Below are 281,061 nucleotides of genomic sequence, written 5' to 3'. Positions count from 1 at the left end.
GGGGTGGGAGGAGTCTTTGCAGATTTTCTGAGCCCTGGTCAGACAGTGGCTTTTTGCGATCTCCTGGATAGGAGGAAGAGGAGTCCTGATGATCTTTTCCGCCGTCCTCACCACTCTCTGGAGAGACTTCCAGTCTGAGGCATTGCAGGCTCCAGTCCAGACAGAGATGCTGTTGGTCAGCAGGCTTGCTATAGTGCCTCTGTAGAATGTGCTGAGAATGGGGGGAGGGAGCTGTGCTCTTTTCATCCGACGTAAAAAGTGCATGCGCTGCTGAGCTCTTTTTACAAGAGCTCCGGTGTGTAGGGACCAGGTCATATTGTCAGTTATCTGCACCCCCAGGAACTTGTGCTGCTTACTATCTCCACCGCTGTGCCGTTGATGAAGAGTGGAGCGTGGCTGGACTGGTGCTTCCTGAAGTCAACGATGATCTCCTTGGTCTTGTTGACATTCAGGACTAGGTTGTTGGTTCTGCACCAGTCAACCAGATGTTTCACCTCCTCCCTGTAGTCCATGTCATTGTTGTCACGGATGAGGCCCACTACTGTCGTGTACACTTGGTACAGCTGTACTTGGTTACACTCGTAGAAGCTCATGCTGCACGTGGACATTAAACAAGTGTTGGAGAACGCAGGTGTCAAAATCACAGTCCAGGGGCCAGATCTGGCCCGCCACATCATTTTATGTGGTCCGCCAACGCCTGGAAATAATATGCATCAATAAAGTACTCACTAAATGTATCCTTTCCTTCCGTTTTGACAGAAAAAAAAAAACATTTATTGCATATATTTTTATTCAATAATATCTAATAATGTAACAATCACTATATTATTATACATTAAACGTTTTTTTTCTTAAAATAAAAAATTATTAAATATCTGCTTGATTTATGTATGAATATGTAATAATAATGTTGGTAATGTTAACAATGTAATGTTAGTTACATTTAGGGCTGCAACTAACGATTAATTTGATAATCGATTAATCTGTCGATTATTACTTCGATTAATCGATTAATAATCAGATAAAAGAGACAAACTACATTTCTATCCTTTCCAGTATTTTATTGGAAAAAAAACCTGCATACTGGCGCCATGTTCCTTCAACTTGTCAAATAAAACAAGGAAAATGTTACAAAAATGCACACTTTTGACACCCCTGCTATAGATAATAAAAAATTGTATCTGATAAATGTATGGATAAAAAGCAGAGCCTGACGACGCATGCACGTTTATCATAACTCTCTCGCTTTCTCTATCTCTCCCCCTCCCTCACGAATGCTGCTGCACGCACAATTTGTTGTGTTTTTAACCTTCTTAACCCTGAACGTATATTGTAAATACACGCAACCCTAACTCAAAATGCCGGACATTTGAGGCATTTAAGAAACTCCGCCCTGACAGCCCCGCAAAAGAGGACATGTCCGGTGAAAAGAGGACGTATGGTCAGTCTATCCTAGTCGTCTTTTGCTGGCATGCTAGCAGCTAACGGGCTACGATAGACTGACCATACGTCCTTTTTTCACCGGACATGTCCTCTTTTACGGGGCTGTCAGGGCGGAGTTTCTTAAATGCCTCAAATGTCCGGCATTTTGAGTATTGTTTACACAACGTGCAGTACGCTACTTAATATGTCCGTGTGGTTCGGTACACTTCCGCACCAAAACGAAACCCCCGTACCAAAACGGTTCGATACAAATACACGTACCGTTACACCCCTATTATTTTGATTATTGTTTCTCAGCTGTTTGTAAATGTTGCAGTTTATAAATAAAGGTTAAAAAAAAAAAAACGTATCCAGCGAATCGATGACTAAATTCATCGCCAAATATTTTTATAATCGATTTGATCTATTAGTTGTTGCAGCCCTAGTTACATTTGTAGGAATTTAGGTTGGAAAGTAATTATCTCTGATAAAGTGAACCATTATTTCATGTTTCCTAACAATGTAACAAATATATTATCATACATTAAACTTTTTTTGTAAACATGAAAATAAATACCTGATTGACAAATTATTTCAAATCAAGTTCGCCATTAAATTATACATTGTAAAAATTGGTAACAGATTTTACAGTAAAAAAAAATTAAAATGGCTGCTCAGTGGCCAGAACTTTATCATATAAAAAAACAGTGGTACATTTTTTTCTATTTGAAGTAATACACCACAAACACAACCACCATGGAGTTCATGATTAACACTGGCTGCTCTGTCAGAATTTTACCGTAAAAAAATATGGTAGCCTTTTTCCATTTACAGTAATATCCTGTAAAGAAAACACGATCGAATCCACGGTTATATTCTGTAGACTGAGCTGCCAGTCTACAGATTTTTTTTTTTTTACGGAGTACGCAAAAATATATATTGTTCAATAATATTATGAGGAGAATATTACTCTCCGTTATAAGCGGCCCTTTGAGGGCAGCCATAACTGCGATGTGGCCCTCGATGAAAAGGAGTTTGACACTCCTGTTGTAGAAGGGGGAAAAAAACACTTCAAGAGAATACGTTTCAGGGAAAAAACATCCATTTTATTTTGCAATGACTGACTTTTGAGTCCATTCACATTTTGATTTTCCACCAATGCCAAAGATGGCAAGGATGAAGCGAGAAATCAAGGAAGCAAAGAGAGATGCTACAAGTGAAAGACGCCATCATAGGTTTAAAACCTTTGTGAGGGGTCACCTATCACAGTGTGCTGGCAACAAGCGCCACCATTTGTCTCTGCATGGTAAGGCAGTCAAATATGTAACCTTTCATTGTTTTCCCCCTTTACAAATGATCTAAAACCGCTGCTGCTCAATGAAAAAGGAACTGTCCTAATTGTGTCTTTCTACAATATTATTTACCCACACTAAAAATGTATGGGTGGACAGATTGGTTCAAATAGCAACTGCATCGATACCAAGGGGAAGTATCAGTATTAGATTGATACCAGAATGGTGATACATATTTTTCTAAGTTCCCCGCTTTGTGTTGACGCCGTTTTGTTGTTCTATTGATTACAAATTCAGGGAATGTTCTTTGAGGCACAGGAGGGAGGAATTTAAGGACAAAACAAAGGATTTTGTAGTTTTTGCTTTTCTTGACTTATTTTGCACAACTTTATTTCTTGTGCAGTCAAAGGGAATAATCGTGTATAAATGTCTTGTCATAATATTGTCTTTTAGTCGGACAATCATCATCATCATCAACAAATCAACATTAAATGCATCAATATCATCAATATGGGAAATACTGGCCGTCTATAAGTTTCAGTCTTATTGTGGTTTATTGGGAGCACATATGAAACTTGCAAGTATAAAATAATTAAAAAGAAAAAAAGATCTACAAAAACAAAACTTGAGAAGCAATGATGTGATTTTTGACTCCATAGAGATGACATAGTAGTCGGAGGCACTCACAAAGCAAGAGGGCGACCATCAGACTGATACAAATATTGTTCTGTGTATGGTAGCTTTCATTTTATTACATGATGAATTTCTGTGCGTTATTAACTTCACTGTGCAGCTGGGATGTGACAATGAACAGTACACATTCAGCACATGAAAGGTTTATTAAAAAAACCCATCAAACATGTTTTAGTGTGCATGATGATGTTGATGTGAAAGTCAATACTTTGGTGTGTTTGCTGCTGGATAAAAGAAGACATTTTAGCAGCGGAAGAACGATACTTGTACTGGTGGACGAGCTAAATGTTGGCTTCGTTTGCCTGTTTTTATAATCACGCATCTGTGCTTTGTAATGTTTGAGCTTTTAGCTGACGTTCTTCGTGTTACATGGATATATAACATGCACATGAATTGAGTAGCAGTTACCATAGCAACATAGATGCACCACATCTGATTTATTTTTCCTATGCCAATACATTTTAAGCTTAAACAAGTGCAGTATGTTTATTTTGTTGATTATGTCAAAACTCATGATTGTTCAGTGGAGAGTTGAGCAAGAGTAACAGGAAACAATGACCTTTTAGGTGTTTTTGAAAGACTAAACGAGATTCAGGAAGTTGATTATCAGTGTCTTTTCTGTGCTTTTTCTTTTCGTGGTGTTGAAATAGAACGAGTCATGTAAACTAATAAATATGTCTTCCTTGTTCTCATTGCAGGGCAGCATGGTGAAACAGAGGTTAGTGCCGGTGCCTCACAATAAGAAGGTCCTCGGTTCGATTCCTGGACTCGGGGTCTTTCTGTGTGGAGTTTGCATGTTCTTCCCAAGGCTGGGTGGGTTCCCTTTGGGTACTCCGGCTTCTCCAAATACATGCATCTGGGGATAGGTAGATTGACAACACTAAATTGGCCCTAATGTGTGAATGTTGTCTGTGTTGGCCCTGTGATGAGGGGGAGACTTGTCCAGGGTGTACCCCGCCTTCTGTCCGAATGCAGCTGGGATAGGCTCCAGCACCCCCACGACCCCGAGAAGGACAAGCGGTCGAAAATGGATGGATGGATATTCTCATTGCCGCTATAGTACCTAAGGTTAGCATTTTTATCTAAGCTTAGCATCTTCTTGTAAGGTTAGCATATTTATGTAAAGTTAGCATCTTTGACATTTTTGTGGAAAGTTGTCATCTAAACAAGAAATGAAACCTTGATCAAGACACAATTCAATCCTTTGTTGCTAGTCTGCAGCGTACGGCGTCGTTTAAACCAATTCGTAGTCCAGTGGAATCTATTTTAAATCAACATTCCTCCGATTAGTTGACTCATGTCAACATAACCGGGTGTGAATGTTGCCTGTGTTGTCCCTGCGATGAGGTGGCGACTTGTCCAGGGTGTACCCCGCCTTCTGTCCGGATGCAGTTGGGATAGGCTACAGCCACCCCCGAGAGGGACAAGTGGTAGAAAATGGATGGATAGTTGCAAAAAGAGGAATGAAAGAAGAACGAAACAAGGAACCTTAAGTTCAATGCCAAAGCTTTGAAGGCAAGTAGCAGATCCATTAATCTGATTTTGCGGTTATAATTAAGTCAACAATACTACAACACACGTTGACATAAACAGGATCACATTTTAGGTCCACAAAAGCGGAATGAAAAGACTAAGAAGAGAAGACTTCAGACCAGGACTTGATGAGTTTGTCAACATAAATAAACAGTGTCAACTGTAGAGACTCTATACGTTTCAGGTAAACTAATAAGGTTTTCTAGAAGTTAACAAATGTTGGTTTTGATGGCACCCCAAAAGGGACAAGCGGTAGAAAATGGATGTATTGATGGGTTTTGATGGCTTCCATAGTTCATGTTTGAAGTATGTCGAAGCATGTAAAGAGCAGGTTTAGTTCACGTTATAGCGAGCGTGAATCCACGTGTCCCTCATACTGTTAAGGTCTTGCCCCGTCAGGCTCATTTTGGGGTTCTTGTTTTAAAAGGATGTTCAGTCTATGTTTTGTGTATGTTGTCAGCAAACACCTCCAATACCACCTATTCTTCTTCCAAACCTCCCATTTCTTTTTTGTTCTGAATTGTGGCACTTCTCTACTCGGCTTGGGCATCATAGTTGGCTCCGCCTGCCTTCTTCAGCTCCGTGCGAATGTAGTCCTCATCCACTTCCTTCAGATCGCTGATCATGAACTCCTTGGCAAAGTTCTGCACAAACAGACAAGGAGCTGACATTTTTCTAACACTCTGCAGAGTTTGAACTGATAAACTGATAATGTAATGTAATCAAATAATGTTACAATTGACAAAACATGACGGTCGTATAACCATGTCATGGACACAGCACGATAACAATAACAATTTAGGATAATTTACCTTTATGCACCACCAAAGTAAAAGTGTAAACCTTCAGCTTTATTTAGATTCACCATTAACAACAACTGCTGTTACTGTTGAATCTAATCAAACAATGTACAAAACCCAAAACCAGTGAAGTTGGCACGTTGTGTAAATCATAAATAAAAACAGAATACAATGATTTGCAAATCCTTTTCAACTTATATTCAATTGAATAGATTGCAAAGACAAGATATTTAATGTTTGAACTGAGAAACTTATTTTTTGTGTGTGCAAATAATCATTAACTTAGAATTTAATGGCAGCAACACATTGCAAAAAAAGTTGGTTCGCATTTTTACCAGTGTTACATGGCCTTTCCTTTTAACAACACTCCTTAAACGTTTGGGAACTGAGGAGACCAATTTTTGAAGCTTTTCAGGCGGAATTCTTTCCCATTCTTGCTTGATGTACAGCTTAAGTTGTTCAACAGTCCAGGGTCTCCGTTGTCATATTTTAGGCTTCATAATGCTGATGGTTCTTTTCCTCTTTGGTCCGGAAGACATGACGTCCACAGTTTCCAAAAAAATGTGGACTCGTCAGACCACGAACACTTTTCCACTTTGTATCAGTCGATCAGAGATGAGGTCGGGCCCAGCGAAGCCAGCGGCGTTTCTGGGTGTTGTTGATAAATGGCTTTCGCTGTGCATAGTAGAGTTTTAACTTGCACTTACAGATGTAGCGACGAACTGTAGTTACTGACAGTGGTTTTCTGAAGTGTTCCTGAGCCCATGTGGTGATATCCTTTACACACGGATGTCGTTTTTTGATGCAGTACCGCCTGAGGGATCAAGGTCACGGGCATTCTCAATCTCGTTACCTTGCGTAATGACAATAAAGCTGATTCTGATTCTGATTGCCGCTTACGTGCAGTGATTTCTACAGATTCTCTGAACCCTTTGATGATATTACGGACCGTAAATTGTGAAATCCCTAAAGTCCTTGCAATAGCTCGTTGAGAAATGTTGTTCTTAAACTGTTCGACAACTTGCTCACGCATTTTAAGTTTTAAGTTAAGTTAAAGTTAAAGGTTCACAAAGTGGTGACCCTAGCCCCATCCTTGTTTGTGAATGGCTGAGCATTTCACGGAAGCTGCTTTTGGCACCTACCTGTTCCCAATTAGCTTGTTCACCTGTGGGATGTTCCAAATAAGTGTTTGATGAGCATTCCTCAGCTTCCTCAGTCTTTTTTGCCACTTGTGCCAACTTTTTTGAAACATGTTTCAAGCATCAAATTCCAAATGAGCTAATATTTGCAAAAAAATAAAGTTTATCAGTTCGAACGTTAAGTATCTTGTCTTTACAGTTTATTCAATTGAATATAGGTTGAAAAGGATTTGCAAATCATTGTATTCCGTATTTAGTTACGATTTACACAACTTGCCAACTTCACTGATTTTGGGTTTTGTACATAATTAAATGATTGTCATTCTCACATGAAGAACAGAATGTAAGAGTTGAGGTCCTATTGCATAATAATTTTTTTTTTTTTTTTTTTTTTTTTTTATAGTTGATGTAGATGCCCATGTCGGCTGTTCAGATTTACTTTACAAAAGAGAAGTGTAGGATACTTCTCTTGTTGCCTTATTTGTATTTGACTTTATTAAATGTATTTATATTATCATTTAGTGCAGCCGGGCCGGAGCAGGAGGGGATAGAAAGAGAAAAAAAAAAGAAGACAGAGGGGGAAATTGTGGGGACAAGAGGGGGATTAGACAGAGAGACAAAAACAACAACAGCAAACAACAACAACAACAACAATAGAGCAACATCAGCAAATATGACATGTACAAATATGATGGTAAAAGTAATAGCAAATAAGCAGTTAGCGAAAAATAAAAAATAATACAGAAATGACAATGAGCATTATTACACTACAAATGGATCAATACAAATACCAATAGAAATAGCGCTATTGATAATGAACAATACCAATAATTTACCTTTATTATCAACAATACAGTTGTTTAAATGCAACAATACATATACGTAATGATAACTTGAGATACGAAAGAATGCAGAAAAATGGAGGGGGAGAAAGAGAAGCAACCTACATTAACCTTGTAGATTGTTATAGTCAGAATAGGTTAAGCTTTGTCAGTGTGCCATATGTTACACCCAGTTTACCCTAGGGCAACAACGTTAATATATGTTTGATGAAACGTGATTATGTGCATGAGTGTAAGTATGCATATGTACTTGTATATGTACAGAATGTGTATATGTGTTTGTACAATGAATGTATATGTACAGAATGTGTATATGTGTTTGTACAGTGAATGTATATGTACAGTATGTGTATGTGTATGTTTGTATATTGAATGTGCGTGTGGATGTACGAACATTAGGTAGGTAAATATGTACTGTATTTGTGTATGTATGTGGGAGCGTAGGTACCTATGTACGTATGTGAGCATATGTGAATTTGCATGTACAATACATTCGACTCCCAGAGTGCGTGGGAGCCAGAGCACATTGCATAATAAAATTAATTAAATATATAATTGACATTTTTCTGGGTAATCCAATCGAAAAGGTACATTTTTTAATGAACCAAATCCAGCCAAAAAACACATTTTATCATAAGAATGTAAATCCAATTAATTTGTTCCAGACACCCAAAATGTGTAACTTTCTGTAGAAAAGAAAACATTTTTACATTCACTTATTTTTGGCAGTGAGTGGCGACACAGGAATTCAGGAGGTAAACCCTATGAAGCCCACCTCCATATTCTGATAAGAGTTCTTTCTTGAATTCAATAGTCTCTCACCTTTTATTTTATTTTTTTAATCAAAGTGCTGGTACTCTTGTTATATACAAAAACTATTGAAATTACACAAATGTTTGAGACAATACATCCCACTGTCGTGACTCTGCAGCCTTTCATGCTCAAATGGGACTTATGATGATTCTAATCCACACTCCCTGGTGCTATAGTTAATATGTCTTGCAGATGTTTTTCTGTAAATCTTGCTTAGATCTTTCTCGAGAGTCACAATTCTAGTCCGTTTTTGCAGTCCATCTGCAAAAAGTTCTTGTGTAGAGGCGATCCCAGATTGCAAATGAAACCATGTTCCACCCTCTCTAAAGTTTTCCCAATTAATCTTTTGAAAATGTACACGGTTAAATGTACATCTTGAAGACAAACATCACCGCTGTCAGTCAGTCGGAAATAAACTTCATAAACTTTATACCGGGTAACGCTTTTAATGCCTTTTTACTGCAACTTAAAACACATTTAATGCCCATGTCATACTGCAGATCGTTATTCTATGTAGTCAAAAGCGTACGATTGCCTGTATAGACATAAATGTAAGCCTTTGACCATTATAATGTTGAATAAGTGAAAGGTTTGCCTTAACTGTGGCCAAATTAAGTAGGAATATAATCATAATATATAATAATAACAATGCATGTAACCCTTTCAAATGCAATAAACAAATTTTTCATTACGGTAGTATTTTTTTTTACAATTTTGATTGGAAGGTCAATAACTTATTTTGATTGAACACGTAAACAAACATAAAAATAAAATGGACTCTCAATCTCTGGGAACAAACATTTTACTTCAATAAATACTCAACATCTTGAAGTGCATTTTTTTCCCCCCAATTACAAAAACTGGGTTTATTGTGTTTGTTTTGTTGCCAATGCCATCGCCCATGTTGCTCATTCAGTTTGAAGATGAAATATTCACACAGGGACATTTGGTTTTGTAATAATCTTTTTTTCTCCTAACTTTTGTTACTTAGCAGCATACTTTCCAACCCTCCCGAATTTCAGTGCCTCTCCCGAAAATCTACCGGGACAACCATTCTCCCGAATTTCTCCCGATTTCCAGCCGGACAACAAGGCACGCCCCCTCCAGGTCCATGCGGTGATGCGGACCTGAGTGAGGACAGCCTTTCGTCACGTCCGCTTTTTATCCATATAAACAGCGTGCCGGCCCAGTCACGTTATAACATCTACGGCTTTTGGAGAGTGCTCAACTGCACACACAACAAGAAGGAGACGAAGCAGAAGAACGAAGAAAAGACAGTCATGGCGACGACGAGTAGGAAGAAGAAGTACGCTTGCAAGTCATCAGAGAGGGTGTTGAGCACGGTTAGAAAGATAGTGACAGAGAATAGAACGAGGATGGACAATTCAACCCTCAACTCACTCCTTTCCTGCAAATTAAATTTCACAGATGATGCCCATACCTATGCTCCTTCAAAGGCTGTGCTACTGGCTGCAAAGCATTGCACTTTCAAAAACAATACAAATACAAATAAATGAACACTGAAATTCAAATATTTCTTTTATATATATATATATATATATATATATATTAGGGCTGCAACTAACGATTAATTTGATAATCTATTAATCTGTCGATTATTACTTCGATTAATTGATTAATAATCGGATAAAAGAGACAAACTACATTTCTATCCTCTCCAGTATTTTATTGAAAAAAAAACAGCATACTGGCACCATACTTATTTTGATTATTGTTTCTCAGCTGTTTGTACATGTTGCAGTTTATAAATAAAGGTTTATAAAAAAAAAATTAAACGTTTAAAAAAATTAAATTATAAAAAAAGTGCCTCTGCGCATGCGCATAGCATAGATCCAACGAATCGATGACTAAATTAATCGCCAACTATTTTTATAATCGATTTTAATCGATTAGTTGTTGTAGCTCTAATATATATATATATATATATATATATATATATATATATACACACATACACACACACACATACATTATATATATATATATATATATATATATATATATATATATATATATATATATATATATATATATATAGCTAGAATTCACTGAAAGTAAAGTAGTTCTGTATATATATATATATATATATATATATATATATATATATATATATATATATATATATATATATATATATTAGGCCTGGGTGATATACTCGATATATCGCGGGTTTGTCTCTGTGCGATATAGAAAATGACTATATCGTGATATTGGAGTATACGTTCTCACGCAGTTGCTTTTAGCTGCAGGCATTAAACTACAGGCTCTTATCACTATTTCTAGTCTCTCCTTCTCACAGAGACTTAAACAAGCGCACCTTCTTACATACGTCACATACGTATACGCCCTCGCGGAGCAGAGAGGTAGCAGCATGGTTAAAGTTAGCTGTGGTGCGAGTGGTAATACGAGAGAAAGAAGGTGCGAATCTGGTAACAAATGAAGGAAGAATTAATTCCCAAGAAAAACAGCACGGGGTCCATCGTCTGGCGGTGGTTTGGCTTCAAGTGGGAATATGTCGAACAGACAACCGTAATTTGTCAAGTGTGGGGCGAAAGCGTTTCTACAAAAAGTAGCATTACTGCTAATATATAGAATCATTTGAAAAGTCACCCGCTCGAGAATGAAGAGTGCTTACTCAGCATGTTAACATCTCTGTTCGGTGCCACACCAACAAAATGCAGAGGCAACCATTTCCACATCAACATAGTATGAAAAAAATAGTCCACGACATAAGGAGATAACGTCCGCCGGAACCTATCACAGAATGAAGGACATACACAATTTGATTTCCTATTATGCAGCTAATTTTTATTTGACAGTTATTGAAATATCTTGTGTGACATCATGCACAGAATTGCACTTTATTTGTTTTAAACTATTGTAGTGGCGTTCGGTACAAAAAGTGCACTTTAATTTAGTGTTGTTTTGATTTGTCGTCTTGAGGATATTAGTGCACAAAAGTGCACTAATAGCTTGTTTTAAAATGTCTCTAACAATCTTGCACGTTCTGTTTTGAAATGACATGAATATTTGTGCCACTGCTTAATAACTGTTTAATAAATACAGTGTTGGTCAATTGACTTAGTTGTGATTTCTCTCTCCGCATGAAAGCTTAAAATGAGCATATATTAATGCAGTATGAAGAAGAATGTTTTAATGTAGACACATAGAATCATCATACTGCTGTGATTATATGCATTAAGTGTTCATTCAAGGCTAAGGCAAAATATCGAGATATACATTGTGTATCGCGATATGACCTAAAAATATCGAGATATTAAAAAAAGGCCATATCACCCAGCCATAATATATATATATATATATATATATATATATATATATATATGAAATACTTGAATTTCAGTGAATTCCCCTTGGTACTTGAATTTCAGTGAACGGAAGTGTAAAAAATCAAGATATAACAACTGGACAGAACAGCTCAGTGGTAAATGTTGGTGATGCACAGAAATTTCCCCACCAAAACGGGCCCAAACTTGCATTTTCGGCTTTTGGCCGAAAATCTATCGGCGAAATAGCACTGCCGAAACAGGACATTGTGATGATTTAAAGCAAGAATCACATGATTGTCAGGAGTGGTAGCAACATGACTGTGATGTGGACATACTTTAATATATCCAAGATAGACCTGTGGACGGCCATCTGCAAAACATGCAACGTGGAAATATTAAGAGGGTAGTGGTGGATGCTGCTCTTTCAAGGAGTGGAAGCTAGTGTGACCGTCTGTGACTGCTTTGTGTGTGGTGGAGGATCACAGCACTAACTGTCTACACTTGCGGTGCGACAGAAGTCAAGCGTCTTTAAACACGAGTAGAGTTTCCAATAATAACAGAAAACATTTGATTTGTCACTTGTCGTTTTAAATGAAGAAAACGTCACTTAAAGGATTGTAAAATTCGGAGCAATGGAATGAAACTTGAAAAATGCTCTCTTGGTGGTTTATATTTCAAGATGGCTTATTTGCTCATTTTACTGTCACTCAATAAGTGATTCACACTCAGACAAATCATCCAATCCTCACACAGAAGGCCATCATCCAGCCAGCCCAATGCCTATAGAGTACCAGGGATATGGTGAAATGGTTTGCCCACGACGTTCACACGAATCAACCGACTACGACCAACTACTGACTACGACGGTACCACTGGCTTATACGGCGTCGAATGGGTACTACAAATTGTAAGTTCAAATATTTTATTTATTTATTTTTTCATTTCTTTTATAAAATTATTTTATTTTTGACAGTACCACGTAACATATGTTGCTGAAAACTTTAGATGCAGACATTGCGTGCGTTACTGAGACGTGGGCGCACAATAATATTCCAGATGAATCGTTGTCAGTCAAGGACTACCAACTATGTAGGAGAGACAGAAATGGAAAAAGTGGAGGGGGCGTGGCTGTGTACTGTCATGAGAGACTGCAGGCAAAAAGAAGAGGGGACCTGGAGAGTGATGACTTTGAATGCGCATGGGTTCAAATACAACCGCGCCGGACCCCCAACAGTGTCTCAACCATATTTGTGGGAAACCTATATCACCCACCATGGGCAGACAAAAAATCGTGCCAGGACCAAGTCCTGGAGTATTTAATAACCACCATAGACACAATTAAAGCGTCTTCCCCCTATATGGGGCTATATTTATGTGGGGATTTCAATACACTGCCCACAAAAAAGCTGACCTCCTCCCACCCCGATATTCAGCAGATAGTTAAACATCATACACGTGGGCAAGCCACCCTAGATATGATTTTTACGAACATGGCTAACTTCTACAGCCCCCCAACCACCCTTGCCCCCCTAGGTGCAAGCGACCACAAGTGCTTGGTGCTGAGCCCAGTGAATACGACAGGGCAGAAACAACAGGTGAAGAGGAGGAGGGCTCGATTAGTGACCACAGAGAGAAAAGAGGCTCTGTCAACATGCATCGCTATGACTGACTGGTCTGCTGTCTATGAGGCTGTGGACATCACTGCCAAAGCAGCAAGTTTTAACAACTATATCCAGACAGCAATGGACATATGCATGCCTGAAAAAAATTACAAATACGGACAAACCATGGATGATAGAGAAAATAAAACAGGCTATAAAGAAAAGACAAAAAGCCCACAATAAATGGGGGAAAGTGGGAAAATGGAGAGAAATCAGAAACTCTGTCCAAAGACTTATACGCAAGGCAAAGACTAGATATTATAAAAATGAAATGCAAAACCTAAAAAAAAGAACCCCAAGGAGTGGTGGGACTATATAAATAAAGGACTAGGACGCACTAAATCATCAACTGATGGAACAATAAAAATACAAGAAGTTGAAGAGGACAAAGCTACAGAAGCCCTGAACAACTTCTTTGTGGAGTCGTGGACTAAAGCAACGCCCTATTGTGTCTATCCCCTACCAAGAGCTACACCAAGTGACATCTGTAGCATAGGTGAGATGAAGCTCGCCCTCACTCGGCTGGACCCCCAGAAAGCAAGTGGGCCAGATAGCATTCACACCTGGCTGCTGAAAGAACATGCAGAGGACCTGGCACCGGTCATCACACATCTGGCCAACTGCTCTTTCTAACAGGGGTGTGTCCCCGATGTATGGAAAGAGTCAAATGTCTGTCCCATACCCAAAGGCCAAGACCCTGGCTCAATTTTAGACTGGCGTCCTATCTTGTGTGGGGAAAACAATAGAACGTTTTGTGTTGAAAAAGCTTATGCCAACCGTGCTTGACGTGTGTAAAAATCAATATGCATATGTGCCTAAGCACAGTACTACAACGGCTCTAGTCAGGGCAATGCACACCTGGCTTACCGAAACCGACTCCAAACCAACGCTGGTGAGAATACTGTTGGCAGATATGTCGAGAGCTTTTGATGTAATTGACCATGGGATCCTGATGCAAAACATACTGGACCTAGGACTGTGCCCATATCTGACAGCCTGGCTACATAGTTACATCTCAGGAAGGAGACAGAGAGTGGTGGCAAATGGAGCTCACAGCCCCTGGATTGAAGTTACATCTGGGGTGCCAGAAGGGGGTGTTGTCTCCCCATATGTCTTCTTCCTTTACATGGCCACCCGGGATGCTGTGTTTGAGGATACCCTTGATGTCGGATATGCAGACGACATGGGGCTATCGAGAGCTATCCCCATATCCAGCATCATGTCAGACACAACGATGTGCCAGGAGGCACAAAGGCTGGACGTATGGGCAGCAAATAAGAAAATGATACTCAACGGGAAAAAGTCGGTAGAACTCCGGATTTGTTTTGCCCGAAATCCATCACAACCTTCTGCACTGATGTTGGGGGGACAGGATGTCCCTGTCGTGAAAACAACAAAGTACCTGGGTTACCACCTCGATCAAAACCTGACTGGAGATGTGCACATCGAGAAGGCAATAAAAACCCCCTCCAAGCGGCTGGACTACCTCACAGTCATGGCGAGACATGGACTACCTGCAGACGACCTTGTTACCATCTACACCACTATCATCAGGCCGTGTCTGGAATATAGCTCAGTGCTCTTAGTGGGCTGCTCCAAAAAAACAACAGACAGAGCTAGAGCGAGTCCAGAAACGTGCCTGTAAAATCATTACGAGGAGAGCTGGAAACATCTCACAACCCCTACCATCCCTCCAGACCAGGAGAGAGGAGGCTGCAGTGAAGCTGGTCAGGGATATGCATGATGAGCAACACCCTCTGCATGACCTGCTACCTCCAACACGAGGCAGCCGCACTGCCAGGACATTGAGGAACCAACATAAGCTGGCTGAACCGGAGCCCAAAGCCAAGACAAAGAGACTTAAAAACTCTACCCTGCATACTGCAATTAAGCTGTATAATGACACTATCTAATTAAATAAGTAATACAGTCATATACCAGAATGCTAATAGTTTCCATGCTGCTGTTGCCCTGAAAATGTTTTTTTATATAAAATACTGTCTGTTCTTTTCATTTTTTTTATTTTTGTTTGTTTGATATTCATTGTAATGTTCAGCTGTTTTTTCAGTGGGGCCTTGGCTCCACTGCAAGCATGAATTAATAAAGTCAAGTCAAGTCAAGTAGTATGAGTATACTCAAAATGTCCGCAGTCATTGGAGCTTCCATAGTCGCGTGCACTTCCACGTTGTAGTTTCCTATGAAATTTCTGTGAAACATTACATTTCCCACAATCTCCGCACATTGTTTAAATGTTTCTGTCACACTGACGACAAGGGGGTGGAGTTGCTATACCTCCTGGTGTTGCAAAACAGTAAACTTGTGTAACGATCATTATTATGTACGGGCATTAAGTGCCACAGGAGGCAAGCAAGAGGAATATTCTCGGCAAGTAGTGCTCTCTACCAGCAGCTCCAGGCAAAATGTTGCAGTTAGTTCAACTAGATCACTTGAACTGGGTTGGAAATTACCTGAGACATGAGTCTTGGAAAACTTTTAATTCATACACTGGCCTGATTTAAATTTTATGACATGCATTGGTGGCAAAATGCTGATCTGTGTCACAAGCAATGCGGGTCGATGTGAAAAATAAACAGCAAGCAGTATTTTGTGTGACACGAGTCTGCACAGTCATAAAATTTGAGCTTCGCGCGCACAGGCGTGGCATACGTCTGCTTTGAATGCGTGCAGACCTGTGTAGACTACGTTCCACCAGAGTATGTTTGGGCTATTAGTGTGAGCAAATTCCATCTCTGCCAACAAAATGACAAACAAAACTAAGCATCATGTTAGCCTTGATTTTTTGGTCAGACTTACCATACAGTAGCAGTATGGTGCGTTCGGTGTAGGGGTGTAACGGTACGTGTATTTGTATTGAACCGTTTCGGTACGGGGGGTTCGGCTCGGTTCGGAGGTGTACCTAACGAGTTTCCACACGAACATATAAAGTAAGCTAAAGTCTTAACAAGCTGCTCCGCTTCCTTCTGCCTGTCTCTGTCAGTACTCTACACAGCACCCAGCATTGTCCCACCCACACAACCATCTGATTGGTTACAAACAGAGCGGTAACAGCCAATCAGCAGTGCGTATTCAGAGCGCATGAAGTCAGGGCTTAGCGTTTAGCAGGTAAGCATCAGGCAGCGGACTCTCCCAAAATTATAATAAACACCTCCCAGTCAACTACTAGTAACATCACTATGAGCCCGTTGACCTTCTAGAAATATTAACTGCAGCTCAGCTTGCTTGCAGTCCTGGCTTGAGGTGAAGGCTAATTCGCTTTTAGCGTAACGTTAGCTCATTTTGCGGTGTGTGTGTGTGTGCGTGTGTGTGTGTTACGGACAGCAAAGCCCTGTCTGTCTGTTATTTCACTTTACCTTTTTCTGTGTTGATTGAGCTGTGTTGAAGCAGCAAAAAAGGACATTATGTTAAATGAAGAGTTTTTGTCTCTGATAGTTGATATAATAATGCAACTGCATCATAAAGCCTACGTGAACTCCATGGTGTTCAGGGATCAATAGTCTCTCCTATTGCTTTTTACTATTTTTTCAGCTATAGTTACATTAATCATTAGTAATGGAGCAGCCTAGTTTTGAATGGCAGGGTCCCTGCTATCACATGTTGATAAAAATATAACATTTACATAATAAAAATCAACTACAGGCTTCCCAAATGCTGTAATAAATTAAGCATGATGAGTTGACTTGAAACTGTTTAATGTTGCACTTTTTATATATAGAAGAAAAGTTTTGTCATTTTATTTAATCTGAGCAACAACTTGAGGCAGTTTAATGTTGATTAACGTGGGCAGAATTATTATTGTTGAGTTGAGTTGAGTTTGAGTTTATTTCGAACATGCAAGCATACAACATGATACATCACAATCTCCAGTTTCTCTTTTCAACATGTTGTGTTCCCAATATTAAAAGGATAAAGCCATTGTTTACAAATTTGGTAAATAAATAACCAAAAAAATTTATATTTTGTTTTTTTCTTACTGTACCGAAAATGAACCGAACCGTGACCTCTAAACCGAGGTGTTTTTGTGTACCGTTACACCCCTAGTTCGGTGACATTCTCTAAATGACTTTATCTAACTGTTACTGCATGCACCAACTTTATTTGGCCCCGTGGTGGTTTATTTTGCAGTTGTACCCAATAAATCAAGGACATAGTTACCATGTGTTCATCCTGCTAAGCCCAGACAGTAAATGAAAACCCATATATATTTTGGTGAAATTGACCACTTTAGGTTTCAAATACAAATGAGACCGACATATATGAAAAGGACTGACTGACAATAGCAGCATCACAAAACCCCAGGATTCAGATATTTGTAGTATTAGTAATAGTTACTGTACATTCATCAGTGTGAGATTTTCCACCCAGAATTGACAATGTAGTTGATACATCAAGCAGTTTTCTCAAAGGGAGCGTCCTCATGTTCTCACATAATGGTAACCTCATTCAATTTCTCATGCACAAGACACCTGAGTCACTGACCTGCACAATCTCTTTTACCAGCGCTTTGTCGGTGCTGATTTTGGCACGCTGCAGCCCACTGATACTCTCTCCAATCCAGGTGATGAGGGTGAACTTGGCTCGTTTGCTCATTGCGTCACCCGTCATGATCCGCAGGAAGCAAAACAGACGAGCATCATCTAAGAGAGGAGATAGACTTTGTGTTTGACTCAAATACAGAGCACAGTGCGAGGTTCTTGGTTGGAATCGCAGCTTGCAGCTTGAGTGTTCCGTGCTTTTGTGACTTCCAACTTCTTCACACAGTCAAACAGTAACATCAGATTCAGAATCAGCATGTATATTGGGGTACAATGATAACATGTATATAGGAATGTACCAACATGAACATTTAATATCATGGTTATAGTGGCCAAAATGATCAGTTATTATTGCGGTACAAAACAGTTCTTATACACACAATGAAATCTTTTGACCAAGTTATTTAAAAAAACAAACTAAAATAAATAGACACACTGTTAGAAAAGACACTCTTTTGCATGTTGTGTGTTTCTTATGCTTCACTGATAGTGTTTTAGTCTTAGTATTTTATCTGTTTTAATGGCTAAGCTTTTATTATTTTAAATATTGGTTTGTACCGTAGCACTTTAAGATGTATTGAAATGAAAAATGCAAAACAAAGACAATCTATTATTTCTATTAATTATTTCTGGTGGGCATTGTGGCGTGCTATTCTGTTTAATGGTCCTTGAACGCACTGTAAAAACGCCTCCGTATCGTATTCCTCGGTGTAAAGAACAATCACTCCGCTCAGAGAACACAGCTTGTAGGTTCAACATGCACAGAATGTCTCAGAGAGCAATGTGTTTACATAAGCTTAGATTGGTATATGTCGCTGTAAAAAGCTGTAAAAAGTATCACGTGTTCTGCTATATGTGTGCTTTGTTCCCTTTTAAGGAAGACTTTAAACATGTGAAGGTTATTGTGCTTTAGTAAAGAAAATATCCTAAAATGCCTTCAAAAAAGTATAAAATACAAATACAAAATACAAAAACCTAATGATTGATAGAATACTAAAAATATTATGACAGACAACCTCAAAAAACGGAATGGAATTGTACAGCCATTTTTAATTAATAAAACACCCAGAATGTAGATGAAAATAAGGAATGTGGGATTTACAATATTAACTACAAAAGATAAAACACTGAGTATTAAGAACATATGAATGACATTCTTCTTTACTTCTAAGATCCACTCCTCTGAATTGATCTTTAACTATAATGCAATAAGCAACAAATATGCAACCAAATACGGCAAAGCATTAAGATAAATGGTGGCATAGGGGTTAGTGCATGTGCCTCACAATACGAAGGTCTTTCTGTGTTCTCCCCTTCGGGTACTCCGGCTTCCCCCCACCTCCAAAGACATGCACTTGGGGATAGGTTGATTGGCAACACGGAATTGGCTCTAGTTTCTGAATGTGAGTGTGAATGTTGTCTATCTGTGTTGGCCCTGTGATGAGGTGGCGACTTTTCCAGGGTGTACCTGCCTACCGCCCGAATGCAGCTGAGATAGGCTCCAGCACCCCCTGCAACCCCAAAAGGGACAAGCGGTAAAAAATGGATGAATGGATGGATAAAAACTCCAACATATTTAATATAATTTAACTTTTCTGCAGAACAGAACTTTGATAGAGAAATCAGCTTCTGTGTCTCTGTCTGCCACTTACTGTACGTCTCACCCTGGCTGCACTGTTACCCAACCCCACCTATTCTGCCTGGAGCTGCTGTGATGTAGCCCCAAGGATGCCGGTAATAACCTGTACATTACACAAAAGAGCAGCTCCCATCCATTGGAATACTCTCTATAGTTAAACATTTACAGTCATTTAAAAAAAAGCACTGCAAATCATATTGTCAGCTCCGGATTTGATGTTGAAAGTTTAAAATTTTTATTTGGCATCACAACAACAATTCGCCTTTTTTTTAATATTATGTTTATAAACTCAGGAAATATGTCCCTGGACACATCAGTAATTTGAATATGACAAATGTATGATCCTGTAACTACTTGGTATCGGATTGATACCTAAATTTGTGGTATCATCCAAAACTAATGCAAAGCATCCAAACAACAGAAGAATAAGTGATTATTACATTTTAACAGAAGTGTAGATAGAACATGTTAAAAGAGAAAGTAAGCAGATATTAACAGTAAATGAACAAGCAGAGTAATGATTCATTTTCTACCACTTGTACGTAAGATTTTTTTTTTAAATAAAGCCAATAATGGTAATTTTTGTGGTCCCCTTTATTTAGAAAAGTATTGATAAGTATCGAAAATACTTTTCTAAATAATGGGGATCACAAAAAATTCCATTATTGGCTTTATTTTAACAAAAAATCTTAGGGTACATTAAACATATGTTTCATATTGCAATTTTATCCTTAAAATAGTGAACATACAAGACAACTTGTCTTTTATTAGTAAGTAAGCAAACAAAGGCTCCTAATTTAGTCTGCTGACATATGCAGTAACATATTGTGTCATTTATCATTCGATTATTTTGTCAAAATTATAAAGGACAAGTGGTAGAAAATGAATTATTAATCTACTTGTTCATTTACTCTCCTCTGAGCTGCCACCTTATAGTGGTAGAGGAGTTTGCGTGTCCCAATGATCCTAGGAGCTATGTTGTCCGATGGCTTTATGTCAAGACAAACTGGTCCTAGGTGAGGGATCAGACAAAGAGCAGCTCGAAGACCTCCAATGAAAATAAAAACGAAGGACCCAGATTTCCCTCGCCCGGACGCGCGTAACCGGGACCCCCCTCTGGAGCCAGGCCCGGAGGTGGGGAACGATGGCGAGCGCCTGGTGGCCGAGCCTGTCCCCATGGGGCCCGGCCGGGCACAGCCCGAAGAGGCAAAGTGGGTCCCCCCTCCAATAGGCTCACCACCCATAGCAGGGGCCATAGAAGTCGGGTGCAATGTGAGCTGGGTATCAGCCGAAGGCAGGGCACTTGGCGGTCCGATCCTCGGCTACATAAGCTAGCTCTTGGGACGTGGAACGTCACCTCGCTGGGGGGGGGGGGGGGGGGGGGCCTGAGCCAGTGCGCAAGGTGGAGAAGTTCCGGCTAGATATAATCAGACTCACTTCGACGCACAGCAAGGGCTCTGGATCTAGTTCTCTCGAGAGGGTCTGGACTCTCTTACACTCTGGCGTTGCCAGCAGTGAGATGCGACGGGCTGGGGTGGAAATTCTTGTTGCCCCCCGGCTCAGAGCCTGCACGTTGGAGTTCAACCCAGTGGACGAGAGGGTAGCTTCCCTCCGCCTTCGGGTGGGGGGGACGGTCCCTGACTGTTGTTTGCGCTTACGCGCCAAACAGCAGCTCAGAGTACCCACCCTTTTTGGATTCACTCGAGGGATTACTTAAGAGTGCTCCCCCGGGTGATTCCCTCGTTCTAATGAGGGACTTCAACGCTCATGTTGGCAACAACAGTGAAACCTAGAGAGCGGTGATTGGGAAGAATTTTCGCCCGGATCTGAACCCGAGTGGTGTTTTGTTATTGGACTTTTGTGCTCGTCACAGATTGTCCATAACGAACACCATGTTCAAACATAAGGGTGTCCATATGTACACTTGGCACCAGAACACCCTAGGCTGCAGTGCCATGATCGACTTTGTAGTTGTGTCATCGGATTTGAGGTCTCATGTTTTGGACACTCGGGTGAAGAGAGGGCCGGAGCTTTTAACCGATCACCACCTGGTGGTGAGTTGGCTGTGATGGTGGGGGCGGATGCCGGACAGACCTGGCAGGCCCAAACGCATTGTGAGGGTCTGCTGGGAACGCCTAGCAGAGTCTCCTGTCAGAGAGAGTTTAAATTCCCGCCTCAGGAAGAACTTTGAAGAGGGAAGTGCTGGACATTGAGTCCGAGTGGACGATGTTCCATCATACCTCTATTGTCGAGGCGGCCGGTTGGAGCTGTGGCCGCAAGGTGGTTGGTGCCTGTCGTGGTGGTAATCCTAGTGAGGGTTGGACTCCGCCGAGGCTGCCCTTTGTCACCGATTCTGTTCATAACTCTTATGGACAAAATTTCTAGGCACAGTTAGGGCGTTGAGGGTACCTGGTTTGGTGGCTGCAGGATTAGGTTTCAGCTTTTTGCAGATGATGTGGTCCTGGTGGCTTCATCTGGCCAAGATCTTCAGCTCTCACTGAATCGATTCGCAGCCGAGTGTGAAGCGACTGGCATAGGAATCAGCACCTCCAAGTACGAGTCCAAGGTTCTCGCCCGGAAAAAGGTGGAGTGCCATCTCCAGGTTGGTTGCCCCAAGTGGAGGCGTTCAAGTACCTCGGAGTCTTGTTCACGAGTGAGGGAAGAGTGGATTGTGAGGTCGACATGCGGATCGGTGCGGCGTCTTCAGTAATGCAGACGCTGTATCGATCCGTTGTGGTGAAGAAGGAGCTGAGCCGGAAGGCAAAGCTCTCAATTTACCGGTCGATCTACCTTCCCATCCTCACCTATGGTCATGAGCTTTGGGTTATGACCGAAAGGATGAGATCACGGGTACAAGCGGCCGAAATGAGCTTCCTCCGCCAGGTGGCGGGGCTCTCCCTTAGAGATAGGGTGAGAAGTTCTGTCATCCGGGAGGAGCTCAAACTAAAGCCGCTGCTCCTCCACATCGAGAGTAGCTAGATGAGGTGGTTCGGGCATCTCGTCAGGATGCCACCCGAATGCCTCCCTCGGGAGGTGTTTCGGGCACGTCCGACCGGTAGGAGGCCACGGGGAAGACCCAGGACAGGTTGGGAAGACTATGTCTCCCGGCTGACCTGGGAACGCCTCGGGATCCCCCAGGAGGAGCTGGACCAAGTGGCTGGGAAGAGGGAAGTCTGGGCTTCCCTACTTAGGCTGCTGCCCCCGCGACCCGACCTCGGATAAGCGGAAGAAGATGGATGGATGTATGAATTGTTCATTTACTGTTAACATCTGCTTACTTTCTCTTTTAACATGTTCTATCTACACTTCTGTTAAAATGTAATAAACATGTATTCTTCTGTTGTTTGGATGCTTCACATTAGTTTTGGATGATACCACAAATTTGGGTATCAATCCGATACCAAGTAGTTACAGGATCATACATTGGTCATTTTCAAAGTCCTCATGTGTCCAGGGACATATTTCCTGAGTTCATAAACATAATATAAATTATATCATTACAGTGGATGTCAGGTGTAGATCCACCAATGGCGTTTGTTTACATTCAGGAATGGCGTCATTTGCGGTGACGTCGGTGAGTTACAGTCTGTAGTGAAGCATGTTTAGCTATTCCTTGTCCTGCAGGGCCGATACTTGTAAGAAACTTACTTTATTTGTCGCCATGGAGGCGAGGATTAGTGATTTAGAAGTAGCTAAAACAATGCAGACTGCGGCTGGACTTTAGCGGTTAGCTAGCTAGCCATGTCTTAAAGCACCTCTTCCTGAGGGAGTTTCAGTGTTATAGCTTCAACTTTATCGTTAGTTTTTACCATGAATTGATTAATGTGGACCCCGACTTTTTTTTTTTTTTTTTTTTTTTTTTGTCCTGTCCAGCTTCTCAGGCAAATCATATAGTTGATGTAGATGCCCATATCGGCTGTTCAGATTTACTTTACAAAAGAGAAGTGTAGGATACTACTCTTGTTGCCTTATTTGTATTTGACTTTATTAAATGTATTTATATTATCAATTTGTGCAGCCGGGCCAGTGCTAGATAGAAAGAGAAAAAAAAGAAGACAGAGGGGGAAATTGTGGGGACAAGAGGGGGATTAGACAGAGAGACAAAAACAACAACAGCAAACACAACAACAACAATAGAGCAACATCAGCAAATACGACATGTACAAATATGATGGTAAAAGTGATAGCAAATAAGCAGTCAGCGAAAATAAAAAATAATACAGAAATGACAATGAGCATTATTACACTACAAATGGAGCAATACAAATACCAATAGAAATAGCGCTATTGATAATGAACAATACCAATAATTTACCTCTATTATCAACAATACAGTTGTTCAAATGCAACAATACATATACGTAATGATAACTTGAGATACGAAAGAATGCAGAAAAATGGAGGGGGAAAAAGAGAAGCAACCTACATTAACCTTGTAGATTGTTATAGTAACAATCGGTTAAGCTTTGTCAGTGTGCCATGTGTTATACCCAGTTTACCCTAGGGCAACAACGTTAATATACCGTATTTTCCGCACTATAAGGCGCACCGGATTATTAGCCGCACCTTCAATGAATGGCATATTTCATAACTTTGTCCACCAATAAGCCGCCCCGGACTATAAGCCGCGCCTACGCTGCGCTAAAGGGAATGTCAAAAAAACAGTCAGATAGGTCAGTCAAACTTTAATAATATATTAAAAACCAGCGTTCTAACAACTCTGTTCACTCCCAAAATGTACGCAAATGTGCAATCACAAACATAGTAAAATTCAAAATAGTGCAGAGCAATAGCAACATAATGTTGCTCGAACGTTAATGTCACAACACACAAAATAAACATAGCGCTCACTTTCTGAAGTTATTCTTCATTCGTAAATCCTTCGTCTTCGGTGTCCGAAGTGAAAAGTTGGGCAAATTTACGATCCACTGGCAGATGTTGGCGTCGTCTGGCGCTGCCTCCTCGTCTTAGTGAAGGTGTGTTCGCCTTCTGTCATCCATTGTTCCCACGCAGTTAGCAGTCTAGCTTCGAATGCCCTGTTGACACCAATATCTAGCGGCTGGAGGTCTTTTGTCAATCCACCCGGAATGACGGCGAGTATTGAATTAAGCGCGTAAGCGTGTCTCTCAATGTGCTGTTATGAGCTAGCAAATATAACAACTACACTACCCAGCATGCAACGATAGTTACGAGCATGCGCGGTAGCCCTGAGAAGCGTTGTTGTATGCTGGGAGTTGGAATGTGGTTATGAGCACGCTGTGAGTAAACGTTGAGAACTCAGTTAACACGCCTCGTCTGCATTATTTATAATTAGACAGACAACACACTTAATAGGAGCCATTTTGGGGTCTTTACATAAACACACAAATGGAAATGAAACGTCACATATCCCAGCATGCACCGCGCGCTTCTTCGTCATCCACTGTTGCCACGCAGTTAGCAGTCTAGCTTCGAATGCCCTGTTGACACCAATATCTAGCGGCTGGAGGTCTTTTGTCAATCCACCCGGAATGACGGCGAGTATTGAATTAAGCGTGTCTCTTAATGTGCTGTTATGAGCTAGCAAATATAACAACTACACTACCCAGCATGCAACGATAGTTACGAGCATGCGCGGTAGCCCTGAGAAGCGTTGTATGCTGGCAGTTAGAATGTGGTTATGAGCACGCTGTGAGTAAACGTTGAGAACTCAGTTAACACGCCTCGTCTGCATTATTTATAATTAGACAGACAACACACTTAATAGGAGCCATTTTGGGGTCTTTACATAAACACACAAATGGAAATGAAACGTCACATATCCCAGCATGCACCGCGCGCTTCTTCTACGGGGAAAAAAGATGGCGGCTGTTTACCGTAGTTGCGAGACCTAAACTTTATGAAAATGAATCTTAATATTTATCCATATATAAAGCGCACCGGGTTATAAGGCGCACTGTCAGCTTTTGAGAAAATTTGTGGTTTTTAGGTGCGCCTTATAGTGCGGAAAATACGGTATGTTTGATGAAACGTGATTATGTGCATGAGTGTACGTATGCATATGTACTTGTATATGTACAGAATGTGTATATGTGTTTGTACATGAATGTATATGTACAGAATGTGTATATGTATGTTTGTACAGTGAATGTATATGTACAGTATGTGTATATGTGTTTGTACAGTGAGTGTATATGTATGTTTGTACAGTGAATGTATATGTACAGTATGTGTATGTGTATGTTTGTATAATGAATGTGCGTGTGGATGTATGAACTTTGAGTATGTAAATATGTACTGTATTTGTGTATGTATGTATGTGGGAGCGTAGGTACCTATGTATGTATGTATGTATGTATGTGAGTATATGTGAATTTGTATGTACAATATATTCGACCTCCTCTCTGAGCTGCCACCTTATCGTGGTAGAGGAGTTTGCGTGTCCCAATGATCCTAGGAGCTATGTTGTCCGGGGGTTTCTATGCCCCCTGGTAGGGTCTCCCAAGGCAAACTGGTCCTAGGTGAGGGATCAGACAAAGAGCAGCTCGAAGACCTCGATGAAGAACACAAACCAAGGACCCAGATTTCCCTCGCCCGGACGCGGGTCACCGGGGCCCCCCTCTGGAGCCAGGCCCGGAGGTGGGGCACGATGGCGAGCGCCTGGTGGCCGGGCCTGTCCCCATGGGGCTTGGCCGGGCACAGCCCGAAGAGGCAACGTGGGTCCCCCCTCCAAAGGGCTCACCACCCATAGCAGGGGCCATAGAGGTCGGGTGCAGTGTGAGCTGGGCGGCAGCCGAGGGCAGGGCACTTGGCGGTCCGATCCTCGGCTACATAAGCTGGCTCTTGGGACGTGGAACGTCACTTCGCTGGGGGGGAAGGAGCCTGAGCTAGTGCGTGAGGTGGAGAAGTTCCGGCTAGATATAGTCGGACTCACTTCGACGCACAGCAAGGGCTCTGGAACCACTTCTCTTGAGAGGGGCTGGACTCTCTTCCACTCTGGTGTGGCCGGCAGTGAGAGGCGACGGGCTGGGGTGGCAATTATTGTTGCCCCTCGGCTCAAAGCCTGCACGTTGGAGTTCAACCCGGTGGACGAGAGGGTAGCTTCCCTCCGCCTTTGGGTGGGGGGACGGGTCCTGACTGTTGTTTGCGTTTACGCGCCAAACAGCAGCTCAGAGTACCCACCCTTTTTGGAGTCACTCGAGGGAGTACTGGAGAGTGCTCCCCCGGGTGATTCCCTCGTTCTACTGGGGGACTTCAACGCTCATGTTGGCAGCGACAGTGAAACCTGGAGAGGTGTGATTGGGAAGAATGGCCGCCCGGATCTGAACCCGAGTGGTGTTCTGTTATTGGACTTTTGTGCTCGTCACAGATTGTCGATAACAAACACCATGTTCAAACATAAGGGTGTCCATATGTGCACTTGGCACCAGGACACCCTAGGCCGCAGTTCCATGATCGACTTTGTAGTTGTGTCATCGGATTTGCGGCCTCATGTTTTGGACACTCGGGTGAAGAGAGGGGCGGAGCTTTCTACCGATCACTGCCTGGTGGTGAGTTGGCTGCGATGGTGGGGGAGGATGCCGGACAGACCTGGCAGGCCCAAACGCATTGTGAGGGTTTGCTGGGAACGTCTGGCAGAGTCTCCTGTCAGAGAGAGTTTCAATTCCCACCTCCGGAAGAACTTTAAACATGTCACGAGGGAGGTGCTGGACATTGAGTCCGAGTGGACAATGTTCCGTACCTCTATTGTCGAGGCGGCCGATTGGAGCTGTGGCCGCAAGGTGGTTGGTGCCTGTCGTGGCGGTAATCCTAGAACCCGTTGGTGGACGCCGGCGGTGAGGGATGCCGTCAGGCTGAAGAAGGAGTCCTATCGGGTTCTTTTGGCTCATGGGACTCCTGAGGCAGCAGACAGGTACCGACAGGCCAAGCGGTGTGCGGCTTCAGCGGTCGCGGAGGCAAAAACTCGGACATGGGAGGAGTTCGGGGAGGCCATGGAAAAAGACTTCCGGACGGCTTCGAAGCAATTCTGGACCACCATCCGCCGCCTCAGGAAGGAGAAGCAGTGCAGTGTCAACACCGTGTATGGTGGGGATGGTGCTCTGCTGACCTCGACTGCGGATGTTGTGGATCGGTGGAGGGAATACTTCGAAGACCTCCTCAATCCTACCAGCACGTCTTCCTATAAGGAAGCAGGGCCTGGGGAATCTGTGGTGGGCTCTCCTATTTCTGGGGCTGAGGTTGCCGAGGTAGTTAAAAAGCTCCTCGGTGGCAAGGCCCCGGGGGTGGATGAGAACCGCCCGGAGTTCCTTAAGGCTCTGGATGTTGTGGGGCTGTCTTGGTTGACAAGACTCTGCAACATCGCGTGGACATCGGGGGCGGTACCTCTGGATTGGCAGACCGGGGTGGTGGTTTCTCTCTTTAAGAAGGGGAACCGGAGGGTGTGTTCCAACTATCGTGGGATCACACTCCTCAGCCTTACCGGTAAGGTCTATTCAGGTGTACTGGAGAGGAGGCTGCGCCGGATAGTCGAACCTCGGATTCAGGAGGAACAGTGTGGTTTTCGTCCTGGTCGTGGAACTGTGGACCAGCTCTATACTCTCGGCAGGGTCCTTGAGGGTGCATGGGAGTTTGCCCAACCAGTCTACATGTGCTTTGTGGACTTGGAGAAGGCATTCGACCGTGTACCCCGGGAAGTCCTGTGGGGAGTGCTCAGAGAGTATGGGGTAACGGACTGTCTTATTGTGGCAGTTCGCTCCCTGTATAATCAGTGTCAGAGCTTGGTCCGCATTGCCGGCAGTAAGTCGGACACGTTTCCAGTGAGGGTTGGACTCCGCCAAGGCTGCCCTTTGTCACCGATTCTGTTCATAACCTTTATGGACAGAATTTCTAGGCGCAGTCAAGGCGTTGAGGGGATCTGGTTTGGTGGCTGCAGGATTAGGTCTCTGCTTTTTGCAGATGATGTGGTCCTGATGGCTTCCTCCGGCCAAGATCTTCAGCTCTCACTGGATCGGTTCGCAGCCGAGTGTGAAGCGACTGGGATGGGAATCAGCACCTCCAAGTCCGAGTCCATGGTTCTCTCCCGGAAAAGGGTGGAGTGCCATCTCCGGGTTGGGGAGGAGATCTTGCCCCAAGTGGAGGAGTTCAAGTACCTCGGAGTCTTGTTCACGAGTGGGGTAAGAGTGGATCGTGAGATCGACAGGCGGATCGGTGCGGCGTCTTCAGTAATGCGGACGCTGTATCGATCCGTTGTGGTGAAGAAGGAGCTGAGCCGGAGGGCAAAGCTCTCGATTTACCGGTCGATCTACGTTCCCATCCTCACCTATGGTCATGAGCTTTGGGTCATGACCGAAAGGACAAGATCACGGGTACAAGCGGCCGAAATGAGTTTCCTCCGCCGAGTGGCGGGGCTCTCCCTTAGAGATAGGGTGAGAAGCTCTGTCATTCTCTCTGTCATATATATATATATATATAAGAAATACTTAGATAGATTGATATATATATATATATATATATATATATATATCAAGAGGGACAGAGACAGTGCATGTGGATCACATGTTACCATGGCGAGAAAACATGGAGAGACTGCCAGTTATCTAGTCACCACCAGTTGCAGAAAATGTGCCATCAGTACAACTGGACAGTGCTGTTTCAGTTCCATCATCAGGACCATCAGTGAGTCAGACACAAACTAGTCTCATCATTGAACCAGATTCAAGGGCTGCTGAGTTGCCATCATCAGAACCCAGATCACCCACAACAAAAACCCCACCAGTGATCCGCAGGTACCCAGAAAGGTTTCGAGTACCACCAAAAAAACTGAATCTCTGAAGACAGTATAAAAATCTGTGTTAAAGATGTACAAATACTGTTTGTATAATAAGCATGTTATTGTTTACAAATGAGGGTTAAGAGTTCAGTACAAAAAAAAAAAAAAAGAATGTGGCTTAAGTACAGTTTTTTAATTGAGCTGCTGCATTTTTTGGTTGGGTTGTTTATTTCTTTTGAGTAACTTCTACAATTCTAAAAGGGGAGTAATGTAATAGAGTGATCTATGTTTGTCTGTTGCCATCTCCTGGTGAATTTTGGCTATAGCGTACTGGGGTTACTTTTTGGTTGGCCAATGATTTACGTGTTGTTGCGCACCTGACGTCAAGTGTGAGTCTGTTCTGAAGTCTACAGTAAAGAGACTACTTCATCCCCTCGCCTGTTTATTGCCTCCAACTCAATATATTACAACAACATTGCTCCATGCGGACCTGGAGGGTCCGCATGGAGATAGAGGGGGCGTGGCCTCCACGTCCGCCTGAATTTCGGGAGATTTTCGGGAGAAAATTTGTCCCGGGAGATTTTCGGGAGAGGCGCTGAATTTCGGGAGTCTCCCGGAAAATCCGGGAGGGTCGGCAAGTATGATATACACAGTTCGTCAGCCCCGACAACCACCGCGCGCGCGCTGCCACCAGTCACAACCCCGGACTTAAACAAGTTGAAAAACGTATTCGGGTGTTACCATTTAGTGATCGATTGCACGGAATATGTACTGTACTGTGCAATCTACTAATAAAAGTTTCAATCAATCAATCAAAAGCCAAAATGCGTCCGTTCTCCCGTTTCTGTCTGCACACATTGTCTGCTTGTAAGTACTCTGTGATTGTGCGCTGCCGAACATACTCCTCTGCTCGTAAAACCAACAATGACACAATGACACGACGGGACGCCAAGTGGGGATGTGCGGGGGTGGGCGACCGGTACTTTTTAGAGGTGGTATAGTACCGAATATGATTGATTAGCATCGCGGTACTATACTAATACCGGTATACTGTACAACCCTAATATATACATGTAGATACTGTCAAGAAAGTTGAAACTCTCAGTCAAACCCTTAATCAAAAGTGTTTAATCAAGTGTGTTTAAGCAAGTATTTTAATCAAAACTGTTTTAACCAAGTGTGTTTAATCAAGTGTTTTATTACAAGATCTCACAAGTACTAAAAAAGTAAGAAGAGGGAAAGTATCTACCAGTATTGATGAACTAAAAATGTGTATTCGTAGTGACTCAGAAAAAAGGGTCACATGCAGAAATAAGTACGTGACCAAGATCAGGATGTTTGTGTGAAAAAGGTAAGTACCGGACGTGCAGCTGCTCATACGGTCAAAAACAGGAACCTGGGAAAATACCTAAATTCCCCATTAGATGTTTTACTGCATAAATAGAGTGTTGCTAAGGGTTGTTAAGGAGGAACAAAGGAGGTGTCTAACTGATTTAACCAATATGTAACCAATGAGAACCTGTGATATGTTATGATATGTAACAAAGGTTACCAAATTAGGAGTTGCACCCTGACTTGCTAGAGCCGGCCCAAACAAGTAGGGTTAAAAAAGGGCACAGACACAGACATAATACGGGATTCGTGCTTGGAACACGCCATCGGATGGAAGACACAGAGACCTCTCCCTTGCTTGGACAACTTCTCTAAAAATCCAAGAAGGACTATTTCGGCGGAAGAGACTCTCTTTTTCATCTGATTCCCACTGCTAGCGAGCAGTATGGGAAAGGATTTTGATTCTACACTCTGAGAACAAGAGTTTTGTAATTATGATCTACTGGAGTGACTCAGCGCCAACTATTCCCCCGGTGTTGACGGCAGCGTGCGGCCGAACCAACCTGGCTGGTGAGGCGGAGTGGCACCTCCTCACAGTTGCCGTCGAGGACATCACGGGATTTGCCTACGGTAATATCAACGGACTTCCCTGGCCCTCGACAGACGCTGTGACTCCGGACTTCCTCTTCTGCAGAGCAGCCAGAATTTGGGTGTGGTCGCCCTGGTCGGCGACTCATCGAGCTCATTCCAAACAAAGAGACGCTTTATTCAGACGTTCACCAAATAACCCGGCACAGTAAGAGACCAAATTTAAAATTAATTCGAAACTTGATTAACAATTTTATGCATTTTTATGTGATTGATTATTAACACGGTGCTATGCTTACGCTAAATTGAGCCTGCAATAAAGATTATATTCAAATAATTTATCATTCATCGTGCCAATACGTTCAAGATGCAAAAAGTTAGGAATACTGTGTGTAATACAACTAGCTCTGAAAGGTTGCTCTAAGTCAATTTACATATTAAACATATGTCCTATAGGGCTTTCTATTCCTAGCCCTCAAATCTAACCTACCTGTAACAAGAGCCAAGCTTCATTAGAGGCAAGTTATCTAAAACAGCAGGGTTTGGGGCTCGGCTCGGCTCGGCTTTAACAAGATAGGCTTCACAGCCGAGTCGACCTCGAAAGGAAGCAGGGCAGACGCCGAACCAAAGACAGGTAGTGATAGCTAGGTGAAGTGCCTCGCCATCCAGTTGAGTAGAGCCTCATCGGTGGAGCAGTCGGGTAAGACTCGACTGCGCCGGGAGGACGGGACCCTTTGAATGGAGAGCTGGATCTAATTCATGAGTTCTGTGATGAACTTGTGGGTTAACACCGGAATCTTACACGTGGGGCTCAACGTAGAGAAACGCTGAGCCTGAAAAAAGAAGAACCAGGAGGATCACTGCGAGGAGCTCGTGTGAGACGACCCGGTTATTGGAGGATCGCATGTGGGTTGTGTATTGACTCCAGTTGAGTGGATCAGTGCCAAAGGGTCTCTGAGGCCACTCAGTCCGTGAAATTGGATTATCGAGAGACGGACAAGACAACCGACGGCGTGAGGAGCCTGAGACGACAAAAACAACCCAAAACAGCGAGATGGCAGGAGTGCAGCCATCCGGTGACAGGCAGTCATCAGAAGCTTCATCTGGGGGGGGTGCCCCAGATGAATCCCCATCGATCCACCACGGCGACGGACGAGGAGCAGCGGCAGCCGACGGCCGAGGAGCAGCGGCAACCGACGGCCGCTCCGAGGGCGGGCGTCGGCTCACGATGGCGCGGGCGTGTCGGCTCACGTTGGAGCAGCCGTCGCCATTGGAGCAGCCGGTTAAGACTCGGCTGCTCCACCCATGAGGCTCTACTCAGCTGGATGGCGAGGCAATTCGCCTTGCTCTCACTACCGACGGTAGATGAGCAGCAGCAGCCGACATCCAAGGAGCAGCCGTCGTCATCGGTGGAGTAGCCGAGTCTTACCCGGCTGATCCACCAATGAGGCTCTACTCAGCTGGACAGCGAAGCAATTCGCCTAGCTGTCACTACCTGTCTTTGGTTCAGCGTCTGCCCTGCTTCCTTTTGAGGTCGACTCGGCTGAGAAGCCTATCTTGTTAGAGCCGAGCCGAGCCCCAAACCCCACAGTTTTGGATAGCTTGCCTCTAATGAATCTTGGCTCTTGTTACTGGCTAGGTTAGATTTAAGGGCTAGGAATAGAAAGCCCTACAGGACATCTGTTTAAGTGTAAATTGACTTAGAGCAACCTTTCAGAGCTAGTTGTATTACACACAAGATTCCTAACATTTTACGTCTTGAACGTATTGGCACGATGAATTATAAATTATTTGAATGTAATAATTTTTATTGCAGGCTCAATTTAGCGTAAACATAGCAAAGTGTCAATAGTCAATCACATAAAAATGCATAAAATTGTTAATCAAGTTTCGAATTCATTCTAAGTTTGATCTCTTACTGTGCCGGGTTCGTTGGTGAATGACCGAATGAAGCGTCTGTTTGTTTGGAATGAGCTCGATGAGTCGCCGGCCCGGGCGACCACACTCAAACTCTACATTACACTCTTGTCCTCAGAGTGTAGAATCAAAATCCTTTCCCTTACTGCTCGATAGCAGTGGGAATCAGATGATAAAGAGAGTCTCTTCCGCCGAATTAGTCCTTCTTGGATTTTTAGAGAAGTTGTCCAAGCAAGGGAGAGGTCTCTTTGTCTTCCATCCGATAGAGATAGATAGATAGATAGACACACCCACACCCACATACATACATACACACACACACACACACACACACACACACACACACACACACACACACACACACACACACACACACACACACACACACACACACACACACACACACACACACACACACACACACACACACGAGGTTGGCACATTGTGTAAATTATAAATAATTTTTTTTAAACTTATATTCAATTGAATAGACTGCAAAGACAAGATATTTAATGTTTGAAATGAGAAACATATTTTTTGTTTTCCAAAAAAATCATTAAATTAGAATTTAATGGCAGCAACACGTTGCAAAAAAGTTGGCACTGGGGCATTATTAACTATGTGTTACATGGCCTTTCCTTTTAACAACACTCAGTAAACGTTGGGAACTGAGGAGCCCAATTTTTGAAGCTTTTCAGGTGGAATGCTTGATGTACAGCTTAAGTTGTTCAACAGTCCGGGGTCTCCATTGTCGTATTTTAGGCTTCATATTGCGCCACACATTTTCAATGGGAGACAGGTCTGGACTACAGGCAGGCCAGTCTAGTACCAGCACTCTTTTACTATGAAGCCACGCTGTTGTAACACGTGCCGAATATGGCTTGGCATTGTCTTGCTAAAATAAGCAGGGGCATCCATGAAAAAGACATTGCTTGTATGGGAACATATGTTGCTCCAAATCCTTTATGTACCTTTCAGCATTAATGGTGCCTTCACAGATGTGTAAGTTACCCATGCCTTGGGCAATAATACACCCCCACACCATTACAGATGCTGGCTTTTGAACTTTGCGCCTACAACAGTCCGGATGGTTCTTTTCCTCTTTGGTCCGGAGGACACGACGTCCACAGTTTCCAAAAACAATTTGAAATGTGGACTCGTCAGACCACAGAACACTTTTCCACTTTGCATCGGACCATCTTAGATGAGCTCGGGCTCAGAAAAGCCGGCGGCGTTTCTGGGTGTTGATAAAAGGCTTTCGCTTTCCATAATAGAGTTTTAACTTGCGCTTGCAGATGTCGCGACAAACTGTAGTTACTGACAGTGATTTTCTGAAGTGTTCCTGAGCCCATGTGGTGATATCCTTTACACACTGATGTCACTTTTTGATGCAGTTTGATGAGGGATCGAAAGTCAAGGCCGTGCCGCTTACGTGCAGTGATTTCTCCAGATTCTCTGAACCTTTTGATGATATTACAGACCGTAGATCAGGGGTGGGCAATTCATTTTTACCGGGGGCCGCATGAGCAACCTGAGCACTGCTGGAGAGCCACACCGACAATATTTCAATTAAATTTTGCTCAAATTATTTTTGATATACCGTAAGATAAATAATAATAATAATAATAATAATAATAATAATAATAATAATAATAATTTCATTTAACCTAACTTAACTTTATACAAAAGCAGATTGCTTCTGATGGTTTTATTTTTAACACTGTCTTACACAACACTTCCTGATGTATAACACAATGCAAAAATGTCAATTTCTGTCACTTTATCCTGCATCCTCTTTAAAAGTCCAACATTTTTCCCCGTCAGATTTGGACAACCATCTGTTGTCACACCTGCCAGCTTGTCCCATTTCAGTCCTAACATGTCGAAACACGCATTTACCTATGTGAACAAGTCATTACTTGTGGTTGTCTCTTTAATTGACTGCATGGCTGCCAGCTCCTCCGTGATTTGAAAGTCTGCAGTTATCCCACGTAAGAAGATGAGCAGCTGGGCGGTGCTACATACATCGCAGCTCTCATCCAAAGCCAGCGAAAAACAGTCAAAGCCTGCCGTTCTGTTCTTCAGCTGAAGCGCCAAGTTTCCAGCGATGGTCTAAACCGGCCTCGTAACAGTGTGCCGGGAGAGTGACACGTTCTCAAATGCGCCCCTCTTCTCCAGGCCTATCAGCGCAACAGAGTCCAATAAGCACTCCTTAATAAACTCTCCGTCAGAAAACGTCTTACTTTTTCTGGCGATTTTGTGAGAAATTACGAAACGTGTCCTGATGGATGCATCTCTGGGGGTGTGAAATTTGGCAAAAAGTCGTTGTTGGGTTTGCATTTTTACCATTGTAACCGAGAGTTTATAAATGTCGCCTATATTGTATAAAAACTACAAAATAACAAACACGGAGGCTCCAGTTTTACACGAGGACCACTTTATTTTCTTTCTTTCCAAACCTCCGCTCCACTACAACGTGTCATCACTTCCGCTCTTAGTGCCTTCAAAATAAGAGCTCAAGGAATATACTGTATAACAGCGTATAACAGGAACTTAACATCACAAAGAGGAAAGCCCATAAAAATAGGTTACACCATCAACGCATCAGCCTCCCTTGCGCGTGCTTCATCAGACAGATTCCGGTATTTTTCCTTGTGCTTCGTCGTGTAGTGGCGATTCAAATTATATTATTTAAACACAGCAACCTGTGTACCACAAATTAAGCACACGGCTTTACCTTTAATTTCTGTAAAGAAATACTTGGCAGTCCATGTCTTGCTGAAAACATGGCATTCGTCATCAACTTTTCTCTTTTTAGCGTCTCGGGGATAACCGGGCATCACTTGTTGCTGTGCACCTTCACTCACAGGTTCACATGGACATACGCCCATAAATAACACTTTTCAAAATAAAAGCAGCACAGTTGTATTGCATGCACCACATAGATGTTTTTTTAAATGTATTTTGTAATTTGTGATTGCCGCTGTTCACATTCACTCACAATCGCGCACGAGCACACGTCCACACGGAAGTAATACAAATAACGCTTTTCAAAACAAAAGCAGCACCGTTGTATTGCACACTCGACATAGATACTTTTTAAAATGTATTTTGTAATTTATGATTGGCCTCACGCGGGCCGGACAGGGACGCACAAAGGGCCGGATGTGGCCCACGGGCCGCCGAATGCCCAGGTCTGCCGTAGATGGTGAAATCCCGAAATTTCTTGCAATAGCTCATCGTGAAAAATGCTGTTCTTAAACTGTTCGACAATTTGCTCACGCATTTGTTCACAATGTGGTGACTTTCGCCCATCCTTGTTTGTGAATGACTGAGCATTTCATGAAAGCTGCTTTTATATATGGTCATGGCACCCACCTGTTCCCAATTCGCCTGTTCACCTGTGGGATGTTCCAAATAAGTGTTTGATGAGCATTCCTCAACTTTCTCAGTCTTTTTTGCTACTTGTGTCAGCTTTTTTGAAACATGTTGCAGGCATCAACTTCCAAATGAGCTAATATTTGCAAAAAAATAACAAGGTTTAACAGTTCGGACGTTAAGTATCTTGTCTTAAAGTTAAAGTATCCATGATTGTCACACACACACACTAGGTGTGGCAAAATGATCCTCTGCATTTGACCCATCACCCTTGATCACTCCCTGGGAGGTGAGGGGAGCAGTGAGCAGCAGCGGTGGCCGCGCCCGGGAATCATTTTTGGTGATTTATCCCCCAATTCCAACCCTTGATGCTGAGTGCCAAGCAGGGAGGTAATGGGTGCCATTTTTATAGTCTTTGGTATGACTCGACCGGGGTTTGAACTCACGACCTACCCATCTCAGGGCGGACACTCTAACCACTTAGCAGTCTATTCAATTGAATATAGGTTGAAAAGGATTTGCAAATCATTATATTCTGTTTTTGTATATATACAGTTGCGATCAAAAGTTTACATAGACTTGTGAAGGACATAATGTCATGGCTGTCTTGAGTTTCCAATAATTTCTACAACTCTTATTTTTTTGTGATAGAGTGATTGGAGCACATACTTGGTGGTCACAAAAAAACATTCATGAAGTTTGGTTCTGTTATGAATTTATTATGGGTCTACTGAAAATGTGTTTTCTGACATGGACTTGTTTCTTTAGCATTGCCCACACGTTTAAGTCAGGACTTTGGGAAGGCCATTCTAAAACCTTCATTCTAGAACGATTTAGCCATTCCTTTACCACTTTTGACGTGTGTTTGAAGTCATTGTCCTGTTGGAAGATCCAACTGCGCCCAAGACCCAACCTCCGGGCTGATGATTTTAGGTTGTCCTGAAGAATTTGGAGGTAATCCTCCTTTTTCGTTGTCTTGGTCAAAAATTCAACCAGTAGCTTGTGGCTGGCTACCAAAAGTGCCTTATTGCAGTGAAACTTGCTAAGGGACATGTAACCAAATATTAATAGACATCCATTGCATTCGGTCTCCCCTAGAGGGGGGGGTTACCCACATATGCGGTCCTCTCCAAGGTTTCTCATAGTCATTCACACGTCCCACTGGGGTGAGTTTTTCCTTGCCCTTATGTGGGCTCTGTACCGAGGATGTCGTTGTGGCTTGTGCAGCCCTTTGAGACACTTGTGATTTAGGGCTATATAAATAAACATTGATTGATTGATTGATTGACCAAATATTAACATTGTTGTATGTATACTTTTGACCCAGCAGATTTGGTCCCATTTTCAGTAGACTCATAATAAATTCATAAAAGAACCAAACTTCATGAATGTTTTTTGTGACCAACAAGTATGTGCTCCAATTACTCTATCACAAAAAAAATAAGAATTGTAGGAATTATTGGAAACTCAAGACAGCCATGACATTATGTCCTTCACAATTGTATGTAAACTTTTGATCACGACTGTAATGCTAGGTGAACACAAGTCTCAGATACTGTCATTCATGTTCTTGCAACAAGACAAACTTCCCTTAGTTGAGTAACATTTTGAGCGCACTTCCTGTTAACAATGTTACACACTCTGTTGTACAAAGCATCCCAAAAAAAAGGGGCAACGTGTTATACCTCTTTTAATGCAATACAACGCTGCTTAACTGCTGTTGCTGGTACAGTTAGGCCTCAAGGCTAATGTGTGACAGAGTAGAGTCTTAAAAGATTAGTGTGCTGCTAAGTCAAGCTGTTTGCTCCGCAGACTGTCAGGGGACAAATAAACCTTGATGCTTGCGATCATTGCTGCACTCACCAGTGCACATCTTCTTGAAGTCCTCATAGTCCGTCCCTTGCTCTGCAGGCACGATCACGGAGCCTTGGTATTTAAACACAGCCCTGCAAGACGGAGAAGAAGACAATGAGCACTGAGTTTATTTGTGTTCTTTTCCCACAATGTGTTGATTGTGTGAGACGCCCATGCAAGGTGGCACTCTGTGTGGCAGCTATGTGTCACTACTGCAATCATGTTCTCCATCTGAATACAGGACAAAGGAAATTACTTCTACTCCGCCAGGCCTCTACTGAAAAAAGGGGCAGGGCAACACAAGCTGCATGTAGTGTTTTTTCAGACAATATTCATGTACGGACATGCACAAGAATTCTGACAAGCCAAATCAGGTCTTTGTTTATTCTTAAGCTATTTTATTAGGGTTCATTCTTTCTATCTGTGCTGAGTAATGTTATCTCCATGCAGCCAGTAAACATTACTGAGGGCGGTTAACAACTATTCATAACGGGAACTACATTGTTTCGCGGATTAAATTGATTGATAATGTACATCCCCGGCGTAGTGTTTTTGTAGGCGGTGACGTAAACACATAATATGTCAAGCAAACATAACACACTCACCAGTTTGTGTCCGTATTGTCGTCTCTTACTTGGTTGTAAGCCTCCCGGCAACCCTCTTTATCGATCTGGGTTGCCATTTTTCTGATAACAAGGGAGTTAAGACTGTTGAAGTGATCAACGTACAGTACTGCGACGCGGGGCTAGCTTAATTGTCATGCAGCGACACAGCGGCTAAAAAAAATAAAAACTCAAAATGTTGTACAAATAACCACTGCAGCGAAGATGGACCGGTCGAAACGGAATAAGTATATCGTTCTCTCGGACGCTTGGTGCATTTCCTGTATGTGGCCGCTTTATGGGCGTTGGTGATGTGACTGGGAGTCCATCAAGCTTCCGGTAGAGACAAGTCGACACACTTCCGCCTTCTGGGGCTCGTCGGCGTCGTAGTAATTTCCGTGCGGAATTTTCAAAATAATAGGACATGACTCAGGCAAGTTGCATCCGAGTGGCGTTGTATTATATTTAGAATTAAAATAAGAAAGATTCTACGCGTTTTTTTTTTTTTAGATTTTATTCTGCCCCCAAAATAGGTTCCACTAGATGTAGATCATATTTCAAAATGTTTAAATAATTAGTACAATCCCGAGTTGCAACAGAGTGGCGTTGTATTATATTTAGAATTTAAATAAGAAATATTCCATTCCTTTTTCTTTTTTTCATCCTTCCCTATTATTTATTATATTCTGTCCCCAAAATAGGTTCCACTAGATGTAGATCATATTTCGAAATTTTGAAAAATAATTAGTACAATCACCATACTTGCCAACCTTGAGACTTCTGAATTCGGTAGATGGGGGGTCGGGGTGGGCGGGGCCGGGAGCGGGGTTAAGGGGGGAGGAGTATATTTATAGCTAGAATTCACTGAAATGTAAGTATTTATATATATATATATCCATCCATCCATCCATCTTCTTCCGCTTATCCGAGGTCGGGTCGCGGGGGCAGCAGCCTAAGCAGGGAAGCCCAGGCTTCCCTCTCCCCAGCCACTTCGTCCAGCTCTTCCCGGGGAATCCCGAGGCGTATATATATATATATATATATATATATACTTTTTTTTTTTTTTTTCCCAAGATGGCGGCGCGCACAGACGCAGCGGCTTACGGCTCTCCATTTCAGTGCTCTTTCTTCCTTCTTTTCTTCATGTTTTTTTTCCTTTTGTGCACCACCTGTACTGCAAACACCCGGTACACCCGCCAGTCACTCTTGGATATCGGTAACTCGCACCAGATATCTGTTTCGAGCGACTTTCACCACGAGCACAACATCCCAGATGACATAGCGAGAGCACAGGGCTCTCCGTGGTTTGTTGTCGGGTCTGGGAGACGGCGTAGACGGAGGAGGGAGAGGAAGCAGAAGCGTGGCCGCAGGTCCGGCGTCTTGCTCAGGCTTAGGAAACAACCCCACAAGCCACCTCTACCGAGCCTGTTCCTCTCTAATGCCAGATCCCTTGTACAGAAGATGGACGACCTGGAGTTACAACTTGCTGGAAACCGCTATGTTCGGGACTGTTGTGCTATGATTATCACTGAAACCTGGCTTCACCCGGAAATACCCGATGCTAGCATGCAGCTAACCGGACGCACTCTGCTCCGCCGGGACAGAACTAAGGACTCCGGTAAAAGCAGAGGAGGGGGGCTCTGTATCTACGTGCATGAGAACTGGTGCAACAACGGGACAATCACTGAACAGCACTGTTGCCCGGACGTGGAGTACATGTCTGTTAGATGTCGGCCTTTTTTTCTCCCGAGAGAGCTGTCTGTTGTTATCATCACGGCTGTGTATATTCCACCGGACGCCAAAGTAAACACAGCGCTCTCTCTTCTGCTGAAAACCGTCAACGAACAGCAGCGGGCCCACCCCGACGGTGTTCATATCATAGCAGGGGATTTTAATAAGGCCAATCTGAAGACTGTACTCCCTAAGTTCTACCAGCACGTGAAGTGTTCTACAAGGGGCAAGAACACCCTGGACCACGTGTATACCAACATAAAGCACGCGTACAGAGCTACACCCCTTCCCCAGCTTGGACAGTCAGACCATCTTTCCCTCCTGCTCTCTCCTACCTACACCCCCATCAGACGCCAGGCCAGGCCTATCACAAAGACTGTTATGACCTGGCCTGACGATGCACTCCCCAAACTTCAGGACTGCTTCCAACACACAGACTGGGACCTCTTCCAACAACAGGAGCTGGAGACAGCCACAGGAACGGTGCTGGACTACATAAAGTTCTGCATCGGGAATGTGACTGTGGAAAAAACCATCCGGGTTTACCCCAACAAGAAACCCTGGATGACCAGCCAGGTCCGCACACTCCTCAGGGCCCGCGACGCAGCCTTCAGGTCAGGGGACAGGGCACTGTACAGTGTTGCTAGAGCCGACCTGAAGAGAGGGATTAAAAAAGCAAAGGCGGACCACAGGAGGTGCATAGAGTCCCATCTGTCTAGCACGGGAGGTGTGGCGGGGCATTCATGACATCACGAACTTCAGAGGCTGCAATATGACAACTGCGGATCAGAGTGCGACACTGGCAGAGGAGCTTAACTGTTTCTTTGCCCGTTTCGAAACCCCCCAGCGACACTCATCTGCTCCAGCCCTGCCCCCGCCCCCACCGGGCTCCGGCGCCACTCCACTCACTGTACAGGAGCACAGTGTCAGACGAGTGCTCCTGGCTGTGAACCCCAGGAAGGCTACCGGACCAGACGGAGTACCTGGAAAGGTGCTCAGGACGTGCGCCCACCAGCTCGCTCCCCCCCTCACCAGGATCTTCAACCTCTCCCTGGCTCAGGCAGTCATCCCATCCTGCCTGAAGTCATCTACAATAATCCCGGTGCCGAAGAAGTCTCCCATCACCAGCCTGAATGATTACCGACCAGTGGCCCTCACTCCGGTAATCATGAAGTGCTTCGAGCGACTTGTTCTCCAGCACATCAAGGACCATATCCCTCCAGACTTCGACCCCCACCAGTTCGCATACCAGGCGAACAGGTCCACAGAGGACGCCATCGCTGTTGCTCTCCACTCTGCTCTGAACCACCTGGAGCAGCAGCAGAGCTACGTCCGGATGCTCTCTGTGGACTATAGCTCTGCCTTCAATACAATAATCCCGGACAGACTCTGCAATAAACTGGACACTCTTGGCCTCCCCCCTCTCACAAACGCCTGGATAAGGGACTTCCTAACGGACCGACCCCAGAATGTGAGACTCGGCCCGCACCTCTCATCCTCCCGCACGCTGAGCATCGGCTCCCCACAGGGCTGTGTGCTGAGCCCCCTCCTCTACTGCCTTTATACCCATGACTGCAGTCTGGCCCACAGTGACAACCTTACCGTCAAGTTCGCCGACGATACCACAGTGGTCGGGCTCATCTCCAGGGGTGACGAGGCTGCCTACAGAGAGGAGGTCCTGAAGCTGACGGCCTGGTCTTCGGAGAACAACCTCGCTCTCAACACCAGCAAGACCAGAGAGATCATCGTCGACTTCAGGAGGAGCAGCACCGACCCTGCCCCCCTCTACATCAACGGCGAGCGTGTAGAGAGGGTCCACACCTTCAGGTACCTTGGAGTCCACATCTCTAATGACTTCTCCTGGACAGTCAACACCACATCAATCATCAAGAAGGCTCAGCAGCGGCTACACTTCCTTAGAGTCCTCGGGAAGTACAACCTGAAGCCTGACCTGCTGCTGACCTTCTACCGCTCGTCCATCGAGAGCCTGCTGACCTACTGTATTACGGTATGGTACGGCAGCTGCACTGCAGCAGACAGGGAGAGGCTGCAAAGAGTGGTCAAGACGGCTCAGAAGATCATCGGCCGCCCTCTCCCCTCTCTGACGGACATCTACACCTCCCGCTGCCTCAACAGAGCCAGTGCCATCATCAAGGACAGCACCCACCCTGGCTCTGACCTGTTCCACCTGCTGCCCTCTGGGAAGCGCTACAGGTGCATTAAAACCAAAACAAACAGGCTAAAGAACAGCTTCTTCCCCAGGGCCATAACCATCCTGAACGGACTGCCCCATTGTCCCTCATAACTGCCTTCTCTTCGGTGCAATAACCCATTCCACCAACCACCCTGTTTTTGTTTTGTTTTTTCATGTATATATTCATTTCACACCATATTCATTGCACTTCTACATTTTTTATATTTCTATATATTTGCACATTGTTTTTCTAGCATGCACACGCATTGTATGGAATGACCTCAATCTCGTTACCTTGCGTAATGACAATAAAGCTGATTCTGATTCTGATTCTGATATATATATATATATATATATATATATATATATATATATATATATATATATATATATATATATATATATATATATATATATATATATATATATATATATATATATATATATATATATATATATATGCAGGGCTTCACGGTGGCAGAGGGGTTAGTGCATCTGCCTCACAATACGAAGGTCCTGAGTAGTCTTGGGTTCAATCCCGGGCTCGGGATCTTTCTGTGTGGAGTTTGCATGTCCTCCCCGTGACTGCGTGGGTTCCCTCCGGGTACTCCGGCTTCCTCCCACTTCCAAAGACATGCACCTGGGGATAAGTTGATTGGCAACACTAAATTGGCCCTAGTGTGTGGATGTGAGTGTGAATGTTGTCTGTCTATCTGTGTTGGCCCTGCAATGAGGTGGCGACTTGTCCAGGGTGTACCCCGCCTTCCGCCCGATTGTAGCTGAGATAGGCTCCAGCGCCCCCCGCGACCCCAAAGGGAATAAGTGGTAGAAAATGGATGGATATATATGCAGTGTTGGGACTGTAACGCCGTTAGTTTCGGCGGTAACTAGTAATCTAACGCGTTATTTTTTTACATTCAATAACTCAGTTACCGTTACTACATGATGCGTTACTGCGTTATTTTACGTTATTTTTTATGTAGTATCGGCTAGAAACTGAGGATCTGAGTGTGTTTTATTCCAGCGAAGCAGAGACGTGCTTTTGATTCTTCCTCTGCGCTCTCTGTGTGTGCGTGTGACTGTGTGTCTGAGTGTGGGAAGGGGAGGGGAGGGGAGGGGAGGGGAGGGGGGTGCGCAATACAACCGTTGGCCAACCAAAAAGTAACCACAGAACACTATACACCTATAGTGTTCTGTGGTTACTTTTTGGTTGGCCAAGCGGACGTGACGACAGGCTGTCCCCACTCAGATTCGCACAGACCGGGAGGGGGCGTGCCTTAAGTCCGGCTGGAAATCGGCAGAAATTTGGAGAATGGTTGTCCCAGGGAGAGGCAGTGAAATTCGGGAGGGTTGGCAAGTATGAGATATTCTCACTTCTTTTCTTTTGTCGAGCACAAAGAAAAGAACATTTTAGTTCAATGTAAGTTGCGTCTTGGATCAAAGATCCCGTCTACTGCCCAAAACAACAATTCAAATCTGCCTGGTTAGGCTCTGTATGTCACGTGTGCCTTCCTTAGGTGAAGCCAGCTTTACAGCTATGTTGTTGATTGATTGATTGATTGATTGAAACTTTTATTAGTAGATTGCACAGTACAGTACATATTCCGTACAATTGACCACTAAATGGTAACACCCAAATAAGTTTTTTAACTTGTTTAAGTCGGGGTCAAGATACAGATATATACTATCAAATATATACTAACATCATAATACAGTCATCACACAAGATAATCATCAGGGTATATACATTGAATTATTTACATTATTTACAATCCGGGGTGTGGGATATGGAGGGGGGGGGGGGGGGGGGGGGGTTAGGTTTGGTTGGTATCAACACTTCAGTCATCAATTGCATCATCAGAGAAATGGACATTGAAACAGTGTAGGACTGATTTGGTAGGATATGTACAGCAAGTAGTGGACACAGAGAGAGAGATCAGAAAGTATAAGAAAAAGTGTCTACATTTGATTATTTACAATCCGAAGAGGTATTATGTGGAAGGGAGGGTGTTAGTTTAGGGTTGTAGTTGCCTGGAGATGTTCTTTTAGTGCGGTTTTGAAGGAGGATAGAGATGCCCTTTCTTTTACACCTGTTGGGAGTGCATTCCATATTGAAGTGGCATAGAAAGAGAATGAGTTAAGACCTTTATTAGTTCGGAATCTGGGTTTAACGTGGTTAGTGTTAGTGTTATTATGCTGTTTGTTACTTATGTATGTTATGTTGCAGCTATTTAAAATAGTTTTGTCAATTTGTTCTGGCCTGAAATAAATTGGCCCTTTGAAACATATCTTTGTCTTTGTGTGTTGTATGTAGAGCACATTGCTTAGCAGAGTTCTGTGATGCTAATGTATGTCAAGTTGATCAACAGATTGTATTATTTTCCAGTGCAATAACAGTACTAAAATGAAGGCTAAAAGGGCATTAATGGGAGCTTTAAAAAAAAAAAAGTAGAAGAAGTAACTAAATAGTTACTTTTCACAGTAACGCATTACTTTTTGGTGTAAGTAACTGAGTTAGTAACTGAGTTACTTTTGAAATAAAGTAACTAGTAACTGTAACTAGTTACTGTTTTTCAGTAACTAACCCAACCCTGTATATATATATATATATATATATATATAGATAGAAATATATATATGTATATAAATATATGTAGTACAGTACACAGTAATGAAAACACAGTTGTTCCACTAACTGTACTGTACTTGCTGCTTACTTAAAAAAAAAAAAAAACACTTACCTTTCACTATTTGAGTAGCCTTTGTTCTGCCATTTGAGTACTGGCGAGCGATCTCTGAATCCGGGAACATATCCTTCACGGATTTGTTGAAAGCATCCGCAAATGAGAACGGGATGTTGCTTGCAGCTATCAGCATAGCCATCTTTGTCTCGGCATATGTTACACTGAAATTCTTGTTTCCAATCATTTTGGAACTTGCAAGCGTACTTGCGTATGGCTGTCTCTTCTTCGTTCTTCTGCTTCGTCTCTGTTATATTTTTGGACATTACTACTTGCCGTAGTTTTTAAGCAATGCATGATGGGAATCCGGATGTTGTGTGTCAGTGTATTAACGTACCGGCTGGACTAAACACACGCTAAGAAATAGCTCCATGCCTGCCTACTTTATGGGTTATACAAACCCCGTTTCCCTATGAGTTGGGAAATTGTGTTAGATGTAAATATAAACGGAATACAATGATTTGCAAATCATTTTCAACCCATGTTCAGTTGAATATGCTACAAAGACAACATATTTGATGTTCAAACTGATAAACATTTTTTTTTTGCAAATAATCATTAACTTTAGAATTTGATGCCAGCAACACGTGACAAAGAAGTTGGGAAAGGTGGCAATAAATACTGATAAAGTTGAGGAATGCTCATCAAACACTTATTTGGGACATCCCACAGATGTGCAGGCTAATTGGGAACAGGTGGGTGCCATGATTGGGTATAAAAACAGCTTCCCAAAAAATAAGTTAGTGAAATAGAAGGTTAGTATAGCAATGGGGGATATCTTAGATTGCATTCGGAACATGTAGGATACAAAGCAATACATACCATATTTTCTGGACCATTATAAGATTATAAGGCGCATTAAAGGGGTAATATTATGCTTTTTTTCTAAATTTAAAACATATCCTTGTAGTCTACATAACATCTAATGGTGGTTCTTTGTGGTGTTTTACAGACCATCTACAAGTCGCTTTCTGACAGTCGCTTCAGGATTTGTGGGCGGTCTTATTTACGTGGCTCACCTTCGACAGCGTCTTCTCTCCGTCATCTTTGTTGTAGCGGTGTAGCGTGCAAGGACGGGAGTGGAAGAAGTTTTAAAAGATGGAGCTAACTGTTTTAATGGCATTCAGACTTTATCAATAACGGAGCAGCATCTCCTCATCAGTGGCTTACTAGGCAACAACGCCGGAAATGTGTCCCGTGAAAAAACGTCTGACCGGAACTCTCTAATAACTAAAGTTCCTTGGGTGAATAATGTAAACTCACTACACTGGTAGTTTTTAGCACTTCCATAGCGAGATATAAGTTAGAACTTTACACTACTTTATATTAGAAATGGCAACAACAAAGGATGAATGTCACATAACAAGAAAATAGTGAAAAAGAATAAGCTTATCAACTACGGCATCGGCATGGACTACATTGACGGACATGAGCAAATTTTCAGGACTTAGGCTGATCCCAAATACACGTCAGCAGGTACCAGAAGGTAAGAAAAGCTGGTTTTGTGAAACAAAACGGCAGATAATATATCTGCTAATGGGTGCCATTTTGCGGTCGTTATACACACACCATAGTAATACTTGTATCTCTGTTGCCGTAATGGGCCGACAATCCATCAAGCGGTGCGGCTTCAAAGTCATACTAAAACATTTTGACAGATTTTTGAGTGCCGTGTGTAATGTTCTTTATTTTAAATGAAACATTTAAAGTTTCGGTGTTGTTTACTGGCGTCATATTGCAGTCTACGTATCTCTTATGTGTGAGTACCAGCTACTGGTCACACTTATCATTACACCATGTACCAAATAAAATTACTTCGAGGTCGGTAAGCTCAACCAGAATTATTCCGTACATTAGGCGCACCGGATTATAAGGCACACTGTCGATTTTTGAGAAAATGAAAGGATTTTAAGTGCGCCTTATAGTCCAAAAAATACGGTACGATTTTTTTTTTATGACAGGGTTAAATAAAAGTATTTAGAATACGGTGCCATCTCAATTCACACTATTTGGATCCTGTCAAAGCCAGATGTGAATGTCTTAAAGGCCTACTGAAATGCGATTTTCTTATTTAAACGGGGATAGCAGTTCCATTCTATGTGTCATACTTGATCATTTCGCGATATTGCTATATTTTTGCTGAAAGAATTTAGTAGAGAACATCGACGATAAAGTTCGCAGCTTTTGGTCACTGATAAAAAAGCCTTGCCTGTACCGGAAGTAGCAGACGAGTAGCGTGACGTCACAGGTTGTGGAACTCCTCACATATGCACATTGTTTACAATCATGGCCACCAGCAGCGAGAGCGATTCGGACCGAGAAAGCGACGATTCCCCCATTAATTTGAGCGAGGATGAAAGATTCGTGGATGAGGAAAGTGAGAGTGAAGGACTAGAGGGCAGTGGGAGCGATTCAGATAGGGAAGATGCTGTGAGAGGCGGTTGGGACCTGATATTCAGCTGGGAATGACTAAAACAGTAAATAAACACAAGACATATATATACTCTATTAGCCACAACACAACCAGGCTTATATTTAATATGCCACAAATTAATCCCGCATAACAAACACCTCCGAAATCAATCAATCAATCCCCCCTCCTGTCCATATAACCCGCCAACACAACTCAAACACCTGCACAACACACTCAATCCCACAGCCCAAAGTACCGTTCACCTCCCCAAAGTTCATACAGCACATATAGTTCCCCAAAGTCCCCAAAGTTACGTACGTGACATGCACATAGCGGCACGCACGTACGGGCAAGCGATCAAATGTTTGGAAGCCGCAGCTGCATGCGTACTCACGGTACCGCGTCTGCGTATCCAACTCAAAGTCCTCCTGGTAAGAGTCTCTGTTGTCCCAGTTCTCCACAGGCCAATGGTAAAGCTTGACTGTCATCTTTCGGGAATGTAAACAATGAAACACCGGCTGTGTTTGTGTTGCTGCAGCCGCCCGCAATACACCGCTTCCCACCTACAGCTTTCTTCTTTGCTGTCTCCATTGTTCATTGATCAAATTGCAAAAGATTCACCAACACAGATGTCCAGAATACTGTGGAATTTTGCGATGAAAACAGATGACTTAATAGCTGGCCACCATGCTGTCCCAAAATGTCCTCTACAATCCGTGACGTCACGCGCAGACGTCATCATACCGAGACGTTTTCAGCAGGATATGTCGCACGAAATTTAAAATTTCACTTTAGTAAGCTAACCCGGCCGTATTGGCATGTGTTGCAATGTTAAGATTTCATTATTGATATATAAACTATCAGACTGCGTGGTCGGTAGTAGTGGGTTTCAGTAGGCCTTTAAAAGTAGAATTAGTGAAAATAATTGATGCAGGTGATCCTGTAGAAAAGGAACAACGAAACATTTAAAGACTAAATGACCAGAATACATGCGGATATACACAGACGGTTCCAAAAATATGACTAATATTATAATATTAGTCATATTACAATATAATATGGCAGCAGTAGAGGTCAGAATCCCTCAGTTGCAAATACAGCATGGCAAACAGGTTTCAAACAATCTATCAGTATTTACAGTAGAGCTTGTGGCCATTTTATAGACACTATCTGCTCCAATTCAGCAGCAGTATTGATGGCACTGTAGGGCGGGAAGAGTGAGACAACAAACGACTAAATTAGTGAAGCAATGATAATGCTGGGAAGAATGCAGGGATTGGGGTTCACTGTTGCGTTTGTGTTAGTGCCGGCACATGTGGGAGTACAGGGAAACGAGGAGGCTGAGGACAGAGCAAAAAGGCACTAAACAGAAATTAAATAGGAATAAATGTACATTACGGAAGGGTAGAGTGGAAAATCTCAATACAACAAGAAACAGACAGAATGTGGCAAAAAGAGTGGGAACAGGGGAGTAAGGAAAAGTATTATTTTTCATTACAATCCTGAATCCAACATAAAACACAATAAGTATCACAATGGGATGTCGGGACACTGTGGTGTATACAAGACTGAGGCTGGGGCACTGTGCGCCAAATAAAGGCTTGGCAATGTAAGCAAACTGATGAAAAATGCACATGTAGAGAGGAAGAAAGCGTCATCCATATCCTCAAAGACAGCAATAAGTACAATGAAGACAGAGCCATAATACACGCAAAACCGTCAGGAAACTGGAAGCAAGGACACTTCACTTAAAGCAGGGGTGTCAAACTTGTTTTCATTGAAGGCCACACCGCACTCGTGGCTGCCATTAGAGGGCGGCTTGTAACAGTAAATAATAAATGAATTTGCCTATGAATTTAAATATTTTAAAAAAAAATTACGTAAAGAGTAAAACAAATCTGTGGATTTTACCACTGTTTTTTGTTACGGCACAAACAGGAGGGACGACGTATTATCTCTACTTATTTATATATATATAAATAAGAAATAATAATATTAATAAACAAGGGAAATGAAGTGTGACAGATCCAAAAGTGTATGGTGTGCGACTATGTGTGTGAATTAACTGCAGTGTGTTGTCGGGAGTGTTGAGCGAGGGGCGGAAGTCCCGGAGGGGAAAGGCAAGCTCGAAGGTCCGTGAGACAGGCAGGTAGTCGGGGGTACTAGCGGGGCGTCAGAGTCTGTGTCCAGGCGGGAGGTCGAGATCCAAGCTGCAGCCATGGAAACAAAGGGAACACGGGGAGACGAGACACACAACTCGTGACGTGGGAACGAAGGCAGGCTGCAGAGAGGCGACAAAGAGTTCACAAGACAATGAACACGACAGGGGAGAAAACACAGAGAGCAAAAAGTACACATAGAGCTTGATTTATAGGCTTACTGTTCTGAACAGGAAACTACGTTTGGGATAGCAGGTTGTGCCGGCTTATGAAGGCAGGTCTCATCATCAGCTTCAGGTGTGTTGATTGCCGGCAATTGATTGCAGCTGCTTGCTGCAGCCGGACTGGCACGCGCCCCTGGCGCAATAAAACTGGCAACTTAGTTGCCAGACTTTTACTGTAAAATATATGGTGTTTTTTTTTAATTATTATTATTTTTACGACATATATAAATATCTATCTATCTATCTATCTATCTATCTATCTATCTATCTATCTATCTATCTATATATATATATATATATATATATATATATATATATATAACATTTTATTTTGTCAACTCAGCTGCCAGTTTGTTACCATAATAAATTGTGGTACCATAAAATCATCAACCGAGTATTTTACAGTAAAAAAAAACAAAAACAAAAAAAACTGACAGTCGACTCAGTCGACAGAATTTTGCTGTAAAAAAAACACACATTGGTTGTCTTTTTTTCAACTTATGCTGTAAAAAAAAAGGCCTTCAATTTTACAGTAAAATTCATTGGTAATTATTATAGTGTACAATTTGATGGATGATTTGCTTCAAAATCATAAGTAATAATCAGAGAAAAAATAGCATTTGTTGCAATATTGGACACTATTTTTCCCTGTCAAACTAGAAAGAAAAAAAACAACCTTTAGTAAGAAAATAAGAAAGTAAAGAAAGAAAATATATTTTACTGACACATATTGTTTCCAGGCTTTTGCGGGCCATATAAAATGACGTGAAGGGCCAGATCTGGCCCGCGGGCCTTGAGTTTGACACCTGTGACCTAAAGCATATTAAACTGGGAACACCGAGTAGTGACAAACGCTCGTTCTGAATTCCATGCAAAAGGCTGGATATCATACTTGCCAACCTTGAGACCTCCGATTTCGGGAGGTGGGGGGTGGGGGGCGTGGTCGGGGTGGGGTGGGGGCGCGGTTGGGGGCGTGGCTAAGAGGGGAGGAGTATATTTACAGCTAGAATTCACCAACTCAAGTATTTCATATATATATATATATATATATATATATATATATATATATATATATAAATAAGAAATACTTGACTTTCAGTGAATTCTAGCTATATATATATTTATTTTATGATATATATATATATATATATATATATATATATATATATATATATATATATATATATATATATATATATATATATATATATATATATATATATATATATGTATATATATAAATAAAAGAAATACTTCAATTTCATTGTTCATTTATTTACACATATACACACACATAACACTCATCTACTCATTGTTGAGTTAAGGGTTGAATTGTCCATCCTTGTTCTATTCTCTGTCACTATTTTTCTAAACATGCTGAACACCCTTTCGCAGGTACCCAGAAAGGTTCCAAGTACCACCAAAAAAACTGAATCTCTGAAGACAGTACACAAATCTGTGTTAAAGGTGTACAAATACTGTTTGTATAATAAGCATGTTATTGTTTACAAATGAGGGTTAAGAGTTCAGTACTAAAAAAAAGAAAAAAGAATGTGGCTTAAGTACAGTTTTGTAGGAATGTAATAGAGTGATCTATGTTTGTCTGTTGCCATCTCCTGGTGAATGTTGGCTATAGCGTACTGGGGTTAGTTTTTGGTTGGCCAACGATTTACGTGGTGTTGCGCACCTGACGTCAAGTGTGTGAGTCTGTTCTGAAGTCTACAGTAAAGAGACGTACTTCATCACCTCGCCTGGTTATTGCCTCCAACTCAATATATTACAACAACATTGCTGTTTACGGCAGACAAACTGCTTTACGGTAGAATAAAACATTACTGCTGTTGTTGTGTGTTGTTGCCGCGCTGGGAGGACGTTAATGAAACTGCCTAACAATAAACCCACATAAGAAACTCCATGCGGACCTGAGTGACGTCAGGTGCGCAACACCACGTTAATCGTTGGCCAACCAAAAAGTAACCCCAGTACGCTATAGCCAACATTCATCAGGAGATGGCAACAGACAAACATAGATTAGTCTATTACATTATTCCCCTTTTAGAAATGTATAGAAGTTACTCAAAATAAATAAACAACCCAACCAAAAAATGCAGCAGCTCAATTAAAAAACTGTACTTAAGCCACATTCTTTTTTTTTTCTTAGCACTGAACTCTTAATCCTCATTGGTAAACAATAACATGCTTATTATACAAACAGTATTTGTACACCTTTAACACAGATTTTTATACTGTCTTCAGAGATTCAGTTTTTTTGGTGGTACTCGAAACCTTTCTGGGTACCTGCGAAAGGGTGTTCAGCATGGTTAGAAAAATAGTGACAGAGAATAGAACAAGGATGGACAATTCAACCCTTAACTCAACAATGAGTAGATGAGTCATGTGTGTGTATATGTGTAAATAAATGAACACTGAAATTCAAGTATTTCTTATATATATATATATATATATATATATATATATATATATATATATATATATATATATATATGTATATATAATAAAGTAAATATATATATAACTAGAATTCACTGAAAGTCAAGTATTTCTTATATATATATATATCAGAGGTGTGGACTCGAGTCACATGACTTGGACTCGAGTCAGACTCGAGTCATGAATTTGATGACTTTAGACTTGACTTGACAAAATGTAAAAAGACTTGCAACTCGACTTAGACTTTAACATCAATGACTTGTGACTTCACTTGGACTTGAGCCTTTTGAATTGACATGACTTGACATGACTTGCTACTTTCCCCAAAACCCAAAGATGAAAAAGTTATTCGGGAGCGCTCCGTATTTTTCATTGTGTACTGTCTATCAGCGTTGCGTGTGTCAGCTGGTGTGGTCTCAGTACAACAGCCAATCAAATTAGATCTACTTTGTTTTCATCACACAGCATTCATCCAATCAAATTGCAGGACAACCAACGAAGAAGACATGTCCAAACCACACGCCAGTGAACAAAAAATGATACCTAAAATAATTTTGTTTGGGTATAGAAATTACGAGGTGGTCAACACAAAACGGTTTGCAGTATGCAACACATGCGGTTCGAAAATTACTGATGGAGAGGAAACAACTTCCAACTTCGTCCGGCATTTGAAGTTGCACAAAGAAGGGTAAGTTTTGAATGTAAGATAACGTTTATTGGCTAAGTAACGTGACTTTTATTTGCTGTGTAGTTAAATCAGTGAGGCTGTAAACTCACTGCTAACGTTATAACGTTATTGCAAACACGGGAATCTGTTGCAGTTCACTACCTTATTCATACTTTTTGTTCAGTGATTTTTTTTAAGCAGGGTTACGTTAGTCAATATATCACACGTAACGTTAGACGGCGGTCAGCAGCACCGCGTATTTTAGCCACCTAAAAAAAGACAAAAATAGTAAAATAAAGGTCAGTTAAAATGTATACTATATTATGAATATGTGTACCGTTTTAGCTAGCTTTCTGACATACTGTTGGTTGTTTACCTCAGTGGTCCCCAACCACCGGGCCGCGGCCCGGTACTGGTCCGTGGATCGATTGGTATCGGGCCGCACAAGAAATAATTTTATTTTTTTTCCTTTTTTTAATTAAATCAACATAAAAAACACAAGATACACTTACAAGTAGTGTACCAACACAAAACAACTCTCTCCCCCCTTTTGTTCTGGGCATTGAACATGAAGACTCTTCCTTCACTGTTCCAAGTGGCCATGAGAGTCTTGGCAGTGCCTGCCTCCAGTGCTCCAGTGGAGCGAGTTTTCAGCCATGGTGGCATCATACTACGCCCCCATCGTGCACAAATGACTGACAGACTCTTGGCTGATTTGGTCTTTTGCAAATGCAATGCAGCATAGGGCCCTGACATATAAAAAGTACAACTTTTTTGTTATGTTCACGTATATGTCATGTTTTTTCAATGTTAACACTTTTGTACAAATAAGTACATTTGCACTTTATTTTTCAATGTGTTTGTTCTGTAAAGGAATGAGTTAATGTTTAAAATGACTGGTTAATAGTGCTATTATAAAGTGCAATGTCAGCACAATTTTCTTTCCTGCAATTTAAAATGCACTTGTTTTAATAAATAAATACAGCGTTTGAAAAGCATACACAATCTGTGTTAATATATTAGTCTGTGGTTAAAAGGACTTGAAAGGACTCGAAACTCAAAATGCAGGACTTAGGACTTGACTTGAGACTTTCCAGTCTTGACTTTGGACTTGACTCGGGGCTTGCCTGTCTTGACTCGGGACTTGACTCAGACTTGAGGGCAAAGACTTGAGACTTACTTGTGACTTGCAAAACAATGACTTGGTCCCACCTCTGATATATATATATATATATATATGAAATACATGACTTGGTGAATTCTAGCTGTAAATATACTCCTCCTCTCTTAGCCCCGCCCACAACCACGCCCCCGCCCCACCCCCCACCTCCCGAAATCGGAGGTCTCAAGGTTGGCAAGTATGTGTTGACACGTCACTCATGTCCGCATGGAGCTTGAGGGGGCGTGGCTTCCAGCTCCGCCTGAATTTCGGGAGATTTTCGGGAGAGAATTTGTCCCGGGAGGTTTTCGGGAGAGGCGCTGAATTTCGGGAGTCTCCCGGAAAATCCGGGAGGGTTGGCAAATATGCTGGATATACAAAAGGATCTGAGGTGATTCAGGAAATCGAAAAAGGACCAGTGGAGGGCAGCAATACGCCTGAAATGCATGCAGTCTGAAGGAAATCAAAAACAAGAAAAAGACGATTCACACTCCATTTCAGCAGACAGCGGTAATGCACGCCACAAGGTTGCTTGTCACCCGTCATTAAACCACAGAAGAAGAAGTGTCAGCGGTCAGAAAAAGAAGAAGATGATGATAATGAAGAAGATGAAACCTGACGAAAATCCTGTCTTCTGGTGAGGCTTTTTAGTAGTCATGCTACATCTATGTGGGCTAACAAATAATGACTTGTTCAGTTGCTGGTGGAATAATTTACACCAACACATTATTCTCGACTTTTTTAACAAATGAAGTAACAAAAATTGGTCATTTTCACCAGAACTGCAGCTGTGCTAATGCTATATAGCTACATAATGTATGTAGCATGCCATGTGACATATGTGTATTGTCGGTAGGGATGATGTTTGATAAGAAATTATCGAGTTCAAGCCTATTATCGAATCCTCTTATCAAACCGATTCCTTATCGATTCTCTTGTCGAGTCCAGATAGGTTGTTGTATATGGGAAAAAAACACAATATTTGGTTTAACAAAAGCTCACTTTTATTATATAAGAAAAAAATAAAATCTAAAAATTAAATAAATATTGACTGTTACCCCCCTAAAAAAATAAAATAAAATAAATAAATATTGACTGTTGTTACCCAAAGTATATTAAGTGGGATTTTTCAGAAAAACAAATATATACAGTAACACAAAAACAACCTGTCTCTGTGATCACTATAGGTGTATAAATAATAATATAGTGTTAAATAAAATCAGTCCCTTGGGCACAAAACTGAAAATAATACAGCTCTCCAAAAAGTGCACTTCTGCTGCTATTTGACATAACTGTTTGTTATGATGCTTTGACATTTTTGCACTTTATTTCTTTATTGAAAGAAAATTCTATGAAGAGAAAAGTTGTTAGCAAATGTGGTTACAATGCTAAAAATGGAAAGTTAAAGCTAAAAAAAGAAATACACTTTATTGAGTTAACATTATTGCTTTATAGGGGGAAAGATGTGATGTTATGAGCTAGGGCAGGGGTCTGCAACCCGCGGCTCCGGAGCCGCATGCGGCTCTTTGACCACTCTGATGCAGCTCAGCTGCATACTTGCCGACCCCCAGATTTTCCCGAGAGACTACTGGATTTCAGTGCCTCTCCCAGAAATCTCCAGGGGCTAATATTCTCTGATTTTCACCCTAATAGTAATATTAAGTGCATCCTGTGATGGCACAGTATTTAGCACCCTTTACAACCTGTACAAATAGCATGCCAGCCTTGCCACATGTTGTATGTAGCTTCTGCTTGCACATGTAAGTGACAGCAAGGCATACTTGGCCAACAGCCACACAGGTTACACTCACGGTGGCCGTATTAAACAACTTTAACACTGTTACAAATATGCGCCACACTGTGAACCCACACCAAACAAGAATGACGAACACATTTCAGGAGAACATCTGCACCGTAACACAACATAAACACAACAGAACAAATACCCAGAATCCCATGCAGTCCTAACTCTTCCGGGCTACATTATACACCGCCGCTACCACCCACCCCCCCGTGCGTCGATTGAGGTGGGCGGAGTTTGGTGGTAGCGGGGGTGTATAATGTATCCCGGAAGAGTTAATCTATTAAAAGAAGACAGCCTTAACTTGGACACACGCATCTATACCTTTGGCCATTAAAAGCCAGTAATTTCCAGGAGTTATCTCACCTTCTGAGTAGCCTCTGATTTACTAATGGTTTCTAATGTTGTAAAAATGTGTAGAATAAATATTAAATTTCAACATTTCTGTCAACGAAGATTTGCTTCAGCCTGTGACACATAGTCATTTTGATAGTAGGCTATTAAAGTTAATATAGACACTTACATTATGTGTTGCCTTCATTATAACACTTATAAACGGCTTTTCGTTTTTTTGTGTTTTTGGTCCAATATGGCTCTTTCAACGTTTTGGGTTGCCGAATCCTGGTTTAGGCAGTGCTAATGTGTCTAACACTGTTCTCTGTTAGTCAGTCTGTCGTAAACAAAGTCATTTGTGGAATAATAAGTAGCCAGCATTTTAATATCAACTCTTTACCACACCTCTTATGCTGACTAGCTTTTAGCCCGGCAGCCTTGTTTACTACAGTTGTTTTTTGTTTTGTTTTGTTAAGAGTAGGGCTGGACGATTATATGATTGTGATCACGATTAATTTGAGTTTGATCACGATGATCAGCTTTTGGCATAGTTCATCGATCAAACATGGCGGAAATGTCTGTTAGAAGGTACCGCAGTAGTAAACTGTAGGCAAGCAATGGTGCTTGGTATAATCCTGCATGGAACAATCCGCCTTTATTGACCGTGATCCTGTGTGGTTAACATGAGCATAGAAGATGGAACATAACATTTAGAAGAAGCAGCAACTTCAGTGACTGCTGCAGCTCATGTTGTGATGCGCAGTAATCCTGCTCTCAATGCGGACTAGCACGCACTCAAATGTCTGTTGTGACTGAACGACTGCGTTGGTCTCCGACTGGGAGAATAAAGACAACTAATTTAATACATTTAAATACATTTTTATATATAAATATTTTTGAATCTGACTTTTTTTATGTTTGCTTTGTTTCAACTCCTTGTATATAACGTGCTAAAGAACTCTGGGGCGGTATAGCTCGGTTGGTAGAGCGGCCGTGCCAGCAACTTGAGGGTTGCAGGTTGATCCCCGCTTCTGCCATCCTAGTCACTGCCATTGTGTCCTTGGGCAAGACACTTTACCCACCTGCTCCCAGTGCCACCCACCCTGGTTTAAATGTAACTTAGATATTGGGTTTCACTATGTAAAGCGCTTTGAGTCACTAGAGAAAAAGCGCTATATAAATATAATTCACTTCACTTCACTTCTGCAGACAGACACTTTTTGTTAAAACCATTTTTGAATTTGTGTATAAACACATTTATCCACAATGCAGTACCTCAAATTCAAACTGCATTATAATGTATTTTCATTAATTATAAGATAAAGAATTTGAGATTTTAAAAAAACGCCAAAATCTGGGTGATTGCTTGCTGTTTGTCTAACCACTGGAGAGAAGCATGGATGCATACAAGTAATTAGAATGAGAATTTACCATTCGAAAGTAGTGTTTAGTAAATGTTAACTTGAAATAAAAGTGTTAGGGTTAGGGTTAGGTGTATTCAGTACACCGCTGATACTTTGTTTACTGAAGAAAGAAATTTGGGATGACAAGCAATAAAACAAAATAACATTGAGAGGAAAAAAAGTTGTTCTCCCCAAAACATACTGTAAAAAAAAAAGCGAAACCGTGGCCCTAAAACCAAGGTACGGATTGTAGTGTGAGTTACCGATGCACTTCTATTAAACAATCCTAGGTATGGACAAAATGATAGTTGTCAGCTGTAAGCATATATTACCTCGATCAAACATGGTGGTCTGTTACAAAATACTGCCGTCCATGTAATTTCTACCTGACTTTAACCACAACACAAAATCCCGGATGATATAGCGAGACAACGCGGCTCACTGTGGTTTGACACGGCGGACACAAAGTAAGGAAGCTGGGTCATACATTTCTGGTACGAAACGCTGGCTGAGGTTAAACTTCTACAGAGTCATTATCTCTCCATTGCTAGATTCTGGACTTTTCTATTCTATAACATGTTAATACTTTTACTGCTGCTGCTTTGAACACACAATTGGGCCGACTAATACAGTATAGCTATGCTACGGGCTACATAATCATTCACGAGGCTCACAAACAAAATGGTAAATGTATTGTACCTGTATAGCGCTTTTCTACCTTCAAGGTACTCAAAGCGCTTTGACACTATTTCCACATTCACCCATTCATACACACATTTACACACTGATGGGAGGAGCTGCCAAGCAAGGCGCTTATCAAGGGTGAAGTGTCTTGCTCAAGGACACAACGGACATGACTAGGATGGCGGAAGATGGGATCGAACCTGGAATCCTCAAGTTGCTGGCATGGCCGCTCTACCACACGAGCCACGCCGTCCTAATAATATTGGATTATAATACTAACTCGTCCATTGCCAAACACAGAAGGCACTGATCCAATTAAAATTATTTTTTAGGAAAATCATTCTTTATTTTGCCGGAGGACAGGGATGCGATTATCTTACATTAGAAAGCTAAGCTAGCTACACGATAAATCGAGCTAACTTTGCGAACAAATTATTCACACATTACTAACCTAAATACTTACCGTTTCATTGTCTCCTCCATTGCCATAAATAGTAGCCACCAAGCCTGCCATTAAAATATATATTTATTTTTTTGGGGGCAGGGGGTTGTGTTTTTGTGAAGGTCTGTGGTTAAGCAGGCTAATCTTTGCACACACTCTAAGTGACTTCCTCACAGTGGAAGGCACATTGCCCTGAAACATGAAAGTTAAAGGCAAGGCCATTTTTACTTCACATAAGGCTGAAAGTTAGTGTAGTGACTTGCGCTGGTTAAAGCAACAGCGCATTTTCCTTCATTGGGTTTTATCGTCGACAAGATGTTATAGCACAGCATGCATTACATGCCTGCTAATGGAAGCAGTCGATGGACTGAGGGGGGATTCGGTTCTCCAGCCTCGATGACTCGATGATAGTCTGATATGACTATGGACTTTGAAGAGACTTGACGAGTAACTCAAAAAAGTAACTTAATTAACTTTGAATTTGAATAACATAATTGTTTGAATTGTATTGTTCTATCATAGCTCCTTTTGAATAGTATTATTTATGTAATTGTTTTGCTAAAGCACACAATTAGGGGCCGGGATGTTGGAGCCTATCTATATTATTGATTTATTAATTGTTTTGACAATGAAATCAAATAATGTCAATAATGATGTTGATGAATTATTGGATGTTTTAGATGAATTGTGATCGACTGATTTAAGGCTGAAACGACGCGTCGACGTAGTCGACGTCATCGGTTACGTAAATATGTCGACGACGCTTTTGTGCGTCGACGCGTCGCATATTTACGTCACACTACCGTCATGGCGGAGCGCAAAGCAGACGATGCGAGCGAGGGGAAAAAAGCACGCCAAAAGTCGTCAAAAGTGTGGGAGTATTTCAATAAACGGCCTAATAATGTTGTTGTATGCACACTGTGTCGAGCGGAAATGGCCTATCATAGCAGCACAACGGCTATGAACGAACATTTGAAAAGAAAACACCCGACAGCGTTCTTGCCATCACCATCAACTAGTCAATTGTCCGCGTGAATATACGTTGTCATCATTACACAAAAATATGAATGTGTCATTTGTATCTGCGTTGTAAATTCATAAACTAAAGCACCGTTTCGCTCTGAGAAGCGCGTTTGGCGTGCCTGTTCAGTGTTTACAAAGACGTGCTCCTCTTTAACGCTGTGGAGAGGCGGGGCCGGCGAGCGGCGAGGCGGGGCGCGCCGGGAGCGACGCTGCAATCGTGCCCAGGTGCGCGATCCGCGCACGATCATCCAATCTCCTCTCGCTTAAGAAAAGGGGAGCAGCAGAGAGAGAGGGAAGAGAGACTGGAAGGAGCCAGAGTGAAGCTGACGTGGAGCGAGAGAGGAGGAGAGCCAGAGACAGAGGACGACGAGCGAGCGAGGAAGAGGAGCTGAAAAGCGAGGAAAGAAAGAGAAAAGAGTTGGAAGAGAAAAGACTTTGTGTAAAATTAAAAGATTGTAAACCTGGCAAAGCCGTCTGGCGTTCAGTCTGTCGGTCCTGAAAGAACCCCACGGCACAAGACGTGTCACAAACGCTAACGTTAATTAGTTGTGCAAATACCTTTTACAACATTAACAGTTACATATACTATGTACAAACGAACAATTAACTTTCACTTTAATCATACTATCATTGTTGTGTTATTAAGCAAAATAAGCAATACTTTTACTTTTGTTGAAATGTTTACACTGTTGTTACAGAATATTTCGTTTTGCACTTTTTTGTATTGGATGTTTATCTTTATTTTTGCACATTTTAGCAAATAAGCAATACTTTTACTTTTGTTGAAATGTTTACACTGTTGTTACAGAATATTTCCGTTTTGCACTTTTTTGTATTGGGTGTTTATCTTTATTTTTGCACATTTTAAAGCAAAATAAGCAATACTTTTACTTTTGAAATGCTTATACTATTGCAGAATATTAAGATTTGCACTGGATGTTTACTTTTATATTTGCACATTAAAAAGCAAATAAGCTACTTTTAATTTTGTTAAATGTTAAAAGTTTTAAATGTTTACATTGTTACAGAATATTTTGTCATGTTGTTGTCAATGTTGACGGAATGGCCATACTTTTTTTTTGTAAATAAAAGCCATGCCTTTTGAAAAAACTGGCCTACATTTATTTTTTCATCTTCATTAAAAAAAAAAAAAAAAAGTAAAAGGAAAAATAATCTATAGATTAATCGAAAAAAAATAATCTATAGATTAACCGATTAATCGAAAAAATAATCTATAGATTAATTGATAGAAAAATAATCGTTTGCTGCAGCCTTAGATTGATTGTTTTCAGCTGCTCACGCTCCTGATGGTAAGCCACTTCCTCCTCCTATAATTAAGAAGACAGGACAGCTGGGTGCCCTTTGTCTGTCTATCTGTTATGAACTGGTCAAGGGGGGTGACCCCGGGATGCAGAGAAGGTAGGCAAGTTTGAAATACAAAAAGGAATACATTTAATAGGTCAAAAAATTTAACAAAAAGCGATGGGGCAAAAGTGCACACCATGTATATTAACAAAACAGGTTCCTCAGTGGTTGGCAGGGGGAAAGCCAGGGCGCACCAAGCACCGCATAAAGTCTTTGCTGCCTCAAGGAGGCTAGGGAACAAACACAAAGAAGTTAGAAATAACAGGACAAGGGAAAGCAACGTACCATGAGGCGAAGTATGCGCATGCACGTGCGGAGTTCAGGAAACAATGACCAGCAAGGTCAAGCTGTAGGTGACGAGCTTAAATACTGGCGGGCTAATTGCGAGCAGGTGTGTCACCAGGTCCGCCCCTCGCCGAGGATGAATCACTAAAACACAGGTGCAGACAACAAAGAAGGCAGGAACACACTAAAACACAACACTATCATGTTGAAGGAGTGAGGAGTGAAACAGTTTATTTAACACTAAATAAGTTATTTTGATTATTATAAAGTCAACCACGGAGAATATTTTTTGTTTGTGAAAATAAATAATGATAATTTGGAATCTCGACATATCTCCGCGAGTGCTTATTAAGGAATTTAGTGAGTCAAATACCTCCTCCTCAGGACTACTCTGCTATCTTCAATTTTATTTTTTCGAACTTTTTTGAACGCAAGAGTAGCCGTATCAAGTTGGCTGAGTCACACAAGGATGTTTGGGTAATTTTCCACCATATATGGTGGAAAATCACATATGACAAAAAACGTCACAAAAGGAGCAAATTCCAAATGGACAGTATGGAGAGAGTATGAAGGAAAGCAAGATTGTTTTATAAATATCTCTGCAATGCCTCTATGGTTTGATTTCAAGTTTCCGGGACTTACCCAGATCCCAAATACACATAAGCAGGTACCATCAGGTAAAAAAGTATTTTTTTGCGTAATCGGGCCCCTTGAATATGAAGCTATTAGTCCAAGGATTGTTGTAAATCCTAATACACAAGTAAGTCTAAATGGGAATCCTTGTTTACGTGTGGAACAGATATTACGGGATGTGCACTCACAAGACACATACTGTACATTCATGCAGTCTACACTTTCTTGGTAATAATAAAATGTTCATAAAAACATTTAGTAAATGCATAATGCAAGAAAAACTTCCTGTCTTTCACTTAAATATATAATAAAACATTCCGAGCGGTGTTACAATGCATACCACCACCTGACAGGTAGAGCAAAATCTATTTTTGGCTTTGGAAATGTATTCATGGTGGACCGTATATTGTTTATTAGTAAGTATTGGTATCAACATTACTGGCCCTGTAATTTAATTGGTATCAGGTTGACATCAACATTTGTAGTATCGCCCACCCCTACAAGTTTGAACAGATGAAATTCCTATGATGTTTTTGATCTGTTTCCTGATATTTTTGTTCAGATAAACACCAATACAGCATCATGGAAATTGAAAGCCGTGTGTGTCGGCAGCAGCGACTGAGTGAGTCATCCAAGGTAAGTTTGCGATCAATATTTGATCAAAACAGATTAATGACGTGATGTGAGATTCATGAGGTTTGTATCCACCCTGAAAGATTCCTCTGTAGTGCATGTAGAGAAGTGGTTGCAATATAGTTGGCTATGTTGCACACTTGCATGTTTCTGTGGACGTGTGTACCACCCTCAATCAAGCTCCATAAAGTATATGAATGACTGAATTTCTTTATTGTAATTGCTCTCAGAAAGACAATGAAATACAGTTTAGAAGCACCAGATAATTATCATTTAGAAATATTAATAAATAAAAACTAGAGAGCACAATATAAAAAAACAAAAAAGCATGCAATATAAAAAAAATATGTGGGATACATAAACACTCTCTGAGCTGCCACCTTATCGTGGTAGAGGAGTTTGCGTGTCCCAATGATCCTAGGAGTTATGTTGTCCGAGGGTTTTATGCCCCCTGGTATGGTCTCCCAAGACAAAATGGTCCTAGGTGAGGGTCAGACAAAGAGCAGCTCTAAGACCTCTATGAAAAATACAAACGAATGACCCAGATTTCCATCGCCCGGACGTGGGTCACCGGGGCCCCCCCTCTGGAGCCAGGCACGGAGATGGAGCACGATGGCGAGCGCCTGGAGGCCAGACCTTTCCCCATGGGTCCCAGCCAGGCACAGCCCGAAGAGGCAACGTTGGTCCCCCTCCAATGGGCTCACCACCCATAGCAGGGGCCATAGAGGTCGGGTGCAATGTGAGCTGGGCGGAAGCCGAAGGCAGGGCACTTGGCGGTCCGATCCTCGGCTACATAAGCTAGCTCTTGGCACGTGGAACGTCACCTCGCTGGGGGAGAAGGAGCCTGAGCTAGTGCGCGAGGTGGAGAAGTTCCGGCTAGATATAGTCTGACTCACTTTGACGCACAGCAAGGGCTCTGGAACCAGTTCTCTCGTGAGGGGCTGAACTCTCTTCCACTCTGGCGTTGCCAGCAGTGAGAGGCGACGGGCTGGGGTGGCAATTCTTGTTGCCCCTCGGCTCAAAGACTGCATGTTGGAGTTCAACCCAGCGGACGAAAGGGTAGCTTCCCTCCGCCTTTGGGTGGGGGGACGAGTCCTGACTGTTGTTTGCGCTTACGCGCCAAATGGAGTACCCACCCTATTTGGATTCACTCGAGGGTGTACTGGAGAGTGCTCCCCCGGGTGATTCCCTCATTCTACTGGGGGGACTTCAACGCTCATATTGGCAATGACAGTGAAACCCGGAGAGGCGTGATTGGGAAGAATGGCCGCCCGGATATGAACCCGAGTGGTGTTTTGTTATTGGACTTTTGCGCTCGTCACAGATTGTCCATAACAAACACCATGTTCAAACATAAGAGCCGCAGTTCCATGATCGACTTTGTTGTTGTGTCATCGGATTTGCGGTCTCATGTTTTGGACACTCGGGTGAAGAGAGGGGCGGAGCTTTCTACCGATCACTGCCTGGTGGTGAGTTGGCTGCGATGGTGGGGGAGGATGCCGGACAGACCTGGCAGGCCCAAACGCATTGTGAGGGTTTGCTGGGAACGCCTAGCAGAGTCTCCTGTCAGAGAGAGTTTCAATTCCCGCCTCCAGAAGAACTTTGAACATGTCACAAGGGAGGCGCTGGACATTGAGTCCGAGTGTACGATGATCCGTACCTCTATTGTGGAGGCGGCTGATTGGAGCTGTGGCCGCAAGGTGGTTGGTGCCTGTCGTGGCGGTAATCCTAGAACCCGCTGGTGGACGGTGAAGGATGTCGTCAAGCTGAAGAAATAGTCCTATGGGGCTCTTTTGGCTCATAGGACTCCGGAAGGAGCAGACAAGTACCGACAGGCCAAGCGGTGTGCGACTTCAGCGGTCGCGGAGGCAAAAACTCGGACATGGGAGGAGTTCGGGGAAGCCATGAAAAACGACTTCCAGACGGCTTCGAAGCGATTCTGGACCACCATCCGCCGCCTCAGGAAGGGGAAGCACTGCAATGTCAACACTGTGTATGGTGGGGTTGGTGTTCTGCTGACCTTGACTGCAGATGTTGTGGATCGGTGGAGGGAATACTTCGAAGACCTCCTCAATCCTACCAACACGTCTTGCTGTGAGGAAACAGGGCTTGGGGAATCTGTGGTGGGCTCTCCTATTTCTGGGGCTGAGGTTGACGTGGTTACATAAAAAGCTCCTCGATGGCAAGGCCCCGGGGATGGATGAGATCCGCCCGGAGTTCCTTAAGGCTCTGGATGCTGTGGGGCTGTCTTGGTTGACAAGACTCTGCAACATCGCGTGGACATAGGGGGCGGTACCTCTGGATTGGCAGACCGGGGTGGTGGTTCCTCTCTTTAAGAAGGGGAACCGGAGGATGTGTTCCAACTATCGTGAGATCACACTCCTCAGCCTTCCCTGTAAGGTCTATTCAGGTGTACTGTATAGGAGACTACGCCGGATAGTCGAACCTCAGATTCAGGAGGAACAGTGTGGTTTTTGTCCTGGTCGTGGAACTGTGGACCAACTCTATACCCTCGGCTGGGTCCTTGAGGATGCGTGGGAGTTTGCACAACCAGTCTACATGTGCTTTGTGGACTTGGAGAAGGCATTTGACCGTGTACCCCGGGAAGTCCTGTGGGGAGTGCTCAGAGAGTATGGGATAACGGACTGTCTGATTGTGGCGGTCCGCTTCCTGTATGATCAGTATCAGAGCTTGGTCCGCATTGCCGGCAGTAAGTCGGACACGTTTCCAGTGAGGGTTGGACTCCGCCAAGGCTGCCCTTTGTCACCGATTCTGTTCATAACTTTTATGGACAGAATTTCTAGACGCAGTCATGGCGTTGAGGGTATCTGGTTTGGTGGCTGCAGGATTAGGTCTCTGCTTTTTGTAGATGATGTGGTCCTGAGGGCTTCATCTGGCTAACATCTTCAGATCTCACTGGATTGGTTCGCAGCCGAGTGTGAAGCGACTGGGATGGGAATCAGCACCTCCAAGTCCGAGTCCATGGTTCTCGCCCGGAAAAGGGTGGAGTGCCATCTCCGGGTTGGGGAGAAGATATTGCCCTGAGTGGAGGAGTTCAAGTACCTCGGAGTCTTGTTCACGAGTGAGGGAAGAGTGCATCGTGAGGTCGACAGGCGGATCGGTGCGGCGTCTTCATAATGCGGACGCTGTATCGATCCGTTGTGGTGAAGAAGGAATCAGAATCAGAATCAGAAATACTTTAAAGCTCTCAATTTACCGGTCGATCTACGTTCCCATCTCACCTATGGTCATAAGCTTTGGGTTATGACCGAAAGGACAAGATCACGGGTACAAGCGGCCGAAATGAGCCGCTGATCCTTCACATCAAGAGGAGCCAGATGAGGTGGTTCGGGCATCTGGTCAGGATGCCATTCGAATGCCTCCCTAGGGAGGTGTTTCGGTAGGAGGCCACGGGGGAAGACCCAGGACACGTGGGAAGACTATCTCTTCCGGCTGGCCTGGGAACGCCTCGAGATGCCCCGGGAAGAGCTGGACAAAGTGGCTAGGGAGAGGGAAGTCTGGGCTTCCCTGCTTAAGGTGCTGCCCCGCGACCCGACCTCGGAAAATGCGGAAGAAGATGGATGGATGGATGGACATAAACACCGTAAAAGTTCTCTTCATCACACAGTCCTAGTTTGGTTTGTCAGTTAAATCAGTGGTCCCCAACCTTTTTGTAACTGCGGACCGGTCAACGCTTGAAAATTTGTCCCACGGACTGGGGGAGGATGTTTTTTTTTTGTTGTTGTTTTTTTTTGTCATAAAGAAATACAATCATGTGTGCTTACGGACTGTATCCCTGCAGACTGTATTGATCTATATTGATATATAATGTAGGAACCAGAAATATTAATCACAGAAAGAAACAACCCTTTTGTGCAAATGAGTGTGAATGAGTGTAAATGGGGCAGGGAGGTTTTTTGGGTTGGTGCACTAATTGTAAGTGTATCTTGTGTTTTTTATGTTGATTCAATAAAAAAACAAAAACTTTTTTTTATTTTATTTTATTTTATTTTTTATTTCTTGTGCGGTCCGGTACGTGTCCCGGTGGTCGGGGACCACTGAGTTAAATGATGGAGGTAATGCTGGTTACAGCCCGTGGATAGCAGCTATTTATAGTTTTATTTTGCTTATGAGGGACCTGAACCTTTTTCCTAGCTATAGATAGCCAAGGTATTTTGATCCAATGCGATGCTGCTAGCCTTCTTTGTTTGACAGCCAGTGGGAATGTCGGTGAGAGCAGGCAGTGGGGAGCCGATGATTCGTTCTGCTGTTCTCACTACCTTCTGCAGGTTGTTAATGTGCTCTTAAATGCAGCTGGTAAACCACAAAGTGCTTTGTATCACGGACCTGTAGAAGTTTGAGCAGGGGTTGGGGGAGATGGACCTGTTTCAGCCTCCTCAGGAAACACAGTCTCTGCTGGCCCTTCCCTATTTGGTGTTACATGTGCGTGTTCCAGGAAAGGTCGGCCGAGATGTGCACACCCAGGAACTTGATATGGTCTACTCGCTCGCCCTCCTACTCCAAATGCAGAGGGTGGAGTGTACAGTCTGTTTGGTTTTCCTGAAGTCAGTTACCATCGCTTTTGTTTTGGAGATGTATAGCTCCATGTTATTGTCAATACACCAGTCTGTCAGGTTCCTGATCTCCTCTCTGTAGACTGTCTCGTTGTTCTCTTTAATCAGTCCTACAACAGTGGTATCATCGGCAAACTCAACCATGGTGTTATTGGGGTGTGCGTGAGTACAGTCATTGGTGAAAATGAAGAAGAGTATTGGACTCAGGACACGTCCCTTCGGTGTGCCTCTGCTGAGGATAAAGGTTAAGGAGGTGTATTTCCCCGTACGGACAGTTTGTGGGCATTTTTTTGAGAAAGTCCAGTATCCACAAAACACAGTCAACTGCCCAAACCGAGGTCATTAAATGTATGTACTAACTTATGCAGAATGTCTGTATTGAAGGCTGAGCTGAAGTCTATAAAAAACCTCCAGCACAGTAGCACATATGAATACATGTCATTGCACTAGCAACAGTAAGGGTGGAGGGGGACGGGGGGCATCCAGTTTGAAGCTGCCACCCTCAGGGCGCTGCTCCGTACACCATCACACCACGAGAGCGGTAAAGGCGTGGGGTGGGGATATGTGTGCACATCTGTGTGGAAGTCCATTTGTGAGTGTTATGTCTATTGGCCTGGAGGTCGCTCCGCTCGGCGTTCACAAAACAGAGTTCAACATTACAGGTGTTCTTGAAGAAGATTAGAAGAATAAGGGCATCTTTAACTGGGATGTTTACAGCACAGCTTGGCCAAGGCCATTTGCTAGGAAATCGAATTGTAGATAAGGATTGTTATTCATTCCGGGCAAGCAGACACATTCCAATGGTTTGTCTGATCTAATTGTTCATTCTGGCTCTCTGATTGATCATAATTTCGGCTTGTAGAGTGAAAAGTTTATCCGAAATGTTATCCAATTTGCGCTTCAATTCCGAGATCGCTAACGTCTGAGGGGCCCACAGCTCTGCTCATTCCATCCATTCCGATGGGCAGCCTAAGGGCTCCTAAAATGGCTGTAATTGTCTTCAGAACATGACAAAGATGATTATAAAATTGATTAGTAAACGTCAAAAATCGATAATCGATGTATTTATTGTAAATAAAATAATGCAGACAGTTTTAAAAATTTGGCTGACTGCAGCTAGCCACTTCACCGAGAGATTTGACCAACTCCTTTACAATCGGACACTTATGGCCCAGTTTTGCACACATTTTTGGGACGGCGTGGCGAAGTTGGTAGAGTGGCCGTGCCAGCAATTGGAGGGTTGCTGGTTACTGGTGTTCAATCCCCACCTTCTACCATCCCAGTCACGTCCGTTGTGTCCTTGGGCAAGACACTTTACCCTTGCTCCTGATGGGTGCTGGTTAGCGCCTTGCATGGCAGCTCCCGCCATCAGTGTGTGAATGTGTGTGTGGCTGAATGTGGAAATACTGTCAAAGCGCTTTGAGTACCTTGAAGGTAGAAAAGCGCTATACAAGTATAACCCATTTATCATTTTCATTAATTTAATAAAGGTGAGAACTAATTTAACTGTTTCTTATTCGTATTATTCGTATTAAAGTTGCAAGTGATAAACGTTTATTTAGTGAAACGAAAATAAATGTAAAAGTGCATTAATATACAGTACATAAATTAAAAATGTATCTATAGTCGATTTTTAATCGAATCTTAGCTCCTGAATTTTAATGGGAACTAAATGCAATGTCTGAAAGGGGTACAAATTATTTCCAAAGCAGGACTTCCACCCAGACAAACAATACAAGTACACAGTTCATGAAAAACAATATTTTTTGTTATTGTCATTGTAAGTGGGCCTAAACACTTATATTGGAATATAAGCTCATGGAAATGACTGCTGTCATTTGATTATAATAATAAGAGAATGTTGTCTGTCTATCTGTGTTTTGCCCTGCGATGAGGTGAAGACTTGTCCAGGGTGTACCCCGCCTTCTGACCAAATGCAGCTGAGATAGGCTCCAGCGACCCCAAAAGGGACAAGCGGTAGAAAATGGATGGATGGAGATTGAACTTGTTATTTAGTCAGGTTTGGGACAGGTGTGCTGCTGGTGTAGCCACAGTGTGCAAGTCTGACCTCGCTCACATGGGCTCCACTGAATGCTCAGGGAGTTTTTGCGTTTGCTCACACATGAAAATATAGAGGGAACATTGCCCCCACCCCTCCTTAACAAAAACAGAACCTTTTTTTTTTTTATTCAAGTGCAAATGTTTGCTTACAGACGGATTATATTTTATTTTTATGTGTTTGTTTTATTTAACTTGGTATTTAAAAGTTTACATTTCACTTTCAATGTTGAAATATTCTAGAAATACAAGTTAATTGTATTTAAAAGGGTATTCTTCCATTATTATTATTATGTATTGTCATTACATCAGTGATTAATTTGGTCTCAAATAAATTAATGGAAATAATATTGTTTATCGGCAATAATTTGTAGGTCAAGTCGTCCCTTTCTTTACATCTAGTTTTAAACATGCAAACTTTAAAGGGATGAAACCGAACTTTGTTTGTTGAAGATGTTTCAGACGATATACGAACAAAAAACTGAACCATATCGTGTGGAAAAGTTGCCAACAGTTGCGTGTCTTTTGGGTCTGCCCCAGTCCCAGCTACAGCGGCGGTGACGTTAACTGTTGCCGGTTAATTTCCATATCTGCTCACTTGTAGTAACGTTACCTCTTATGTCAACCAGGACTGCAGTCATGTTAGCTAGACTAACGGTAACGTTAACGTGAGCCTTTTTGTATGTGTCTGATAACGTTAACGTTATCTTGTAGCCTACATCACGACAGAGTTTGCAAGTCTGTCTAATAAACTAGTGCTTTCTTTATTTCTTTAGTTTATTTGGAACATGAACACACTTACAGTATAATACATCACTGTTTCATATCATCTCACTTTACAGGAGTAGGAAGAAGTAAAGTTTATTTAATCCTACCCCTTTCCCACTTCATAGCGTTTACAGATATATACATCATTTACTGACCTTTTTATAATAAAATATCTGTGAATTAGTATATACAACAGTTTTGTAATATGTAATTAATTAATTCAGTCATTTTTAATATACTGAGATGAAGAATATCTTATTTTCAATAAGGTTGAAAGTATTTCTCATAATTCTTCTTCTTTGTATTTTGTAAGCACTATTCATTTGAACAACCTCTTAAACTGGATCATATCAGTACAATGTTTAACTTTTTACTTAATTCATTGCATCATTTAATTCCACATCATTTTAGCTGTTTGCAATTTCACCAAATCATCAAACTGTAATATTTTTGACTCAATTGATAAAGTGTTTGTATGTTCCCTATATCCAACATTATGTATCAGTCTAATTGATCTTTTTTGTAACACGGTTAACGAATGTAGCGCACATTTGTAGTTATTTCCCCACATTTCTGCACAATAACTCAGATATGGTAATACTATAGTAGCGAGCAGTAGAAAATGTGAAGTGATTTGTTAAACCAAATATTGTGTTTTTTTTTCCATATACAACAACCTATCTGGACTCGATAAGAGAATCGATAAGGAATCGGTTCGATAAGAGGATTCTATAATAGGCTCGAACTCGATAATTTCTTATCAAACATCATCCCTAATATATCGTGTATCGCGATATGGCCTAAAAATATCGAGATATTAAAAAAAGGCCATATCGCCCAGCCCTAACTCCACGTCACTTGGTGGCGGAAGCGTTTGTCTCAATGGCACAAGGAAGAAGCCGGAAGTAGTTTGGTCATTAGGCGGGCTCGACAATTATATTGGTCAAATGTTGATCGTACAGCTACTTTGCGTTTTGCTAAAATATTCTACCAACCACCAACATTTATGTATTTTATATTGAAGACTATGCATTGTTTGTTTGGTTGAATGAGACTGGGGCGATGCGAGTGTTTGAAAAATGTATTTCGCCGCTTACTATTGGACTGACGTGTACCACGTGACCATGACAAGCAAGAGTGATCAAACACTTCCGTTCATTAAAAGTATTTGCAGCCTTCAAAAACATGCAGTCATTCAAAAAGTGCACGGTTGTTGTTTGGTGTGTTGATATGTCACGTTGTGGTTAATAAATGTGGGTAACCGTCACTTTAGGTTGTTGTGTCCGGAATGACATCCTCCCTTCTGACAACTAAGTGGCATCGCTTCTCGGCCTTTTGGCTAAGATCGAGTGTAGTATCTGTTCTTATCAGTTTAATATCTGATACGTCCCCTATCCGGGGACTATATATTAAATTAAATTTTGGACCAGGGAGATGGAATAGGGGCTTGCTCCGTCCACTCCACGCATCGACCTGGTATGGCAATACCTCCAGAAACGGTGCACACTCTCTCTTGTCAAAATCAATTAAAATGTTGCTGTTATCTGAAATACAGTTAATAGTACAACAAGCCACTGAGATCTACAGCATTAATGTGTGGACATTTTATAGGCTGAGATAATATGGTTACCGTTGCGTACATGTTCATTGTACACAACATAATTACCACCCGGAATGATGTGGGTACTTGCAGGTAAAGTCGTCCCTTTCTACATCTAGTCTTAAACATGCAAACTTTAAACGGATGAAACCGAACTTTGTTTGTCTCTGGGTCTGTTACTACCGGTTTTGCACATCGAAAGACTGACATGTTTGCCCGTTCTTCTTCGCAAAACATTTCCAACCAAGTCGAATTAGACGGAAGGTGTTTGTGAACAGCATTTTTCAGATATTGCCCAATATTTTGTATTGGAATTAGTGTTTTTTTCAAGCTAATTTAAATGTGATTTGTTATGTTTCATTATAAAGGTGTTCAAGTTTGATGTCAGTGAAAATCTTAAACGGTGTAGTGTGTGCTACCCACCACTAGATGGTGACAGTATAACATGTGTTACTGTCCCAAACAAAGAAGCAGGAAGTGGCTGTAAAGGGAGGCAGGGACACCAAGACCCTTCCAGTACAGGCTAGGCGTAGTAGTGTAGATTGCATGATGGGAACAAATAGTTGTGTTCATGTGTAATATAAGTAGTGATAATATTGTAATGATCAAACAATGTTGTGTAGTAGACTCTTGTACGTGTGCAGGCTTGTTGAGTGTGTGTGTTTGCTAGTGTGCACGCGATGAGCCCATCACTTAAAATGGTGTGTGTGTGAAGGACTTGTGTGTGTGAGCTATGTACAACTCATACTTACCTGGCAGGGGAATTACCATGATCAAGAAGGTGGTTCACCTAGGGTGAGGCTCAGCTATTGCACCCCGGCTGTGCTGACCCTTACGAATTCCCCAAATGTGGGAATCTCGACTGCATAATTTGTGGTAGTGGGGGACTGCGTGCGCGCTCTCCCCTGATCATCTGTTTAATGACAATACAAACTGAATGTATCATGTCCTCTGAATGACTACATGTTCTGTTATTAAAATGAATGCATGTCAATGTTGCCACCATCTAATGGTGAGAAGCACATATTCCAATGTTAAAGATTGTCGCTGACATCGAATTGCAAACAAAACAACAATTCAACTTGACTGATCATGCAGCGAGTGTACGGAAAGCTGGTGTTGTACTGCCACCTACTGGTAGCACTTTTGCACCTATGCTGGCTATGCTTTTAACAACACAACCTGTGTCGTTTTATCAGTACAGGTACTGAGAAATTACTATTTTTGATTGATTGATTGAATTATTTATTTCAAACCTGCACAGTACAACAACACACGATTTTTTTTTTTTTTTTTTAACGTTTTGGCAGAGACATTTATGCATATAAATAATTTCTAAGCATTTTACATGGGTAATTGTTATAAATTTTATTACGTGTTAGTTACAAGTAGTGCTTAAGTTTAATGTGTTGCCTTCATGTCCGGTTTTAAGTGATGTAGTTACCACTCCATGTCACTTGGTGGCGGAAGTGTTTGTCTCAATGGCACAAGGAAGAAGCCGGAAGTAGTTTGGTCATGAGGCGGGCTCGACAATTATATTGGTCAAATGTTGATCGTACAGTTACTTTGCGTTTTGAAAAAATATTCTACCAACCACCAACATTTATGTATTTTATATTGAAGACTATTCATTGTTTGTTTGGTTGAATGAGACTGGGGCGATGCGAGTGTTTAAAAAATGTATTTCGCCGCTTACTATTGGACTGACGTGTACCACGTGACCATGACAAGCAGGAGTGATCAAACACTTCCGTCCATTAAAAGTATTTGCAGCCTTCAAAATAATGCAGTCATTCAAAAAGTGCACGGTTGTTGTTTGGTGTGTTGATATGTCACGTTGTGGTTAATAAATGTGGGTAACCGTCACTCTAGGTTGTTGTGTCCGGAATGACATCCTCCCTTCTGACAACTAAGTGGCATCGCTTCTCGGCCTTTTGGCTAAGATCAAGTGTAGTATCTGTTCTTATCAGTTTAATATCTGATACGTCCCCTATCCGGGGACTATATATTAAATTGATTTTTGGAGCAGGGAGATGGAATAGGGGCTTGCTCCGTCCACTCCACGCATCGACCTGGTATGGCAGTACCTCCAGAAACTGTGCACCCCCTCTCTTGTCAAAATCAATTAAAATGTCACTGTTATTATCTGAAATACAGTTAATAGTACAACAAACCACTGAGATCTACAGCATTAATGTGTGGACATTGTATAGGCTGAGATAATATGGTTATCGTTGCGTACATGTTCATTGTACACAACATAATTACCACCCGGAATGATGTGGGTACTTGCAGGTAAAGTCGTCCCTTTCTACATCTAGTCTTAAACATGCAAACTTTAAACGGATGAAACCGAACTTTGTTTGTCTCTGGGTCTGTTACTACCGGTTTTGCACATCGAAAGACTGACATGTTTGCCCGTTCTTCTTCGCAAAACATTTCCAACCAAGTCGAATTAGACGGAAGGTGTTTGTGAACAGCATTTTTCAGATATTGCCCAATATTTTGTATTGGAATTAGTGTTTTTTTCAAGCTAATTTAAATGTGATTTGTTATGTTTCATTATAAAGGTGTTCAAGTTTGATGTCAGTGAAAATCTTAAACGGTGTAGTGTGTGCTACCCACCACTAGATGGTGACAGTATAACATGTGTTACTGTCCCAAACAAAGAAGCAGGAAGTGGCTGTAAAGGGAGGCAGGGACACCAAGACCCTTCCAGTACAGGCTAGGCGTAGTAGTGTAGATTGCATGATGGGAACAAATAGTTGTGTTCATGTGTAATATAAGTAGTGATAATATTGTAATGATCAAACAATGTTGTGTAGTAGACTCTTGTACGTGTGCAGGCTTGTTGAGTGTGTGTGTTTGCTAGTGTGCACGCGATGAGCCCATCACTTAACATGGTGTGTGTGTGAAGGACTTGTGTGTGTGAGCCATGAACAACTCATACTTACCTGGCAGGGGAGTTACCATGATCAAGAAGGTGGTTCACCTAGGGTGAGGCTCAGCCATTGCACCCCGGCTGTGCTGACCCTTACGAATTCCCCAAATGTGGGAATCTCGACTGCATAATTTGTGGTAGTGGGGGACTGCGTGCGCGCTCTCCCCTGATCTTCTGTTTAATGAGAATACAAACTGAATGTATCATGTCCTCTGAATGACTACATGTTCTGTTATTGTAATGAAAGCATGTCAATGTTGCCACCATCTAATGGTGAGTATCACATATTCCAATGTTAAAGATTGTCGCTGACATCGAATTGCAAACAAAACAATTCAACTTGACTGATCATGCAGCGAGTGTACGGAAAGCTGGTGTTGTACTGCCACCTACTGGTAACACTTTTGCACCTATGCTGGCTATGCTTTTAACAACACAACCTGTGTCGTTTTATCAGTACAGGTACTGAGAAATTACTATAAATAATTTCTAAGCATTTTACATGGGTAATTGTTATAAATTTTATTACGTGTTAGTTACAAGTAGTGCTTAAGTATAATGTGTTGCCTTCATGTCCGGTTTTAAGTGATGTAGTTACCACTCCACGTCACTTGGTGGCGGAAGTGTTTGTCTCAATGGCACAAGGAAGAAGCCGGAAGTAGTTTGGTCATGAGGCGGGCTCGACAATTATATTGGTCAAATGTTGATCGTACAGTTACTTTGCGTTTTGAAAAAATATTCTACCAACCAACATTTATGTATTTTATATTGAAGACTATTCATTGTTTGTTTGGTTGAATGAGACTGGGGCGATGCGAGTGTTTAAAAAATGTATTTCGCCGCTTACTATTGGACTGACGTGTACCACGTGACCATGACAAGCAGGAGTGATCAAACACTTCCGTCCATTAAAAGTATTTGCAGCCTTCAAAATAATGCAGTCATTCAAAAAGTGCACGGTTGTTGTTTGGTGTGTTGATATGTCACGTTGTGGTTAATAAATGTGGGTAACCGTCACTTTAGGTTGTTGTGTCCGGAATGACATCCTCCCTTCTGACAACTAAGTGGCATCGCTTCTCGGCCTTTTGGCTAAGATCAAGTGTAGTATCTGTTCTTATCAGTTTAATATCTGATACGTCCCCTATCCGGGGGCTATATATTAAATTGATTTTTGGAGCAGGGAGATGGAACAGGGGCTTGCTCCGTCCACTCCACGCATCGACCTGGTATGGCAGTACCTCCAGAAACGGTGCACCCCCTCTCTTGTCAAAATCAATTAAAATGTCACTGTTATTATCTGAAATACAGTTAATAGTACAACAAACCACTGAGATCTACAGCATTAATGTGTGGACATTGTATAGGCTGAGATAATATGGTTATCGTTGCGTACATGTTCATTGTACACAACATAATTACCACCCGGAATGATGTGGGTACTTGCAGGTAAAGTCGTCCCTTTCTACATCTAGTCTTAAACATGCAAACTTTAAACGGATGAAACCGAACTTTGTTTGTCTCTGGGTCTGTTACTACCGGTTTTGCACATCGAAAGACTGACATGTTTGCCCGTTCTTCTTCGCAAAACATTTCCAACCAAGTCGAATTAGACGGAAGGTGTTTGTGAACAGCATTTTTCAGATATTGCCCAATATTTTGTATTGGAATTAGTGTTTTTTTCAAGCTAATTTAAATGTGATTTGTTATGTTTCATTATAAAGGTGTTCAAGTTTGATGTCAGTGAAAATCTTAAACGGTGTAGTGTGTGCTACCCACCACTAGATGGTGACAGTATAACATGTGTTACTGTCCCAAACAAAGAAGCAGGAAGTGGCTGTAAAGGGAGGCAGGGACACCAAGACCCTTCCAGTACAGGCTAGGCGTAGTAGTGTAGATTGCATGATAGGAACAAATAGTTGTGTTCATGTGTAATATAAGTAGTGATAATATTGTAATGATCAAACAATGTTGTGTAGTAGACTCTTGTACGTGTGCAGGCTTGTTGAGTGTGTGTGTTTGCTAGTGTGCACGCGATGAGCCCATCACTTAACATGGTGTGTGTGTGAAGGACTTGTGTGTGTGAGCCATGAACAACTCATACTTACCTGGCAGGGGAGTTACCATGATCAAGAAGGTGGTTCACCTAGGGTGAGGCTCAGCCATTGCACCCCGGCTGTGCTGACCCTTACGAATTCCCCAAATGTGGGAATCTCGACTGCATAATTTGTGGTAGTGGGGGACTGCGTGCGCGCTCTCCCCTGATCTTCTGTTTAATGAGAATACAAACTGAATGTATCATGTCCTCTGAATGACTACATGTTCTGTTATTGTAATGAAAGCATGTCAATGTTGCCACCATCTAATGGTGAGTATCACATATTCCAATGTTAAAGATTGTCGCTGACATCGAATTGCAAACAAAACAACAATTCAACTTGACTGATCATGCAGCGAGTGTACGGAAAGCTGGTGTTGTACTGCCACCTACTGGTAACACTTTTGCACCTATGCTGGCTATGCTTTTAACAACACAACCTGTGTCGTTTTATCAGTACAGGTACTGAGAAATTACTATAAATAATTTCTAAGCATTTTACATGGGTAATTGTTATAAATTTTATTACGTGTTAGTTACAAGTAGTGCTTAAGTATAATGTGTTGCCTTCATGTCCGGTTTTAAGTGATGTAGTTACCACTCCACGTCACTTGGTGGCGGAAGTGTTTGTCTCAATGGCACAAGGAAGAAGCCGGAAGTAGTTTGGTCATGAGGCGGGCTCGACAATTATATTGGTCAAATGTTGATCGTACAGTTACTTTGCGTTTTGAAAAAATATTCTACCAACCAACATTTATGTATTTTATATTGAAGACTATTCATTGTTTGTTTGGTTGAATGAGACTGGGGCGATGCGAGTGTTTAAAAAATGTATTTCGCCGCTTACTATTGGACTGACGTGTACCACGTGACCATGACAAGCAGGAGTGATCAAACACTTCCGTCCATTAAAAGTATTTGCAGCCTTCAAAATAATGCAGTCATTCAAAAAGTGCACGGTTGTTGTTTGGTGTGTTGATATGTCACGTTGTGGTTAATAAATGTGGGTAACCGTCACTTTAGGTTGTTGTGTCCGGAATGACATCCTCCCTTCTGACAACTAAGTGGCATCGCTTCTCGGTCTTTTGGCTAAGATCAAGTGTAGTATCTGTTCTTATCAGTTTAATATCTGATACGTCCCCTATCCGGGGACTATATATTAAATTGATTTTTGGAGCAGGGAGATGGAACAGGGGCTTGCTCCGTCCACTCCACGCATCGACCTGGTATGGCAGTACCTCCAGAAACGGTGCACCCCCTCTCTTGTCAAAATCAATTAAAATGTCACTGTTATTATCTGAAATACAGTTAATAGTACAACAAACCACTGAGATCTACAGCATTAATGTGTGGACATTGTATAGGCTGAGATAATATGGTTATCGTTGCGTACATGTTCATTGTACACAACATAATTACCACCCGGAATGATGTGGGTACTTGCAGGTAAAGTCGTCCCTTTCTACATCTAGTCTTAAACATGCAAACTTTAAACGGATGAAACCGAACTTTGTTTGTCTCTGGGTCTGTTACTACCGGTTTTGCACATCGAAAGACTGACATGTTTGCCCGTTCTTCTTCGCAAAACATTTCCAACCAAGTCGAATTAGACGGAAGGTGTTTGTGAACAGCATTTTTCAGATATTGCCCAATATTTTGTATTGGAATTAGTGTTTTTTTCAAGCTAATTTAAATGTGATTTGTTATGTTTCATTATAAAGGTGTTCAAGTTTGATGTCAGTGAAAATCTTAAACGGTGTAGTGTGTGCTACCCACCACTAGATGGTGACAGTATAACATGTGTTACTGTCCCAAACAAAGAAGCAGGAAGTGGCTGTAGAGGGAGGCAGGGACACCAAGACCCTTCCAGTACAGGCTAGGCGTAGTAGTGTAGATTGCATGATGGGAACAAATAGTTGTGTTCATGTGTAATATAAGTAGTGATAATATTGTAATGATCAAACAATGTTGTGTAGTAGACTCTTGTACGTGTGCAGGCTTGTTGAGTGTGTGTGTTTGCTAGTGTGCACGCGATGAGCCCATCACTTAACATGGTGTGTGTGTGAAGGACTTGTGTGTGTGAGCCATGAACAACTCATACTTACCTGGCAGGGGAGTTACCATGATCAAGAAGGTGGTTCACCTAGGGTGAGGCTCAGCCATTGCACCCCGGCTGTGCTGACCCTTACGAATTCCCCAAATGTGGGAATCTCGACTGCATAATTTGTGGTAGTGGGGGACTGCGTGCGCGCTCTCCCCTGATCTTCTGTTTAATGAGAATACAAACTGAATGTATCATGTCCTCTGAATGACTACATGTTCTGTTATTGTAATGAAAGCATGTCAATGTTGCCACCATCTAATGGTGAGTATCACATATTCCAATGTTAAAGATTGTCGCTGACATCGAATTGCAAACAAAACAACAATTCAACTTGACTGATCATGCAGCGAGTGTACGGAAAGCTGGTGTTGTACTGCCACCTACTGGTAACACTTTTGCACCTATGCTGGCTATGCTTTTAACAACACAACCTGTGTCGTTTTATCAGTACAGGTACTGAGAAATTACTATAAATAATTTCTAAGCATTTTACATGGGTAATTGTTATAAATTTTATTACGTGTTAGTTACAAGTAGTGCTTAAGTATAATGTGTTGCCTTCATGTCCGGTTTTAAGTGATGTAGTTACCACTCCACGTCACTTGGTGGCGGAAGTGTTTGTCTCAATGGCACAAGGAAGAAGCCGGAAGTAGTTTGGTCATGAGGCGGGCTCGACAATTATATTGGTCAAATGTTGATCGTACAGTTACTTTGCGTTTTGAAAAAATATTCTACCAACCAACATTTATGTATTTTATATTGAAGACTATTCATTGTTTGTTTGGTTGAATGAGACTGGGGCGATGCGAGTGTTTAAAAAATGTATTTCGCCGCTTACTATTGGACTGACGTGTACCACGTGACCATGACAAGCAGGAGTGATCAAACACTTCCGTCCATTAAAAGTATTTGCAGCCTTCAAAATAATGCAGTCATTCAAAAAGTGCACGGTTGTTGTTTGGTGTGTTGATATGTCACGTTGTGGTTAATAAATGTGGGTAACCGTCACTTTAGGTTGTTGTGTCCGGAATGACATCCTCCCTTCTGACAACTAAGTGGCATCGCTTCTCGGCCTTTTGGCTAAGATCAAGTGTAGTATCTGTTCTTATCAGTTTAATATCTGATACGTCCCCTATCCGGGGGCTATATATTAAATTGATTTTTGGAGCAGGGAGATGGAACAGGGGCTTGCTCCGTCCACTCCACGCATCGACCTGGTATGGCAGTACCTCCAGAAACGGTGCACCCCCTCTCTTGTCAAAATCAATTAAAATGTCACTGTTATTATCTGAAATACAGTTAATAGTACAACAAACCACTGAGATCTACAGCATTAATGTGTGGACATTGTATAGGCTGAGATAATATGGTTATCGTTGCGTACATGTTCATTGTACACAACATAATTACCACCCGGAATGATGTGGGTACTTGCAGGTAAAGTCGTCCCTTTCTACATCTAGTCTTAAACATGCAAACTTTAAACGGATGAAACCGAACTTTGTTTGTCTCTGGGTCTGTTACTACCGGTTTTGCACATCGAAAGACTGACATGTTTGCCCGTTCTTCTTCGCAAAACATTTCCAACCAAGTCGAATTAGACGGAAGGTGTTTGTGAACAGCATTTTTCAGATATTGCCCAATATTTTGTATTGGAATTAGTGTTTTTTTCAAGCTAATTTAAATGTGATTTGTTATGTTTCATTATAAAGGTGTTCAAGTTTGATGTCAGTGAAAATCTTAAACGGTGTAGTGTGTGCTACCCACCACTAGATGGTGACAGTATAACATGTGTTACTGTCCCAAACAAAGAAGCAGGAAGTGGCTGTAAAGGGAGGCAGGGACACCAAGACCCTTCCAGTACAGGCTAGGCGTAGTAGTGTAGATTGCATGATAGAAACAAATAGTTGTGTTCATGTGTAATATAAGTAGTGATAATATTGTAATGATCAAACAATGTTGTGTAGTAGACTCTTGTACGTGTGCAGGCTTGTTGAGTGTGTGTGTTTGCTAGTGTGCACGCGATGAGCCCATCACTTAACATGGTGTGTGTGTGAAGGACTTGTGTGTGTGAGCCATGAACAACTCATACTTACCTGGCAGGGGAGTTACCATGATCAAGAAGGTGGTTCACCTAGGGTGAGGCTCAGCCATTGCACCCCGGCTGTGCTGACCCTTACGAATTCCCCATATGTGGGAATCTCGACTGCATAATTTGTGGTAGTGGGGGACTGCGTGCGCGCTCTCCCCTGATCTTCTGTTTAATGAGAATACAAACTGAATGTATCATGTCCTCTGAATGACTACATGTTCTGTTATTGTAATGAAAGCATGTCAATGTTGCCACCATCTAATGGTGAGTATCACATATTCCAATGTTAAAGATTGTCGCTGACATCGAATTGCAAACAAAACAACAATTCAACTTGACTGATCATGCAGCGAGTGTACGGAAAGCTGGTGTTGTACTGCCACCTACTGGTAACACTTTTGCACCTATGCTGGCTATGCTTTTAACAACACAACCTGTGTCGTTTTATCAGTACAGGTACTGAGAAATTACTATAAATAATTTCTAAGCATTTTACATGGGTAATTGTTATAAATTTTATTACGTGTTAGTTACAAGTAGTGCTTAAGTATAATGTGTTGCCTTCATGTCCGGTTTTAAGTGATGTAGTTACCACTCCACGTCACTTGGTGGCGGAAGTGTTTGTCTCAATGGCACAAGGAAGAAGCCGGAAGTAGTTTGGTCATGAGGCGGGCTCGACAATTATATTGGTCAAATGTTGATCGTACAGTTACTTTGCGTTTTGAAAAAATATTCTACCAACCAACATTTATGTATTTTATATTGAAGACTATTCATTGTTTGTTTGGTTGAATGAGACTGGGGCGATGCGAGTGTTTAAAAAATGTATTTCGCCGCTTACTATTGGACTGACGTGTACCACGTGACCATGACAAGCAGGAGTGATCAAACACTTCCGTCCATTAAAAGTATTTGCAGCCTTCAAAATAATGCAGTCATTCAAAAAGTGCACGGTTGTTGTTTGGTGTGTTGATATGTCACGTTGTGGTTAATAAATGTGGGTAACCGTCACTTTAGGTTGTTGTGTCCGGAATGACATCCTCCCTTCTGACAACTAAGTGGCATCGCTTCTCGGTCTTTTGGCTAAGATCAAGTGTAGTATCTGTTCTTATCAGTTTAATATCTGATACGTCCCCTATCCGGGGACTATATATTAAATTGATTTTTGGAGCAGGGAGATGGAACAGGGGCTTGCTCCGTCCACTCCACGCATCGACCTGGTATGGCAGTACCTCCAGAAACGGTGCACCCCCTCTCTTGTCAAAATCAATTAAAATGTCACTGTTATTATCTGAAATACAGTTAATAGTACAACAAACCACTGAGATCTACAGCATTAATGTGTGGACATTGTATAGGCTGAGATAATATGGTTATCGTTGCGTACATGTTCATTGTACACAACATAATTACCACCCGGAATGATGTGGGTACTTGCAGGTAAAGTCGTCCCTTTCTACATCTAGTCTTAAACATGCAAACTTTAAACGGATGAAACCGAACTTTGTTTGTCTCTGGGTCTGTTACTACCGGTTTTGCACATCGAAAGACTGACATGTTTGCCCGTTCTTCTTCGCAAAACATTTCCAACCAAGTCGAATTAGACGGAAGGTGTTTGTGAACAGCATTTTTCAGATATTGCCCAATATTTTGTATTGGAATTAGTGTTTTTTTCAAGCTAATTTAAATGTGATTTGTTATGTTTCATTATAAAGGTGTTCAAGTTTGATGTCAGTGAAAATCTTAAACGGTGTAGTGTGTGCTACCCACCACTAGATGGTGACAGTATAACATGTGTTACTGTCCCAAACAAAGAAGCAGGAAGTGGCTGTAAAGGGAGGCAGGGACACCAAGACCCTTCCAGTACAGGCTAGGCGTAGTAGTGTAGATTGCATGATGGGAACAAATAGTTGTGTTCATGTGTAATATAAGTAGTGATAATATTGTAATGATCAAACAATGTTGTGTAGTAGACTCTTGTACGTGTGCAGGCTTGTTGAGTGTGTGTGTTTGCTAGTGTGCACGCGATGAGCCCATCACTTAACATGGTGTGTGTGTGAAGGACTTGTGTGTGTGAGCCATGAACAACTCATACTTACCTGGCAGGGGAGTTACCATGATCAAGAAGGTGGTTCACCTAGGGTGAGGCTCAGCCATTGCACCCCGGCTGTGCTGACCCTTACGAATTCCCCAAATGTGGGAATCTCGACTGCATAATATGTGGTAGTGGGGGACTGCGTGCGCGCTCTCCCCTGATCTTCTGTTTAATGAGAATACAAACTGAATGTATCATGTCCTCTGAATGACTACATGTTCTGTTATTGTAATGAAAGCATGTCAATGTTGCCACCATCTAATGGTGAGTATCACATATTCCAATGTTAAAGATTGTCGCTGACATCGAATTGCAAACAAAACAACAATTCAACTTGACTGATCATGCAGCGAGTGTACGGAAAGCTGGTGTTGTACTGCCACCTACTGGTAACACTTTTGCACCTATGCTGGCTATGCTTTTAACAACACAACCTGTGTCGTTTTATCAGTACAGGTACTGAGAAATTACTATAAATAATTTCTAAGCATTTTACATGGGTAATTGTTATAAATTTTATTACGTGTTAGTTACAAGTAGTGCTTAAGTATAATGTGTTGCCTTCATGTCCGGTTTTAAGTGATGTAGTTACCACTCCACGTCACTTGGTGGCGGAAGTGTTTGTCTCAATGGCACAAGGAAGAAGCCGGAAGTAGTTTGGTCATGAGGCGGGCTCGACAATTATATTGGTCAAATGTTGATCGTACAGTTACTTTGCGTTTTGAAAAAATATTCTACCAACCAACATTTATGTATTTTATATTGAAGACTATTCATTGTTTGTTTGGTTGAATGAGACTGGGGCGATGCGAGTGTTTAAAAAATGTATTTCGCCGCTTACTATTGGACTGACGTGTACCACGTGACCATGACAAGCAGGAGTGATCAAACACTTCCGTCCATTAAAAGTATTTGCAGCCTTCAAAATAATGCAGTCATTCAAAAAGTGCACGGTTGTTGTTTGGTGTGTTGATATGTCACGTTGTGGTTAATAAATGTGGGTAACCGTCACTTTAGGTTGTTGTGTCCGGAATGACATCCTCCCTTCTGACAACTAAGTGGCATCGCTTCTCGGCCTTTTGGCTAAGATCAAGTGTAGTATCTGTTCTTATCAGTTTAATATCTGATACGTCCCCTATCCGGGGACTATATATTAAATTGATTTTTGGAGCTGGGAGATGGAATAGGGGCTTGCTCCGTCCACTCCACGCATCGACCTGGTATGGCAGTACCTCCAGAAACGGTGCACCCCCTCTCTTGTCAAAATCAATTAAAATGTCACTGTTATTATCTGAAATACAGTTAATAGTACAACAAACCACTGAGATCTACAGCATTAATGTGTGGACATTGTATAGGCTGAGATAATATGGTTATCGTTGCGTACATGTTCATTGTACACAACATAATTACCACCCGGAATGATGTGGGTACTTGCAGGTAAAGTCGTCCCTTTCTACATCTAGTCTTAAACATGCAAACTTTAAACGGATGAAACCGAACTTTGTTTGTCTCTGGGTCTGTTACTACCGGTTTTGCACATCGAAAGACTGACATGTTTGCCCGTTCTTCTTCGCAAAACATTTCCAACCAAGTCGAATTAGACGGAAGGTGTTTGTGAACAGCATTTTTCAGATATTGCCCAATATTTTGTATTGGAATTAGTGTTTTTTTCAAGCTAATTTAAATGTGATTTGTTATGTTTCATTATAAAGGTGTTCAAGTTTGATGTCAGTGAAAATCTTAAACGGTGTAGTGTGTGCTACCCACCACTAGATGGTGACAGTATAACATGTGTTACTGTCCCAAACAAAGAAGCAGGAAGTGGCTGTAAAGGGAGGCAGGGACACCAAGACCCTTCCAGTACAGGCTAGGCGTAGTAGTGTAGATTGCATGATAGGAACAAATAGTTGTGTTCATGTGTAATATAAGTAGTGATAATATTGTAATGATCAAACAATGTTGTGTAGTAGACTCTTGTACGTGTGCAGGCTTGTTGAGTGTGTGTGTTTGCTAGTGTGCACGCGATGAGCCCATCACTTAACATGGTGTGTGTGTGAAGGACTTGTGTGTGTGAGCCATGAACAACTCATACTTACCTGGCAGGGGAGTTACCATGATCAAGAAGGTGGTTCACCTAGGGTGAGGCTCAGCCATTGCACCCCGGCTGTGCTGACCCTTACGAATTCCCCATATGTGGGAATCTCGACTGCATAATTTGTGGTAGTGGGGGACTGCGTGCGCGCTCTCCCCTGATCTTCTGTTTAATGAGAATACAAACTGAATGTATCATGTCCTCTGAATGACTACATGTTCTGTTATTGTAATGAAAGCATGTCAATGTTGCCACCATCTAATGGTGAGTATCACATATTCCAATGTTAAAGATTGTCGCTGACATCGAATTGCAAACAAAACAACAATTCAACTTGACTGATCATGCAGCGAGTGTACGGAAAGCTGGTGTTGTACTGCCACCTACTGGTAACACTTTTGCACCTATGCTGGCTATGCTTTTAACAACACAACCTGTGTCGTTTTATCAGTACAGGTACTGAGAAATTACTATAAATAATTTCTAAGCATTTTACATGGGTAATTGTTATAAATTTTATTACGTGTTAGTTACAAGTAGTGCTTAAGTATAATGTGTTGCCTTCATGTCCGGTTTTAAGTGATGTAGTTACCACTCCACGTCACTTGGTGGCGGAAGTGTTTGTCTCAATGGCACAAGGAAGAAGCCGGAAGTAGTTTGGTCATGAGGCGGGCTCGACAATTATATTGGTCAAATGTTGATCGTACAGTTACTTTGCGTTTTGAAAAAATATTCTACCAACCAACATTTATGTATTTTATATTGAAGACTATTCATTGTTTGTTTGGTTGAATGAGACTGGGGCGATGCGAGTGTTTAAAAAATGTATTTCGCCGCTTACTATTGGACTGACGTGTACCACGTGACCATGACAAGCAGGAGTGATCAAACACTTCCGTCCATTAAAAGTATTTGCAGCCTTCAAAATAATGCAGTCATTCAAAAAGTGCACGGTTGTTGTTTGGTGTGTTGATATGTCACGTTGTGGTTAATAAATGTGGGTAACCGTCACTTTAGGTTGTTGTGTCCGGAATGACATCCTCCCTTCTGACAACTAAGTGGCATCGCTTCTCGGCCTTTTGGCTAAGATCAAGTGTAGTATCTGTTCTTATCAGTTTAATATCTGATACGTCCCCTATCCGGGGGCTATATATTAAATTGATTTTTGGAGCAGGGAGATGGAACAGGGGCTTGCTCCGTCCACTCCACGCATCGACCTGGTATGGCAGTACCTCCAGAAACGGTGCACCCCCTCTCTTGTCAAAATCAATTAAAATGTCACTGTTATTATCTGAAATACAGTTAATAGTACAACAAACCACTGAGATCTACAGCATTAATGTGTGGACATTGTATAGGCTGAGATAATATGGTTATCGTTGCGTACATGTTCATTGTACACAACATAATTACCACCCGGAATGATGTGGGTACTTGCAGGTAAAGTCGTCCCTTTCTACATCTAGTCTTAAACATGCAAACTTTAAACGGATGAAACCGAACTTTGTTTGTCTCTGGGTCTGTTACTACCGGTTTTGCACATCGAAAGACTGACATGTTTGCCCGTTCTTCTTCGCAAAACATTTCCAACCAAGTCGAATTAGACGGAAGGTGTTTGTGAACAGCATTTTTCAGATATTGCCCAATATTTTGTATTGGAATTAGTGTTTTTTTCAAGCTAATTTAAATGTGATTTGTTATGTTTCATTATAAAGGTGTTCAAGTTTGATGTCAGTGAAAATCTTAAACGGTGTAGTGTGTGCTACCCACCACTAGATGGTGACAGTATAACATGTGTTACTGTCCCAAACAAAGAAGCAGGAAGTGGCTGTAAAGGGAGGCAGGGACACCAAGACCCTTCCAGTACAGGCTAGGCGTAGTAGTGTAGATTGCATGATAGGAACAAATAGTTGTGTTCATGTGTAATATAAGTAGTGATAATATTGTAATGATCAAACAATGTTGTGTAGTAGACTCTTGTACGTGTGCAGGCTTGTTGAGTGTGTGTGTTTGCTAGTGTGCACGCGATGAGCCCATCACTTAACATGGTGTGTGTGTGAAGGACTTGTGTGTGTGAGCCATGAACAACTCATACTTACCTGGCAGGGGAGTTACCATGATCAAGAAGGTGGTTCACCTAGGGTGAGGCTCAGCCATTGCACCCCGGCTGTGCTGACCCTTACGAATTCCCCAAATGTGGGAATCTCGACTGCATAATTTGTGGTAGTGGGGGACTGCGTGCGCGCTCTCCCCTGATCTTCTGTTTAATGAGAATACAAACTGAATGTATCATGTCCTCTGAATGACTACATGTTCTGTTATTGTAATGAAAGCATGTCAATGTTGCCACCATCTAATGGTGAGTATCACATATTCCAATGTTAAAGATTGTCGCTGACATCGAATTGCAAACAAAACAACAATTCAACTTGACTGATCATGCAGCGAGTGTACGGAAAGCTGGTGTTGTACTGCCACCTACTGGTAACACTTTTGCACCTATGCTGGCTATGCTTTTAACAACACAACCTGTGTCGTTTTATCAGTACAGGTACTGAGAAATTACTATAAATAATTTCTAAGCATTTTACATGGGTAATTGTTATAAATTTTATTACGTGTTAGTTACAAGTAGTGCTTAAGTATAATGTGTTGCCTTCATGTCCGGTTTTAAGTGATGTAGTTACCACTCCACGTCACTTGGTGGCGGAAGTGTTTGTCTCAATGGCACAAGGAAGAAGCCGGAAGTAGTTTGGTCATGAGGCGGGCTCGACAATTATATTGGTCAAATGTTGATCGTACAGTTACTTTGCGTTTTGAAAAAATATTCTACCAACCAACATTTATGTATTTTATATTGAAGACTATTCATTGTTTGTTTGGTTGAATGAGACTGGGGCGATGCGAGTGTTTAAAAAATGTATTTCGCCGCTTACTATTGGACTGACGTGTACCACGTGACCATGACAAGCAGGAGTGATCAAACACTTCCGTCCATTAAAAGTATTTGCAGCCTTCAAAATAATGCAGTCATTCAAAAAGTGCACGGTTGTTGTTTGGTGTGTTGATATGTCACGTTGTGGTTAATAAATGTGGGTAACCGTCACTTTAGGTTGTTGTGTCCGGAATGACATCCTCCCTTCTGACAACTAAGTGGCATCGCTTCTCGGTCTTTTGGCTAAGATCAAGTGTAGTATCTGTTCTTATCAGTTTAATATCTGATACGTCCCCTATCCGGGGACTATATATTAAATTGATTTTTGGAGCAGGGAGATGGAACAGTGGCTTGCTCCGTCCACTCCACGCATCGACCTGGTATGGCAGTACCTCCAGAAACGGTGCACCCCCTCTCTTGTCAAAATCAATTAAAATGTCACTGTTATTATCTGAAATACAGTTAATAGTACAACAAACCACTGAGATCTACAGCATTAATGTGTGGACATTGTATAGGCTGAGATAATATGGTTATCGTTGCGTACATGTTCATTGTACACAACATAATTACCACCCGGAATGATGTGGGTACTTGCAGGTAAAGTCGTCCCTTTCTACATCTAGTCTTAAACATGCAAACTTTAAACGGATGAAACCGAACTTTGTTTGTCTCTGGGTCTGTTACTACCGGTTTTGCACATCGAAAGACTGACATGTTTGCCCGTTCTTCTTCGCAAAACATTTCCAACCAAGTCGAATTAGACGGAAGGTGTTTGTGAACAGCATTTTTCAGATATTGCCCAATATTTTGTATTGGAATTAGTGTTTTTTTCAAGCTAATTTAAATGTGATTTGTTATGTTTCATTATAAAGGTGTTCAAGTTTGATGTCAGTGAAAATCTTAAACGGTGTAGTGTGTGCTACCCACCACTAGATGGTGACAGTATAACATGTGTTACTGTCCCAAACAAAGAAGCAGGAAGTGGCTGTAAAGGGAGGCAGGGACACCAAGACCCTTCCAGTACAGGCTAGGCGTAGTAGTGTAGATTGCATGATGGGAACAAATAGTTGTGTTCATGTGTAATATAAGTAGTGATAATATTGTAATGATCAAACAATGTTGTGTAGTAGACTCTTGTACGTGTGCAGGCTTGTTGAGTGTGTGTGTTTGCTAGTGTGCACGCGATGAGCCCATCACTTAACATGGTGTGTGTGTGAAGGACTTGTGTGTGTGAGCCATGAACAACTCATACTTACCTGGCAGGGGAGTTACCATGATCAAGAAGGTGGTTCACCTAGGGTGAGGCTCAGCCATTGCACCCCGGCTGTGCTGACCCTTACGAATTCCCCAAATGTGGGAATCTCGACTGCATAATTTGTGGTAGTGGGGGACTGCGTGCGCGCTCTCCCCTGATCTTCTGTTTAATGAGAATACAAACTGAATGTATCATGTCCTCTGAATGACTACATGTTCTGTTATTGTAATGAAAGCATGTCAATGTTGCCACCATCTAATGGTGAGTATCACATATTCCAATGTTAAAGATTGTCGCTGACATCGAATTGCAAACAAAACAACAATTCAACTTGACTGATCATGCAGCGAGTGTACGGAAAGCTGGTGTTGTACTGCCACCTACTGGTAACACTTTTGCACCTATGCTGGCTATGCTTTTAACAACACAACCTGTGTCGTTTTATCAGTACAGGTACTGAGAAATTACTATAAATAATTTCTAAGCATTTTACATGGGTAATTGTTATAAATTTTATTACGTGTTAGTTACAAGTAGTGCTTAAGTATAATGTGTTGCCTTCATGTCCGGTTTTAAGTGATGTAGTTACCACTCCACGTCACTTGGTGGCGGAAGTGTTTGTCTCAATGGCACAAGGAAGAAGCCGGAAGTAGTTTGGTCATGAGGCGGGCTCGACAATTATATTGGTCAAATGTTGATCGTACAGTTACTTTGCGTTTTGAAAAAATATTCTACCAACCAACATTTATGTATTTTATATTGAAGACTATTCATTGTTTGTTTGGTTGAATGAGACTGGGGCGATGCGAGTGTTTAAAAAATGTATTTCGCCGCTTACTATTGGACTGACGTGTACCACGTGACCATGACAAGCAGGAGTGATCAAACACTTCCGTCCATTAAAAGTATTTGCAGCCTTCAAAATAATGCAGTCATTCAAAAAGTGCACGGTTGTTGTTTGGTGTGTTGATATGTCACGTTGTGGTTAATAAATGTGGGTAACCGTCACTTTAGGTTGTTGTGTCCGGAATGACATCCTCCCTTCTGACAACTAAGTGGCATCGCTTCTCGGCCTTTTGGCTAAGATCAAGTGTAGTATCTGTTCTTATCAGTTTAATATCTGATACGTCCCCTATCCGGGGGCTATATATTAAATTGATTTTTGGAGCAGGGAGATGGAACAGGGGCTTGCTCCGTCCACTCCACGCATCGACCTGGTATGGCAGTACCTCCAGAAACGGTGCACCCCCTCTCTTGTCAAAATCAATTAAAATGTCACTGTTATTATCTGAAATACAGTTAATAGTACAACAAACCACTGAGATCTACAGCATTAATGTGTGGACATTGTATAGGCTGAGATAATATGGTTATCGTTGCGTACATGTTCATTGTACACAACATAATTACCACCCGGAATGATGTGGGTACTTGCAGGTAAAGTCGTCCCTTTCTACATCTAGTCTTAAACATGCAAACTTTAAACGGATGAAACCGAACTTTGTTTGTCTCTGGGTCTGTTACTACCGGTTTTGCACATCGAAAGACTGACATGTTTGCCCGTTCTTCTTCGCAAAACATTTCCAACCAAGTCGAATTAGACGGAAGGTGTTTGTGAACAGCATTTTTCAGATATTGCCCAATATTTTGTATTGGAATTAGTGTTTTTTTCAAGCTAATTTAAATGTGATTTGTTATGTTTCATTATAAAGGTGTTCAAGTTTGATGTCAGTGAAAATCTTAAACGGTGTAGTGTGTGCTACCCACCACTAGATGGTGACAGTATAACATGTGTTACTGTCCCAAACAAAGAAGCAGGAAGTGGCTGTAAAGGGAGGCAGGGACACCAAGACCCTTCCAGTACAGGCTAGGCGTAGTAGTGTAGATTGCATGATAGGAACAAATAGTTGTGTTCATGTGTAATATAAGTAGTGATAATATTGTAATGATCAAACAATGTTGTGTAGTAGACTCTTGTACGTGTGCAGGCTTGTTGAGTGTGTGTGTTTGCTAGTGTGCACGCGATGAGCCCATCACTTAACATGGTGTGTGTGTGAAGGACTTGTGTGTGTGAGCCATGAACAACTCATACTTACCTGGCAGGGGAGTTACCATGATCAAGAAGGTGGTTCACCTAGGGTGAGGCTCAGCCATTGCACCCCGGCTGTGCTGACCCTTACGAATTCCCCATATGTGGGAATCTCGACTGCATAATTTGTGGTAGTGGGGGACTGCGTGCGCGCTCTCCCCTGATCTTCTGTTTAATGAGAATACAAACTGAATGTATCATGTCCTCTGAATGACTACATGTTCTGTTATTGTAATGAAAGCATGTCAATGTTGCCACCATCTAATGGTGAGTATCACATATTCCAATGTTAAAGATTGTCGCTGACATCGAATTGCAAACAAAACAACAATTCAACTTGACTGATCATGCAGCGAGTGTACGGAAAGCTGGTGTTGTACTGCCACCTACTGGTAACACTTTTGCACCTATGCTGGCTATGCTTTTAACAACACAACCTGTGTCGTTTTATCAGTACAGGTACTGAGAAATTACTATAAATAATTTCTAAGCATTTTACATGGGTAATTGTTATAAATTTTATTACGTGTTAGTTACAAGTAGTGCTTAAGTATAATGTGTTGCCTTCATGTCCGGTTTTAAGTGATGTAGTTACCACTCCACGTCACTTGGTGGCGGAAGTGTTTGTCTCAATGGCACAAGGAAGAAGCCGGAAGTAGTTTGGTCATGAGGCGGGCTCGACAATTATATTGGTCAAATGTTGATCGTACAGTTACTTTGCGTTTTGAAAAAATATTCTACCAACCAACATTTATGTATTTTATATTGAAGACTATTCATTGTTTGTTTGGTTGAATGAGACTGGGGCGATGCGAGTGTTTAAAAAATGTATTTCGCCGCTTACTATTGGACTGACGTGTACCACGTGACCATGACAAGCAGGAGTGATCAAACACTTCCGTCCATTAAAAGTATTTGCAGCCTTCAAAATAATGCAGTCATTCAAAAAGTGCACGGTTGTTGTTTGGTGTGTTGATATGTCACGTTGTGGTTAATAAATGTGGGTAACCGTCACTTTAGGTTGTTGTGTCCGGAATGACATCCTCCCTTCTGACAACTAAGTGGCATCGCTTCTCGGTCTTTTGGCTAAGATCAAGTGTAGTATCTGTTCTTATCAGTTTAATATCTGATACGTCCCCTATCCGGGGACTATATATTAAATTGATTTTTGGAGCAGGGAGATGGAACAGGGGCTTGCTCCGTCCACTCCACGCATCGACCTGGTATGGCAGTACCTCCAGAAACGGTGCACCCCCTCTCTTGTCAAAATCAATTAAAATGTCACTGTTATTATCTGAAATACAGTTAATAGTACAACAAACCACTGAGATCTACAGCATTAATGTGTGGACATTGTATAGGCTGAGATAATATGGTTATCGTTGCGTACATGTTCATTGTACACAACATAATTACCACCCGGAATGATGTGGGTACTTGCAGGTAAAGTCGTCCCTTTCTACATCTAGTCTTAAACATGCAAACTTTAAACGGATGAAACCGAACTTTGTTTGTCTCTGGGTCTGTTACTACCGGTTTTGCACATCGAAAGACTGACATGTTTGCCCGTTCTTCTTCGCAAAACATTTCCAACCAAGTCGAATTAGACGGAAGGTGTTTGTGAACAGCATTTTTCAGATATTGCCCAATATTTTGTATTGGAATTAGTGTTTTTTTCAAGCTAATTTAAATGTGATTTGTTATGTTTCATTATAAAGGTGTTCAAGTTTGATGTCAGTGAAAATCTTAAACGGTGTAGTGTGTGCTACCCACCACTAGATGGTGACAGTATAACATGTGTTACTGTCCCAAACAAAGAAGCAGGAAGTGGCTGTAAAGGGAGGCAGGGACACCAAGACCCTTCCAGTACAGGCTAGGCGTAGTAGTGTAGATTGCATGATGGGAACAAATAGTTGTGTTCATGTGTAATATAAGTAGTGATAATATTGTAATGATCAAACAATGTTGTGTAGTAGACTCTTGTACGTGTGCAGGCTTGTTGAGTGTGTGTGTTTGCTAGTGTGCACGCGATGAGCCCATCACTTAACATGGTGTGTGTGTGAAGGACTTGTGTGTGTGAGCCATGAACAACTCATACTTACCTGGCAGGGGAGTTACCATGATCAAGAAGGTGGTTCACCTAGGGTGAGGCTCAGCCATTGCACCCCGGCTGTGCTGACCCTTACGAATTCCCCAAATGTGGGAATCTCGACTGCATAATTTGTGGTAGTGGGGGACTGCGTGCGCGCTCTCCCCTGATCTTCTGTTTAATGAGAATACAAACTGAATGTATCATGTCCTCTGAATGACTACATGTTCTGTTATTGTAATGAAAGCATGTCAATGTTGCCACCATCTAATGGTGAGTATCACATATTCCAATGTTAAAGATTGTCGCTGACATCGAATTGCAAACAAAACAACAATTCAACTTGACTGATCATGCAGCGAGTGTACGGAAAGCTGGTGTTGTACTGCCACCTACTGGTAACACTTTTGCACCTATGCTGGCTATGCTTTTAACAACACAACCTGTGTCGTTTTATCAGTACAGGTACTGAGAAATTACTATAAATAATTTCTAAGCATTTTACATGGGTAATTGTTATAAATTTTATTACGTGTTAGTTACAAGTAGTGCTTAAGTATAATGTGTTGCCTTCATGTCCGGTTTTAAGTGATGTAGTTACCACTCCACGTCACTTGGTGGCGGAAGTGTTTGTCTCAATGGCACAAGGAAGAAGCCGGAAGTAGTTTGGTCATGAGGCGGGCTCGACAATTATATTGGTCAAATGTTGATCGTACAGTTACTTTGCGTTTTGAAAAAATATTCTACCAACCAACATTTATGTATTTTATATTGAAGACTATTCATTGTTTGTTTGGTTGAATGAGACTGGGGCGATGCGAGTGTTTAAAAAATGTATTTCGCCGCTTACTATTGGACTGACGTGTACCACGTGACCATGACAAGCAGGAGTGATCAAACACTTCCGTCCATTAAAAGTATTTGCAGCCTTCAAAATAATGCAGTCATTCAAAAAGTGCACGGTTGTTGTTTGGTGTGTTGATATGTCACGTTGTGGTTAATAAATGTGGGTAACCGTCACTTTAGGTTGTTGTGTCCGGAATGACATCCTCCCTTCTGACAACTAAGTGGCATCGCTTCTCGGCCTTTTGGCTAAGATCAAGTGTAGTATCTGTTCTTATCAGTTTAATATCTGATACGTCCCCTATCCGGGGGCTATATATTAAATTGATTTTTGGAGCAGGGAGATGGAACAGGGGCTTGCTCCGTCCACTCCACGCATCGACCTGGTATGGCAGTACCTCCAGAAACGGTGCACCCCCTCTCTTGTCAAAATCAATTAAAATGTCACTGTTATTATCTGAAATACAGTTAATAGTACAACAAACCACTGAGATCTACAGCATTAATGTGTGGACATTGTATAGGCTGAGATAATATGGTTATCGTTGCGTACATGTTCATTGTACACAACATAATTACCACCCGGAATGATGTGGGTACTTGCAGGTAAAGTCGTCCCTTTCTACATCTAGTCTTAAACATGCAAACTTTAAACGGATGAAACCGAACTTTGTTTGTCTCTGGGTCTGTTACTACCGGTTTTGCACATCGAAAGACTGACATGTTTGCCCGTTCTTCTTCGCAAAACATTTCCAACCAAGTCGAATTAGACGGAAGGTGTTTGTGAACAGCATTTTTCAGATATTGCCCAATATTTTGTATTGGAATTAGTGTTTTTTTCAAGCTAATTTAAATGTGATTTGTTATGTTTCATTATAAAGGTGTTCAAGTTTGATGTCAGTGAAAATCTTAAACGGTGTAGTGTGTGCTACCCACCACTAGATGGTGACAGTATAACATGTGTTACTGTCCCAAACAAAGAAGCAGGAAGTGGCTGTAAAGGGAGGCAGGGACACCAAGACCCTTCCAGTACAGGCTAGGCGTAGTAGTGTAGATTGCATGATAGGAACAAATAGTTGTGTTCATGTGTAATATAAGTAGTGATAATATTGTAATGATCAAACAATGTTGTGTAGTAGACTCTTGTACGTGTGCAGGCTTGTTGAGTGTGTGTGTTTGCTAGTGTGCACGCGATGAGCCCATCACTTAACATGGTGTGTGTGTGAAGGACTTGTGTGTGTGAGCCATGAACAACTCATACTTACCTGGCAGGGGAGTTACCATGATCAAGAAGGTGGTTCACCTAGGGTGAGGCTCAGCCATTGCACCCCGGCTGTGCTGACCCTTACGAATTCCCCATATGTGGGAATCTCGACTGCATAATTTGTGGTAGTGGGGGACTGCGTGCGCGCTCTCCCCTGATCTTCTGTTTAATGAGAATACAAACTGAATGTATCATGTCCTCTGAATGACTACATGTTCTGTTATTGTAATGAAAGCATGTCAATGTTGCCACCATCTAATGGTGAGTATCACATATTCCAATGTTAAAGATTGTCGCTGACATCGAATTGCAAACAAAACAACAATTCAACTTGACTGATCATGCAGCGAGTGTACGGAAAGCTGGTGTTGTACTGCCACCTACTGGTAACACTTTTGCACCTATGCTGGCTATGCTTTTAACAACACAACCTGTGTCGTTTTATCAGTACAGGTACTGAGAAATTACTATAAATAATTTCTAAGCATTTTACATGGGTAATTGTTATAAATTTTATTACGTGTTAGTTACAAGTAGTGCTTAAGTATAATGTGTTGCCTTCATGTCCGGTTTTAAGTGATGTAGTTACCACTCCACGTCACTTGGTGGCGGAAGTGTTTGTCTCAATGGCACAAGGAAGAAGCCGGAAGTAGTTTGGTCATGAGGCGGGCTCGACAATTATATTGGTCAAATGTTGATCGTACAGTTACTTTGCGTTTTGAAAAAATATTCTACCAACCAACATTTATGTATTTTATATTGAAGACTATTCATTGTTTGTTTGGTTGAATGAGACTGGGGCGATGCGAGTGTTTAAAAAATGTATTTCGCCGCTTACTATTGGACTGACGTGTACCACGTGACCATGACAAGCAGGAGTGATCAAACACTTCCGTCCATTAAAAGTATTTGCAGCCTTCAAAATAATGCAGTCATTCAAAAAGTGCACGGTTGTTGTTTGGTGTGTTGATATGTCACGTTGTGGTTAATAAATGTGGGTAACCGTCACTTTAGGTTGTTGTGTCCGGAATGACATCCTCCCTTCTGACAACTAAGTGGCATCGCTTCTCGGTCTTTTGGCTAAGATCAAGTGTAGTATCTGTTCTTATCAGTTTAATATCTGATACGTCCCCTATCCGGGGACTATATATTAAATTGATTTTTGGAGCAGGGAGATGGAACAGGGGCTTGCTCCGTCCACTCCACGCATCGACCTGGTATGGCAGTACCTCCAGAAACGGTGCACCCCCTCTCTTGTCAAAATCAATTAAAATGTCACTGTTATTATCTGAAATACAGTTAATAGTACAACAAACCACTGAGATCTACAGCATTAATGTGTGGACATTGTATAGGCTGAGATAATATGGTTATCGTTGCGTACATGTTCATTGTACACAACATAATTACCACCCGGAATGATGTGGGTACTTGCAGGTAAAGTCGTCCCTTTCTACATCTAGTCTTAAACATGCAAACTTTAAACGGATGAAACCGAACTTTGTTTGTCTCTGGGTCTGTTACTACCGGTTTTGCACATCGAAAGACTGACATGTTTGCCCGTTCTTCTTCGCAAAACATTTCCAACCAAGTCGAATTAGACGGAAGGTGTTTGTGAACAGCATTTTTCAGATATTGCCCAATATTTTGTATTGGAATTAGTGTTTTTTTCAAGCTAATTTAAATGTGATTTGTTATGTTTCATTATAAAGGTGTTCAAGTTTGATGTCAGTGAAAATCTTAAACGGTGTAGTGTGTGCTACCCACCACTAGATGGTGACAGTATAACATGTGTTACTGTCCCAAACAAAGAAGCAGGAAGTGGCTGTAAAGGGAGGCAGGGACACCAAGACCCTTCCAGTACAGGCTAGGCGTAGTAGTGTAGATTGCATGATGGGAACAAATAGTTGTGTTCATGTGTAATATAAGTAGTGATACTATTGTAATGATCAAACAATGTTGTGTAGTAGACTCTTGTACGTGTGCAGGCTTGTTGAGTGTGTGTGTTTGCTAGTGTGCACGCGATGAGCCCATCACTTAAAATGGTGTGTGTGTGAAGGACTTGTGTGTGTGAGCCATGTACAACTCATACTTACCTGGCAGGGGAGTTACCATGATCAAGAAGGTGGTTCAACTAGGGTGAGGCTCAGTCATTGCACCCCAGCTGTGCTGACCCTTACGAATTCCCCAAATGTGGGAATCTCGACTGCATAATTTGTGGTAGTGGGGGACTGCGTACGCGCTCTCCCCTGATCATCTGTTTAATGACAATACAAACCAAATGTATCATGTCCTCTGAATGACTACATGTTTTGTTATTGTAATGAATGCATGTCAATGTTGCCACCATCTAATGGTGAGTAGCACATATTCCAATGTTAAAATTTTTTGCTGACATCGAATTGCAAACAAAACAATTCAACTTGACTGATCATGCAGCGAGTGTACGGAAAGCTGGTGTTGTACTGCCACCTACTGGTAACACTTTTGCACCTATGCTGGCTATGCTTTTAACAACACAACCTGTGTCGTTTTATCAGTACAGGTACTGAGAAATTACTATAAATAATTTCTAAGCATTTTACATGGGTAATTGTTATACATTTTATTACGTGTTAGTTACAAGTAATGCTTAAGTTTAATGTGTTGCCTTCATGTCCGGTTTTAGGTGATGTAGTTACCACTCCACGTCACTTGGTGGCGGAAGTGTTTGTCTCAATGGCACAAGGAAGAAGCCGGAAGTAGTTTGGTCATGAGGCGGGCTCGACAATTATATTGGTCAAATGTTGATCGTACAGTTACTTTGCGTTTTGCAAAAATATTCTACCAACCACCAACATTTATGTATTTTATATTGAAGACTATTCATTGTTTGTTTGGTTGAATGAGACTGGGGCGATGCGAGTGTTTGAAAAATGTATTTCGCCGCTTACTATTGGACTGACGTGTACCACGTGACCATGACAAGCAGGAGTGATCAAACACTTCCGTCCATTAAAAGTATTTGCAGCCTTCAAAATAATGCAGTCATTCAAAAAGTGCACGGTTGTTGTTTGGTGTGTTGATATGTCACGTTGTGGTTAATAAATGTGGGTAACCGTCACTTTAGGTTGTTGTGTCCGGAATGACATCCTCCCTTCTGACAACTAAGTGGCATCGCTTCTCGGCCTTTTGGCTAAGATCAAGTGTAGTATCTGTTCTTATCAGTTTGATATCTGATACGTCCCCTATCCGGGGACTATATATTAAATTCAATTTTGGACCAGGGAGATGGAATAGGGGCTTGCTCTGTCCACTCCACGCATCGACCTGGTATGGCAGTACCTCCAGAAACGGTGCACCCCCTCTCTTGTCAAAATCAATTAAAATGTCACTGTTATTATCTGAAATGCAGTTAATAGTACAACAAGCCACTGAGATCTACAGCATTAATGTGTGGACATTGTATAGGCTGAGATAATATGGTTATCGTTGCGTACATGTTCATTGTACACAACATAATTACCACCCGGAATGATGTGGGTACTTGCAGGTATAGTCGTCCCTTTCTACATCTAGTCTTAAATATGCAAACTTTAAACGGATGAAACCGAACTTTGTTTGTCTCTGGGTCTGTTACTACCGGTTTTGCACATCGAAAGACTGACATGTTTGCCCGTTCTTCTTCGCAAAACATTTCCAACCAAGTCGAATTAGACGGAAGGTGTTTGTGAACAGCATTTTTCAGATATTGCCCAATATTTTGTATTGGAATTAGTGTTTTTTTCAAGCTAATTTAAATGTGATTTGTTATGTTTCATTATAAAGGTGTTCATGTTTGATGTCAGTGAAAATCTTAAACGGTGTAGTGTGTGCTACCCACCACTAGATGGTGACAGTATAACATGTGTTACTGTCCCAAACAAAGAAGCAGGAAGTGGCTGTAAAGGGAGGCAGGGACACCAAGACCCTTCCAGTACAGGCTAGGCGTAGTAGTGTAGATTGCATGATGGGAACAAATAGTTGTGTTCATGTGTAATATAAGTAGTGATAATATTGTAATGATCAAACAATGTTGTGTAGTAGACTCTTGTACGTGTGCAGGCTTGTTGAGTGTGTGTGTTTGCTAGTGTGCACGCGATGAGCCCATCACTTAAAATGGTGTGTGTGTGAAGGACTTGTGTGTGTGAGCCATGTACAACTCATACTTACCTGGCAGGGGAGATACCATGATCAAGAAGGTGGTTCACCTAGGGTGAGGCTCAGCCATTGCACCCCGGCTGTGCTGACCCTTACGAATTCCCCAAATGTGGGAATCTCGACTGCATAATTTGTGGTAGTGGGGGAATGCGTGCGCGCTCTCCCCTGATCATCTGTTTAATGACAATACAAACTAAATGTATCATGTCCTCTGAATGACTACATGTTCTATTATTGAACTGAATGCATGTCAATGTTGCCACCATCTAATGGTGAGAAGCACATATTCCAATGTTAAAGATTGTCGCTGACATCGAATTGCAAACAAAACAATTCAACTTGACTGATCATGCAGCGAGTGTACGGAAAGCTGGTGTTGTACTGCCACCTACTGGTAGCACTTTTGCACCTATGCTGGCTATGCTTTTAACAACACAACCTGTGTCGTTTTATCAGTACAGGTACTGAGAAATTACTATTTTTGATTGATTGATTGAATTATTTATTTCAAACCTGCACAGTACAACAACACACGTTTTTTTTTTTTTTTGCGTTTTGGCAGAGACATTTATGCATATAAATAATTTCTAAGCATTTTACATGGGTAATTGTTATACATTTTATTACGTGTTAGTTACAAGTAATGCTTAAGTTTAATGTGTTGCCTTCATGTCCGGTTTTAAGTGATGTAGTTACCACTCCACGTCACTTGGTGGCGGAAGTGTTTGTCTCAATGGCACAAGGAAGAAGCCGGAAGTAGTTTGGTCATGAGGCGGGCTCGACAATTATATTGGTCAAATGTTGATCGTACAGTTACTTTGCGTTTTGCAAAAATATTCTACCAACCACCAACATTTATGTATTTTATATTGAAGACTATTCATTGTTTGTTTGGTTGAATGAGACTGGGGCGATGCGAGTGTTTGAAAAATGTATTTCGCCGCTTACTATTGGACTGACGTGTACCACGTGACCATGACAAGCAGGAGTGATCAAACACTTCCGTCCATTAAAAGTATTTGCAGCCTTCAAAATGATGCAGTCATTCAAAAAGTGCACGGTTGTTGTTTGGTGTGTTGATATGTCACGTTGTGGTTAATAAATGTGGGTAACCGTCACTTTAGGTTGTTGTGTCCGGAATGACATCCTCCCTTCTGACAACTAAGTGGCATGGCTTTTCGGCCTTTTGGCTAAGATCAAGTGTAGTATCTGTTCTTATCAGTTTAATATCTGATACGTCCCCTATCCGGGGACTATATATTAAATTCAATTTTGGACCAGGGAGATGGAATAGGGGCTTGCTCTGTCCACTCCACACATCGACCTGGTATGGCAGTACCTCCAGAAACCATGCCCCCTCTCTTGTCAAAATGTCACTGTTATTATCTGAAATACAGTTAATAGTACAACAAGCCACTGAGATCTACAGCATTAATGTGTGGACATTGTATAGGCTGAGATAATATGGTTATCGTTGCATACATGTTCATTGTACACAACATAATTACCACCCGGAATGATGTGGGTACTTGCAGGTAAAGTCATCCCTTTCTACATCTAGTCTTAAACATGCAAACTTTAAACGGATGAAACCGAACTTTGTTTGTCTCTGGGTCTGTTACTACCGGTTTTGCACATCGAAAGACTGACATGTTTGCCCGTTCTTCTTCGCAAAACATTTCCAACCAAGTCGAATTAGACGGAAGGTGTTTGTGAACAGCATTTTTCAGATATTGCCCAATATTTTGTATTGGAATTAGTGTTTTTTTCAAGCTAATTTAAATGTGATTTGTTATGTTTCATTATAAAGGTGTTCAAGTTTGATGTCAGTGAAAATCTTAAACGGTGTAGTGTGTGCTACCCACCACTAGATGGTGACAGTATAACATGTGTTACTGTCCCAAACAAAGAAGCAGGAAGTGGCTGTAAAGGGAGGCAGGGACACCAAGACCCTTCCAGTACAGGCTAGGCGTAGTAGTGTAGATTGCATGATGGGAACAAATAGTTGTGTTCATGTGTAATATAAGTAGTGATAATATTGTAATGATCAAACAATGTTGTGTAGTAGACTCTTGTACGTGTGCAGGCTTGTTGAGTGTGTGTGTTTGCTAGTGTGCACGCGATGAGCCCATCACTTAAAATGGTGTGTGTGTGAAGGACTTGTGTGTGTGAGCCATGTACAACTCATACTTACCTGGCAGGGGAGTTACCATGGTCAAGAAGGTGGTTCAACTAGGGTGAGGCTCAGTCATTGCACCCCAGCTGTGCTGACCCTTACGAATTCCCCAAATGTGGGAATCTCGACTGCATAATTTGTGGTAGTGGGGGACTGCGTGCGCGCTCTCCCCTGATCTTCTGTTTAATGAGAATACAAACTGAATGTATCATGTCCTCTGAATGACTACATGTTCTGTTATTGTAATGAAAGCATGTCAATGTTGCCACCATCTAATGGTGAGTATCACATATTCCAATGTCAAAGATTGTCGCTGACATCGAATTGCAAACAAAACAACAATTCAACTTGACTGATCATGCAGCGAGTGTACGGAAAGCTGGTGTTGTACTGCCACCTACTGGTAACACTTTTGCACCTATGCTGGCTATGCTTTTAACAACACAACCTGTGTCGTTTTATCAGTACAGGTACTGAGAAATTACTATAAATAATTTCTAAGCATTTTACATGGGTAATTGTTATACATTTTATTACGTGTTAGTTACAAGTAGTGCTTAAGTATAATGTGTTGCCTTCATGTCCGGTTTTAAGTGATGTAGTTACCACTCCACGTCACTTGGTGGCGGAAGCGTTTGTCTCAATGGCACAAGGAAGAAGCCGGAAGTAGTTTGGTCATGAGGCGGGCTCGACAATTATATTGGTCAAATGTTGATCGTACAGTTACTTTGCGTTTTGAAAAAATATTCTACCAACCAACATTTATGTATTTTATATTGAAGACTATTCATTGTTTGTTTGGTTGAATGAGACTGGGGCGATGCGAGTGTTTAAAAAATGTATTTCGCCGCTTACTATTGGACTGACGTGTACCACGTGACCATGACAAGCAGGAGTGATCAAACACTTCCGTCCATTAAAAGTATTTGCAGCCTTCAAAATAATGCAGTCATTCAAAAAGTGCACGGTTGTTGTTTGGTGTGTTGATATGTCACGTTGTGGTTAATAAATGTGGGTAACCGTCACTTTAGGTTGTTGTGTCCGGAATGACATCCTCCCTTCTGACAACTAAGTGGCATCGCTTCTCGGCCTTTTGGCTAAGATCAAGTGTAGTATCTGTTCTTATCAGTTTAATATCTGATACGTCCCCTATCCGGGGACTATATATTAAATTGATTTTTGGAGCAGGGAGATGGAATAGGGGCTTGCTCCGTCCACTCCACGCATCGACCTGGTATGGCAGTACCTCCAGAAACGGTGCACCCCCTCTCTTGTCAAAATCAATTAAAATGTCACTGTTATTATCTGAAATACAGTTAATAGTACAACAAACCACTGAGATCTACAGCATTAATGTGTGGACATTGTATAGGCTGAGATAATATGGTTATCGTTGCGTACATGTTCATTGTACACAACAAAATTACCACCCGGAATGATGTGGGTACTTGCAGGTAAAGTCGTCCCTTTCTACATCTAGTCTTAAACATGCAAACTTTAAACGGATGAAACCGAACTTTGTTTGTCTCTGGGTCTGTTACTACCGGTTTTGCACATCGAAAGACTGACATGTTTGCCCGTTCTTCTTCGCAAAACATTTCCAACCAAGTCGAATTAGACGGAAGGTGTTTGTGAACAGCATTTTTCAGATATTGCCCAATATTTTGTATTGGAATTAGTGTTTTTTTCAAGCTAATTTAAATGTGATTTGTTATGTTTCATTATAAAGGTGTTCAAGTTTGATGTCAGTGAAAATCTTAAACGGTGTAGTGTGTGCTACCCACCACTAGATGGTGACAGTATAACATGTGTTACTGTCCCAAACAAAGAAGCAGGAAGTGGCTGTAAAGGGAGGCAGGGACACCAAGACCCTTCCAGTACAGGCTAGGCGTAGTAGTGTAGATTGCATGATGGGAACAAATAGTTGTGTTCATGTGTAATATAAGTAGTGATAATATTGTAATGATCAAACAATGTTGTGTAGTAGACTCTTGTACGTGTGCAGGCTTGTTGAGTGTGTGTGTTTGCTAGTGTGCACGCGATGAGCCCATCACTTAACATGGTGTGTGTGTGAAGGACTTGTGTGTGTGAGCCATGAACAACTCATACTTACCTGGCAGGGGAGTTACCATGATCAAGAAGGTGGTTCACCTAGGGTGAGGCTCAGCCATTGCACCCCGGCTGTGCTGACCCTTACGAATTCCCCAAATGTGGGAATCTCGACTGCATAATTTGTGGTAGTGGGGGACTGCGTGCGCGCTCTCCCCTGATCTTCTGTTTAATGAGAATACAAACTGAATGTATCATGTCCTCTGAATGACTACATGTTCTGTTATTGTAATGAAAGCATGTCAATGTTGCCACCATCTAATGGTGAGTATCACATATTCCAATGTTAAAGATTGTCGCTGACATCGAATTGCAAACAAAACAACAATTCAACTTGACTGATCATGCAGCGAGTGTACGGAAAGCTGGTGTTGTACTGCCACCTACTGGTAACACTTTTGCACCTATGCTGGCTATGCTTTTAACAACACAACCTGTGTCGTTTTATCAGTACAGGTACTGAGAAATTACTATAAATAATTTCTAAGCATTTTACATGGGTAATTGTTATAAATTTTATTACGTGTTAGTTACAAGTAGTGCTTAAGTATAATGTGTTGCCTTCATGTCCGGTTTTAAGTGATGTAGTTACCACTCCACGTCACTTGGTGGCGGAAGTGTTTGTCTCAATGGCACAAGGAAGAAGCCGGAAGTAGTTTGGTCATGAGGCGGGCTCGACAATTATATTGGTCAAATGTTGATCGTACAGTTACTTTGCGTTTTGAAAAAATATTCTACCAACCAACATTTATGTATTTTATATTGAAGACTATTCATTGTTTGTTTGGTTGAATGAGACTGGGGCGATGCGAGTGTTTAAAAAATGTATTTCGCCGCTTACTATTGGACTGACGTGTACCACGTGACCATGACAAGCAGGAGTGATCAAACACTTCCGTCCATTAAAAGTATTTGCAGCCTTCAAAATAATGCAGTCATTCAAAAAGTGCACGGTTGTTGTTTGGTGTGTTGATATGTCACGTTGTGGTTAATAAATGTGGGTAACCGTCACTTTAGGTTGTTGTGTCCGGAATGACATCCTCCCTTCTGACAACTAAGTGGCATCGCTTCTCGGCCTTTTGGCTAAGATCAAGTGTAGTATCTGTTCTTATCAGTTTAATATCTGATACGTCCTCTATCCGGGGACTATATATTAAATTGATTTTTGGAGCAGGGAGATGGAATAGGGGCTTGCTCCGTCCACTCCACGCATCGACCTGGTATGGCAGTACCTCCAGAAACGGTGCACCCCCTCTCTTGTCAAAATCAATTAAAATGTCACTGTTATTATCTGAAATACAGTTAATAGTACAACAAACCACTGAGATCTACAGCATTAATGTGTGGACATTGTATAGGCTGAGATAATATGGTTATCGTTGCGTACATGTTCATTGTACACAACATAATTACCACCCGGAATGATGTGGGTACTTGCAGGTAAAGTCGTCCCTTTCTACATCTAGTCTTAAACATGCAAACTTTAAACGGATGAAACCGAACTTTGTTTGTCTCTGGGTCTGTTACTACCGGTTTTGCACATCGAAAGACTGACATGTTTGCCCGTTCTTCTTCGCAAAACATTTCCAACCAAGTCGAATTAGACGGAAGGTGTTTGTGAACAGCATTTTTCAGATATTGCCCAATATTTTGTATTGGAATTAGTGTTTATTTCAAGCTAATTTAAATGTGATTTGTTATGTTTCATTATAAAGGTGTTCAAGTTTGATGTCAGTGAAAATCTTAAACGGTGTAGTGTGTGCTACCCACCACTAGATGGTGACAGTATAACATGTGTTACTGTCCCAAACAAAGAAGCAGGAAGTGGCTGTAAAGGGAGGCAGGGACACCAAGACCCTTCCAGTACAGGCTAGGCGTAGTAGTGTAGATTGCATGATGGGAACAAATAGTTGTGTTCATGTGTAATATAAGTAGTGATACTATTGTAATGATCAAACAATGTTGTGTAGTAGACTCTTGTACGTGTGCAGGCTTGTTGAGTGTGTGTGTTTGCTAGTGTGCACGCGATGAGCCCATCACTTAAAATGGTGTGTGTGTGAAGGACTTGTGTGTGTGAGCCATGTACAACTCATACTTACCTGGCAGGGGAGTTACCATGATCAAGAAGGTGGTTCAACTAGGGTGAGGCTCAGTCATTGCACCCCAGCTGTGCTGACCCTTACGAATTCCCCAAATGTGGGAATCTCGACTGCATAATTTGTGGTAGTGGGGGACTGCGTACGCGCTCTCCCCTGATCATCTGTTTAATGACAATACAAACCAAATGTATCATGTCCTCTGAATGACTACATGTTTTGTTATTGTAATGAATGCATGTCAATGTTGCCACCATCTAATGGTGAGTAGCACATATTCCAATGTTAAAGATTGTCGCTGACATCGAATTGCAAACAAAACAATTCAACTTGACTGATCATGCAGCGAGTGTACGGAAAGCTGGTGTTGTACTGCCACCTACTGGTAACACTTTTGCACCTATGCTGGCTATGCTTTTAACAACACAACCTGTGTCGTTTTATCAGTACAGGTACTGAGAAATTACTATAAATAATTTCTAAGCATTTTACATGGGTAATTGTTATACATTTTATTACGTGTTAGTTACAAGTAATGCTTAAGTTTAATGTGTTGCCTTCATGTCCGGTTTTAGGTGATGTAGTTACCACTCCACGTCACTTGGTGGCGGAAGTGTTTGTCTCAATGGCACAAGGAAGAAGCCGGAAGTAGTTTGGTCATGAGGCGGGCTCGACAATTATATTGGTCAAATGTTGATCGTACAGTTACTTTGCGTTTTGCAAAAATATTCTACCAACCACCAACATTTATGTATTTTATATTGAAGACTATTCATTGTTTGTTTGGTTGAATGAGACTGGGGCGATGCGAGTGTTTGAAAAATGTATTTCGCCGCTTACTATTGGACTGACGTGTACCACGTGACCATGACAAGCAGGAGTGATCAAACACTTCCGTCCATTAAAAGTATTTGCAGCCTTCAAAATAATGCAGTCATTCAAAAAGTGCACGGTTGTTGTTTGGTGTGTTGATATGTCACGTTGTGGTTAATAAATGTGGGTAACCGTCACTTTAGGTTGTTGTGTCCGGAATGACATCCTCCCTTCTGACAACTAAGTGGCATCGCTTCTCGGCCTTTTGGCTAAGATCAAGTGTAGTATCTGTTCTTATCAGTTTAATATCTGATACGTCCCCTATCCGGGGACTATATATTAAATTGATTTTTGGAGCAGGGAGATGGAATAGGGGCTTGCTCCGTCCACTCCACGCATCGACCTGGTATGGCAGTACCTCCAGAAACGGTGCATCCCCTCTCTTGTCAAAATCAATTAAAATGTCACTGTTATTATCTGAAATACAGTTAATAGTACAACAAACCACTGAGATCTACAGCATTAATGTGTGGACATTGTATAGGCTGAGATAATATGGTTATCGTTGCGTACATGTTCATTGTACACAACATAATTACCACCCGGAATAATGTGGGTACTTGCAGGTAAAGTCGTCCCTTTCTACATCTTGTCTTAAACATGCAAACTTTAAACGGATGAAACCGAACTTTGTTTGTCTCTGGGTCTGTTACTACCGGTTTTGCACATCGAAAGACTGACATGTTTGCCCGTTCTTCTTCGCAAAACATTTCCAACCAAGTCGAATTAGACGGAAGGTGTTTGTGAACAGCATTTTTCAGATATTGCCCAATATTTTGTATTGGAATTAGTGTTTTTTTCAAGCTAATTTAAATGTGATTTGTTATGTTTCATTATAAAGGTGTTCAAGTTTGATGTCAGTGAAAATCTTAAACGGTGTAGTGTGTGCTACCCACCACTAGATGGTGACAGTATAACATGTGTTACTGTCCCAAACAAAGAAGCAGGAAGTGGCTGTAAAGGGAGGCAGGGACACCAAGACCCTTCCAGTACAGGCTAGGCGTAGTAGTGTAGATTGCATGATGGGAACAAATAGTTGTGTTCATGTGTAATATAAGTAGTGATACTATTGTAATGATCAAACAATGTTGTGTAGTAGACTCTTGTACGTGTGCAGGCTTGTTGAGTGTGTGTGTTTGCTAGTGTGCACGCGATGAGCCCATCACTTAAAATGGTGTGTGTGTGAAGGACTTGTGTGTGTGAGCCATGTACAACTCATACTTACCTGGCAGGGGAGTTACCATGATCAAGAAGGTGGTTCAACTAGGGTGAGGCTCAGTCATTGCACCCCAGCTGTGCTGACCCTTACGAATTCCCCAAATGTGGGAATCTCGACTGCATAATTTGTGGTAGTGGGGGACTGCGTACGCGCTCTCCCCTGATCATCTGTTTAATGACAATACAAACCAAATGTATCATGTCCTCTGAATGACTACATGTTTTGTTATTGTAATGAATGCATGTCAATGTTGCCACCATCTAATGGTGAGTAGCACATATTCCAATGTTAAAGATTGTCGCTGACATCGAATTGCAAACAAAACAATTCAACTTGACTGATCATGCAGCGAGTGTACGGAAAGCTGGTGTTGTACTGCCACCTACTGGTAACACTTTTGCACCTATGATGGCTATGCTTTTAACAACACAACCTGTGTCGTTTTATCAGTACAGGTACTGAGAAATTACTATAAATAATTTCTAAGCATTTTACATGGGTAATTGTTATACATTTTATTACGTGTTAGTTACAAGTAATGCTTAAGTTTAATGTGTTGCCTTCATGTCCGGTTTTAGGTGATGTAGTTACCACTCCACGTCACTTGGTGGCGGAAGTGTTTGTCTCAATGGCACAAGGAAGAAGCCGGAAGTAGTTTGGTCATGAGGCGGGCTCGACAATTATATTGGTCAAATGTTGATCGTACAGTTACTTTGCGTTTTGCAAAAATATTCTACCAACCACCAACATTTATGTATTTTATATTGAAGACTATTCATTGTTTGTTTGGTTGAATGAGACTGGGGCGATGCGAGTGTTTGAAAAATGTATTTCGCCGCTTACTATTGGACTGACGTGTACCACGTGACCATGACAAGCAGGAGTGATCAAACACTTCCGTCCATTAAAAGTATTTGCAGCCTTCAAAATAATGCAGTCATTCAAAAAGTGCACGGTTGTTGTTTGGTGTGTTGATATGTCACGTTGTGGTTAATAAATGTGGGTAACCGTCACTTTAGGTTGTTGTGTCCGGAATGACATCCTCCCTTCTGACAACTAAGTGGCATCGCTTCTCGGCCTTTTGGCTAAGATCAAGTGTAGTATCTGTTCTTATCAGTTTAATATCTGATACGTCCCCTATCCGGGGACTATATATTAAATTGATTTTTGGAGCAGGGAGATGGAATAGGGGCTTGCTCCGTCCACTCCACGCATCGACCTGGTATGGCAGTACCTCCAGAAACGGTGCACCCCCTCTCTTGTCAAAATCAATTAAAATGTCACTGTTATTATCTGAAATACAGTTAATAGTACAACAAACCACTGAGATCTACAGCATTAATGTGTGGACATTGTATAGGCTGAGATAATATGGTTATCGTTGCGTACATGTTCATTGTACACAACATAATTACCACCCGGAATAATGTGGGTACTTGCAGGTAAAGTCGTCCCTTTCTACATCTTGTCTTAAACATGCAAACTTTAAACGGATGAAACCGAACTTTGTTTGTCTCTTGGTCTGTTACTACCGGTTTTGCACATCGAAAGACTGACATGTTTGCCCGTTCTTCTTCGCAAAACATTTCCAACCAAGTCGAATTAGACGGAAGGTGTTTGTGAACAGCATTTTTCAGATATTGCCCAATATTTTGTATTGGAATTAGTGTTTTTTTCAAGCTAATTTAAATGTGATTTGTTATGTTTCATTATAAAGGTGTTCAAGTTTGATGTCAGTGAAAATCTTAAACGGTGTAGTGTGTGCTACCCACCACTAGATGGTGACAGTATAACATGTGTTACTGTCCCAAACAAAGAAGCAGGAAGTGGCTGTAAAGGGAGGCAGGGACACCAAGACCCTTCCAGTACAGGCTAGGCGTAGTAGTGTAGATTGCATGATGGGAACAAATAGTTGTGTTCATGTGTAATATAAGTAGTGATAATATTGTAATGATCAAACAATGTTGTGTAGTAGACTCTTGTACGTGTGCAGGCTTGTTGAGTGTGTGTGTTTGCTAGTGTGCACGCGATGAGCCCATCACTTAACATGGTGTGTGTGTGAAGGACTTGTGTGTGTGAGCCATGAACAACTCATACTTACCTGGCAGGGGAGTTACCATGATCAAGAAGGTGGTTCACCTAGGGTGAGGCTCAGCCATTGCACCCCGGCTGTGCTGACCCTTGCGAATTCCCCAAATGTGGGAATCTCGACTGCATAATTTGTGGTAGTGGGGGACTGCGTGCGCGCTCTCCCCTGATCATCTGTTTAATGACAATACAAACTAAATGTGTCATGTCCTCTGAATGACTACATGTTCTGTTATTGAAATGAATGCATGTCAATGTTGCCACCATCTAATGGTGAGAAGCACATATTCCAATGTTAAAGATTGTCGCTGACATCGAATTGCAAACAAAACAACAATTCAACTTGACTGATCATGCAGCGAGTGTACGGAAAGCTGGTGTTGTACTGCCACCTACTGGTAACACTTTTGCACCTATGCTGGCTATGCTTTTAACAACACAACCTGTGTCGTTTTATCAGTACAGGTACTGAGAAATTACTATAAATAATTTCTAAGCATTTTACATGGGTAATTGTTATACATTTTATTACGTGTTAGTTACAAGTAATGCTTAAGTTTAATGTGTTGCCTTCATGTCCGGTTTTAAGTGATGTAGTTACCACTCCACGTCACTTGGTGGCGGAAGTGTTTGTCTCAATGGCACAAGGAAGAAGCCGGAAGTAGTTTGGTCATGAGGCGGGCTCGACAATTATATTGGTCAAATGTTGATCGTACAGTTACTTTGCGTTTTGAAAAAATATTCTACCAACCAACATTTATGTATTTTATATTGAAGACTATTCATTGTTTGTTTGGTTGAATGAGACTGGGGCGATGCGAGTGTTTAAAAAATGTATTTCGCCGCTTACTATTGGACTGACGTGTACCACGTGACCATGACAAGCAGGAGTGATCAAACACTTCCGTCCATTAAAAGTATTTGCAGCCTTCAAAATAATGCAGTCATTCAAAAAGTGCACGGTTGTTGTTTGGTGTGTTGATATGTCACGTTGTGGTTAATAAATGTGGGTAACCGTCACTTTAGGTTGTTGTGTCCGGAATGACATCCTCCCTTCTGACAACTAAGTGGCATCGCTTCTCGGCCTTTCGGCTAAGATCAAGTGTAGTATCTGTTCTTATCAGTTTAATATCTGATACGTCCCCTATCCGGGGACTATATATTAAATTGATTTTTGGAGCAGGGAGATGGAACAGGGGCTTGCTCCGTCCACTCCACGCATCGACCTGGTATGGCAGTACCTCCAGAAACGGTGCACCCCCTCTCTTGTCAAAATCAATTAAAATGTCACTGTTATTATCTGAAATACAGTTAATAGTACAACAAACCACTGAGATCTACAGCATTAATGTGTGGACATTGTATAGGCTGAGATAATATGGTTATCGTTGCGTACATGTTCATTGTACACAACATAATTACCACCCGGAATGATGTGGGTACTTGCAGGTAAAGTCGTCCCTTTCTACATCTAGTCTTAAACATGCAAACTTTAAACGGATGAAACCGAACTTTGTTTGTCTCTGGGTCTGTTACTACCGGTTTTGCACATCGAAAGACTGACATGTTTGCCCGTTCTTCTTCGCAAAACATTTCCAACCAAGTCGAATTAGACGGAAGGTGTTTGTGAACAGCATTTTTCAGATATTGCCCAATATTTTGTATTGGAATTAGTGTTTATTTCAAGCTAATTTAAATGTGATTTGTTATGTTTCATTATAAAGGTGTTCAAGTTTGATGTCAGTGAAAATCTTAAACGGTGTAGTGTGTGCTACCCACCACTAGATGGTGACAGTATAACATGTGTTACTGTCCCAAACAAAGAAGCAGGAAGTGGCTGTAAAGGGAGGCAGGGACACCAAGACCCTTCCAGTACAGGCTAGGCGTAGTAGTGTAGATTGCATGATGGGAACAAATAGTTGTGTTCATGTGTAATATAAGTAGTGATAATATTGTAATGATCAAACAATGTTGTGTAGTAGACTCTTGTACGTGTGCAGGCTTGTTGAGTGTGTGTGTTTGCTAGTGTGCACGCGATGAGCCCATCACTTAACATGGTGTGTGTGTGAAGGACTTGTGTGTGTGAGCCATGAACAACTCATACTTACCTGGCAGGGGAGTTACCATGATCAAGAAGGTGGTTCACCTAGGGTGAGGCTCAGTCATTGCACCCCAGCTGTGCTGACCCTTACGAATTCCCCAAATGTGGGAATCTCGACTGCATAATTTGTGGTAGTGGGGGACTGCGTACGCGCTCTCCCCTGATCATCTGTTTAATGACAATACAAACCAAATGTATCATGTCCTCTGAATGACTACATGTTTTGTTATTGTAATGAATGCATGTCAATGTTGCCACCATCTAATGGTGAGTAGCACATATTCCAATGTTAAAGATTGTCGCTGACATCGAATTGCAAACAAAACAATTCAACTTGACTGATCATGCAGCGAGTGTACGGAAAGCTGGTGTTGTACTGCCACCTACTGGTAACACTTTTGCACCTATGCTGGCTATGCTTTTAACAACACAACCTGTGTCGTTTTATCAGTACAGGTACTGAGAAATTACTATAAATAATTTCTAAGCATTTTACATGGGTAATTGTTATACATTTTATTACGTGTTAGTTACAAGTAATGCTTAAGTTTAATGTGTTGCCTTCATGTCCGGTTTTAGGTGATGTAGTTACCACTCCACGTCACTTGGTGGCGGAAGTGTTTGTCTCAATGGCACAAGGAAGAAGCCGGAAGTAGTTTGGTCATGAGGCGGGCTCGACAATTATATTGGTCAAATGTTGATCGTACAGTTACTTTGCGTTTTGCAAAAATATTCTACCAACCACCAACATTTATGTATTTTATATTGAAGACTATTCATTGTTTGTTTGGTTGAATGAGACTGGGGCGATGCGAGTGTTTGAAAAATGTATTTCGCCGCTTACTATTGGACTGACGTGTACCACGTGACCATGACAAGCAGGAGTGATCAAACACTTCCGTCCATTAAAAGTATTTGCAGCCTTCAAAATAATGCAGTCATTCAAAAAGTGCACGGTTGTTGTTTGGTGTGTTGATATGTCACGTTGTGGTTAATAAATGTGGGTAACCGTCACTTTAGGTTGTTGTGTCCGGAATGACATCCTCCCTTCTGACAACTAAGTGGCATCGCTTCTCGGCCTTTTGGCTAAGATCAAGTGTAGTATCTGTTCTTATCAGTTTAATATCTGATACGTCCCCTATCCGGGGACTATATATTAAATTGATTTTTGGAGCAGGGAGATGGAATAGGGGCTTGCTCCGTCCACTCCACGCATCGACCTGGTATGGCAGTACCTCCAGAAACGGTGCACCCCCTCTCTTGTCAAAATCAATTAAAATGTCACTGTTATTATCTGAAATACAGTTAATAGTACAACAAACCACTGAGATCTACAGCATTAATGTGTGGACATTGTATAGGCTGAGATAATATGGTTATCGTTGCGTACATGTTCATTGTACACAACATAATTACCACCCGGAATAATGTGGGTACTTGCAGGTAAAGTCGTCCCTTTCTACATCTTGTCTTAAACATGCAAACTTTAAACGGATGAAACCGAACTTTGTTTGTCTCTGGGTCTGTTACTACCGGTTTTGCACATCGAAAGACTGACATGTTTGCCCGTTCTTCTTCGCAAAACATTTCCAACCAAGTCGAATTAGACGGAAGGTGTTTGTGAACAGCATTTTTCAGATATTGCCCAATATTTTGTATTGGAATTAGTGTTTTTTTCAAGCTAATTTAAATGTGATTTGTTATGTTTCATTATAAAGGTGTTCAAGTTTGATGTCAGTGAAAATCTTAAACGGTGTAGTGTGTGCTACCCACCACTAGATGGTGACAGTATAACATGTGTTACTGTCCCAAACAAAGAAGCAGGAAGTGGCTGTAAAGGGAGGCAGGGACACCAAGACCCTTCCAGTACAGGCTAGGCGTAGTAGTGTAGATTGCATGATGGGAACAAATAGTTGTGTTCATGTGTAATATAAGTAGTGATAATATTGTAATGATCAAACAATGTTGTGTAGTAGACTCTTGTACGTGTGCAGGCTTGTTGAGTGTGTGTGTTTGCTAGTGTGCACGCGATGAGCCCATCACTTAACATGGTGTGTGTGTGAAGGACTTGTGTGTGTGAGCCATGAACAACTCATACTTACCTGGCAGGGGAGTTACCATGATCAAGAAGGTGGTTCACCTAGGGTGAGGCTCAGCCATTGCACCCCGGCTGTGCTGACCCTTACGAATTCCCCAAGTGGGAATCTCGACTGCATAATTTGTGGTAGTGGGGGACTGCGTGCGCGCTCTCCCCTGATCATCTGTTTAATGACAATACAAACTAAATGTGTCATGTCCTCTGAATGACTACATGTTCTGTTATTGAAATGAATGCATGTCAATGTTGCCACCATCTAATGGTGAGAAGCACATATTCCAATGTTAAAGATTGTCGCTGACATCGAATTGCAAACAAAACAACAATTCAACTTGACTGATCATGCAGCGAGTGTAAGGAAAGCTGGTGTTGTACTGCCACCTACTGGTAACACTTTTGCACCTATGCTGGCTATGCTTTTAACAACACAACCTGTGTCGTTTTATCAGTACAGGTACTGAGAAATTACTATAAATAATTTCTAAGCATTTTACATGGGTAATTGTTATACATTTTATTACGTGTTAGTTACAAGTAATGCTTAAGTTTAATGTGTTGCCTTCATGTCCGGTTTTAAGTGATGTAGTTACCACTCCACGTCACTTGGTGGCGGAAGTGTTTGTCTCAATGGCACAAGGAAGAAGCCGGAAGTAGTTTGGTCATGAGGCGGGCTCGACAATTATATTGGTCAAATGTTGATCGTACAGTTACTTTGCGTTTTGAAAAAATATTCTACCAACCAACATTTATGTATTTTATATTGAAGACTATTCATTGTTTGTTTGGTTGAATGAGACTGGGGCGATGCGAGTGTTTAAAAAATGTATTTCGCCGCTTACTATTGGACTGACGTGTACCACGTGACCATGACAAGCAGGAGTGATCAAACACTTCCGTCCATTAAAAGTATTTGCAGCCTTCAAAATAATGCAGTCATTCAAAAAGTGCACGGTTGTTGTTTGGTGTGTTGATATGTCACGTTGTGGTTAATAAATGTGGGTAACCGTCACTTTAGGTTGTTGTGTCCGGAATGACATCCTCCCTTCTGACAACTAAGTGGCATCGCTTCTCGGCCTTTTGGCTAAGATCAAGTGTAGTATCTGTTCTTATCAGTTTAATATCTGATACGTCCCCTATCCGGGGACTATATATTAAATTGATTTTTGGAGCAGGGAGATGGAATAGGGGCTTGCTCCGTCCACTCCACGCATCGACCTGGTATGGCAGTACCTCCAGAAACGGTGCACCCCCTCTCTTGTCAAAATCAATTAAAATGTCACTGTTATTATCTGAAATACAGTTAATAGTACAACAAACCACTGAGATCTACAGCATTAATGTGTGGACATTGTATAGGCTGAGATAATATGGTTATCGTTGCGTACATGTTCATTGTACACAACATAATTACCACCCGGAATGATGTGGGTACTTGCAGGTAAAGTCGTCCCTTTCTACATCTAGTCTTAAACATGCAAACTTTAAACGTATGAAACCGAACTTTGTTTGTCTCTGGGTCTGTTACTACCGGTTTTGCACATCGAAAGACTGACATGTTTGCCCGTTCTTCTTCGCAAAACATTTCCAACCAAGTCGAATTAGACGGAAGGTGTTTGTGAACAGCATTTTTCAGATATTGCCCAATATTTTGTATTGGAATTAGTGTTTTTTTCAAGCTAATTTAAATGTGATTTGTTATGTTTCATTATAAAGGTGTTCAAGTTTGATGTCAGTGAAAATCTTAAACGGTGTAGTGTGTGCTACCCACCACTAGATGGTGACAGTATAACATGTGTTACTGTCCCAAACAAAGAAGCAGGAAGTGGCTGTAAAGGGAGGCAGGGACACCAAGACCCTTCCAGTACAGGCTAGGCGTAGTAGTGTAGATTGCATGATGGGAACAAATAGTTGTGTTCATGTGTAATATAAGTAGTGGTAATATTGTAATGATCAAACAATGTTGTGTAGTAGACTCTTGTACGTGTGCAGGTTTGTTGAGTGTGTGTGTTTGCTAGTGTGCACGCGATGAGCCCATCACTTAACATGGTGTGTGTGTGAAGGACTTGTGTGTGTGAGCCATGAAAAACTCATACTTACCTGGCAGGGGAGTTACCATGATCAAGAAGGTGGTTCACCTAGGGTGAGGCTCAGCCATTGCACCCCGGCTGTGCTGACCCTTACGAATTCCCCAAATGTGGGAATCTCGACTGCATAATTTGTGGTAGTGGGGGACTGCGTGCGCGCTCTCTCCTGATCTTCTGTTTAATGAGAATACAAACTGAATGTGTCATGTCCTCTGAATGACTTCATGTTCTGTTATTGTAATGAAAGCATGTCAATGTTGCCACCATCTAATGGTGAGTATCACATATTCCAATGTTAAAGATTGTCGCTGACATCGAATTGCAAACAAAACAACAATTCAACTTGACTGATCATGCAGCGAGTGTACGGAAAGCTGGTGTTGTACTGCCACCTACTGGTAACACTTTTGCACCTATGCTGGCTATGCTTTTATCAACACAACCTGTGTCGTTTTATCAGTACAGGTACTGAGAAATTACTATAAATAATTTCTAAGCATTTTACATGGGTAATTGTTATAAATTTTATTACGTGTTAGTTACAAGTAGTGCTTAAGTATAATGTGTTGCCTTCATGTCCGGTTTTAAGTGATGTAGTTACCACTCCACGTCACTTGGTGGCGGAAGTGTTTGTCTCAATGGCACAAGGAAGAAGCCGGAAGTAGTTTGGTCATGAGGCGGGCTCGACAATTATATTGGTCAAATGTTGATCGTACAGTTACTTTGCGTTTTGCAAAAATATTCTACCAACCAACATTTATGTATTTTATATTGAAGACTATTCATTGTTTGTTTGGTTGAATGAGACTGGGGCGATGCGAGTGTTTAAAAAATGTATTTCGCCGCTTACTATTGGACTGACGTGTACCACGTGACCATGACAAGCAGGAGTGATCAAACACTTCCGTCCATTAAAAGTATTTGCAGCCTTCAAAATAATGCAGTCATTCAAAAAGTGCACGGTTGTTGTTTGGTGTGTTGATATGTCACGTTGTGGTTAATAAATGTGGGTAACCGTCACTTTAGGTTGTTGTGTCCGGAATGACATCCTCCCTTCTGACAACTAAATGGCATCGCTTCTCGGCCTTTTGGCTAAGATCAAGTGTAGTATCTGTTCTTATCAGTTTAATATCTGATACGTCCCCTATCCGGGGACTATATATTAAATTGATTTTTGGAGCAGGGAGATGGAATAGGGGCTTGCTCCGTCCACTCCACGCATCGACCTGGTATGGCAGTACCTCCAGAAACGGTGCACCCCCTCTCTTGTCAAAATCAATTAAAATGTCACTGTTATTATCTGAAATACAGTTAATAGTACAACAAACCACTGAGATCTACAGCATTAATGTGTGGACATTGTATAGGCTGAGATAATATGGTTATCGTTGCGTACATGTTCATTGTACACAACATAATTACCACCCGGAATGATGTGGGTACTTGCAGGTAAAGTCGTCCCTTTCTACATCTAGTCTTAAACATGCAAACTTTAAACGGATGAAACCGAACTTTGTTTGTCTCTGGGTCTGTTACTACCGGTTTTGCACATCGAAAGACTGACATGTTTGCCCGTTCTTCTTCGCAAAACATTTCCAACCAAGTCGAATTAGACGGAAGGTGTTTGTGAACAGCATTTTTCAGATATTGCCCAATATTTTGTATTGGAATTAGTGTTTATTTCAAGCTAATTTAAATGTGATTTGTTATGTTTCATTATAAAGGTGTTCAAGTTTGATGTCAGTGAAAATCTTAAACGGTGTAGTGTGTGCTACCCACCACTAGATGGTGACAGTATAACATGTGTTACTGTCCCAAACAAAGAAGCAGGAAGTGGCTGTAAAGGGAGGCAGGGACACCAAGACCCTTCCAGTACAGGCTAGGCGTAGTAGTGTAGATTGCATGATGGGAACAAATAGTTGTGTTCATGTGTAATATAAGTAGTGATACTATTGTAATGATCAAACAATGTTGTGTAGTAGACTCTTGTACGTGTGCAGGCTTGTTGAGTGTGTGTGTTTGCTAGTGTGCACGCGATGAGCCCATCACTTAAAATGGTGTGTGTGTGAAGGACTTGTGTGTGTGAGCCATGTACAACTCATACTTACCTGGCAGGGGAGTTACCATGATCAAGAAGGTGGTTCAACTAGGGTGAGGCTCAGTCATTGCACCCTAGCTGTGCTGTCCCTTACGAATTCCCCAAATGTGGGAATCTCGACTGCATAATTTGTGGTAGTGGGGGACTGCGTACGCGCTCTCCCCTGATCATCTGTTTAATGACAATACAAACCAAATGTATCATGTCCTCTGAATGACTACATGTTTTGTTATTGTAATGAATGCATGTCAATGTTGCCACCATCTAATGGTGAGTAGCACATATTCCAATGTTAAAGATTGTCGCTGACATCGAATTGCAAACAAAACAATTCAACTTGACTGATCATGCAGCGAGTGTACGGAAAGCTGGTGTTGTACTGCCACCTACTGGTAACACTTTTGCACCTATGCTGGCTATGCTTTTAACAACACAACCTGTGTCGTTTTATCAGTACAGGTACTGAAAAATTACTATAAATAATTTCTAAGCATTTTACATGGGTAATTGTTATACATTTTATTACGTGTTAGTTACAAGTAATGCTTAAGTTTAATGTGTTGCCTTCATGTCCGGTTTTAGGTGATGTAGTTACCACTCCACGTCACTTGGTGGCGGAAGTGTTTGTCTCAATGGCACAAGGAAGAAGCCGGAAGTAGTTTGGTCATGAGGCGGGCTCGACAATTATATTGGTCAAATGTTGATCGTACAGTTACTTTGCGTTTTGCAAAAATATTCTACCAACCACCAACATTTATGTATTTTATATTGAAGACTATTCATTGTTTGTTTGGTTGAATGAGACTGGGGCGATGCGAGTGTTTGAAAAATGTATTTCGCCGCTTACTATTGGACTGACGTGTACCACGTGACCATGACAAGCAGGAGTGATCAAACACTTCCGTCCATTAAAAGTATTTGCAGCCTTCAAAATAATGCAGTCATTCAAAAAGTGCACGGTTGTTGTTTGGTGTGTTGATATGTCACGTTGTGGTTAATAAATGTGGGTAACCGTCACTTTAGGTTGTTGTGTCCGGAATGACATCCTCCCTTCTGACAACTAAGTGGCATCGCTTCTCGGCCTTTTGGCTAAGATCAAGTGTAGTATCTGTTCTTATCAGTTTAATATCTGATACGTCCCCTATCCGGGGACTATATATTAAATTGATTTTTGGAGCAGGGAGATGGAATAGGGGCTTGCTCCGTCCACTCCACGCATCGACCTGGTATGGCAGTACCTCCAGAAACGGTGCACCCCCTCTCTTGTCAAAATCAATTAAAATGTCACTGTTATTATCTGAAATACAGTTAATAGTACAACAAACCACTGAGATCTACAGCATTAATTTGTGGACATTGTATAGGCTGAGATAATATGGTTATCGTTGCGTACATGTTCATTGTACACAACATAATTACCACCCGGAATAATGTGGGTACTTGCAGGTAAAGTCGTCCCTTTCTACATCTTGTCTTAAACATGCAAACTTTAAACGGATGAAACCGAACTTTGTTTGTCTCTGGGTCTGTTACTACCGGTTTTGCACATCGAAAGACTGACATGTTTGCCCGTTCTTCTTCGCAAAACATTTCCAACCAAGTCGAATTAGACGGAAGGTGTTTGTGAACAGCATTTTTCAGATATTGCCCAATATTTTGTATTGGAATTAGTGTTTTTTTCAAGCTAATTTAAATGTGATTTGTTATGTTTCATTATAAAGGTGTTCAAGTTTGATGTCAGTGAAAATCTTAAACGGTGTAGTGTGTGCTACCCACCACTAGATGGTGACAGTATAACATGTGTTACTGTCCCAAACAAAGAAGCAGGAAGTGGCTGTAAAGGGAGGCAGGGACACCAAGACCCTTCCAGTACAGGCTAGGCGTAGTAGTGTAGATTGCATGATGGGAACAAATAGTTGTGTTCATGTGTAATATAAGTAGTGGTAATATTGTAATGATCAAACAATGTTGTGTAGTAGACTCTTGTACGTGTGCAGGTTTGTTGAGTGTGTGTGTTTGCTAGTGTGCACGCGATGAGCCCATCACTTAACATGGTGTGTGTGTGAAGGACTTGTGTGTGTGAGCCATGAAAAACTCATACTTACCTGGCAGGGGAGTTACCATGATCAAGAAGGTGGTTCACCTAGGGTGAGGCTCAGCCATTGCACCCCGGCTGTGCTGACCCTTACGAATTCCCCAAATGTGGGAATCTCGACTGCATAATTTGTGGTAGTGGGGGACTGCGTGCGCGCTCTCCCCTGATCTTCTGTTTAATGAGAATACAAACTGAATGTGTCATGTCCTCTGAATGACTACATGTTCTGTTATTGTAATGAAAGCATGTCAATGTTGCCACCATCTAATGGTGAGTATCACATATTCCAATGTTAAAGATTGTCGCTGACATCGAATTGCAAACAAAACAACAATTCAACTTGACTGATCATGCAGCGAGTGTACGGAAAGCTGGTGTTGTACTGCCACCTACTGGTAACACTTTTGCACCTATGCTGGCTATGCTTTTAACAACACAACCTGTGTCGTTTTATCAGTACAGGTACTGAGAAATTACTATAAATAATTTCTAAGCATTTTACATGGGTAATTGTTATAAATTTTATTACGTGTTAGTTACAAGTAGTGCTTAAGTATAATGTGTTGCCTTCATGTCCGGTTTTAAGTGATGTAGTTACCACTCCACGTCACTTGGTGGCGGAAGTGTTTGTCTCAATGGCACAAGGAAGAAGCCGGAAGTAGTTTGGTCATGAGGCGGGCTCGACAATTATATTGGTCAAATGTTGATCGTACAGTTACTTTGCGTTTTGCAAAAATATTCTACCAACCAACATTTATGTATTTTATATTGAAGACTATTCATTGTTTGTTTGGTTGAATGAGACTGGGGCGATGCGAGTGTTTAAAAAATGTATTTCGCCGCTTACTATTGGACTGACGTGTACCACGTGACCATGACAAGCAGGAGTGATCAAACACTTCCGTCCATTAAAAGTATTTGCAGCCTTCAAAATAATGCAGTCATTCAAAAAGTGCACGGTTGTTGTTTGGTGTGTTGATATGTCACGTTGTGGTTAATAAATGTGGGTAACCGTCACTTTAGGTTGTTGTGTCCGGAATGACATCCTCCCTTCTGACAACTAAATGGCATCGCTTCTCGGCCTTTTGGCTAAGATCAAGTGTAGTATCTGTTCTTATCAGTTTAATATCTGATATGTCCCCTATCCGGGGACTATATATTAAATTGATTTTTGGAGCAGGGAGATGGAATAGGGGCTTGCTCCGTCCACTCCACGCATCGACCTGGTATGGCAGTACCTCCAGAAACGGTGCACCCCCTCTCTTGTCAAAATCAATTAAAATGTCACTGTTATTATCTGAAATACAGTTAATAGTACAACAAACCACTGAGATCTACAGCATTAATGTGTGGACATTGTATAGGCTGAGATAATATGGTTATCGTTGCGTACATGTTCATTGTACACAACATAATTACCACCCGGAATGATGTGGGTACTTGCAGGTAAAGTCGTCCCTTTCTACATCTAGTCTTAAACATGCAAACTTTAAACGGATGAAACCGAACTTTGTTTGTCTCTGGGTCTGTTACTACCGGTTTTGCACATCGAAAGACTGACATGTTTGCCCGTTCTTCTTCGCAAAACATTTCCAACCAAGTCGAATTAGACGGAAGGTGTTTGTGAACAGCATTTTTCAGATATTGCCCAATATTTTGTATTGGAATTAGTGTTTTTTTCAAGCTAATTTAAATGTGATTTGTTATGTTTCATTATAAAGGTGTTCAAGTTTGATGTCAGTGAAAATCTTAAACGGTGTAGTGTGTGCTACCCACCACTAGATGGTGACAGTATAACATGTGTTACTGTCCCAAACAAAGAAGCAGGAAGTGGCTGTAAAGGGAGGCAGGGACACCAAGACCCTTCCAGTACAGGCTAGGCGTAGTAGTGTAGATTGCATGATGGGAACAAATAGTTGTGTTCATGTGTAATATAAGTAGTGATAATATTGTAATGATCAAACAATGTTGTGTAGTAGACTCTTGTACGTGTGCAGGCTTGTTGAGTGTGTGTGTTTGCTAGTGTGCACGCGATGAGCCCATCACTTAACATGGTGTGTGTGTGAAGGACTTGTGTGTGTGAGCCATGAACAACTCATACTTACCTGGCAGGGGAGTTACCATGATCAAGAAGGTGGTTCACCTAGGGTGAGGCTCAGCCATTGCACCCCGGCTGTGCTGACCCTTACGAATTCCCCAAATGTGGGAATCTCGACTGCATAATTTGTGGTAGTGGGGGACTGCGTGCGCGCTCTCCCCTGATCTTCTGTTTAATGAGAATACAAACTGAATGTATCATGTCCTCTGAATGACTACATGTTCTGTTATTGTAATGAAAGCATGTCAATGTTGCCACCATCTAATGGTGAGTATCACATATTCCAATGTTAAAGATTGTCGCTGACATCGAATTGCAAACAAAACAACAATTCAACTTGACTGATCATGCAGCGAGTGTACGGAAAGCTGGTGTTGTACTGCCACCTACTGGTAACACTTTTGCACCTATGCTGGCTATGCTTTTAACAACACAACCTGTGTCGTTTTATCAGTACAGGTACTGAGAAATTACTATAAATAATTTCTAAGCATTTTACATGGGTAATTGTTATAAATTTTATTACGTGTTAGTTACAAGTAGTGCTTAAGTATAATGTGTTGCCTTCATGTCCGGTTTTAAGTGATGTAGTTACCACTCCACGTCACTTGGTGGCGGAAGTGTTTGTCTCAATGGCACAAGGAAGAAGCCGGAAGTAGTTTGGTCATGAGGCGGGCTCGACAATTATATTGGTCAAATGTTGATCGTACAGTTACTTTGCGTTTTGCAAAAATATTCTACCAACCAACATTTATGTATTTTATATTGAAGACTATTCATTGTTTGTTTGGTTGAATGAGACTGGGGCGATGCGAGTGTTTAAAAAATGTATTTCGCCGCTTACTATTGGACTGACGTGTACCACGTGACCATGACAAGCAGGAGTGATCAAACACTTCCGTCCATTAAAAGTATTTGCAGCCTTCAAAATAATGCAGTCATTCAAAAAGTGCACGGTTGTTGTTTGGTGTGTTGATATGTCACGTTGTGGTTAATAAATGTGGGTAACCGTCACTTTAGGTTGTTGTGTCCGGAATGACATCCTCCCTTCTGACAACTAAATGGCATCGCTTCTCGGCCTTTTGGCTAAGATCAAGTGTAGTATCTGTTCTTATCAGTTTAATATCTGATATGTCCCCTATCCGGGGACTATATATTAAATTGATTTTTGGAGCAGGGAGATGGAATAGGGGCTTGCTCCGTCCACTCCACGCATCGACCTGGTATGGCAGTACCTCCAGAAACGGTGCACCCCCTCTCTTGTCAAAATCAATTAAAATGTCACTGTTATTATCTGAAATACAGTTAATAGTACAACAAACCACTGAGATCTACAGCATTAATGTGTGGACATTGTATAGGCTGAGATAATATGGTTATCGTTGCGTACATGTTCATTGTACACAACATAATTACCACCCGGAATGATGTGGGTACTTGCAGGTAAAGTCGTCCCTTTCTACATCTAGTCTTAAACATGCAAACTTTAAACGGATGAAACCGAACTTTGTTTGTCTCTGGGTCTGTTACTACCGGTTTTGCACATCGAAAGACTGACATGTTTGCCCGTTCTTCTTCGCAAAACATTTCCAACCAAGTCGAATTAGACGGAAGGTGTTTGTGAACAGCATTTTTCAGATATTGCCCAATATTTTGTATTGGAATTAGTGTTTTTTTCAAGCTAATTTAAATGTGATTTGTTATGTTTCATTATAAAGGTGTTCAAGTTTGATGTCAGTGAAAATCTTAAACGGTGTAGTGTGTGCTACCCACCACTAGATGGTGACAGTATAACATGTGTTACTGTCCCAAACAAAGAAGCAGGAAGTGGCTGTAAAGGGAGGCAGGGACACCAAGACCCTTCCAGTACAGGCTAGGCGTAGTAGTGTAGATTGCATGATGGGAACAAATAGTTGTGTTCATGTGTAATATAAGTAGTGATAATATTGTAATGATCAAACAATGTTGTGTAGTAGACTCTTGTACGTGTGCAGGCTTGTTGAGTGTGTGTGTTTGCTAGTGTGCACGCGATGAGCCCATCACTTAACATGGTGTGTGTGTGAAGGACTTGTGTGTGTGAGCCATGAACAACTCATACTTACCTGGCAGGGGAGTTACCATGATCAAGAAGGTGGTTCACCTAGGGTGAGGCTCAGCCATTGCACCCCGGTTGTGCTGACCCTTACGAATTCCCCAAATGTGGGAATCTCGACTGCATAATTTGTGGTAGTGGGGGACTGCGTGCGCGCTCTCCCCTGATCTTCTGTTTAATGAGAATACAAACTGAATGTATCATGTCCTCTGAATGACTACATGTTCTGTTATTGTAATGAAAGCATGTCAATGTTGCCACCATCTAATGGTGAGTATCACATATTCCAATGTTAAAGATTGTCGCTGACATCGAATTGCAAACAAAACAACAATTCAACTTGACTGATCATGCAGCGAGTGTACGGAAAGCTGGTGTTGTACTGCCACCTACTGGTAACACTTTTGCACCTATGCTGGCTATGCTTTTAACAACACAACCTGTGTCGTTTTATCAGTACAGGTACTGAGAAATTACTATAAATAATTTCTAAGCATTTTACATGGGTAATTGTTATAAATTTTATTACGTGTTAGTTACAAGTAGTGCTTAAGTATAATGTGTTGCCTTCATGTCCGGTTTTAAGTGATGTAGTTACCACTCCACGTCACTTGGTGGCGGAAGTGTTTGTCTCAATGGCACAAGGAAGAAGCCGGAAGTAGTTTGGTCATGAGGCGGGCTCGACAATTATATTGGTCAAATGTTGATCGTACAGTTACTTTGCGTTTTGAAAAAATATTCTACCAACCAACATTTATGTATTTTATATTGAAGACTATTCATTGTTTGTTTGGTTGAATGAGACTGGGGCGATGCGAGTGTTTAAAAAATGTATTTCGCCGCTTACTATTGGACTGACGTGTACCACGTGACCATGACAAGCAGGAGTGATCAAACACTTCCGTCCATTAAAAGTATTTGCAGCCTTCAAAATAATGCAGTCATTCAAAAAGTGCACGGTTGTTGTTTGGTGTGTTGATATGTCACGTTGTGGTTAATAAATGTGGGTAACCGTCACTTTAGGTTGTTGTGTCCGGAATGACATCCTCCCTTCTGACAACTAAGTGGCATCGCTTCTCGGCCTTTTGGCTAAGATCAAGTGTAGTATCTGTTCTTATCAGTTTAATATCTGATACGTCCCCTATCCGGGGACTATATATTAAATTGATTTTTGGAGCAGGGAGATGGAATAGGGGCTTGCTCCGTCCACTCCACGCATCGACCTGGTATGGCAGTACCTCCAGAAACGGTGCACCCCCTCTCTTGTCAAAATCAATTAAAATGTCACTGTTATTATCTGAAATACAGTTAATAGTACAACAAACCACTGAGATCTACAGCATTAATGTGTGGACATTGTATAGGCTGAGATAATATGGTTATCGTTGCGTACATGTTCATTGTACACAACATAATTACCACCCGGAATGATGTGGGTACTTGCAGGTAAAGTCGTCCCTTTCTACATCTAGTCTTAAACATGCAAACTTTAAACGGATGAAACCGAACTTTGTTTGTCTCTGGGTCTGTTACTACCGGTTTTGCACATCGAAAGACTGACATGTTTGCCCGTTCTTCTTCGCAAAACATTTCCAACCAAGTCGAATTAGACGGAAGGTGTTTGTGAACAGCATTTTTCAGATATTGCCCAATATTTTGTATTGGAATTAGTGTTTATTTCAAGCTAATTTAAATGTGATTTGTTATGTTTCATTATAAAGGTGTTCAAGTTTGATGTCAGTGAAAATCTTAAACGGTGTAGTGTGTGCTACCCACCACTAGATGGTGACAGTATAACATGTGTTACTGTCCCAAACAAAGAAGCAGGAAGTGGCTGTAAAGGGAGGCAGGGACACCAAGACCCTTCCAGTACAGGCTAGGCGTAGTAGTGTAGATTGCATGATGGGAACAAATAGTTGTGTTCATGTGTAATATAAGTAGTGATACTATTGTAATGATCAAACAATGTTGTGTAGTAGACTCTTGTACGTGTGCAGGCTTGTTGAGTGTGTGTGTTTGCTAGTGTGCACGCGATGAGCCCATCACTTAAAATGGTGTGTGTGTGAAGGACTTGTGTGTGTGAGCCATGTACAACTCATACTTACCTGGCAGGGGAGTTACCATGATCAAGAAGGTGGTTCAACTAGGGTGAGGCTCAGTCATTGCACCCTAGCTGTGCTGTCCCTTACGAATTCCCCAAATGTGGGAATCTCGACTGCATAATTTGTGGTAGTGGGGGACTGCGTACGCGCTCTCCCCTGATCATCTGTTTAATGACAATACAAACCAAATGTATCATGTCCTCTGAATGACTACATGTTTTGTTATTGTAATGAATGCATGTCAATGTTGCCACCATCTAATGGTGAGTAGCACATATTCCAATGTTAAAGATTGTCGCTGACATCGAATTGCAAACAAAACAATTCAACTTGACTGATCATGCAGCGAGTGTACGGAAAGCTGGTGTTGTACTGCCACCTACTGGTAACACTTTTGCACCTATGCTGGCTATGCTTTTAACAACACAACCTGTGTCGTTTTATCAGTACAGGTACTGAAAAATTACTATAAATAATTTCTAAGCATTTTACATGGGTAATTGTTATACATTTTATTACGTGTTAGTTACAAGTAATGCTTAAGTTTAATGTGTTGCCTTCATGTCCGGTTTTAGGTGATGTAGTTACCACTCCACGTCACTTGGTGGCGGAAGTGTTTGTCTCAATGGCACAAGGAAGAAGCCGGAAGTAGTTTGGTCATGAGGCGGGCTCGACAATTATATTGGTCAAATGTTGATCGTACAGTTACTTTGCGTTTTGCAAAAATATTCTACCAACCACCAACATTTATGTATTTTATATTGAAGACTATTCATTGTTTGTTTGGTTGAATGAGACTGGGGCGATGCGAGTGTTTGAAAAATGTATTTCGCCGCTTACTATTGGACTGACGTGTACCACGTGACCATGACAAGCAGGAGTGATCAAACACTTCCGTCCATTAAAAGTATTTGCAGCCTTCAAAATAATGCAGTCATTCAAAAAGTGCACGGTTGTTGTTTGGTGTGTTGATATGTCACGTTGTGGTTAATAAATGTGGGTAACCGTCACTTTAGGTTGTTGTGTCCGGAATGACATCCTCCCTTCTGACAACTAAGTGGCATCGCTTCTCGGCCTTTTGGCTAAGATCAAGTGTAGTATCTGTTCTTATCAGTTTAATATCTGATACGTCCCCTATCTGGGGACTATATATTAAATTGATTTTTGGAGCAGGGAGATGGAATAGGGGCTTGCTCCGTCCACTCCACGCATCGACCTGGTATGGCAGTACCTCCAGAAACGGTGCACCCCCTCTCTTGTCAAAATCAATTAAAATGTCACTGTTATTTTCTGAAATACAGTTAATAGTACAACAAACCACTGAGATCTACAGCATTAATTTGTGGACATTGTATAGGCTGAGATAATATGGTTATCGTTGCGTACATGTTCATTGTACACAACATAATTACCACCCGGAATAATGTGGGTACTTGCAGGTAAAGTCGTCCCTTTCTACATCTTGTCTTAAACATGCAAACTTTAAACGGATGAAACCGAACTTTGTTTGTCTCTGGGTCTGTTACTACCGGTTTTGCACATCGAAAGACTGACATGTTTGCCCGTTCTTCTTCGCAAAACATTTCCAACCAAGTCGAATTAGACGGAAGGTGTTTGTGAACAGCATTTTTCAGATATTGCCCAATATTTTGTATTGGAATTAGTGTTTTTTTCAAGCTAATTTAAATGTGATTTGTTATGTTTCATTATAAAGGTGTTCAAGTTTGATGTCAGTGAAAATCTTAAACGGTGTAGTGTGTGCTACCCACCACTAGATGGTGACAGTATAACATGTGTTACTGTCCCAAACAAAGAAGCAGGAAGTGGCTGTAAAGGGAGGCAGGGACACCAAGACCCTTCCAGTACAGGCTAGGCGTAGTAGTGTAGATTGCATGATGGGAACAAATAGTTGTGTTCATGTGTAATATAAGTAGTGGTAATATTGTAATGATCAAACAATGTTGTGTAGTAGACTCTTGTACGTGTGCAGGTTTGTTGAGTGTGTGTGTTTGCTAGTGTGCACGCGATGAGCCCATCACTTAACATGGTGTGTGTGTGAAGGACTTGTGTGTGTGAGCCATGAAAAACTCATACTTACCTGGCAGGGGAGTTACCATGATCAAGAAGGTGGTTCACCTAGGGTGAGGCTCAGCCATTGCACCCCGGCTGTGCTGACCCTTACGAATTCCCCAAATGTGGGAATCTCGACTGCATAATTTGTGGTAGTGGGGGACTGCGTGCGCGCTCTCCCCTGATCTTCTGTTTAATGAGAATACAAACTGAATGTGTCATGTCCTCTGAATGACTACATGTTCTGTTATTGTAATGAAAGCATGTCAATGTTGCCACCATCTAATGGTGAGTATCACATATTCCAATGTTAAAGATTGTCGCTGACATCGAATTGCAAACAAAACAACAATTCAACTTGACTGATCATGCAGCGAGTGTACGGAAAGCTGGTGTTGTACTGCCACCTACTGGTAACACTTTTGCACCTATGCTGGCTATGCTTTTAACAACACAACCTGTGTCGTTTTATCAGTACAGGTACTGAGAAATTACTATAAATAATTTCTAAGCATTTTACATGGGTAATTGTTATAAATTTTATTACGTGTTAGTTACAAGTAGTGCTTAAGTATAATGTGTTGCCTTCATGTCCGGTTTTAAGTGATGTAGTTACCACTCCACGTCACTTGGTGGCGGAAGTGTTTGTCTCAATGGCACAAGGAAGAAGCCGGAAGTAGTTTGGTCATGAGGCGGGCTCGACAATTATATTGGTCAAATGTTGATCGTACAGTTACTTTGCGTTTTGCAAAAATATTCTACCAACCAACATTTATGTATTTTATATTGAAGACTATTCATTGTTTGTTTGGTTGAATGAGACTGGGGCGATGCGAGTGTTTAAAAAATGTATTTCGCCGCTTACTATTGGACTGACGTGTACCACGTGACCATGACAAGCAGGAGTGATCAAACACTTCCGTCCATTAAAAGTATTTGCAGCCTTCAAAATAATGCAGTCATTCAAAAAGTGCACGGTTGTTGTTTGGTGTGTTGATATGTCACGTTGTGGTTAATAAATGTGGGTAACCGTCACTTTAGGTTGTTGTGTCCGGAATGACATCCTCCCTTCTGACAACTAAATGGCATCGCTTCTCGGCCTTTTGGCTAAGATCAAGTGTAGTATCTGTTCTTATCAGTTTAATATCTGATACGTCCCCTATCCGGGGACTATATATTAAATTGATTTTTGGAGCAGGGAGATGGAATAGGGGCTTGCTCCGTCCACTCCACGCATCGACCTGGTATGGCAGTACCTCCAGAAACGGTGCACCCCCTCTCTTGTCAAAATCAATTAAAATGTCACTGTTATTATCTGAAATACAGTTAATAGTACAACAAACCACTGAGATCTACAGCATTAATGTGTGGACATTGTATAGGCTGAGATAATATGGTTATCGTTGCGTACATGTTCATTGTACACAACATAATTACCACCCGGAATGATGTGGGTACTTGCAGGTAAAGTCGTCCCTTTCTACATCTAGTCTTAAACATGCAAACTTTAAACGGATGAAACCGAACTTTGTTTGTCTCTGGGTCTGTTACTACCGGTTTTGCACATCGAAAGACTGACATGTTTGCCCGTTCTTCTTCGCAAAACATTTCCAACCAAGTCGAATTAGACGGAAGGTGTTTGTGAACAGCATTTTTCAGATATTGCCCAATATTTTGTATTGGAATTAGTGTTTATTTCAAGCTAATTTAAATGTGATTTGTTATGTTTCATTATAAAGGTGTTCAAGTTTGATGTCAGTGAAAATCTTAAACGGTGTAGTGTGTGCTACCCACCACTAGATGGTGACAGTATAACATGTGTTACTGTCCCAAACAAAGAAGCAGGAAGTGGCTGTAAAGGGAGGCAGGGACACCAAGACCCTTCCAGTACAGGCTAGGCGTAGTAGTGTAGATTGCATGATGGGAACAAATAGTTGTGTTCATGTGTAATATAAGTAGTGATACTATTGTAATGATCAAACAATGTTGTGTAGTAGACTCTTGTACGTGTGCAGGCTTGTTGAGTGTGTGTGTTTGCTAGTGTGCACGCGATGAGCCCATCACTTAAAATGGTGTGTGTGTGAAGGACTTGTGTGTGTGAGCCATGTACAACTCATACTTACCTGGCAGGGGAGTTACCATGATCAAGAAGGTGGTTCAACTAGGGTGAGGCTCAGTCATTGCACCCTAGCTGTGCTGTCCCTTACGAATTCCCCAAATGTGGGAATCTCGACTGCATAATTTGTGGTAGTGGGGGACTGCGTACGCGCTCTCCCCTGATCATCTGTTTAATGACAATACAAACCAAATGTATCATGTCCTCTGAATGACTACATGTTTTGTTATTGTAATGAATGCATGTCAATGTTGCCACCATCTAATGGTGAGTAGCACATATTCCAATGTTAAAGATTGTCGCTGACATCGAATTGCAAACAAAACAATTCAACTTGACTGATCATGCAGCGAGTGTACGGAAAGCTGGTGTTGTACTGCCACCTACTGGTAACACTTTTGCACCTATGCTGGCTATGCTTTTAACAACACAACCTGTGTCGTTTTATCAGTACAGGTACTGAAAAATTACTATAAATAATTTCTAAGCATTTTACATGGGTAATTGTTATACATTTTATTACGTGTTAGTTACAAGTAATGCTTAAGTTTAATGTGTTGCCTTCATGTCCGGTTTTAGGTGATGTAGTTACCACTCCACGTCACTTGGTGGCGGAAGTGTTTGTCTCAATGGCACAAGGAAGAAGCCGGAAGTAGTTTGGTCATGAGGCGGGCTCGACAATTATATTGGTCAAATGTTGATCGTACAGTTACTTTGCGTTTTGCAAAAATATTCTACCAACCACCAACATTTATGTATTTTATATTGAAGACTATTCATTGTTTGTTTGGTTGAATGAGACTGGGGCGATGCGAGTGTTTGAAAAATGTATTTCGCCGCTTACTATTGGACTGACGTGTACCACGTGACCATGACAAGCAGGAGTGATCAAACACTTCCGTCCATTAAAAGTATTTGCAGCCTTCAAAATAATGCAGTCATTCAAAAAGTGCACGGTTGTTGTTTGGTGTGTTGATATGTCACGTTGTGGTTAATAAATGTGGGTAACCGTCACTTTAGGTTGTTGTGTCCGGAATGACATCCTCCCTTCTGACAACTAAGTGGCATCGCTTCTCGGCCTTTTGGCTAAGATCAAGTGTAGTATCTGTTCTTATCAGTTTAATATCTGATACGTCCCCTATCCGGGGACTATATATTAAATTGATTTTTGGAGCAGGGAGATGGAATAGGGGCTTGCTCCGTCCACTCCACGCATCGACCTGGTATGGCAGTACCTCCAGAAACGGTGCACCCCCTCTCTTGTCAAAATCAATTAAAATGTCACTGTTATTATCTGAAATACAGTTAATAGTACAACAAACCACTGAGATCTACAGCATTAATGTGTGGACATTGTATAGGCTGAGATAATATGGTTATCGTTGCGTACATGTTCATTGTACACAACATAATTACCACCCGGAATAATGTTGGTACTTGCAGGTAAAGTCGTCCCTTTCTACATCTTGTCTTAAACATGCAAACTTTAAACGGATGAAACCGAACTTTGTTTGTCTCTGGGTCTGTTACTACCGGTTTTGCACATCGAAAGACTGACATGTTTGCCCGTTCTTCTTCGCAAAACATTTCCAACCAAGTCGAATTAGACGGAAGGTGTTTGTGAACAGCATTTTTCAGATATTGCCCAATATTTTGTATTGGAATTAGTGTTTATTTCAAGCTAATTTAAATGTGATTTGTTATGTTTCATTATAAAGGTGTTCAAGTTTGATGTCAGTGAAAATCTTAAACGGTGTAGTGTGTGCTACCCACCACTAGATGGTGACAGTATAACATGTGTTACTGTCCCAAACAAAGAAGCAGGAAGTGGCTGTAAAGGGAGGCAGGGACACCAAGACCCTTCCAGTACAGGCTAGGCGTAGTAGTGTAGATTGCATGATGGGAACAAATAGTTGTGTTCATGTGTAATATAAGTAGTGATACTATTGTAATGATCAAACAATGTTGTGTAGTAGACTCTTGTACGTGTGCAGGCTTGTTGAGTGTGTGTGTTTGCTAGTGTGCACGCGATGAGCCCATCACTTAAAATGGTGTGTGTGTGAAGGACTTGTGTGTGTGAGCCATGTACAACTCATACTTACCTGGCAGGGGAGTTACCATGATCAAGAAGGTGGTTCAACTAGGGTGAGGCTCAGTCATTGCACCCTAGCTGTGCTGTCCCTTACGAATTCCCCAAATGTGGGAATCTCGACTGCATAATTTGTGGTAGTGGGGGACTGCGTACGCGCTCTCCCCTGATCATCTGTTTAATGACAATACAAACCAAATGTATCATGTCCTCTGAATGACTACATGTTTTGTTATTGTAATGAATGCATGTCAATGTTGCCACCATCTAATGGTGAGTAGCACATATTCCAATGTTAAAGATTGTCGCTGACATCGAATTGCAAACAAAACAATTCAACTTGACTGATCATGCAGCGAGTGTACGGAAAGCTGGTGTTGTACTGCCACCTACTGGTAACACTTTTGCACCTATGCTGGCTATGCTTTTAACAACACAACCTGTGTCGTTTTATCAGTACAGGTACTGAAAAATTACTATAAATAATTTCTAAGCATTTTACATGGGTAATTGTTATACATTTTATTACGTGTTAGTTACAAGTAATGCTTAAGTTTAATGTGTTGCCTTCATGTCCGGTTTTAGGTGATGTAGTTACCACTCCACGTCACTTGGTGGCGGAAGTGTTTGTCTCAATGGCACAAGGAAGAAGCCGGAAGTAGTTTGGTCATGAGGCGGGCTCGACAATTATATTGGTCAAATGTTGATCGTACAGTTACTTTGCGTTTTGCAAAAATATTCTACCAACCACCAACATTTATGTATTTTATATTGAAGACTATTCATTGTTTGTTTGGTTGAATGAGACTGGGGCGATGCGAGTGTTTGAAAAATGTATTTCGCCGCTTACTATTGGACTGACGTGTACCACGTGACCATGACAAGCAGGAGTGATCAAACACTTCCGTCCATTAAAAGTATTTGCAGCCTTCAAAATAATGCAGTCATTCAAAAAGTGCACGGTTGTTGTTTGGTGTGTTGATATGTCACGTTGTGGTTAATAAATGTGGGTAACCGTCACTTTAGGTTGTTGTGTCCGGAATGACATCCTCCCTTCTGACAACTAAGTGGCATCGCTTCTCGGCCTTTTGGCTAAGATCAAGTGTAGTATCTGTTCTTATCAGTTTAATATCTGATACGTCCCCTATCCGGGGACTATATATTAAATTGATTTTTGGAGCAGGGAGATGGAATAGGGGCTTGCTCCGTCCACTCCACGCATCGACCTGGTATGGCAGTACCTCCAGAAACGGTGCACCCCCTCTCTTGTCAAAATCAATTAAAATGTCACTGTTATTATCTGAAATACAGTTAATAGTACAACAAACCACTGAGATCTACAGCATTAATTTGTGGACATTGTATAGGCTGAGATAATATGGTTATCGTTGCGTACATGTTCATTGTACACAACATAATTACCACCCGGAATAATGTGGGTACTTGCAGGTAAAGTCGTCCCTTTCTACATCTTGTCTTAAACATGCAAACTTTAAACGGATGAAACCGAACTTTGTTTGTCTCTGGGTCTGTTACTACCGGTTTTGCACATCGAAAGACTGACATGTTTGCCCGTTCTTCTTCGCAAAACATTTCCAACCAAGTCGAATTAGACGGAAGGTGTTTGTGAACAGCATTTTTCAGATATTGCCCAATATTTTGTATTGGAATTAGTGTTTTTTTCAAGCTAATTTAAATGTGATTTGTTATGTTTCATTATAAAGGTGTTCAAGTTTGATGTCAGTGAAAATCTTAAACGGTGTAGTGTGTGCTACCCACCACTAGATGGTGACAGTATAACATGTGTTACTGTCCCAAACAAAGAAGCAGGAAGTGGCTGTAAAGGGAGGCAGGGACACCAAGACCCTTCCAGTACAGGCTAGGCGTAGTAGTGTAGATTGCATGATGGGAACAAATAGTTGTGTTCATGTGTAATATAAGTAGTGGTAATATTGTAATGATCAAACAATGTTGTGTAGTAGACTCTTGTACGTGTGCAGGTTTGTTGAGTGTGTGTGTTTGCTAGTGTGCACGCGATGAGCCCATCACTTAACATGGTGTGTGTGTGAAGGACTTGTGTGTGTGAGCCATGAAAAACTCATACTTACCTGGCAGGGGAGTTACCATGATCAAGAAGGTGGTTCACCTAGGGTGAGGCTCAGCCATTGCACCCCGGCTGTGCTGACCCTTACGAATTCCCCAAATGTGGGAATCTCGACTGCATAATTTGTGGTAGTGGTGGACTGCGTGCGCGCTCTCCCCTGATCTTCTGTTTAATGAGAATACAAACTGAATGTGTCATGTCCTCTGAATGACTACATGTTCTGTTATTGTAATGAAAGCATGTCAATGTTGCCACCATCTAATGGTGAGTATCACATATTCCAATGTTAAAGATTGTCGCTGACATCGAATTGCAAACAAAACAACAATTCAACTTGACTGATCATGCAGCGAGTGTACGGAAAGCTGGTGTTGTACTGCCACCTACTGGTAACACTTTTGCACCTATGCTGGCTATGCTTTTAACAACACAACCTGTGTCGTTTTATCAGTACAGGTACTGAGAAATTACTATAAATAATTTCTAAGCATTTTACATGGGTAATTGTTATAAATTTTATTACGTGTTAGTTACAAGTAGTGCTTAAGTATAATGTGTTGCCTTCATGTCCGGTTTTAAGTGATGTAGTTACCACTCCACGTCACTTGGTGGCGGAAGTGTTTGTCTCAATGGCACAAGGAAGAAGCCGGAAGTAGTTTGGTCATGAGGCGGGCTCGACAATTATATTGGTCAAATGTTGATCGTACAGTTACTTTGCGTTTTGCAAAAATATTCTACCAACCAACATTTATGTATTTTATATTGAAGACTATTCATTGTTTGTTTGGTTGAATGAGACTGGGGCGATGCGAGTGTTTAAAAAATGTATTTCGCCGCTTACTATTGGACTGACGTGTACCACGTGACCATGACAAGCAGGAGTGATCAAACACTTCCGTCCATTAAAAGTATTTGCAGCCTTCAAAATAATGCAGTCATTCAAAAAGTGCACGGTTGTTGTTTGGTGTGTTGATATGTCACGTTGTGGTTAATAAATGTGGATAACCGTCACTTTAGGTTGTTGTGTCCGGAATGACATCCTCCCTTCTGACAACTAAATGGCATCGCTTCTCGGCCTTTTGGCTAAGATCAAGTGTAGTATCTGTTCTTATCAGTTTAATATCTGATATGTCCCCTATCCGGGGACTATATATTAAATTGATTTTTGGAGCAGGGAGATGGAATAGGGGCTTGCTCCGTCCACTCCACGCATCGACCTGGTATGGCAGTACCTCCAGAAACGGTGCACCCCCTCTCTTGTCAAAATCAATTAAAATGTCACTGTTATTATCTGAAATACAGTTAATAGTACAACAAACCACTGAGATCTACAGCATTAATGTGTGGACATTGTATAGGCTGAGATAATATGGTTATCGTTGCGTACATGTTCATTGTACACAACATAATTACCACCCGGAATGATGTGGGTACTTGCAGGTAAAGTCGTCCCTTTCTACATCTAGTCTTAAACATGCAAACTTTAAACGGATGAAACCGAACTTTGTTTGTCTCTGGGTCTGTTACTACCGGTTTTGCACATCGAAAGACTGACATGTTTGCCCGTTCTTCTTCGCAAAACATTTCCAACCAAGTCGAATTAGACGGAAGGTGTTTGTGAACAGCATTTTTCAGATATTGCCCAATATTTTGTATTGGAATTAGTGTTTATTTCAAGCTAATTTAAATGTGATTTGTTATGTTTCATTATAAAGGTGTTCAAGTTTGATGTCAGTGAAAATCTTAAACGGTGTAGTGTGTGCTACCCACCACTAGATGGTGACAGTATAACATGTGTTACTGTCCCAAACAAAGAAGCAGGAAGTGGCTGTAAAGGGAGGCAGGGACACCAAGACCCTTCCAGTACAGGCTAGGCGTAGTAGTGTAGATTGCATGATGGGAACAAATAGTTGTGTTCATGTGTAATATAAGTAGTGATACTATTGTAATGATCAAACAATGTTGTGTAGTAGACTCTTGTACGTGTGCAGGCTTGTTGAGTGTGTGTGTTTGCTAGTGTGCACGCGATGAGCCCATCACTTAAAATGGTGTGTGTGTGAAGGACTTGTGTGTGTGAGCCATGTACAACTCATACTTACCTGGCAGGGGAGTTACCATGATCAAGAAGGTGGTTCAACTAGGGTGAGGCTCAGTCATTGCACCCTAGCTGTGCTGTCCCTTACGAATTCCCCAAATGTGGGAATCTCGACTGCATAATTTGTGGTAGTGGGGGACTGCGTACGCGCTCTCCCCTGATCATCTGTTTAATGACAATACAAACCAAATGTATCATGTCCTCTGAATGACTACATGTTTTGTTATTGTAATGAATGCATGTCAATGTTGCCACCATCTAATGGTGAGTAGCACATATTCCAATGTTAAAGATTGTCGCTGACATCGAATTGCAAACAAAACAATTCAACTTGACTGATCATGCAGCGAGTGTACGGAAAGCTGGTGTTGTACTGCCACCTACTGGTAACACTTTTGCACCTATGCTGGCTATGCTTTTAACAACACAACCTGTGTCGTTTTATCAGTACAGGTACTGAAAAATTACTATAAATAATTTCTAAGCATTTTACATGGGTAATTGTTATACATTTTATTACGTGTTAGTTACAAGTAATGCTTAAGTTTAATGTGTTGCCTTCATGTCCGGTTTTAGGTGATGTAGTTACCACTCCACGTCACTTGGTGGCGGAAGTGTTTGTCTCAATGGCACAAGGAAGAAGCCGGAAGTAGTTTGGTCATGAGGCGGGCTCGACAATTATATTGGTCAAATGTTGATCGTACAGTTACTTTGCGTTTTGCAAAAATATTCTACCAACCACCAACATTTATGTATTTTATATTGAAGACTATTCATTGTTTGTTTGGTTGAATGAGACTGGGGCGATGCGAGTGTTTGAAAAATGTATTTCGCCGCTTACTATTGGACTGACGTGTACCACGTGACCATGACAAGCAGGAGTGATCAAACACTTCCGTCCATTAAAAGTATTTGCAGCCTTCAAAATAATGCAGTCATTCAAAAAGTGCACGGTTGTTGTTTGGTGTGTTGATATGTCACGTTGTGGTTAATAAATGTGGGTAACCGTCACTTTAGGTTGTTGTGTCCGGAATGACATCCTCCCTTCTGACAACTAAGTGGCATCGCTTCTCGGCCTTTTGGCTAAGATCAAGTGTAGTATCTGTTCTTATCAGTTTAATATCTGATACGTCCCCTATCCGGGGACTATATATTAAATTGATTTTTGGAGCAGGGAGATGGAATAGGGGCTTGCTCCGTCCACTCCACGCATCGACCTGGTATGGCAGTACCTCCAGAAACGGTGCACCCCCTCTCTTGTCAAAATCAATTAAAATGTCACTGTTATTATCTGAAATACAGTTAATAGTACAACAAACCACTGAGATCTACAGCATTAATTTGTGGACATTGTATAGGCTGAGATAATATGGTTATCGTTGCGTACATGTTCATTGTACACAACATAATTACCACCCGGAATAATGTGGGTACTTGCAGGTAAAGTCGTCCCTTTCTACATCTTGTCTTAAACATGCAAACTTTAAACGGATGAAACCGAACTTTGTTTGTCTCTGGGTCTGTTACTACCGGTTTTGCACATCGAAAGACTGACATGTTTGCCCGTTCTTCTTCGCAAAACATTTCCAACCAAGTCGAATTAGACGGAAGGTGTTTGTGAACAGCATTTTTCAGATATTGCCCAATATTTTGTATTGGAATTAGTGTTTTTTTCAAGCTAATTTAAATGTGATTTGTTATGTTTCATTATAAAGGTGTTCAAGTTTGATGTCAGTGAAAATCTTAAACGGTGTAGTGTGTGCTACCCACCACTAGATGGTGACAGTATAACATGTGTTACTGTCCCAAACAAAGAAGCAGGAAGTGGCTGTAAAGGGAGGCAGGGACACCAAGACCCTTCCAGTACAGGCTAGGCGTAGTAGTGTAGATTGCATGATGGGAACAAATAGTTGTGTTCATGTGTAATATAAGTAGTGGTAATATTGTAATGATCAAACAATGTTGTGTAGTAGACTCTTGTACGTGTGCAGGTTTGTTGAGTGTGTGTGTTTGCTAGTGTGCACGCGATGAGCCCATCACTTAACATGGTGTGTGTGTGAAGGACTTGTGTGTGTGAGCCATGAAAAACTCATACTTACCTGGCAGGGGAGTTACCATGATCAAGAAGGTGGTTCACCTAGGGTGAGGCTCAGCCATTGCACCCCGGCTGTGCTGACCCTTACGAATTCCCCAAATGTGGGAATCTCGACTGCATAATTTGTGGTAGTGGGGGACTGCGTGCGCGCTCTCCCCTGATCTTCTGTTTAATGAGAATACAAACTGAATGTGTCATGTCCTCTGAATGACTACATGTTCTGTTATTGTAATGAAAGCATGTCAATGTTGCCACCATCTAATGGTGAGTATCACATATTCCAATGTTAAAGATTGTCGCTGACATCGAATTGCAAACAAAACAACAATTCAACTTGACTGATCATGCAGCGAGTGTACGGAAAGCTGGTGTTGTACTGCCACCTACTGGTAACACTTTTGCACCTATGCTGGCTATGCTTTTAACAACACAACCTGTGTCGTTTTATCAGTACAGGTACTGAGAAATTACTATAAATAATTTCTAAGCATTTTACATGGGTAATTGTTATAAATTTTATTACGTGTTAGTTACAAGTAGTGCTTAAGTATAATGTGTTGCCTTCATGTCCGGTTTTAAGTGATGTAGTTACCACTCCACGTCACTTGGTGGCGGAAGTGTTTGTCTCAATGGCACAAGGAAGAAGCCGGAAGTAGTTTGGTCATGAGGCGGGCTCGACAATTATATTGGTCAAATGTTGATCGTACAGTTACTTTGCGTTTTGCAAAAATATTCTACCAACCAACATTTATGTATTTTATATTGAAGACTATTCATTGTTTGTTTGGTTGAATGAGACTGGGGCGATGCGAGTGTTTAAAAAATGTATTTCGCCGCTTACTATTGGACTGACGTGTACCACGTGACCATGACAAGCAGGAGTGATCAAACACTTCCGTCCATTAAAAGTATTTGCAGCCTTCAAAATAATGCAGTCATTCAAAAAGTGCACGGTTGTTGTTTGGTGTGTTGATATGTCACGTTGTGGTTAATAAATGTGGGTAACCGTCACTTTAGGTTGTTGTGTCCGGAATGACATCCTCCCTTCTGACAACTAAATGGCATCGCTTCTCGGCCTTTTGGCTAAGATCAAGTGTAGTATCTGTTCTTATCAGTTTAATATCTGATATGTCCCCTATCCGGGGACTATATATTAAATTGATTTTTGGAGCAGGGAGATGGAACAGGGGCTTGCTCCGTCCACTCCACGCATCGACCTGGTATGGCAGTACCTCCAGAAACAGTGCACCCCCTCTCTTGTCAAAATCAATTAAAATGTCACTGTTATTATCTGAAATACAGTTAATAGTACAACAAACCACTGAGATCTACAGCATTAATGTGTGGACATTGTATAGGCTGAGATAATATGGTTATCGTTGCGTACATGTTCATTGTACACAACATAATTACCACCCGGAATGATGTGGGTACTTGCAGGTAAAGTCGTCCCTTTCTACATCTAGTCTTAAACATGCAAACTTTAAACGTATGAAACCGAACTTTGTTTGTCTCTGGGTCTGTTACTACCGGTTTTGCACATCGAAAGACTGACATGTTTGCCCGTTCTTCTTCGCAAAACATTTCCAACCAAGTCGAATTAGACGGAAGGTGTTTGTGAACAGCATTTTTCAGATATTGCCCAATATTTTGTATTGGAATTAGTGTTTTTTTCAAGCTAATTTAAATGTGATTTGTTATGTTTCATTATAAAGGTGTTCAAGTTTGATGTCAGTGAAAATCTTAAACGGTGTAGTGTGTGCTACCCACCACTAGATGGTGACAGTATAACATGTGTTACTGTCCCAAACAAAGAAGCAGGAAGTGGCTGTAAAGGGAGGCAGGGACACCAAGACCCTTCCAGTACAGGCTAGGCGTAGTAGTGTAGATTGCATGATGGGAACAAATAGTTGTGTTCATGTGTAATATAAGTAGTGATAATATTGTAATGATCAAACAATGTTGTGTAGTAGACTCTTGTACGTGTGCAGGCTTGTTGAGTGTGTGTGTTTGCTAGTGTGCACGCGATGAGCCCATCACTTAACATGGTGTGTGTGTGAAGGACTTGTGTGTGTGAGCCATGAACAACTCATACTTACCTGGCAGGGGAGTTACCATGATCAAGAAGGTGGTTCACCTAGGGTGAGGCTCAGCCATTGCACCCCGGCTGTGCTGACCCTTACGAATTCCCCAAATGTGGGAATCTCGACTGCATAATTTGTGGTAGTGGGGGACTGCGTGCGCGCTCTCCCCTGATCTTCTGTTTAATGAGAATACAAACTGAATGTATCATGTCCTCTGAATGACTACATGTTCTGTTATTGTAATGAAAGCATGTCAATGTTGCCACCATCTAATGGTGAGTATCACATATTCCAATGTTAAAGATTGTCGCTGACATCGAATTGCAAACAAAACAACAATTCAACTTGACTGATCATGCAGCGAGTGTACGGAAAGCTGGTGTTGTACTGCCACCTACTGGTAACACTTTTGCACCTATGCTGGCTATGCTTTTAACAACACAACCTGTGTCGTTTTATCAGTACAGGTACTGAGAAATTACTATAAATAATTTCTAAGCATTTTACATGGGTAATTGTTATAAATTTTATTACGTGTTAGTTACAAGTAGTGCTTAAGTATAATGTGTTGCCTTCATGTCCGGTTTTAAGTGATGTAGTTACCACTCCACGTCACTTGGTGGCGGAAGTGTTTGTCTCAATGGCACAAGGAAGAAGCCGGAAGTAGTTTGGTCATGAGGCGGGCTCGACAATTATATTGGTCAAATGTTGATCGTACAGTTACTTTGCGTTTTGAAAAAATATTCTACCAACCAACATTTATGTATTTTATATTGAAGACTATTCATTGTTTGTTTGGTTGAATGAGACTGGGGCGATGCGAGTGTTTAAAAAATGTATTTCGCCGCTTACTATTGGACTGACGTGTACCACGTGACCATGACAAGCAGGAGTGATCAAACACTTCCGTCCATTAAAAGTATTTGCAGCCTTCAAAATAATGCAGTCATTCAAAAAGTGCACGGTTGTTGTTTGGTGTGTTGATATGTCACGTTGTGGTTAATAAATGTGGGTAACCGTCACTTTAGGTTGTTGTGTCCGGAATGACATCCTCCCTTCTGACAACTAAGTGGCATCGCTTCTCGGCCTTTTGGCTAAGATCAAGTGTAGTATCTGTTCTTATCAGTTTAATATCTGATACGTCCCCTATCCGGGGACTATATATTAAATTGATTTTTGGAGCAGGGAGATGGAATAGGGGCTTGCTCCGTCCACTCCACGCATCGACCTGGTATGGCAGTACCTCCAGAAACGGTGCACCCCCTCTCTTGTCAAAATCAATTAAAATGTCACTGTTATTATCTGAAATACAGTTAATAGTACAACAAACCACTGAGATCTACAGCATTAATGTGTGGACATTGTATAGGCTGAGATAATATGGTTATCGTTGCGTACATGTTCATTGTACACAACATAATTACCACCCGGAATGATGTGGGTACTTGCAGGTAAAGTCGTCCCTTTCTACATCTAGTCTTAAACATGCAAACTTTAAACGGATGAAACCGAACTTTGTTTGTCTCTGGGTCTGTTACTACCGGTTTTGCACATCGAAAGACTGACATGTTTGCCCGTTCTTCTTCGCAAAACATTTCCAACCAAGTCGAATTAGACGGAAGGTGTTTGTGAACAGCATTTTTCAGATATTGCCCAATATTTTGTATTGGAATTAGTGTTTATTTCAAGCTAATTTAAATGTGATTTGTTATGTTTCATTATAAAGGTGTTCAAGTTTGATGTCAGTGAAAATCTTAAACGGTGTAGTGTGTGCTACCCACCACTAGATGGTGACAGTATAACATGTGTTACTGTCCCAAACAAAGAAGCAGGAAGTGGCTGTAAAGGGAGGCAGGGACACCAAGACCCTTCCAGTACAGGCTAGGCGTAGTAGTGTAGATTGCATGATGGGAACAAATAGTTGTGTTCATGTGTAATATAAGTAGTGATACTATTGTAATGATCAAACAATGTTGTGTAGTAGACTCTTGTACGTGTGCAGGCTTGTTGAGTGTGTGTGTTTGCTAGTGTGCACGCGATGAGCCCATCACTTAAAATGGTGTGTGTGTGAAGGACTTGTGTGTGTGAGCCATGTACAACTCATACTTACCTGGCAGGGGAGTTACCATGATCAAGAAGGTGGTTCAACTAGGGTGAGGCTCAGTCATTGCACCCTAGCTGTGCTGTCCCTTACGAATTCCCCAAATGTGGGAATCTCGACTGCATAATTTGTGGTAGTGGGGGACTGCGTACGCGCTCTCCCCTGATCATCTGTTTAATGACAATACAAACCAAATGTATCATGTCCTCTGAATGACTACATGTTTTGTTATTGTAATGAATGCATGTCAATGTTGCCACCATCTAATGGTGAGTAGCACATATTCCAATGTTAAAGATTGTCGCTGACATCGAATTGCAAACAAAACAATTCAACTTGACTGATCATGCAGCGAGTGTACGGAAAGCTGGTGTTGTACTGCCACCTACTGGTAACACTTTTGCACCTATGCTGGCTATGCTTTTAACAACACAACCTGTGTCGTTTTATCAGTACAGGTACTGAAAAATTACTATAAATAATTTCTAAGCATTTTACATGGGTAATTGTTATACATTTTATTACGTGTTAGTTTCAAGTAATGCTTAAGTTTAATGTGTTGCCTTCATGTCCGGTTTTAGGTGATGTAGTTACCACTCCACGTCACTTGGTGGCGGAAGTGTTTGTCTCAATGGCACAAGGAAGAAGCCGGAAGTAGTTTGGTCATGAGGCGGGCTCGACAATTATATTGGTCAAATGTTGATCGTACAGTTACTTTGCGTTTTGCAAAAATATTCTACCAACCACCAACATTTATGTATTTTATATTGAAGACTATTCATTGTTTGTTTGGTTGAATGAGACTGGGGCGATGCGAGTGTTTGAAAAATGTATTTCGCCGCTTACTATTGGACTGACGTGTACCACGTGACCATGACAAGCAGGAGTGATCAAACACTTCCGTCCATTAAAAGTATTTGCAGCCTTCAAAATAATGCAGTCATTCAAAAAGTGCACGGTTGTTGTTTGGTGTGTTGATATGTCACGTTGTGGTTAATAAATGTGGGTAACCGTCACTTTAGGTTGTTGTGTCCGGAATGACATCCTCCCTTCTGACAACTAAGTGGCATCGCTTCTCGGCCTTTTGGCTAAGATCAAGTGTAGTATCTGTTCTTATCAGTTTAATATCTGATACGTCCCCTATCCGGGGACTATATATTAAATTGATTTTTGGAGCAGGGAGATGGAATAGGGGCTTGCTCCGTCCACTCCACGCATCGACCTGGTATGGCAGTACCTCCAGAAACGGTGCACCCCCTCTCTTGTCAAAATCAATTAAAATGTCACTGTTATTATCTGAAATACAGTTAATAGTACAACAAACCACTGAGATCTACAGCATTAATGTGTGGACATTGTATAGGCTGAGATAATATGGTTATCGTTGCGTACATGTTCATTGTACACAACATAATTACCACCCGGAATAATGTGGGTACTTGCAGGTAAAGTCGTCCCTTTCTACATCTTGTCTTAAACATGCAAACTTTAAACGGATGAAACCGAACTTTGTTTGTCTCTGGGTCTGTTACTACCGGTTTTGCACATCGAAAGACTGACATGTTTGCCCGTTCTTCTTCGCAAAACATTTCCAACCAAGTCGAATTAGACGGAAGGTGTTTGTGAACAGCATTTTTCAGATATTGCCCAATATTTTGTATTGGAATTAGTGTTTTTTTCAAGCTAATTTAAATGTGATTTGTTATGTTTCATTATAAAGGTGTTCAAGTTTGATGTCAGTGAAAATCTTAAACGGTGTAGTGTGTGCTACCCACCACTAGATGGTGACAGTATAACATGTGTTACTGTCCCAAACAAAGAAGCAGGAAGTGGCTGTAAAGGGAGGCAGGGACACCAAGACCCTTCCAGTACAGGCTAGGCGTAGTAGTGTAGATTGCATGATGGGAACAAATAGTTGTGTTCATGTGTAATATAAGTAGTGATACTATTGTAATGATCAAACAATGTTGTGTAGTAGACTCTTGTACGTGTGCAGGCTTGTTGAGTGTGTGTGTTTGCTAGTGTGCACGCGATGAGCCCATCACTTAAAATGGTGTGTGTGTGAAGGACTTGTGTGTGTGAGCCATGTACAACTCATACTTACCTGGCAGGGGAGTTACCATGATCAAGAAGGTGGTTCAACTAGGGTGAGGCTCAGTCATTGCACCCTAGCTGTGCTGTCCCTTACGAATTCCCCAAATGTGGGAATCTCGACTGCATAATTTGTGGTAGTGGGGGACTGCGTACGCGCTCTCCCCTGATCATCTGTTTAATGACAATACAAACCAAATGTATCATGTCCTCTGAATGACTACATGTTTTGTTATTGTAATGAATGCATGTCAATGTTGCCACCATCTAATGGTGAGTAGCACATATTCCAATGTTAAAGATTGTCGCTGACATCGAATTGCAAACAAAACAATTCAACTTGACTGATCATGCAGCGAGTGTACGGAAAGCTGGTGTTGTACTGCCACCTACTGGTAACACTTTTGCACCTATGCTGGCTATGCTTTTAACAACACAACCTGTGTCGTTTTATCAGTACAGGTACTGAAAAATTACTATAAATAATTTCTAAGCATTTTACATGGGTAATTGTTATACATTTTATTACGTGTTAGTTACAAGTAATGCTTAAGTTTAATGTGTTGCCTTCATGTCCGGTTTTAGGTGATGTAGTTACCACTCCACGTCACTTGGTGGCGGAAGTGTTTGTCTCAATGGCACAAGGAAGAAGCCGGAAGTAGTTTGGTCATGAGGCGGGCTCGACAATTATATTGGTCAAATGTTGATCGTACAGTTACTTTGCGTTTTGCAAAAATATTCTACCAACCACCAACATTTATGTATTTTATATTGAAGACTATTCATTGTTTGTTTGGTTGAATGAGACTGGGGCGATGCGAGTGTTTGAAAAATGTATTTCGCCGCTTACTATTGGACTGACGTGTACCACGTGACCATGACAAGCAGGAGTGATCAAACACTTCCGTCCATTAAAAGTATTTGCAGCCTTCAAAATAATGCAGTCATTCAAAAAGTGCACGGTTGTTGTTTGGTGTGTTGATATGTCACGTTGTGGTTAATAAATGTGGGTAACCGTCACTTTAGGTTGTTGTGTCCGGAATGACATCCTCCCTTCTGACAACTAAGTGGCATCGCTTCTCGGCCTTTTGGCTAAGATCAAGTGTAGTATCTGTTCTTATCAGTTTAATATCTGATACGTCCCCTATCCGGGGACTATATATTAAATTGATTTTTGGAGCAGGGAGATGGAATAGGGGCTTGCTCCGTCCACTCCACGCATCGACCTGGTATGGCAGTACCTCCAGAAACGGTGCACCCCCTCTCTTGTCAAAATCAATTAAAATGTCACTGTTATTATCTGAAATACAGTTAATAGTACAACAAACCACTGAGATCTACAGCATTAATGTGTGGACATTGTATAGGCTGAGATAATATGGTTATCGTTGCGTACATGTTCATTGTACACAACATAATTACCACCCGGAATAATGTGGGTACTTGCAGGTAAAGTCGTCCCTTTCTACATCTTGTCTTAAACATGCAAACTTTAAACGGATGAAACCGAACTTTGTTTGTCTCTGGGTCTGTTACTACCGGTTTTGCACATCGAAAGACTGACATGTTTGCCCGTTCTTCTTCGCAAAACATTTCCAACCAAGTCGAATTAGACGGAAGGTGTTTGTGAACAGCATTTTTCAGATATTGCCCAATATTTTGTATTGGAATTAGTGTTTATTTCAAGCTAATTTAAATGTGATTTGTTATGTTTCATTATAAAGGTGTTCAAGTTTGATGTCAGTGAAAATCTTAAACGGTGTAGTGTGTGCTACCCACCACTAGATGGTGACAGTATAACATGTGTTACTGTCCCAAACAAAGAAGCAGGAAGTGGCTGTAAAGGGAGGCAGGGACACCAAGACCCTTCCAGTACAGGCTAGGCGTAGTAGTGTAGATTGCATGATGGGAACAAATAGTTGTGTTCATGTGTAATATAAGTAGTGATAATATTGTAATGATCAAACAATGTTGTGTAGTAGACTCTTGTACGTGTGCAGGCTTGTTGAGTGTGTGTGTTTGCTAGTGTGCACGCGATGAGCCCATCACTTAACATGGTGTGTGTGTGAAGGACTTGTGTGTGTGAGCCATGAACAACTCATACTTACCTGGCAGGGGAGTTACCATGATCAAGAAGGTGGTTCACCTAGGGTGAGGCTCAGTCATTGCACCCCAGCTGTGCTGACCCTTACGAATTCCCCAAATGTGGGAATCTCGACTGCATAATTTGTGGTAGTGGGGGACTGCGTACGCGCTCTCCCCTGATCATCTGTTTAATGACAATACAAACCAAATGTATCATGTCCTCTGAATGACTACATGTTTTGTTATTGTAATGAATGCATGTCAATGTTGCCACCATCTAATGGTGAGTAGCACATATTCCAATGTTAAAGATTGTCGCTGACATCGAATTGCAAACAAAACAATTCAACTTGACTGATCATGCAGCGAGTGTACGGAAAGCTGGTGTTGTACTGCCACCTACTGGTAACACTTTTGCACCTATGCTGGCTATGCTTTTAACAACACAACCTGTGTCGTTTTATCAGTACAGGTACTGAGAAATTACTATAAATAATTTCTAAGCATTTTACATGGGTAATTGTTATACATTTTATTACGTGTTAGTTACAAGTAATGCTTAAGTTTAATGTGTTGCCTTCATGTCCGGTTTTAGGTGATGTAGTTACCACTCCACGTCACTTGGTGGCGGAAGTGTTTGTCTCAATGGCACAAGGAAGAAGCCGGAAGTAGTTTGGTCATGAGGCGGGCTCGACAATTATATTGGTCAAATGTTGATCGTACAGTTACTTTGCGTTTTGCAAAAATATTCTACCAACCACCAACATTTATGTATTTTATATTGAAGACTATTCATTGTTTGTTTGGTTGAATGAGACTGGGGCGATGCGAGTGTTTGAAAAATGTATTTCGCCGCTTACTATTGGACTGACGTGTACCACGTGACCATGACAAGCAGGAGTGATCAAACACTTCCGTCCATTAAAAGTATTTGCAGCCTTCAAAATAATGCAGTCATTCAAAAAGTGCACGGTTGTTGTTTGGTGTGTTGATATGTCACGTTGTGGTTAATAAATGTGGGTAACCGTCACTTTAGGTTGTTGTGTCCGGAATGACATCCTCCCTTCTGACAACTAAGTGGCATCGCTTCTCGGCCTTTTGGCTAAGATCAAGTGTAGTATCTGTTCTTATCAGTTTAATATCTGATACGTCCCCTATCCGGGGACTATATATTAAATTGATTTTTGGAGCAGGGAGATGGAATAGGGGCTTGCTCCGTCCACTCCACGCATCGACCTGGTATGGCAGTACCTCCAGAAACGGTGCACCCCCTCTCTTGTCAAAATCAATTAAAATGTCACTGTTATTATCTGAAATACAGTTAATAGTACAACAAACCACTGAGATCTACAGCATTAATGTGTGGACATTGTATAGGCTGAGATAATATGGTTATCGTTGCGTACATGTTCATTGTACACAACATAATTACCACCCGGAATAATGTGGGTACTTGCAGGTAAAGTCGTCCCTTTCTACATCTTGTCTTAAACATGCAAACTTTAAACGGATGAAACCGAACTTTGTTTGTCTCTGGGTCTGTTACTACCGGTTTTGCACATCGAAAGACTGACATGTTTGCCCGTTCTTCTTCGCAAAACATTTCCAACCAAGTCGAATTAGACGGAAGGTGTTTGTGAACAGCATTTTTCAGATATTGCCCAATATTTTGTATTGGAATTAGTGTTTTTTTCAAGCTAATTTAAATGTGATTTGTTATGTTTCATTATAAAGGTGTTCAAGTTTGATGTCAGTGAAAATCTTAAACGGTGTAGTGTGTGCTACCCACCACTAGATGGTGACAGTATAACATGTGTTACTGTCCCAAACAAAGAAGCAGGAAGTGGCTGTAAAGGGAGGCAGGGACACCAAGACCCTTCCAGTACAGGCTAGGCGTAGTAGTGTAGATTGCATGATGGGAACAAATAGTTGTGTTCATGTGTAATATAAGTAGTGATAATATTGTAATGATCAAACAATGTTGTGTAGTAGACTCTTGTACGTGTGCAGGCTTGTTGAGTGTGTGTGTTTGCTAGTGTGCACGCGATGAGCCCATCACTTAACATGGTGTGTGTGTGAAGGACTTGTGTGTGTGAGCCATGAACAACTCATACTTACCTGGCAGGGGAGTTACCATGATCAAGAAGGTGGTTCACCTAGGGTGAGGCTCAGCCATTGCACCCCGGCTGTGCTGACCCTTACGAATTCCCCAAATGTGGGAATCTCGACTGCATAATTTGTGGTAGTGGGGGACTGCGTGCGCGCTCTCCCCTGATCATCTGTTTAATGACAATACAAACTAAATGTGTCATGTCCTCTGAATGACTACATGTTCTGTTATTGAAATGAATGCATGTCAATGTTGCCACCATCTAATGGTGAGAAGCACATATTCCAATGTTAAAGATTGTCGCTGACATCGAATTGCAAACAAAACAACAATTCAACTTGACTGATCATGCAGCGAGTGTACGGAAAGCTGGTGTTGTACTGCCACCTACTGGTAACACTTTTGCACCTATGCTGGCTATGCTTTTAACAACACAACCTGTGTCGTTTTATCAGTACAGGTACTGAGAAATTACTATAAATAATTTCTAAGCATTTTACATGGGTAATTGTTATACATTTTATTACGTGTTAGTTACAAGTAATGCTTAAGTTTAATGTGTTGCCTTCATGTCCGGTTTTAAGTGATGTAGTTACCACTCCACGTCACTTGGTGGCGGAAGTGTTTGTCTCAATGGCACAAGGAAGAAGCCGGAAGTAGTTTGGTCATGAGGCGGGCTCGACAATTATATTGGTCAAATGTTGATCGTACAGTTACTTTGCGTTTTGAAAAAATATTCTACCAACCAACATTTATGTATTTTATATTGAAGACTATTCATTGTTTGTTTGGTTGAATGAGACTGGGGCGATGCGAGTGTTTAAAAAATGTATTTCGCCGCTTACTATTGGACTGACGTGTACCACGTGACCATGACAAGCAGGAGTGATCAAACACTTCCGTCCATTAAAAGTATTTGCAGCCTTCAAAATAATGCAGTCATTCAAAAAGTGCACGGTTGTTGTTTGGTGTGTTGATATGTCACGTTGTGGTTAATAAATGTGGGTAACCGTCACTTTAGGTTGTTGTGTCCGGAATGACATCCTCCCTTCTGACAACTAAGTGGCATCGCTTCTCGGCCTTTTGGCTAAGATCAAGTGTAGTATCTGTTCTTATCAGTTTAATATCTGATACGTCCCCTATCCGGGGACTATATATTAAATTGATTTTTGGAGCAGGGAGATGGAATAGGGGCTTGCTCCGTCCACTCCATGCATCGACCTGGTATGGCAGTACCTCCAGAAACGGTGCACCCCCTCTCTTGTCAAAATCAATTAAAATGTCACTGTTATTATCTGAAATACAGTTAATAGTACAACAAACCACTGAGATCTACAGCATTAATGTGTGGACATTGTATAGGCTGAGATAATATGGTTATCGTTGCGTACATGTTCATTGTACACAACATAATTACCACCCGGAATGATGTGGGTACTTGCAGGTAAAGTCGTCCCTTTCTACATCTAGTCTTAAACATGCAAACTTTAAACGTATGAAACCGAACTTTGTTTGTCTCTGGGTCTGTTACTACCGGTTTTGCACATCGAAAGACTGACATGTTTGCCCGTTCTTCTTCGCAAAACATTTCCAACCAAGTCGAATTAGACGGAAGGTGTTTGTGAACAGCATTTTTCAGATATTGCCCAATATTTTGTATTGGAATTAGTGTTTATTTCAAGCTAATTTAAATGTGATTTGTTATGTTTCATTATAAAGGTGTTCAAGTTTGATGTCAGTGAAAATCTTAAACGGTGTAGTGTGTGCTACCCACCACTAGATGGTGACAGTATAACATGTGTTACTGTCCCAAACAAAGAAGCAGGAAGTGGCTGTAAAGGGAGGCAGGGACACCAAGACCCTTCCAGTACAGGCTAGGCGTAGTAGTGTAGATTGCATGATGGGAACAAATAGTTGTGTTCATGTGTAATATAAGTAGTGGTAATATTGTAATGATCAAACAATGTTGTGTAGTAGACTCTTGTACGTGTGCAGGTTTGTTGAGTGTGTGTGTTTGCTAGTGTGCACGCGATGAGCCCATCACTTAACATGGTGTGTGTGTGAAGGACTTGTGTGTGTGAGCCATGAACAACTCATACTTACCTGGCAGGGGAGTTACCATGATCAAGAAGGTGGTTCACCTAGGGTGAGGCTCAGCCATTGCACCCCGGCTGTGCTGACCCTTACGAATTCCCCAAATGTGGGAATCTCGACTGCATAATTTGTGGTAGTGGGGGACTGCGTGCGCGCTCTCCCCTGATCTTCTGTTTAATGAGAATACAAACTGAATGTGTCATGTCCTCTGAATGACTACATGTTCTGTTATTGTAATGAAAGCATGTCAATGTTGCCACCATCTAATGGTGAGTATCACATATTCCAATGTTAAAGATTGTCGCTGACATCGAATTGCAAACAAAACAACAATTCAACTTGACTGATCATGCAGCGAGTGTACGGAAAGCTGGTGTTGTACTGCCACCTACTGGTAACACTTTTGCACCTATGCTGGCTATGCTTTTAACAACACAACCTGTGTCGTTTTATCAGTACAGGTACTGAGAAATTACTATAAATAATTTCTAAGCATTTTACATGGGTAATTGTTATAAATTTTATTACGTGTTAGTTACAAGTAGTGCTTAAGTATAATGTGTTGCCTTCATGTCCGGTTTTAAGTGATGTAGTTACCACTCCACGTCACTTGGTGGCGGAAGTGTTTGTCTCAATGGCACAAGGAAGAAGCCGGAAGTAGTTTGGTCATGAGGCGGGCTCGACAATTATATTGGTCAAATGTTGATCGTACAGTTACTTTGCGTTTTGCAAAAATATTCTACCAACCAACATTTATGTATTTTATATTGAAGACTATTCATTGTTTGTTTGGTTGAATGAGACTGGGGCGATGCGAGTGTTTAAAAAATGTATTTCGCCGCTTACTATTGGACTGACGTGTACCACGTGACCATGACAAGCAGGAGTGATCAAACACTTCCGTCCATTAAAAGTATTTGCAGCCTTCAAAATAATGCAGTCATTCAAAAAGTGCGCGGTTGTTGTTTGGTGTGTTGATATGTCACGTTGTGGTTAATAAATGTGGGTAACCGTCACTTTAGGTTGTTGTGTCCGGAATGACATCCTCCCTTCTGACAACTAAATGGCATCGCTTCTCGGCCTTTTGGCTAAGATCAAGTGTAGTATCTGTTCTTATCAGTTTAATATCTGATATGTCCCCTATCCGGGGACTATATATTAAATTGATTTTTGGAGCAGGGAGATGGAATAGGGGCTTGCTCCGTCCACTCCACGCATCGACCTGGTATGGCAGTACCTCCAGAAACGGTGCACCCCCTCTCTTGTCAAAATCAATTAAAATGTCACTGTTATTATCTGAAATACAGTTAATAGTACAACAAACCACTGAGATCTACAGCATTAATGTGTGGACATTGTATAGGCTGAGATAATATGGTTATCGTTGCGTACATGTTCATTGTACACAACATAATTACCACCCGGAATGATGTGGGTACTTGCAGGTAAAGTCGTCCCTTTCTACATCTAGTCTTAAACATGCAAACTTTAAACGGATGAAACCGAACTTTGTTTGTCTCTGGGTCTGTTACTACCGGTTTTGCACATCGAAAGACTGACATGTTTGCCCGTTCTTCTTCGCAAAACATTTCCAACCAAGTCGAATTAGACGGAAGGTGTTTGTGAACAGCATTTTTCAGATATTGCCCAATATTTTGTATTGGAATTAGTGTTTTTTTCAAGCTAATTTAAATGTGATTTGTTATGTTTCATTATAAAGGTGTTCAAGTTTGATGTCAGTGAAAATCTTAAACGGTGTAGTGTGTGCTACCCACCACTAGATGGTGACAGTATAACATGTGTTACTGTCCCAAACAAAGAAGCAGGAAGTGGCTGTAAAGGGAGGCAGGGACACCAAGACCCTTCCAGTACAGGCTAGGCGTAGTAGTGTAGATTGCATGATGGGAACAAATAGTTGTGTTCATGTGTAATATAAGTAGTGGTAATATTGTAATGATCAAACAATGTTGTGTAGTAGACTCTTGTACGTGTGCAGGCTTGTTGAGTGTGTGTGTTTGCTAGTGTGCACGCGATGAGCCCATCACTTAACATGGTGTGTGTGTGAAGGACTTGTGTGTGTGAGCCATGAACAACTCATACTTACCTGGCAGGGGAGTTACCATGATCAAGAAGGTGGTTCACCTAGGGTGAGGCTCAGCCATTGCACCCCGGCTGTGCTGACCCTTACGAATTCCCCAAATGTGGGAATCTCGACTGCATAATTTGTGGTAGTGGGGGACTGCGTGCGCGCTCTCCCCTGATCTTCTGTTTAATGAGAATACAAACTGAACGTATCATGTCCTCTGAATGACTACATGTTCTGTTATTGTAATGAAAGCATGTCAATGTTGCCACCATCTAATGGTGAGTATCACATATTCCAATGTTAAAGATTGTCGCTGACATCGAATTGCAAACAAAACAATTCAACTTGACTGATCATGCAGCGAGTGTACGGAAAGCTGGTGTTGTACTGCCACCTACTGGTAACACTTTTGCACCTATGCTGGCTATGCTTTTAACAACACAACCTGTGTCGTTTTATCAGTACAGGTACTGAGAAATTACTATAAATAATTTCTAAGCATTTTACATGGGTAATTGTTATACATTTTATTACGTGTTAGTTACAAGTAATGCTTAAGTTTAATGTGTTGCCTTCATGTCCGGTTTTAGGTGATGTAGTTACCACTCCACGTCACTTGGTGGCGGAAGTGTTTGTCTCAATGGCACAAGGAAGAAGCCGGAAGTAGTTTGGTCATGAGGCGGGCTCGACAATTATATTGGTCAAATGTTGATCGTACAGTTACTTTGCGTTTTGCAAAAATATTCTACCAACCACCAACATTTATGTATTTTATATTGAAGACTATTCATTGTTTGTTTGGTTGAATGAGACTGGGGCGATGCGAGTGTTTGAAAAATGTATTTCGCCGCTTACTATTGGACTGACGTGTACCACGTGACCATGACAAGCAGGAGTGATCAAACACTTCCGTCCATTAAAAGTATTTGCAGCCTTCAAAATAATGCAGTCATTCAAAAAGTGCACGGTTGTTGTTTGGTGTGTTGATATGTCACGTTGTGGTTAATAAATGTGGGTAACCGTCACTTTAGGTTGTTGTGTCCGGAATGACATCCTCCCTTCTGACAACTAAGTGGCATCGCTTCTCGGCCTTTTGGCTAAGATCAAGTGTAGTATCTGTTCTTATCAGTTTAATATCTGATACGTCCCCTATCCGGGGACTATATATTAAATTGATTTTTGGAGCAGGGAGATGGAATAGGGGCTTGCTCCGTCCACTCCACGCATCGACCTGGTATGGCAGTACCTCCAGAAACGGTGCACCCCCTCTCTTGTCAAAATCAATTAAAATGTCACTGTTATTATCTGAAATACAGTTAATAGTACAACAAACCACTGAGATCTACAGCATTAATGTGTGGACATTGTATAGGCTGACATAATATGGTTATCGTTGCGTACATGTTCATTGTACACAACATAATTACCACCCGGAATAATGTGGGTACTTGCAGGTAAAGTCGTCCCTTTCTACATCTAGTCTTAAACATGCAAACTTTAAACGGATGAAACCGAACTTTGTTTGTCTCTGGGTCTGTTACTACCGGTTTTGCACATCGAAAGACTGACATGTTTGCCCGTTCTTCTTCGCAAAACATTTCCAACCAAGTCGAATTAGACGGAAGGTGTTTGTGAACAGCATTTTTCAGATATTGCCCAATATTTTGTATTGGAATTAGTGTTTTTTTCAAGCTAATTTAAATGTGATTTGTTATGTTTCATTATAAAGGTGTTCAAGTTTGATGTCAGTGAAAATCTTAAACGGTGTAGTGTGTGCTACCCACCACTAGATGGTGACAGTATAACATGTGTTACTGTCCCAAACAAAGAAGCAGGATGTGGCTGTAAAGGGAGGCAGGGACACCAAGACCCTTCCAGTACAGGCTAGGCGTAGTAGTGTAGATTGCATGATGGGAACAAATAGTTGTGTTCATGTGTAATATAAGTAGTGATAATATTGTAATGATCAAACAATGTTGTGTAGTAGACTCTTGTACGTGTGCAGGCTTGTTGAGTGTGTGTGTTTGCTAGTAAGCACGCGATGAGCCCATCACTTAAAATGGTGTGTGTGTGAAGGACTTGTGTGTGTGAGCCATGTACAACTCATACTTACCTGCCAGGGGAGTTACCATGATCAAGAAGGTGGTTCACCTAGGGTGAGGCTCAGCCATTGCACCCCGGCTGTGCTGACCCTTACGAATTCCCCAAATGTGGGAATCTCGACTGCATAATTTGTGGTAGTGGGGGACTGCGTGCGCGCTCTCCCCTGATCTTCTGTTTAATGAGAATACAAACTGAATGTGTCATGTCCTCTGAATGACTACATGTTCTGTTATTGTAATGAAAGCATGTCAATGTTGCCACCATCTAATGGTGAGTATCACATATTCCAATGTTAAAGATTGTCGCTGACATCGAATTGCAAACAAAACAACAATTCAACTTGACTGATCATGCAGCGAGTGTACGGAAAGCTGGTGTTGTACTGCCACCTACTGGTAACACTTTTGCACCTATGCTGGCTATGCTTTTAACAACACAACCTGTGTCGTTTTATCAGTACAGGTACTGAGAAATTACTATAAATAATTTCTAAGCATTTTACATGGGTAATTGTTATAAATTTTATTACGTGTTAGTTACAAGTAGTGCTTAAGTATAATGTGTTGCCTTCATGTCCGGTTTTAAGTGATGTAGTTACCACTCCACGTCACTTGGTGGCGGAAGTGTTTGTCTCAATGGCACAAGGAAGAAGCCGGAAGTAGTTTGGTCATGAGGCGGGCTCGACAATTATATTGGTCAAATGTTGATCGTACAGTTACTTTGCGTTTTGCAAAAATATTCTACCAACCAACATTTATGTATTTTATATTGAAGACTATTCATTGTTTGTTTGGTTGAATGAGACTGGGGCGATGCGAGTGTTTAAAAAATGTATTTCGCCGCTTACTATTGGACTGACGTGTACCACGTGACCATGACAAGCAGGAGTGATCAAACACTTCCGTCCATTAAAAGTATTTGCAGCCTTCAAAATAATGCAGTCATTCAAAAAGTGCACGGTTGTTGTTTGGTGTGTTGATATGTCACGTTGTGGTTAATAAATGTGGGTAACCGTCACTTTAGGTTGTTGTGTCCGGAATGACATCCTCCCTTCTGACAACTAAATGGCATCGCTTCTCGGCCTTTTGGCTAAGATCAAGTGTAGTATCTGTTCTTATCAGTTTAATATCTGATACGTCCCCTATCCGGGGACTATATATTAAATTGATTTTTGGAGCAGGGAGATGGAATAGGGGCTTGCTCCGTCCACTCCACGCATCGACCTGGTATGGCAGTACCTCCAGAAACGGTGCACCCCCTCTCTTGTCAAAATCAATTAAAATGTCACTGTTATTATCTGAAATACAGTTAATAGTACAACAAACCACTGAGATCTACAGCATTAATGTGTGGACATTGTATAGGCTGAGATAATATGGTTATCGTTGCGTACATGTTCATTGTACACAACATAATTACCACCCGGAATGATGTGGGTACTTGCAGGTAAAGTCGTCCCTTTCTACATCTAGTCTTAAACATGCAAACTTTAAACGGATGAAACCGAACTTTGTTTGTCTCTGGGTCTGTTACTACCGGTTTTGCACATCGAAAGACTGACATGTTTGCCCGTTCTTCTTCGCAAAACATTTCCAACCAAGTCGAATTAGACGGAAGGTGTTTGTGAACAGCATTTTTCAGATATTGCCCAATATTTTGTATTGGAATTAGTGTTTATTTCAAGCTAATTTAAATGTGATTTGTTATGTTTCATTATAAAGGTGTTCAAGTTTGATGTCAGTGAAAATCTTAAACGGTGTAGTGTGTGCTACCCACCACTAGATGGTGACAGTATAACATGTGTTACTGTCCCAAACAAAGAAGCAGGAAGTGGCTGTAAAGGGAGGCAGGGACACCAAGACCCTTCCAGTACAGGCTAGGCGTAGTAGTGTAGATTGCATGATGGGAACAAATAGTTGTGTTCATGTGTAATATAAGTAGTGATACTATTGTAATGATCAAACAATGTTGTGTAGTAGACTCTTGTACGTGTGCAGGCTTGTTGAGTGTGTGTGTTTGCTAGTGTGCACGCGATGAGCCCATCACTTAAAATGGTGTGTGTGTGAAGGACTTGTGTGTGTGAGCCATGTACAACTCATACTTACCTGGCAGGGGAGTTACCATGATCAAGAAGGTGGTTCAACTAGGGTGAGGCTCAGTCATTGCACCCTAGCTGTGCTGTCCCTTACGAATTCCCCAAATGTGGGAATCTCGACTGCATAATTTGTGGTAGTGGGGGACTGCGTACGCGCTCTCCCCTGATCATCTGTTTAATGACAATACAAACCAAATGTATCATGTCCTCTGAATGACTACATGTTTTGTTATTGTAATGAATGCATGTCAATGTTGCCACCATCTAATGGTGAGTAGCACATATTCCAATGTTAAAGATTGTCGCTGACATCGAATTGCAAACAAAACAATTCAACTTGACTGATCATGCAGCGAGTGTACGGAAAGCTGGTGTTGTACTGCCACCTACTGGTAACACTTTTGCACCTATGCTGGCTATGCTTTTAACAACACAACCTGTGTCGTTTTATCAGTACAGGTACTGAAAAATTACTATAAATAATTTCTAAGCATTTTACATGGGTAATTGTTATACATTTTATTACGTGTTAGTTACAAGTAATGCTTAAGTTTAATGTGTTGCCTTCATGTCCGGTTTTAGGTGATGTAGTTACCACTCCACGTCACTTGGTGGCGGAAGTGTTTGTCTCAATGGCACAAGGAAGAAGCCGGAAGTAGTTTGGTCATGAGGCGGGCTCGACAATTATATTGGTCAAATGTTGATCGTACAGTTACTTTGCGTTTTGCAAAAATATTCTACCAACCACCAACATTTATGTATTTTATATTGAAGACTATTCATTGTTTGTTTGGTTGAATGAGACTGGGGCGATGCGAGTGTTTGAAAAATGTATTTCGCCGCTTACTATTGGACTGACGTGTACCACGTGACCATGACAAGCAGGAGTGATCAAACACTTCCGTCCATTAAAAGTATTTGCAGCCTTCAAAATAATGCAGTCATTCAAAAAGTGCACGGTTGTTGTTTGGTGTGTTGATATGTCACGTTGTGGTTAATAAATGTGGGTAACCGTCACTTTAGGTTGTTGTGTCCGGAATGACATCCTCCCTTCTGACAACTAAGTGGCATCGCTTCTCGGCCTTTTGGCTAAGATCAAGTGTAGTATCTGTTCTTATCAGTTTAATATCTGATACGTCCCCTATCCGGGGACTATATATTAAATTGATTTTTGGAGCAGGGAGATGGAATAGGGGCTTGCTCCGTCCACTCCACGCATCGACCTGGTATGGCAGTACCTCCAGAAACGGTGCACCCCCTCTCTTGTCAAAATCAATTAAAATGTCACTGTTATTATCTGAAATACAGTTAATAGTACAACAAACCACTGAGATCTACAGCATTAATTTGTGGACATTGTATAGGCTGAGATAATATGGTTATCGTTGCGTACATGTTCATTGTACACAACATAATTACCACCCGGAATAATGTGGGTACTTGCAGGTAAAGTCGTCCCTTTCTACATCTTGTCTTAAACATGCAAACTTTAAACGGATGAAACCGAACTTTGTTTGTCTCTGGGTCTGTTACTACCGGTTTTGCACATCGAAAGACTGACATGTTTGCCCGTTCTTCTTCGCAAAACATTTCCAACCAAGTCGAATTAGACGGAAGGTGTTTGTGAACAGCATTTTTCAGATATTGCCCAATATTTTGTATTGGAATTAGTGTTTTTTTCAAGCTAATTTAAATGTGATTTGTTATGTTTCATTATAAAGGTGTTCAAGTTTGATGTCAGTGAAAATCTTAAACGGTGTAGTGTGTGCTACCCACCACTAGATGGTGACAGTATAACATGTGTTACTGTCCCAAACAAAGAAGCAGGAAGTGGCTGTAAAGGGAGGCAGGGACACCAAGACCCTTCCAGTACAGGCTAGGCGTAGTAGTGTAGATTGCATGATGGGAACAAATAGTTGTGTTCATGTGTAATATAAGTAGTGGTAATATTGTAATGATCAAACAATGTTGTGTAGTAGACTCTTGTACGTGTGCAGGTTTGTTGAGTGTGTGTGTTTGCTAGTGTGCACGCGATGAGCCCATCACTTAACATGGTGTGTGTGTGAAGGACTTGTGTGTGTGAGCCATGAAAAACTCATACTTACCTGGCAGGGGAGTTACCATGATCAAGAAGGTGGTTCACCTAGGGTGAGGCTCAGCCATTGCACCCCGGCTGTGCTGACCCTTACGAATTCCCCAAATGTGGGAATCTCGACTGCATAATTTGTGGTAGTGGTGGACTGCGTGCGCGCTCTCCCCTGATCTTCTGTTTAATGAGAATACAAACTGAATGTGTCATGTCCTCTGAATGACTACATGTTCTGTTATTGTAATGAAAGCATGTCAATGTTGCCACCATCTAATGGTGAGTATCACATATTCCAATGTTAAAGATTGTCGCTGACATCGAATTGCAAACAAAACAACAATTCAACTTGACTGATCATGCAGCGAGTGTACGGAAAGCTGGTGTTGTACTGCCACCTACTGGTAACACTTTTGCACCTATGCTGGCTATGCTTTTAACAACACAACCTGTGTCGTTTTATCAGTACAGGTACTGAGAAATTACTATAAATAATTTCTAAGCATTTTACATGGGTAATTGTTATAAATTTTATTACGTGTTAGTTACAAGTAGTGCTTAAGTATAATGTGTTGCCTTCATGTCCGGTTTTAAGTGATGTAGTTACCACTCCACGTCACTTGGTGGCGGAAGTGTTTGTCTCAATGGCACAAGGAAGAAGCCGGAAGTAGTTTGGTCATGAGGCGGGCTCGACAATTATATTGGTCAAATGTTGATCGTACAGTTACTTTGCGTTTTGCAAAAATATTCTACCAACCAACATTTATGTATTTTATATTGAAGACTATTCATTGTTTGTTTGGTTGAATGAGACTGGGGCGATGCGAGTGTTTAAAAAATGTATTTCGCCGCTTACTATTGGACTGACGTGTACCACGTGACCATGACAAGCAGGAGTGATCAAACACTTCCGTCCATTAAAAGTATTTGCAGCCTTCAAAATAATGCAGTCATTCAAAAAGTGCACGGTTGTTGTTTGGTGTGTTGATATGTCACGTTGTGGTTAATAAATGTGGATAACCGTCACTTTAGGTTGTTGTGTCCGGAATGACATCCTCCCTTCTGACAACTAAATGGCATCGCTTCTCGGCCTTTTGGCTAAGATCAAGTGTAGTATCTGTTCTTATCAGTTTAATATCTGATATGTCCCCTATCCGGGGACTATATATTAAATTGATTTTTGGAGCAGGGAGATGGAATAGGGGCTTGCTCCGTCCACTCCACGCATCGACCTGGTATGGCAGTACCTCCAGAAACGGTGCACCCCCTCTCTTGTCAAAATCAATTAAAATGTCACTGTTATTATCTGAAATACAGTTAATAGTACAACAAACCACTGAGATCTACAGCATTAATGTGTGGACATTGTATAGGCTGAGATAATATGGTTATCGTTGCGTACATGTTCATTGTACACAACATAATTACCACCCGGAATGATGTGGGTACTTGCAGGTAAAGTCGTCCCTTTCTACATCTAGTCTTAAACATGCAAACTTTAAACGGATGAAACCGAACTTTGTTTGTCTCTGGGTCTGTTACTACCGGTTTTGCACATCGAAAGACTGACATGTTTGCCCGTTCTTCTTCGCAAAACATTTCCAACCAAGTCGAATTAGACGGAAGGTGTTTGTGAACAGCATTTTTCAGATATTGCCCAATATTTTGTATTGGAATTAGTGTTTATTTCAAGCTAATTTAAATGTGATTTGTTATGTTTCATTATAAAGGTGTTCAAGTTTGATGTCAGTGAAAATCTTAAACGGTGTAGTGTGTGCTACCCACCACTAGATGGTGACAGTATAACATGTGTTACTGTCCCAAACAAAGAAGCAGGAAGTGGCTGTAAAGGGAGGCAGGGACACCAAGACCCTTCCAGTACAGGCTAGGCGTAGTAGTGTAGATTGCATGATGGGAACAAATAGTTGTGTTCATGTGTAATATAAGTAGTGATACTATTGTAATGATCAAACAATGTTGTGTAGTAGACTCTTGTACGTGTGCAGGCTTGTTGAGTGTGTGTGTTTGCTAGTGTGCACGCGATGAGCCCATCACTTAAAATGGTGTGTGTGTGAAGGACTTGTGTGTGTGAGCCATGTACAACTCATACTTACCTGGCAGGGGAGTTACCATGATCAAGAAGGTGGTTCAACTAGGGTGAGGCTCAGTCATTGCACCCTAGCTGTGCTGTCCCTTACGAATTCCCCAAATGTGGGAATCTCGACTGCATAATTTGTGGTAGTGGGGGACTGCGTACGCGCTCTCCCCTGATCATCTGTTTAATGACAATACAAACCAAATGTATCATGTCCTCTGAATGACTACATGTTTTGTTATTGTAATGAATGCATGTCAATGTTGCCACCATCTAATGGTGAGTAGCACATATTCCAATGTTAAAGATTGTCGCTGACATCGAATTGCAAACAAAACAATTCAACTTGACTGATCATGCAGCGAGTGTACGGAAAGCTGGTGTTGTACTGCCACCTACTGGTAACACTTTTGCACCTATGCTGGCTATGCTTTTAACAACACAACCTGTGTCGTTTTATCAGTACAGGTACTGAAAAATTACTATAAATAATTTCTAAGCATTTTACATGGGTAATTGTTATACATTTTATTACGTGTTAGTTACAAGTAATGCTTAAGTTTAATGTGTTGCCTTCATGTCCGGTTTTAGGTGATGTAGTTACCACTCCACGTCACTTGGTGGCGGAAGTGTTTGTCTCAATGGCACAAGGAAGAAGCCGGAAGTAGTTTGGTCATGAGGCGGGCTCGACAATTATATTGGTCAAATGTTGATCGTACAGTTACTTTGCGTTTTGCAAAAATATTCTACCAACCACCAACATTTATGTATTTTATATTGAAGACTATTCATTGTTTGTTTGGTTGAATGAGACTGGGGCGATGCGAGTGTTTGAAAAATGTATTTCGCCGCTTACTATTGGACTGACGTGTACCACGTGACCATGACAAGCAGGAGTGATCAAACACTTCCGTCCATTAAAAGTATTTGCAGCCTTCAAAATAATGCAGTCATTCAAAAAGTGCACGGTTGTTGTTTGGTGTGTTGATATGTCACGTTGTGGTTAATAAATGTGGGTAACCGTCACTTTAGGTTGTTGTGTCCGGAATGACATCCTCCCTTCTGACAACTAAGTGGCATCGCTTCTCGGCCTTTTGGCTAAGATCAAGTGTAGTATCTGTTCTTATCAGTTTAATATCTGATACGTCCCCTATCCGGGGACTATATATTAAATTGATTTTTGGAGCAGGGAGATGGAATAGGGGCTTGCTCCGTCCACTCCACGCATCGACCTGGTATGGCAGTACCTCCAGAAACGGTGCACCCCCTCTCTTGTCAAAATCAATTAAAATGTCACTGTTATTATCTGAAATACAGTTAATAGTACAACAAACCACTGAGATCTACAGCATTAATTTGTGGACATTGTATAGGCTGAGATAATATGGTTATCGTTGCGTACATGTTCATTGTACACAACATAATTACCACCCGGAATAATGTGGGTACTTGCAGGTAAAGTCGTCCCTTTCTACATCTTGTCTTAAACATGCAAACTTTAAACGGATGAAACCGAACTTTGTTTGTCTCTGGGTCTGTTACTACCGGTTTTGCACATCGAAAGACTGACATGTTTGCCCGTTCTTCTTCGCAAAACATTTCCAACCAAGTCGAATTAGACGGAAGGTGTTTGTGAACAGCATTTTTCAGATATTGCCCAATATTTTGTATTGGAATTAGTGTTTTTTTCAAGCTAATTTAAATGTGATTTGTTATGTTTCATTATAAAGGTGTTCAAGTTTGATGTCAGTGAAAATCTTAAACGGTGTAGTGTGTGCTACCCACCACTAGATGGTGACAGTATAACATGTGTTACTGTCCCAAACAAAGAAGCAGGAAGTGGCTGTAAAGGGAGGCAGGGACACCAAGACCCTTCCAGTACAGGCTAGGCGTAGTAGTGTAGATTGCATGATGGGAACAAATAGTTGTGTTCATGTGTAATATAAGTAGTGGTAATATTGTAATGATCAAACAATGTTGTGTAGTAGACTCTTGTACGTGTGCAGGTTTGTTGAGTGTGTGTGTTTGCTAGTGTGCACGCGATGAGCCCATCACTTAACATGGTGTGTGTGTGAAGGACTTGTGTGTGTGAGCCATGAAAAACTCATACTTACCTGGCAGGGGAGTTACCATGATCAAGAAGGTGGTTCACCTAGGGTGAGGCTCAGCCATTGCACCCCGGCTGTGCTGACCCTTACGAATTCCCCAAATGTGGGAATCTCGACTGCATAATTTGTGGTAGTGGGGGACTGCGTGCGCGCTCTCCCCTGATCTTCTGTTTAATGAGAATACAAACTGAATGTGTCATGTCCTCTGAATGACTACATGTTCTGTTATTGTAATGAAAGCATGTCAATGTTGCCACCATCTAATGGTGAGTATCACATATTCCAATGTTAAAGATTGTCGCTGACATCGAATTGCAAACAAAACAACAATTCAACTTGACTGATCATGCAGCGAGTGTACGGAAAGCTGGTGTTGTACTGCCACCTACTGGTAACACTTTTGCACCTATGCTGGCTATGCTTTTAACAACACAACCTGTGTCGTTTTATCAGTACAGGTACTGAGAAATTACTATAAATAATTTCTAAGCATTTTACATGGGTAATTGTTATAAATTTTATTACGTGTTAGTTACAAGTAGTGCTTAAGTATAATGTGTTGCCTTCATGTCCGGTTTTAAGTGATGTAGTTACCACTCCACGTCACTTGGTGGCGGAAGTGTTTGTCTCAATGGCACAAGGAAGAAGCCGGAAGTAGTTTGGTCATGAGGCGGGCTCGACAATTATATTGGTCAAATGTTGATCGTACAGTTACTTTGCGTTTTGCAAAAATATTCTACCAACCAACATTTATGTATTTTATATTGAAGACTATTCATTGTTTGTTTGGTTGAATGAGACTGGGGCGATGCGAGTGTTTAAAAAATGTATTTCGCCGCTTACTATTGGACTGACGTGTACCACGTGACCATGACAAGCAGGAGTGATCAAACACTTCCGTCCATTAAAAGTATTTGCAGCCTTCAAAATAATGCAGTCATTCAAAAAGTGCACGGTTGTTGTTTGGTGTGTTGATATGTCACGTTGTGGTTAATAAATGTGGGTAACCGTCACTTTAGGTTGTTGTGTCCGGAATGACATCCTCCCTTCTGACAACTAAATGGCATCGCTTCTCGGCCTTTTGGCTAAGATCAAGTGTAGTATCTGTTCTTATCAGTTTAATATCTGATATGTCCCCTATCCGGGGACTATATATTAAATTGATTTTTGGAGCAGGGAGATGGAATAGGGGCTTGCTCCGTCCACTCCACGCATCGACCTGGTATGGCAGTACCTCCAGAAACGGTGCACCCCCTCTCTTGTCAAAATCAATTAAAATGTCACTGTTATTATCTGAAATACAGTTAATAGTACAACAAACCACTGAGATCTACAGCATTAATGTGTGGACATTGTATAGGCTGAGATAATATGGTTATCGTTGCGTACATGTTCATTGTACACAACATAATTACCACCCGGAATGATGTGGGTACTTGCAGGTAAAGTCGTCCCTTTCTACATCTAGTCTTAAACATGCAAACTTTAAACGGATGAAACCGAACTTTGTTTGTCTCTGGGTCTGTTACTACCGGTTTTGCACATCGAAAGACTGACATGTTTGCCCGTTCTTCTTCGCAAAACATTTCCAACCAAGTCGAATTAGACGGAAGGTGTTTGTGAACAGCATTTTTCAGATATTGCCCAATATTTTGTATTGGAATTAGTGTTTTTTTCAAGCTAATTTAAATGTGATTTGTTATGTTTCATTATAAAGGTGTTCAAGTTTGATGTCAGTGAAAATCTTAAACGGTGTAGTGTGTGCTACCCACCACTAGATGGTGACAGTATAACATGTGTTACTGTCCCAAACAAAGAAGCAGGAAGTGGCTGTAAAGGGAGGCAGGGACACCAAGACCCTTCCAGTACAGGCTAGGCGTAGTAGTGTAGATTGCATGATGGGAACAAATAGTTGTGTTCATGTGTAATATAAGTAGTGATAATATTGTAATGATCAAACAATGTTGTGTAGTAGACTCTTGTACGTGTGCAGGCTTGTTGAGTGTGTGTGTTTGCTAGTGTGCACGCGATGAGCCCATCACTTAACATGGTGTGTGTGTGAAGGACTTGTGTGTGTGAGCCATGAACAACTCATACTTACCTGGCAGGGGAGTTACCATGATCAAGAAGGTGGTTCACCTAGGGTGAGGCTCAGCCATTGCACCCCGGCTGTGCTGACCCTTACGAATTCCCCAAATGTGGGAATCTCGACTGCATAATTTGTGGTAGTGGGGGACTGCGTGCGCGCTCTCCCCTGATCTTCTGTTTAATGAGAATACAAACTGAATGTATCATGTCCTCTGAATGACTACATGTTCTGTTATTGTAATGAAAGCATGTCAATGTTGCCACCATCTAATGGTGAGTATCACATATTCCAATGTTAAAGATTGTCGCTGACATCGAATTGCAAACAAAACAACAATTCAACTTGACTGATCATGCAGCGAGTGTACGGAAAGCTGGTGTTGTACTGCCACCTACTGGTAACACTTTTGCACCTATGCTGGCTATGCTTTTAACAACACAACCTGTGTCGTTTTATCAGTACAGGTACTGAGAAATTACTATAAATAATTTCTAAGCATTTTACATGGGTAATTGTTATAAATTTTATTACGTGTTAGTTACAAGTAGTGCTTAAGTATAATGTGTTGCCTTCATGTCCGGTTTTAAGTGATGTAGTTACCACTCCACGTCACTTGGTGGCGGAAGTGTTTGTCTCAATGGCACAAGGAAGAAGCCGGAAGTAGTTTGGTCATGAGGCGGGCTCGACAATTATATTGGTCAAATGTTGATCGTACAGTTACTTTGCGTTTTGAAAAAATATTCTACCAACCAACATTTATGTATTTTATATTGAAGACTATTCATTGTTTGTTTGGTTGAATGAGACTGGGGCGATGCGAGTGTTTAAAAAATGTATTTCGCCGCTTACTATTGGACTGACGTGTACCACGTGACCATGACAAGCAGGAGTGATCAAACACTTCCGTCCATTAAAAGTATTTGCAGCCTTCAAAATAATGCAGTCATTCAAAAAGTGCACGGTTGTTGTTTGGTGTGTTGATATGTCACGTTGTGGTTAATAAATGTGGGTAACCGTCACTTTAGGTTGTTGTGTCCGGAATGACATCCTCCCTTCTGACAACTAAGTGGCATCGCTTCTCGGCCTTTTGGCTAAGATCAAGTGTAGTATCTGTTCTTATCAGTTTAATATCTGATACGTCCCCTATCCGGGGACTATATATTAAATTGATTTTTGGAGCAGGGAGATGGAATAGGGGCTTGCTCCGTCCACTCCACGCATCGACCTGGTATGGCAGTACCTCCAGAAACGGTGCACCCCCTCTCTTGTCAAAATCAATTAAAATGTCACTGTTATTATCTGAAATACAGTTAATAGTACAACAAACCACTGAGATCTACAGCATTAATGTGTGGACATTGTATAGGCTGAGATAATATGGTTATCGTTGCGTACATGTTCATTGTACACAACATAATTACCACCCGGAATGATGTGGGTACTTGCAGGTAAAGTCGTCCCTTTCTACATCTAGTCTTAAACATGCAAACTTTAAACGGATGAAACCGAACTTTGTTTGTCTCTGGGTCTGTTACTACCGGTTTTGCACATCGAAAGACTGACATGTTTGCCCGTTCTTCTTCGCAAAACATTTCCAACCAAGTCGAATTAGACGGAAGGTGTTTGTGAACAGCATTTTTCAGATATTGCCCAATATTTTGTATTGGAATTAGTGTTTATTTCAAGCTAATTTAAATGTGATTTGTTATGTTTCATTATAAAGGTGTTCAAGTTTGATGTCAGTGAAAATCTTAAACGGTGTAGTGTGTGCTACCCACCACTAGATGGTGACAGTATAACATGTGTTACTGTCCCAAACAAAGAAGCAGGAAGTGGCTGTAAAGGGAGGCAGGGACACCAAGACCCTTCCAGTACAGGCTAGGCGTAGTAGTGTAGATTGCATGATGGGAACAAATAGTTGTGTTCATGTGTAATATAAGTAGTGATACTATTGTAATGATCAAACAATGTTGTGTAGTAGACTCTTGTACGTGTGCAGGCTTGTTGAGTGTGTGTGTTTGCTAGTGTGCACGCGATGAGCCCATCACTTAAAATGGTGTGTGTGTGAAGGACTTGTGTGTGTGAGCCATGTACAACTCATACTTACCTGGCAGGGGAGTTACCATGATCAAGAAGGTGGTTCAACTAGGGTGAGGCTCAGTCATTGCACCCTAGCTGTGCTGTCCCTTACGAATTCCCCAAATGTGGGAATCTCGACTGCATAATTTGTGGTAGTGGGGGACTGCGTACGCGCTCTCCCCTGATCATCTGTTTAATGACAATACAAACCAAATGTATCATGTCCTCTGAATGACTACATGTTTTGTTATTGTAATGAATGCATGTCAATGTTGCCACCATCTAATGGTGAGTAGCACATATTCCAATGTTAAAGATTGTCGCTGACATCGAATTGCAAACAAAACAATTCAACTTGACTGATCATGCAGCGAGTGTACGGAAAGCTGGTGTTGTACTGCCACCTACTGGTAACACTTTTGCACCTATGCTGGCTATGCTTTTAACAACACAACCTGTGTCGTTTTATCAGTACAGGTACTGAAAAATTACTATAAATAATTTCTAAGCATTTTACATGGGTAATTGTTATACATTTTATTACGTGTTAGTTTCAAGTAATGCTTAAGTTTAATGTGTTGCCTTCATGTCCGGTTTTAGGTGATGTAGTTACCACTCCACGTCACTTGGTGGCGGAAGTGTTTGTCTCAATGGCACAAGGAAGAAGCCGGAAGTAGTTTGGTCATGAGGCGGGCTCGACAATTATATTGGTCAAATGTTGATCGTACAGTTACTTTGCGTTTTGCAAAAATATTCTACCAACCACCAACATTTATGTATTTTATATTGAAGACTATTCATTGTTTGTTTGGTTGAATGAGACTGGGGCGATGCGAGTGTTTGAAAAATGTATTTCGCCGCTTACTATTGGACTGACGTGTACCACGTGACCATGACAAGCAGGAGTGATCAAACACTTCCGTCCATTAAAAGTATTTGCAGCCTTCAAAATAATGCAGTCATTCAAAAAGTGCACGGTTGTTGTTTGGTGTGTTGATATGTCACGTTGTGGTTAATAAATGTGGGTAACCGTCACTTTAGGTTGTTGTGTCCGGAATGACATCCTCCCTTCTGACAACTAAGTGGCATCGCTTCTCGGCCTTTTGGCTAAGATCAAGTGTAGTATCTGTTCTTATCAGTTTAATATCTGATACGTCCCCTATCCGGGGACTATATATTAAATTGATTTTTGGAGCAGGGAGATGGAATAGGGGCTTGCTCCGTCCACTCCACGCATCGACCTGGTATGGCAGTACCTCCAGAAACGGTGCACCCCCTCTCTTGTCAAAATCAATTAAAATGTCACTGTTATTATCTGAAATACAGTTAATAGTACAACAAACCACTGAGATCTACAGCATTAATGTGTGGACATTGTATAGGCTGAGATAATATGGTTATCGTTGCGTACATGTTCATTGTACACAACATAATTACCACCCGGAATAATGTGGGTACTTGCAGGTAAAGTCGTCCCTTTCTACATCTTGTCTTAAACATGCAAACTTTAAACGGATGAAACCGAACTTTGTTTGTCTCTGGGTCTGTTACTACCGGTTTTGCACATCGAAAGACTGACATGTTTGCCCGTTCTTCTTCGCAAAACATTTCCAACCAAGTCGAATTAGACGGAAGGTGTTTGTGAACAGCATTTTTCAGATATTGCCCAATATTTTGTATTGGAATTAGTGTTTTTTTCAAGCTAATTTAAATGTGATTTGTTATGTTTCATTATAAAGGTGTTCAAGTTTGATGTCAGTGAAAATCTTAAACGGTGTAGTGTGTGCTACCCACCACTAGATGGTGACAGTATAACATGTGTTACTGTCCCAAACAAAGAAGCAGGAAGTGGCTGTAAAGGGAGGCAGGGACACCAAGACCCTTCCAGTACAGGCTAGGCGTAGTAGTGTAGATTGCATGATGGGAACAAATAGTTGTGTTCATGTGTAATATAAGTAGTGATACTATTGTAATGATCAAACAATGTTGTGTAGTAGACTCTTGTACGTGTGCAGGCTTGTTGAGTGTGTGTGTTTGCTAGTGTGCACGCGATGAGCCCATCACTTAAAATGGTGTGTGTGTGAAGGACTTGTGTGTGTGAGCCATGTACAACTCATACTTACCTGGCAGGGGAGTTACCATGATCAAGAAGGTGGTTCAACTAGGGTGAGGCTCAGTCATTGCACCCTAGCTGTGCTGTCCCTTACGAATTCCCCAAATGTGGGAATCTCGACTGCATAATTTGTGGTAGTGGGGGACTGCGTACGCGCTCTCCCCTGATCATCTGTTTAATGACAATACAAACCAAATGTATCATGTCCTCTGAATGACTACATGTTTTGTTATTGTAATGAATGCATGTCAATGTTGCCACCATCTAATGGTGAGTAGCACATATTCCAATGTTAAAGATTGTCGCTGACATCGAATTGCAAACAAAACAATTCAACTTGACTGATCATGCAGCGAGTGTACGGAAAGCTGGTGTTGTACTGCCACCTACTGGTAACACTTTTGCACCTATGCTGGCTATGCTTTTAACAACACAACCTGTGTCGTTTTATCAGTACAGGTACTGAAAAATTACTATAAATAATTTCTAAGCATTTTACATGGGTAATTGTTATACATTTTATTACGTGTTAGTTACAAGTAATGCTTAAGTTTAATGTGTTGCCTTCATGTCCGGTTTTAGGTGATGTAGTTACCACTCCACGTCACTTGGTGGCGGAAGTGTTTGTCTCAATGGCACAAGGAAGAAGCCGGAAGTAGTTTGGTCATGAGGCGGGCTCGACAATTATATTGGTCAAATGTTGATCGTACAGTTACTTTGCGTTTTGCAAAAATATTCTACCAACCACCAACATTTATGTATTTTATATTGAAGACTATTCATTGTTTGTTTGGTTGAATGAGACTGGGGCGATGCGAGTGTTTGAAAAATGTATTTCGCCGCTTACTATTGGACTGACGTGTACCACGTGACCATGACAAGCAGGAGTGATCAAACACTTCCGTCCATTAAAAGTATTTGCAGCCTTCAAAATAATGCAGTCATTCAAAAAGTGCACGGTTGTTGTTTGGTGTGTTGATATGTCACGTTGTGGTTAATAAATGTGGGTAACCGTCACTTTAGGTTGTTGTGTCCGGAATGACATCCTCCCTTCTGACAACTAAGTGGCATCGCTTCTCGGCCTTTTGGCTAAGATCAAGTGTAGTATCTGTTCTTATCAGTTTAATATCTGATACGTCCCCTATCCGGGGACTATATATTAAATTGATTTTTGGAGCAGGGAGATGGAATAGGGGCTTGCTCCGTCCACTCCACGCATCGACCTGGTATGGCAGTACCTCCAGAAACGGTGCACCCCCTCTCTTGTCAAAATCAATTAAAATGTCACTGTTATTATCTGAAATACAGTTAATAGTACAACAAACCACTGAGATCTACAGCATTAATGTGTGGACATTGTATAGGCTGAGATAATATGGTTATCGTTGCGTACATGTTCATTGTACACAACATAATTACCACCCGGAATAATGTGGGTACTTGCAGGTAAAGTCGTCCCTTTCTACATCTTGTCTTAAACATGCAAACTTTAAACGGATGAAACCGAACTTTGTTTGTCTCTGGGTCTGTTACTACCGGTTTTGCACATCGAAAGACTGACATGTTTGCCCGTTCTTCTTCGCAAAACATTTCCAACCAAGTCGAATTAGACGGAAGGTGTTTGTGAACAGCATTTTTCAGATATTGCCCAATATTTTGTATTGGAATTAGTGTTTATTTCAAGCTAATTTAAATGTGATTTGTTATGTTTCATTATAAAGGTGTTCAAGTTTGATGTCAGTGAAAATCTTAAACGGTGTAGTGTGTGCTACCCACCACTAGATGGTGACAGTATAACATGTGTTACTGTCCCAAACAAAGAAGCAGGAAGTGGCTGTAAAGGGAGGCAGGGACACCAAGACCCTTCCAGTACAGGCTAGGCGTAGTAGTGTAGATTGCATGATGGGAACAAATAGTTGTGTTCATGTGTAATATAAGTAGTGATAATATTGTAATGATCAAACAATGTTGTGTAGTAGACTCTTGTACGTGTGCAGGCTTGTTGAGTGTGTGTGTTTGCTAGTGTGCACGCGATGAGCCCATCACTTAACATGGTGTGTGTGTGAAGGACTTGTGTGTGTGAGCCATGAACAACTCATACTTACCTGGCAGGGGAGTTACCATGATCAAGAAGGTGGTTCACCTAGGGTGAGGCTCAGTCATTGCACCCCAGCTGTGCTGACCCTTACGAATTCCCCAAATGTGGGAATCTCGACTGCATAATTTGTGGTAGTGGGGGACTGCGTACGCGCTCTCCCCTGATCATCTGTTTAATGACAATACAAACCAAATGTATCATGTCCTCTGAATGACTACATGTTTTGTTATTGTAATGAATGCATGTCAATGTTGCCACCATCTAATGGTGAGTAGCACATATTCCAATGTTAAAGATTGTCGCTGACATCGAATTGCAAACAAAACAATTCAACTTGACTGATCATGCAGCGAGTGTACGGAAAGCTGGTGTTGTACTGCCACCTACTGGTAACACTTTTGCACCTATGCTGGCTATGCTTTTAACAACACAACCTGTGTCGTTTTATCAGTACAGGTACTGAGAAATTACTATAAATAATTTCTAAGCATTTTACATGGGTAATTGTTATACATTTTATTACGTGTTAGTTACAAGTAATGCTTAAGTTTAATGTGTTGCCTTCATGTCCGGTTTTAGGTGATGTAGTTACCACTCCACGTCACTTGGTGGCGGAAGTGTTTGTCTCAATGGCACAAGGAAGAAGCCGGAAGTAGTTTGGTCATGAGGCGGGCTCGACAATTATATTGGTCAAATGTTGATCGTACAGTTACTTTGCGTTTTGCAAAAATATTCTACCAACCACCAACATTTATGTATTTTATATTGAAGACTATTCATTGTTTGTTTGGTTGAATGAGACTGGGGCGATGCGAGTGTTTGAAAAATGTATTTCGCCGCTTACTATTGGACTGACGTGTACCACGTGACCATGACAAGCAGGAGTGATCAAACACTTCCGTCCATTAAAAGTATTTGCAGCCTTCAAAATAATGCAGTCATTCAAAAAGTGCACGGTTGTTGTTTGGTGTGTTGATATGTCACGTTGTGGTTAATAAATGTGGGTAACCGTCACTTTAGGTTGTTGTGTCCGGAATGACATCCTCCCTTCTGACAACTAAGTGGCATCGCTTCTCGGCCTTTTGGCTAAGATCAAGTGTAGTATCTGTTCTTATCAGTTTAATATCTGATACGTCCCCTATCCGGGGACTATATATTAAATTGATTTTTGGAGCAGGGAGATGGAATAGGGGCTTGCTCCGTCCACTCCACGCATCGACCTGGTATGGCAGTACCTCCAGAAACGGTGCACCCCCTCTCTTGTCAAAATCAATTAAAATGTCACTGTTATTATCTGAAATACAGTTAATAGTACAACAAACCACTGAGATCTACAGCATTAATGTGTGGACATTGTATAGGCTGAGATAATATGGTTATCGTTGCGTACATGTTCATTGTACACAACATAATTACCACCCGGAATAATGTGGGTACTTGCAGGTAAAGTCGTCCCTTTCTACATCTTGTCTTAAACATGCAAACTTTAAACGGATGAAACCGAACTTTGTTTGTCTCTGGGTCTGTTACTACCGGTTTTGCACATCGAAAGACTGACATGTTTGCCCGTTCTTCTTCGCAAAACATTTCCAACCAAGTCGAATTAGACGGAAGGTGTTTGTGAACAGCATTTTTCAGATATTGCCCAATATTTTGTATTGGAATTAGTGTTTTTTTCAAGCTAATTTAAATGTGATTTGTTATGTTTCATTATAAAGGTGTTCAAGTTTGATGTCAGTGAAAATCTTAAACGGTGTAGTGTGTGCTACCCACCACTAGATGGTGACAGTATAACATGTGTTACTGTCCCAAACAAAGAAGCAGGAAGTGGCTGTAAAGGGAGGCAGGGACACCAAGACCCTTCCAGTACAGGCTAGGCGTAGTAGTGTAGATTGCATGATGGGAACAAATAGTTGTGTTCATGTGTAATATAAGTAGTGATAATATTGTAATGATCAAACAATGTTGTGTAGTAGACTCTTGTACGTGTGCAGGCTTGTTGAGTGTGTGTGTTTGCTAGTGTGCACGCGATGAGCCCATCACTTAACATGGTGTGTGTGTGAAGGACTTGTGTGTGTGAGCCATGAACAACTCATACTTACCTGGCAGGGGAGTTACCATGATCAAGAAGGTGGTTCACCTAGGGTGAGGCTCAGCCATTGCACCCCGGCTGTGCTGACCCTTACGAATTCCCCAAATGTGGGAATCTCGACTGCATAATTTGTGGTAGTGGGGGACTGCGTGCGCGCTCTCCCCTGATCATCTGTTTAATGACAATACAAACTAAATGTGTCATGTCCTCTGAATGACTACATGTTCTGTTATTGAAATGAATGCATGTCAATGTTGCCACCATCTAATGGTGAGAAGCACATATTCCAATGTTAAAGATTGTCGCTGACATCGAATTGCAAACAAAACAACAATTCAACTTGACTGATCATGCAGCGAGTGTACGGAAAGCTGGTGTTGTACTGCCACCTACTGGTAACACTTTTGCACCTATGCTGGCTATGCTTTTAACAACACAACCTGTGTCGTTTTATCAGTACAGGTACTGAGAAATTACTATAAATAATTTCTAAGCATTTTACATGGGTAATTGTTATACATTTTATTACGTGTTAGTTACAAGTAATGCTTAAGTTTAATGTGTTGCCTTCATGTCCGGTTTTAAGTGATGTAGTTACCACTCCACGTCACTTGGTGGCGGAAGTGTTTGTCTCAATGGCACAAGGAAGAAGCCGGAAGTAGTTTGGTCATGAGGCGGGCTCGACAATTATATTGGTCAAATGTTGATCGTACAGTTACTTTGCGTTTTGAAAAAATATTCTACCAACCAACATTTATGTATTTTATATTGAAGACTATTCATTGTTTGTTTGGTTGAATGAGACTGGGGCGATGCGAGTGTTTAAAAAATGTATTTCGCCGCTTACTATTGGACTGACGTGTACCACGTGACCATGACAAGCAGGAGTGATCAAACACTTCCGTCCATTAAAAGTATTTGCAGCCTTCAAAATAATGCAGTCATTCAAAAAGTGCACGGTTGTTGTTTGGTGTGTTGATATGTCACGTTGTGGTTAATAAATGTGGGTAACCGTCACTTTAGGTTGTTGTGTCCGGAATGACATCCTCCCTTCTGACAACTAAGTGGCATCGCTTCTCGGCCTTTTGGCTAAGATCAAGTGTAGTATCTGTTCTTATCAGTTTAATATCTGATACGTCCCCTATCCGGGGACTATATATTAAATTGATTTTTGGAGCAGGGAGATGGAATAGGGGCTTGCTCCGTCCACTCCATGCATCGACCTGGTATGGCAGTACCTCCAGAAACGGTGCACCCCCTCTCTTGTCAAAATCAATTAAAATGTCACTGTTATTATCTGAAATACAGTTAATAGTACAACAAACCACTGAGATCTACAGCATTAATGTGTGGACATTGTATAGGCTGAGATAATATGGTTATCGTTGCGTACATGTTCATTGTACACAACATAATTACCACCCGGAATGATGTGGGTACTTGCAGGTAAAGTCGTCCCTTTCTACATCTAGTCTTAAACATGCAAACTTTAAACGTATGAAACCGAACTTTGTTTGTCTCTGGGTCTGTTACTACCGGTTTTGCACATCGAAAGACTGACATGTTTGCCCGTTCTTCTTCGCAAAACATTTCCAACCAAGTCGAATTAGACGGAAGGTGTTTGTGAACAGCATTTTTCAGATATTGCCCAATATTTTGTATTGGAATTAGTGTTTATTTCAAGCTAATTTAAATGTGATTTGTTATGTTTCATTATAAAGGTGTTCAAGTTTGATGTCAGTGAAAATCTTAAACGGTGTAGTGTGTGCTACCCACCACTAGATGGTGACAGTATAACATGTGTTACTGTCCCAAACAAAGAAGCAGGAAGTGGCTGTAAAGGGAGGCAGGGACACCAAGACCCTTCCAGTACAGGCTAGGCGTAGTAGTGTAGATTGCATGATGGGAACAAATAGTTGTGTTCATGTGTAATATAAGTAGTGGTAATATTGTAATGATCAAACAATGTTGTGTAGTAGACTCTTGTACGTGTGCAGGTTTGTTGAGTGTGTGTGTTTGCTAGTGTGCACGCGATGAGCCCATCACTTAACATGGTGTGTGTGTGAAGGACTTGTGTGTGTGAGCCATGAACAACTCATACTTACCTGGCAGGGGAGTTACCATGATCAAGAAGGTGGTTCACCTAGGGTGAGGCTCAGCCATTGCACCCCGGCTGTGCTGACCCTTACGAATTCCCCAAATGTGGGAATCTCGACTGCATAATTTGTGGTAGTGGGGGACTGCGTGCGCGCTCTCCCCTGATCTTCTGTTTAATGAGAATACAAACTGAATGTGTCATGTCCTCTGAATGACTACATGTTCTGTTATTGTAATGAAAGCATGTCAATGTTGCCACCATCTAATGGTGAGTATCACATATTCCAATGTTAAAGATTGTCGCTGACATCGAATTGCAAACAAAACAACAATTCAACTTGACTGATCATGCAGCGAGTGTACGGAAAGCTGGTGTTGTACTGCCACCTACTGGTAACACTTTTGCACCTATGCTGGCTATGCTTTTAACAACACAACCTGTGTCGTTTTATCAGTACAGGTACTGAGAAATTACTATAAATAATTTCTAAGCATTTTACATGGGTAATTGTTATAAATTTTATTACGTGTTAGTTACAAGTAGTGCTTAAGTATAATGTGTTGCCTTCATGTCCGGTTTTAAGTGATGTAGTTACCACTCCACGTCACTTGGTGGCGGAAGTGTTTGTCTCAATGGCACAAGGAAGAAGCCGGAAGTAGTTTGGTCATGAGGCGGGCTCGACAATTATATTGGTCAAATGTTGATCGTACAGTTACTTTGCGTTTTGCAAAAATATTCTACCAACCAACATTTATGTATTTTATATTGAAGACTATTCATTGTTTGTTTGGTTGAATGAGACTGGGGCGATGCGAGTGTTTAAAAAATGTATTTCGCCGCTTACTATTGGACTGACGTGTACCACGTGACCATGACAAGCAGGAGTGATCAAACACTTCCGTCCATTAAAAGTATTTGCAGCCTTCAAAATAATGCAGTCATTCAAAAAGTGCGCGGTTGTTGTTTGGTGTGTTGATATGTCACGTTGTGGTTAATAAATGTGGGTAACCGTCACTTTAGGTTGTTGTGTCCGGAATGACATCCTCCCTTCTGACAACTAAATGGCATCGCTTCTCGGCCTTTTGGCTAAGATCAAGTGTAGTATCTGTTCTTATCAGTTTAATATCTGATATGTCCCCTATCCGGGGACTATATATTAAATTGATTTTTGGAGCAGGGAGATGGAATAGGGGCTTGCTCCGTCCACTCCACGCATCGACCTGGTATGGCAGTACCTCCAGAAACGGTGCACCCCCTCTCTTGTCAAAATCAATTAAAATGTCACTGTTATTATCTGAAATACAGTTAATAGTACAACAAACCACTGAGATCTACAGCATTAATGTGTGGACATTGTATAGGCTGAGATAATATGGTTATCGTTGCGTACATGTTCATTGTACACAACATAATTACCACCCGGAATGATGTGGGTACTTGCAGGTAAAGTCGTCCCTTTCTACATCTAGTCTTAAACATGCAAACTTTAAACGGATGAAACCGAACTTTGTTTGTCTCTGGGTCTGTTACTACCGGTTTTGCACATCGAAAGACTGACATGTTTGCCCGTTCTTCTTCGCAAAACATTTCCAACCAAGTCGAATTAGACGGAAGGTGTTTGTGAACAGCATTTTTCAGATATTGCCCAATATTTTGTATTGGAATTAGTGTTTTTTTCAAGCTAATTTAAATGTGATTTGTTATGTTTCATTATAAAGGTGTTCAAGTTTGATGTCAGTGAAAATCTTAAACGGTGTAGTGTGTGCTACCCACCACTAGATGGTGACAGTATAACATGTGTTACTGTCCCAAACAAAGAAGCAGGAAGTGGCTGTAAAGGGAGGCAGGGACACCAAGACCCTTCCAGTACAGGCTAGGCGTAGTAGTGTAGATTGCATGATGGGAACAAATAGTTGTGTTCATGTGTAATATAAGTAGTGGTAATATTGTAATGATCAAACAATGTTGTGTAGTAGACTCTTGTACGTGTGCAGGCTTGTTGAGTGTGTGTGTTTGCTAGTGTGCACGCGATGAGCCCATCACTTAACATGGTGTGTGTGTGAAGGACTTGTGTGTGTGAGCCATGAACAACTCATACTTACCTGGCAGGGGAGTTACCATGATCAAGAAGGTGGTTCACCTAGGGTGAGGCTCAGCCATTGCACCCCGGCTGTGCTGACCCTTACGAATTCCCCAAATGTGGGAATCTCGACTGCATAATTTGTGGTAGTGGGGGACTGCGTGCGCGCTCTCCCCTGATCTTCTGTTTAATGAGAATACAAACTGAACGTATCATGTCCTCTGAATGACTACATGTTCTGTTATTGTAATGAAAGCATGTCAATGTTGCCACCATCTAATGGTGAGTATCACATATTCCAATGTTAAAGATTGTCGCTGACATCGAATTGCAAACAAAACAATTCAACTTGACTGATCATGCAGCGAGTGTACGGAAAGCTGGTGTTGTACTGCCACCTACTGGTAACACTTTTGCACCTATGCTGGCTATGCTTTTAACAACACAACCTGTGTCGTTTTATCAGTACAGGTACTGAGAAATTACTATAAATAATTTCTAAGCATTTTACATGGGTAATTGTTATACATTTTATTACGTGTTAGTTACAAGTAATGCTTAAGTTTAATGTGTTGCCTTCATGTCCGGTTTTAGGTGATGTAGTTACCACTCCACGTCACTTGGTGGCGGAAGTGTTTGTCTCAATGGCACAAGGAAGAAGCCGGAAGTAGTTTGGTCATGAGGCGGGCTCGACAATTATATTGGTCAAATGTTGATCGTACAGTTACTTTGCGTTTTGCAAAAATATTCTACCAACCACCAACATTTATGTATTTTATATTGAAGACTATTCATTGTTTGTTTGGTTGAATGAGACTGGGGCGATGCGAGTGTTTGAAAAATGTATTTCGCCGCTTACTATTGGACTGACGTGTACCACGTGACCATGACAAGCAGGAGTGATCAAACACTTCCGTCCATTAAAAGTATTTGCAGCCTTCAAAATAATGCAGTCATTCAAAAAGTGCACGGTTGTTGTTTGGTGTGTTGATATGTCACGTTGTGGTTAATAAATGTGGGTAACCGTCACTTTAGGTTGTTGTGTCCGGAATGACATCCTCCCTTCTGACAACTAAGTGGCATCGCTTCTCGGCCTTTTGGCTAAGATCAAGTGTAGTATCTGTTCTTATCAGTTTAATATCTGATACGTCCCCTATCCGGGGACTATATATTAAATTGATTTTTGGAGCAGGGAGATGGAATAGGGGCTTGCTCCGTCCACTCCACGCATCGACCTGGTATGGCAGTACCTCCAGAAACGGTGCACCCCCTCTCTTGTCAAAATCAATTAAAATGTCACTGTTATTATCTGAAATACAGTTAATAGTACAACAAACCACTGAGATCTACAGCATTAATGTGTGGACATTGTATAGGCTGACATAATATGGTTATCGTTGCGTACATGTTCATTGTACACAACATAATTACCACCCGGAATAATGTGGGTACTTGCAGGTAAAGTCGTCCCTTTCTACATCTAGTCTTAAACATGCAAACTTTAAACGGATGAAACCGAACTTTGTTTGTCTCTGGGTCTGTTACTACCGGTTTTGCACATCGAAAGACTGACATGTTTGCCCGTTCTTCTTCGCAAAACATTTCCAACCAAGTCGAATTAGACGGAAGGTGTTTGTGAACAGCATTTTTCAGATATTGCCCAATATTTTGTATTGGAATTAGTGTTTTTTTCAAGCTAATTTAAATGTGATTTGTTATGTTTCATTATAAAGGTGTTCAAGTTTGATGTCAGTGAAAATCTTAAACGGTGTAGTGTGTGCTACCCACCACTAGATGGTGACAGTATAACATGTGTTACTGTCCCAAACAAAGAAGCAGGATGTGGCTGTAAAGGGAGGCAGGGACACCAAGACCCTTCCAGTACAGGCTAGGCGTAGTAGTGTAGATTGCATGATGGGAACAAATAGTTGTGTTCATGTGTAATATAAGTAGTGATAATATTGTAATGATCAAACAATGTTGTGTAGTAGACTCTTGTACGTGTGCAGGCTTGTTGAGTGTGTGTGTTTGCTAGTAAGCACGCGATGAGCCCATCACTTAAAATGGTGTGTGTGTGAAGGACTTGTGTGTGTGAGCCATGTACAACTCATACTTACCTGCCAGGGGAGTTACCATGATCAAGAAGGTGGTTCACCTAGGGTGAGGCTCAGCCATTGCACCCCGGCTGTGCTGACCCTTACGAATTCCCCAAATGTGGGAATCTCGACTGCATAATTTGTGGTAGTGGGGGACTGCGTGCGCGCTCTCCCCTGATCTTCTGTTTAATGAGAATACAAACTGAATGTGTCATGTCCTCTGAATGACTACATGTTCTGTTATTGTAATGAAAGCATGTCAATGTTGCCACCATCTAATGGTGAGTATCACATATTCCAATGTTAAAGATTGTCGCTGACATCGAATTGCAAACAAAACAACAATTCAACTTGACTGATCATGCAGCGAGTGTACGGAAAGCTGGTGTTGTACTGCCACCTACTGGTAACACTTTTGCACCTATGCTGGCTATGCTTTTAACAACACAACCTGTGTCGTTTTATCAGTACAGGTACTGAGAAATTACTATAAATAATTTCTAAGCATTTTACATGGGTAATTGTTATAAATTTTATTACGTGTTAGTTACAAGTAGTGCTTAAGTATAATGTGTTGCCTTCATGTCCGGTTTTAAGTGATGTAGTTACCACTCCACGTCACTTGGTGGCGGAAGTGTTTGTCTCAATGGCACAAGGAAGAAGCCGGAAGTAGTTTGGTCATGAGGCGGGCTCGACAATTATATTGGTCAAATGTTGATCGTACAGTTACTTTGCGTTTTGCAAAAATATTCTACCAACCAACATTTATGTATTTTATATTGAAGACTATTCATTGTTTGTTTGGTTGAATGAGACTGGGGCGATGCGAGTGTTTAAAAAATGTATTTCGCCGCTTACTATTGGACTGACGTGTACCACGTGACCATGACAAGCAGGAGTGATCAAACACTTCCGTCCATTAAAAGTATTTGCAGCCTTCAAAATAATGCAGTCATTCAAAAAGTGCGCGGTTGTTGTTTGGTGTGTTGATATGTCACGTTGTGGTTAATAAATGTGGGTAACCGTCACTTTAGGTTGTTGTGTCCGGAATGACATCCTCCCTTCTGACAACTAAATGGCATCGCTTCTCGGCCTTTTGGCTAAGATCAAGTGTAGTATCTGTTCTTATCAGTTTAATATCTGATATGTCCCCTATCCGGGGACTATATATTAAATTGATTTTTGGAGCAGGGAGATGGAATAGGGGCTTGCTCCGTCCACTCCACGCATCGACCTGGTATGGCAGTACCTCCAGAAACGGTGCACCCCCTCTCTTGTCAAAATCAATTAAAATGTCACTGTTATTATCTGAAATACAGTTAATAGTACAACAAACCACTGAGATCTACAGCATTAATGTGTGGACATTGTATAGGCTGAGATAATATGGTTATCGTTGCGTACATGTTCATTGTACACAACATAATTACCACCCGGAATGATGTGGGTACTTGCAGGTAAAGTCGTCCCTTTCTACATCTAGTCTTAAACATGCAAACTTTAAACGGATGAAACCGAACTTTGTTTGTCTCTGGGTCTGTTACTACCGGTTTTGCACATCGAAAGACTGACATGTTTGCCCGTTCTTCTTCGCAAAACATTTCCAACCAAGTCGAATTAGACGGAAGGTGTTTGTGAACAGCATTTTTCAGATATTGCCCAATATTTTGTATTGGAATTAGTGTTTTTTTCAAGCTAATTTAAATGTGATTTGTTATGTTTCATTATAAAGGTGTTCAAGTTTGATGTCAGTGAAAATCTTAAACGGTGTAGTGTGTGCTACCCACCACTAGATGGTGACAGTATAACGTGTTACTGTCCCAAACAAAGAAGCAGGAAGTGGCTGTAAAGGGAGGCAGGGACACCAAGACCCTTCCAGTACAGGCTAGGCGTAGTAGTGTAGATTGCATGATGGGAACAAATAGTTGTGTTCATGTGTAATATAAGTAGTGGTAATATTGTAATGATCAAACAATGTTGTGTAGTAGACTCTTGTACGTGTGCAGGCTTGTTGAGTGTGTGTGTTTGCTAGTGTGCACGCGATGAGCCCATCACTTAACATGGTGTGTGTGTGAAGGACTTGTGTGTGTGAGCCATGAACAACTCATACTTACCTGGCAGGGGAGTTACCATGATCAAGAAGGTGGTTCACCTAGGGTGAGGCTCAGCCATTGCACCCCGGCTGTGCTGACCCTTACGAATTCCCCAAATGTGGGAATCTCGACTGCATAATTTGTGGTAGTGGGGGACTGCGTGCGCGCTCTCCCCTGATCTTCTGTTTAATGAGAATACAAACTGAACGTATCATGTCCTCTGAATGACTACATGTTCTGTTATTGTAATGAAAGCATGTCAATGTTGCCACCATCTAATGGTGAGTATCACATATTCCAATGTTAAAGATTGTCGCTGACATCGAATTGCAAACAAAACAACAATTCAACTTGACTGATCATGCAGCGAGTGTACGGAAAGCTGGTGTTGTACTGCCACCTACTGGTAACACTTTTGCACCTATGCTGGCTATGCTTTTAACAACACAACCTGTGTCGTTTTATCAGTACAGGTACTGAGAAATTACTATAAATAATTTCTAAGCATTTTACATGGGCAATTGTTATAAATTTTATTACGTGTTAGTTACAAGTAGTGCTTAAGTATAATGTGTTGCCTTCATGTCCGGTTTTAAGTGATGTAGTTACCACTCCACGTCACTTGGTGGCAGAAGTGTTTGTCTCAATGGCACAAGGAAGAAGCCGGAAGTAGTTTGGTCATGAGGCGGGCTCGACAATTATATTGGTCAAATGTTGATCGTACAGTTACTTTGCGTTTTGAAAAAATATTCTACCAACCAACATTTATGTATTTTATATTGAAGACTATTCATTGTTTGTTTGGTTGAATGAGACTGGGGCGATGCGAGTGTTTAAAAAATGTATTTCGCCGCTTACTATTGGACTGACGTGTACCACGTGACCATGACAAGCAGGAGTGATCAAACACTTCCGTCCATTAAAAGTATTTGCAGCCTTCAAAATAATGCAGTCATTCAAAAAGTGCACGGTTGTTGTTTGGTGTGTTGATATGTCACGTTGTGGTTAATAAATGTGGGTAACCGTCACTTTAGGTTGTTGTGTCCGGAATGACATCCTCCCTTCTGACAACTAAGTGGCATCGCTTCTCGGCCTTTTGGCTAAGATCAAGTGTAGTATCTGTTCTTATCAGTTTAATATCTGATATGTCCCCTATCCGGGGACTATATATTAAATTGATTTTTGGAGCAGGGAGATGGAATAGGGGCTTGCTCCGTCCACTCCACGCATCGACCTGGTATGGCAGTACCTCCAGAAACGGTGCACCCCCTCTCTTGTCAAAATCAATTAAAATGTCACTGTTATTATCTGAAATACAGTTAATAGTACAACAAACCACTGAGATCTACAGCATTAATGTGTGGACATTGTATAGGCTGAGATAATATGGTTATCGTTGCGTACATGTTCATTGTACACAACATAATTACCACCCGGAATGATGTGGGTACTTGCAGGTAAAGTCGTCCCTTTCTACATCTAGTCTTAAACATGCAAACTTTAAACGGATGAAACCGAACTTTGTTTGTCTCTGGGTCTGTTACTACCGGTTTTGCACATCGAAAGACTGACATGTTTGCCCGTTCTTCTTCGCAAAACATTTCCAACCAAGTCGAATTAGACGGAAGGTGTTTGTGAACAGCATTTTTCAGATATTGCCCAATATTTTGTATTGGAATTAGTGTTTTTTTCAAGCTAATTTAAATGTGATTTGTTATGTTTCATTATAAAGGTGTTCAAGTTTGATGTCAGTGAAAATCTTAAACGGTGTAGTGTGTGCTACCCACCACTAGATGGTGACAGTATAACATGTGTTACTGTCCCAAACAAAGAAGCAGGATGTGGCTGTAAAGGGAGGCAGGGACACCAAGACCCTTCCAGTACAGGCTAGGCGTAGTAGTGTAGATTGCATGATGGGAACAAATAGTTGTGTTCATGTGTAATATAAGTAGTGATAATATTGTAATGATCAAACAATGTTGTGTAGTAGACTCTTGTACGTGTGCAGGCTTGTTGAGTGTGTGTGTTTGCTAGTAAGCACGCGATGAGCCCATCACTTAAAATGGTGTGTGTGTGAAGGACTTGTGTGTGTGAGCCATGTACAACTCATACTTACCTGCCAGGGGAGTTACCATGATCAAGAAGGTGGTTCAACTAGGGTGAGGCTCAGTCATTGCACCCCAGCTGTGCTGACCCTTACAAATTCCCCAAATGTGGGAATCTCGACTGCATAATTTGTGGTAGTGGGGGACTGCGTGCGCGCTCTCCCCTGATCATCTGTTTAATGACAATACAAACTAAATGTGTCATGTCCTCTGAATGACTACATGTTCTGTTATTGAAATGAATGCATGTCAATGTTGCCACCATCTAATGGTGAGAAGCACATATTCCAATGTTAAAGATTGTCGCTGACATCGAATTGCAAACAAAACAACAATTCAACTTGACTGATCATGCAGCGAGTGTACGGAAAGCTGGTGTTGTACTGCCACCTACTGGTAACACTTTTGCACCTATGCTGGCTATGCTTTTAACAACACAACCTGTGTCGTTTTATCAGTACAGGTACTGAGAAATTACTATAAATAATTTCTAAGCATTTTACATGGGTAATTGTTATAAATTTTATTACGTGTTAGTTACAAGTAGTGCTTAAGTATAATGTGTTGCCTTCATGTCCGGTTTTAAGTGATGTAGTTACCACTCCACGTCACTTGGTGGCGGAAGTGTTTGTCTCAATGGCACAAGGAAGAAGCCGGAAGTAGTTTGGTCATGAGGCGGGCTCGACAATTATATTGGTCAAATGTTGATCGTACAGTTACTTTGCGTTTTGAAAAAATATTCTACCAACCAACATTTATGTATTTTATATTGAAGACTATTCATTGTTTGTTTGGTTGAATGAGACTGGGGCGATGCGAGTGTTTAAAAAATGTATTTCGCCGCTTACTATTGGACTGACGTGTACCACGTGACCATGACAAGCAGGAGTGATCAAACACTTCCGTCCATTAAAAGTATTTGCAGCCTTCAAAATAATGCAGTCATTCAAAAAGTGCACGGTTGTTGTTTGGTGTGTTGATATGTCACGTTGTGGTTAATAAATGTGGGTAACCGTCACTTTAGGTTGTTGTGTCCGGAATGACATCCTCCCTTCTGACAACTAAGTGGCATCGCTTCTCGGCCTTTTGGCTAAGATCAAGTGTAGTATCTGTTCTTATCAGTTTAATATCTGATACGTCCCCTATCCGGGGACTATATATTAAATTGATTTTTGGAGCAGGGAGATGGAATAGGGGCTTGCTCCGTCCACTCCACGCATCGACCTGGTATGGCAGTACCTCCAGAAACGGTGCACCCCCTCTCTTGTCAAAATCAATTAAAATGTCACTGTTATTATCTGAAATACAGTTAATAGTACAACAAACCACTGAGATCTACAGCATTAATGTGTGGACATTGTATAGGCTGAGATAATATGGTTATCGTTGCGTACATGTTCATTGTACACAACATAATTACCACCCGGAATAATGTGGGTACTTGCAGGTAAAGTCGTCCCTTTCTACATCTTGTCTTAAACATGCAAACTTTAAACGGATGAAACCGAACTTTGTTTGTCTCTGGGTCTGTTACTACCGGTTTTGCACATCGAAAGACTGACATGTTTGCCCGTTCTTCTTCGCAAAACATTTCCAACCAAGTCGAATTAGACGGAAGGTGTTTGTGAACAGCATTTTTCAGATATTGCCCAATATTTTGTATTGGAATTAGTGTTTTTTTCAAGCTAATTTAAATGTGATTTGTTATGTTTCATTATAAAGGTGTTCAAGTTTGATGTCAGTGAAAATCTTAAACGGTGTAGTGTGTGCTACCCACCACTAGATGGTGACAGTATAACATGTGTTACTGTCCCAAACAAAGAAGCAGGAAGTGGCTGTAAAGGGAGGCAGGGACACCAAGACCCTTCCAGTACAGGCTAGGCGTAGTAGTGTAGATTGCATGATGGGAACAAATAGTTGTGTTCATGTGTAATATAAGTAGTGATAATATTGTAATGATCAAACAATGTTGTGTAGTAGACTCTTGTACGTGTGCAGGCTTGTTGAGTGTGTGTGTTTGCTAGTGTGCACGCGATGAGCCCATCACTTAACATGGTGTGTGTGTGAAGGACTTGTGTGTGTGAGCCATGAACAACTCATACTTACCTGGCAGGGGAGTTACCATGATCAAGAAGGTGGTTCACCTAGGGTGAGGCTCAGTCATTGCACCCCAGCTGTGCTGACCCTTACGAATTCCCCAAATGTGGGAATCTCGACTGCATAATTTGTGGTAGTGGGGGACTGCGTACGCGCTCTCCCCTGATCATCTGTTTAATGACAATACAAACCAAATGTATCATGTCCTCTGAATGACTACATGTTTTGTTATTGTAATGAATGCATGTCAATGTTGCCACCATCTAATGGTGAGTAGCACATATTCCAATGTTAAAGATTGTCGCTGACATCGAATTGCAAACAAAACAATTCAACTTGACTGATCATGCAGCGAGTGTACGGAAAGCTGGTGTTGTACTGCCACCTACTGGTAACACTTTTGCACCTATGCTGGCTATGCTTTTAACAACACAACCTGTGTCGTTTTATCAGTACAGGTACTGAGAAATTACTATAAATAATTTCTAAGCATTTTACATGGGTAATTGTTATACATTTTATTACGTGTTAGTTACAAGTAATGCTTAAGTTTAATGTGTTGCCTTCATGTCCGGTTTTAGGTGATGTAGTTACCACTCCACGTCACTTGGTGGCGGAAGTGTTTGTCTCAATGGCACAAGGAAGAAGCCGGAAGTAGTTTGGTCATGAGGCGGGCTCGACAATTATATTGGTCAAATGTTGATCGTACAGTTACTTTGCGTTTTGCAAAAATATTCTACCAACCACCAACATTTATGTATTTTATATTGAAGACTATTCATTGTTTGTTTGGTTGAATGAGACTGGGGCGATGCGAGTGTTTGAAAAATGTATTTCGCCGCTTACTATTGGACTGACGTGTACCACGTGACCATGACAAGCAGGAGTGATCAAACACTTCCGTCCATTAAAAGTATTTGCAGCCTTCAAAATAATGCAGTCATTCAAAAAGTGCACGGTTGTTGTTTGGTGTGTTGATATGTCACGTTGTGGTTAATAAATGTGGGTAACCGTCACTTTAGGTTGTTGTGTCCGGAATGACATCCTCCCTTCTGACAACTAAGTGGCATCGCTTCTCGGCCTTTTGGCTAAGATCAAGTGTAGTATCTGTTCTTATCAGTTTAATATCTGATACGTCCCCTATCCGGGGACTATATATTAAATTGATTTTTGGAGCAGGGAGATGGAATAGGGGCTTGCTCCGTCCACTCCACGCATCGACCTGGTATGGCAGTACCTCCAGAAACGGTGCACCCCCTCTCTTGTCAAAATCAATTAAAATGTCACTGTTATTATCTGAAATACAGTTAATAGTACAACAAACCACTGAGATCTACAGCATTAATGTGTGGACATTGTATAGGCTGACATAATATGGTTATCGTTGCGTACATGTTCATTGTACACAACATAATTACCACCCGGAATAATGTGGGTACTTGCAGGTAAAGTCGTCCCTTTCTACATCTTGTCTTAAACATGCAAACTTTAAACGGATGAAACCGAACTTTGTTTGTCTCTGGGTCTGTTACTACCGGTTTTGCACATCGAAAGACTGACATGTTTGCCCGTTCTTCTTCGCAAAACATTTCCAACCAAGTCGAATTAGACGGAAGGTGTTTGTGAACAGCATTTTTCAGATATTGCCCAATATTTTGTATTGGAATTAGTGTTTTTTTCAAGCTAATTTAAATGTGATTTGTTATGTTTCATTATAAAGGTGTTCAAGTTTGATGTCAGTGAAAATCTTAAACGGTGTAGTGTGTGCTACCCACCACTAGATGGTGACAGTAGAACATGTGTTACTGTCCCAAACAAAGAAGCAGGAAGTGGCTGTAAAGGGAGGCAGGGACACCAAGACCCTTCCAGTACAGGCTAGGCGTAGTAGTGTAGATTGCATGATGGGAACAAATAGTTGTGTTCATGTGTAATATAAGTAGTGGTAATATTGTAATGATCAAACAATGTTGTGTAGTAGACTCTTGTACGTGTGCAGGTTTGTTGAGTGTGTGTGTTTGCTAGTGTGCACGCGATGAGCCCATCACTTAACATGGTGTGTGTGTGAAGGACTTGTGTGTGTGAGCCATGAACAACTCATACTTACCTGGCAGGGGAGTTACCATGATCAAGAAGGTGGTTCACCTAGGGTGAGCCTCAGCCATTGCGAATTCCCCAAATGTGGGAATCTCGACTGCATAATTTGTGGTAGTGGGGGACTGCGTGCGCGCTCTCCCCTGATCATCTGTTTAATGACAATACAAACTAAATGTATCATGTCCTCTGAATGACTACATGTTCTGTTATTGAAATGAATGCATGTCAATGTTGCCACCATCTAATGGTGAGAAGCACATATTCCAATGTTAAAGATTGTCGCTGACATCGAATTGCAAACAAAACAATTCAACTTGACTGATCATGCAGCGAGTGTACGGAAAGCTGGTGTTGTACTGCCACCTACTGGTAGCACTTTTGCACCTATGCTGGCTATGCTTTTAACAACACAACCTGTGTCGTTTTATCAGTACAGGTACTGAGAAATTACTATTTTTGATTGATTGATTGAATTATTTATTTCAAACCTGCACAGTACAACAACACACGTTTTTTTTTTTTTAACGTTTTGGCAGAGACATTTATGCATATAAATAATTTCTAAGCATTTTACATGGGTAATTGTTATACATTTTATTACGTGTTAGTTACAAGTAATGCTTAAGTTTAATGTGTTGCCTTCATGTCCGGTTTTAAGTGATGTAGTTACCACTCCACGTCACTTGGTGGCGGAAGTGTTTGTCTCAATGGCACAAGGAAGAAGCCGGAAGTAGTTTGGTCATGAGGCGGGCTCGACAATTATATTGGTCAAATGTTAATCGTACAGTTACTTTGCGTTTTGAAAAAATATTCTACCAACCACCAACATTTATGTATTTTATATTGAAGACTATTCATTGTTTGTTTGGTTGAATGATACTGGGGCGATGCGAGTGTTTAAAAAAATGTATTTCGCCGCTTACTATTGGACTGACGTGTACCACGTGACCATGACAAGCAGGAGTGATCAAACACTTCCGTCCATTAAAAGTATTTGCAGCCTTCAAAATAATGCAGTCATTCAAAAAGTGCACGGTTGTTGTTTGGTGTGTTGATATGTCACGTTGTGGTTAATAAATGTGGGTAACCGTCACTTTAGGTTGTTGTGTCCGGAATGACATCCTCCCTTCTGACAACTAAGTGGCATCGCTTCTCGGCCTTTTGGCTAAGATCAAGTGTAGTATCTGTTCTTATCAGTTTGATATCTGATACGTCCCCTATCCGGGGACTATATATTAAATTGATTTTTGGAGCAGGGAGATGGAATAGGGGCTTGCTCCGTCCACTCCACGCATCGACCTGGTATGGCAGTACCTCCAGAAACGGTGCACCCCCTATCTTGTCAAAATCAATTAAAATGTCACTGTTATTATCTGAAATACAGTTAATAGTACAACAAACCACTGAGATCTACAGCATTAATGTGTGGACATTGTATAGGCTGAGATAATATGGTTATCGTTGCGTACATGTTCATTGTACACAACATAATTACCACCCGGAATGATGTGGGTACTTGCAGGTAAAGTCGTCCCTTTCTACATCTAGTCTTAAACATGCAAACTTTAAACGGATGAAACCGAACTTTGTTTGTCTCTGGGTCTGTTACTACCGGTTTTGCACATCGAAAGACTGACATGTTTGCCCGTTCTTCTTCGCAAAACATTTCCAACCAAGTCGAATTAGACGGAAGGTGTTTGTGAACAGCATTTTTCAGATATTGCCCAATATTTTGTATTGGAATTAGTGTTTTTTTCAAGCTAATTTAAATGTGATTTGTTATGTTTCATTATAAAGGTGTTCAAGTTTGATGTCAGTGAAAATCTTAAACGGTGTAGTGTGTGCTACCCACCACTAGATGGTGACAGTATAACATGTGTTACTGTCCCAAACAAAGAAGCAGGAAGTGGCTGTAAAGGGAGGCAGGGACACCAAGACCCTTCCAGTACAGGCTAGGCGTAGTAGTGTAGATTGCATGATGGGAACAAATAGTTGTGTTCATGTGTAATATAAGTAGTGATAATATTGTAATGATCAAACAATGTTGTGTAGTAGACTCTTGTACGTGTGCAGGCTTGTTGAGTGTGTGTGTTTGCTAGTGTGCACGCGATGAGCCCATCACTTAACATGGTGTGTGTGTGAAGGACTTGTGTGTGTGAGCCATGTACAACTCATACTTACCTGGCAGGGGAGTTACCATGATCAAGAAGGTGGTTCACCTAGGGTGAGGCTCAGTCATTGCACCCCAGCTGTGCTGACCCTTACGAATTCCCCAAATGTGGGAATCTCGACTGCATAATTTGTGGTAGTGGGGGACTGCGTGCGCGCTCTCCCCTGATCATCTGTTTAATGACAATACAAACTAAATGTGTCATGTCCTCTGAATGACTACATGTTCTGTTATTGAAATGAATGCATGTCAATGTTGCCACCATCTAATGGTGAGAAGCACATATTCCAATGTTAAAGATTGTCGCTGACATCGAATTGCAAACAAAACAACAATTCAACTTGACTGATCATGCAGCGAGTGTACGGAAAGCTGGTGTTGTACTGCCACCTACTGGTAACACTTTTGCACCTATGCTGGCTATGCTTTTAACAACACAACCTGTGTCGTTTTATCAGTACAGGTACTGAGAAATTACTATAAATAATTTCTAAGCATTTTACATGGGTAATTGTTATACATTTTATTACGTGTTAGTTACAAGTAATGCTTAAGTTTAATGTGTTGCCTTCATGTCCGGTTTTAAGTGATGTAGTTACCACTCCACGTCACTTGGTGGCGGAAGTGTTTGTCTCAATGGCACAAGGAAGAAGCCGGAAGTAGTTTGGTCATGAGGCGGGCTCGACAATTATATTGGTCAAATGTTGATCGTACAGTTACTTTGCGTTTTGCAAAAATATTCTACCAACCACCAACATTTATGTATTTTATATTGAAGACTATTCATTGTTTGTTTGGTTGAATGAGACTGGGGCGATGCGAGTGTTTGAAAAATGTATTTCGCCGCTTACTATTGGACTGACGTGTACCACGTGACCATGACAAGCAGGAGTGATCAAACACTTCCGTCCATTAAAAGTATTTGCAGCCTTCAAAATAATGCAGTCATTCAAAAAGTGCACGGTTGTTGTTTGGTGTGTTGATATGTCACGTTGTGGTTAATAAATGTGGGTAACCGTCACTTTAGGTTGTTGTGTCCGGAATGACATCCTCCCTTCTGACAACTAAGTGGCATCGCTTCTCGGCCTTTTGGCTAAGATCAAGTGTAGTATCTGTTCTTATCAGTTTAATATCTGATACGTCCCCTATCCGGGGGCTATATATTAAATTCAATTTTGGACCAGGGAGATGGAATAGGGGCTTGCTCTGTCCACTCCACGCATCGACCTGGTATGGCAGTACCTCCAGAAACCATGCACCCCCTCTCTTGTCAAAATGTCACTGTTATTATCTGAAATACAGTTAATAGTACAACAAGCCACTGAGATCTACAGCATTAATGTGTGGACATTGTATAGGCTGAGATAATATGGTTATCGTTGCATACATGTTCATTGTACACAACATAATTACCACCCGGAATGATGTGGGTACTTGCAGGTAAAGTCGTCCCTTTCTACATCTAGTCTTAAACATGCAAACTTTAAACGGATGAAACCGAACTTTGTTTGTCTCTGGGTCTGTTACTACCGGTTTTGCACATCGAAAGACTGACATGTTTGCCCGTTCTTCTTCGCAAAACATTTCCAACCAAGTCGAATTAGACGGAAGGTGTTTGTGAACAGCATTTTTCAGATATTGCCCAAGATTTTGTTTTGGAATTAGTGTTTTTTTCAAGCTAATTTAAATGTGATTTGTTATGTTTCATTATAAAGGTGTTCAAGTTTGATGTCAGTGAAAATCTTAAACGGTGTAGTGTGTGCTACCCACCACTAGATGGTGACAGTATAACATGTGTTACTGTCCCAAACAAAGAAGCAGGAAGTGGCTGTAAAGGGAGGCAGGGACACCAAGACCCTTCCAGTACAGGCTAAGCGTAGTAGTGTAGATTGCATGATGGGAACAAATAGTTGTGTTCATGTGTAATATAAGTAGTGATAATATTGTAATGATCAAACAATGTTGTGTAGTAGACTCTTGTACGTGTGCAGGCTTGTTGAGTGTGTGTGTTTGCTAGTGTGCACGCGATGAGCCCATCACTTAACATGGTGTGTGTGTGAAGGACTTGTGTGTGTGAGCCATGTACAACTCATACTTACCTGGCAGGGGAGTTACCCTGATCAAGAAGGTGGTTCACCTAGGTTGAGGCTCAGCCATTGCACCCCGGCTGTGGTGACCCTTACGAATTCCCCAAATGTGGGAATCTCGACTGCATAATTTGTGGTAGTGGGGGACTGCGTGCGCGCTCTCCCCTGATCTTCTGTTTAATGAGAATACAAACTGAATGTATCATGTCCTCTGAATGACTACATGTTCTGTTATTGTAATGAAAGCATGTCAATGTTGCCGCCATCTAATGGTGAGTATCACATATTCCAATGTTAAAGATTGTCGCTGACATCGAATTGCAAACAAAACAACAATTCAGCTTGACTGATCATGCAGCGAGTGTACGGAAAGCCGGTGTTGTACTGCCACCTACTGGTAACACTTTTGCACCTATGCTGGCTATGCTTTTAACAACACAACCTGTGTCGTTTTATCAGTACAGGTACTGAGAAATTACTATAAATAATTTCTAAGCATTTTACATGGGTAATTGTTATAAATTTTATTACGTGTTAGTTACAAGTATTGCTTAAGTTTAATGTGTTGCCTTCATGTCGGGTTTTAGGTGATGTAGTTACCACTCCACGTCACTTGGTGGCGGAAGTGTTTGTCTCAATGGCACAAGGAAGAAGCCGGAAGTAGTTTGGTCATGAGGCGGGCTCGACAATTATATTGGTCAAATGTTGATCGTACAGTTACTTTGCGTTTTGCAAAAATATTCTACCAACCACCAACATTTATGTATTTTATATTGAAGACTTTTCATTGTTTGTTTGGTTGAATGAGACTGGGGCGATGCGAGTGTTTGAAAAATGTATTTCGCCGCTTACTATTGGACTGACGTGTACCACGTGACCATGACAAGCAGGAGTGATCAAACACTTCCGTCCATTAAAAGTATTTGCAGCCTTCAAAATAATGCAGTCATTCAAAAAGTGCACGGTTGTTGTTTGGTGTGTTGATATGTCACGTTGTGGTTAATAAATGTGGGTAACCGTCACTTTAGGTTGTTGTGTCCGGAATGACATCCTCCCTTCTGACAACTAAGTGGCATCGCTTCTCGGCCTTTTGGCTAAGATCAAGTGTAGTATCTGTTCTTATCAGTTTAATATCTGATACGTCCCCTATCCGGGGACTATATATTAAATTGATTTTTGGAGCAGGGAGATGGAATAGGGGCTTGCTCCGTCCACTCTACGCATCGACCTGGTATGGCAGTACCTCCAGAAACGGTGCACCCCCTCTCTTGTCAAAATCAATTAAAATGTCACTGTTATTATCTGAAGTACAGTTAATAGTACAACAAGCCACTGAGATCTACAGCATTAATGTGTGGACTAAGGCTGAAACGACGCGTCGACGTAGTCGACGTCATCGGTTACGTAAATACGTCGACGCCGTTTTTGTGCGTCGGCGCGTCGCATATTTACGTCACACTACTGTCATGGCGGAGCGCAAAGCAGACGATGCGAGCGAGGGGAAAAAAGCACGTCAAAAGTGTCGGAGTATTTCAATAAACGGCCTAATAATGTTGTTGTATGCACACTGTGTCGAGCGGAAATGGCCTATCATAGCAGCACAACGGCTATGAACGAACATTTGAAAAGAAAACCCCCGACAGCGTTCTTGCCATCACCATCAACTAGTCAATCGTCCGCGTGCGTATACGTTGTCATTATTACACAAAAACATGAATGTGTCATTTGTATCTGCGTTGTAAATTCATAAACTAAAGCACCGTTTGCTCTGAGAGGCGCGTTTGGCGTGCCTGTTCAGTGTTTACAAAGACGCGCTCCTCTTTAACGCTGTGGAGAGGCGGCGGCGGCGGCGGCGAGCGAGCGGCGAGGCGGGGCGCGCCGGGAGCGACGCCGCAAGAGACGGGACGACGAGCGAGCGAGGAAGAGGAGCTGAAAAGCGAGGAAAGAAAGAGAAAAGAGTTGGAAGAGAAAAGACTTTGTGTAAAATTAAAAGATTGTAAACCTGGCAAAGCCGTCTGGCGTTCAGTCTGTCGGTCCTGAAAGAACCCCACGGCACAAGACGTGTCACAAACGCTAACGTTAATTAGTTGTGCAAATACCTTTTACAACATTAACAGTTACATATACTATGTACAAACCAACAATTAACTTTCATTTTAATCATACTATCATTGTTGTGTTATTAAGCAAAATAAGCAATACTTTTACTTTTGTTGAAATGTTTACACTGTACATTTTTTTGTATTGGATGTTTAGCTTTAATTTTGCACATTTTAGCAAATAAGCAATACTTTTACTTTTGTTGAAATGTTTACACTTGTTACAGAATATTTCCGTTTTGCACTTTTTTGTATTGGATGTTTATCTTTATTTTTGCACATTTTAAAGCAAAATAAGCAATACTTTTACTTTTTAAATGCTTATACTATTCCAGAATATTAAGATTTGCACTGGATGTTTACTTTTATATTTGCACATTAAAAAGCAAATAAGCTACTTTTAATTTTGTTAAATGTTAAAAGTTTTAAATGTTTACATTGTTACAGAATATTTTGTCATGTTGTTGTCAATGTTGACTGAGTGGCCATATTTTTTTTTTTGTAAATAAAAGCCATGCCTTTTGAAAAAACTGGCCTACATTTATTTTTTCCTCTTCATTTTAAATAAAAAAAATAATCGGTAAAAGGAAAAATAATCTATAGATTAATCGAAAAAATAATCTATAGATTAACCGATTAATCGGAAAAATAATCTATAGATTAATCGATAGAAAAATAATCGTTAGCTGCAGCCCTAGTGTGGACATTGTATAGGCTGAGATAATATGGTTATCGTTGCGTACATGTTCATTGTACACAACATAATTACCACCCGGAATGATGTGGGTACTTGCAGGTAAAGTTGTCCCTTTCTACATCTAGTCTTAAACATGCAAACTTTAAACGGATGAAACCGAACTTTGTTTGTCTCTGGGTCTGTTACTACCGGTTTTGCACATCGAAAGACTGACATGTTTGCCCGTTCTTCTTCGCAAAACATTTCCAACCAAGTCGAATTAGACGGAAGGTGTTTGTGAACAGCATTTTTCAGATATTGCCCAATATTTTGTATTGGAATTAGTGTTTTTTTCAAGCTAATTTAAATGTGATTTGTTATGTTTCATTATAAAGGTGTTCAAGTTTGATGTCAGTGAAAATCTTAAACGGTGTAGTGTGTGCTACCCACCACTAGATGGTGACAGTAGAACATGTGTTACTGTCCCAAACAAAGAAGCAGGAAGTGGCTGTAAAGGGAGGCAGGGACACCAAGACCCTTCCAGTACAGGCTAGGCGTAGTAGTGTAATTGCATGATGGGAACAGATAGTTGTGTTCATGTGTAATATAAGTAGTGATAATATTGTAATGATCAAACAATGTTGTGTAGTAGACTCTTGTACGTGTGCAGGCTTGTTGAGTGTGTGTGTTTGCTAGTGTGCATGCGATGAGCCCATCACTTAACATGGTGTGTGTGTGAAGGACTTGTGTGTGTGAGCCCTGTACAACTCATACTTACCTGTCAGGGGAGTTACCATGATCAAGAAGGTGGTTTACCTAGGGCAGCGTTTCTCAAAGTGTGGGGGATAGAGACATGACAGGTGGGCGCGAGGAACGGGTGGAAATTTCACTTTAAATTTTTATTTTTATTATTATATTCTTGGATTATTTTTTTTACTATGCTTTCATTTTCTATACACACTGTAAATCACTTTGTGATTCTGTCTGTGAAATCCGCTATATAAATAAATGGAAATTACCGGTACTTATTTTTACTGTAGGCTTTATATTTCTCGGTACGAGCGAAAGTTTGACAGGCAGTAACTATTGGGGGCGGGGCTAAGCGGAACAAACTTTCGCGCGGATGGGTAGCAGGCTAATGTGTGGACCACAATTACACAAATATATACATTTGTGACTCGCACCTCAAAGGTCGTCGAGCCAGAGCCAGCGCCTGCAGAGAAACAAAAATCTGACGGGCACACACTGTGTCATTCACCGGGAAGCATTCGCGTCAAGGCAGCTCAGCCCCGAACTCAATGAGGTTTTAACAGATGTTGTGAGCGCGGTAAATTTGATCAAAACACGACCACTGAAAGTGCGACTGTTCTCTGCACTGTGTGAGGAAATGGGAGCTGATCATACAGCCGTGCTGTTTCACAGTGAAGCAAGGTGGCTCTCCTGGGGGAAAGTGCTGTCACTTGCCCTGTCTTGCCAAATGCATAGCTCCTCCTTTTTTTTTTTTGCAAAGATTGCAAAGTGGCACTTTTATTGTATTTATTATTGAACTTGGTGCAAGTTATTTGATTTATTATTGAACTTGATGCAAGTTATAACACTTTTTTTGATTTATTATTGAACTTGATGCAAGTTATAACACTTTTGTTTTATTTATTATTGAACTTGATGCAAGTTATAACACTTTTGTTTTATTTATTATTGAACTTGATGCAAGTTATAACACTTTTTTTGATTTATTATTGAACTTGATGCAAGTTATTTGATTTATTATTGAACTTGATGCAAGTTATAACACTTTTTTTGATTTATTATTAAACTTGATGCAAGTTATAACACTTTTTTTGATTTATTATTGAACTTGATGCAAGTTATATCACTTTTTTTTATTTATTATTGAACATGATGCAAGTTATAACACTTTTTTTTATTTATCATTGAACTTGATGCAAGTTATAACACTTTTGTTTTATTTATTATTGAACTTGATGGAAGTTATTTTATTTATTATTGAACTTGATGCAAGTTGTACCACAGCTGCACAGTTATTTTATTTATCATTGAACTTGATGTTATTTTATGTTATTGAGTTTGAATGTATACAACTTAATGTTCAATAAATTTGAAAATGTTAAAGCTTGGCATTAGCGCTCTGTTGGGGCGATGGGAGCAGGTGGGGCTTGAAAACTCCCCCTTGTCCAAAGTGGGGAATGACAAAAAAAGTTTGAGAACCACTGACCTAGGGTGAGGCTCAGCCATTGCACCCCAGCTGTGCTGACCCTTACGAATTCCCCAAATGTGGGAATCTCGACTGCATAATTTGTGGTAGTGGGGGACTGCGTACGCGCTCTCCCCTGATCATCTGTTTAATGAGAATACAAACTAAATGTATCATGTCCTCTGAATGACTACATGTTCTGTTATTGTAATGAAAGCATGTCAATGTTGCCACCATCTAATGGTGAGTAGCACATATTCCAATGTTAAAGATTGTCGCTGACATCGAATTGCAAACAAAACAACAATTCAACTTGACTGATCATGCAGCGAGTGTACGGAAAGCTGGTGTTGTACTGCCACCTAGTGGTAACACTTTTGCACCTATGCTGGCTATGCTTTTAACAACACAACCTGTGTCGTTTTATCAGTACAGGTACTGAGAAATTACTATAAATAATTTCTAAGCATTTTACATGGGTAATTGTTATACATTTTATTACGTGTTAGTTACAAGTAATGCTTAAGTTTAATGTGTTGCCTTCATGCCGGTTTTAGGTGATGTAGTTACCACTCCACGTCACTTGGTGGCGGAAGTGTTTGTCTCAATGGCACAAGGAAGAAGCCGGAAGTAGTTTGGTCATGAGGCGGGCTCGACAATTATATTGGTCAAATGTTGATCGTACAGTTACTTTGCGTTTTGCAAAAATATTCTACCAACCACCAACAAGACTATTCATTGTTTGTTTGGTTGAATGAGACTGGGGCGATGCGAGTGTTTGAAAAATGTATTTCGCCGCTTACTATTGGACTGACGTGTACCACGTGACCATGACAAGCAGGAGTGATCAAACACTTCCGTCCATTAAAAGTATTTGCAGCCTTCAAAATAATGCAGTCATTCAAAAAGTGCACGGTTGTTGTTTGGTGTGTTGATATGTCACGTTGTGGTTAATAAATGTGGGTAACCGTCACTTTAGGTTGTTGTGTCCGGAATGACATCCTCCCTTCTGACAACTAAGTGGCATCGCTTCTCGGCCTTTTGGCTAAGATCAAGTGTAGTATCTGTTCTTATCAGTTTAATATCTGATACGTCCCTTATCTGGGGACTATATATTAAATTGATTTTTGGAACACGGCGATGGAATAGGGGCTTGCTCCGTCCACTGCACGCATCGACCTGGTATGGCAGTACCTCCAGAAACGGTGCACCCCCTCTCTTGTCAAAATCAATTAAAATGTTACTATTAATATCTGAAATTCAGTTAATAGTACAACAAGCCACTGAGATCTACAGAATTAATGTGTGGACATTGTATAGGCTGAGATAATATGGTTATAGTTGCGTACATGTTCATTGTACACAACATAATTACCAACCGGAATGATGTGGGTACTTGCAGGTAAAGTCGTCCCTTTCTACATCTAGTCTTAAACATGCAAACTTTAAACGGATGAAACCGAACTTTGTTTGTCTCTGGGTCTGTCACTACCGGTTTTGCACATCGAAAGACTGACATGTTGCCCATTCTTCTTCGCAAAACATTTCCAACTAAGTCGAATTAGACGGAAGGTGTTTGTGAACAGCATTTTTCAGATCTTGCCCAATATTTTGAATTGGAATTAGTGTTTTTTTCAAGCTAATTTAAATGTCATTTGTTATGTTTCATTATAAAGGTGTTCAAGTTTGATGTCAGTGAAAATCTTAAACGGTGTAGTGTGTGCTACCCACCACTAGATGGTGACAGTATAACATGTGTTACTGTCCCAAACAAAGAAACAGGAAGTGGCTGTAAAGGGAGGTAGGGACACCAAGACCCTTCCAGTACAGGCTAGGCGTAGTAGTGTAGATTGCATGATGGGAACAAATAGTTGTGTTCAAGTGTAATATAAATAGTGATAATATTGTAATGATCAAACAATGTTGTGTAGTAGACTCTTATACGTGTGCAGGCTTATTGAGTGTGTGTGTTTGCTAGTGTGCACGGGATGAGCCCATCACTTAACATGGTGTGTGTGTGAAGGACTTGTGTGTGTGAGCCATGTACAACTCATACTTACCTGGCAGGGGAGTGTTGCGTTTGGACCAGTTGTTCCTCCCAGGGAATTGAAGTCACAAGTAGCTCCCAAGCTCTTTACGACACTTAAAGCTGAGTAGAAAAACCACCAGAGACAGAAAAGGTATATTGTAATATATTTTCAAAGCTTTGCATATACATTGATACCAGTCCAGCATAGAACATTCAATCGCGCCGCCAAGATGGTCTGCCCCCCCTGAAAAACCCTCTCCCCTCTTAAGTCTCTCTCTCTCCTGCCCTCGCAGACATGTCCCTCCTGCCAAAACACATGCCCATTGTCCTCCGCACTTGGGAAAAGGCTAGATAAGAGAAAGGAGTATCTCTCTTTCTTACATTCCTCATTCAAGGTTAAGCACAGTTTTTGCAGACAACCAAAAGACCACAATTGGAAGAAAAACATTAGCTGTTTTGTAATATGATTATGAAATAAAAGAAGTAACACTTAAATTCGGATATATGTAAATATATGCCTCCGACAATTCCCCCTTCAGATCTTCTAAAAAGATCTTTATCACTAGTACAACACTTCTAAAATACGCCCCTCTTTGAGCAAGCTAGTAAAAAATTAAAAGTTAAAGTTAAAGTTAAAGTACCAATGATTGTCACACACACACTAGGTGTGGCGAGATTATTCTCTGCATTTGACCCATCACCCTTGATCACCCCCTGGGAGGTGAGGGGAGCAGTGGGCAGCGGTGGCGCATAGTTATATGGGAGATAAACGGATGGAATCTATGTCAATGTCGTCACTGTCAGGGAAGGAAACTAGCATTTCTCGAAAGTCACCACTTTGCTTGACCCCCTTCAGTGACATAGCAAACCCAGAAACAGGGTGGGGTTGACCTTCTACAGCTCTAACAATGATGCGGGTGCATAAAGACCTAGCACAAGGGGCGATAAAGCAACCGCATGAGGCTATGATGGCCAAGAAAACTCCAACGGAGATCAGGGCAGACTTAATTAGGTCAGACCACCTTCCAAAGGTGCTTTGGAGCCAATCTTTGAGGGGTCAGAGACATCGGAAACTTCAGTAAGTTCCTTAGACAGGGCATGGAGGCCCTCCAGGGCCCTCTGGACCGAGCCATCGGGGGTGGTGTTGTTAGGAATGAAGGTACAGCATTGGTCACCAAACATTGCACACACACCTTCTTCCTTGGCTAGGATACGGTCAAGGGCTATGCGGTTCTGGACGGCCATGAGGGAAGTTGGGGCAAGTTGTTCAGCAAGCCCCTCAACAGCATCACGAGTCAGGTTGGTCAGTCTCAACAGATTATAAAAAACATAGTTAATGCGTTCTACATTTTTAGTAGCAGTCACAGGGAAAATAGCACCAATCATAGGAAGGTTCTCGAAACCTGCACAGGATTCACACCACAATTTATGTTGTGGTGGGACCCCCCTTGGTTGTCCAATTGCATCAAAGTAAACACCATCAGGGTTTCTCATCAAATCAAAGGAGCCCGTTACACTCCTCCGAGATAAAACATGGCGTCTTCTGCGGGAAGTTAGAGAGGCCGCTGAAACAGGAGTTCCAAGGGGTGTTAATTTGGTACCCACTAGGGTGAGTGGGGTCACCAGTCTAACCATAGCACAAAGTCCAACGGCTGACGTCGGGATTCTAATGTACAATCTGTGCTCCCCACAATACCAGAATAAGTCAGCTCGTGCCCAAGGGCCTATCCTTGAGCCATCTATCAGGGTGGTGCACCAGGAGGGGTTAATGTCACCCAATTTGTAGGGGGATGTTGAGGGTCCTGTAAATTGAAAACACGTGTATTTCAGCTTTTGGGCCACAAAGGGAAGAAGTCGGGTGAAATTGTCAACAGGAGGGTACACACTAGCCAACAAATCACAACCTGGCGGTGTGGGTTCAGAAAACAAGGAGATAAGACAGTTTGAGCCATTAGTGTCAGTCAACTTAAAAGGGGCGGGGTAAGTGTGGGGAAAGGGACGTCCAGCGGAACAAGCAACACAGTCACCCAGGTTTTGGCTCTTAGCCATGCTAGTCATCCACCTAAGCCACAGGTTGCCTGCACCTGCTCCTAAGGTCAAAGCTACCAGGTCTTCGGTGGTGATGTCATTAGTAAACACAGATGTGAGAGCCTTTGTAACGTCACCGAGGTGGAGTGTCACTTTAGGTGCTACAGAGGGGGCAGAGGTAATTAACGCCCTCTCAAGGACATTAATTTGAATAATTCCTTTAGGGTCTGTACCTGTCTGGTCAACCCCCAAAACAACATAAAAGGGACTAGGCATAACACCTGCTCTGGCAATTGTAAGGGAAAGGGGGTTCTGGGACCGATCAAAGTTCCTCTGAAAGGTCATCCCTCTCAGAATAACTTTGAATTCTGGAAGTATGCTGGCATATAAAGGGTCATGGTAATCTAAGGGCCCTGTGTAGTGGGTTACCTGCTTCCACGAGGGGCACCACTTACCAGAGTATGTTGTCCGCATCCGACACCAATAGTTCAGGTTTGAGTCGTAACAAAGATAGAGGTTACTAGCACGGTAAGAACTATTTTTTCCCTCGCACTTAATCACACTGCACAGGTCAAAAAAGTAAGTCTTGCTGTCCCCCTTGACCCAGTCTATTTCAAGTCCGCCGTACGTTCTAAGACACTTGTCAGTCACTGTCGTCGGGAAGGAAGAACTGAGACACAAGGTCAGTAGAGCAAGCCCAAACACCAGTCCGTCAGGGAATCCCACTGGGTATAACATCCTGCCTTTCAGAAATCAAAATCAGAGTAATTCAGGTAACTAAACGGGGATAAACATCAAACTTTTCACTTAATGTAACGACACAAATAGTTATGCTGAAAACAAGCAAGAAAAACTAAGAAACATTTAGCCTATGGACTGGTCTCAAGCAATGATATACAATATAGAAGTTGATCAGAGTAATGTAGGTAGAAAATCTGGAAGATCTACACGACGGTCTCTCTCTCTCAGCGTCTTCTTCTGGGCTGTAGGACTATGTGTGTAATTAAAGCCTCGCTCTTCTATGACCTGGGGGAGAGGTTACTAGCACGATCACCCCTTTCAGTGTGTTACTCCGGTAACACACATACTAAAAATGAGTCGTCGGTCTGCTCCCGTTCTTCTTCAGATGCCTCAGGCTCAAAAGGCGCTGCTAGGGGGTCGAGTGGGGCAGATGATGTGGCAATGTCGGCAATGACATCCGCTGGAGATTTGTCAGGTTCTTCAGCAGGAGTGCAGAGGGAGAGGTGGTACCAGGTGTCCCCTTTACCAGCCAGTCGAAGGGCGTGGGACGTCCGTTCCACGACCTTGAAGGGACCAGTCCACCTGGGCTCTGTCCACTTACGTTTGATGACCTTTAGCTTGACCCACTCAGTGGACAGAAGGGAATCTGGAGTGGCGGGCTGTCATCCTCGAATCTGTACAGAAGAACTGGCACACAAATTCTGCATTTTGTGTAAAATACCATTTTGGTTTTACGCTGATTCCTTCTTCCAGGGGGGTGTTGATCCTGGGAAGGGCTGACCTGTATGCAGTTCATAGGGTGAAAAACTCAAAGGGCGGTAAAACAGTTTTATTCACGGACATTCGAATGATCATTAACGCTAATTGCAACATGTCAATCCAATTCAATTTGGTCTGTGCCCAGATTTTAGCCAATTCGTTTTTGATGTTCTGGTTCATCCTTTCAACCTTACCTTGGGACTGAGGATGGTACCCCAAACCTAACCTGTGTTCTAGTCCGAGAGCATTTTCGATCAAGGCTAAGTGAGTATTTTTAAAATGGGTGCCGTTGTCTGACCTAATCTTTTTGGGGAACCCATGTCGGGGAATTAGGTCATTCACAAGCCATTTAATTACTGATTTTGTATCCTCTTTTGAGGTTGGGGTTGCTTCCGGCCAACCACTGTGATTGTCAACACAAGTCAGCAAGTATCTTTTCCCTTTCACCGGATTGATCATATCAATGAAGTCAAAAACTATACACGGTTCACCTTCACCTCCTCCCCATTCTGTTTCTGAAAAAGGGACTGTGTCAGTAATACTATCACTTTCAGAAACATCTAAGAAAAAGGTCAGCTAATAGTCAAGTACAGCAAGAGCAGGGGCGGAGGACAGGTATGTCATGTTTGAGGTCAATGAAAGTCATTTCAGCCTCTGTGGACCACTGGAGGGTAGTATTAGGGTAGGGGACCCCTTATGCTTAAATGTAATGTGTCGTTTTAGCTCAGCTGTTGTGTAGCTGCTAGCTCGTCGTAGCCTACAGCCGGGGTGTCTAAAGTGCAGCCCATAGCTATGTGTTTAACCGAAACCTTAAACAATAGAAAATGTGGTTTTGGGGTGTCGGTGCAATGAGTGGCAGCTACGTCGTGTTTTATCATTGGACCTAAGTCTTTGGTTTCGTAGGCGGGGCAAATTAGCAAGGGAACAATGTGGGACAGCAATTGTGTCCATCTTATACCATGCTAGTTGTAGCAAAGATAGGTCAACATGAGAAGCCACACCTTGAGTTCCAACATATATAAATAGACCATCCCGAGTGGAGACGAGTCAGCAGCGCAGAGATGTTCCCAACCGATGCACAGGCGAGCGGTCCACCCCGGGTCCCGACTCTGGACAGCCAGCACTTCATCCATGGCCACCGGACCTGTGCCCCCCACCCCCTCCACAAGGGAGAGGGGAGCAGAGGAGAAAAGAAAAGAAACGGCAGATCAACTGGTCTAAAAAGGGGGTCTATTTAAAGGCTAGAGTATACAAATGAGTTTTAAGATGGGACTTAAATGCTTCTACTGAGGTAGCATCTCTAACTGTTACTGCTAGAACATTCCATAGTACTGGAGCCCAAATAGAAAACGCTCTATAGCCCGCAGACTATCGCTGGCTAGGTCTAGCTTAACTGACTCAAAATAGAACACTTTTTTGTAATAAAATGTAACTCCTCATAAAAAACTATACATCTATAAACAGAAATATTATTATATATTGGGCAGAAGGGGATAACATATATATAGTTTAATACTTCTAACACTCCCCTCATCATGAACACGCAGGGCACAGGTAATCCCCATCCACATCTGGCCTCAGGACACACTCGTGGTGAAACCACCTATCACAGATGTCACAGCAGATCTAAGGTGGGGGAGGAGGATGGAGGTGAGGAGGCAGATAAGTTGGGCCATTAAATGTATATAAATTCCGAATTTAAATAATTCATCATTATCACTGTTACAGCTCCATATCGAGACTTCACAGCCACAGAATCCACTTGCTCATACTACACATGAAATGGACTGAGACCTTTTTCCAGCTTCTGAATGAAATGAGGGAGTAGGTCATGGAAGAGTTCAGTAAACTGTTCTGTATTTGTTGGTTTCACTAACATTTGTAGGGCTTATTACAATTTTTTATTTTTTTACCTCTTTATCATTCAACCAATTTGTACACAAACACATTGAAACAGAAGGTACACTGTTTGAACTCATACGCATTATGCATTGTCACCAAAATACATTTTCCATTTTACTACAATAATGATGTTATCTACGCCCTGCTATTTCACAGCCTGACTGTATTGCACAGTGAAAACGTACCCATTGAGGGTTATCGCTCTCCTCCATCCCACAGCTGTGACAGACCTTGCTGAGATCATCTGTTCCGAAAAAGAGTATGCATCAATATTCAGTCTCGAATTTCTTCAAATATCTTGCTGAAATTAAAATAAACTCCAGTAATATGTAATTGTATTAAGCTGTCCTGATTATTTGATTTAATCTGTGCCATCAATATTTTTTATGGTTTAAAAATGTTAGTGGCAAACCTCATTTGAAATACGTCATCATTTACCGAGAAAAAAAATCTGTTTTTAAATGTGTTAAAGTAAAGCAATATGTTAAGCAGTCAACCAATTTTGAAATTCTTAAAATCAAGACTGTCTTGTATTACCTGGAGCAGGGGTCCCCAAACTACGGCCCACGGGCTGGATCCGGCCCCCCAGCATCCAAAATCCGGCCCACAGGAAGTCCCAAGTTAAACAAAAAGTTTTAATTTTTAATTTTTTAATTAATTTTTTTTTAAATCTTTCTTTTCTAATCCATTTTCTACCGCTTGTTACTCTTGGTGTCTCCTAGCTGCTCAGGCAAATCATATTGTCTAAAAATGAATTTTCCCATAGATAACGTGACAATGTTAAATGTTGATGAACATCAATGTTAATTGATGTTAAATGACAAAACAGATTATAAAGACAATGTATATATGTATATATACTCAGTAGCTCCACCCACTCAGCAGATGATTTTATGAATTTCTTTAATAAGAAAATTGAACTCATTAGAAAGGATATTAAAGACAATGCATCGCAGCTACAACTGGGTTCTATTAACACAGATACGACTGTATCTACGAAGGATACCGCCCTCCAAAATAGTTTCTCTCTCTTTGATGAAATAACATTAGAGGAATTGTTAAGATGTGTCAATGGGACAAAACAAACAACATGTTTACTTGACCCATTTCCTGGGAAACTTATTAAGGAGCTTTTTGTATTATTAGGTCCATCAGTGCTAAATATTATAAACTTATCACTCTCCTCTGGCACTGTTCCACTAGCATTCAAAAAAGCGGTTATTCATCCTTTGCTCAAAAGACCTAACCTCGATCCTGACCTCATGGTAAACTACCGGCCGGTGTCCCACCTTCCGTTTATCTCGAAAATCCTCGAAAAAATTGTCGCACAGCAGCTAAATGAACACTTGGTGTCTAACAATCTCTGTGAACCTTTTCAATCCGGTTTCAGGGCAAATCACTCTACGGAGACAGCCCTCGCAAAAATGACTAATGATCTACTGCTAACGATGGATTCTGATGCGTCATCTATGTTGCTGCTTCTTGATCTTAGCGCTGCTTTCGATACCGTCGATCATAATATTTTATTAGAGCGTATCAAAACACGTATTGGTATGTCAGACTTAGCCTTGTCGTGGTTTAACTCCTATCTTACTGACAGGATGCAATGCGTCTCCCATAACAATGTGACCTCGGACTATGTTAAGGTAACGTGCGGAGTCCCCCAAGGTTCGGTTCTTGGCCCTGCACTCTTTAGTATTTACATGCTGCCGCTAGGCGACATCATACGCAAATACGGTGTTAGCTTTCATTGCTATGCTGATGACACCCAACTCTACATGCCCCTAAAGCTGACCAACACGCCGGATTGTAGTCAGCTGGAGGCGTGTCTTAATGAAATTAAACAATGGATGTCTGCTAACTTCTTGCAACTCAACACTAAGAAAACGGAAATGCTGATTATCGGTCCTGCTAAACACCGACATTTATTTGATAATACCACCTTAACATTTGACAACCAAACAATTACACAAAGCGACTCAGTAAAGAATCTGGGTATTATCTTCGACCCAACTCTCTCCTTTGAGTCACACATTAAGAGTGTTACTAAAACGGCCTTCTTTCATCTCCGTAATATCGCTAAAATTCGTTCCATTTTGTCCACTAGCGACGCTGAGATCATTATTCATGCGTTCGTTACGTCTCGTCTCGATTACTGTAACGTATTATTTTCGGGTCTCCCTATGTCTAGCATTAAAAAATTACAGTTGGTACAAAATGCGGCTGCTAGACTTTTGACAAGAACAAGAAAGTTTGATCATATTACGCCTATACTGGCTCACCTGCACTGGCTTCCTGTGCACTTAAGATGCGACTTTAAGGTTTTACTACTTACGTATAAAATACTACACGGTCTAGCTCCAGCCTATCTTACCGATTGTATTGTACCATATGTCCCGGCAAGAAATCTGCGTTCAAAGAACTCCGGCTTATTAGTGATTCCCAGAGCCCAAAAAAAGTCTGCGGGCTGTAGAGCGTTTTCTATTCGGGCTCCAGCACTATGGAATGCCCTCCCGGTAACAATTAGAGATGCTACCTCAGTAGAAACATTTAAGTCCCATCTTAAAACTCATTTGTATACTCTAGCCTTTGAATAGCCCCCCTTTTTTTAGACCAGTTGATCTGCCGTTTCTTTTCTTTTCTCCTCTGCTGCCCCCTATCCCTTGTGGAGGGGAAGACACACAGATCCGGTGGCCATGGATGGGGTGCTGGCTGTCCGGGGTCGGGACCCGGGGTGGACCGCTCGCCTGTATATTGGTTGGGAACATCTCTGCGCTGCTGACCCGTCTCCGCTCGGGATGGTGTCCTGCTGACCCCACTGTGGACTGGACTCTTACTGTTATGCTGGATCCACTATGGACTGGACTCTCACAATATTATGTTAGACCCACTCGACATCCATTGCATTCGGTCTCCCTAGAGGGGGGGGGTTACCCACATATGCGGTCCTCTCCAAGGTTTCTCATAGTCATTCACATCGACGTCCCACTGGGGTGAGTTTTTCCTTGCCCTTATGTGGGCTATACCGAGGATGTCGTTGTGGCTTGTGCAGCCCTTTGAGACACTTGTGATTTAGGGCTATATAAATAAACATTGATTGATTGATTGATTGATATATATACATATATATATATATATATATATATATATATATATATATATATATATATATATATATGTATACACACATATATAGACATTTTTAGAACAGCAATATCCCCCCCACTGCAAGGAAAGGGCTACGATGAGTAACCAGGGTGAGTTTCATGTCTCTATGACCTTCCTAGCCAGAGATAGATGGGGGGTGCTTTCTGTGGCAGGTGGGAAATGCACCCCACCCATAACTCCAGTTCTGGTAGTCCAATTTTCACATGGTTTTCAGTGTATACCCGGAGGGCTATGATGAGTAACCAGGGTGAGTTTCATGTCTCTATGACCTTCCTAACCAGAGATAGATGGGGGGTGCATTTTATGGCAGGTGTAGCTGAGATAGGCTCCAGCGCCCCCCGCGACCCCAAAGGGAATAAGCGGTAGAAAATGGATGGATGGATGGGAAATGCACCCCCCCCCCCCCCCCATAACTCCACTTCTCCACTTCTGGTAGTCCGATCATCACATGGTTTTCAGTGTATACCGGGGGGGCTATGATGAGTAACCAGGGTGAGTTTCATGTCACTAGGACCTTCCTAGCCAGAGATAGATGGGGGGTGCATTCTGTGGCAAGTGTGAAATGCACCCCCCCCCATAACTCCAGTTCTGGTAGTCCAATTTTCACATGGTTTTCAGTGTATACCCGGGGGGCTATGATGAGTAACCAGGGTGAGTTTCATGTCTCTAGGACCTTCCTAACCAGAGATAGATGGGGGGTGCATTTTATGGCAGGTGGGAAATGCACCCCCCCATAACTCCGCCTCTGGTACTTCGGGTACTTTTGGTAACGTTATTTGTGAACAGTGGCCTCCATGGGGCCCTAAGCAAAATTTGATTTTGGGGCCCTCTATTTCTGCCAATAATATTGATTGTTGATCATTCACACACCTACTATAAACTCATTGCGGCTCTGGCAGTGTTGTTTACATTATCCCATTGTCAGCCTGGCATGTCTTTACAAATGACATGTCATTTATAAAGATATGGGGGTGTCCCAGTTAAGAACATAAATAATACCAATGAATAAACGAATGATGTCCAGAGTGCCACATATGGTTCCTAATCTTAAAATGTAGAAAACATTCAGCTACAAGAGTGGCCTGGGGTTGTACAGTCCAAGTGATAAAGCTTTGTATTTACAGTAAAAGTGTCATCTTGTCTCATCAGTCTTGTACATATTAGTCTTTAATTACTAGTTTATATTTTTAGTTAATTGTTCATATTTAATGTTTACTTTGTACAAAGAGAGCGCAGTCTACTGAAGTTAAATTCATCAATAGTTTTCCCCTTTGAAAGACGCAAGGCAAATTCCTTCCATTTCACCATGTTGCTACAATGATCTTCACTGTTTTCATGCTTTTTCAGCAGTGCACCTATGTTGACCCAATCCCGCTGTCCCTCGGCTGCCAGTTTTAAGGACTTTTTGGAAAATAATTTGCAGCAAAAGCAATAGACTGCATCTTTACTTCTTGAATAAGTCAGCCAGCTACGCTTGACTTTTTCCCCATTGACTAGCTGTCTGTAGGTATAATGATAATGAAAACTTCGGCCATCATGCCGTTTGGGGAATGAAAAGTTCTCCTTAATAGACAGTGGTCCTCTGATCACCTGCTCATACATACATATTAATGAGATACTTTGACTATATTAATTTCCCTTCAGGTGTAATGTTTATACTAAGAAATTAAATGTATACTGTATGGTGACAGTCTTTTCCTCACCTGATTCATCACTCACAGTTGAGCCTGAGGATGTGGACTGGCTCTGGGCTGATTCTGTGCCTCCAAAGTATTTTAACAATGCTCCTGGGGAAGTTTCACATAACTTATGAGTTGATGTAAAAAATAATGTTTATTTTACTCACATAAATTACCGTGCTCTGCTGCAAACAATTTGTGCAAACAACATATCTCACTAGTAACCTGATGCTAAAAACATATTGCTAGCACCGCGCTAGCTAGCTAACGTCACCTAGCTAAAGCTAATTACAGCTACAAATCTCTTTGATAAACTTTTTATTACCAAGTCATGCAAACATACCTTTATCATGGCATTTTTTCTCCTCTTCCACTTTCTTCTTCTTCCTTTTTTCTGCACCTGAAGGATATGTCCTTTTTTGTGACATTGTTTTGCCTCGATCTGCGCTTTTGATGCCCAGTGCGCACTGGCATTGCAGGCGGCAAACGTCACAGGTGCAGCAGAGGCAGCTTTACATTTAAAGAGAGGTAGGAGGAATCACTAGGCCTAGATCAGCAGCAGCACTCTGTTGACCTAAAATTGTGTTTTTGTACAATAATATATCTTTGATCATTTAGAAATCATCAGTCAGACTCGTACATGCAAAAAATAAAAAATAAGAATTTTTTGTTAATTGCTTTTGGGGCCCCCTGGTGGCCGCGAGGCCCTAAGCAAGCGCTTAGTACGCTTATGCCTTGGGCCGGCTCTGTTTGTGAATGTTCAATTTGAAACTTCTTAAAACCAAATCAAAGGTAGACATCAGATGCATTCATTTATTTATTCATCCATCCACCCATGAGCTCCTTAAAGTTAAAGAAAATGTCATATTTTTAAAATACGAGTATTGGATCACGACAACACGTCGAATGAAGCAGCAAACATTCGTTCTTCTTGATGTCTCTAAAAAAGTACATATAGAGGTTTACTTTGGTGTACATATTCTTTACAGTATAGCTGTCAAGGTAGACAATACTACATTTTCGGGACAGCAAATATTCCAATATTAATTGGTTATTGTTTTCGCCTTATCTGATCTAATGACGGCGAAATCATTAAATGCTCACAATTTGGAATCCATCCACACGTAAGGATAATTTCACTTTATGTACTTTATTATGCCGAAAGAGGCGATTTCAGCCACTTGAATGACGGCGAAATCATTAAAGGCTCACAATTTTTAATTCATCCACAAGTAAAGCACAAGTAAAGAAAACTTGGATTATTTCACTTTATGTACTTTTTTATGCCGAAAGAGGCGATTTAAAAGAGGCAATTTCAGCCAACAGCCGAGTTAGATATACTTTTCGAGACGAGTGATGCAACCGAGTGACGTAAGCGCGCTCCCGCGTCAGGGGGTGCATATTATGGCAGGGGTGCGTTTTCCGGCACAACACCGGCTCTATGGAAGAATGGCAGCGGTTAGCGCCTATGCTAAAACAAATGCTAAAATAATATTGGCGACATGACACATGATTGTGAGTTTGGAATTCTATTGATTATGGCATGGCAAAAGACTCACCTAATTAAGAAGTTTGCAAAGTGTCAGAATGAGAAGATTTTACAAGTTTCTTCTCAAGCGCGTCTCACAGCACCGCAGCCACAGCAGACGGAAGGGGGTGGTAAAGTGAGCAGCACTTCCTTAAAAGGAAGTGAGCGGCAGGAAGTAACCCTCCACAATAAAAGTCTTTGCACTGTATGCGCATTTTCAATGGGTAATTTAAATATGGGTTACTTGAGCATATGTGAATTTGCATGTACAATACATTCGACTCCCAGAGTGCGTGGGAGCCAGAGCACGGCCCCATCACCCCCGAGAGCCCAACCCACAAATAGGAGGCGTGGTGCCCAGGGAACATGGGACCACCGCCCCCACGCAGCCAAGCCGGCCAGCGACAGGAACCCCAGAGCCCGGCCCACCGTACCGTATTGATAAACAGGGCACGAGAAAAGCAGCGGACAGCCAGACCCCAAGCCAGCGAGAGACCACACCCCACACGGGCAGAAAGGCGAGACGCCCCGCCCGAGGGACCCAGAGACTCCCCGCAACCGGACGGGAAGACCGCCCCCGCCCCACCGGCAACCGGGCCCCCACGAGCCCACCCCCCACCCCCGGAGAGCGCGGCGAGGCCAGTCCCCGGCCACCCCACCCAAATCGGCCGCCGCAGGACCACCCAGGCACAGGGCCACGGGAACCACCCACCCCACCCGCAGGGACCCCAACGATGGAGATGGAACAACCAGCAACCGCCCCGCCGAGCCCCCCCTCTGAGGGAGGGGAAAATTAAAAAATAATATTAATAAAATATATTAAAAAAAATTAAAAAATTAAAAAATTTAAAAAAAGAATTAAAAGAAGATCACAGACATGCTGACAAACAAGGTCACTACCCCAGCAACTGGCCGACTCGCAGCACCTCGGAATACCTTGCAGCACCAAGCTACCACAATAGACGCAGGGACTAGGCCCAACAGGCCCCAACCAAGACGGGCACCCGGAAGGGATGGACAGCGGGACCCAGGAGCTCCAGACACGCAGTTCGGATGCAGTAGCCTGAGGCGTCGACCCCCGTCTGACAGGCAGGCCCAGAGCGTACCCCCAGAAATAAATATACATACATACATACATATATACATACACATACACACATACATGTATACATACCCACACATACACATATATACATATACATACACATATGTACACATACACATATATATACATACATACATACACACACATATACATACATATACACAGTTCGTCAGCCCCGACAGCCATCACGCGCGCGCGCTGCCACCAGTCACAACATCAGCCACACCCTTGCATCAGACCCAGCAGCCACGGGCGCCCACACCACAAACAAATGGCAGCAGAAACAGCAGCCGCAATAACCCCAGACAGCCAGCACCAGCCAATCAAATCAAAGCGATCAAAAAAAAACTGCGACCAGCAACCCCACCCCACCAGGACCACGGAGACCAGCCGGCGCCAGCCCGCCAGTCAGCCCGAACGCCAACACGCAAACAAGAGACACCAACACCTCCCCCCAACCAAAAGGCCCCCCACCCCAACCCAAACCCACACAAACACACCACCGCCCAAACAACCGAGACACAGCATCCAGACCAGACACGGGGGCTGCGCCGCCACCACACCAAGTCACCAACAGAGACCCCACAGCGCAAGGTCGGGCCACACAGGCACGGACCACACCCAACAGGAAGTGAGACCCGCGCGACGCCACACACAAATAAATAATAAGATTTAAAAAAAAAAAAAAAAAAAATAATAATAATAATAAAATTTTTTTAAAAAAAGTGGTATTTAAAGAGCAAACAGGTGAAATGTAACAAGAACATGTAGCAATGGTTACTCTAATCACACAAAGCTGTCATGTAGGCTGTTTCTTTCTTTAAAAAATAATAATGAATGCGAAGAAACGCAATAAAAGAAGTCGACAAACATCAGTTGAAGCGTTACGTTAATCCGACCAAGAGAATAAGTTTGGGAGCAGCTACAGGTATGATGGTTGCTACGATTTTTAAGGCTGCCCCCACTACTGACTTTGAACGTATGTAATATTACTTTGAATTATATACTTACTGAAAAGCAAGGTCTTTGTTGCCATTCTGCTAAAGGCCTTTTTGTTGTTGACACCCTTCCAATTGATCTGATCTGAAACGTCATCTGTGAACATCCTGCCCAGGATGTTGAAGGTCACCCGCTTCACATCCTGGCCTCCAATGGTGGCCAAAGAAGAAATCTAAAAGGCAAAGACATCTCTTTAAACAAACAGATAAACATTTTTAAGCTTAAGTTGCATTTAAAATGTTTTTGTTCCTGTTGAAAGCGTCCAGAAATGTAAAAAAAACATAACCTGTTCTCTTGGCTCATGGACCTATGCTACCTTTACACACGATGTCAAACCAGGCATATTGTGGCTCACTGACATAATCTTACCACTGGGAAAAGGCGGTTCAGGACAGGCCTGGTTGTCAGGGCTGATTCAATGGAATATTTGCATAATCATGGACAATCAATAAACCTAATGGCACCATTCATATTAAGTAAGAAACCTCACCACTCTTTGTCGAGCTGGGCCATTTGATGGTTCATTCAAAAATGCCTCCACTGCCTCCAACTGTTCCAGTGGAAACTGGATATTGGCCGGCATTTCAACTTCTGGCCCTGGGGTAATGGTCAACCTGCTGGTTAAGAAGTTGACCTTCGCCATCAGCTGGTCTTGGGTGTGTTTAATAGTTTCCAGCAGGCTAAGGATCTGGACCTCAGCCACTGTTGACAAACAGCAGTATAAAATGTATCATGTTTCAGTGTTTATCCTCATTACTCATAATCCTGACATTAGCTATTGACCTTAGTTAATGACAAAAGTTATTGACAAAGTTTGAAGAAAATATGTGATTGGTTGTGAATTTGAATTTTTTCCAAAATCTGTGGCACAGAATGACCATCCGGTATTTGTCAGTTATTGCTCACCAGAGCAGGAAATGTTGTCGGCCATTCTTCCCCCTCGCCATGTTGGCCTGTAGGCCAGGCTGGATTCAGGCTCCTTCCTATTACTGTAGAAACATGACAAAAACAAGAAAAGAACACACTTACACTGGCTACCTGTTCCTTTTTTCTGGCAGCTCAACCTCATTCTCTGCCTCAGATTGCAGGTCTGAGGTGTTGCAGCCGTTTCGATATTGTTGCATTATTTTTAATGCGTCTTTGTAGTTGTATAAAATTGAATATGTTAAAATTAACATGAGTTTCAAATTAGCTGTAGAGCTGAACAGAATATTATTATTATTGATGATGATGTATCAGGTCTCTCTCTTACAAGAGACCTGGTCAGAACATAGACAGAATAGGTTATTCCAAGCAGAAAGAGAAGCAACTATGACGTTATTTTTAAACAAGAAATTTATGAATTTGCATACCACAATGATGAAGCCTTTTTTGAACGTCTACACGTGTCCTTCGTCTTAAGGTTGATAAAGAGACATGTTTGCGCTAAAAGACAAGAAAATACAGTAAAGTTTATCATTGATCATTGTTTCTAATGTTATATTTAAATAAATACATTGCTAAATGGTGGTGTTGTCTGTTTCATTGCTACAAACTAGACAAGATATAGGGCAACGTTAAATTGTGGGTGCACTTCTTAATTTGGCCCCCTGAATAGGCCAAGAGCTGCTAGAAAAATGTGTAAGTAACATTACATTTTAACAAACCAGAAAGTATCTTACTTGATTAAGCGAACGCAGCAGGAGCAGTTGTAGGCAAAAATCCAGGCAGTAGATGATGCTGCAAAACACACAAAATAGAAGATGGGACCAAGTTCTATACAGTCGCATAAGAAATTATGAACAGGCGCAAATACATTAGTTGTCTGAACTGATGTAAACAGTGATTAAAATAATTTCTAATTCATTAATTTTAATTATAAAGATTGCAGATTGCAGATAGACACTTTACATTATACATTATATATGTAACAGTCACTGTTCTGCGTTGTGTCTTTTATAGTGATGCACACACAGGAGTTGAGTCGTGGAGGATTTATTCACCTTTTCTTTTTTTGAATGGAAACAAAAACAGGACGTCACACACAGTCCACAGTAAACAAGATCTCTCTCCACAGCTGCCAGCGTCATCAGTGCTCACTCAACTCAATTATTTATGCTTACATGTGCAAATAATAATAATAAATAAAATAATAATAATTAAAAAAAGTAAATAAAGCATAAAATAGTCTCTAATAAATTAATTAAATAAAAAACAGTATATAAAATATATACATCAGCAAATAACAAAAATATATATTAAGAAAAAGGATCCTTAATATGTGCAGCAATATACCTCATTTTTCCCACTCACATCAACTCATTTTATATTTTTTTCTACAATTAACTATGCCAAAAAACTCATAACAGACATACCTTTTTTTTGAATGGATACAAAAACAACAGGGCGTCACACACAGTCCACAGTAAACAGGACCTCTCTCCACTAAAGAATAAAGAAAGAAATAATACACACTCATATTAATACCACAGCGACACACAAGATGTCCACACAGCAGCGGAGTTTTTGGCCCGTGCGCAAACTCACGAGACCAGGAAACACCGTAATAACTGCCGCTAGCTACCATTAAGCTAATCCACGTGGTTAGCTTAGTGCTAGCGGCAGCATTTAGCATATAAAAGTCTGTTTTTTACAACAATTTAACACCTGTAATCTCGGAATTTAACCCGCATGCTTATCAACAAGTCACAAGACAGTGTGCATTCTTATAGAATACTTTAAGAGCGACAACCAAAAAGTTTATAAAAAAATAAAAGGAGATGAGACATAAAAAACGTGACTTACAAGTTCCGAGCGTCGCATCAAGAAAAATACACAGAAAATAAACTTTACTTAACTACCATAACATATTCTGCCGAAATTGCTATTCCATTTTAAATAAAATAGCCTTTTTTACAGAATATAAAGTTAGCCACAAACACGTCCGTACTGCAGCAGTCAACAGGCTGGCGTCGTCCTTCTCTGACGTGACGAGACTCCCACGTTGACGACGGTTAGTCATATACTTGAGTAAAAAACAATTTTCCCTCCTTAACGAGGACGGACGCCGCCATCTTCGTCCCTTTGTGTTTTCCCTCTCTCTCCTTGTCCCGCCTTTCCTCTCCTGTCATTCGCCAGTCCACCAGCCTGCAAGTCATTGATTGGCCGAGCCTATGGCCAAGGTCCTGGGTGCGATTGGATGAAAACAGTGCTATTCCATTTTAAATAAAATAGCCTTTTTTTTACAGAATATAAAGTTTTACTGCTAGTCCTAATATCAAACAACGTCATTACAATCATACATAAATGATGATGGAAACACAAATGCCGATCTTTACTGTGAATCTAGCAATAAATCAATAAATCTATACTTACGTTCGTGTTCCAGCAAAGAAAGTCCACAAATGATCGATCTTGGCTCATGCGCGTACACACCAGTAGGCGTGTCCACGTCCGCGGGTGCAGACATTGGTCGCTCAGTATCCGTGTAGGCGGAGCCTATACTCTAGGTGGCGCGCGCCGGTTTAGTTTGCCGCGTCCGCGTACGCGAATCAGACACGGGTCCGCTCAGGATCCGCTGTCTGACCGTACAATTTTCAGAGGCGGAGCGGATCCTCTAGGCGGAGCCAAAACGAATGTTACAGTAACGCGGGTTGGGCGACTTGAAGGCAGATCCGCATAGGAGTCTTCTGCTGTGTGGGTTGAGAAGGGTTTTTCTTTAACTGTTCAACAAATTGCTCACACATTTGTTGACAAAGTGGTGACCCTCGCCCCATCCTTGTTTGTGAATGACTGAGCATTTCATGGAATCTACTTTTATAACCAATCATGGCACCCACCTGTTCCCAATTTGCCTTTTCACCTGTGGGATATTCCAAATAAGTGTTTGATGAGCATTCCTCAACTTTATCAGTATTTATTGCCACCTTTCCCAACTTCTTTGTCACGTGTTGCTGGCATCAAATTTTAAAGTTAATGATTATTTGCAAAAAAAAAAAGTTTTATCAGTTTGAACATCAAATTTGTTGTCTTTGTAGCATATTCAACTGAATATGGGTTGAAAATGATTTGCAAATCATTGTATTCCGTTTCCATTTAAATCTAACACAATTTCCCAACTCATATGGAAACGGGGTTTGTATATACTGCTGAAAAGCAAACCATACTGGTGTATGAAAATAAAACACTTGATCTAACCTATCTACTGGGCTCCCGAAGATCTATCGGCGTCAGGAGAACTCAGCACAAGCAGAGACTTCCACAAGCAGAGACTTCCACATCTGGCGCCCAACACACCTGATTGCCGACGATGGCAGCGTCCGACCCCCTTGCAGCGTTGGGGCGGATCCTTACAAAGGTGACGACGGCCAACCGGCAGCATGTAGAGGTGCTCCAACTCCAGCCTACCTACCTCCTACCCGGTCCACTGGCTGGTGGACCGGGTAGGAGCAGTGGCTGCACCGGAGAGGACCATAGGCGCCGATTATGGCCGCTGCGTTTAGGCTCAGAGGATCGGCCGTTTGCGCTGGGGCAGAGACTGCGGGACGCGGCGACGCGATGGCTGCAGCCGGAGGAAGCCGACGACCGAGTGGTGGAACGGCTCGATCGGGGTGCGGACATCGGCCTGGGTCCGCTATCACTGGCCCCAAGATCTGGCAGCAGCGGTGACGTTGGCGGAGGACCACCTGGCAGTGCGCCGCGAGACGCAACAGGAGGAGAAGACTGGTAGAGCGGCCGATCGCCCAGGGCCGCTGCCGCGTGAACTGCGCACGTCACGGGACGAGGCAGGGCCGCTGGTCCCGCGGCGCCGCATGACAGACTCTTCTATTTTGATTTCTGTTTCGCAGGTCCCGACGCGCCCAGTACTGGCGCACCACAGGCCGCGGCTGGCCCACCGGTTGCACGGCCCCGGACATTTAGTCAACCTTGTGCTTCCTCGCAGGTCCGGCTGCTGCGGATACAGTGCTTCCCACGCAGATAGCCCCTCAAATGCCTGGGCAGGCGTGCTAGAGGCGAGGGCAGCCCGGTCACGTGCGTCAGAGACCTCTGCGCATGGAGGTGGGGCAGGTGATATGGGTTGTTGGCCCTCCGGCGCCCTGCCCTGGCCCGGGTGAGACGTACTGTATTCCGGTAAGGATACAAGGGAGTACACACCGAGCGATGGTGGATTCGGGCTGTAAGCAGTCCATGATCCACCAGAATCTGGTTCAACCCGGGGCTTCGAGGCAAGCAGCACGGGTGAAAATTAGATGTGTTCATGGGGATGTGCAAGAATACCCCGATGCGACAAACAAAAATATAGTGTAAAGGTTGCTGTAAGTGCGCACCTTATGCACCCCTTAATCCTGGGTACCAATTGGGCGGGGTTTGACGAGTTAGTGACGCAGTGTGCAGGGATGCGTTCACGATCATGGTTCGGTTCTATTGGCCAGGCATCCGGGCAGACGTGCACCGCTGGTGTGCGGCCTGCCCGCACTGCCAGCTAGTTAATCCAGCGGCCACCCCAGGGCGCATTTGCGCCCATTACCACTCATGGAAGTCCCGTTTGAGCGGATTGGCATGGACATCGTCGGACCATTTCACCCGAGCACCCGGGGATATCGTTTTGCGCTAGTCCTGGTGGATTACGCAACTCGCTATCCCGAAGCAGTGTCGCTGCGGTCCATCTCTGCAAAGAGTGTAGCGCAAGCACTGTTTCAGGTCATCTCCCGAGTCAGAATCCCGAAAGAGATTCTGACTGACCAGGGCACGTCCATTATGTCACGCACGATGAAGGAGCTGTACGGATTATTGGGGATCAAATACATTCGGACCAGCGTCTACTACCCGCAGACCGACGGGCTGGTAGAGCGGCTGAATAGGACATTGAAATCTATGATCCGGAAGTTCGTGCACGAGGACAAACCAAATTGGCATAAATGGTTGGATCCCCTGTTATTTGCAGTGCGGTAGGTTTCCCAGGCCTCCACGGGGTATTTTCCCCCTTTGAATTATTGTTCGGCAGGAAGCCGCGCGGGGTTCTGGACCTCGTTAAGGAAAGCTGGGAGGAAGGTCTAAGCCCCAGCAAAAATGAAATCCAATACGTCATGGACCTGAGAGCAAAACTCCACACATTGGGTCACTAGTCACGTGAGAATTTGCTCCGGGCCCAGGGACGTCAGCAGCACCTGTATAACAAGGGGACGCAACTACGACAATTTTCACCGGGAGATAAAGTGCTTGTATTACTCCTGACGTCCAGCTCTAAATTACTCGCCAAGTGGCAATGACCCTTTGTGGTCACAAGACGAGTAGGTGAGGTGGACTACGAGGTCCGGCGTTCGGACCGGGGTGGAGGCACCCAAATTTACCACCTGAACCTCCTGAAAGCATGGAGGGAGGCAGAGCCTGTTTCCATGGTGACGACAGTCGAGGAGAGGAAGGAGTTCGGGCCGGAGGTCCCGCGCCCCGCCCAGCCCTCCCTCCTCCTCCGTGATAATCAGCTTACACCATCCCAGAAAGTAGATGTCGCCAGGCTGCAGCAGCGCTTTTTTTATGTGTTCTACCCCCGGCCCGGCCGCACGAACCTCATCCAACATCATATTGAGACCAGTCCAGGTGTGACGGTGCGGTCTCGGCCCTATAGGCTGCCCGAACACAAACGCAAAGTGGTTCGGGAATAATTAAAATCTATGCTGGAGTTAGGGGTAATAGAAGAGTCACACAGTGCGTGGTGCAGCCCCATCGTTCTGGTAGGGAAGAAGGATGGGTCTGTGCAGTTCTGTGTGGATTACCGCAAGGTAAATAAAGTGTCACGTTTTGACGCCTACCCAATGCCCCGGGTCGACGAGCTCCTGGATCGGCTGGGCACTGCTAATTTTTTCACGACACTGGATTTGACTAAGGGCTACTGGCAGATTCCCTTGTCTCCAAAGTCCAAGGAAAAAACGGCATTCTCCCCTCCGGAAGGGTTATACCAATTCGTGACACTTCCGTTTGGCTTGTTAGGTGCGCCTGCCACTGCCAGCACCTCATGGACCGGGTGCTGCGTCCCCACGCTGCATATGCTGCCGCCTACCTAGATGATGTCGGAGCATATGCAGAGGGTGGGGGCGGTGTTTGAGTTTCTGAGGCGGGCGGAGCTCACCGCCAACCCAAAGTGCGTGGTTGGCCAGAGGGAGGTACAGTATCTGGGGTACCACTTGGGAGGAGGGCAGGTGCGCCCGCAGGCAGACAAAATTGCAGCAATTGCGGCCTGCCCGACTACGAAGACAAAAAAAGAGGTGAGGCAGTATTTGGGGCTGGCAGGCTACTACCGGAGGTTCATCCCCCGGTTTGCGAACCTGACCAGCCCACTAACTGACCTCACCCGAAAGGGTGCTCCAGATCTGGTCCGGTGGACGGCGTAGTGCCAGCAGGCATTTGAGAGGGTGAAGAAGGCCCTCTGCGAGGAGTCGGTCCTGCACATGTCTAACTTTTCTCTCCCGTTCTGTTTGCAAGCGGACGCGTCAGGCAGAGGGCTGGGAGCTGCTTTGTCCCAGCGGGTGGGGGGCATTGACCGCCCCATTCTTTACATCAGCCGGAAGCTCTCCGACCCGGAGGCGAGGTACAACACCGTAGAGAGGGAGTGCCTCGCCATCCGGTGGGCGGTCGGGGGCCTCTGGTATTACCTGCTGAGGCACTCTTTCAGCCTCTGCTCAGACCACAAACCCCTCCAGTGGCTCCACCGCATGAAGGATGCCAACGTGCGGATCACCCGTTGGCATACTTGCCAACCTTGAGACCTCCGATTTCGGGAGGTGGGGGGTGGGGGTGGCGGGGGGCGTGGTCGGGGGTGGGATGGGGGGCGTGGTTGGGGGCGTGGTTAAGAGGGGAGGAGTATATTTACAGCTAGAATTCCCCAAGTCAAGTATTTCATATATATATATATATATATATACATATACATATACATATATATATATATATATACATATATATATATATATATATAAGAAATACTTGACTACTTGACTTTCAGTGAATTCTAGCTATATATACATGTATATATATATATATTTTTTATTTTATTTTAATTTTATTATATATAAATATATATATATATATATATAAATACTTGAATTTCAGTGTTCATTTATTTACACATATACACACACATAACACTCATTGTTGAGTTAAGGGTTGAATTGTCCATCCTTGTTCTAGTCTCTGTCACTATTTTTCTAACCATGCTGAACACCCTCTCTGATGATGCATTCTGCTTCGTCTCCTTGTTGTGTGCGCAGTTGTGCACTACACTCTCTAAAAGCCCTAGATGTTAATGTCACATAAGCATGTACAGTAGATGGTAGTATTGTCCTGTTTAAGAGTGTCACAACATTGCTGTTTACGGCAGACAAACTGCTTTACGGTAGACGAAAACGTGACTGCTGTTGTTGTGTGTTGTTGCCGTGCTGGGAGGACGTTAATGAAACTGCCTAACAATAAACCTGGAGGGGGCGTGGCCTCCAGCTCCGCCTGAATTTCGGGAGATTTTCGGGAGAAAATTTGTCCCGGGAGGTTTTCGGGAGAGGCGCTGAATTTCGGGAGTCTCCCGGAAAATCCGGGAGGGTTGGCAAGTATGCCCGTTGGTATCTAGCAATGCAGCCCTCTAACTTCAGAGTGGTCCACAGGCCGGGGGCGCAGATGGCCGTGGCTGACTTCCTCTCCCGCTCCCATACGTAGGGGGGTAGAGGGGGGAGTAGGCGCGGTCGGATGGCTTCCCGGTCTGAGTCTAGCAGTGGAGGTATGTGGAGGAGGGCGTGGTTGGCGCACCTCCTGCAGGAATGGGGTGTGAATGGCCCGGCCTCGAAGCCAGCGGCAGGTGAGTGGATTGCCCAGCTGGGAATGGTTATCTAATCACCTGTTGCCTTTATTAGCAGCAGCCGGGCTGAGACACGTTGTTGGAGTTGGTGCCAGAGAGAGATACACGGAAAGCAGAGACACGCCGGACTGAAAAGTCCTAACTATATACTGCTGAAAAGCAAACCATACTGGTGTATGAAAATAAAAAACTTGATCCAACCTGTCGACTGGGCTCCCAAAGATCTGTCGGCGTCAGGAGAAACCACCACAAGCCGAGACTTCCACAGCCTGTAATAATGTATCTTTGTGATTTTAACTAGAAACATGTGCTTTTGTAGGTTTTTAAACACAAAATTCAGTTTTTTACTCAATATGACAGGAATGTTCATTGAGTCCTGAGATAATGCGTTTGAAGCAATAACATTTTTTCAATCCTAACACCTACACCAAACTAGCAATGTGTCTAATATGCCTGTAATATTGTATATTTAACTAGAAACATGTGCTTTCATAAGGTTTGCAAACACTTTTTTTTTTCACTCAATATGACAGTAATTTTTCCTGGGTCCATAACCCAGGAAACATAACATAATAAGTGCTGACATTTTGGAAAGAGGTAGAATCGCCGAAGGATGACAAACAGCACTCAGCACACAGCATTGCATTTGCCTGCACGCAGCATCAACCAGCTGCAGCCATTTATTGATAATAAGGCGCAATGGTGATTTAGCTCCACCCACACCCAGAGTCAGACCAATGGTCAGCAAGAACATACAATAACAAAGTTCAACAAACCCTTGATATAATACCATCAATTCCGGCCTATAAGCCACTTCTATTTTCCTACATTTTGAACCCTTCGGTTTATAAAACATTGCGGCTAATTTATGAATGTTTTTTTTGCTAATTGCCATAATGTTTTGTTTTCGATAGTTTTCATTAATGTGTTATTGTTTATGCTATGGTGCCATCTTTTGCACGAGTTCTCTAACTGTAAACCGAGTAAACTTCACTCGGTTTACTACCCGAGTGAAGTTGGCCTCCCCACCTTGTCCAAATCTCCGCAAACTTGTCTAAAATGTGTGTGCTACGTTTGTGCTGCAAAAGTTTTTGTTTGTGCCGTTACGGTTTATAAATCATTTTAAAATACATTTTCTGACTTGTGATGTCATCGAGCACCCCCACCTTGTCCAAATCGCCCCAAAGTTGTTCCATTCGTTTGTGCTACGTGTGTGCTGCAACATTTTTTGGTTAAACTATTATAGTTGTTAAGTTATTAATGTTTCAATATTTATAACCAGCCCCCGGACCTTGTCAAAACCTCCCCAAACCACCAACAATTGTTTGTGCTGCAACATTTTTTGACCTAATTTTCACAGTTTTAAGTTAATGCCGTTTTATGGTTAACGTTAAGCCGAGAGAGTGAGGTCAACGGAAATGTGGAACTTGGAGCCGAGCTATGCAGACATAAATGGTGTATCTATCCAAAGTCAACAGCTGGACCAAAACGAAGAGTAACAATGTCGCTTACAACTCGGTTGATTATTATTACATGTTATTATTATTAGATTATTATTATGTATTATAATCCGTCAATAACTTGAAAACTATAAATTAGACCAAAAACATTTTCTGCACAAACAAGCACAAACGATTGGGACTGATTTGGGGAAATATTGAGAAACTTATGATTGATAAACTTAAAATTTGTCATAGTTACAACAAAATATGTTGCAGCACGGACAAGCACAAACAAAGCACACATGAAAAGGTCAAGTTTGGGGAGATGTTGACTTGGTTGGAGGTTTGATTATGAATAATAACACTTAAATACTATAAAAAAAACATTAAACGTAATTACCACATCAAAAACTGTAAGATCTGTCAAAACGTGGACTGTGAGGGTTTTGTTTTCCCGAGATGCAATAAAAGTTGGAGCGGACATGACGTGAAGGTAAGGACATATTTATTTTTATTATAACAAAAAGAACAAACTAAAGGCGGAGGTACAAACTTGACTATGAAACAAAAACTTACACTTAAAATAGACTAAGGACATGAAACAAAAGAACTGCTAAACGTGACATGAATAAACAAAAACTTACTTGGAACAAGCATGGAAACGATCATGGAACAATGGCATGGAATCAACGCATGAGTGACAAGGATAACAGCAGATAATGTCGCCAGGCCGACCAACAGAAAAAGACAGGCTTAAATAACAGTGACATGATTGGTGACGGGAGTGTGAGTCCAAACGTGGAACAGGTGAAACTAATGGGTAACCATGGGGACAAAACAAGGGAGTAAACAACCAGGAACTAAAAAGCGTCCAAAAAACAAACAGCACATGGCCAAACAAAAACATGATCAACACAGACATGACAAGAGACCCCTCCTTACGGACAGATCCCAGATGTCCAAAAACAAAACAAAAACAATGATCAATAGTCATGGGAGGGCGGGAGGGGGACATGGCGGTGGGTCGCCAGACCACGTGTCCCCGTATCCACCGGGGAAGAGTTAGGTGGCGGTGACGCGTAGAATACCACTGCACCTGACGAGGTGGGCGACCCGGGAATGGCCACATCCATGGCCGACGAGGAGGTCGGCGTACTTGGCGTGGCGGACACCCATGGAATGGCCACATCCGTGGCCGACGAGGAGGTGGGCGCGTTGTTCGTCGTCGTGGCAGGCGGCGAAGCTTGGCGTGATGGGTCGTGGCATAGCGGGTCTTGGCATGGCGGGTCTTGGCATGGAGGGTCTTGGCATGGAGGGTCTTGGCGTCGTGGAGCTGCAACTGGCGGCACTTGGCGTCGTGGAGCTGCGACTGGCGGCACTTGGCGTCGCGGGGCTGTGACTGGCGGCACTTGGCGTCGCGGAACTGCGACTGGCGGCACTTGGCGTCGTGAAGCTGCGACTGGCGGCACTTGGCGTCGTGGAGCTGCGACTGGCGGCACTTGGCGTCGTGGAGCTGCGACTGGCGGCACTTGGCATCGTGGAGCTGTGACTGGCGGCACTTGGCGTCGTGGAGCTGCGACTGGCGGCACTTGGCGTCGTGGAGCTGCGACTAGCGGCACTTGGCGTGGAGCTGCGACTGGCGTGGTGGAGCTTGGCGTGGTGCAGCTAGGCATGTTGCTAGTCTTGGAGCAGGGCGTGGAGCTAGCCGTGTCGTAGGTGCTAGCCTTGGCGCTGGTGCTAGCCTTGGCGCTGTTGCTAGCCTTGGTGCTGGTGCTAGCCTTGTAGCTAGCCGTGGTGCAGCGACAGGTGCTATCCTTGGAGCAGCTAGCCGTGGTGCAGGTGGAGGTGGCCTAGCTGGGAGTTGCGGCCTGGCAGGCCGAAAGACTGGTGGTGGCGGCCGGGCCGGAGGCTGTGGCTCGGCATGACAATGCTGAGCCACCCCACCTGAACAGTTCCCAGCCCTAGCCCCCCCCTCAAGGAGCGGATACCAGACGCACTCCCCGCGGTCTGGAACCGTTTTTTGGGGTGGGTGGAGGGAGGTCAGGAGGGGGGCAGAATCCTCCCCTCTAAATTGTCCAAAATGTCTTTCTTCACCCCCCCCCCCCCTGAAGTTGAGTGGGAGGAAAAAAGACACATTCTGTGATGTAGGCGGGGCTTCAGTCTTGGGGGGCAGAGCATGAAACTTGGGTGGCTTGGATTGACAGGATAAAGAATTTGGAAAAAAAATCTCCAGGTCTGTGGCGTCCTCCTTGGGCTGCCAGGCTGGCAGTCTTCCATATCCGTCCGGAGGGGGAGGAGCTCACGGGAGTGGCGCATCCTGTCCACTCGCGGAAGTCTTTCCTCTTCCTTGGCGACGTTTCCGGGACGAGAGCGATGCGCCGATCGGCACCAGCTTGCCTCCGGGCCCCCTCATCATTCCCCTGCGCTCTCTGGGGGAAAAGCGCAGCGTTTCCGCTTCCATAGCGCGCAGGACTTCCCACGCTCCCTCGTCTAACTTTTTTGCGGAAAAACGTTTTTGTGCTGGCGACATTCTGTCAAAACGTGGACTGTGAGGGTTTTGTTTTCCCGAGATGCAATAAAAGTTGGAGCGGACATGGCGTGAAGGTAAGGATATATTTATTTTTACTATAACAAAAAGAACAAACTAAAGGCGTGCACAAGACGGAGGTACAAACTTGACTATGAAACAAAAACTTACACTTAACGTAGACTAAGGACATGAAACAAAAGAACTGCTAAACGTGACATGAATAAACAAAAACTTACTTGGAACAAGCATGGAAACGATCATGGAACAATGGCATGGAATCAACGCATGAGTGACAAGGGTAACAGCAGATAATGTCGCCAGGCCGACCAACAGAAAAAGACAGGCCTAAATAACAGTGACATGATTGGTGAGTCCAAACATGGAACAGGTGAAACTAATGGGTAACCATGGAAACAAAACAAGGGAATGAACAACCAGGAACTAAAAAGCGTCCAATAAACAAACAGCACATGGCCAAACAAAAACATAATCAACACAGACATGACAAGATCAGCACTGTGTAAGAACATTTTAACAAGAAATGGGCAACAAATTATGTTAGTATCTGCTTTTAAATATTTAGGATTTTTAATTGATGACCACTTGAGTTTTAAGGAGCACATTCAGTATGTTGTAAAAAAAAAAAACTGAAACTTTTACTGGGATTTTATCATAGAAACAAGTCTTGCTTTTCTTTTACTGTGAAACAGAAATTGGTGGAAACTGTCACGTGTGGGTTATGCAGATTGCTGCGGTTCGTTATCTCAATGCAAAAGACGGCTCCGGACAAAGGCGTAAAGGTAGGCTTGGATTTATTAACATAAATCACTCAACTACCAACAATACAAACAACACAACAAAAAAGGCAAGCGTGCCTAAAACACATGGAGCTACTATTTAGCAGAAGCTATGGCATGGACAAGGAAACTTACTTGGTCAGAACGTGACGTAAACAGTGTGACATAAACAGAGGTAGCAGGGGTGTCAGAAGTAGCATGGTATGATAGGATAGATAACAGGTGCGTGACTCAAAACGTGAAACAGGTGAAACTAATGGTTGCCATGGTGACAAAACAAGGGAGTGAAAAGCAGGAACTAAGTGTACAAAACCCAAACGGAACATAACTTGACTATGAAACAAAAACTTACACTTAACATAGACTAAGGACATGAAACAAAAGAACTGCTAAACATGACATGAATAAACAAAAACTTACTTGGAACAAGCATGGAAACGATCATGGAACAATGGCATGGAATCAACGCATGAGTGACAAGGATAACAGCAGATAATGTCGCCAGGCCGACCAACAGAAAAAGACAGGCTTAAATAACAGTGACATGATTGGTGACGGGAGTGTGAGTCCAAACGTGGAACAGGTGAAACTAATGGGTAACCATGGAAACAAAACAAGGGAGTAAACAACCAGGAACTAAAAAGCGTCCAAAAAACAAACAGCACATGGCCAAACAAAAACATGATCAACACAGACATGACAGAGACCCCTCCTTACGGACAGATCCCAGATGTCCAAAAACAAAACAAAAACAATGATCAATAGTCATGGGAGGGCGGGAGGGGGACATGGCGGTGGGTCGCCAGACCACGTGTCCCCGTATCCACCGGGGAAGAGTTAGGTGGCGGTGACGCGTAGAATACCACTGCACCTGACGAGGTGGGCGACCCGGGAATGGCCACATCCATGGCCGACGAGGAGGTCGGCGTACTTGGCGTGGCGGACACCCATGGAATGGCCACATCCGTGGCCGACGAGGAGGTGGGCGCGTTGTTCGTCGTCGTGGCAGGCGGCGAAGCTTGGCGTGATGGGTCGTGGCATGGCGCGTCTTGGCATAGCGGGTCTTGGCATGGCGGGTCTTGGCATGGAGGGTCTTGGCATGGAGGGTCTTGGCGTCGTGGAGCTGCGACAAAACATGATCAACAGACATGACAGAGCCCCTCCCTTAAGGACAGACACTAGATGTCCATAAAATAAAAACAAAACAATGATCAATAGTCATGGGAGGGCAGGAGGGGGACATGGCGGTGGGTGGCCAGACCACGTGTCCCCGTATCTACCAGGGCAGAGTTAGGTCGCGGCGACGCGTAGAGCGCCGCTGTACCTGACAAGGTGGGCGACCTGAGAATGGCCACATCTGTGGCCGACAAGGAAGTGGATGCGTCGTCATCGTGGCAGGCGGCGAAGCTTGGCGTGGCGCGTCAGGCGGCGAAGCTTGGCGGGTCTTTGTCTTGGCTTGGGTCTTGGCATGGAGAGTCTTGGTCTTGGCATGGAGGGTCTTGGTCTTGGCATGGAGGGTCTTGGTCTTGGTTTGGCGGGTCTTAGTCTTGGCATGGCGGGTCTTGGTCTTGGCGTCGTGGAGCTGCGACTGGCGGCACTTGGCGTTGCAAAGCTGCGACTGGCGGCACTTGGCGTCGTGGAGCTGCGACTGGCGGCACTTGGCGTCGTGGAGCTGCGACTGGCGGCACTTGCCGTCGTGGAGCTGCGACTGGCGGCACTTGGCGTCGTGGAGCTGCGACTGGCGGCACTTGGCGTCGTGGAGCTGCTACGGGTGCTAGCCGTGGAGCAGCTAGCCGTGGTGCTGCTACTGGCGCTGGCCTTGGCGCTGGTGCCATCCTTGGTGCTGGTGCTAGCCTTGGAACTGGTGCTAGCCTTGGAACAGGTGCAGGTGGAGGTGGCCTAGTTGGTGGTTGCGGCTTGGCAGACCGAAAGACTGGTGGCGGCGGCCGGGCCGGTGGTTGCGGCTTAGCAGGCCGAAAGACCGGTGGCGGCGGCCGGGCTGGCGGCTGTGGCTTGGCAGGCCGAAAAACTGGTGGTGGCGGCCGTGCTAGAGGCTGTGGCTTGGTATGACGCTGAGCGACCCCACCTGGACAGTTCCCAGCCCTAGCCGCCCCCTCAAGGAGCGGATACCAGACGCGCTCCCCGCTGTCTGGAACCGTTTTTGGGGTGGGTGGAGGGAGGTCAGGAAGGGGTAAGAATCCTCCTCTTTAAATTGTCCAAAAAGTCTTTTTTTTTCTACCTGGGATTGAGTTGGTGAAAAAAAAAAGGAATTTTGTGACGTGGGTGGGGCATGAAATTCAGATGGCTGTGACTGATTAGCTCTAATGTTCAAGATCATGTTTTGGTAGTGTTTTATCATGGTCCTTGAGTCTTTTGTCGGAGGCGGGCGATCAAAAGAAAAAGCATTGAAAAAAAAATCCTGGTCTGTGACATCATCAGGGCCGCAAGCTTCCGCCCGGAGGGGGGAAGAGCTTGCAGGAGTGACGCGTCCTGTCGGCTCGGAGAAGCTCTTCCTGACGGCTTCCGCTTTTTCCGGCGCTTCCGGGAATGGAGCGACGTGCCAACGTCGTGGGGCCACACGGAGTTTATTGGCACCAGTTTTCCATTTGGCCCCCACATCCGGTCTCTGCCCTCCACGGAGGAATAACGCAGCGTCTCTTCCTCCATCGCGCGCAGGACCGCCCACGCTCCCTCGTCCAACTTGTCCACTTCGTCCAACCTTTTTGCCGAAAAACGTTTTTGCTGGTGACATTCTGTCAAAACGTGGATCTTGGGGTTTGTTTTCCCGGAATGCAAAAGAAAGTTTGCGCGGGCAAGGCGTGAATGTAAGTACATGTTTTATTTTTACACTGACAAAAAGAACCAAAGGCGCGCACAAGGCGGAAGTACAAAAACTTGGCTAATGAAACAAAACCTGCACAAAGGCAGAAACTATGAACAATAAACAAAAACTTACTTGGCATGGAACTATGGTAGCATGAAGATAAACAGAGGTAGCAGGGGTGTCAGAAGTGGCATGGTATGATAGGATAGATAATGTCACCAGTACGAACAACAGAAACAGACCGGCTTAAATAGCAGTGACATGATCAGTGAAAACAGGTGCATGACTCAAAATGTGAAACAGGTGCCATGGTGACAAAACAAGGGAGTGAAAAGCAGGAACTAAGTGTACAAAACCCAAACGGAACATAACTTAAACAAAACATGATCAACAGACATGACAGAAACAACCTTTTTACCTGTTATTGACTATGGAGATGTGTTGTACATGAATGCTACTGCTGGTTGTCTCCACAAGCTGGATAGTGTGTACCACGGGGCACTGAGATGCATCACCAACTGCGCTTCCCTTACTCACCATTGCGTATTATACTCAATGGTTAACTGGACATCTTTATGTGCTTGAAGCCTCAATCATTGGTATGTTTTCATCGACAAAACCATTCTGGGTATCACGCCATCTTATCTGTCTTGTCTTTTAACAAAGAAACAAGGAAGTCACAATCTTCGTTCAATGAATGTTCTGCAATTTGTCGTACCCAAAGTAAGAACTGAACTGGGCAAGAAAGCATTTAGGTTTTCAGCACCGAAGGCTTGGAATAACCTACAATCGAATATTAAACTTCAAACCCTTGTTACATTGAATGAGTTTAAAGCTTCTGTGAAAGGATTGCAGTCTACCTTGTCTGTATGCACATGTGTCATGTGAGCAAGTTTTAATGTTGTAAATGTGATGTTTTATGTGTTGTTTACTGTTTTTTAATGTAACCTTGCTGCTGCCCTCTTGGCCAGGTCTCCCTTGGAAAAGAGATCCTTGATCTCAATGGAATTTTTACCTGGTTAAATAAAGGCTAAATAAAAAAATAACTTGAAAAACTGTAAGGGCACAAACAAATGGGATAAGTTTGGGGTGTTTTGGACAAGGTGGGCTGTGGGGCAACTTCACACAGGTATGTTACTTGCTGTTGAAAGCTTGGAACCACGAACAAAAGTGCTGTTCCGTCTTCTAACTGTCCATAGCGTTGCTACTCGTATGGATTCTTCCTCCATCACTCTAAGCAACAGGCGTAAGTTTTACAATATATCTAAAACAATTCATACTTACTAAACTGTCCCATGTATGATGTCTGTAAGAGTGTTTTCATGCATATGTGTACGTGCTATCGCAATGTAATGAAGCTAACGTAGTTAGCATTAGCTAAAATGTCTGTGTTAGTAAAATTAACTTACAATGGCATTCTTTTTGTATTGTTTGAGTTTCACAAATTCCTCAGTAAATTCACCAAAAGGTCACCGTGGAGTTATTGAGTCTAATTAGCTGATTGGAGAGCTACGTTGCGGAGCTAGTGTGTCCATGACGATGACTTCTGTTTTTTTTTATCAGCCATTTTACTGCCGTGTTACACACACTGTTTGGAAACAGTCAAGGTATGTAAATAAACATTTACAAAATATTTCGGTGTAAATAACTGTGGCTTATGGTCCGGTGCGACTAATACATGGAGAAATATTTTTTTCTTCTAAAATGTTGTGGTGTGGCTTATATCCGCCCTATAGTTCAGAAAATACGGTAAGTACATTATATAAACACAATGTATTTTGTTACATACATTGTGGTCAAAATTGTTGATTATTAAATTCAAATTAAGTGTTCCTTTCTAAGTTTCAATTTGTCTTTCAGGAAAAGAGATGCATCTTTCAAAGGTGGCGTTTATCATTGTTTACTCATGTTTGGCTCTAAAATGGGACAGAGAAGAGAGGCTGAGTCATGCTGGCATAGGTGATAGTGGAAGGTGCGGGAGGCCAGTCAGCCTGCTCCTGCAGGTCCAGAGCAAGACGCTTGTATTTAGTCTTCGGGGGACGGTTTTTCTGACAGTTGATCCAGGAGAGGAAGGCCGGGCCACAGCAACCTGCATTCACCATCTGAGATCATTTTCAGGGTGATTGAAGAACACAAGATACACTTGTCAGTTAGTTTTTTGTAATCATCTGAAGTTTCTAGGATTGTAAGGGCACAATATTAGATACACTTGAACACCATCCATCCATCCATCCATCTTCTTCCGCTTATCCGAGGTCGGGTCGCGGGGGCAGCAGCCTAAGCAGGGAAGCCCAGACTTCCCTCTCCCCAGCTACTTCGTCCAGCTCTTCCTGTGAGACCCCGAGGCGTTCCCAGGCCAGCCGGGAGACATAGTCTTCCCAACGTGTCCTGGGTCTTCCCCGCGGCCTCCTACCGGTCGGACGTGCCCTAAACACCTCCCTAGGGAGTCGTTCGGGTGGCATCCTGACCAGATGGCCGAACCACCTCATCTGGCTCCTCTCGATGTGGAGGAGCAGCGGCTTTACTTTGAGCTCCCCCCGGATGGCAGAGCTTCTCACCCTATCTCTAAGGGAGAACCCCGCCACCCGGCGGAGGAAACTCATTTCGGCTGCTTGTACCCGTGAACTTGTCCTTTCGGTCATAACCCAAAGCTCATGACCATAGGTGAGGATGGGAACGTAGATCGACCGGTAAATTGAGAGCTTTGCTTTCCGGCTCAGCTCCTTCTTCACCACAACGGATCGATACGGCGTCCGCATTACTGAAGACGCCACACCAATCCGCCTGTCGATCTCACGATCCACTCTTCCCTCACTCGTGAACAAGACTCCGAGGTACTTGAACTCCTCCACTTGGGGCAAGATCTCCTCCCGGAGATCCATGGATCCATGGAGTGCCATCTCCTCCCGGAGATGGCACTCCACCCTTTTCCGGGCGAGAACCATGGACTCGGATTTGGAGGTGCTGATTCTCATCCCAGTCGCTTCACACTCGGCTGCGAACCGATCCAGCGAGAGCTGAAGATCCTGGCCAGATGAAGCCATCAGGACCACATCATCTGCAAAAAGCAGAGACCTAATCCTGCAGCCACCAAACCAGATCCCCTCAACGCCTTGACTGCGCCTAGAAATTATGTCCATAAAAGTTATGAACAGAAACTGTGACAAAGGGCAGCCTTGGCGGAGTCCAACCCTCACTGGAAACGTGTCCGACTTACTGCCGGCAATGCGGACCAAGCTCTGGCACTGAGCATACAGGGAGTGGACTGCCACAATCAGACAGTCCGATACCCCATACTCCCTGAGCACTCCCCACAGGACTTCCCGAGGGACACGGTCGAATGCCTTCTCCAAGTCCACAAAACACATGTAGACTGGTTGGGCAAACACTTGAACACTCGCATGCAAAATAATGTGTCAACAATTGTCTTTATAAAAAAATATACATTTCAACTTATGCTTTAGAACAGTGGTCCCCAACCCCCGGGCCACGGCCCGGTACCGGTCCGTGGATCGATTGGTACCGGGCCGCACAATAAATGATTAGTTATTTCCGTTTTATTTATTATCTGAGCCCAGAACAATGTTTTATTTTGAAAACTATTTTTTATTTTGAAAAATAACCGGACACTCTCGGTTATATCTTGGTCACTTGAGCGCCAAATTTTAACCCAACTAGCAAAATGAGTAAAAAACAGACGTCTTTGGAAAGAGAGAGAGAGAGAGAAGAACAGCCTACGACTTCTAACAAAAAGAAAGCTTTTAATAGACAATACCAGGAGCTATACTTGAAATATGGATTTATCGCAACAGGTGATTCCCACGCACCAAGCATAATATCCGTAATCAGCATAATATGCGGCGACCGGCTCTCAAACATTAGCGGGGATTTTGTGTGAGACTGAGCCTGCGCCTTCATTACCAAGCTGGTGCACGATCACCTGTCTGTGCTTCTAAAAGAGTTTGAGCGCTACTTCCCAACTTCAAAGGACTCACGAACTGCCAAGGAATGGATCCGCGACCCATTTGTTGACAAAGCAGGTGAATCCAGCATGCCTGTGCAAGAAGATCAACTGCTGGCGATCGCTAATGACGGCAGCCTTAAACGTGTGTTTGAGACAACAATGTTCTGGATTAAAGTCATGGCAGAATACCCCGAAATCACCACCACAGCACTGAAAACCGTGCTGCCATTTCCGACATCCTATCTGTGTGAAGCGGGATTTTCTGCAGTGACAGCCACCAAAACAATACAACGAAGCAGACTGGACATATGCAACACACTTGGGGTGTATTTGTCTCCCATTACCCCCAGTTAGGACCGTCTTTTTGCAGAGAAACAAGCTCAGGGCTTCTAATGTATTTAGCGTTACGGTGAGTTAAACTTCTCATGCACTTTATATTTGTTTTTAATGTTTTATCTGCATCTTATTTTGAAGGCATGTAAACGTTACCAGAGCAACCAAAATCAGAGAGCGTTACAGTGGTCGCCAACAGAGGGAGGTGAGGGGGTGGGGAGAGGAGAGGAGAGGAGGAGAGTCTCGGGCACACAAACATGCAGGAGGCTTATCTGCCGGTTCAAACGGGCAACTTTATTTCAGCTGTTGAAAAATAACATTCATAAAGAAAGTAGTGTGGAATTGCTGGTTGTCATTTATATATTTTTCCACGTGATTTTTTATGTATGTAATGGGCTGAGTACACAGTGGATTCACGTTTATTATTATTTCGTAACAATCAACGCCTGCCTCCCCGTCGCCCATCATTCCTCCACCCCCTGCCCTTTCCCCCACACCCCCGGTCCGTGGTAAAATTGTCAGGCGTTGACCGGTCCGCAGTTACAAAAAGGTTGGGGACAACTGCTTTAGAATATTGTAGAACCTTTTGCCACGTCATTGAATTCCCGGTACCTGGGAATTAATACCGATACCCATGTTGCGTTTTGTCATTTCCCTGCCTTCTCTTTTTTGGTGTCTATTTTTTCTTCAGTCAGTTAGTCCCCAGCAAGGCACACCTGCAACAAATCTCTACCCAGTAGTATTTAAGCTTGTCACCGACAGCTGGTGCCTGCCGGTTATTGTCTCCTGCACCTACCACGTGCATGTGCCTGATTCACTTCGTCCTGCCTGGTATGTTGTCTCTCCTTATTCCTGAAATTCCTCACCTCTTTGTGTTTGCTTCCTAGCCTCCCTGAGGTAAAGAGGATTTTGTGTTGGACCTTTTGTTGAGCTCAGTGCGCCCTGGCCTTTTCCCCTGCAGACCACTGAGGGACCTGCTTTTGTTTGCTTATTCATGGTGTGCACTTCTGCCCCATCGCTTTTTGTTACACTTTTTGGACTCATTAAATTGTTTAACAATTTGTAATTCAACCTCGCCTCCCGTCTCTGCATCATTATGGATTAATGTGTTAGTAAATGTTAATTTATTTAATGATAAAGTCTCTTATTTTTTTAACCTTTAACAATGAGCTGATTACGATAACTGTGCTGTCCAGTTATTTTATCTTGTTTTCTTACACTTCTGTGTATCATTTGAAAGTATTATATGGTAGACTTTGCATTCAGTTGCAATTTGATGCGTAGTTAGGCAGTAGTCTTTGCCATTAAGATGTATTTAGTCTTTTGTTGTGCCCTAAAACATGTGTATACTGTAAGTCAGGGGTCGGCAACCTTTACCAGTCAAAGAGCCATTTTGACCACTTTCACAAATTATAGAAAACAATGGGAGCCGCAAAAATTTTTGAAATTTTAATTGAAATAACGCTGGATACAAAGGTTTTTTTTTGCTTTGTGCTATGTATAAACCAGGGGTCTCAAACATGCTGCCCACATCTTTTTATGGGATTTTTAAGCAGGTGCGGCACGCGGGTTTTAAATGAATAGCGCTTATCAGCGTCATGTGTACCACTACAATCAGCGTGCCTGATCAGCCACATGATGAATGTGGCTTTGGCTTGCTCACGTAGGTGACAGCAAGGCATACTTGGTCAACAACCACACAGGTTACACTGACGGTGGCGGTATAAAAAAAAAAACTTTAACACTCTTACTAATAATGCGCCACACTGTGAACCCACACCAAACAAGAATGACAAACACATTTAGGGAGAACATCTGCACCGTAACACAACATAAACACAACAGGACAAATACCCAGAATCCCATGCAGCCCTAACTCTTCCGGGATACATTATACACCCCCGCTACCAAACCCCGCCCACCTCAACCGACGCACAGAGAGGGGGGGTGGGGTTTGATGTGTGAGGGAGCAGGCTTGGGGTGGGGGCGGGGTTTGGTGGTAGCAGGGTGTATAATGTAGCCCGGAAGAGTCAGAGCTGCATGGGATTCTGGGTGTTTGTTCTGTTGTGTTTATGTTGTGTTAAGGTGCAGATGTTCTCCCAAAATGTGTTTGTCATTCTTGTTTGGTTTTGGTTCAAAGTGTGCCGCATTATTAGTAAGAGTGTTAAAGTTGTTTTATATGATCACCGTCAGTGTAACCTGTGTGGCTGTTGACCAAGTATGCCTTGCTGTCACGTATGTGTGTGAGCAGAAGATGTATATTATATAACAAATGTTGGGCTGGCACGCTGTTAATACAGATTGTAGAGGGCGCCAAATGTTGTACTATTATGGCACGCCCTTATTATAGCTGTAAGGGTGAAAATCGGTGTATATTATTCCCGGGAGTTTTCTGCGAGAGGCACTGAAATCCGGAAGTCTCACGGGAAAATTGGGGGATTCAGCAAGTAAGCTGCTGAGCCGCACAGAGTGATCAAAGAGCCGCATGCGGCTCCGAAGCCGCGGGTTGCCGACCCCTGCTGTAAGTATTTATTACCCACCAGCTGCTTAATTGTAAGATGCAAGGACAATGTCACTCTTTTTATTTCTGGTTCACTTTTTAACTTAAACCTCAAACCCAAGTGGGAGGCTGACTATTCTGGTGGCTCTGCGTCTAGGGATATACTGTATATGTTGTACACTCAAAATTAGAGATGTCCGATAATATCGGACTGCCGATATTATCGGCCGATAAACGCTTTAAAATGTAATATCGGAAATTATCGGTATCGGTTTCAATAAGTAAAATTTATGACTTTTTAAAACGCCGCTGTACGGAGTGGTACACGGACGTAGGGAGAAGTACAGAGTGCCAATAAACCTTAAAGGCACTGCCTTTGCGTGCCGGCCCAATCGCATAATATCTATGGCTTTTTACACACACATGTGAATGCAAGGCAACCTTGGTCAACAGCCATACAGGTCACACTGAGGGTGGCCGTATAAACAACTTTAACACTGTTACAAATATGCGCCACACTGTGAACCCACACCAAACAAGAATGACAGACACATTTCGGGAGAACATCCGCACCGTAACACAACATAAACACAACAGAACAAATACCCAGAACCCCTTGCAGCACTAACTCTTCCGGGACGCTACAATATACACACCCCCAGCTACCCCCTACCCCCCCAACCCCGCCCTCCCCCAACCCCGCCCACCTGAACCTCCTCATGCTCTCTCAGGGAGAGCATGTCCAAAATTCCAAGCTGCTGTTTTGAGGCATGTTAAAAAAAATAATGCACTTTGTGACTTCAATAATAAATATGGCAGTGCCATGTTGGCATTTGTTTCCATAACTTGAGTTGATTTATTTTGGAAAACCTTGTTACATTGTTTGATGCATCCAGCGAGGCATCACAACAAAATTAGGCATAATAATGTGTTAATTCCACGACTGTATATATCGGTATCAGTTGATATCAGAATCGGTAATTAAGAGTTGGACAATATCGGATATCGGCAAAAAAGCCATTATCGGACATCTCTACTCAAAATGAGACCAACACTTCAATTTATGTTGATTACTGATGGTCATGCATTTCCATTGTGTAATATTTTATTTTTCAAAGACTATTACGGTCTAATATTGTTGTGAGGACCGGGGTAATTATTGCAATATTTGGCGTGAAATGAAACATTATTACTGGGAAAAGGAAGGGCGTAACCAAAGTGTTAGCGGTTTCCGCGTGCACTTAGACTCTTATGGTTGAGGGGCACTTCCGCCTCCTCACCAGACAGATGTTGGAAGAAGAAAAAATAGCTTTGTTGCCTAATTACAGTGTTAATATTTACCTGCTGTTTTAATTTCATGAAGCAAAATGTTTTATGACAAGTTTGATGTTTCAGATTATAGATGTAAAATGTCGAGTTAATAATTTTGTTTGACAAGTTCTTTGTTTGAAATGTCGCGGCAAACGACCGTGTAGTAAAATGGCAACGGCATTGAGAGAATGATGTTTACTTTGGCACTAAATATCGGAAATATATGTGTAAATTGTGTGATTGGAAGTTTGATAAAGTGACTTGTGTATAGTTTAAAGGGTAGGAAAATTGATAAAATGATGTTTGATGTATGATGCGGACAAATCATTCACTGAAGTTCAGGTCTATTACTGTATATTTATTTAATGTCTTCATGAGAGAAGCTGTCTTTGACTGGTAAATCATTTTGATCGTGGCATTTCATGAACAAAACTGTATTAATGCACGAGGTAAAATAGCTTTAGAAAAAGACAGCAAATGAGCTGAAAACAGGCACTTCCACTTGAAAGAAGGTGAATTTAATTTGTGTATTTCAATGTGAATGTGAGCGGATAAATGATAAATACACACTGTACTTTTTGTTTTATGTACTATGTTTAGTTTATTTGAGAGCCAACCGTTTCATATTGAGACAGACATGTGATCCAGGGAAGAGTTATCTGTTTTTGTAATTGTGAAATAAAGAGACTGATGTCGGAAGAAGAAAGACTAGCTTCGGTGCCTCATTCCAGTGTTAATATTTACATGCTTTTTAGAGGAACACTAAATGTGGTTGGTGGAGACCAACCACATTTCTATTTGTTATCACCGTCCTGGACACTTGGCACCTGTAAAATGTACTGGTAGAGAATTATTGATACCAATATCTATATTCCTGATCGATGCGTGTATTCATCGGTACTCAGTTCACTCAGATGTGAAATAATTTATTTTATTTGTCCATTTTTTTTTTAGCACAAGAGGTTATACGCTACCAACTCCATGTAAAATCTCCTAGCAGTTGAGTCTTTTATCAACAGCTGCTTTCTACACAAGTGTTTGGCATTCATGTGCAGAGCACAAACGTAATATATGATATCTAATATATCATATAAATCAATACATATATTCGCATGTCAGGTGGGTGTGCGTATAAGCAAGGTGTGTTTTGATGGCATGCAAACGCAGCGCTATGGAGTGACGTCAGACGGCGACTATAGAGAACCGCTGTCAGCGGATACCATCTTTCTTTAGAGCAGGGGTGTCAAACTCAAATACGGAGTGGGCCAACATTTTAAAACTGAACAAAGCCGCGGGCCAAGGTTGAACAAATTAACCTTTTAAGGGACCCAAACAAGTTTTGCATTGAATATTGAACAAGCAAGGCTTATATAACTTTATAGTGACATGCAAAATCGTGTTTTAAATAATAATAATAATAATTAAAAAATATCAATGGCATATCAAATACAATTTAAATACAAATTGAATGCCTCTTTTCTATTTGCAGCCTTCTGAGGTAAATATCAACATCAACTTTTTACCCAGGCTAATAAATTTGAAAATAAAATAACAATGAATTAAACAACCATTCAGGATTTTAAACTGCTCAGTTTGCAACACACTGATCTAATCTGATGTGCCCAAGCCAGATACCTGGCATCTTTTCTTGGATGCTAGTTCATTAATGTCGGGGCTCAGGCTTTGAGCTGAGGCAACCTTCATTATCGAACGATGGTGTTCATCAGTTTGTGTTTATATCTCGTCCACCCGGACCACAGTCTTGGGGGCGTGCCTTAAATGCACTGCCTTTAACGTACTCTACGAACTATCGTCACGTCCGCTTTTCATCCATTCTAACATCGATCAGACCCAGTCACAAGAAATGTGCGACTTCTGTACACACACACGAGTGAATGCAACGCATACTTCATCAACAGCGATACAGGTTACACTGAAGGTGCCAGTATAAAAAACTTTAACACTGTTAGAAATACACGCCACACTGTGAATCCACACCAAACAAGAATGACAAACACATTTCGGGAGAACATCCGCACCGTAACACAACATAAACACAACAGCACAAATACCCAGAATCCTTTGCAGCACTAACTCTTCCGGGACGCTACAAAATACACCCCCGCTACCACTAAACCTCCCCCCACACACACACACACCTTGTAGCGTCCCGGAAGAGTTAGTGCTGCAAAGGGTTCTGGGTATTTGTTCTGTTGTGTTTATGTTGTGTTACGGTGCGGATGTTCTCCCGAAATGTGTTTGTCATTCTTGTTTGGTGTGGATTCAAAGTGTGGCGTATATTTCTAAAAGTGTTAAAGTTTTTTTATTCGGCTACCCTCAGTGTAACCTGTATCGCTGTTGATGAAGTATGCCTTGCATTCAATTGTGTGTGCTTGCAGAAGCCACACAAGTTATGTGACAGGGCCAGCACTCGTTGGACTGGCTTAAAAGCAGACATGACAATTTTCGGGAGGGGCGCTGAAGTTAGGAAGACTCCCGGGAGGGTTGGCAAGTACTAGAATTAGCGGTGAATGCGGTATTACCACCGCAATATATAATCAGCGGGCCAGCTTTAGTGTTAATTTGATATCGCCTCAAGGGCCGAGTGAAATGACACGGTGAGTTTGACACCCATGTTTTAGAGCATCTTTATGGATTATTATATTACTTACATTTTTTTTTTGTGGAATATTCTTGGCCTTTGGATTACTGGATCGCCAAGAGCACGGTTCATGAAGCAAACTTGTGGCAGTCGCAATTAATACGCATTCATTTTAACCTGACACTAACTTTTATTAGCATACGTGAGTTTGAGGGACTTTGGTGGAGGAAATATTGTTGTTACAAACTGTGGTGTGGTGTTGCTTTCTTATTTGGGATTAATCCAAGCTGATATCAGACCCTACACATGTTTTTTAGGTGTTGCAGCAGCACCTAAGTGAATGTGACAGCACGTGCATGTCATGATTATGACAATCAGCGATATAAAAAAAAAAAAAAAAATACTAATAACCATACAGTAGGGAGGGAATTCATTTGACCCGATTCCTGGGTGGATCTCGCATGAGATCTAGTAACGCACGCAGATAATATAATTATAATGAAGGATTTTAATATCCATATGAATATCCTGTCAGACCCTCCGATCGTGGCGCTCCAGACTATAATTAATAGCTGTGATCTTACACAAGTAATAAATTAACTCGCGCATCGGATCGGTAACAGGATAGAACTAGTCCTTGTCCAGAGTGTCAGCATCTCCAAAGTTATGGTACTCCCGTACAATAAAGTGATGTCCAATCATTGCCTTATAACAGTTGAAGTTCTGACTCATTGTCAACAAGCTACAAATAACCAATGTTTTAGCAGCCGCGACATTAATGCTGTCACAACTACGACTCTTGCTGGCCTACTGCCTTCAGTAATGGCAACATTCCCAAATTATGTGGGCTCTATCGATAACCTCACTAACAACCTCACTGAAAATCTAATTTCCCCTCGGGGATTAATAAAGTGCTACTGAATCTGAATCTGAACTTTAACGATGCCCTGCGCGACGCCATTGATAGTGTAGCACTCCTAAAGCTAAAAAAGGCCCCTAAAAGGGTTCTGGTTCACAGAAGAAACCAGAACTCTTAAAACTATCATGTAGAAATCTGGAACGCAAATGGCGTGCGACTAAACTTGAGGTTTTCCAACAAGCATGGAGTGATAGTTTTAATACCTTATAAACACACACTTACCTTAGCTAAAACTAATTACTACTCCAATCTCATTCGCCTCAATAAAAACGATCCTAAATATTTGTTCAGTACAGTAGTATCGCAAACCCAACAAGGGAATCCCCCAGTAGCTCCACCCACTCGGCTGATGACTTCATGAAAATCTTTATTAGGAAAATGTAACTCATTAGAAAGAAGATTCATGATAACACATGCCAGCTCCAACTGGGTTCCATTAACGCAGATACGAATGTATGAACGACGGATATTGCCCTCCAAAATAGTCTCTCTCTTTTTAAAGAAATAACATTAGAGGAACTCCTGCGACTTGTAAATCGGACAAAACAAAAACCATGATCCACGTCCTGAGAAAATAATCAAGGAGCTGTTTGTAATATTAGGACCATCAATGCTAAATATTCTTAACTTATCACTTTCCTCTGGCACCATTCAAAAAAGCGGTTATTCATCCTCTGCTCAAAAGACCTACCTCGATCCTGACCTCATGGTAAACTATCGGCCAGTGTCCCACCTTTCCTTTTCCTCGAAAATCCTCAAACAAATTGTTGCACAGCAGCTAAATGAACACTTAGCCTCAAATGATCTCTGTGAACCCTTTCAGTCCGGTTTCAGGGCAAATCACTCTACGGAGACAGCCCTCGCAAAAATTATTATTGTTCTTTTGCTAACTATGGATGCTGATGCGTCATCCGTGTTGCTGCTACTTGATCTTAGCGCTGCTTTCGAAACCGTCGATCATAACATTTTATTAGAGCGTATCAAAACATGTATTGGTATGTCAGACTTAACCTTTTCTTGGTTTAACTCCTATCTTACTGACAGGTTGCAGTGCGTCTCCCATAACAATGTGACCTTGGAGTATGTTAAGGTCACGTGCAGAGTTTCACAGGGTTTGGTTCTTGGCCCTGCACTCTTCAGCATCTACATGCTGCCGCTAGGTGACATCATATGGAAATACGGTGTTAGCTTTCACTGTTATGCTGATGACACCCAACTCTACATGCCCCTAAAGCTGACCAACACGCCAGATTGTAGTCACCTGGAGGCGTGTATAAATTAAATCAAACAATGGATGTCCAGCAACTTTTTGCATTTTAACGCTAAGCAAATGGAAATGCTGATTATTGGTCCTGCTAGACACCGGCACATATTTAATAATATTTAGTAAATGTAGGATCTGAGCCGAGGATGTCGTTGTGGCTTGTGCAGCCCTTTGAGACACTTGTGATTAAGGACTGTAAAAAACAACTCTGATTGATTGAGTTTGAAAACCACATTAATATTTGACAACCAAACAATTATACACTTATCTAATAATACCACCTTAACATTTAACAACCAAACAAGTATACACTCATTTAATAATACCACCTTAACATTTGACAACCAAACAATTATACGCTTATTTAATAATACCACTTTAACATTTGACAACCAAACAATTATACGCTTATTTAATAATACCAACTTAACATTTGACAACCAACCATTATAGTCATTTAATAATACCACCTTAACATTTGACAACCAACCATTTTAGTCATTTAATAATACCAACTTAACATTTGACAACCAAACAATTATACACTTATTTAATAATACCACCTCAACATTTGACAACCAAACAATTACACAAAGCGATTCGGTAAAGAATCTCGATATTATCTTTGACCAAACTCTCTCATTTGAGTCACACATTAAGAGTGTTACTGAAACAGCCTTCTTTCATCTCCGTAATATCGCCAAAATGTGTCCCATTTTGTTCACCACCGACGCTGCTTCATGCGTTCGTTACGTCTTGTCTTAATTACTGTAAAATATTGTTTTTGGGGTTAAAATATTACAGTTGGTACAAAATGCGGCTGCTAGACTTTTGACAAGAACAAGAAAGTTTGATCATATTATGCCTATTCTGTATATACCTTTATATACCTATATACAGTATATATACCTTTATATACCTATATACATATATACCTACACTGTATATACAGTACCTTTATATACCTATATCCATACAGTGTATATACCTATACTGTATATACCTTTATATACCTATACTGTATATACCTTTATATACCTATATACTGTACATCCATATATGCATATATACCTTTATATGTATATATGTATACCTATACCTATTTCTTGTGCACTTAAGAGTACCAAGCAATACGGCTGCTAGACTTTTGACAAGAACAAGAAAGTTTAATCATACTATGCCTATTCTGTATATACCTTTATATATAAATATATATATATGTATATATATATATATATATATATATATATATATATATATATATATATATATATATATATATATATATACATATATACACACCTAACTGTATATACCTTTATATACCTATTGGTATATATATACATATATACCAATACTGTATATACAGTACCTTTATATACCTATATACATACAGTGTATATACACCTATACTGTATATACCTTTATATACCTATATACATATATACCTATACTGTATATACCTTTATATACTTATATATATATATATATATATACATATATATATATATATATACCTTTATATACTTATATACATACTTATATACATATAAACCTATATATCTCTGATGGACATCTACACCTCCCGCTGCCTCAACAGAGCCAGTGCCATCATCAAGGACAGCACCCACCCTGGCTCTGACCTGTTCCACCTGCTGCCCTCTGGGAAGCGCTACAGGTGCATTAAAACCAAGACAAACAGGCTAAAGAACAGCTTCTTCCCCAGGGCCATAACCACCCTGAATGGACTGCCCCATTGTCCCTCATAACTGCCTTCTCTTCGGTGCAATAACCCATTCCACCAACCACCCTGTTTTTTTCCCACTGTATAGAGTGTACATTTGTACAGAGTGTATAGGGTCACATTTGTGCAGGGTGTATAGGGTGTACATTTGTACAGAGTGTATAGGGTGTACATTTTGCGCAGAGTGTATAGAGTGTACATTGTACAGAGAGTTTAGAGTGTACACTGTTCTCTTCCACACTTTTCTTTGCACTTTTATATTTTTTATATTTTTATATATTTACACATTGTTTTCTTGCATGCACACATCGCACTGTATGGAATGGCCTCAATCTCGTTACCCTGCGTAATGACAATAAAGCTGATTCTGATTCTGATACTTATATATGTATACCTATACTGGCTCACCTGCACTGGTTTCCTGTGCACTTAAGAGTACCAAGCAATACCGGTACTCGGTATAGATCCCTCAGTGTGTCAAAGAAAAAGATCGCAAAAAGCAAATTGAAATCAGACATTGTAAAATACTCAGTGGAGAAATTTACATTGATTATATGCCCAGTCCAAACTGCTCAAATGTCGCGACCATCATCAAGATAAAGATAGATAAAGGATAAAGATCATTAAACATGTGAAAATATATTTTAGTATGAAATGGACGATGATAAATAAGCCTGCCTCTCTCTCACTTGCAACGCCCCATCCAGTGTGTAAAATAACCACAGAAATAAATGTTGTATTTTTTTATTTTAATCTTATATTCAGTATTTTTACTACGGTATTTTGTATGTCTGTACATATTCAGCGTGAGTTGTTGTTATAGTTACACTATAGCTTAGATAAAAAAGCCAACTTACGCTAAAACCTAACTTACTAGATTTTTTTGTTCAAACAGTCCCGTGTCAATACTGAAGGTTCTTAAAACATTGATAAACAAACCTCAATCAGTGGTCGGTGTACCTAATGAAGTGTCTGGTGATTGTATGTATAATCAGAGAAAAGAGCAATGCGAGAGTAGGAAACAGCCTTTAAAGCTGGGAAAGAGAGTGAAGTGAATTAATAACTCATTATGTTTTTGCATATGGTGAATGTTTTATATTCATCTAGGAGAAAGCAAACCAGTAGATATTTCAGTTTTGGGCACATAATAACATAGGGCCCTTTAAAGGCCTACTGAAATGCGATTTTCTTATTTAAACGGGGATAGCAGGTCCATTCTATGTGTCATACTTGATCATTTCACGATATTGCCATATTTTTGCTGAAAGGATTTAGTAGAGAACATCGACGATAAAGTTCGCAACTTTTGGTCGCTGATAAAAAAGCCTTGCCTCTACCGGAAGTAGCAGACGAGTAGCGTGACGTCACAGGTTGTGGAGCTCCTCACATCTGCACATAGTTTACAATCATGGCTACCAGCAGCGAGAGCGATTCGGACCGAGAAAGCGACGATTTCCCCATTAATTTGAGCGAGGATGAAAGATTCGTGGATGAGGAAAGTGAGAGTAAAGGACTAGAGGGCAGTGGGAGCGATTCAGATAGGGAAGATGCTGTGAGAGGCGGGTGGGACCTGATATTCAGCTGGGAATGACTACAACAGTAAATAAACACAAGGCATATATATACTCTATTAGCCACAACACAACCAGGCTTATATTTAATATGCCACAAATTAATCCCGCATAACAAACACCTCCCCCCTCCCGTCCATATAACCCGCCAATACAACTCAAACACCTGCACAACACACTCAATCCCACAGCCCAAAGTACCGTTCACCTCCCCAAAGTTCATACGCACATATATTTCCCCAAAGTTACGTACGTGACATGCACATAGCGGCACGCACGTACGGGCAAGCGATCAAATGTTTGGAAGCTGCAGCTGCATGCGTACTCACGGTACCGTGTCTACGCATCCAACTCAAAGTCCTCCTGGTAAGAGTCTCTGTTGTCCCAGTTCTCCACAGGCCAATGGTAAAGCTTGACTGTCATCTTCCGGGAATGTAAACAATGAAACACCGGCTGTGTTATCCGGCACAACAGTCAAAGGGTGCATTATACGGCGGGGGTGCGTTATCCGGCACAACACCTGCCACAATACACCGCTTCCCACCTACAGCGTTCTTCTTTGCTGTCTCCATTGTTCATTGAACAAATTGCAAAAGATTCACCAACACAGATGTCCAGAATACTGTGGAATTTTGCGATGAAAACAGACAACTAAATAACAGGCCACCATGCTGTCCCAAAATGTCCTCTAAAACCTGTGACGTCACGTGCCGGCGTCATCATACCGAGACGTTTTCAGCAGGATATTACGCGCAAAATTTAAAATTGCACTTTAGTAAGCTAACCCGGCCGTATTGGCATGTGTTGCAATGTTAAGATTTCATCATTGATATATAAACTATCAGACTGCGTGGTCGGTAGTAGTGGGTTTCAGTAGGCCTTTAATATTAACATTTGCGTGTGGATTGGATCAGTTGTCGCGGAAGAAAAGGCAATAAATTTGGACCTCGTTATGCAAAGGTGATGGCCTTATCCGTGAGAAGAGACTACATGTTTAGCTTAATGCCAGAATCTAAGTTACGACCGGCACCTGTTGTCTTTCCAAACACTTAACACACAAACATCCCCTTTATGGTCACGATTCGCTCTCCTGACCTAGCACACACACAGAGACAAGAAGAAGAAATATACAACTGATGGTTTGGCTTTTCCAAGTTAGGAGTGCCTCATTTTTGAGTTGACCTCCTCCAGGAACTGCAGTCCTGTATAATGATGCGCACTTGTAATAAAGCAACTTTTGGTTCAGAAAAGCGTCTCCGACGTCTCTTTTGATCCAGCCGCACTGTCGTGTCACCCTTCTGTCCGGACGAGGATGACAAGACCAGAAATACACATCAAGAGAAATCAAAATCCCACCAACCTGTTTGGTGTTAGCAGCGGGTGTTTTGGTGGTCTGCTTTGCACTGAGTTTGGCTTTAACAATCCTCCATAAGGTGTCATGGATCAAAATCTGTGATAAATTGAACATGGGAATCACTATAGAATCCTGATTGAGTTGTAGCCCAAACAAATGTACATTAAAGACATTTTTGAAAATGTGATTCATTCCAAAATGATGATGATCAGCAGATGTAAGTATATTTCTCTAAATAAAATGTGCGAGAACCATTTAAGTGGAGATTTGAGGATGCGAGCGTACCTCCAGCGTGACAGAGACAACAACATGTCCCACAACCATGATGAGGATTGTAATGCGCCATTCATAGGGAATACACGAGATCTGAGGGAAGGAAGAGTGTCAGGTCAGGAAAGGAAACAAGTTTTGTGCTTTAAAAGTCGACTTCTAAAATAAATCTATTATTTGTTTATGTCACACAACCTGTCAACTCTTGATATTTTCCCTAAATAATACTACATTTATTCCCCTAAAACATTTAACCAAGCATCACATTCTATGCATTTTCTACCAAGAAGATAGACTCACCAGCAGTTGGTTGTCTACGGCGGGAAAAGGAAACAGCATGATGATCAAGAAAAAAGTATACAAAACAAAGCAGGACAAAACAAATGGCCCTGAAAGTCAAAACAGAGAAGTGAAGATGTTAATAAAAGAAGACTAAATGTTATGGCACATACAATATATCCAGTCAATAATAACATCCATCCATTTTCTACCGCTTATTCCCTTCGGGGTCGCGGGGGGCGCTGGAGCCTATCTCAGCTACAATCGGGCGGAAGGCGGGGTACACCCTGGACAAGTCGCCACCTCATCGCAGGGCCAACACAGATAGACAGACAATATTCACACTCACATTCACACACTAGGGCCAATTTAGTATTGCCAATCAACCTATCCCCAGGCGCATGTTTTTGGAGGTGGGAGGAAGCCGGAGTACCCGGAGGAAACCCACGCAGTCACGGGGAGAACATGCAAACTAAACACAGAAATATCCCGAGCCCGGGATTGAACTCAGGACCTTCGTATTGTGAGGCACATGCACTAACCCTTATTCCACCGTGCTGCCCTCAATAATAACAATTATATGCAATTTTGGGAAAAAAAAAATAATGTGAACGCTGAAAAGCCAAATCCAAACTGAAATTCTGACAAATAGTGTACCGGTCAGATTGGGTCAATTAACCAAAAATACGTATCAACAACAAACAAATTTGACGTCACGCATGGGGTTAAGACATTGAATAGGAGAAAATATAGAATAAACTACATATATCACTTTGATTGCTTAGATTTAACGTCATAATTTACCACAACCTGGTGTGAAGATGTATGCTACAGGTGCATCACACATACAATATCATACACAAATGAGATGAGTTCAGGAATTTAATTTAGAATAAGAGACATATTAAATGGGCTGTTTTAAACATTTACACAGTTGTCTAAGAGGGCATACATTTTCCAAATATGTTTTAAGCATTATATCCCGCCCACTTACAGCTTTTAGGTCATTTTTCTTTTTCATTTAAAATTTTTTTTTTTTATATATTTACACATTGTTTTCTTGCATGCACACATCGCACTGTATGGAATGGCCTCAATCTTGTTACCCTGCGTAATGACAATAAAGCTGATTCTGATTCTGATGACGTACGTACACGTGCTGATAAAAAATTTGGATCATTGTTGTATACTTTATCATAACAACAACATGGCTGCAAATTGTTCTTTGCTTCTCTTGGCCTGCTATTGTATGTGTGCACATGCTTGTTGTGTGTGTTGACAGGACAGCAGGGAGAGACAAGCCTGAACGCCAAACAAATTATTGGGGCCAATGTTATTTTTTTTCTCAATACTATTAGTAATTGGGAAAAGCATTACAATTTTAGTAAGAAATATACCGTATTTTTCGGACTATAAGTCGCAGTTTTTTTCATAATTTGGCCGGGGGTGCGACTTATACTTACTCGACTTATGTGTGAAATTATTAACACATTACCGTAAAATATCAAATAATATTATTTAGCTCATTCACGTAAGAGACTACACGTACAAGATTTCATCGGATTTAGCGATTAGGAGTGACATATTGTTTGGTAAACGTACAGCATGTTCTATATGTTATAGTTATTTGAATGACTCTTACCATAATATGTTACGTTAACATACCAGGCACGTTCTCAGTTGGTTATTTATGCATCATATAACGTACACTTATTCAGCCTGTTGTTCACTATTCTTTATTTATTTTAAATTGCCTTTCAAATGTCTATTCTTGGTGTTGGGTTTTATCAAATAAATTTCCCCAAAAAATGTGAATTATACTCCAGTGCGACTTATAAAGTTAAAGTTAAAGTTAAAGTACCAATGATTGTCACACACACACTAGGTGTGGCGAAATTATTCTCTGCATTTGACCCATCACCCTTGATCACCCCCTGGGAGGTGAGGGGAGCAGTGGGCAGCAGCGGTGGCTGCGCCCGGGAATCATTTTGGTGATTTAACCCCCAATTCCAACCCTTGATGCTGAGTGCCAAGCAGGGAGGTAATGGGTCCCATTTTTATAGTCTTTGGTATGACTCGGCCGGGATTTGAACTCCCAACCTACCGATCTCAGGACGGACACTCTAACCACTAGGCCACTGAGTAGGTTAGATATGTAGTAGTTATATATGTTTTTTTCCTTCTTTATTATGCATTTTCGTCCGGTGCGACTTATACTCCGAAAAATAAGGTAGATGTTCTGTTGAACCACTCAAGATAACATAAGCCAAACAGTGGTGTCCTTGTTATATTGTCTGGTTTGAAAAATGTGACTGTGAGCAAGTTGCAAACGGGATCTTTAAATGAGCCAAATGTAATAATCTCATGTCAAGTCATCATTAAATTAACCTGATATGTCAAAAGGCATTAATCAATCATGTTCTTTTTGAATACCTCTATAACTGATAACAGTAGTTCAGCCGGGATATGTTCATTTCAAAATTAGACGTACAGCCCCGAAATCTTGTTGTTTTCATTTAGATGTCTCACCCTTGACCAATTAGAAAGCCCGTGAGTGTGTCACATCCAGGTTGCCAGTTACGCATTGCCCTCTTTGTCTGGCTACTGCAACTGGTGAAGTCACTAAAGATGTCAGACCTCAGTAAATCTAAAAAGCCTCTGTACAATTCTCAACTTATTCATGACAAAGCCAGAAACGAAACAAAACAAGGATTTGTATCGGGGATGCCTTTGAAAGATGGAGACGATTGAAGGGGGAGAAGATTTTTTCATTGCACGCCAAACTTGCTAATTTCCTCCTTGATAGGTAAGTCAGGCATTTACGTTTTCTTATTACTTGTAATAAATGGAAATGGACCTTTCGTATGTAAACTATATTGTCCAATACAGTCTATGATCTTGTCTAACAAAGCTAGTATGTTCCTGCAACAAATGCTTAGTGTGATGGTGCTCCTAGTGTAATGCTTAGCATGCTAGCCCGGTCAATGACACGTCGACATATAGGCTAATGGGGGAAATATATGCCCGTTAGCCTGTATGTCGATGTGTGCTCCAACTGACGGTGCAAAATATATTTTCGACAAGTAAAACCTATGTGGATATGGGTAGTGTCAGTGCCTATTTTCTTGTCAATAGGCTGATACGCTGAGGACATGGGTTCCAACATTAGCACATTCATGGCAATGTGAAACGTATGGAGACAGCCAAATCACATGATAAAATAATTCCTCATTTGTGTAGCCCAGGGGTCGGCAACCCGCGGCTCCGGAGCCGCATGCGGCTCTTTGATCACTCTGATGCGGCTCAGCAGCTTACTTGCTGAACCCCCCAATTTTCCCGTGAGACTTCCGGATTTCAGTTCCTCTCGCAGAAAATTCCCGGGATTAATATTCACCGATTTTCACCCTTACAGCTATAATAAGGGCGTGCCATGATGATACAACATTTGGCGCTCTCTACAATCTGTATTAACAGCGTGCCAGCCCAACACTTGTTATACAATATACATCTTCTGCTTGCACACGTATGTGACAGCAAGGCATACTTTGTCAACAGCCACACAGGTTACACTGACGGTGACCATATAAAACAACTTTAACACTCTTACTAATAATGCGCCACACTTTGAACCAAAACCAAACAAGAATGACAAACACATTTTGGGAGAACATCTGCACCTTAACACAACATAAACACAACAGAACAAACACCCAGAATCCCATGCAGCCCTGACTTTTCCGGGCTACATTATAAACCCCTGCTACCACCAAACCCCGCCCCCACCCCAACCCTGCTCCCTCACACATCAACCCCCCCCTCTGTGCGTCGGTTGAGGTGGGCGGGGTTTGGTAGCGGGGTGTATAATGTATCCCGGAAGAGTTGGTGCTGCATGGGATTCTGGGTATTTGTCCTGTTGTGTTTATGTTGTGTTACTGTGCAGATGTTCTCCCGAAATGTGTTTGTCATTCTTGTTTGGTGTGGGTTCACAGTGTGGCGCATTATTAGTAAGAGTGTTATAGTTTTTTTTATACCGCCACCGTGTGGTTGTTGACCAAGTATGCCTTGCTGTCACCTTCGTGAGCTAGCGGAAACACCATACAACGTGTGGCTGATCAGGCACTCTGGTTATAGTGGGTGCTATATGCTGTACCATCACGGCACGCATGACTCTTACAAGCGCCATTCATTTAAAACCTGCGTGCCGCACCAGCTTTCAAATTCCATATAAAGGTGTGGGCAGCGTGTCTGAGACCCCTGGTTTATACATAGCACAAAGCAAAAAGAAAATTTTGTATGCAGTGTTATTTCATTTAAAATTTCAAAATTTTTTTGTGGCTTCCATTGTTATCTATAATTTGCGAAACTGGTCAAAATGGCTCTTTGACTGGTAAAGGTTGCCGACCCCTGGTGTAGCCTATAGGCATACCTCGGTAAAATGTATCCTCTTTAGTTTTGGGCGTACATTAAGCTGCTAAGCATGCCCTACTTATTTTCACCATTATAACCATTGCTAGCTTTGGTTGTAGTTTGTTTTAGTCTTTGTTTTCTTAACCATATGATTTCCAATTGTTGTGATATTGTACGCAGGCATGACGTACTTCTTCCTGAAAATAGCGTAATTTCTGTGTAAAATGTTTTGGTTAGAGATTTGTTATTAACAAAACGCTTGTCTATTCAGCTATTATGGTCCCGGCACCTTAACTCCTAGTAAGAGGTAGTGGAAGTTTGAAGTTCCTTGGAGTAGCCCAGTGGATCGAGCTGGATTCGGCCGCGCATCTGGCAATCTCAGTCAGAGAGAGAGGGAGGGGTCTACAGAATTTTGAACGTGATTGCAGTACCATTTCCAGCCACATTATTACATATAATAAATGATAAATGGGTTGTACTTGTATAGCGCTTTTCTACCTTCAAGATACTCAAAGCGCTTTGACACTACTTCCACATTTACCCATTCACACACACATTCACACACTGATGGAGGGAGCTGCCATGCAAGGCGCTAACCAGCACCCATCAGGAGCAAGGGTGAAGTGTCTTGCTCAGGACACAACGGACATGACGAGGTTGGTACTAGGTGGGGATTGAACCAGGGACCCTCGGGTCGCGCACGGCCACTCTTCCACTGCGCCACGCCGTCCCTATATGGCACCTTTGAGGGTTAGGAAGCTTTTGCAGTGCAAACCAATAATTTACAATATAGAGCTTTTTGACAGTTTTTCTAATTTCACCAGATACTGATTTATTTTTAATTAGCCATAAGCTATAATCACAAAATTGATCAAGAAACTAAAAAACGACATACTTTATTGTAAGGGTTTCACTATTTACATCAAAAGACTACAACAAATGACCTTTTTAATTTTATATTCTCATTTATTGAGAAGCACCTAAATATAATCCGTGCATATTTTGTATAGAGTAATTAAGTGGTTCTTAACCTTTTTGATTATGGGGCTCAACACTCAAATACACTGATTTAAAAATCTTACTCTTGATTTTAATATATTCAATAATTATATCTAACGTACCTACAGGATACACTTTGTCAAATGATATGAAATCATGTGTTAATAACCAAAAAATATTATCATCAAGGCTTTGGTCAGGCTAATAACAAAAAACATTATTGTGCAATAAATTTAATATCATATATTCATATATGATAATTACAGAAGGCAAAATGCTTTGAATAAATCATTTTAACCTGTTACGGATTTTTTTAACCTATTCGAGAAAACTGAGTCAATTCTGGAAGCTTATTCTTTGTTGAAAACATTCTATTTAAATATGAATTGTGAAAAATAAAGTGTGTCTTACAGTTTTCATAGCTTGGTCGTCTGAAAGGCTTTCCTTTGCAGAAGACAACAGCAACAATCAAGTACTGGAAGATAGAGACATAGAAGAGGGTGGTGCCTTCAAAGATCTTGGAGTTGAAGTCGTCTGAATCTTCTTCAGTTGTGTTGGGGCTGTGCTCACTGACACTGGACTCATTGCAGACTCTGTCATACAGGAGAGAAAGTTTGTAAATATTCAGTTGTATTTACAATGAATACACAAACTATGGTAATGTGTGTATGCATAAGAATTAAAGGGGTCATGTTATGATTCTAATTTATATTTAAAACACTTCCTTGGGGTCTACATAACCTGTAATGGTTGTGTTTTGGTCAAAATTACGCATACATTTAGCTTTACAGACCAATATTTAAGACAGTTTTTGAGTGTTTCTTGAAAATAAATCTTTCCAAACTCCACCCCATCCAGCTGACTGTGATTGCTTCTCAGCCCCGTCAGACAGTTTTGTAGTGTGAATAAATATAATGATTATGTGATTAAATGCCGCAATCGGAATAAAACTCCATGTAACGGAGTGAAACATTTATATTTAGCATGTTTGAAACCTGCGCAAAAACTGTCACAGTTACACACAAATGGATGTGCTGCATCAGAAGGAGATCGCTGCAATGACAGACGATGGAGAAAGAAAATAACATATCTCTGTCAGAAGTAAAAATATCTGTCTGCCCAGGAATTTTACCTTCAAGTTTTTGAATGTCTTGGAGACGGCAGAATTTTTTTTTTTTTTTTTTTTTAATGGTGTGAATTTATTCATGTAGGAGATATTTTATTAATATATCTCCTGTATAAAAAAATATTTCAACGTGCATGTTTTTGCTTCTAGATCATTCCAGTGCACCATCGCAGTTATTGCTGGTGTTTTTGCACCCTTAAAAAAATAGGTTCTCTAGTCTATATTGCGCTTCTTTATAGTCCACAATATGTGGCATGGACTATAGTTGTGTGCTACATGTTCACAACATAACAAGACACCACAGGTTGGAGCACAATGCCGGACATGCAGAAAATTAGTATCTCCATGGTGACATCCAGTATTACACGCACAATCTTCATTCAAAATCAAAGCTCCAAGCTCATTATGAGATTTATAAAGAAAAGTTTATTGTGTTCTACCAGACTTTGCGTGTATATATTTCTCTGATATCATCACAAACTGTAGTAACAACTCCCGTGCCCTGTTTGCTAGAGTAAACAATAAACAAACCCTCTAGTTTCACGTCCAATAGAAGTCTTTTCTACATCAAAGTGCAATGAGTTTGCAATATTCTTCCATGCTTAAGTTTAAGGCATTAAAAATGCAATAATTCCCAGGAAAAAAATAGTTACTCTGCAGCCTAGCACATGTCACTCCTGTCACTGAAGAAGTTGAAGAGCTCCTCCATAGTCTGAGTCCATCCACATGCTGCCTTGATGAGTTACCCACTAGATTTCTAAAGTCTGCACCGAGCAGTTTGTTACCACAATTCTCTAGTTAACATCTCTCTTCAGACTGAAACATTTCCAAAGGCCTTAAAAACTGCTGTTATGAAGCCCCTCCTAAAGAAGAGTAGTCGAGATGCCACAGTACAGGACAACTATCGGCCCATATCAAAGCTGCCGATCTTGGGCAAAGTTCTAGCAACATTTGTACACCAACCGCTCAATGACTTTCTTTTGTTGAAACATGTGTTTGATACTTTCCAATCAGGCTTTAGTTCTCACCACTGCACTGAAACTGCTCTGATCAATGTGACAAATTATGTCCACCTGAACACAGACGCAGGAAAAGTCTCAGTCTTGGTTCTGCTGGACCTGAGAGCTGCCTTTGACACAGTTGACCATACGATCTTAATACAGATTTTAGAAAACTGGGTGAAGAATATCTGGTTCTGCTCCAAACTGGTTGAAGTCCTATCTCGATCACAGGACATACTTTGTTGGAATTGGTAACTGCGTCTCTGACCAAATGGTTAAATTAGCTGTAAAGCAGCTGCAGTACAACCATAATTCTGCTGCTTGAGTCCTGACTCAAACCAAGAAATATGACCATATTAGTCCATTGCTTAGGTCACTGGTCTTCTGCCAAAGAACATTTCTGACATCCTAAAACCATATGAACCACCTCAGCTCTGAGAACCTCAGAGGGAGGTCTCCTGCTGACACTTTTAAATGTGTTATCAGTTGTACACGCAGTATGAGAAGTTCACCCTTAACCCATTAATAGTACACACAATTTACTATTTTGTACACGTTGTTTAGTGCATGTTACTTGGTATTTAAGTAGATCAGACTCAATGTCGGTAATAATGTATGAATATGTGATAAGTATTAAATGTACAGTAATCTAATCTAATAATCACAACAGTCATTTATTTGCAGGTGGTGTCGAAGTGTAAACCCTGTGACTAGCAGCAATTGACTATTTCAGAATCATACTTAGAATTACTCACTTTGGGTCAATTGTATGATACCAACTCTGTTGCCGTACAAAGAAAAAGGCCCCAAACTGGAAGAGCGCGACGTTGACGACCTGAGACAAAATTGAGAAGAGCATCTGGGCGGTGATCAAACTGGATGGCGGGGTACGTCGCACCAGCTTCTTCCATGCCGGGTTCAGACTCACTAAACATAAATGTTGAAAGAGTAGTATTTGTTGAAAAAGGACATCCTTCAATGCGGCACATTTGAAGCATCAAGATTTTACATGAACCAAAGTGTCATTTCCACAATGTTACTCACTTGTAAAGGGAATGAATAAACAAATGCCGTAGTCAATAAACACAAACTGAAGGTTTCCAAACCAGCTGGGAATCTAGAAAGGTAATGATTAGGAACCGAGAAAGGACATGATCAGACACAAGAAGGTGCTCTCCACACTATGCTTGAACCATTATTATGAACATTATTATATAGTTTAAGACACACTTATACTCCGGTTATAATGAATGTAACCACATTGTGTCTCAGAATATATTTTATCAAATAAAATCACATTTGGCACATTTGGCAGCAAGGTCTCGATGATGTTTGTTCTTATGCTCAGCAAACTGAAGAGTGACATGTTTTGTTTTGTTTTCATTTGTTGCAGGGCTGTCTTCAAAAAGTTGAAGGTTCAACGATTCCATTTAGAGGAGTCTGATTCGATTATCAACCTTGCAGTCGAATCGTCTGATATTATTCCCCCTTCCCTGAAGGGAGGCGAGTTAAGTACCTCCTGAAGTCCCCTCGTGTAGCAGGTGTGTTAGGAAGATAGATCAGATGTGTTAACTACGTATTCTGTAAATATTAGCAAAAAGACTCTTGTGTGTGGACAAATATTTTTTAAAGCATGAGAGATAATTCATAGCTTCTTAAAATGTTGGCTGTCACAAGAGAGCGGTCGCTGCTTCCGGTCACTGCTTCCTGGTGTGTGTCATGTGGGACGGCGTGGCGAAGTTGGTAGAGTGGCCGTGCCAGAAATCGGAGGGTTGCTGGTTACTGGGGTTCAATCCCCACCTTCTACCATCCTAGTCACGTCCGTTGTGTCCTTGGGCAAGACACTTCACCCCTTGCTGTTGGTTAGCGCCTTGCATGGCAGCTCCCGGCCATCAGTGTGCGAATGTGTGTGTGAATGGGTGAATGTGGAAATACTGTCAAAGCGCTTTGAGTACCTTGAAGGTAGAAAAGCGCTATACAAGTATAACCCATTTATCATTTATTTATGTAATGGCTCCTAAAAATTGTTGCACAGCTTAGCATCTAACAATCTCTGTGAACCCTTTCAGTCCTGTTTCAGGGCAAATCACTCTACGGAGACAGCCCTGCAAAAATGACTAACGACCTATTGCTAACTATGGATGCTGATGCGTCATCCATGTTGCTGCTACTTGATCTTAACGCTGCTTTCGATACCGTCGATCATAACATTTTATTAGAATGTATCAAAACACATAATGGTATGTCAGACTTAACCTTTTCTTGGTTTAAGTCATATCTTACTGAAGGATGCAGTGCGTCTCCCATAACAATGTATGTTAAGGTAACGTGCGGAGTTCCACAGGGTTTGGTTCTTGGCCCTGCACTCTTCAGCAACTACATGCTACCGCTAGGTGACATCATACGCAAATACGGTGCTAGCTTTCACTGTTATGCTGATGACACCCACCTTTACATGCCCCTAAAGCTGACCAACACGCCAGGTTGTAGTCACCTGGAGGCGTGTATAAAATAAATTAAACAATCACCTGGAGGCATGTCTAAATGCAATTGAACAATGGATGTCGAGTAACCTTTTGCATCTTCACGCTGAGAAAACGGAAATGCTGATTATCCGTCTTGCTCAACACCGACACTTATTTAATAATACCACCTTAACATTTGACAACCAAACAAGTATACCATTATTTAATAATACCACCTTATATTTGACAACCAAACATTAATAATACCACTGTGGGGAGGCGGGGCCGGAGGACCGACGGCGAGGCGTGCTGCGCCAAAGCCCGCTCCAAGATGGCGGCAAGGAGCCGGGGACGGCGAGCAAACGGCGATACGGGACGCGCCGAGAGCGATGCGGCAATCAGCTAATCCTCTCGCACTGTATAAGAGGGCGACAGACGTGGACGAGAGGGGGAGAGACGGAGAAAGGAAGCGGACGCAACGAGAGGCTGATGCGGAGCGAGAACGAAAGAGAAGACGAACACGCGAACGACGGCGACGTGCTGCTGAAAAGCAGACGGAGGACGGGAGGAAAACCATTCGTGTGCTCACGTGAGGAAAAGGCAGCTGCTGAAAAGCACGAAAAAGACTTTCTTATTGAAGTAATAAAGAAGTCTAAACCTACGACCAACGACAATGTCTTCCTTGGATGGTCCTGCGAACCCACCCGACAGCTTAGGACAGTCACATTTGGCACCCAACGTGGAAGGACCATCGGAGGCAGGGGAGGACGATCTCCTGTGGGCCCTGGTGGGGGCGCTCACAGCGTCTCAAAGAGTCCCGCAAACAATTGCAGCTCCTGCAGGTGTTAGCAGGCCAGAACTGGTGAAAGAAGAAGACAAAGAAGTGGAAGAAGAAGAAGTGGGAAAAGAAGAAGAAGAAGTGGAAGAAGAAGTGGAAGAAGGAAAAGACAAAGAGAAAGAAGGAAAAGACAAAGAGAAAGAAAAAGACAAAGAAGAAGAAGGAAAAGACAAAGAAAAAGACAAAGAAGATGAAGGAAAAGACAAAGGAAAAGACAAAGAAGAAGACAAAGACAAAGAAAAAAACAAAGGCAAACAAGGTGCAGGAGAAGTAAAGGAAACAGAAGAAGGAGAAAAGAACACGGAAGGAGAAATGGGCAAGGAAGAAGAAAAGGACACAGGGGAGGAGAAAAAGGGGGCCACAGGAGAACCTGGCCGTCCTCACTTCCCGCTCCCTCAAAAAAAGGGGGGGGGGGGGGCCCCAAAGAACTGGTGAAAGAAGAAGACAAAGAAGTGGAAGAAGAAGAAGTGGGAAAAGAAGAAGAAGAAGTGGAAGAAGAAGTGGAAGAAGGAAAAGACAAAGAGAAAGAAAAAGACAAAGAAGTGGAAGAAGAAGAAATGGGAAAAGAAGAAGAAGAAGAAGTGGAAGAAGTGGAAGTGGAAGAAGGAAAAGACAAAGAGAAAGAAAAACACAAAGAAGAAAAAGGAAAAGACAAAGAAAAAGACAAAGAAGATGAAGGAAAAGACAAAGGAAAACACAAAGAAGAAGACAAAGACAAAGACAAAGGCAAACAAGGTACAGGAGGGTAGGCTTAGCCTGTCAGAAGCCCGGCTTGCGTCCGGCGATGGAGGACTGTGGGAAGGCGGGGCCGGAGGACCAAAGGCGAGGTGTGCTGCGCCGAAGCCCGCTCCAAGATGGCGACAAGGAGGCGGGGACGGCGAGCAAATGGCGATATGGGGCGCGCCGAGAGCGATGCGGGAATCGTGACCAGGTCACAATCAGCTAATCCCCTCGCAGCAGTTAAAAGAACAGCGGCCGAGAACGACGGGGCAGAAGGAGGTGGAGAACCTGAGACGCATGCAACGAGAGACAGAGAGAGAAGCCGGAGACGGACCCAACGAGAGGCAGATGCGAAGCGAGCGCGCCGGAGAGCCAGAGGGAGGCGAAGACGCGGAAGGCTGAGGAGCGGACCGGAGAGCGAGCAGAGCGAGGCAAGTGCTGAAAAGCACAAAAGACTTTGATTTGTTGAAATAATAAACACAGTCTCCACCCTGCTCAAATATGTCCTTCCTAAATGGTCCCGAAAACCCACACGACGGCATGAGTCTGTCACAACCACATTAACATTTGACAACCAAACAATTATACACCTATTTAATAATACCACCTTAACATTTGACAACAAAACAATTGTACATTTACTCAATAATACCACCTTAACATTTCACAAGCAAGCAAGTATCCACCTATTTAATAATACCACCTTAACATTTGACAACCAAACAATTGTACACCTATTTAATAATACCACCTTAAAATTTGACAACTAAACAATTATACACCCTTTAATAATACCACCTAAAAACTTCACAAGAAAACAGTTATACACTTATTTAATAATACCACCTTAACATTTGACAAGAAAACAATTATACACTTTTTTTTAATAATACCACCATAAAATTTGACAACCAAACAATTATACACTTATTTAATAATACCACCTAAACATTTGACAACCGAACAATTACACAAAGCGACCTGGTAAAGAATCATCTCCGTATTATCTTCGACCCAACTCTCTCATTTGAGTCACACATTAAGATTGTTACTAAAACAGTTTTCTTTCATCTTCGTAATATCGCTAAAATTTGTTCCATTTTTTCCATCAGCGACGCTGAGATCATTATTCACGCGTTTGTTACGTCTCGTCTCCATCACTGTAATGTATTATATATATATATATATATATATATATATATATACCTATATAGAGAACATACAAACTCCACACAGAAAGACCCCGAACCCAGGATTAAACCCAGAACCTTGTTATTGTGAAGCACATGCACTAAACCCTGTGTCACTGTGCTGCCCCAAAAAAGAAGTGTTTGAATGTAAAAAAATCATAATGTCACCCCTTCAATGCGCCTTATAATCCGGTCTTCCTTGTGTATGAAAATGGACCCCAATAGACCCTTTCATCAACAGTGCGCCTCTCACGGCACGGTAACGTGCTGCGGCACAGTGTTTTGGAATCACTGGATGGCATACAGTATGTGCACCTTGAATGTCAATGTCCTATTAGGGATGGCGAGTAGATGGAGCTCAACCCATCTGATTTGGACCATGGACTGGTCACCAGTCAATCACACGGCCCTTCTACACAAACAACCATACACCCCATCACTGAGCAGTAACTGAGTCCACCCAGCTTGCACACAAGTCAGTGAACCTATGACACTGTGGGTCTGACTGTCTAAAACAATTCTAAACCACAGCAGAAAATCTACACATAACAATTGAAGTGTCGGTGGTGTATAAAGGCAAAACGCATAAAAACCAAGAACCCCTGGACCTAACTAACTATATCTACACAGCCAGTTAGCTGCGGAATCAGTTGAATTACAGCAAAATATTACAGTGTACAACATCAGTGTGTGACTTAAAATGTGCAAATCATGCATAATAGTTACTGAGATGAGAAGATTGACACTGCAGAATTGGATGATGCTGAAGAGGGCCATGAATTTGAACACAGAGAAGGATGTGATAAGAGCCGCACGGCCCTCCCTAAGGAGAGAAAGAAAAACAACAACATTACTCAAATGTTCCCAAAATGATAAAAAACAAAAATGCATATTAATATATGTCCACGTATTCAGAGATTTAAGCCGGTAGTAAGTGGTGTAGCATCCATGGCCACAGCAAGCCAGGTGATGACTTACAACATAAGGCATACTTGCCAACCCTCCCGGATTTTACGGGAGACTCCCGAAATTCAGCGCCTCTCCCGAAAACCTCCCGAGACAAATTTTCTCCCGAAAATCTCCCGAAATTCAGGCGGACTCAGGTCCATGTGGAGGGCAAGTTCTTGGTTTCTTATGTGGGTTTATTGTTGGGCAGTTTCATTAACGTCCTCCCAGCGCGGCAACAACACACAACAACAGCAGTCACGTTTTTGTATACCGTAAAGCAGTTCGTCTGCCGTAAACAGCAATGTTGTGACACTCTTAAACAGGACAATACTGCCATCTAGTGCATTTGATTAAAGCACTTTTGTGCGTGCCACACATCAATGCACCATCAGAGAGGGTGTTCAGCATGGTTCGAAAAATAGTGACAGAGAATAGAACAAGGATGGACAATTCAACCCTTAACTCAACAATGAGTAGATGAGTGTTATGTGTGTGTATATGTGTAAATAAATGAACACTAAAATTCAAGTATTCATTTTTTATATATATATATATATATATATATATATATATACATATATATATATATATATATATATATATATATATATATATATATATAAAATGAATACTGTAGAAATCATTAAAAAACGAAACTCAGTTGACAGTAAAAAGTCGTTGTCGCAATTGTTGGATATGACTTTAAAGCATAACCAAGCATGCATCTCTATAGCTCTTGTCTCAAAGTAGGTGTACTGTCACCACCTGTCACATCACACCCTGACTTGTTTGGAGTTTATTGCTGTTTTCCTGTGTGTAGTGTTTTAGTTCTTGTCTTGCGCTCCCATTTTGGTGGCTTTTTCTCTTTTTTTGGTATTTTCCTGTAGCAGTTTCATGTCTTCCTTTGAGCGATATTTACCGCATCAGCTTTGTTTTAGCAATCAAGAATATTTCAGCTGTTTTTTATCCTTCTTTGCGGGGACATTGTTGATTGTCATGTCATGTTCAGATGTACATTGTGGACGCCGTCTTTGCTCCACAGTAAGTCTTTGCTGTCGTCTAGCATTCTGTTTTTGTTTACTTTGTAGCCAGTTCAGTTTTAGTTTCGTTCTGCATAGCCTTCCTTAAACTTCACTGCCTTTTCTTAGGGGCACTCACCTTTTGTTTATTTTTGGTTTAAGCATTAGACACCTTTTTACCTGCACACTGCCTCCCGCTGTTTCCGACATCTACAAAGCAATTAGCTAAATTGCTGCCACCTACTGATATGCAAGAGTATTACATGGTTACTCTGCCGAGCTCTAGACAGCACCGACACTCAACTACAACACATCATTTGCAGACTATAATTACTGGTTTGCAAAAAATATTTTTAACCCAAATAGGTGAAATTAGATAATCTCCCACGGCACACCAGACTATATCTCACGGCACACTAGTGTGCCGCGGCACAGTGATTGAAAAACACAGCCATAGTCAGTTCCATATAATACATGTAGTACATAATATACATACTTATGTCATAGTCAGTTCCATATCATACATGTAGTACATAAAATGCAAACATTTCTTCAGAGAACAGTCTTGTGCTTAATAGCAATATTATTATTTCACCAAAAAAATAAAATTAAACATATCTCAATAGGGTAATGGGAAGAAGTATAAACTTTTTTAATCCCACCTCGTTTACATAGTTTACTTTAACGAATAACATCCAGTTTCCACTGAACTACATTGTATCACATTTATCTGAAGTTACATAACTCAATTTGCTCATATCAATGTGTTTACAAAACCTCGATATATCATAAAGTACATTCTTACTCACATTTAAAACAAGCCTGGACTTCACTATACCGAACCAAAATACTAGATTTGTACAATTTCTGTAAGTGCTCAATGTTTGAACAGTGTTTGAGTTGGTCACTCAGGCTGGTCCTTGTTTTCACCCCACATGCTAAAGCGTGTTTATATTTTGCCCTTCCTCAGAGGTTATACCCCACATCTCTTTCTGTGAATACATTTTGAATATCTGCAGGTAATTGATAACTTTTTGCTTTAAACGTGATAAGCCCTGTCAAATATACTACCAAATCAGGAAATTTTAACAGTGTTGACCTTAAAAATAAGCCATTTGTGTGCTCATTGAACCCCACATCACTCTAAGTTTTTGTAAGATTTTTAAGGGATGTATGTTGGTTTTATAATTATTCCTCCAAACTTCTGCACAGAACCTTAAGTAAGTATAAATGAGTGAATAATATAGTTGCTGGAGGGATTTTCCATCTAGCTCTTGTCGTGCTTTTGCCAATACTCCAATGCTTCTTGATCATTTCCAATGAATGTATGTGCTTTCCAATTAAAATGTTCATAAATTATTACACTGAAGAATTTACTTTGCTCAACTTGCTCAATGTTAATCCCTTCAGTCATGATTTTTATTTGTGTATTTATTTTCTTATTAACAAATAGAAATATATTTGTTTGACCTAAATTTAGAGACAACTTGTTCCTTTTGAACCATGTTTGCATTTTCTTCATTTCTAAAGTGATTGTATCAATAAGTCTATTCAAGTTACTATCAGAAAAAAAAAAGTGTATCATCTGCAAATAAGACCAGCTTTGAGCATTTTGAGACATTACACAGATCATTAATAAATAAAATGAAGAACTTTGGACCCAAAACTGATCCCTGCGGAACACCATGTGGAATAGTAAGACATGAAGAGCAACTATCATTTAACTTCACCCCTGATTCCATACCGTTCTAATTTGTTTAATAGAATGTTATGATTAATAGTGTCAAATGTTTTTTTTAAATCGATGAATACTCCTATTGCACATTTGTTTTGGTCTAAAGAATTGATAATGTCCTCAATTGTGTCTTAATTGTTATGATCCGCTGCCCGGATCATATTTTTGTTTTTGTTTTCAAGTCACTTGTGTTTTCAGCACCTCTTGAGTTTGTTTCTGTTGCCATGACGGCAGATTATAGTCACCTGCCTCTGGTTAGTGTCCCGGACGCGCACCTGTTGCCCGGGCACTAATCAGAGGGCTATTTAGTTTACGCGCTGGCCTCACTTGGTCTGTTGGTTTTGTTTGCTCCCATGCAACAAGTTACGCTCCTAGTTTCGCTCATAGGCTGCATTTTTGATATTAGCATCTTTTGGCTACCCTTTTGTTTTCTGTGCCGTGGGCACCGCGCAGCATATTTTGTACTACAACTCCAATAAATCATTTATTCTCACCTGCAAGCTGCTTCCTGACCCCTCTGCATCTTGAAAAGACGACCTCCGGCATCACAATGCCACGCAAGCGTAACAGAAAACCAACAGCAGACAGTCTTTTCGAAGAGGGCGTGGAGGATTCCGGCTACGGGACATGGCTGGTCTTAAAGGCGATGGAGAGAGAGACTCTCCAGTATTCCCCTTTGGAGCGCGAAGACCTTTTGTGGGGGCCTGACGGTTCGTTGGTCCATATCGACTCCATCTGGCCCGGGGATGTCCGCTCACAGCCACCCGTACGAGTCAGCGAAAGCGGAAGTCAACCAAGAAGACTTCGGCTCGCGGCAAAGACGCACCTATCCCACAACTTTTCCCTCCGGAGCACAGCCAGCTACAAGCAGCCCAGGATTCTCCTCAAATATTTGGTAATTATAATGACCATATTTTCAAAGATTCCTCCGACTGGCCTGTCAATCACTGGGATTGCAGCTATGACGTCATTTCGTTGTCGCCCCCCGAGGACACGCCTTCGTCCACTTTTGATGACGTCATAGAAAAAGACATTTTTTTGCATTCTGTTAATTCTTTCTGTCAGCCATTTACAAATGACTTTAATTCTAAAATTAAGCATTATCAGGACATTTTTTTAAATTCTAGGTCTAGTCAGTCCCACTCACCTTCTGACTTTCAAGCTCAGCCCCCAATTACTTTGGCCCCACCCCCTAAGGCTCAAGCTCCACCCACTCCTCTGTCTGCTGTGCCACGTGCTGCTCTGCCTTCTCCACTTCCTGTTCCAGCCCAGTCATCTTCCGAGACACCCCTCGAGAAGTACAGTCCTGCTTGGGTGGATGAGTGGTACCGGAAGGTACTGATTGGACTAAGACTTGAGGAACAATCCCAAGCGGCAAAGGACACTCCGCATGCTATTGAAGAGCAGAATAGAGAATTTGGACAATCAAAAGGGGAGGAGCCTACCCCCCTCCTCACCTCCTCCCTCCCACCCCTAAAGACTGTTCCAGACTGCACAAGACGCGTCTGGGATCCGCTTCTTGAGGGGGGGGCTAGTACTGGGTGCTTTGCTAGTGGGCGGCCACAGCTGCGCCCAGCCAAGCCCAAACCTCCATGCCGGCCTCCGCCACCAGTCCTCCGGCATGCTAAGCCGCAACCCCCTGCCCGGCCGCCACCACCGCTTTTTCGGCATGCTAAGCCGCAACCTCCTGCCCGGCCGCCACCACCAGTCCTTCGGCGTGCTAAGCCGCAACCCCCGGCCAGGCCACCTCCGCCAAAGTCACGCCCAGCACCTGCTCCAAGTCTGGTTCCCACACCAGCACCTGCTCCAAGTCTGGTTCCCACACCAGCACCTGCTCCAAGTCTGGTTCCCACACCAGCACCTGCTCCGCCCACGCCGGCAGACGAGCCGCCTGCTCCGCCCACGTCGACAGCCCGGACGCCTGCTCCGCCCACGCCGGCAGACGAGCCGCCTGCTTCGCCTCTGGCTCCGCCCACGCCGACAGACGAGCCGCCTGCTCCGCCTCTGGCTCCGCCCACGCCGACAGACGAGCCGCCTGCTCCGCCTCTGGCTCCGCCCACGCCGACAGACGAGCCGCCTGCTCCGCCCACGCCGACAGTGACGACGTTTCCTGTTTCCACGGCGACGACGCTTCCTGTTTCCACGGCGACGACGCTTCCTGCTTCCACGGCGACGACGCTTCCTGCTTCCACGGCGACGACGCTTCCTGCTTCCACGGCGACGACGACGCTTCCTGCTTCCACGGCGACGACGACGCTTCCTGCTTCCACGGCGACGACGACGCTTCCTGTTTCCACGGCGACGACGACGCTTCCTGTTTCCACGGCGACGACGACTCCTCCTGCTTCCACGGCGACGACGACTCCTCCTGCTTCCACGGCGACGTCTGCTCTCTCGCCCTCGTCGTCGTCTCAGCGACCTCGAGTGGTCTGGCTGCGCAAGCGGCGCTCTCGGAGGTTTGTGTATGGACGCCAGTGGCGCAAACAGCAGCGACACCCGAGACGTAGTCGCAGAACTCTCCGGCTGCTGAACTTCTGGCGCCACTCACGCCCACCTTCTCGGCAGCCACGAATGTGGCCTTTCCGTGGTCGCCCGCCTCGCCTCCGGCAGCGGCGTTCCATTCGCCGCCGCCACCTGACTCGTCCCCGGTGGATTCGGGGACACGTGGCCTGGCAACCCTCCGCCAAATCCTCCCTCCACCCTCCCTTGACTCTTGTTATAGTCGGGGGGGTTTTAGTTTTGCCAGGGGACATCTGGAATTTGTCCCTTAAGGGGGGGTACTGTTATGATCCGCTGCCCGGATCATATTTTTGTTTTTGTTTTCAAGTCACTTGTGTTTTCAGCACCTCTTGAGTTTGTTTCTGTTGCCATGACGGCAGATTATAGTCACCTGCCTCTGGTTAGTGTCCCGGACGCGCACCTGTTGCCCGGGCACTAATCAGAGGGCTATTTAGTTTACGCGCTGGCCTCACTCGGTCTGTTGGTTTTGTTTGCTCCCATGCAACAAGTTACGCTCCTAGTTTCGCTCATAGTCTGCATTTTTGATATTAGCATCTTTTGGCTACCCTTTTGTTTTCTGTGCCGTGGGCACCGCGCAGCATATTTTGTACTACAACTCGAATAAATCATATATTCTCACCTGCAAGCTGCTTCCTGACCCCTCTGCATCTTGAAAAGACGACCTCCGGCATCACAATGCCACGCAAGCGTAACATTAATGCTAGTGAAGTTGATCTTTTAGCTCAAAATCCATACTGGCATTCAGAAAGCAATTTGTATTTGTTTTGTTTTTACAATCCTGCACAACACTTATGATCTCCAGTTCATAGACTGGTTTTAAAAACATTGTATATGGATTTGTTTATATAAGAGAATCCTCCCTCTCATCAGTAACGTAAGAATCAGGGATTTTACCTGCGTGCCCCGTTCCTATGTTAACAAAAAAATAATTGAATTTGTGGGCAGCAGCATTCATGTCATACATCTCTACGTCATTTTCTATGAAAAACTTTGGGTAATTAGTTTGTCAGGCTTCCTTTTTAATGATGCTATTCAGAATGTTCCATACTTCCTTTGTATTGTTTTTGTTTTTTTCCAGCAATTCTTTATGATACTCCTTCTTAGCCGTTCTTAGAATATTGGTTAATTTATTTTTATACATTTTATATTTATTTTCTGCTTCCTCTGTTCTTTTCCCTAAGAACTCTTTGTATAATTTATTCTTCTTTTTACAACTTGCCCAGTCGCCTTGTTGTCCAAGGACATTCTTTTGATTTGATTTTGCTCTTACATGGGATTAGCGGGCAACACTCCTCATACAGTAACAAAAACGATTTCAAAGATTGTTTGTATCTGATTGAAAATTTAGATCTGCCCATTTTTGACTACATAGAACCTTTTTAAACGCAATCAGCGTTTCCTCTGTTTTAATTCGTCTATATGTAATTTGTTTGACTGGAGGTGTATTGTTATCATTCTTGTGATAAACTGTAAAAACTGTTAATTGATCTGAAAAATCAGTGACCAGTATTTCACTTTGAATATGGTTATTTCCACCATTAGTAAACATGGTATCGATCAGCGTCCCACTGTGTGACGTCATTCTAGTTGGTATGGTGATTTGGGGAAGTAAACCCATGCTGTGCATTGTATTTATGAAGTCTTAAGTTGATTTGTGATTTCCTGAATTAGGTAGATCTATATTGTAGTCCCCACAGATGAACATATTTTTGTGTTTCTTTTGAGAGAAGGTTTCCTCCATTTGGTTTGTTAACTGTTGAAGATTAGACCCTGGTGTTCGATATGAACTACTTACTATTAGTAATTAGTAATTAGTAATAACAATTAGAGATGCTACCTCAGTAGAAGCATTTAAGTCCCATCTTAAAACTCATTTGTATACTCTAGCCTTTAAATAGCCCCCCTGTTGGACCAGTTGATCTGCCGTTTCTTTTCTTTTCTCCTCTGCTCCCCTTTTCCTTGAGGGGGGGGGGCACAGGTCCGGTGGCCATGGATGAAGTGCTGGCTGTCCAGAGTCGGGACCCGGGGTGGACCGCTCGCCTGTGCATCGGCTGGGAACATCTCTACGCTGCTGACCCGTCTCCGCTCGGGATGGTGTCCTGCTGGCCCCACTATGGACTGGACTCTTACTATTATGTTGGATCCACTATGGACTGGACTCTCACAATATTATGTCAGACCCACTCGACATCCATTGCTTTCGGTCTCCCCTAGAGGGGGGGGGGTTACCCACATATGCGGTCCTCTCCAAGGTTTCTCATAGTCATTCACATCGACGTCCCACTGGGGTGAGTTTTTCCTTGCCCGTATGTGGGCTTTGTACCGAGGATGTCGTTGTGGCTTGTGCAGCCCTTTGAGACACTTGTGATTTAGGGCTATATAAATAAAGATTGATTGATTGATTACATGTTTCTGTTTTTCTTTCATAATCTCAATTGTTATACACTCCAATACATCAATAACTGCTGTCATGTTTATCCATAATTTCGATGAATTGTCTATTGTCTTATTTTGTCTATTTACCCACATCAATTCATAGCCTTCTAACACAAAATTCAACACTTTATCTTTATTAATCCATGTTTCTGTTAAGGCAATTATATTAAATGGTTGTCTGAATTGCTGTAAGTAATCCTTGATATTATTCAAGTTTGCAATTAAACTTCTACAGTTAAAGTGCACAATCGATAAGGTGTTATTACAATTGAAAGTCAGCATGAATCTGAGTAACAGTTACATTCTTTGTAAATAAATGAAAATAAGTTATTGTTCTGGTCTATTTCATAGTCCACTTTATGCATATTGTGCTCAGTATATTTAAAGTGTACCAGTTCCTGCTGATATTGTACACACGTTGCCAATATAGTCTCTACTGGTGAGTTTTGAATGTCTTCAGTCAATGGCATTTTCATAAAGTGTCTGCGTGTATCTGTGTGTTATCTTCCATCTTCCACGTTCACATGTACTTATTCAGTTCTCCACCTTCTTCATCAGCAGCACTTGAGCCTCCTCCGGTGTGCCATTGAGCTTAATGAAGACTTTACATTTGCTGGTCCATGTGTTCTGGATTTTCTTTTGCTTCCTCAGCTCTCTGGCTTTTTTTTTTTGCAATTTCAGAGTTCTGTTTTGGGAGATGCTCATTAATGTAGACTTTAGATCCTTTTCATTTTCATCCTTGTTTCAGAAGAGCAGTTCTCTGTTTATAAATAAAGTTGATTTGATTTGATTTGATTCCTGTTCTCGAACCTGATGATGATGGCTGTGTTGCGACCAACATTGTTCAGCGTTTTTCTACCAGGTAAAGGATGGCAAGCCTCAATATGACTGCAGTCCAGCTCAATCCCTGCGGACCATAAAAAGGCTGCTACCTGTTGCTCCGTCGTGTTAGCGATAGCCTCCTGGGCCCCAGAGTTTCCCCTGATGTCAACAGAAAGTGCGCCAGCAAACGACTTGGATCTTATTGGGAGCCCAGTGACAATCGCATCATTCATCCTCCTCTTCTGTTCCAAATCTTCCCTGTGTTCTTCAGCTGTACGATCCTCTTGTTCTTTTTTCTTCCAGTATCACTCGCAGCGCTTGCACTTCCTTTACAAGACCGAGGATCATTTTCTGCTGTGTTCTGATCACAGTCACTTCATCCCATAGAGCTAAGTGACCCTTTGATGTGCTCGATGTCATTCATTGTGAATTTATTTTTAGACACCAAAGTGCGGACTTGGGATAGATGTTTGTTTGCGTAAGCTCTATCCGCTCGTCACCGATCAGCTGTTAAGTTTGTAGCTTAGCGGCTAGGTTTCCAACTACCGCTCGCTGACTCGATACAGATAGTTCACCGTCCTGTTTTAGCCCAAACAGGTTTGTCCCTTTAAATATGAAGTCAGGCCAAAATTCTTAATTCAATCCCACAGCAAGACACATACAAACTCACAGCTGATTAAACATCTTAAATCTAAATGTCTTTTCACATAATTGCTAATTATGATGAAAAAGGCACGTGCAACAAACTGTCACATCACAAACAGTCCTACACAAGCAGCGTGCATGAGCATGGCAGTACTCAGATTGACCACAAGGGCGGAGCCTCTATTTAACTGTAATACAACTTTGATAATCGTGGTTGACAGTTAAAAAAAAAAAACACCACATCTTCTGAGATTTTTAATTTAAGGTTTTCATAAGATGTAAGCAATAAACATCAACATTTTATCAAAAGAAGGTGTAAATGATCTCATGTTGCATGTTATGATCCCGTGTCATGATATTAGTTTCCCTTGTAAAATCTAAACAAACCTTTGCACAGTATATTGCACGGTATATTTTCCAGGTAGATGACAGGAATCTTAAAAGTTTTGTTAAATGTTACGAAATGTTACATTCTTGTGTAATTTCCACATGTTTTATTTTGTTAAATTCTAAAGATTCATTTAAAAAAATAAAAAATAAATCTGTGCTATGTGCCTCTTAAGACCTCACTGTTTGCTTTGTAAGGCCATGTTAGCTATAAACTAAACCAAATTGATGCTAATCCATCTATTTGTTATCTTTTTTTCCCACATAAGAAATCGATAAGAGAACGGATAAAGAACTAAATCGTTAAACAGAATCGAAAGTGGAATTGGAACCAGAAAAATGTTATCAATTGCCATCCCTGCTTACGACTAAATTGTTTTGTGATGGAGCTCAAAATACATCCTCGTTGAGATATATATATATATATATATATATATATATATATATATATATATATATATATATATATATATATATATATATATATATATACATACATATATATATATATATATATACATACATATATATATATATATATATACATATATATATATATATATATATATATATATATATATATATATATATATATATATATATATATATATATATATATATATATATATATATACCAGTGAAGTGCGGTGAGGTTCATGGCTGGTAAGGCACTGACTTCATCACAGTCAGATTTACAAACATATGAACCCTAAAGAGTATCTTTATATATAATATATTATATATTATCATTCAAGTCACCACGTCAAAAACTTCCTAACAACAGACCACATGTCCTGAACCGCTTAATGTCTCTTGTTCGTAGCTTTGAAAGGAAAGAAGAAATGAAGGAACATTTCATCACGTTTATGGGCAAAATATTTGAAAACAAACATGCAGAGCTTGCCCCTCCACTGAAAGACGAAGAGGAATGTTGGTATTTGCCACTATTCGGTGTCTACTACCCTCGCAAGCCCAACAGATTAGGGTCGTCTTTGACAGCAGCGCTGAGTACAAGAATGTGTCACTAAATGATGTGTTGTTGACAGGATCAGACCTTAACAACTCACTGTTAGCTGTCTTAAATACGTTTCAGAAAGGAAGCTGTTGCCTTCACAGCCAACATTGAACAGATGTTTTACTGTTTCAATGTTCGAGAGCAAGACAGAAATGACTTGCGTTTTTTGTGATTTCGTGACAATGACATTTCCAAAGACATTGTAGAGTATAGGATGAGAGTCCACATCTTTGGGAATAGCCCATCACCAGCAGTGGCCATATACGGCTTACATCAGTCTGTGCTACGCAACCAGCCAGATTGTGATCCAGATGTCAAGCAGTTTGTCACACACGACTTCTACGTAGACGATGGACTCAAATCCCTCCCCACTGTTGAAATGTGTCCCTATTACAAAGAACCCGTGACACACTTGCAAACTCAAATCTAAGACTGCATAAAATAGCAGCTAACAGAAAAGAGGTACTTGAAGCATTCCCTTCAGAAGATCATGGCAAAAACCTAAAGGACTTGGACTTTGAAGCTGATTCAGTCCCCATGCAACATAGCTTGGGTCTCCTTTGGGACCTAAAGAAAGACTGCATCACCTTTAGAGTGTCAGACGAGTCAAAAGCCCTTTACTAGACAAGGTGTTTATCAACAATAAACAGCCTTTATGATCCATTAGACTTTGTAGCACCAGTAACTATTAGGGATGTCCCGATCCAGGTTTTTGCACTTCCGATCCGATACCGATATTGTTTTTGCATTTCCGATCCGATACCGATACTGACCGATACCGATACTGGCCTATCCGAGCATGTATTAAAGTTTAAAGTTATTTAGCCTACTTAGTTGTCAGAATCATGTTGAAAAGGGTTTTAGTACTCTTGATAACAACTAGCCAGCTGAATTAGGGGAGTTTGAATAATACACAATGGTTGGTAACAAGAAACTGACCTGTTTATTCAAGGATAAACACAAAATAGACAAAATTATACATGACAAACAGAAATGGCATCATTGAACTAGGGCTGGGCGATATGGCCTTTTTTTAATATTGCGATATTTTAAGGCCATATTGCGATACACGATATATATCTCGATATTTTGCCTTAGCCTTGAATGAACACTTGATGCATATAATCACAGCAGTATGATGATTCTATGTGTTTTGATTGATTGATTGAGACTTTTATTAGTAGGTTGCACAGTGAAGTACATATTCCGTACAATTGACCACTAATTGGTAACACCCGAATAAGTTTTTCAACTTCTTTAAGTCGGGGTCCACTTAAATTGATTCATGATACAGATATATACTATCAGATATATACCGGTACTATCAGATATATACTATCATCATAATACAGTCATCACACAAGATAATCACATTGAATTATTTATAAGCCAGGGTGTGGAGGGGGGCGCCGGATGTAAGTGTCAAAAAGACAGCCAAAAGAGTTTGATATGAGAATAAATCTAAAGTTAAAATATAGGGTAGAAATGCACCCATTTGCAGGAAATGTAGTCTTTGATTTTCAAAATGTTCTTTCAAGGCTTGCATGTCTACATTAAAACATTCTTCTTCATACTGCATTAATATATGCTACTTTTAAACTTTCATGCAGAGAAGGAAATCACAACTAAAAAAATCACTAATTTTTTCATACGGTGTTGATGTGGAAATTTTTGCCATTTTGATGGTGTGGAGTCTGGACGTGTGGCACCGAATGGAGATAAGCGTCTCGACAGACGTCACAATATTTGAACAATGATGACGAAAACTGTTGTCTCTGTCGTGTCCGTGTGTCGAAAATTGTTATGCGCTTATTTTTTTATTTGATTTTGTGCGTGGCATAGATTTGCTGTGCGCAGAGGACGCTTGAGCAGGCGCGCACCTTAGCGGCTGCGCTAGCATCACAGCTAACGTTAGCCATGCCGCTACATCGCTCTCTGCTGGGAGAGGGCGTATACGTATGTGACGTATGACGTGACAGTATGTGACGTATGACGTGACAGTATGTGACGTGTGTAAGAAGGTGCGCTCGCTGTCTGTGAGAGGGAGACACAGGAGAGAGTGAGAAGAGCCTGTCGTGTAATGCCAGCAGCTAAAAGCAACTGCGTGAGAATTGTGGATGTGTTGAAGGTGTGCTGGAAAATGCGGAACGGAAATTACGGAGCAGCAGAAAAGTGAAATGTATTATTTAAATAGGTGCGTTGGAAAACACGGACCGGAGTTTTTTTTAAACTGGATCTGGATCGGCATTTTCCCATGCCTTGCCGATACGCAATTTTTGGCAAATATCGGATCGGGACATCCCTAGTAACTATACAGGGAAAGTTCATTCTGCGTGAACTTACGGTGGAGAATGGAGACTGGGATGCACCATTGCCCTCAGAAATGGAAGAGTCCTGGACCTTGTGTAAGGACTCACTTAAAGTACTGTCCAACTTGACCATTCCCAGAGCGTACACAGAAATTTCTATCTCAACAACTACAAAAAAAGAGTTGTTGGTCTTTTTAAACGCATCTACTAAGGCTATAGCCGCAGTGGCCTATTTAAGAGTAACAGATGCAGCTAGGAACTGTGAAGTAGGCTTTGTTCTAGGTAAGACAAAGTTAGCACCACACCCAGATCAGACCATGCCAAGATTAGAGCTTAGTGCTGCTGTGTTAGCAGTCGAGCTTGCAGATCTTCTCACAGACTAACTAGGCTTTGAAATAGACTACACTGCATTCTATACAGACAGTAAAGTAGTCCTAGGTTATATCTCTCTCAAGCGTGCTGTTTCAAGACTACTGCACGTCATACATAACTTCAAATCACTGCCATCCAAAATCAATCACTGCCGTAGTTGGCACTACTGTGAGACAGGACTCACTGTAGACGAGTCAAACCAAGCCCAAAACATTATCATTCAAGCAGTACAACAGGATGTGTATGCCAAGGAATTGAAGTGTGAGCAAAAACACGATAAACTACCCCGAACCAGTCTTCTCAAAAACCTAGACCCCTACCTGGATGAAAAGGGACTTCTTAGAGTAGGAGGTCGCATCAGTGATTCAAACTTAAGCCAAGGTGAAAATAACTCACTCATAGTTTCTGGCCACAACCATATTGCAGCTCTTCTCATTAAGCACTACCACGAGCAGACCCAACACCAAGGTCGCCTTTTCACAGAAGGAGCTGTTTGATCTGCAGGATGGTGGATAGTAGGTGGCAAGAGAAATGTGAGCACAATCTTCTATCGTTGTGCATCCTGCAAAACACTTTGTGCCCGTCTGAGTACACAAAAAATGTCGAACCTCCCTCCAGACCGTCTTATAACGGACCCCCTTCACTAATATGGGCTTAGATGTTTTTGGCCCATGGTTTGTGTCTTCACAGCGCACAAGAGGAAGTATCATCCAAAATAAAAGGTGGGATGTCCTATTCACATGCTTGAGTATTACAGCAGTTTACATTGAGTTGATAGTCTCTCGATACCTCTAGCTTTGTTAATGCATTCAGATGGTTTCTGGCAGTAAGAGGACCTGTAAAAAGCGTTTGTTCTGATAGAGGTACCAATTTTGTCAGCGCATGTAAAGAACTGAAGATTCCCTCAAATTTAGGCAACACAGCTGTACAAACGATACCGTAAAGAACACGGATGTACATGGACTTTTAACCCTCCACCCTTCCCACTTTGGCGGGTCATGGAAAGAATGATTGGACTTGCCCGGAAAATGTTGGACTCAATGTTTTTCCAGCTCAAGACCACTAAACTCACTCACAGAGTTCTTGTCACCTTTATGACAGAGGTGGCGGCAATTATAAACGCAAGACCCCTTGTCCCTGTTTCATCGGACCCAAGTGACCCTTTCACTTTGACCCCGGCCACTCTTATAAACCAAAAGGTAACCCCTCTTAAGGCTCCAGTTGGCAACTTTACAGCGTCAGACCTCTACAAACACCAGTGGCGCCAAGTCCAGCACCTGTCAAACACCTTCTGGGACAGGTGGAAGAAGGTGTTCCTTCCCACTCTCAAACCACATCGCAAGTGGCATTCTAGCCAGCTTAACGTGAGCGTAGGTTTGGTCGTTGTACTCAAAGACAGCCAATGTCCCCGAAATGAATGGCCTCTTGCACGTGTAACTCAGGTGTTCCCAAGTAAAGATGGCAAAGTGCGTTCAGTAGAGCTAAGGGTAGTTAGGTCAGATGATACAAAGGTGTTGACCAAACCCATCTCAGAGATTGTACCTTTGATTATTTCATGAGTTATTTGTTTTTCCCAGTTATTTTGGTGGCATGTATCCACGCCAAGCGGGGAGTGTTCTGTTACAACTAAAGGTTGTAAACTCTTGTTGTTGAAGTGTGTTATGCTTATTGCTTGTTATTTAATTAACATAATTACATGTGTATTTTTCGCCATCATGTAGTCAGGACAGTTTCTACATCTTTGAGAAGTGTGTACTTTGAATCAAACTTTATTGACCAAAAGTTGCATAAGCCAAGCAGAGAAATCTACGGTGCCAGCACGTACTTTATGGTGGTTATTTTCGAAGAAATACTGCAAATATCTTTTGTTTAAGGTTGCATCGCCGGTATGTATCATAAGTTGAACTTTGAAACTTGTTTTTTGTCTAAATTTCTGATTTGTGATGTATAATGAGATCTTTGTCATGCTCATTAGCGATAATTTTCGATGTCATCTAAGATGGCGTCGTAGTACAAATTAACTTTTGTTTACCTTCTCATGCCTTGTATGGTAGCATTACAGCATATATATGTATACATTTGCATAAGATATGTATATATTGACTGTATTGTTTGTCTTTTTAGTTTCACCCTTTTGAATGTCAATAAACCTGCTGACAACGCTCATCGGTCTCTAGAGTCGTGACGTAAGAAAGGTGTTAAACACCCCTTGCATCAGACATGCACCCCTAACGGCACACCCATATATATATATACCTATATATATATATACCTATACTGTATATACTTTTATATACATATATACCTATATATATACCTATACTGTCTCACCTGCACTGGCTTCCTGTGCACTTAAGATGAGACTTTAAGGTTTTACTACTTACGTATAAAATACTAAAGGGTCTAGCTACATCCTATTTTGCTGATCGTATTGTACCATATGTTCCAGCCAGAAATCTGCGTTCTAAGAACTCCGGCTTATTAGTGATTCCCAGAGCCCAAAAAAAGTCTGCAGGCGTTAAGAGAGTTTTCTATCCGGGCTCCAGTACTCTGGAATGTTCTACCAGTAACAGTTAGAGATGCTACCTCAATAGAAGCATTTAAGTCCCATCTTAAAACTCATTTGTATACTCTAGCCTTTAAATAGACCGAGTTGATCTGCCGTCTCTTACTTCTGCTCTGCACCCCTCTGCTGCATGGAGAGGTTATCAGGTGACCACGGATCAGCCTCCACAGATGAAGCGCTAGCTGTTATAAGTCAGGACCCGGAGTGACAACACCTTATGCATCAGACGGTGAAGTCTCTGCGCCCCGACTTGTCTGCATGCAAGAGGATCCCCCAGCTGGCCTCCCGATGGACTGGGCTCTCACATTATTAACTGTATCCACTCGGCATCCATTGCATCCGATCACCCAGGGTGTGGGGATCCCCACATCTGCGCTCTCTACCAAGGTTTCTCTTGTCGCTTTGGGTTGAGTTTTTCTTGCCCTGGTGTGGGATCTGAGCCGAGGATGTTGTTGTGGTTTGTGAAGTCCTTTGAGGCACTTGTGATTAAGGGCTATATAAGTCAACTTTGATTGATTGATGGTGTTAATCTTGCCTTTATTGACTCCTGCTTCAGCATGGTACAGATTGAAGTTGTATGTTCAACTAACCCCTAAGCCTAACCCAACCTTCACGGATACACACACATTTTAGCCTCGCTTTTTTCGATTATTTATTTATTTGATTAATGAACATCTTCTTCTCAGCACTGTAATTCGCATTCATTTTTTTTTATTTCCCATGGTTGAAAAAGAAAGTTTTGTCTGTATACCTATCATCTGCTATTATCTAATGCTAACGAGTCAGACACCGGATGTGGGCGGCTCTTACGGTGTTCACTTTGGCATTTTCTGCTCTAACTAGCGATATTTGAACCAGAATTGTAACTACATTTTTTGCTCGCATCTTCAGGCAAAAAAAAACGTTATTTCCGGACTATAAGCCACTATTTCTTTTCAACACTTTGAACCCCGTGCTTTATACAATGCTGCTGGAATTTTGCGGATTCACGGGTTTAAAATGCCACCACTAAATTTATCCTTGACCAATGAAATTTGCAAACAGATCACGGGGGACCAGTGATATATATGTACAAAATCTAATTTGTCTGGTGGACGCAGCTTGTGTTTAGGTGCATTCTAAAG

The 281,061-nt window shown here is 41.9% G+C and overlaps 2 protein-coding genes, 120 non-coding genes and 1 pseudogene across 122 annotated transcripts in view; 121 read left to right on the top strand and 2 right to left on the bottom strand.

Annotated features, from left to right (window-relative positions):
- Positions 1-2,502: 2,502 nt before the first annotated feature.
- cotl1 (coactosin-like F-actin binding protein 1) lies at positions 2,503-39,475 on the bottom strand. Its single transcript, XM_061977722.2, has 4 exons — positions 39,121-39,475; positions 38,525-38,607; positions 18,004-18,161; positions 2,503-5,584 (listed from the first exon to the last, which is right to left on the bottom strand). Exons 1-4 carry the CDS (start codon positions 39,195-39,197, stop codon positions 5,474-5,476), a joined length of 429 nt encoding a protein of 142 aa, XP_061833706.2. The 5' UTR covers positions 39,198-39,475; the 3' UTR covers positions 2,503-5,473.
- Positions 39,476-72,177: 32,702 nt separating this feature from the next.
- Positions 72,178-72,368, top strand: LOC133618317 (U2 spliceosomal RNA). The gene has a single exon (XR_009817247.2). It is a non-coding gene; the product is annotated as a U2 spliceosomal RNA (small nuclear RNA).
- Positions 72,369-73,202: 834 nt separating this feature from the next.
- LOC140679569 (U1 spliceosomal RNA) lies at positions 73,203-73,366 on the top strand. The gene has a single exon (XR_012050979.1). It is a non-coding gene; the product is annotated as a U1 spliceosomal RNA (small nuclear RNA).
- Positions 73,367-74,376: 1,010 nt separating this feature from the next.
- On the top strand, positions 74,377-74,567 carry LOC133618321 (U2 spliceosomal RNA). The gene has a single exon (XR_009817251.2). It is a non-coding gene; the product is annotated as a U2 spliceosomal RNA (small nuclear RNA).
- Positions 74,568-75,404: 837 nt separating this feature from the next.
- Positions 75,405-75,568, top strand: LOC133618220 (U1 spliceosomal RNA). The gene has a single exon (XR_009817155.1). It is a non-coding gene; the product is annotated as a U1 spliceosomal RNA (small nuclear RNA).
- A 900-nt stretch (positions 75,569-76,468) lies between these two features.
- On the top strand, positions 76,469-76,659 carry LOC133618244 (U2 spliceosomal RNA). The gene has a single exon (XR_009817178.2). It is a non-coding gene; the product is annotated as a U2 spliceosomal RNA (small nuclear RNA).
- Positions 76,660-77,496: 837 nt separating this feature from the next.
- On the top strand, positions 77,497-77,660 carry LOC133618208 (U1 spliceosomal RNA). Its single transcript, XR_009817147.1, has one exon. It is a non-coding gene; the product is annotated as a U1 spliceosomal RNA (small nuclear RNA).
- A 903-nt stretch (positions 77,661-78,563) lies between these two features.
- Positions 78,564-78,754, top strand: LOC133618304 (U2 spliceosomal RNA). Its single transcript, XR_009817234.2, has one exon. It is a non-coding gene; the product is annotated as a U2 spliceosomal RNA (small nuclear RNA).
- Positions 78,755-79,591: 837 nt separating this feature from the next.
- LOC133618192 (U1 spliceosomal RNA) lies at positions 79,592-79,755 on the top strand. The gene has a single exon (XR_009817132.2). It is a non-coding gene; the product is annotated as a U1 spliceosomal RNA (small nuclear RNA).
- Positions 79,756-80,658: 903 nt separating this feature from the next.
- Positions 80,659-80,849, top strand: LOC133618323 (U2 spliceosomal RNA). Its single transcript, XR_009817253.2, has one exon. It is a non-coding gene; the product is annotated as a U2 spliceosomal RNA (small nuclear RNA).
- An 837-nt stretch (positions 80,850-81,686) lies between these two features.
- Positions 81,687-81,850, top strand: LOC133618366 (U1 spliceosomal RNA). Its single transcript, XR_009817294.2, has one exon. It is a non-coding gene; the product is annotated as a U1 spliceosomal RNA (small nuclear RNA).
- Positions 81,851-82,753: 903 nt separating this feature from the next.
- On the top strand, positions 82,754-82,944 carry LOC133618241 (U2 spliceosomal RNA). The gene has a single exon (XR_009817175.2). It is a non-coding gene; the product is annotated as a U2 spliceosomal RNA (small nuclear RNA).
- An 837-nt stretch (positions 82,945-83,781) lies between these two features.
- On the top strand, positions 83,782-83,945 carry LOC133618183 (U1 spliceosomal RNA). The gene has a single exon (XR_009817124.2). It is a non-coding gene; the product is annotated as a U1 spliceosomal RNA (small nuclear RNA).
- Positions 83,946-84,848: 903 nt separating this feature from the next.
- On the top strand, positions 84,849-85,039 carry LOC133618240 (U2 spliceosomal RNA). The gene has a single exon (XR_009817174.2). It is a non-coding gene; the product is annotated as a U2 spliceosomal RNA (small nuclear RNA).
- An 837-nt stretch (positions 85,040-85,876) lies between these two features.
- On the top strand, positions 85,877-86,040 carry LOC133618184 (U1 spliceosomal RNA). Its single transcript, XR_009817125.2, has one exon. It is a non-coding gene; the product is annotated as a U1 spliceosomal RNA (small nuclear RNA).
- Positions 86,041-86,943: 903 nt separating this feature from the next.
- LOC133618239 (U2 spliceosomal RNA) lies at positions 86,944-87,134 on the top strand. Its single transcript, XR_009817173.2, has one exon. It is a non-coding gene; the product is annotated as a U2 spliceosomal RNA (small nuclear RNA).
- Positions 87,135-87,971: 837 nt separating this feature from the next.
- On the top strand, positions 87,972-88,135 carry LOC133618363 (U1 spliceosomal RNA). Its single transcript, XR_009817291.1, has one exon. It is a non-coding gene; the product is annotated as a U1 spliceosomal RNA (small nuclear RNA).
- A 903-nt stretch (positions 88,136-89,038) lies between these two features.
- On the top strand, positions 89,039-89,229 carry LOC133618238 (U2 spliceosomal RNA). The gene has a single exon (XR_009817172.2). It is a non-coding gene; the product is annotated as a U2 spliceosomal RNA (small nuclear RNA).
- Positions 89,230-90,066: 837 nt separating this feature from the next.
- LOC133618351 (U1 spliceosomal RNA) lies at positions 90,067-90,230 on the top strand. The gene has a single exon (XR_009817280.1). It is a non-coding gene; the product is annotated as a U1 spliceosomal RNA (small nuclear RNA).
- Positions 90,231-91,133: 903 nt separating this feature from the next.
- On the top strand, positions 91,134-91,324 carry LOC133618282 (U2 spliceosomal RNA). Its single transcript, XR_009817214.2, has one exon. It is a non-coding gene; the product is annotated as a U2 spliceosomal RNA (small nuclear RNA).
- Positions 91,325-92,161: 837 nt separating this feature from the next.
- LOC133618204 (U1 spliceosomal RNA) lies at positions 92,162-92,325 on the top strand. The gene has a single exon (XR_009817143.2). It is a non-coding gene; the product is annotated as a U1 spliceosomal RNA (small nuclear RNA).
- A 903-nt stretch (positions 92,326-93,228) lies between these two features.
- Positions 93,229-93,419, top strand: LOC133618237 (U2 spliceosomal RNA). The gene has a single exon (XR_009817171.2). It is a non-coding gene; the product is annotated as a U2 spliceosomal RNA (small nuclear RNA).
- An 837-nt stretch (positions 93,420-94,256) lies between these two features.
- Positions 94,257-94,420, top strand: LOC133618340 (U1 spliceosomal RNA). The gene has a single exon (XR_009817269.1). It is a non-coding gene; the product is annotated as a U1 spliceosomal RNA (small nuclear RNA).
- A 903-nt stretch (positions 94,421-95,323) lies between these two features.
- LOC133618236 (U2 spliceosomal RNA) lies at positions 95,324-95,514 on the top strand. Its single transcript, XR_009817170.2, has one exon. It is a non-coding gene; the product is annotated as a U2 spliceosomal RNA (small nuclear RNA).
- An 837-nt stretch (positions 95,515-96,351) lies between these two features.
- Positions 96,352-96,515, top strand: LOC133618203 (U1 spliceosomal RNA). The gene has a single exon (XR_009817142.2). It is a non-coding gene; the product is annotated as a U1 spliceosomal RNA (small nuclear RNA).
- A 903-nt stretch (positions 96,516-97,418) lies between these two features.
- On the top strand, positions 97,419-97,609 carry LOC133618235 (U2 spliceosomal RNA). Its single transcript, XR_009817169.2, has one exon. It is a non-coding gene; the product is annotated as a U2 spliceosomal RNA (small nuclear RNA).
- An 837-nt stretch (positions 97,610-98,446) lies between these two features.
- On the top strand, positions 98,447-98,610 carry LOC133618296 (U1 spliceosomal RNA). Its single transcript, XR_009817227.2, has one exon. It is a non-coding gene; the product is annotated as a U1 spliceosomal RNA (small nuclear RNA).
- A 903-nt stretch (positions 98,611-99,513) lies between these two features.
- On the top strand, positions 99,514-99,704 carry LOC133618324 (U2 spliceosomal RNA). Its single transcript, XR_009817254.2, has one exon. It is a non-coding gene; the product is annotated as a U2 spliceosomal RNA (small nuclear RNA).
- Positions 99,705-100,541: 837 nt separating this feature from the next.
- Positions 100,542-100,705, top strand: LOC133618368 (U1 spliceosomal RNA). The gene has a single exon (XR_009817296.2). It is a non-coding gene; the product is annotated as a U1 spliceosomal RNA (small nuclear RNA).
- Positions 100,706-101,707: 1,002 nt separating this feature from the next.
- On the top strand, positions 101,708-101,898 carry LOC133618256 (U2 spliceosomal RNA). Its single transcript, XR_009817190.2, has one exon. It is a non-coding gene; the product is annotated as a U2 spliceosomal RNA (small nuclear RNA).
- Positions 101,899-102,723: 825 nt separating this feature from the next.
- LOC133618341 (U1 spliceosomal RNA) lies at positions 102,724-102,887 on the top strand. The gene has a single exon (XR_009817270.2). It is a non-coding gene; the product is annotated as a U1 spliceosomal RNA (small nuclear RNA).
- Positions 102,888-103,790: 903 nt separating this feature from the next.
- On the top strand, positions 103,791-103,981 carry LOC133618255 (U2 spliceosomal RNA). The gene has a single exon (XR_009817189.2). It is a non-coding gene; the product is annotated as a U2 spliceosomal RNA (small nuclear RNA).
- Positions 103,982-104,818: 837 nt separating this feature from the next.
- LOC133618212 (U1 spliceosomal RNA) lies at positions 104,819-104,982 on the top strand. The gene has a single exon (XR_009817151.2). It is a non-coding gene; the product is annotated as a U1 spliceosomal RNA (small nuclear RNA).
- A 903-nt stretch (positions 104,983-105,885) lies between these two features.
- LOC133618230 (U2 spliceosomal RNA) lies at positions 105,886-106,076 on the top strand. The gene has a single exon (XR_009817165.2). It is a non-coding gene; the product is annotated as a U2 spliceosomal RNA (small nuclear RNA).
- An 837-nt stretch (positions 106,077-106,913) lies between these two features.
- Positions 106,914-107,077, top strand: LOC133618365 (U1 spliceosomal RNA). The gene has a single exon (XR_009817293.2). It is a non-coding gene; the product is annotated as a U1 spliceosomal RNA (small nuclear RNA).
- Positions 107,078-107,980: 903 nt separating this feature from the next.
- LOC133618301 (U2 spliceosomal RNA) lies at positions 107,981-108,171 on the top strand. The gene has a single exon (XR_009817232.2). It is a non-coding gene; the product is annotated as a U2 spliceosomal RNA (small nuclear RNA).
- An 837-nt stretch (positions 108,172-109,008) lies between these two features.
- LOC133618191 (U1 spliceosomal RNA) lies at positions 109,009-109,172 on the top strand. Its single transcript, XR_009817131.2, has one exon. It is a non-coding gene; the product is annotated as a U1 spliceosomal RNA (small nuclear RNA).
- A 903-nt stretch (positions 109,173-110,075) lies between these two features.
- LOC133618300 (U2 spliceosomal RNA) lies at positions 110,076-110,266 on the top strand. The gene has a single exon (XR_009817231.2). It is a non-coding gene; the product is annotated as a U2 spliceosomal RNA (small nuclear RNA).
- An 837-nt stretch (positions 110,267-111,103) lies between these two features.
- Positions 111,104-111,267, top strand: LOC133618364 (U1 spliceosomal RNA). The gene has a single exon (XR_009817292.2). It is a non-coding gene; the product is annotated as a U1 spliceosomal RNA (small nuclear RNA).
- Positions 111,268-112,170: 903 nt separating this feature from the next.
- LOC133618281 (U2 spliceosomal RNA) lies at positions 112,171-112,361 on the top strand. Its single transcript, XR_009817213.2, has one exon. It is a non-coding gene; the product is annotated as a U2 spliceosomal RNA (small nuclear RNA).
- An 837-nt stretch (positions 112,362-113,198) lies between these two features.
- LOC133618362 (U1 spliceosomal RNA) lies at positions 113,199-113,362 on the top strand. Its single transcript, XR_009817290.2, has one exon. It is a non-coding gene; the product is annotated as a U1 spliceosomal RNA (small nuclear RNA).
- A 903-nt stretch (positions 113,363-114,265) lies between these two features.
- On the top strand, positions 114,266-114,456 carry LOC133618299 (U2 spliceosomal RNA). Its single transcript, XR_009817230.2, has one exon. It is a non-coding gene; the product is annotated as a U2 spliceosomal RNA (small nuclear RNA).
- Positions 114,457-115,293: 837 nt separating this feature from the next.
- Positions 115,294-115,455, top strand: LOC133618190 (U1 spliceosomal RNA). Its single transcript, XR_009817130.2, has one exon. It is a non-coding gene; the product is annotated as a U1 spliceosomal RNA (small nuclear RNA).
- A 903-nt stretch (positions 115,456-116,358) lies between these two features.
- On the top strand, positions 116,359-116,549 carry LOC133618298 (U2 spliceosomal RNA). Its single transcript, XR_009817229.2, has one exon. It is a non-coding gene; the product is annotated as a U2 spliceosomal RNA (small nuclear RNA).
- Positions 116,550-117,386: 837 nt separating this feature from the next.
- LOC133618189 (U1 spliceosomal RNA) lies at positions 117,387-117,550 on the top strand. Its single transcript, XR_009817129.2, has one exon. It is a non-coding gene; the product is annotated as a U1 spliceosomal RNA (small nuclear RNA).
- Positions 117,551-118,453: 903 nt separating this feature from the next.
- On the top strand, positions 118,454-118,644 carry LOC133618297 (U2 spliceosomal RNA). Its single transcript, XR_009817228.2, has one exon. It is a non-coding gene; the product is annotated as a U2 spliceosomal RNA (small nuclear RNA).
- Positions 118,645-119,481: 837 nt separating this feature from the next.
- LOC133618194 (U1 spliceosomal RNA) lies at positions 119,482-119,645 on the top strand. The gene has a single exon (XR_009817134.2). It is a non-coding gene; the product is annotated as a U1 spliceosomal RNA (small nuclear RNA).
- Positions 119,646-120,548: 903 nt separating this feature from the next.
- LOC133618313 (U2 spliceosomal RNA) lies at positions 120,549-120,739 on the top strand. Its single transcript, XR_009817243.2, has one exon. It is a non-coding gene; the product is annotated as a U2 spliceosomal RNA (small nuclear RNA).
- Positions 120,740-121,576: 837 nt separating this feature from the next.
- Positions 121,577-121,740, top strand: LOC133618336 (U1 spliceosomal RNA). Its single transcript, XR_009817266.1, has one exon. It is a non-coding gene; the product is annotated as a U1 spliceosomal RNA (small nuclear RNA).
- Positions 121,741-122,643: 903 nt separating this feature from the next.
- Positions 122,644-122,834, top strand: LOC133618295 (U2 spliceosomal RNA). Its single transcript, XR_009817226.2, has one exon. It is a non-coding gene; the product is annotated as a U2 spliceosomal RNA (small nuclear RNA).
- Positions 122,835-123,671: 837 nt separating this feature from the next.
- Positions 123,672-123,835, top strand: LOC133618210 (U1 spliceosomal RNA). The gene has a single exon (XR_009817149.2). It is a non-coding gene; the product is annotated as a U1 spliceosomal RNA (small nuclear RNA).
- Positions 123,836-124,738: 903 nt separating this feature from the next.
- On the top strand, positions 124,739-124,929 carry LOC133618312 (U2 spliceosomal RNA). Its single transcript, XR_009817242.2, has one exon. It is a non-coding gene; the product is annotated as a U2 spliceosomal RNA (small nuclear RNA).
- Positions 124,930-125,766: 837 nt separating this feature from the next.
- LOC133618361 (U1 spliceosomal RNA) lies at positions 125,767-125,930 on the top strand. Its single transcript, XR_009817289.2, has one exon. It is a non-coding gene; the product is annotated as a U1 spliceosomal RNA (small nuclear RNA).
- A 903-nt stretch (positions 125,931-126,833) lies between these two features.
- On the top strand, positions 126,834-127,024 carry LOC133618276 (U2 spliceosomal RNA). Its single transcript, XR_009817208.2, has one exon. It is a non-coding gene; the product is annotated as a U2 spliceosomal RNA (small nuclear RNA).
- An 837-nt stretch (positions 127,025-127,861) lies between these two features.
- On the top strand, positions 127,862-128,025 carry LOC133618360 (U1 spliceosomal RNA). Its single transcript, XR_009817288.2, has one exon. It is a non-coding gene; the product is annotated as a U1 spliceosomal RNA (small nuclear RNA).
- A 903-nt stretch (positions 128,026-128,928) lies between these two features.
- On the top strand, positions 128,929-129,119 carry LOC133618275 (U2 spliceosomal RNA). Its single transcript, XR_009817207.2, has one exon. It is a non-coding gene; the product is annotated as a U2 spliceosomal RNA (small nuclear RNA).
- An 837-nt stretch (positions 129,120-129,956) lies between these two features.
- LOC133618202 (U1 spliceosomal RNA) lies at positions 129,957-130,120 on the top strand. The gene has a single exon (XR_009817141.2). It is a non-coding gene; the product is annotated as a U1 spliceosomal RNA (small nuclear RNA).
- Positions 130,121-131,023: 903 nt separating this feature from the next.
- LOC133618280 (U2 spliceosomal RNA) lies at positions 131,024-131,214 on the top strand. The gene has a single exon (XR_009817212.2). It is a non-coding gene; the product is annotated as a U2 spliceosomal RNA (small nuclear RNA).
- An 837-nt stretch (positions 131,215-132,051) lies between these two features.
- LOC133618199 (U1 spliceosomal RNA) lies at positions 132,052-132,215 on the top strand. Its single transcript, XR_009817139.2, has one exon. It is a non-coding gene; the product is annotated as a U1 spliceosomal RNA (small nuclear RNA).
- A 903-nt stretch (positions 132,216-133,118) lies between these two features.
- On the top strand, positions 133,119-133,309 carry LOC133618274 (U2 spliceosomal RNA). Its single transcript, XR_009817206.2, has one exon. It is a non-coding gene; the product is annotated as a U2 spliceosomal RNA (small nuclear RNA).
- An 837-nt stretch (positions 133,310-134,146) lies between these two features.
- On the top strand, positions 134,147-134,310 carry LOC133618359 (U1 spliceosomal RNA). The gene has a single exon (XR_009817287.2). It is a non-coding gene; the product is annotated as a U1 spliceosomal RNA (small nuclear RNA).
- Positions 134,311-135,213: 903 nt separating this feature from the next.
- On the top strand, positions 135,214-135,404 carry LOC133618273 (U2 spliceosomal RNA). The gene has a single exon (XR_009817205.2). It is a non-coding gene; the product is annotated as a U2 spliceosomal RNA (small nuclear RNA).
- An 837-nt stretch (positions 135,405-136,241) lies between these two features.
- On the top strand, positions 136,242-136,405 carry LOC133618186 (U1 spliceosomal RNA). The gene has a single exon (XR_009817126.2). It is a non-coding gene; the product is annotated as a U1 spliceosomal RNA (small nuclear RNA).
- A 903-nt stretch (positions 136,406-137,308) lies between these two features.
- On the top strand, positions 137,309-137,499 carry LOC133618272 (U2 spliceosomal RNA). The gene has a single exon (XR_009817204.2). It is a non-coding gene; the product is annotated as a U2 spliceosomal RNA (small nuclear RNA).
- Positions 137,500-138,336: 837 nt separating this feature from the next.
- On the top strand, positions 138,337-138,500 carry LOC133618205 (U1 spliceosomal RNA). Its single transcript, XR_009817144.2, has one exon. It is a non-coding gene; the product is annotated as a U1 spliceosomal RNA (small nuclear RNA).
- A 903-nt stretch (positions 138,501-139,403) lies between these two features.
- Positions 139,404-139,594, top strand: LOC133618294 (U2 spliceosomal RNA). Its single transcript, XR_009817225.2, has one exon. It is a non-coding gene; the product is annotated as a U2 spliceosomal RNA (small nuclear RNA).
- An 837-nt stretch (positions 139,595-140,431) lies between these two features.
- On the top strand, positions 140,432-140,595 carry LOC133618209 (U1 spliceosomal RNA). Its single transcript, XR_009817148.2, has one exon. It is a non-coding gene; the product is annotated as a U1 spliceosomal RNA (small nuclear RNA).
- A 903-nt stretch (positions 140,596-141,498) lies between these two features.
- Positions 141,499-141,689, top strand: LOC133618311 (U2 spliceosomal RNA). Its single transcript, XR_009817241.2, has one exon. It is a non-coding gene; the product is annotated as a U2 spliceosomal RNA (small nuclear RNA).
- An 837-nt stretch (positions 141,690-142,526) lies between these two features.
- LOC133618358 (U1 spliceosomal RNA) lies at positions 142,527-142,690 on the top strand. Its single transcript, XR_009817286.1, has one exon. It is a non-coding gene; the product is annotated as a U1 spliceosomal RNA (small nuclear RNA).
- A 903-nt stretch (positions 142,691-143,593) lies between these two features.
- On the top strand, positions 143,594-143,784 carry LOC133618310 (U2 spliceosomal RNA). Its single transcript, XR_009817240.2, has one exon. It is a non-coding gene; the product is annotated as a U2 spliceosomal RNA (small nuclear RNA).
- Positions 143,785-144,621: 837 nt separating this feature from the next.
- Positions 144,622-144,785, top strand: LOC133618357 (U1 spliceosomal RNA). The gene has a single exon (XR_009817285.2). It is a non-coding gene; the product is annotated as a U1 spliceosomal RNA (small nuclear RNA).
- A 903-nt stretch (positions 144,786-145,688) lies between these two features.
- Positions 145,689-145,879, top strand: LOC133618229 (U2 spliceosomal RNA). Its single transcript, XR_009817164.1, has one exon. It is a non-coding gene; the product is annotated as a U2 spliceosomal RNA (small nuclear RNA).
- An 837-nt stretch (positions 145,880-146,716) lies between these two features.
- Positions 146,717-146,880, top strand: LOC133618356 (U1 spliceosomal RNA). The gene has a single exon (XR_009817284.2). It is a non-coding gene; the product is annotated as a U1 spliceosomal RNA (small nuclear RNA).
- A 903-nt stretch (positions 146,881-147,783) lies between these two features.
- Positions 147,784-147,974, top strand: LOC133618271 (U2 spliceosomal RNA). The gene has a single exon (XR_009817203.2). It is a non-coding gene; the product is annotated as a U2 spliceosomal RNA (small nuclear RNA).
- Positions 147,975-148,811: 837 nt separating this feature from the next.
- Positions 148,812-148,975, top strand: LOC133618355 (U1 spliceosomal RNA). Its single transcript, XR_009817283.2, has one exon. It is a non-coding gene; the product is annotated as a U1 spliceosomal RNA (small nuclear RNA).
- Positions 148,976-149,878: 903 nt separating this feature from the next.
- Positions 149,879-150,069, top strand: LOC133618269 (U2 spliceosomal RNA). Its single transcript, XR_009817202.2, has one exon. It is a non-coding gene; the product is annotated as a U2 spliceosomal RNA (small nuclear RNA).
- An 837-nt stretch (positions 150,070-150,906) lies between these two features.
- LOC133618353 (U1 spliceosomal RNA) lies at positions 150,907-151,070 on the top strand. Its single transcript, XR_009817282.1, has one exon. It is a non-coding gene; the product is annotated as a U1 spliceosomal RNA (small nuclear RNA).
- Positions 151,071-151,973: 903 nt separating this feature from the next.
- On the top strand, positions 151,974-152,164 carry LOC133618228 (U2 spliceosomal RNA). Its single transcript, XR_009817163.2, has one exon. It is a non-coding gene; the product is annotated as a U2 spliceosomal RNA (small nuclear RNA).
- Positions 152,165-153,001: 837 nt separating this feature from the next.
- LOC133618352 (U1 spliceosomal RNA) lies at positions 153,002-153,165 on the top strand. The gene has a single exon (XR_009817281.1). It is a non-coding gene; the product is annotated as a U1 spliceosomal RNA (small nuclear RNA).
- Positions 153,166-154,068: 903 nt separating this feature from the next.
- LOC133618227 (U2 spliceosomal RNA) lies at positions 154,069-154,259 on the top strand. Its single transcript, XR_009817162.2, has one exon. It is a non-coding gene; the product is annotated as a U2 spliceosomal RNA (small nuclear RNA).
- Positions 154,260-155,096: 837 nt separating this feature from the next.
- LOC133618350 (U1 spliceosomal RNA) lies at positions 155,097-155,260 on the top strand. Its single transcript, XR_009817279.1, has one exon. It is a non-coding gene; the product is annotated as a U1 spliceosomal RNA (small nuclear RNA).
- Positions 155,261-156,163: 903 nt separating this feature from the next.
- Positions 156,164-156,354, top strand: LOC133618268 (U2 spliceosomal RNA). Its single transcript, XR_009817201.2, has one exon. It is a non-coding gene; the product is annotated as a U2 spliceosomal RNA (small nuclear RNA).
- An 837-nt stretch (positions 156,355-157,191) lies between these two features.
- Positions 157,192-157,355, top strand: LOC133618349 (U1 spliceosomal RNA). Its single transcript, XR_009817278.2, has one exon. It is a non-coding gene; the product is annotated as a U1 spliceosomal RNA (small nuclear RNA).
- A 903-nt stretch (positions 157,356-158,258) lies between these two features.
- LOC133618267 (U2 spliceosomal RNA) lies at positions 158,259-158,449 on the top strand. Its single transcript, XR_009817200.2, has one exon. It is a non-coding gene; the product is annotated as a U2 spliceosomal RNA (small nuclear RNA).
- Positions 158,450-159,286: 837 nt separating this feature from the next.
- LOC133618348 (U1 spliceosomal RNA) lies at positions 159,287-159,450 on the top strand. Its single transcript, XR_009817277.2, has one exon. It is a non-coding gene; the product is annotated as a U1 spliceosomal RNA (small nuclear RNA).
- A 903-nt stretch (positions 159,451-160,353) lies between these two features.
- Positions 160,354-160,544, top strand: LOC133618265 (U2 spliceosomal RNA). The gene has a single exon (XR_009817198.2). It is a non-coding gene; the product is annotated as a U2 spliceosomal RNA (small nuclear RNA).
- An 837-nt stretch (positions 160,545-161,381) lies between these two features.
- LOC133618347 (U1 spliceosomal RNA) lies at positions 161,382-161,545 on the top strand. Its single transcript, XR_009817276.2, has one exon. It is a non-coding gene; the product is annotated as a U1 spliceosomal RNA (small nuclear RNA).
- A 903-nt stretch (positions 161,546-162,448) lies between these two features.
- Positions 162,449-162,639, top strand: LOC133618316 (U2 spliceosomal RNA). Its single transcript, XR_009817246.2, has one exon. It is a non-coding gene; the product is annotated as a U2 spliceosomal RNA (small nuclear RNA).
- Positions 162,640-163,476: 837 nt separating this feature from the next.
- LOC133618346 (U1 spliceosomal RNA) lies at positions 163,477-163,640 on the top strand. The gene has a single exon (XR_009817275.2). It is a non-coding gene; the product is annotated as a U1 spliceosomal RNA (small nuclear RNA).
- Positions 163,641-164,543: 903 nt separating this feature from the next.
- Positions 164,544-164,734, top strand: LOC133618319 (U2 spliceosomal RNA). Its single transcript, XR_009817249.2, has one exon. It is a non-coding gene; the product is annotated as a U2 spliceosomal RNA (small nuclear RNA).
- Positions 164,735-165,571: 837 nt separating this feature from the next.
- On the top strand, positions 165,572-165,735 carry LOC133618345 (U1 spliceosomal RNA). Its single transcript, XR_009817274.1, has one exon. It is a non-coding gene; the product is annotated as a U1 spliceosomal RNA (small nuclear RNA).
- Positions 165,736-166,638: 903 nt separating this feature from the next.
- Positions 166,639-166,829, top strand: LOC133618264 (U2 spliceosomal RNA). Its single transcript, XR_009817197.2, has one exon. It is a non-coding gene; the product is annotated as a U2 spliceosomal RNA (small nuclear RNA).
- Positions 166,830-167,666: 837 nt separating this feature from the next.
- Positions 167,667-167,830, top strand: LOC133618344 (U1 spliceosomal RNA). Its single transcript, XR_009817273.1, has one exon. It is a non-coding gene; the product is annotated as a U1 spliceosomal RNA (small nuclear RNA).
- A 903-nt stretch (positions 167,831-168,733) lies between these two features.
- LOC133618263 (U2 spliceosomal RNA) lies at positions 168,734-168,924 on the top strand. Its single transcript, XR_009817196.2, has one exon. It is a non-coding gene; the product is annotated as a U2 spliceosomal RNA (small nuclear RNA).
- Positions 168,925-169,761: 837 nt separating this feature from the next.
- LOC133618182 (U1 spliceosomal RNA) lies at positions 169,762-169,925 on the top strand. The gene has a single exon (XR_009817123.2). It is a non-coding gene; the product is annotated as a U1 spliceosomal RNA (small nuclear RNA).
- A 903-nt stretch (positions 169,926-170,828) lies between these two features.
- Positions 170,829-171,019, top strand: LOC133618262 (U2 spliceosomal RNA). The gene has a single exon (XR_009817195.2). It is a non-coding gene; the product is annotated as a U2 spliceosomal RNA (small nuclear RNA).
- An 837-nt stretch (positions 171,020-171,856) lies between these two features.
- LOC133618343 (U1 spliceosomal RNA) lies at positions 171,857-172,020 on the top strand. The gene has a single exon (XR_009817272.2). It is a non-coding gene; the product is annotated as a U1 spliceosomal RNA (small nuclear RNA).
- A 903-nt stretch (positions 172,021-172,923) lies between these two features.
- Positions 172,924-173,114, top strand: LOC133618261 (U2 spliceosomal RNA). Its single transcript, XR_009817194.2, has one exon. It is a non-coding gene; the product is annotated as a U2 spliceosomal RNA (small nuclear RNA).
- An 837-nt stretch (positions 173,115-173,951) lies between these two features.
- On the top strand, positions 173,952-174,115 carry LOC133618181 (U1 spliceosomal RNA). Its single transcript, XR_009817122.2, has one exon. It is a non-coding gene; the product is annotated as a U1 spliceosomal RNA (small nuclear RNA).
- Positions 174,116-175,018: 903 nt separating this feature from the next.
- LOC133618260 (U2 spliceosomal RNA) lies at positions 175,019-175,209 on the top strand. The gene has a single exon (XR_009817193.2). It is a non-coding gene; the product is annotated as a U2 spliceosomal RNA (small nuclear RNA).
- Positions 175,210-176,046: 837 nt separating this feature from the next.
- LOC133618180 (U1 spliceosomal RNA) lies at positions 176,047-176,210 on the top strand. Its single transcript, XR_009817121.2, has one exon. It is a non-coding gene; the product is annotated as a U1 spliceosomal RNA (small nuclear RNA).
- Positions 176,211-177,113: 903 nt separating this feature from the next.
- LOC133618258 (U2 spliceosomal RNA) lies at positions 177,114-177,304 on the top strand. The gene has a single exon (XR_009817192.2). It is a non-coding gene; the product is annotated as a U2 spliceosomal RNA (small nuclear RNA).
- An 837-nt stretch (positions 177,305-178,141) lies between these two features.
- Positions 178,142-178,305, top strand: LOC133618342 (U1 spliceosomal RNA). The gene has a single exon (XR_009817271.1). It is a non-coding gene; the product is annotated as a U1 spliceosomal RNA (small nuclear RNA).
- Positions 178,306-179,208: 903 nt separating this feature from the next.
- Positions 179,209-179,399, top strand: LOC133618257 (U2 spliceosomal RNA). The gene has a single exon (XR_009817191.2). It is a non-coding gene; the product is annotated as a U2 spliceosomal RNA (small nuclear RNA).
- An 837-nt stretch (positions 179,400-180,236) lies between these two features.
- Positions 180,237-180,400, top strand: LOC133618200 (U1 spliceosomal RNA). Its single transcript, XR_009817140.2, has one exon. It is a non-coding gene; the product is annotated as a U1 spliceosomal RNA (small nuclear RNA).
- A 903-nt stretch (positions 180,401-181,303) lies between these two features.
- On the top strand, positions 181,304-181,494 carry LOC140679565 (U2 spliceosomal RNA). Its single transcript, XR_012050976.1, has one exon. It is a non-coding gene; the product is annotated as a U2 spliceosomal RNA (small nuclear RNA).
- Positions 181,495-182,331: 837 nt separating this feature from the next.
- Positions 182,332-182,495, top strand: LOC140679570 (U1 spliceosomal RNA). The gene has a single exon (XR_012050980.1). It is a non-coding gene; the product is annotated as a U1 spliceosomal RNA (small nuclear RNA).
- A 903-nt stretch (positions 182,496-183,398) lies between these two features.
- On the top strand, positions 183,399-183,589 carry LOC140679563 (U2 spliceosomal RNA). The gene has a single exon (XR_012050974.1). It is a non-coding gene; the product is annotated as a U2 spliceosomal RNA (small nuclear RNA).
- Positions 183,590-184,424: 835 nt separating this feature from the next.
- Positions 184,425-184,588, top strand: LOC140679568 (U1 spliceosomal RNA). Its single transcript, XR_012050978.1, has one exon. It is a non-coding gene; the product is annotated as a U1 spliceosomal RNA (small nuclear RNA).
- A 903-nt stretch (positions 184,589-185,491) lies between these two features.
- Positions 185,492-185,682, top strand: LOC133618322 (U2 spliceosomal RNA). Its single transcript, XR_009817252.2, has one exon. It is a non-coding gene; the product is annotated as a U2 spliceosomal RNA (small nuclear RNA).
- Positions 185,683-186,519: 837 nt separating this feature from the next.
- On the top strand, positions 186,520-186,683 carry LOC133618213 (U1 spliceosomal RNA). Its single transcript, XR_009817152.2, has one exon. It is a non-coding gene; the product is annotated as a U1 spliceosomal RNA (small nuclear RNA).
- Positions 186,684-187,586: 903 nt separating this feature from the next.
- Positions 187,587-187,777, top strand: LOC133618283 (U2 spliceosomal RNA). The gene has a single exon (XR_009817215.2). It is a non-coding gene; the product is annotated as a U2 spliceosomal RNA (small nuclear RNA).
- An 837-nt stretch (positions 187,778-188,614) lies between these two features.
- LOC140679571 (U1 spliceosomal RNA) lies at positions 188,615-188,778 on the top strand. Its single transcript, XR_012050981.1, has one exon. It is a non-coding gene; the product is annotated as a U1 spliceosomal RNA (small nuclear RNA).
- Positions 188,779-189,681: 903 nt separating this feature from the next.
- On the top strand, positions 189,682-189,872 carry LOC140679564 (U2 spliceosomal RNA). Its single transcript, XR_012050975.1, has one exon. It is a non-coding gene; the product is annotated as a U2 spliceosomal RNA (small nuclear RNA).
- Positions 189,873-190,709: 837 nt separating this feature from the next.
- On the top strand, positions 190,710-190,850 carry LOC133618178 (U1 spliceosomal RNA; annotated as a pseudogene).
- A 1,002-nt stretch (positions 190,851-191,852) lies between these two features.
- LOC133618320 (U2 spliceosomal RNA) lies at positions 191,853-192,043 on the top strand. Its single transcript, XR_009817250.2, has one exon. It is a non-coding gene; the product is annotated as a U2 spliceosomal RNA (small nuclear RNA).
- Positions 192,044-192,880: 837 nt separating this feature from the next.
- Positions 192,881-193,044, top strand: LOC133618214 (U1 spliceosomal RNA). The gene has a single exon (XR_009817153.2). It is a non-coding gene; the product is annotated as a U1 spliceosomal RNA (small nuclear RNA).
- A 906-nt stretch (positions 193,045-193,950) lies between these two features.
- LOC133618232 (U2 spliceosomal RNA) lies at positions 193,951-194,141 on the top strand. Its single transcript, XR_009817167.2, has one exon. It is a non-coding gene; the product is annotated as a U2 spliceosomal RNA (small nuclear RNA).
- An 827-nt stretch (positions 194,142-194,968) lies between these two features.
- Positions 194,969-195,132, top strand: LOC133618195 (U1 spliceosomal RNA). The gene has a single exon (XR_009817135.2). It is a non-coding gene; the product is annotated as a U1 spliceosomal RNA (small nuclear RNA).
- Positions 195,133-196,038: 906 nt separating this feature from the next.
- On the top strand, positions 196,039-196,229 carry LOC140679566 (U2 spliceosomal RNA). The gene has a single exon (XR_012050977.1). It is a non-coding gene; the product is annotated as a U2 spliceosomal RNA (small nuclear RNA).
- Positions 196,230-199,936: 3,707 nt separating this feature from the next.
- Positions 199,937-200,093, top strand: LOC133618222 (U1 spliceosomal RNA). The gene has a single exon (XR_009817157.1). It is a non-coding gene; the product is annotated as a U1 spliceosomal RNA (small nuclear RNA).
- Positions 200,094-200,979: 886 nt separating this feature from the next.
- LOC133618306 (U2 spliceosomal RNA) lies at positions 200,980-201,170 on the top strand. Its single transcript, XR_009817236.2, has one exon. It is a non-coding gene; the product is annotated as a U2 spliceosomal RNA (small nuclear RNA).
- A 31,132-nt stretch (positions 201,171-232,302) lies between these two features.
- LOC133617632 (polyamine-transporting ATPase 13A3-like) overlaps positions 232,303-281,061 on the bottom strand; it is a 124,038-nt gene continuing 75,279 nt past the window's right edge. The window contains exons 25-32 of the mRNA XM_061977721.2: positions 263,890-263,986; positions 258,995-259,067; positions 258,706-258,877; positions 256,235-256,416; positions 250,439-250,527; positions 250,154-250,234; positions 249,875-249,964; positions 232,303-234,408 (exon numbers count right to left, since the gene is read on the bottom strand). Coding sequence (XP_061833705.2) covers positions 234,223-234,408; positions 249,875-249,964; positions 250,154-250,234; positions 250,439-250,527; positions 256,235-256,416; positions 258,706-258,877; positions 258,995-259,067; positions 263,890-263,986 — 970 coding nt within the window. The 3' untranslated portion in view covers positions 232,303-234,222. The remainder of the gene's footprint in view (positions 234,409-249,874; positions 249,965-250,153; positions 250,235-250,438; positions 250,528-256,234; positions 256,417-258,705; positions 258,878-258,994; positions 259,068-263,889; positions 263,987-281,061) is intronic.

Source organism: Nerophis lumbriciformis, linkage group LG18 (assembly GCF_033978685.3).
Source record: "Nerophis lumbriciformis linkage group LG18, RoL_Nlum_v2.1, whole genome shotgun sequence".
NCBI lineage: Eukaryota > Metazoa > Chordata > Actinopteri > Syngnathiformes > Syngnathidae > Nerophis > Nerophis lumbriciformis.
Note: the sequence above shows the minus strand (reverse complement) of the source record. Positions and strands in the feature narration are given on the sequence as shown.

Bases quoted from the DNA above. Each gene is read 5' to 3' on its own strand.
- cotl1 (XM_061977722.2), bottom strand. From the start codon at position 39,197: ATGGCAACCCAGATCGATAAAGAGGGTTGCCGGGAGGCTTACAACCAA. The intron at 38,608-39,120 runs GTGAGTGTGTTA...TCCGTCTTGCAG, and splicing joins GACAATACGGACACAAACTG to GGCTGTGTTTAAATACCAAG. The intron at 5,585-18,003 runs GTCAGTGACTCA...CTGTTTGTGCAG, and splicing joins TGGTAAAAGAGATTGTGCAG to AACTTTGCCAAGGAGTTCAT.